This window comes from Spodoptera frugiperda, chromosome 28 (genome assembly GCF_023101765.2).
Source record: "Spodoptera frugiperda isolate SF20-4 chromosome 28, AGI-APGP_CSIRO_Sfru_2.0, whole genome shotgun sequence".
NCBI lineage: Eukaryota > Metazoa > Arthropoda > Insecta > Lepidoptera > Noctuidae > Spodoptera > Spodoptera frugiperda.
In genome coordinates this window covers 3515200-3749844 of record NC_064239.1, presented here as the reverse complement: position 1 = coordinate 3749844, position 234645 = coordinate 3515200, and the positions used below count along the sequence as shown (strand labels likewise).

The following is a 234645-nucleotide window of genomic DNA, read 5'->3' as shown; positions in this document are numbered from 1 at the left end:
TACTAAAAACCACCCCGTTCCTTCTCCTGCTTTGAGCTAGAGCCCCGGTAACCTGTTACGTTGTCCGCAGCTCCGGAAAAGAAATAGCGATCTTAGATAGAGGGACGGAGCTATGTAGGTTGTATAGCTCTTTCCCTCTTGCACTGCTCAATGATCGACCATTCTGACACAATTGTAATAGCAGACTAAGGGCCTAGGGCTATTTCTTTACTATAAAAATCCTTTGGGATTGTGCAATGTCTACTTACACATATTGTTAATGAGTTTTGTGACCAGTACATAGGTCTGTTTCTTAGCTCCTCAGCTATGATAAAGGCTAATAATTTCTACCAGCTAAGAGTTGATTCTTACCTGTATTGTGTGTGGATATCTACCAGGGCTATTTCTTCACTACAAGAAATTACATGACATTTGAGAAGTGTCTACCCGCTTATTTAGTGATAATGAGTTTTGTAAACAATACATACATAGGTTTGTTTCTCAACTCATTAGCTACAATACACCCTAAACTTTAAAATGTAATGTATGTATTATTTCATGTATGTATGTTTGCGTATAAATTATCTCACGTTTGCGAAACTGATTTTGATGCAGTTTTCAGCATAATATTTTTTATAAGGTTTAGGGATATTTACTGACTGAAAAATATAAAGGCAGTAAAGAAAAGAGAAATGACCCCTTTAAAAAAACATATTTTACTACTTCCATTACTTACTTGTGTTGATTTTAAATTACTCGTCAATTCCTTAAATTCTATTACCAAAAAACTAGCAGATACACCTGATTCCCAAACTTGGACTTAGCAAAAAGGATAAATACTGAACCAGAATAAATACAATATATGGCTTTCCTACCCATATCTTATTATTCTTAAACATTTTTGTTTTTCTTTTCCCTCGTAACTCATAAATGTTGATTGGAGGGAAGGGATTGCAATACAACCTTTACCCGAATTCAAACAATATTTCTGAGTCGAGATTTATAACCTACTTTCACTAGTATATATACACATGTATGTTATATTTAGACCTTAGAACTTATAGCAGTAAGGTGTAATATTGTGTGTATTTTTTGATTATCCTGTGTATGGCAATAGGCTCACAACCTATTACATGCGGTTCACAGTTTAGCTAATACAAACTTAAAAAGTTGATTCAAGATTGCCCTCAGCGTATTAAGTTGCACTTTCAACTCATTAGCTACAATACACCATACAACATACATTCTTAAATTGGTTAATAAAATAAAAACAAGCATTTATCAATTTCACATAATTATATTTTTAGGAAATTCCTGGCCTCTTATCTTTACATTTGGATATTATTTATACGTTCACAAAAATCCAGAATATCGCGAAGTGTCACCTATGTTAGTTTAGGAGCTCCTTAAAATTAAACAGCAGTTGGTGAAAATGGGCCTACTCTTCAATTTATTTATTTATTGTTAATATGTTAACACGGTTTAAGAAACCAATTACATTAACACACACAAAATAGAATTATAGAATTATAAAAATAAAATTGAAATAAAATTAAGAAAAACATAAAAAATACATCACTATAAAATTGGTAAAATAAAAACAAAAAACAATCAATAATATATACCATTGCACAATACACGTAAGGCAACGAAAAGGACTTACACTTCTATTATTTCACAAAATTGTCGTGACAGAATTAAAATTACAATTAAACGCATTACAAAAAAAATTCAATTGACAATTTAAAAAGTTATTGTCAACCGTTCAGAGGGTTTTGCCCCAAACCACTTTGAACGAAATTCTGCGCCCAGTCAGTGATACCATCCCATGTTTTTATGAGTGGAGGTCTTTGAGGTGCTTGTGGCTGCGGTGGGTAATACTGAGGAGGTGGGTAGTACGGCTGTGGGTAGTACTGCGGCTGTGGGTAGTACTGCTGTGGTTGGTACTGTGGTTGGTACTGCGGAGGTGCGTGGTACCCGGACCCTCCTGTAGAAGACACAATGTGATTTATAAAATCAAGAGCCAAGCTATACCAAGTGTTTGGTAACAAAATTTTTAAGCTGAAACTTTGTATACAGATTCTATTCAACCTGTATTCTTCATTGCTTCTTGATGTATATGGGTATTTTGTTACACACAGTATAACTTAGTAGTTACAAGCCTTTTGGTTATTAACTATCACATTTTTAAAATTAACTAAAATTTACCGTAAGGTGACACCTGATTCGGATTTTGATCAACACGCGGCTCTTGCGGCCGCGGACTCGCAGAAATTTTCAATGTCACGAATATCAATTTTTTTTTTTTTTTTTTTTTTTATATTGAATGGGCCGACGTTTGGCCGCTATCTCGCCTGATGGTAAGTGATGATGCGGCCTACGGTGGAGCACGTCTGCCCATAAGCAACCTATTCACTCGGGCTTTGAAGACACCCAGGTTGTACCCATCAGGAAACACAGACTCCGGCAAGGAGTTCCACTCCCTAGCAGTTCGCACAAAGAAGCTTGAAGCGAAGCGTTTCGTGCGAGTGGGTGGGATATCCACCATGAAACGGTGACGCCTCGCCGATTGTCTTGTGGTTCGTTGATGGAAAGGACTAGGGGGAATCAAGTTGTGCAGTTCCCCTGCACACTCTCCGAAATGTATCCGGTAAAAAACGGAAAGGCTTGCGACCTTGCGCCTGTGTTCAAGGCTTTGAAGCCGGGCCTCCACAAGCGCATCATCATTGATGAGCTTCTTGGCACGCCTTTCAATGCGCTCGAGCGCATCCAACTGGTGTCTAGCCGAGCCGTCCCAAAGGTGAGAACAGTACTCCATACATGACCGAACCTGCGCCTGGTACAGGCTCAGTAGTTGTTTCGGTGTGAAGTACCGTCTCACCTTCGAGAGGATACCCAACTTCCTACCAGCCAGATGCGCCTTCGACTCTATATAAGAACCGAAGTTTAGCGTTGGCGATAGAGTTACGCCCAGAAGCTCAAGATGATCCGATACTGGAACGGATACATTTCGGAAAGTAGGAGTCAGCGGAAATTGACTCCGTTTGGCAGAGAAGAGACACGCCTGGGTTTTGGTAGCGTTGAACTTGACCAAGTTGGCGTCACCCCAATCGGAGACCGCCTTCAAGGACGAGTTCAACCGTTCGACCATTGATTCTCTTAGAGACTGGATCTGTGTTCCGCTAGTCCGCGCATCGGACACATACCTTTCAACAACTGTGCTGTCATCCGCATACCCAAAGATACCGGGCTTAAGCAGGTCGTTGATGTGCAGCAAAAAGAGCGTTGCTGAAAGTACTGACCCCTGAGGGACTCCGGCGTTGATGCCAAATTGGTCAGACGAGCAGCCATCGATGACTACTCGAATTGACCGATCCGTCAGGAAGTCTGCAATCCATCTGCACAGATCAGCGGGAAGTCCATACGCAGGAAGCTTGCCGATAAGACTGTCGTGCCATACCCTGTCAAAGGCCTTAGATATATCGAGCGAGACAGCTAATGCTTCCCCGTGCTTCTCGATGGCCTCGCTCCAAATGTGAGTGGCATACGCAAGAAGGTCCCCAGTAGATCGGTTGCGGCGAAACCCATACTGCCGATCGCTGAGGAGGTCGTAATTATTGTAATACTTAGAATAGTGAGGGGGAAAATCATCGAATGATTTCTTCGGCACTGGATGATGCGAGAAGGAGTGGACTCTTACTCACTGAAAGCCACACCGTTTCAACTTTTGCCGAGCGGGCCGCGGGTCGCGTAGCCTAGACACGAGCCACGAAAACAATAAGATAATTCGGACGTCTGTGGGATTTCCAGAGTGATAACTGCTATATATATGTGACCAATTTATTTAGTATACCTATTTTTAATAATAAAATTATTACTTAATGATAAACCTAGTTTCATTTTTTGTACCCCTTCGGAAACTTGAGATTCAATATAATAAACGCCTCGGTATCGATGGAGCATAGAGGTACTCGTAGCTTGTGCTGCTTAGTCTGAGCGCCGCCGTGTACTCAGAGAAGCGACTTCTCGCGCCTGGCACTGGTTCAAGTCGGCTCCACTTACAGTGAAGCAGTTATGGAGGAGACGGAGTATGTTAAATAATGATCCTCCCCATGTCCCTGTCACGCCAACGGATGCTCTGGTCTTCAGGGATTGCGTCAAGGAAGGCCTGCTGATGGTAGTCAAGAGTCTGACACTCCCTCTCGCCTCACATAAGGTATGATGAATTTGATGATTTTCTTGCTGTTGCACTGATTTAAGCGAAACAAAGAGACGGACAGACAAACTTACCATGGGCTGCACGACGGCACGGTTGGTGCGGTGGCTAGGCGCAGTTGGTGCGGTGGCTGAGCCGTCTGCGGCACATCGTGTAGCGAGTTTGATTCCTGCACGGAGCAACTCTTTGTGTGATGTAAAAATATTGATACCTTTTAATAGGAAATTTCCTGATCTAGCATTTACGTCAGAAGTTATTTTGCGATAAAACTTACCGTTTTCTATTGGACCTTCTTGCCCCGCTAAAATGTTTTCCTTAAACGGGATCAATTGGAACTTTTGATACGATGTTTATAATTGTGATTTGAATATTTGTACCAATTTTCAGCTAGGTGTGAATTTGTCGTGGTTCAAATGACTAATTTGACCGGACTATACGGGAGACAAACCTGGTGTGGATTAATGTTTCTTAAAAAAAATGTATTTATAATTCATGATACAAGTTATCTCTGTTTAATTACAAATTGGGTTTTTACATATTGCTAAATTGTATTGCTATGTTTTGAAATAAAGTACTATCAGTACTTTATTTTAAAACATAGCAATACAATTTATCACTTGACTTTGACCTTAGGCAGTAAGATTTATCCTACTACTATTATAAAGGCGAAAGTTTGTATGGATGTATGTATGGATGTTTGTTACTCTTTCACGTAAAAATTACTGAATGGATTTGAATGAAACTTTACCACAATATAGTTTATACGTCAGAATAACACATAGGCTACAATTTATAATGATTTTATGTAGTTTTGGTCATAATATAACGATACGTGTCAATTAAGTCAGAAAAAAATCTTCCATCTGAGAGCTATCTTGGCGTGCGCTGCTTAAACCCATGGAGTTACAAAAGGAAGATGTACCGCAGGATTGTTTGTCTTAAGTAGATCTAAATAAAAGTCCGCGACAGCATAATTATATCTATCTTTTATGTGCAAGCCAGTACAAACAAAATTGTGAACCATAAATCTAATTAAATTTGGTACTATTTTACAATGCACATTTAGTATATAATTATCAAACTCTTATCAAAATGAATACATTTTTCGGATTAAGTATTTAATGTAGATAAACTTTGTCTTTCACACTAAGTAATTTAGCCGATGTGGCAGACCAAATTCTACGCGAGCGAAGCCGTGGGCAAAAGCTAGTTAGTTCATATACCTAGCAACTCTTTGTCTGATCCAAAAACTGTTGCTTGAGGTCTGAGCGTCATGTGTATATGAAATTATTAAGTATGTTTGTAAACGAACCCACGACACACGAGAACGTTTATTGTTAAAAAGAATAGGTATTTTCGATTTATCAAAAGTTCTCAGTACGTAGGCGGAGTCTGGATTTTTGTCTAATATATATGACAATACAATTAGTTCCCTATTACATAAGACTCAACAGCTTAAAAGTTAGCCTCTAGATTATGGTTCTGGGAATTTTATACGTTTATTAAAGCGTACAAAATACCTTTTTTAAAAGCTTATATTATTTGCGAAGCAAACATTATGCAAAATGGTCTTTAAAACTATACAACGGTTTTTAATGCAGCATTTTAATAGATGCGAAGCCACGTGTTAATCTATTAAAGAATAGAATTAAAATTATTCTGTTGATTGTATTTAAGTGTAATGGATTGCAAATGGTCGACCCCACGTGTAGTATTCGAAACTGATTGCTAAATAAAACTAACGGTGTGAAGTTATTTAGCCAGTTAGTGTAAATCAACTGGTTAGTGCCTCGTTAGCTGATAATTTGGCGCAAATAGGAAATGGTTCAGGTATAAAATGGATATTGGTTAGTGATATTCGTTCGATTATTTTGTAGATTGAAATTGGGATGGTATACAATAGTAATAGAGGTTACAAAGCTATCAATTTTACTCTATAGTTACCTAATTTATTTAATTCCATTGCAATTTGTTATTTTCCATGGGATTATTACCAAGTCTCGGCTCTTGTATAATCTTACTAGCATTATAAATGCGAAAGTTTGTGTGCAGTTTTGTTTCTCAATCACGTCGAAACAGCTGAAGGGATCGGGATACTACTTCGAACAGGAAAAGATTATGGTTTGAAATAATACATAGAGTTTTTTTTTTCACAGGAACGGGGGCGAAGCCGCGGACAGAAGCATCAACAGATCAATAAAACATCAACATATTTGTGAGAAGTATTAAATCAACTGTTTATAAGATTTCAACGAAAATATTCTTTTAGGTAATAGTTCGACACAAGAAGGTTGCTTTAAAAACTCATTGCTGTTTCTATATTACGCAACCACCGAGAAAATAGTTAGTTGCAGCTACTTGCATAATAGACAATCGTTTTATTCACATTGTAATGTTGGCAATAAAAATGTCCAGCGGCCACAAGTTCTGTGCAGTTTGCAAGAAACTTATTGTTATTTCCCATCTGAACTGGCTATATCCCGACGAAGTGCGGATGTTTTGTGTAACATTTGTATTTTTCTATGACCAGTTACATGAATGTGAAGATAGTTGAAAAAGGATTGTAGCAGACGTGTGTGGCTTCTGTCAGGTTCTACGCGATAAAAACTTGGGTATGTTTATACAATACATCACAATATTACAAAAAACTTTATTACAAACCATACAAAATACACAAAACACATTCAGTAGTAGATAGATTATGGACAGTCTTATTACTAAAACAGGATCTGTTTAATGTTTTATCTGACAATAATGATGGTATTTGATAGAACTACTTCATTACCAAACTGCTGCGGTTGGTGCGGTGGCTGGACAACCGGCTGCCGCGTAACGTGCAGCGGGTTTGATTCCCACACGGAGCCACTCTTTATGTGATCCACAAATGTTTGTTTCGGGTCTGGATATCATGTGTATGTGACCTTGTATGTTTATTAACGCACCCACGACACAGGAAAAAATCCTAGTGTGCGACAACACTTTTAAAAAGAAGAAAAAATATCTTCCAATATTTGCTGATGTCATTTAATTCAATTAGCCTTTTAACCACAGCTTTGCTATGGTTAGTTTTTCTTTGATACGTTTAGTGTTTCAAGCGTCCAAGGCGGGACATTTTTGAGTTTCTATCTGTTCTTAAAGCATTTACCATGCTTTCGAACACCAGTGAAGACTGCGTCGACGAAGAATGATAATTGTTAGAGATCTTAGAGATAAAATATTTTGTTATAATTTTAACTTTAATTGTAAACGTTAGAAAAATAGATCAATATGGTTTCTTTTTTATCTGTGAATAAAAATAATTTAAATTATTATAGTTACACTTTTCTTTCCATAACTAAAACCTTTTAATAATATGAACTAAGCCTTATTTATTCTGTGCTTAGGTCCAAGGTGGACAAGCAATTTCAACGTCTTTCATGAATCTTCAACGTTTTATAATTTAATTAAAGTATCTTTTTTTAGGTATGAAGTTAATTGAAATAGACCGTAGGAAACCTTGGAATAGAGGTTGATGGAATAATATATTTTAGTTTAAATTTTAAGAGAGTAATATTTTGCTATGGTATATTATTAAAAAATAATTGTTTTATCCCAGTAGATCTTTTCAATAAAGAATACGATTATATAAAAGAAATTGCTTTTACGTATAAATAAGTATATCATTCGATATAATTTTCCTATTATAACTTTTGTGACATATAGTAAATTAATTATGATGGTTATCGGATTAATCACGTAACTGTTGACGAGGAACTGGACTAGTTGCAAGCCATGCTTTTTAAGGGGGGAAAATCATCCAATGACTTCTCCCCCCTTGGGCGAGGCGAGAAGGAGTGTCAGACTTACTGACTAAAACCCCGTTCCTACTCCTGCTCTTCTCTCTCTGCAGCATGCTGGAAGCTCATATTCATGAGCACAGCATAAAATGTTGGTAACTTATTTAGAAGACGAAACTAAAAACATCAACGAACTCAGGTACTGGCTGAATCTGCAGAAACAGGTAAACAACGAACACAACTTCCAATTATCAGTTAATACCCAGAAAACTTATTGCACTACCTTTTCGCAATCAAAAGTATGTTGTACTTAATACTCTAAAATATAAACTAAGAAGTACGGTTTCAGTATAAAAACAACAACAATACTTTAATGTGTAAACTGTACTTTCACATTATGGCGTATATTTTACAGCTTCTCTCTCAGTGTAATAACAAAGATTTTAAAAGACCGCAAAGAGCTTCCACCATTTCATAGAAATATTGAAGCAAGAAGAAATTGTATTTATTAAGTCAAGTATATTGTTATAGTATTATAACCTATGTTTATGTGTATTGTATATGTATATATAGTCGTGTTATGAGATATATTTCATGATTATTACTAATATTATTTGATTTTACTTAACCTCTAGAAGGCACAAGCAAAATAACCTTCAAGATTGAACTCGAAAGCCATTATGACGAAAACCAGTCAATAAATTAAGCAAAAATCAGTTATGATTCTTGTAGAATGTTATGTTATTTGCAAATCATAACATCATTTAATTCCCATACGCAACAACTATTTGTGCGGTCAACAAATTGTTGTTTCGAGTCTGGGTGTCATGTGCAAGTGAACTTGTATGTTTTTACACGCACCCGCGATGCAGAGAAACGCAAGAGAAAATCCTAGATTGGGGCACGACGATTCTTTAAATAAATAAAAAAAATATCATAACAAATAACTGTTATTTATTTAAAAAAAGTTATAACTAAACCAGGTAAATAAAAGTAAAATAATATAATAGATTTTTTTGATGGAAAGTTTAACCAAACGATTGCCTTGATATTAATTTTCTAGAATATTTTTATTGTAAGGAACAGTGACATTTTGAGTTTTGTACATTGATAGCAGTGTCAGGAAATACTAACCTACAAAATATAAAAGAAAAACATACAACTGCACTAGGATTTTCTCTTGTATCGTGAAAGCATTTGCAAATTTGAAATTCGTACATCTGCCGCGTGCAGATCATACAAATATATGTTCCGAGCTAGTGTTGAAAGTGTGACATGTTGTGCAGTTGATGATGATTCAACTTTATTAATAGGTATTATGTATTTATTTATTTAATTAAATAGAACGCTACATAAAACCAATTACACTACTACTCAATACCTTATAAAAATTTAAATTGAAAAAAAAATTAATACAACATTGTCAAATCGTCATTTCACTTATGAACATGGCAGGCAGAAGTGAAAAAAACTGGATTTAACTAGTTACGTTATGACGTAATCTTGTCAAATCCAAATAAAGTTTTATTCGAACGAAATAATTATAGTATAGACGCATTTGTGAAATGGAAACCAAATAACCTGTAACATTACTTTGGTCTTTTCAGGAATCGAACCCAAGATCACATACTCAACATTATGTCCCAAGCATTTAAAAAAGTAGCCTTTTTATTGTAAAACTTTATACTTACTCCACATTTTTATGTTCACATAGATTCAACTGAATCTGCGCCAGTAACTGTCTATTTCCGTAGCCTCTTCGCCGGAACACTATCAGCAACCTAAATCTTTTCCTATAAATTACCCTTATTAATTTTACTTAACAGCGTTTTGTTTCAGTGATAAAAGACGTTCCTGTTATTTTATATATGGATAATTACTTCTTTTCCTTCTTTTAAATTGCCGTAGTGGCCATTTGTACCGTTAGAATGGGACTAATAATTAACTGTTTTAGGTAACACTTCAGGTATTGCATACGTCCATAGGGTACGGTAATTGCTTTTGATCATATTGTAGGATTGACCACCTTGGTACCTTAATACAAATGTGTTCTTTAATATTTCTCTGGTGTCGTAGCTGCCTTTGCATACCAACAATTTCACATACACATGACACCCAGACCCAACAACAATCTGTGGATTACGCAAAGAGTTGTTTCGTGCGGGAATCGAACCCGCGAAATGTTGCATAGCAGCCAATTGCCCAGACACCGCGCCACCTGTGCAGTCAATTAAATTTTTAAAAAAGTGTTTATACACTTTAGAGTGACAGTGTGTTTGCATTAAAAACATCAATACAAGCGTGGCATTCAGCCACAAATTCTATATTCACGACTGCTAAAGTGTAGGTTTGTCTAAAAATCTTCGAATTCTCGGTCTCAATGTGATACAAGTCTGGAACGGACATGTTATCTTCATCGGCTGGTATTATAATCTTGGTGACTACGCAAATGTCATATCTTAATGTATTCTAGTACAAATAGCATTACCCGACGTATTAAAATCTTCACTTTTTAAATTCTTCAAACCTTCAAATCTTTCTTTTTTTGATCATCTTAAACTGACTCTTTCACATTAAAAACTTGTATTCATAATAATCTAAAACACTGCTGAACAAAGGCCTAATTAATTAAATTGTTTTTAATTTATCACAAAAATATCCTGGGCGTGGGATTTTGTTTCACAATATCTGAAGAAAATATAATATCGATCGAATATAAGAAAGTCTGCCTCAAAATCCTACCAATTCTCTTTACTTACACCCTAAAGACCTAAGTGATAAGGCAGATTTTTGTTCGATAGTATTTTAAGGACCTACAGTTAGGTTCGAGACAGGTAAACAGGCACTAAAAAAGCAAAAAAAAGTTGTTTATTACTTTGAGTTCGCTGAGTACCTATTCGTATTGAAATCACTACAGAGCTTGGGTCATAAAAAAGTTTCTTAAGGTCAACCTTTATTAGAAATTCAGTGATTTGGGTTATCGTTATCGATGTGAAGTTATTTCATGTACACGCGGCAACTGTAACTAGTATACACCAACACATCGGCACAACTATCGCTACACAATATCCCTGTGTGGGTATTCCGTAGTAATGTGCTAAAAACGTTTGACCATTACGCACACATTGGTATATATTATAAATTTTGTGTCGGTATATGTATTTTTATAATTTAATAGATGGGTAAGGTTAAAAATATTTACAATTGATGATATGATTCAACATTTTCACTAAACTAGACGTAGTGCTCGTAGACGAGTGGTTTAACGAGCTTGCTCTAATCGTCTCCCTCTACGCCGATGTGGGTTCGAAACCAGCAAAACGTATTTTTTTGAATGTATTTTATTTCGTTGTTTGTCTTTGTTAAGTTTCTTTTTGTTTTCTGTATAATAAAATCAGACTATAAAAGAAGCATTTAAGTCGGTAAATAAAACGATATCTATTTTATTACATATAATTTATTTTTATAGAAATAAAGTATAAATATTGGATATAAATCAAATAAAAAATGTTATTAATTGTTTTCATAGACAATTTTTTATTTATTAATGATTATTACAAAAAAATATATATTATTAAATAATAATTTTTATTATTAATTTAATAATAATAAATTAAATTTTAATATTGTCTATTACTTATTATTAAACAATAAGAAACATTATATATATATACATATATATATATATATATATATATTAAAATTTAAAATTAAAAAAAGTATTAAAAAATAAAATTATTATAAAAATTTTATTAAAACATTTTTTTCCAAATTTCCGCTTCACAGTAAATATTGTTATTTCTTGAAATTAGCAAATTTTTGTTATTAGAATTCTCCATTTTGTGTTTTAAGGCGGTTGCTATAAGATTCAATATTGAGTGGGCAATATTTTAACATTATAACATTTCGAATCATACTCTAAGTTGGTTAAGGATGAGCGTAAATATAATGTTTCAAATTAGTTGAACAGCAGTTACATAAGTTATTAAAAATGAGAAGTGAAGTGAATCAACATGTTGAATAGAAAGAAATTATGACAATTTCTAACCGCATAACAATAACATCACTTCACCGTATTTTCTAGACTGCATTTTAATATTATTTTAAAAATATAAACATTGTAGTTAATTTGGACTATATATGTATAATTTGGCAAAATTTTATCGCTGTTCCTGGTGCATTGTAGGCAGTAATATCTTTTTGGGTGGCTTCCTGCGCCTTAAACCAGAATGCGGGTGCCTCCTTATTGTTTGCGTGAAAACATCGTGTGCCGTTGCTGCAGTGCGCGTTGAAAAAGGAATCAGCCTTATGCCTGGCTATGATGTCGTAGTGCCGGGCTAACGAATTTGCCTTCGGCTTCGGCCCAGCTTGGCAATTTTCAATATCACCAGTCTCCGCATATCTGCGCACCCATAACTGCACGGACTTACACTATTAAACAAAAATATATTATTTAAAATACCATGAAAATCTATAAAGTTACTTATACAATATACAAGTAGCTTTAGTTGTAAACACAATAATTATACAATATTTTATAATCAACATATATATAGGTTTACACAGTAATAAAATGCTACTAAAATCCTTTAAGCTACAACAGGATTAATAATAAATTATTTATAAGGATATTTAAGAAAATATTATTATTAGTATTCTATTAATATAAATTAAAATAGATTAAGTTTTAAATTTATTAAACAATAATTATTTATACTTAATAATAAATTCATCAATAATAATAAAAAAGTATTCATTATTCAAATATTAATATTCATAAATTTTTTAATGTTATTATTTTTTGTATTTTATAAAACAAAAAATAATAACATTATTTTATTATATTTAAAAATATAATTTTAGAGAACTTTAAATAAAATTATTAATTCAATCAATTACCCAGAATATCAACATAATAATTATCTTATTTACTCACCGATATCGTTAAGCGCCTTTCTATTTCACTAAAGAAAAGATCTATCTAAAACAAAAGATCTATCTTTTGTTCGTGCAAAATAATTACTTCTGCCTTTTTCAAATTTGTGAAGTGTTGAGACATGTTGAGCTTTACACACGAATTATGTAGCAATAAACTATGAAAATGAAATGCTCATAAATTGACAACTAAGAATATAATTTTATTTTGTAAGTTGGGTGATCTGGAAAACATTTAAAGAATTGACGGTAGTTACTTTATAAACGGGCTAAATAAAATGACCCGAGAGTTGCGTGGTCGCCACAAACATTACAAATTTAATACTCAAGTATCGAATCATTAGAAATTTAGAATTAGATGTTGTTTAAAAATATTTGATAAACACTACAAAAAGAACTAGTTATTGCTGGGTTCGATCCTGCGACACCTTGCCTGATAACTCAAAGCGTAAACCATTACGCCAAACGTGCAATTAATAAATGTTACGAAATATTGTAATGGATTCAATAACATAAATATACGACGAGAAGATTCCTTTAGATATATTTGTATGGGTATAATTTGTGTAGCTCGATCTTTCGTTGTTCGATTTATTAAATGTTTGTTAAGTATTATTTTTATCTCTACCCTTGTTTTTATTCATAAAATCTTTTACGAAATTCTTACATATACCGACACAATAATTTATAGTATATACCAATGTGTGCGTAATGAACAAACGTTTTTATGCACATTACTACGGAATACCCACACAGGGATATTGTGTAGCGATAGTTGTGTCGATGTGTTGGTGTATACTAGTTATCGTTGCAATTTGTACCTACCTGTTACTTTAGATGTAAGGTCTGGTAGTGTCACATTGATTTCATATTACTAGGGTTTTCATTTTGAGGCGCAACGATACGCCTTTTATCTCCGAAGGGTTATAGGAGGGAGCACGTAATGCCGCTATAGAAAGTACAAGCACTTTTCACCATTTGTGTTACAAGTCCCATGTAATAGGGAGTGAGCCTATTGCAATATACTGGACATCATTCCAGACCAAAAACCGAGAAACATCCAATAATGCCCGACACGCGAATCGAACTCAGGACCCAGACCCAAAGAGACAGCCAGTCAAGCCGGCAGTTGCACTGGCGAACACTCGGCCATCGAGGCAGGCTTTCATTTTAACTAATAATTTAATTACATACTTAGCGCTACATAGTCATCATCATCATCATCCTATTAAGTGGCCACTGTTGACCAAAGGCCTCTTCTCACACAGAGAAGGTTTGAGCATTAATCACCACGTTTACTCAATGCGCGTTGGAAATTTGAAACTTATAATTAGAAATTAAAATCCCAGTCTTCCTCATAATGTTTTCCTTTACCGTTTATCAGTGATGTCTAAATAATATTAGAAAGTACCTACATAAAATTCGAAAAACATCACATTGGTTTATGCATAAAAAGCAGGCGTCTTAATCATCGGACCCTATGACCGTAAATACGATACACACGAGATAGTAAATGATTGCAGTGCCAAACAGTAAAGGATAAAACTTAACTGACTCAAAGACGAAACCTAAGATCTTATAATTGCCAATTACCCATATAAACTTGATACTTGAAAGGCAGTGACTAATCAACTATCTCCTGCTAAACAAACTAATATGAAATTACACTAGAAACTTTACGCAGAGCTCGATAAGTTTTAATTAAATTTCTTAGAATCGATGCATCCTCTAACAACGTTCTATGATGAAATTTAAACGAACATGCAACTAGCATTGCCATTTGAAATAAGATCTTATTTTTAGGAAGTTACTGCATAAATTCGTTAGTGTAGACATAAAATTTTACGAGTTGCATTGTCATAAATGTGATGAGTAAAGTTTTGCTGACCGTCACATATTTTACTGTCTTATGAAAGACATAAATCTAGTTTATGTTTGTGTTGCCATGTTAACGTAAAGGAAAAATTGTTTGGAGACATAAAATCTAGTTAGATACAAGAATGATTGTGAGTAGAACAAGATTCGACAGATTTTCCTAGAAATTCTACGAATTCACTAAACACCCACTTTTCTTTGAAGACATTTAAGTACACGGGTACAAGGTTAAGCTGGTTATGTTATGAGTTTTATATATTCATCTAATTGTTTAGCATTTTATTACGTAAAAGAACGATTCATTTCAATATATTTCAGTATCTATTACATAATCTTTAATATTACTAACTTGTGGATGTGTGGATATATTTAAAAAAAAACTTATTTCTTCAACTATACTGTCAGTATCGATTTTCTATAATTGATTCTATGGTTAGGGGTAAAAAGACAAGTCGCTCACAGACCGTAACTGTCACTGTTAAAACTTCAGCTACAAATACTATGATATAGGTCAATGGATTATTTAATTATTTTTTTTAATGGTAACTAGACCTTAATCTACACGAGCGCTACTAACGACAAATTTTGGAGACACAATCGGGAAAAAATGCTTCTCCTTTGTTCTCTAAGCATTTTTCCACCAATAAAGACAAAAGCATTGTCTAAATATTCTAAAATAATGGAACGAGAAAGAGAAAGCCATGAAATCATAATAATCCTTTTCCCGTAGAAACATTTTCGAGAATTTTCGTCGCGCACATCAATTTAGTCGTTCGTACCGAATTATACTTAAAACGATTGCGCGAGCCTTTTGCATTTTCGTAGGCTTTTTAATAGAGTGCTCCACCGGCTGGAATATTTTGTACGTTTTTATTATTTCATCTGGTTTATAAAAGTAATATCTATTTTGGAGTCTTCGCGGACCTTTTACAGTTTAAATTGGAAGTTCGTTTCACTGGATCGTATAAATTAATAACAAATAAATTGTTTCTCGATTGGTTCTATATTGGTAAGACAGTGTTGTATCCATTATTTATTTTAGTTTTGCCTCAACTTCTTCGTAGAAATTTTCTGTATTATAAAATTAAAACTTGCGAATCATTAGTTCTAATATAAAGTTAAGTTATCCTGATTGAGAACCTTGCACGATTAATCAATTTGTAAAAGCGTGACGGTGATAGTATCGGTAGTTACTGATAACCAAGAAGCAACGTCAGCTTACTTTTTTAATATCGAGTGAATGTATACTTACTTTATCTTCGAGCATACTTGAAATATGTCTCCAACTTCAACAAATTATTAATCAACTTTAGCGAATAGAATTTCCAATTTGGCAACCATGTCATCTAAAGTGCAGTTTCGGAGCTAATTTTAGCTTTCAACAGTGATATTGCATTGTTCAAGCATCTATGTGACGTCAAATCCTTGGTCTAGATACTCTTGTTCATGTATTATGTATGTAGATTGCTTATTTTCTGCTTCTTGCTTCATGAATACTAGTCATAAATGTAATATTCGATGTTTTGTAACAAATTGGCTATTATAGCTATGTTCCTGACAAAAAATCAAGTGGAGTATGTTTAATGTATAATATGGTTTATTCAAAGGCTTAATATTATGTTTTTTGTGAGAATATAAGCATATACGTCCATGTAAAATAAATAGTGAAAACGTTCATCTCTGCCTACCCTTTCGGTAGATTAAAAGGCATGACAATACGATACCTAAATATAACAGGTAAATAATAATCAGAAATTTCACCATTCTCCAACGCGTTGTCACTTACACCTCCTGTTTAGAGTGTAATCTTACCTTTTTATTAAACCTTAATACTGCAGTAGATTTCTCTTATCAAAGGGTTTAAGTATCATTGGGGTACTATTATTGAGATTCTCCAAATTATTTCTAGGTTTATCGTCAAACAACTGAAGAAAGATTAAAAACAACGAATTATTAAAATATTTCAAACGCACAATAGCCATTGTTTATTTATAGTATTTGAGCACATACATATGTACATATATACATACCTAGGCATACACATAACTCTAGTGCCAGGTAAAATAAACTCTTAATATTACTATTTAATATAACGCAAATAATCACTTATTAACTTTTCGATATAACCTGAAAGTAAAATGTTTATTTTTGTACAAATTTTAATTATTTTGCTCTAACGATTCATTTGTCTGACAGATTTAAGATTTTCAACTAATTGCTTGGGGGAATTAAGTAAATTAGAATCATATTTCGTGTATTCCATTTAATGAAATACATAAATTCGGGTTGGCACAACTACAAAGTATTAACAGTGAAAATAGAGAAGAATTTATCAGTCATAGAAACATCAGGATCTTTGGTTCTATACGTTCGTTAGAACATAGGCGATTATAAATTGTTACTAACTAATTAGAATACAACAAATTATCTTAGAACGTTTGGAAGTAAGTGTGTTAACAGAAGAATTATTTTCACTGTAGTTGATGCGCTCCCCGAAATGCTGCTGCCACCTGCGGAAGAAGAAAAAAAAAACAGATTAATTAATTATTCATAAATAGTTCAATTCGAAATAATAAAAAAATATTAAAGTCATTGTGAAGCAAAAATATCTCGCCAATGAAATCAAACGATTAAAATACGCGTACAAGTATTTGCTACGCCGTAGCACATTACTACGCGATATCGTAGCACTCGTAGCAATCGTAGCATCTTCTTTTCAAGATAAAGCGTACTAAAAACGCAAAATTACCATAAATAAAGGCCAAGTATAATTTAAAGTAAAGAAAAGAAGAGTCTAATTGGCAATTCGGCAAGACGACAAAAATTGTGAACGTCAACTTGATTTAATATTACGCTCCAAGGGCCAACATTTCGTCAGTACTTAGACTGTAACTGCGAAGTTTAGCTTAACAAGTCGTAACTGTTAAGGTCTAAGTGATCTCGACGGAGTCTATTTTAAACTAACGGGGCTCTTGGTGAAAAATTATTACTCGGTCTGCTTCGTGACCTCGTTTCGACACCAGTAAACGGATCGGTCTTCGAATCTAGGTAAGTAGCTAGCACCTATTAACACTCCAGTTCGGGGTAATTTGATTAGAAATACTTATTTTAACTTTCGTTAAGCAAATTCTAGGTTTTTAATCTTATAAAGTATTTATTAAGATTTTTAATCTCATCTGTGTTAAATGAAATGATGCTCATGGTTAATAAAACTTGTTCTATTCTGTTAATTAAAAGACATGTTTGATTAATCGACCATTCGATAGACTCACTCTTATCTCTACTCAAATTGACAATGTAAAACGCCCACAAAACCTAATCTGAACATGAGCAATCTCATTGATAGCAGTCACAATTGAGATTTCAACTTAGTTACTTAGAATTCAACTTTACGAATTAATTTATATAAACTCATGTAAATTCTAATTACATAAACAATCTTTGAAAACTTCAAGAAAATAAGTTTATTCAACGTTATCCACAGAAATAATAACAGTATGCCATGCACAAAATTAACATTTAACAATTAATCTTCAAAGAAACTTGTCCAACAAACTATTACAAACAAGTGTGGGCTTCATAAAACATGATTTAATAGCAAACAAAACTTTCTTAAAATTCTTGTTTCAGATCCGAAACTAGTTGAGAAACAAAGACCTTTATCAAGTTAAGACGTATTTTTGAATAAAAACAAAGGGTTTCTGAGGACCAATCAGATTAGGGAGAGTTATAAGATACAACGGAGTAGACTTTCGAGTTTCTGAGGTATGGTTAATTAATTCAAGATCTACCGAAACGAGTTGGTTTACTTCGTTGGTTTTATAAATAAACTTTGTTAACTTTAGTATTTCGATATTCCAAGAAGACGATAGACGCTGGATTCTTTTTTATTTAAGGAAGAAAACTGATGCTTGGCGATGAAAAAGATTCTTGTTGTTTTTTAGAAAAGTATAATTAGATTCTTAAAATCAATTTCCTTTTACTAGAATACCCCTGATCGAAAGCACTGAACACGTGTTAATTAGCCAGCACCTGTTCGGAGTTTTAATTCTCAGTTCACATTTTACACGTATCAAAAGATCTATTGAAAAACATTGCGAAAAATAGGCAGAAAGTTTCATCGTCAGCTTATCTTGAAACAATATTCGAACTTGAATCTAATAAAAAAACAATTGCCTATTTTCTTATTTGCGAATCGATTCTGACCACAATAACAATCGAATAAATGTTTGGTTGTCGAATAAAATTGCAAGCTCGAGTCAATTGAATCTATCGCTTCTGTAGTGTGGAATAAAAATCAACGAGGCAGCCATTTTGATTTGATATACAATGACACATTCTAAATTGTTTTAGAAAATAAATATTTGCAATACAAATATCATTTGGTTTATTAGATTGTTTTGGCAATAGAAACAGAGATTCAATAACGCATATTTGTATTCAATTGAATTTAGAATAGGGTTTGGAATAAGCTAAACGAAACTGGAATATTAATGACGATAAAATTGCATTCATAAGGTTGAATATTGCTTGACCAATCTTAAATGTTAGATTTTATTAACAGTTCGTCAACTTTTAAGTTATAACTGTATATGTAAAATAGTCCAAAACAAAATTATCACAAAGTTAAACAACTTCAAATGTATGAAACAGTTGTGTAAACACTTAACTGAGTCATTTTAAATGAAATATGTATAAACGACTTACATCTTAATCTCCTACCTAATACATATTTACCAAAAAAATAAGATTTTAACTTATAACATAAAAGGAAAACTATAAAACTAAAAGCAATCCCCTTCCCTCGATAACTATCTCTGAACTACACGTGCACGGTTATCAAAACATCCCTATAACACTTCGTCATGTAAAATTGCTGAGATTTAAGGCTAATTTCCCTGAGGGGTGGTAGAAAATTTACAAAGAACGCTTTTGACTTAAAGGTAGGTACAAACAACCCTTCTATAGTGGCGTGTGTTTAATAGCTTGTGTGCGTGATTATAGGTTGTATATGAAAGAGATTCGGTTTAGGTCATGAGACATTGTATCAAGTTTCTAAATATTAATATGACATTTAGTCGATTTGAACAATTACGTCACACAAACCAGGGTTACAACAACTAAAGGTTATGTTTTTCTAATTATCTTATGTAATACGCAACCGAATATGGCGCATACCGATTACTATTTAGTATTTTTTTTACCTAATAAGCGACCTTTCATATATGAACTGTTGTCACGCTAGCATGTGATATTTATCACGTGTATAATTAACGATTCTGATGTTAGCTTTAATTAAAAAAATGGGTTAAATTTTTTCTCGAATAGGTAATTTTCACATTTAGTATAACAATTTCAGTATTATTAGGTTTCGAAGTCTAAATTCGAAATATTGTGGCTGCCTAAAATTCTAAGTAGCGATTGTCTTTTATTGAAACTTCTTATCAAAACATAGTAGTTTTAGTATTGTTCCCAAAATACATAACATAGCGTTATGCCTTTTGTTTCCAGGTAGCTAGAAGTGTGACAATTACAGAAATGTAATTGTTGTTATCGTATACCAAGCTAACTTTAAACAGGAGCTGCGGACTACCTAGCGGGCACCGTGGCTAGCGGGTTACCAGGGCGTCGGCACAAAAAGCAGGACTAAGAAAGGGGAGGTTTTTAGTTAGTAAGAGTCTGACTCTTACCTCGCCCAAGGTGAGAGAAGGAATTGAATGATTTTCCCCCCTCAAAAAAGCTGAATTTGAAATTCATTACTAATGGTGAGAAGTTGGAATTTGTATAAACTGTATTATACTATGACTGCTGTACATCTTTAAATCGAAGATCCTTGGCTCAGCAGTCACAATTAGGTCCCTGTCAATCAACGAACCTTTTTTATGCACACAATAATGAAAACAATGTAATTCTCATTATTTTATTTGTCTGTGTGACACTATAATTTGCAAATTCGTTATAAAGCACCCCTTTCATACAATTTTATTTTAGCAACTGTAAACCTTTTAATTTGTTTTGCCCAGCGACCGCAGTGTTGCAACAGAATAGCATGTATCTTTGTTTTCTTTTGTGGTAACACACGAGCCACATGTTTTTACAGCACTTATCTCAGTTTCAATTCTAAGCTCATCCAATGACTTCTCTCACCTTGGGCTGTCAGACTCTTACTGACTAAAAACTTCCTTATCCTGTTCAGCCGGAGCCCCGGTAAACCCGCTAGGTAGTCCGCAGCTCCGGATCAGGCATCAGCCCTACTGGGCCCCATCTGTGGTGGTCTGATGGCTCTTTGAGGCGCGCGCGGAACGCTACGCGCCGTACGCACGGGTCTGGTTCTGTTCGGGCGGTGAGCTACCCTTACTCGCCGCCCGCAGGCCCGCACTTACGGTGGCCGGAGATCGTCCCGCGATCCCCGACGCCCGGGGTGTCTCTCGCGACGGCTGGGGCGTGAGGAGGTTTGTTCTCTCACGCGCCCCGCCTCCTCCTTGGCTAGCATGACTGCTTCGCAGAAAGAGGAGACGGCATCCCAGTCCCTCTCGCTCCGCACCATGGCCTGAACCAGTGCCGCGCGCGAAAGGTCGCCGTCACCGACCATATCCCTGAGGACACGGCGGTGTTCAGCCCATGCGAGGCACACCACCACCGTATGTTCCACCATGTCCTCCGGGCGGTCCTCGCAGTTTCAATTCTAAGCTTAACGCTGTTTTCTTTTATCGTTCATTATAAATGTACACTGTACAGGTTTTATTTCTATGTATTATGTAAATAGAGGGAAAACATGAGAAATGATACGTGTTGTTTGTTTTTATGCTGTTTGAAAACTTATCTTGATTTCTTTGAGAGTATTTTTTAAATGGTAATAAATATAATTGTTTTTTATTTCTTGATAATGTTTGTAGTAGTAGTAGAAAATGACACTGCAATATATTTCCTCATCATAGCTCAACCGGTCTTCCATGCTATAGCTGGGTACGGGGCTTAAATTACGATTTTGTTTGTTTGACTGTTTAAAACATTACTGAGTTTTTCAAAGAAGTTTAGATTTGTCCATGGTTTTTGGCAAAGTTCCCACTGAGTGTTATAATAAAAGTAATTTAATAATAACTTGCGGAAAATGGGTATTTCAAAAGTTATAATAAATATATTGATTGCACGGTTGGCGCGGTGGCTGGGCGACTGAGCAACTCTTTTTGCGATCCAGAGGTTGTTGTTCCGGGTCTAGATATCATGTGTATGTGAAATTGTATAAATGTAAACGCACCCACGATAAAGGCGGAATTTCTAAAAAAAAGTACATTTCTAAGTATTTCTTCAATAAATAAAAGGTTGATTGTTATATTCTTATTGAACAAAAACAGAAGCCGTATCGTTCTAACAACATATTGATCCATCGCGTCATTTGTATACGAAGAAAAACGTACGTAAAAGAAAAACAGTTGAGTACTTCCTATGTTTTTTCTTTCGTAATATTTCTTTCTATTTGTCAACCGATTTCCTTTATTTTTCTTTCGTCTTAGCTGTTATCCGATAAACAATGAACTACGATTAAACTTCAACTACTTTATTTACGTTTAAATAAAGTTCATATTGCTGTAATTAATTTAAAGCATTAAGGTCTCTTTTACTAAGCACTCGACAACAAAAACAATCACATAACCATTGTACTAACGAAGTGCCTCTGAAAAAGTTTCACCGACTTTAATGACCTTAATTTTATTTACACAATGATTTCCATAACAAGATACTAAAAAAACATACATAGAATTTATTCTACCAAATTTTTAGGCAAATACTCGTAGAATTCTGAAGGCAACGACTATGAAGTATCAATTTGCATAATGTAATAAAAACACGTCTTTTTCCGTCGTTCCTATAAAATTTACTAGGAGAGTCAACGGTACAGTACTGCGGTACCGGTTTTCCACAAAATTACCCACTTTCAACATGAAAACGCGATTAGTTCCGAGTCCGGTTTTAAAACGGTTAAATTCCATAATTACTTTCAGTGACTTCCATTTTTTTATTTTCGAGATAAGATTTATGAGTAATGCAGATGAACAGATGGTGCAATGCAGACGTGCGCTGTGTTTTTACGTAGCGAATTCGAACCACGAGGGCGCGGGTTTGAACCTACCAACGGCAAAGTACCAATGTTTCCTGATGGGTATAACCTGGGTGTCTTCAAAGCCCGAGTGAATAGGTTGCTTATGGGCAGACGTGCTCCATCGTAGGCCCCATCATCACTTACCATCAGGTGAGATAGCGGCCAAACGTCGGCCCATTTAACAAATGAAAAAAAATGTGACTTGTTTCCGAGTTATGTAATATGTACTTTCTAAGATTAGCCACCACTAACAAATGGTGAAGAAAAACATAGTGAGAAAATCTGGGCTTATAATTTCTAATCATAAGTTTGATTTGATCTTCAAACCTTCTCCGTGTGACAAGAGAACACTTATAGACTGTTGATATGTGTGTGAATTCGAATCTAGACGATAATTTAGGAGACGAAGAGGCAATCTTCAAAAAAAAAGGAGTCCTTCTCTAAAGGCCAACAACGCACCTGTGACTCCTGTAGTGTTGCAGGTGTCCATAGGCAGCGCTGATCGCTTACCCTCAGGTGGGCCATCTGCTCGTTTGTCTCCTATTCCATACAAAAAAACTGGATTGTAATATGCTACTGCCTCTTTAGCTACCAAAAAGGCTGTTAGGATTTTGGGTTTGAATATTGAATAGCTGAACGGTAAAACATGAGAAAAGATTTGATTTTGCAGTTACCTTTAAATTAAAATAATGCCATCTAGAATTACGGCAAATGAGTAATCAATTGTTTTATTCCATTTAAAATGTTACTAACAACACAATATAGGTGAGAGCTCTATCTTCACCAAAACAAAGGAGTATCTATGTGTTCCGTGAATAGAACTAATTACTCCGTAATGGGAAAAAACGTCACATTATTTGTCCTTCTCAGGAACTCGGCCAAAAATTCTAAGAATCGTGTTCCGTGCCTGAGTAAATACGGTCATAGTAAACAGTCAAAGAAAATAAGTGCTGTCTTTTGTAAAAAAAATCGACACTACGATGTATGTATATGATGTATATAAAACCGGAAAATAACAAGAACAGTAAGTTTATAACATTCCTAGAAAAATATAAAGAACACTAAGTTTATAGCATTCCTAGGAAAATTATAAAATTACCTGTGAATCTAAACGTGAGATAAATTGTTTGACTTCCATATTTTCGTAAATGTATTAATTTGCTACGTCTTGTGGGACATTTTTAAACTTGTACTACCAATAATAATATAACTACCAATCACAGAAAAGCTTTTAATTTTACGCTTATTTAAAAAATACGGAAAATAACACATTTTTTTTACAATTGTCCCAGGAAATTTATAAAATTACGGGTCACATACAAACATAAATATTAAGAATGACGTATCAATTACGTTAAGATACTCTTATACTCGTATGTGTTCGATTTTCCACATTCTGAGTACGCGTAAACTTGACTTAACCTCTTTTCCTCGAAACGGTTGGTATTATGCGTATCACACTATTTTTGGTATATAATAAATTAACTTCCTATGTATATGAATAGGGAATTGATATATTTACTAGAAATAAGTTTATTTTAACCCAATAAAACCCCTCTCAGCGTATCCTTCCAGGAAGGTTTTTGAAGGATTTTCACGTTTTGTTTTTCATCATCTTTCGAGTACCAGGAATTGAAATAAGCTATCAAAAACCCAAGTGTATTAATAATATATTCAGTGGAAACTTCCTAGCCTTTTTAATTTCATTTAATATTAACAAGTCCGAGACACTTTTCTTAAGCCTCCGTCTAACAGAATTGTTTATTCGGCAAAGGAAATAATTAATGAACCTCCTGTGTAAAATAATATAATCGGCAAGGTTTACAGGGTGATATTATGTTGCGTCCCGCTAACGAGGAGGTGTATCCTCTTGTATTATTATAACGAGGCTGAACTGGGGATGCGGATAGTTGGCAAGGTTGGCGAGTACTGTGAAATACATAGAAAATATTTTGTAGTTAATTATTGTCTTGTTTTGTGGGAGTTTTTATTGTTTGCGTATCATTATGTATTTTATGGCTTTGGGGTTAAGGTCATGATTTCACTGTCTAACCTGTTTTTTTATTATTAATCGGTACTAATATAATTATCTTAAAATATAGTCGAATATACACTAAAGTTACACACGCTTCATTGTAACTGAAAAACTCGCGATTTGAAATATTTTTTAACGAATCTTAAAACTTACTAAAAATGTAGATTTACTTTTATTTGTGCATTCCCGCTCTTTCTTTTTCCTAAAAGAATTTCCTAATTATAGTCAAAATAATAATAATTACGATATGGACGGCTACATAAACTACCTTTATGTACACTTGAGAGCACAGAATCGGAGTCACTACCGTTCTTACATGTAAAAGATCCACGTTAATATTAAAAAGCGTATTTGTTTTACAACAAAATACTCTCATTTTAAAGACATAATAAAATTAAAGAATTTTAAATATTTATTAAGAAAATTAAAAAGAAAAACCACTAGTAGTTCCGTCACTTTGCTCCCAAGTGTACTTAGAAAGAAGAAACACATTTTTATCGCCGTATTGTAAAGTTACAAATTGTTCTATAGTTTCCATTATTTATTCAGCATTATTTATTCAGTTGAGACAAGCAATAATTACAATTTAATTTAGATTGAAAACAAAGAGAATTACCCGTATTATTCGAAGTATTGTGTAACAAGCTCATTCATTGTACTCCAGGTGATCTTAATTAAATTAATTATTGTTTGTAGAAATACGCTGAATTTGTTCTGTTGTAGTTAATTGATAGTGTAATATTGAAGTGTTTGAATAAAAGGGCTGACTGACTTGACTGCCAGTCAAGTGCAACTATCGGGAATTGAGTCTCGGGTTCGATTGCAGCGTTAGGCAAAGTATTAGTGGGCTTTTTTGGGTTTTCGATAATTTTTCAGTAGTATCACGGTGTTTGGAATTGTGCCCAGTTTTTAATAATAGGTTCACCCCTATTATATGGGGCTTATAACACATATGGTGAAAAGTGGGTGTACGACCCATAATGCCAATAATCGTATATTGTACAAATGCACCTCTGCCTATCCTTTAGGGGATAAATGGCTTGACGTTGCATTTAAACGTGCTAGACAACCCAATACAACATAATATCAAAACAATAATAATTTCAAACAGATCCGGTGGTCAACTGGTCGTATACTGCACCATATGTGCATACAAGTGACAAATGTTTCCGAAGGAATCGCTTTGCCAGTGACCGCAAGAGACTCGCATATGCTACGTCACCGCAGCGGATCGTGACGTCCGAATTTACTATAGGATTTCGTCGCTGAGACACAAACAAATGACGCTGCGGTGTGCGGCGATGCAACAATTTGTGTGATTTCCCTTTTGCTGTCTCTGTCTCTATAATCAAATATGCTGACAGTTAATATGTATTATTTCTGCTAGGTTCACCTTTGTTTCAGTCACATCGTGGTGTTAGATAACATTACTTATCAAATTAAATTTATGTTTCGTAATAGAGTCTACTTTATCGTTCACAATAAATTGATTGTAATGTATGACTTTTTTAAGGGAGAAAATCATCCAAAGACTTCTCTCGCCATGGGCGAGATGAGAGGAAGTGTCAGAGTCTTACTGAGTAAAAACCACCTCGTTCCTACTCCTGATTTTCTAGTCAGTGCCGGTAAACCCGCTAGGTAGTCCGCAGCTCGGATCAGGTCATGATCTGTTTATATGAATGTTATGATATATCACTTTATATTACAGAATCCAACGCATATGAAGTTACCTCAAATTCTCATAACTAGGTAAATAGGAGCAAGTTCTGATAATGATAGTGGATTTTAGATACACACGCGTATAGATAGAGCTGTAATTGGATTGCACGGTTAGCTTACAGCCGTGCTAGCATTCACACTGCAAATTTGTACTCGGAGTACAGTTAAAATGCAATACTTCTGTCTAGACCAAAGCCTTCGTTCTAAGTCTAAGAAAAACAATGCCTAATACATTGGACTTAATAAAACTGATAGCTTTTAGGCTGATTTTCCACCAGAGATGTGCTATGTTATGTTGCTGTAGATGCGTTTGGCTTCCACTAATCATAGTCATTGGTACACATAGCTTAGCACTGGTGCAAACGGGTTCAACTAAGATATGTTTTATATGGAAAGATGCGTGCTATGGATGGTTTATACTATAAATACATCACATACTCAAGCTGCGCATCTTCCTTACTATCGGTGGAAACCGTCAAACAGTTTCACAGCTTAGCTATTACATTTTCGCAGCATAGCTACATAGCACATCTCTGTTGTAAAAACGCTTATTCGTGCACAAAACACACAGTTTAAGAATTTTATTACTATTCTGTTTATAAGTGTCAATTAGGGATCGTTTCACTCAGACACATGAAGTGGAATGGACTGTGATATTTGCTTTTTATTCCATAAAGGTAGACTAGCTATATTATAAGTGCGACTGCTTATATTAGATATTTGTATTTTTATATATTCTAAATTTTATTAATGTAATATTGTGGGGCCTAGACTGCCTCGTTGGTCGAGTGGTCGCAAGTGCGAATGCGACGGACAAGGGGTCACGGGTTCGATTCCCGGGTCAGGCAAAGCCTTACTGGGCAGTTTTCGGTTTTTTGAAAATGTATCAGTAGTAATACGGAGCTTGATATTGTGACAATAAGCGCACTCCCTATTACATGGGATTTATTACACAAATAGTGAAAAGTGGGTGTACATTGTACAGAGGTATTACGTGCGTAATGTGTATCTCTGCCTACACTTTCGAGGATAAAAAGGCATGACGTTTTTTTGTAGACCTTAGAACGTTCCACCTTCAGTCATTTTATGTAGGAGTAGGCTCTAGTATATAAAGTTATAAGAATAATGTACTACGTGGTCAAACATATGTGCCTATTTGTCCGGCCTTTCAGGGAATAAAAGGTGAAAAACTAGAAAACTCTACAGCATTTACGTCATAGTACAGAGAAATCTACGCAAGTTGATCAAAGGTTAAAAGGACGAAAGGTCGATGTCAATAACCGCTAAAACTTCCAAAGTATAGTTTGATCGAAAGTGACTTTGTTTGTTTAATTGCGCTGCCCTTACCAAGAATGTTTTCAGTCATTATTTATCCAAGTTATTATAGAAAATTTTCTACGTATAATTAGGTAGGTCTATAATTATTAAAGTGCAAAAGTCACCTTTGAAACAAATGACTCGTCATCATTTGGTTTCGGTGATTTTATGCAATAATTACAATAAGACCATGGTTGAAAAAATATTATAATATTTTTAGGACTCGTTTGGTATAAACTATTTTCTTAAGTTTTTTTTTCTAGCATTAGATCGTTTCTCTAAGACTTAGACTGAAATAAATTTAAAAATTGATTCAAATTTTGTTGTAGTAGTAGTGTTATTTGCACTTTCGCTCTATTCAACTGAACAATGAATGAGTTTTAAAACACAATTGGTATATTAGAACACTTTATTGTTTCCAGTGATTGACCGATTGAGTGACTGGCTGACAGACAATATGCAGCTGCGATAACTGGCCAGAAAAAGTAAAAAGTTATGTATAAGTTCCTTGTAAAGTTCAGATAATTTCCTGAAACTGCGGATATAGGTAAAGCGATGCATTAAGCATGTATGCAATCAATAAAACACCCTAACCAGCAGACAAGCTTGAAATTACAATATTAGAAAATAATTTACTTTTCATAAAACCGCAGGAAAAAGCTAACAAATCCTGTGAAATATCGATGAATTAAATAGATTTCAGACGAGCTAAAGTTATCTCTGTTGCGGTGTTCTTAATTGAATGACGTCAAAATATTTTAAACCGTTGATATTCCAGAACTTTTATTCATACTTAACCAATGGAGCTAGATATAGTTTTAAATTGATGCCTTTTCATACAATTAGTTTTTCCATGAAATTCAGTCGAATTGTTAATTTTATACTACGGTTGTCTTTTTATAAGTCAGTTGAGAGAAGTACTAATAAATCTGATGGGATAAAATATGTAGGCGTCTAGAAAGTATACCATTTTTTTCATGTGAGTATAAGTATGTTACGTAAGACATCAGCAATTATAATTTTTATTATTTATCATACAACCTACAATCCAAACAAAACAAAATTTTGTTCATTATCTACCTAGGTTACTTCTGTATTATATTTTTTTTTTTTGTTTTATGTTGTATATGGCCGGTAAACAAGCGGACAGAGCACCTAATACAACGAAATACAACGCAAGCGTTGTTCACGTCGGTTTTCTGTGAGGCCGTGGTATCACTTCGGTCGAGTCGGCCCATTCGTGCCGAAACATGCCTCTCCCACCCTTACGTACTTAGGCTAATATCTTTACCAGTAAATTACATTTCAACCATTAAATTAAAATTATTAATTGATTGTATTCCCCGAACCGTCAACTTAAGAGAACACAAAGCTTTATTGATAGTGTGAATAACAAATTAATTCTAAAGTGGGTATTATTACATAGCGCGTCATGTCTACATAAACATTTAGGTAATGAGAACGTGCCGCTTGCAAACGTTCCCACTTAACAAATATTTGCTTAATATTGAACTTGATGCCATTAATAAACCATAAAGCAATATACTCAGAGCCGGGATAGCGCTGAGTCGTGAGTGTCACGTTAAGCCTGCCACGCTGCCTATGCCAATACTCTGATGATTTCGAAATTATGCGAGCAATTAAGGCAAATTGATCCATCTGTTCATGCACGCTATATATCCTAGGTGGTAATTGAATGTTAATGTATGCTATTTTACATTAATTCTGGGGTATTGTGGCTGCTAATTTCGTTAACTGTATTGTTTTGGTTTAGACAAACAGGTTTAGAAGTTGCAAGTAATTTTGTTCGTGTGTATTTCTGATTCTACCTTTGTTTATGTTCCAATCTAGTGTGGCTGGACTTTGTTGGTGCGTGGTTTCAGCAATAAAGTTCCGAGGTAGCCACGTTCTGGGTTTACTAAGTCTAAGAAACTACGGTACATTTAATACTTTGTACACTTCCTTTGCAAAGTTCAAAAATTATACTTTCAAATATTTTTATCTCACGTCACTATGAAGCGTATTTTCGAAAAGGTTAACATGTATTGGAAAAAGTAATCCTCGTAAAGGTTAAGACTAGCTTAATGTCGTGTATTGGTCGACTTGACACCAAACCGGCAACTATGCCGATATTTTCAAACTCGTTAGTGAAAATGCCAAGGTTGATAGAAATATAAGTCACGGAGTTTTGGTTTGGAAATCCGTAAGATCACGATAGAACATGTGTTGTGAATTTGTGATAGTTAAAACTTACAATATTTTGGTTCAATCCGAACATGAATAAAACCGTTTGGGAAAAAGAATACACTTTTTCAGTAGACTTGATAGAGAGATTAGAAGCTCTATTGCAAAATGTTAAGGTATAAAATATATTGCTTCCTTGTGCAAACTGCTAAGAAGTGGAATTCTTTCCCGGAGTCAATGTTTCCTAAATAGTGTAACCTGGGTGTCTTCAAGGCCCGAGTGAATAGATTGCTTAAAGGCAGGCATGCTCCCTTATAGGCCATATCATTGCTTGACAAAATCTAGTGACACGATAGTAATACATTGTACTGTAGAGCGATGGCTGATAAAAATCTAGATATTACCGAGCTTTCTGCTTTTAGTATTGTGTGTTTCAAAGCATTATCTATGCATAAAGTTTTCTGAAGATAGCTGCAAAGTCGTTGAAGCGTTATTTACAATTTGATATTCGTGTCCCTTTATTCTTTGTAGATATGAAAATTCCAATGTATTTTCATTTCTTCGACGTTTTTAGTTTTCTCACAGTCCTTCCTTATTGACTTTGTATTCTCATACAGTGTTGAATTTTGCCAATGTACGAGTATGAACAGAATGTTTGTGTTCATTTTTTCTCGCTATTTTATTTTATTAAGCCATTGTTATTATTCTATCCTCCTTCCTATTTTGTAACCTTGAGCGATCTTTCATCGGATGTTACGTGTTTACATACATACCTAACTAAATAGTTGTTCTCATTTTGTTTAGTGGCAAGACTGAATAGCTGGTTATACCTAATAGGATTCTTAGTAACGTTGACTTAATTATTTGACAATATTCTAAAATGCATTTAACAAAAATCTGTCTAGTACTGATATTAATTTAGGTATCCGTTTTTTTTAATCTGCAATTGTTTGCTACTATGCTTGCTCCAATATGTACTTTTTCCTCAAAAAATCGGGATAATGACGAGGTATGAAAATTAAAAATCTATTTAGTCCATCAGTTAGGTAATGAAAAAACATTAGACGACGTTATTTTTTGTCGGAATAAGAAATCAATACATACATAAAACCTATCATAGTTTTAGAATGGGAGCTAACTACGTCACTTTTTAATACAAAACACAGACAGAAGTGATGTTACGCAATATTTCAAATCAATATATGGTCAAAAATAGGTATTAGTATCCGTAAGAAAATTAAAAATACGTGTCTAACGTTTTAATATAATCTACAAGACGGACATTAAAATAAAAATTAGTCATCTACCATATTCCCCCATTTGTGAATGTATGAACTTTTATTACATTTATTTCACAAGGATATATGAAACACATTTTTGAGAGAAGTACAAGACAAAACACCTACTGCAAAACAGAGTGTAATATTAAATTTTGTATAGTAAATAGCAGTGTATTTGCTTCACTCCCGGCTATATGTATTAAGTATGATTTCTTAGCTTGTGTACTTGTGATACATATGTATGTACATTTTAGCTCCTGTTCCTGTATTGAATAAACAAACGTGTAGCGAACATAATTTCAAATTACCTGTGTTCGCAGTTGGATTTTGGTTTCTATTTTACTGCTTAGTTTCAGAGTGTTTTAGTAATTGTGCGGGTGCGTTTTGATCAAATTTCATTATGTTTAGTTAGATACATTTCGAATTTTGAATTGAAGAGATATTTTGGTATATGAGAAATTAGGTTTGGTATTTTTATAATTGCTGTATCTGTCTCAACCTCCTACGAAATATACAAGAAATTATGTAAAATAAACTTAAAATCTCGGTTTACTCATGTAAATTAAAGAAGAAGATCTCTTGCTTAGTTTACGTCATAACGGTATGTGTACGGTATATGTGTATATTAAAGAAGGGCCAAATTAAAAAAATACTCTTAACTGACGAGCAAGCATGAAAAGACTGATCACTGTTGATGAAGCGAAAGAGGTATGTTAGTTTCGTAGCAATTGACGTTCCAATGTCTCTGCCTACTCCCGTGAGAGACGGGCGTGAGGTTATGTATATATGTATGTATTTTTAACATTATAATATTTTAGAATTTAATACCTAACTCTATTTTATTCACATGATAAACATGCTATGTCTCGACAATACATGTTATGTTTGTCTAGACCTAAAAATCAAGTTTTAATATGAATAAAAATTTTAATATGAAAAGTCCAATTACGATCATCCTCACAAATATTATTCAGATACGAGCATTTATCTCAATAATACTCAGAAACGACATCAAGGAAGTCACAAGATCACTAAGAAAATTTCTTTTAAGAGCAAATCAGACAAGAAGAAGAATTATGAAGGAGCAGAATTAATGGCTAGCACTTTCAATGTTCCTAGACTATGGATAAAGTAATGATGTTATAAAACAAAGTTCCGTATGATTTAGTGGACGGTCATGCATCAGAACTTCCATCTATTTTTAGACCCTGGATAGTTTGAGAAACTTACTAGTTCTCGCTGGGTAATTTCTCAAGTGTAACTTTCTGGATTGTGTTCTAGGATTAGATTTCTAGTTATAAAGCAGCATAGAGTTTATAATTGTATAATAATCCCTTCTAATCAGTGCTAAAATAGGAGGCCTTTCGAACGCTGCTCAGCTCCTATTTATCGTAGCGTAATAGCTTATACTCTATAGACTTCTTCGATAAATGTACTATTCAATACAAAAATAATTATTCAAATCGAATCAGTAGTTTAGGAGATTAACGTGTTCAAACAAACTCTTCAGCGTTGTATAAGTACACATGACAGATTTTCCTTTGTTTAGTTAAATTTCATATAGCCGTGCTTACTCTTTCGCGGAATACATAGGTGTGATAAGACATAACAAGTTACATACAGTCTCAGTACCAGTGAGGTCAGTAAAACAACAAATAATAAAATGGACATAAAACGTTTAATGGGGGCCGCGTTTAATGTTTTCTCTTGGTGTTGTTTGTGTACATAGAACCTGAAACTAACAACTTTTGTGTGTAAGTACAACTCAGTACTCAGTACTGACTTGATTACCTCGGCTGGGTAGTCGATCTTGTGATTACTTGACCTACTATGCTAAACTAGGCAAAGGATTTGTTAACCGAGTTCAAAAAAGAAGGAGGTTCTCATTTTGATTTGTATGTTTGTGCACGTTTATCTGAACTGATTTTGATGTGGTTTTCATCAGCATGATATTATTATTTTTTCACTACATTAACAATTCGATTTTTCAGACTTAGGAGAAGATTTCAGAGATATTATCTAGCTTAAAATATGGAGGTGTAAAGAAAATTAAAGGTGGTTCCCTTTTTTTATTAGAATTATCTTCTTTATGAGTGAAACTGAGTGGCTGTATTTACTGATATAACTGAGGTATGAATTTGTTTCCAAAATCTTGTTCATATAAAGTATAAAACAATTAAGATACGTAGTAAATGTTTTACAATTTTACTTGTAAACTAAAATTAAACTAATGATGAACCAATCACAAACATGGTTCGTCATTAATTTCATACAAAACAAACATTTTTATATTCAAGAGTCGTATGAAAAAGGTGCTCTTCTTCATTCATTGCTATTTTAATGAGTAATCATTATTATTTTCGAATTTTCTCTTAATAACTACATATTATCATTCTATTTCTAGTAATTGAATGTAAAATCTTTTGAGAAATAAATGTCTAAAACTTACATTACAAAAACAGACTTATAACATAAACAGAAAGTCTAATTTTCAACATCACCGCATATCAAAACTTCTGTAGGTGCCTAAGTTCGAATTTTCTTTAACTACGTACATTAATTAATTCATAATTTCGGGAGCATCTCAGATATAAACCACTACATCTATTTTCATACTTAAATATTCTAGGTACGCCCTAATTAGATTCCGCCGTGCTAATTAGTGAAATTACATTATTTACGGGAAGTTTGATTCGGTAGTTATTCAAATTAAATATTTTACTCGATGGAAGTTAGAAAATGGTTTGGTGAAATAGGGCATGAAAATTAAAAATCTAATTAGTCTGTGAGTTAGATAATTAATCAAAATTAGACACGTAATTTTTATTTTGTCATATATTTGGTAATAAGGTTATACTTAAATAAGATGGTGTTAAGTTTAGATTAGATAAAATGTCGCTATGTGACGTTACCTTATAAAATGTAATAAATTGTGACGTCACTTATTTCAAATCAATGTATTGTCGAAAGTATTTAATTTTGTAAGAAAAGGAAAAATACGTGTCTAATGTTTTAAAATAATTAACAAAACTGACTTAAAAATAAATTTGGATGTAACCGTAGGTAGTTCGGTAGTCTTAACTTCATATTTATTAATAGAAATTCTATTATTTGAAAGTGTGATTACCTATCATGAAGCTTGTGTTCAATTTCTCAATCAAACAAAATTTTTGTTATTCAGTTTTTAATTCGTTTAACTCGAGTTTTGAAGGTCTCGTCACTAAATATACCCACCTTAATAGGTTCTTATCCAATAGAAATAGTCGAAACTGGCTTTAACCATCCATACCAAGTATGTCCTACCTCTGATTATCCCTTTGGGAATAGAAATAGATGTAAAGCTACATACACATTAGCATTCGTCGACGGTACGAGGCCACGAGTCGACTAGCACTGCAATATTCAGACACTGTCTTTACGGACAGAGATGTCGTATGAAATACATTTTTTACCTATTTCCAGATCGTGGATTCATTGTTAAATGGTTTTGTTATATAGTTTTTATGGTATAAGATGTCAATAAATTGTGTGCCATACCCGTGGTGTGCCGAAACGTAGATATACGCGTGATATAATGTGTTTTCTATTGTGTCCCATATACCGACAGACAAGAGGTAATGAGCATACGGATCACCTGATGGTAAGCAATCGCCGCCGCCCATGGACACCGGTTTTTCGAAAATTGTCTTTAGTTTATGAAATGTGTAAGTATTTACTTGTTGTGGCGTGGTTGCTTTGACTTGCGTACATAATTATAATATGTTTGAAAGAAGTTACATCATAATACAAAAATCCTTTTACTTCTTAAAGACAATTGACATCAAATATGTATTCGATAAAGTTAAATCATGACCCTCGAACATAACTAACGCCTGCAATTACAAGGTAAGGCCACAATATAGGTAAATCCTATCACTCTCCGAATCGCATGACTATCCCCCATACACATGAAATAAGAAAACCATACTTAAGGAAACACAATTACGTGATACAAATGAGAGAGCTGCTAAGCTAAACAAGTGGAAAGAAAGAAACACAAAATTAATCACACCCACAATGTACACGAAAAGAATACATAATAACAAAGAAATAAAACTACTAATCGCATAATTGTAATCCTTGAAACAACATAATTGTATGTAAACTTAAAACTCATGTTGGTCATTAAGAATGTGAACTTTAAAAGGTAACTTTATGTGTAAGGAAATAAAGTTGATTTTGTTATCATATGATAGTATTGTTAACACCAACCATCATTAACTCTCAGTAATAAAGTATAATACTAAGACTATGACCTAATTCCTGGGATATTAGAACGAGTATGTAGCTGCATTTTCATCAGTAGTAGTTCCAATAGAGCTTTTATAAGCACAAACTCTGTGCTATTAACAAGGATATCAAAATCTAAGGATGAACCTTGATGACAGAGACTGTTCTGTTCTGAGAACAATGTCAGATTCAAATAATTTATTGTGATTCCACCAAAAATTTTCTGCATAACATTTTAATATCAAAACTGTCAGTCGGTCAATCCTTCCTAAATATCATTTAAAGCACAAATATCTCAGGGTATACTCAAAACTTGAGTAAAAGACATCGTTTCTCAACAAAAGATGTCTAAGAACTCTCCATTCACAGGTAACCTTTGGAATCGTCGCCAAGACCTGTCGCGTATAAAATCTATGTCATGAGCAAACTGCATCGTGAAATATCAGATTCCATTACTGTGGAAGAATTTTCTAGAAACGTCACGTTTTAAATCATATCAGTTCGATACTGAAATAGTGTTTGCTGAAGAGAGTTATGGTTCAGAAGCGTTCTTTTGTAGTCTTTGTTGGTCATCTGTGGTATTGAAAGAGGAAAGTTTCATTATGTCCTATGTAAGTAAGTTTTGAAAGCAAAAAGAAAAGTGTTTCGTCTGATGTAGTGTAAATAAAAAATAAGGGTAACTGCAGTGGCTAAGCTTGGCAATTCTTTCCTTAGTGTAATATCCGTTTTAACCGACCTTTCTTAAATTTTAAGGTAAATATTGTTAGGTAAGGCAACATACCTTTAATAGCAGTTTAGTTTTCCCTAACTTATAAAGTGACACCTAACTGTAAAGGTAAGGGTTTGCTTAATTAATCTCTCTCACGCTTAGTAACTCTAAGTTAGGAGATTATTTAGGGGATAGCTGGTTAAAATGTCCATAGGAGTTCTGTCTGCGCGTTTGAAAGCGTAACAAACAACAGGACACCGGCTGCTGCACAACGTAACGTAGATTAGATTTCGACATGGAATTGCTCTTGATGTGATCCATGAATTGCTATTTCCGGATCTGGGTGTGATGTGTATGTGTACTTGTATTTGAATGTTTTCAACGGACAATACAAACTCAATATGTCTACTTTCTAGATACATTGAGGTATTATCTATCATTTCAAATCAGAATATTTGACAAGAAGATCTGATTATCGAGCGTTATTCACATCACTCTAATATTATAAATGTGAAAGTTTATTTGTTTGGAAGTTTTGACTGAATGGATTTTGACGGAATCTAGTAGATGGATTTGAGTGATAGGATACTTTTTATCACAGGAACGCGAGCAAAGCCGCTGGCAGAAGTTGGTTTTAAATATATTTGTTTATCTATATTATTATAATGTAATCAATATCTGTTTGAACCATAACAATTTTCTCAAAAAAATACAAATCATCCAATTTTTGAGACGCTTGTCTTTCTCACGTGATGGAAAAATAAAACATTTTCAGACGCAAATCTAATCTGATTAGAGATCAAAGACCGTCAGACAGATACAGATAAAAAATAATACTCATAATGACATGACAAAATTAAAAAAAAAGCTATGTACACTATTTTATCTCCTTAGGATATAAGATTATGTTCAGATATTTTTTTTTTGATCTAAAGACTTTGTTTACCATTATTAATCGCATAGCAACAGGACTGATATTCCTTTGTTTCTTACTTAATATATACAGAGTCTACTTGTTAACCACTTGAACAAATAATAGGCTATATACAATACAATGTATAATTCGGTATTTGCAAATTCTTTACTTATTTTCAAGGTTATGATTATTTTTCCAAAACATTTTTTCGTATTGTATCGTAATAAATCATGTATACCAGTCATACATAACAAAAACAACACTAATTCCATTAAGTTCCATATAGAGATCACTAACTCCTGATTGAAATGAGGCTAATGAAGCAACAGCAGCTATGACGTGGTAGTCTGGATTAATACCTCAAACGGAGCAATTTAATCGCACTCACACTGATTTGCTACTATATTCCGTAATACCATACAAATTCGGATGCTACCTACGTGCAAAACGGTACATTTAGGCTATTAGACCTTATCCTCTGTAGCCAGCATACTAATCAGGTCGAACCTATTTTTACCAATCGTGGAAGGCTCTAGAATGTTCGGAGTAAGACGTATTTTTATTGTTAGAAAGTTTATCGAGGTTTTAGGAACAAGTATATTGGTTGGACTGTTTCTTATTCTGTGGACTTACAGTATGTTATTGCGTAATACGATTAGGGTTCTGCTTTTGCGTAGTGCGTGGGAGAGGTGAACTTGTAGTGTATTTTAAACTTCGAACCAATCTGAATCAAACTAAATTACTAGTGTGGTTGACTGGACTTGATGATATTAGGTGGAGCCTAATGTTCTGTTTAGATATAGATACTTATGTACTGCCAACATTGATGAATGATAAATGTATCGCATGAAATAAAATATATTTTCAAATGTGTCTTACTCTGACCCATTAATGGGTAATAAGGATTCAAACACCTACTACCTAAAACCCCTAAGAAAGATAACAGAATTGAAATTGATTGTTTGTAAACGCACCCACGATACAGGAGAAAATTCTAGAGTAGGGAATTGTTTTTTTTTTTAAAGAAAAAGTAATTCTTTTTCATACTCATAATTCTTAGTAAAGCAAAAAAAGTGTATCTTAACAAATTTCTACTGAATTGGCCACTGTTACTAAGCTCATTATTAAATAGTTTTTCTTAGATTTCTGAAAGCCTTTGCTTGAAGGCTGTTTTGTATTTTCTCACTTTCGATTCAAAGGACTTTTATCATTTAGGGTTAACAGTAAAGATATTCTTAGAAGGTGTAGGTGAAAGTACACTTAAGTGGCTTAAGAAGGCTTTTTCTTGAAATTTGGGTTATTGGCTTAGAAGAAATTAAAGAAAGGGAGAGGGAACAGCTTTATATAAAAATACGAGTCTCTGTGTCACTTTGTTACTACCTAAAATCAAGGTAATAACTACCCATCTCATTGCAAAAGTAGAATAAGTAGTGCAGTGTTCTTTTACAACTGAATAAATAAAAGAAGCATTCACATTAATAAATTCTTACTTTACAAACAGCTACTGAAACAATTCGCGCAATAAAAACCTTTATTTGCAGTTCCAAAGCAAGCCCATAACGTGCACAAAGCGCCAAAAATTCACGTAAAACGAATATAGGTACGGTACGTCTAATCGGAACATTTCGTGATTAAAAGTTTTGTTAATCTATAGGCAAAGCTGGCCGGTAAACGTGCTCGCATCCTACCGGATCAATTAAAAGTAAAAAATATCAGTGTTTCAACAAATGCCGGAATGGAAATAATTCCCTTCAACCCAACTCTTAACGCTACGTTAAACCGCTGTAGGCATGTTCCGTAACCATTTTAGGTCTTTGTTGAACGCAGGCCATTTGTTAACTTACCTTCCTAATAAAATATAGCTTTGAAATTAATGAGATCATATAACCTAACTCGTATACCGACTTAACAAAACTTGGTTTTGTGTTTTTGGTGAGATTGGTCCGAATATTAATGACGGTGAGATAGTGTGAGGTTTTGAACAGTTGAAGGGTCATTTTGAAAGTTTATTTAGTGAAAAAACGTAATTTATAGGGTCATTCAACCCAGGGTTGGGGTCATTGGGTAGCCGTCGCGAGAGACCCACCGGGCGTTAGGGATCGCACGATGTTCTTCGACCACCGTAAGGGTGGTTCTGTGGACGGCGAGTTAGGCTAGCTCGCCGCCTACTCAGAAGCAGGCTTATGCGAACGGCGCGTCGCGTTCCACCCGCATCAAAGATTCATCAGATCACCACAGATGGTACGGAGCTGCAGACTACCTAGCGGGTTTACCGGGGCTCCGGCTCGCAAAGCAGGAGTAGGAACGGAATAATTTTTAGTCAGTAAGAGTCTGACATCCTCTCGCCTTGCCTCGGTCAATTGGATGATTTTTCCCCTTCAAAAAAGGATCCTTGGAAAGAAACGTGGAGTCAATAAGCCAAAACTAGGTTAGAGGAAGTTGTGGTATACGTATATTGCTGGAAATCTGTCATCTCCCGGTTTATTTCTAGACCAAGGTGCTAGAAGAGATCAAAATTATTTCAAGTGTCTGTTGAGAATTAAAAGCCAACGAAATTCTACGAGCATGACTAAAAGTTTCTGTGGTTTCTGTCTACCTTCACGAGCGTGTAACCAAGGCGTAAACTTATTTATGTACCGTACGTAAGATAGTTGACACAATTCAAATTAATTAGTTGTGTCATATGTCATAAACAGGGGGCGGTTGTAATTATGTGTGTGACGTCACTTACACCAGCACATCTCGCTTTACACGTGGTTTCACGCTGTGCCTCACTTTCCCAATAACATTACCCTTGCCAAGTGTTAAGATACCTTATTGTTTACTGGTTATTCCGACGTTTGGCTCCTAAGTTGGAACGGACGGGGGCTGCGCTTAAGCTCCTCCTGTCCAACCTCGGGGGCCAAATGCCTCCTGCCGGAGGTTGTACGCGGTAATATCGTGCGGTCCATGGGTCTACGGGCCCCTGTGTGGGCGCCGAACCTGATGCGGCGGCATAGCTCGGGCGCTGCTCACGTTAAAGAGGGTCATGGCCATTCGAGTGATCCGCGGATATCGCACGATCTCCGGAGAGGCGGCCAACCTCCTTGCCGGACTCCCGCCGTGGGATCTGGAGGCGAAGGTGCTCGCGCGCGTCTTTAGTTTGCGCGCCGACGCGCGTCGCCGGGGCGAAACTCCACTGCCGCGCCAGATTAATGCGTGGCGGGATGAGCTCCGGCGCGATCTCATGGCGGAATGGCAGCAGCGACTGTCGCAACCAAGGGCTGGGCTCGCTGTCATTGCAGCGATAAGTCCCCTCTTTGAGGAGTGGCTAGAGAGGCGCCACGGCGTCCTCACCTACCGCCTGACGCAGGTGCTTACCGGACATGGAAGCTTCGGTAGGTTCCTGTTTCTGATTGGGCGGGAAGAAACGCCCGGGTGTCATCACTGCGAAGACCGCCCGGAGGACACGGTAGAACATACGCTTGCGGTCTGCCCTGCGTGGGCTGAGCACCGCCGTGTCCTCAGGGATGTGGTCGGCGACGGCGACCCTCGCGTCCGGCTATGGTACAGGCAATAGTGCAGAGGGAGGAGACTGGGATGCCCTCTCCTCCTGCTGCAAAACAGTCATGCTAGCTAAGGAGGAGGCGGGGCGCGTGAGAGAACGAACCTCCTCACGCCCCAGCCGTCGCGAGAGACACTCCGGGCGTCGGGGATCGCGCGACGATCTCCGGCCACCGTAAGTGCGGGTCTGCGGACGGTGAGCAAGGGTAGCTCGCCGCCCGACCAGAACCAGACCCGTGCGTGCGGCGCGTCGCGTTCTGCGCGCGCCTCAAAGAGCCATCAGACCACCACAGATGGGGCCCAGTAGGGCTGATGCCTAATCCGGAGCTGCGGACTACCTAGCGGGTTTACCGGGGCTCCGGCTCGACGGGCAGGAGTAGGAACGGGGTGGTTTTTAGTCAGTAAGAGTCTGACACTCCCTCTCGCCTCGCCCAAGGCGGGAGAAGTCATTGGATGATTTTCCACCCTCAAAAAAAAAAAAAAAAAAAATTGTTTACTGGTTAAAGGTCAAATTAGAACGCCAACACATATTTTAGATTTTGACAATGACGTGCTATTTTGATCTTTATACTTTAAGCCATTGGGGGTTAATTGGTAGATCTATCGCAGTCTGAAGCTGGCTTGATATGGAGCTAACAGTAATAATTATGCTTACATGTCCAAGAGGTGGGCTTTGTTTGTCTATCAGGTAAGGCAATCATATAATTATATGCATATGAATACGACATGCATATGAATATACACCAAAATAACATTTAATACAATTTTTCTCTATTTGTTCTAGCTAATCTCTGAAATGGCTGGAACGATTTTGACGGGACTTTTATTGGCAGGTAACTAATATATTATCGAACTGATATATTTATCGGCAGAAAAATTGGAATAAAAAGTTATGTCCTAAAATTAATATACTTTTTTTGATCCGAAGCTGCGGACCAGTAGGCAGAAGTAGGAACGGTGTGGTTTTTAGTTAGTAAGAGTCTGACACTCCCTCCTGCCTCGCCCAAGGCGGGAGAAGTAATTGGATGATTTTCTACCTTAAAAAAATTAAAAAATAAAAATTAATAGTTTACGCTGATGAATTTGCCGTAAAAAATACCGTAATCCATCCGAGCGAAGCCGCGGGCATCAACTAGTTCGATTTAATTATTGGCATCAAAGTTAGTCACACAAACACAAATAGACACATTGAAGTCATTAACCTAACTAGCAACTAATACACTAGACTAATTGCCCTCAGCAGTTACACCTACAAAGGTACATTACAAGTAGTGTATCGATGTCTGAGTTTCTAGGAATCATCATAGAAGAGCTGAAGCATTATATTTTGTCTTTGTTGATAAAATTAGTTATACAGAAAACAATATAGATAGGTATATTACATAAGTTACTGTTACTAATGGCTTTGTTCGTGTGCTCAAAAGAAAAAATAATAAAAATAAATGATAATAATGTAGCGTAAAAATCTTAAAAAATAAATTGGAACCGTTTTCAGATGTTAAAGTGTGAACATAATTTTTTTAAGTACGGTAATATACCTTAATTTTTTCATCAAAACTGAAAAATACAATGCTGAAAACTGCATCAAAATCAGTTCAGCCAAACGCGAGATAATCGCGCGTTAATATACATACAGGTCAAACTGTGAACCTTCTTTGTAATTGATGTCGCTTAAAAGAGAAGTAATGTCTACTAAGATTATTTAGCGCTTGGAGAGGATGAAAGGAACTGTCAGACTCTTACTGGCTAAAACGTGGGTTTCTTGCTTCGTCTCCCCAAGAAATGGCAAGAGCTATTTTTAATGGACACTCACATATTTACGCCATTGTATAAATAATAATGTATGTATATTTTTATGGGATTATTTTTATGTTTGTGGTGAAAAGTGGGCGTTACATTTAATACGCATTTTGTATTGTAATTCTATACTCATAGATCCCTTTTTGGCAAAACATGAAAGGGCTGGAAAATACTTTACTTATAAGTATAGTATAGTAAGTACGTATACGTTACAGTTATTAAAGGCTTGTGTAGGTAAAAAAAGAGAAAGTACAAAAATAGAAAGTTCCAGAAACACTTCTTTATACATTCAAAGAAGTCTTTGACGTTTAGATTAGGTTTCTACGCAGGCAACCCTTTTCTTAAAGTTTTACTCATTTCACGGTTGTGAAGACGATTTTTATCTTAGTTCCGAGAATAACTTGACAGTCATACAGCCCTTTATTTTTTAATGATTTTCCTAAGATGCTTGACCTAACCTGACTTTTAAGTAAACGGTTCTATTATTTATTTTGATCCTTTTGATCTAGGATTTAATTTGGCGGTAAGGGTGAATTTTAAATAGAAATAAAGAGATCTTAGTATGTATTTAGTTTGAAATTTGAAAATGACGCAAGGGGAAATTTTAATGTTAACATCTAAAAAATAGTACAAGTCCGACGTATCAAGCCAGTCATAAAAATAAGAAAGTAAAACAAAAAAAAACTATATTCTGAATACAGTTTTGAAAAACAATATTATTACAAATTACAAATTATGTTGAAATACATTTCTTTAATAAAATCACTGAAAAGACAAAAACATTCAAGATTCATATAAAAATGAATAATTCAGATCACGGATCCTTACTGTACTGTGTAAACTAATTTAACTTCAGCAACTTTCTTTACAAACAGAACAGAGAGTCTAAATACACGTTCGTGTTCCTAAAATGCAGTTCGAAATTCGAGTGATCCAATCAATGGCATCGGCCGAAATAGTTCATTCGGAAATTTTCGGGACGATTCGGAACATTTTCGGGACGGACTTAAAATAGTTTGGTTTTGCATTCTTTAGTGCACATACACAAAAGGCTTTGGGACTTCGGTTGTCGAAAATAAAGAATTGTTCGATAAAGGATGGTTTGCAGATGGTGTGAGCTTACTTGGTTGTGCATTATTAATGAATAGGGAAACGGGTTATCATGTCAAATTCTGTTTTGTTGATCGAAAGTTGAAAGACAGTTAGCTTTCATAAAAGTAGACTTATAATTTTACTAATATTATCAATACGAAAGTTTGTATGTTTGGCATCGTGATAAAAAGAACAGGAGTAGTAGGAATGGAATAACACATAACTCAAGTAACGACTGATGTTGGTTCTACTTGATGGATAGTGGCAATTATCAAAATTAATATGGCTATATTACAATATTAATTAAACGTTTTCTATATTAAATGACTACATTATCGCATTTTATTTAACCTGTAAGGATGTGTTGATTTAAATAAATAAATAAAATAAAACTTAAATGCAACACAATTTACGTTATACAAAGTATAAAATAAATCTTTTATAATTACGTCCAATATTTACATCGCTTTTGTTATGATAAAATAACCGATAGCGCTTCAAACTTTACACAAGAGATTTACGTACCGCACCCAAACTATTAAAATGTATAAAAGCCTCCAAAAAGGATTGACTATGTCAATATTTTGTTCGATAATATTATTATACATATACTCTACTAGCTGCTTCCGCGCGGTTTCACCCGCTCTGCTTAGCTCCTATTGGTCATAGCGTGATGTTTTATAGCCTATAGCCTTCCTCGATAAATGCGCTATCCAACACAATATTAATTATTCAAATCGGACCACTAGTTCCGGAGATTAGCGCGTTCAAACAAACAAACTCTTTAGCTTTATATATTAGTAAGTAGTAAGTATAAGTATAGATTACTTGGTCAACGTGGTTACTAGTTAGAACTAGGTCATTTGTAATTTAGCTCAGATCAGCTAAAGTAATAACAGTTAATTTCCTCGTTACCGTGGACCGGTTACCTTACTGTGATACTAACTTTATGAAAATTTGTACACAGTTAAGCTGAACTTAGGTCTTGGATATCGCTAAATATCTCTGCAACGAATTAGGGAAGTTTGGACTAATATTTTAATGTTTAAATACTTTAAGATTTATTGAAAGGAGATTGGTTTAATCATTAACCTATACGAAAGTGACAATAGCGTTTGGTGCCGATGTGTTTCGTTTTCAAATTTTCTCTTGCCTGTTGTTGAGCTTTTTTTTTTTGAGGGGAGAAAATTATCTAATTACTTCTCCCGCCTTGGGCGAGACGAGAGAGAGTGTCAAACTCTTACTGACTAAAAACACCCTATTTCTACGCCTGCTTTTGGAGTCAGAGCCCCGATAACCCGCTAGGCAGGCCGCAGCTCTTTCTGAGCTAAATTTTAAATAAATTTTATTTTTATATTAAAAAGAAACTCATCAAATAACCAATTTTAGAAAAATCAAGACCAGCAAAGCTGTTATTAAAAAATAAATTACTAAAAATAGAGAAGATCCTTAAGGTTGAACTCGTCGAAATGAATATCAATTAATACCGTTTTAATTAAAATATTGAAGTTCAAAATTGAAAGGTATTAATGGTCTGATTTATTTCGACGAAGGTCGCAGTCATAATGTTTGAAATTAAGGTCGTTAGTAATAGTGTTTTGTGTTCAACTAGTGAACGAAAATGTTCAATTTAACGCGATATGTATCAGGTAGGCCTTTATTTCACACGTGGCGAAATAATTAAATTACAATACCTACGTAGGATACGGTTAATATTGAAATTAGGTGTTTTTATACGGAACGGTTTCCACAAAGTGGTGTTCAGATGATAATGTCACAATTACAATGTAATTTTCTCTCGTTGGTGGCACGTTTACATTGCACATGAGGGTTTTCTTTCCTTATTAAAGTATCTTGTGAATACCTTCATTTCCTTACCAAGAAAGTTTAGAATATCGGTATTAATTTTAACATTTAAACTTCGGTCTATCAGGATGCCAATCAACAGATCCGTCGATATTCTAACTCTCTTAAATACCGGCAAAAGGATATAAATAAGTATTAAGTGTGGGAGAGTCATGCTTCGACACGAATGGGCCGGTCAACCGGAGTGATACCACAGCCTCACAGAAAACCGACATGAAACAACGCAAGGTTATGTTTCGTTATGTGAGTAAGGTTACCGGAGGCCCAAGTACATAAATTCCTAACCGGCAACGCACTTGTAGCGCCTCTGGTGTTTCGGGTGTCCATGGGCGGCGGCGATTGCTTACCATTAGGTGATCCGCCTGCTTGTTTACCGGCTATACCATAAGTATATCATAATAAGACGAAAATTTTACTTCTACAAATTCAAAAACTAGACTTCGAAATAAGAAAATTTGTGTTCTAAAAGCTAATTATGAAAATAATTGGCTTGGTTAATGAAATCTAGGAAATCGTTTCACATTTGCATGTGCTCCTTTTACATACAAAGTAAAGTTTGAAGAAATAATAAAATTAACTAGAAGTTGCCGTTAAAAAGCTGAATAAGATGCTATGTTAAACAAGTCTTGAATTGACTAAGACTATGATTCGTCATTTCTAAGAACAGAAGAAACTTTGTAGTATTTCGAAGTCTTTTATACATTCACGGTATTTTCCTACAAAAACATACATCTCATAAAATACTTGAATATTGTGTTCTTGTATTTCTTGTACCCACTTAAATATTTATTACAGTGAACTCTTCATACTTAAGTATTTACACGGAATTGTATATTTTGAACAATAGTGAAAAAAGGCAAATACATTCCATGATCCTCAACTAAATTATCTGAAAAGAAGAATCACACTAGAATCGCCAACGAAGTAACAACAAGACCAATTTGCTACTAACATAACTGTATTCAACATGTCAAGCAAATAAAATATTTATTGTCCATTGCGCATTGTGAAAGGAATCTCAAGAGACTTACTAGTTTCTGGCAGGCGATGTATAGAGTACACTACTGCTTCGTGTACCTCTGGGAGGCTGACCGGAGTGGTTCGTATCCTCTCCTCTTCAGCGCTCTTTTCTAAGCTTTGTAAGTATATTGAGTAGACGCTTGCCGTACACCGAATCTGAATAAAAAGACAAAATAGTTATGAAAATTGTGTAACAAAAACATAATAATTATGGCGTCATTGTTGTTAACCCATTACAGCATAAAGTTTATTATAGCAGTTATTATGATTATAATTAAATTATTTGTTATTCAATTAATTATTCACAATAAATAGAATTTTCTAGCGTCCGATTAATCGAACGTTTTGCTGTAATGGGTTGAAATAACCACAAAAGGTAGTTATGAAAGTATTTTTTTTTTGTACTGAAAGACCCAATTTTAAAGACGAATCAATTCTTAAATGTCAGTGTTCTAAAGTCAAACTTACTACTTACTTACTACGCAACAACCTCTACCTACCTCTAGTTTCTCTAACCGTTACAAGCATGCAGAACAGAAATGTTTTATATCGAAAGTCTAAATCACAATGCGCGATGTTAATCGCAGTTTCGTGGTCACAAAGTCTAGGCAATGCTTCATAACTAACCGTGTATTGCACTAAAATACTACATTATTTATTACTGCAAAGTATAGGGAACTTAGCTGATATAGTGTTTTCCAAATTTACGACTGAAATAGGTAGTTTTCTAGAGAAACTGAACTACGATCAAGTGGTTCTAGTTATTACGCTTTGAACTGAAATTTTATATTACTTTTTACATTAGGTGTAGCTTATACTTAAATTTAGACACAGATTTTTATTTAAGATTAAGAAATATAGGTTGAACTTATTGTCATTTGGAGAAAATACTCTTTACTAAGAAACAGTCATGTAGGTTTTAAGACGCCCGCTTTTCATGCACGAGGTTCGAAACCTACCAACGGCAAGTACCAATGTGACATTTTCCTAGTTATATATACTTTCTAAGATTATTTAGATACCACTGACAAACGGTGAAGGAAAAGATCGTGAGGGAACCTTTTGTTATAGTTTGAAATAACCAACCCGCATTGAGCAAGCGTGGTGATTAATGTTCAAATCTTCTCCATGCTACTTATAGGCTGTTGATGAGGATGACTCTAAACTTCTTCTTTATATCAAAATTAAAGTAGGTACTTTAACTTTGTTTTTTGAAAGAATCGTGTCAGATATCAGACTAATGTAACTAAAGAATTCCCAATATTATTTAGAAAAGAAAGGCAAATAACTCTCCAATATTGTGTAGTACGAGTACATAATATTCGGTACTTATTGCCAAAAAATAATATCATTCCCAATACAGATCATTACAATAATAAGTACCACGTCGTTAACTATTGAGTTATAGGTAACGTAATTTGTACACGATATAAAAATCGTAATTTACCCTCTTTGAATAGACTTCATTTACATTTTATTTCTACGTAAATTAGATTATATTTTCCCTTACATTATAGCGAAGTGGGATTAGGACATAAAGGTTTCTTTTGACGATTCATTTTATTGGTAATAAAAATATTATTACAATTCTCACCTTGATTTTCCCTCTGACGAAGTGATGTTTTTGTACGACAAATTGTATGGTGCTGTACGCTGTCATTGGGCCACCGACTGTTTCTCCATCCACCCGATGCAGGACATGCTGACTCAGCGCCTACAAAGATAACATTACAAACTGTTAACTTACGGTTCGCGTGACAACAGATAAGAAAAGCCGACACGACCCGGAAAACTTTCAGTTTAACGCTCAGGTTCAACCAATATGGATCGTTACTTTTCCCACCTATTAAAGTGGAAAAATAGCAAACATAATTCTAGTGAATAGCTTCCAACTGCTGGCTAATGGTATTGTAGTTTTAATGTCTTTGATGCTTAGTTACGCGTTGAACGTAGCAACAAATGCTTATCAATTTAAAAGCCTTTGTCTCCTTTTGTTCGGCTTAAAATTGTTAGTACGGTCCAACAATTTTAATACAAGACTATGAATTAGTTACCAACTATGTTTTATATGAAATCGATCGATACCGATCGTTCATTTAAAACTTTATTAATCTAATGTTGAACGAGACTACAAAATTGGATCCAGAATTTTTCATTCTCCATTTGAAATTGGGAGTTATAATTTCGAAAGAGCCATTTATGATTACGTTTTAGGACCCAGTAAGTTAGCATAACTCGAAACTTCTATTTATTTAAATCGTTCCTTTGATTGAGAATTCCAAACAAATCGTCTGTACGTAAGTCGTCTATAGAAACGTCCGTAGTCACTAAACAACCTCCAGTAAATAAACAAGTGAATAATAAAATAGCATTTTATTCTCTTTCAAGCAACTAGCCAGTAATTTATTCATGAGACATTATGGAGTGCCTCAAAGCGAGATTACTTTGAACTGTGACGTCACGTTCAGCTTTGACAACTGTTTATGTTACCGTTGAATAATATTGAATGAATTGGAGTGCTTTTAGTACAATCACTAACTAATTTTAGAGCCTAGTAAGTTATTGCAACTTTCAAGATTTTACTTCGTACAAGAATTTGTTGTAGAAACGATTAAGAAAGTCTTGTTATGGTAGAGGTTTAGAATGAAGAGACGAAGACTAGGGTGATAATAGTAGAAAAAAAAACAACAACGTCTCGCCTTTTGTCCCCGAAAGGATAGACAGAGGTGTACATTACGGCACGAAATGCCGCTATACAATTTACACCCACTTTTCTGGGGGTGAGCCTATTGCCATATACTAGGCACAATTATTTATAACCGAAAAAAGCCCAGCAATAAAACTGTCAAAGTAATTAAAGGCATAAACCTGAGTAGGAACCTCTGTAGTCCTTTATATAATCACAAATGAGAAATTATTTTAGGTCAAATATTATTAATCGATGTCCCTTATGCTTGAATTGGTATTAAGGATAAACATTGACAAATCTGAAATAACAATGGTGGACAGGCCCGGATTTGGATTTAATGTACAAATCTAGTCGAAACAATGTGACTATTAATAGCTCTTACCCTTTTGATACACCTACGTTCATTATTGAATTTGTAAACGTGATGATGGATTGGATTTGATTTTACCCCTTTACCTTCTTGTTAGTAGTTTCGTTAAGGCAAGTGATAATTGACACTTCATATTGCAAAATGAGTAAGGTCAGGTTTGAGTCGAGGCAATTTATTTCGACGTCTAGACTCAGAGTTATTTGAATATTAATTAAATGATTTACTTTTCAGTTTAGTAGGTCATTGTGGAAAACTTAATCAAAAACTATTTCAAGAAGAAGTACGATGTTGTTTAGTCAGTGTTTTTGTCGTAGCCACGATTGCTTCAGCGTGTGCTTTTTCCGAACGTCTATGATCTGATAACTCTTTATTAGAAACTAGTTACTTTCACGCGGCTTCGCCGCTGTGCTCAGTTCCTATTGATCGTAACGTGATGATTTATAGCCTATAACCTTTCTCGATAAATGCGCTATCCAACACAAAAATAATTATTCAAATCGGACCAGTAGTTCCTGAGATTAGCGCGTTCAAACAAACAAACTCTTCAGCTTTATAATATTAGTATTAGTATAGATTATTATCAACATCCATTCAGTGAGTTTAGCGTGAGTTACTTTCACGTTCCTCATAACACATTACTGACACTTGACAGCTTAGGGCTATTTCAAGTATTAGACTTGCGTACTAGGAAGCGTGGCAAGCCTGTGTCATTTGCCAGGCACGTGTCTAGTCTCTGTCCTATTAAATTTTGAACTTGAAAGGCAATCAGACTCTGGTTTAGAAATCTGGATTGCGTACTAAATGTACCAACACGTTACTGAAACTAGGTTTCTCTAGATAAAATGATATGACTATACGTCGAAGGGGCGGTTATTTTTATGCTTATTACACTATATTTATGTGACTGTGTTTAGTATTTTATCCAAGTCAGTATACAAGGAGGGTGTAGATGTAAAAAAAAACATGTTATAGTGGGCTGCCTCTGCATAGTAACAAAGTGTTATGTTCAAAAGGAAATCTGTATTCTCCAAAAGCGACCAATATCTATATAAAATTAGATAACCAGATCATGGATCCTTTGAATATAAATTAATTTCGATACAATTCGAATAAATCAATACCTTAATAAAGTTTATAGGCTGTCTATTCACTGATGAAAATTATTGACCATCCTATTTATAGTTGAATACAATAGTAACGGGCGAATAATTTTGCCGAGTAGCTTATTTCCCTACACAATATTACACGTGTATAATATGAAAGAGAATTAGTTAGGCTTTTAACTTCTACACTTTGTTTACGGGTTTTGGTGCACAGAAGAACGTATTAAAAAGGGACTACTGTTTTACCTAGGCAAATAAAGTGTGGGAGAGCCATGCATGCTCGACCGGAGTGATACCACGGCCTCACAGAAAACCGACGTGAAACAACGCTTGCGTTGTGTAAGTGAGGTTACCGGATGCCCAATTACTCCCCTTCCCAATCCCCGATTCCCCAACAACCTTTTAATTCCTAATCCCTATACCCTGACAGGTCGGCAACGCACTTATAACGCCTTTGGTTAACCCAGGCCTTAGCAAATCCACCAAGTAATCCGTCTGCTCTTTTACCGGACTATACCATAAAAACTTAACTCCAGTTGATTATTCTTTAAAACCAACACTCCGCAATAGTTTTCTATCTAATATTATTGCTTTCTCTGCCAGTGCAAATGACATCATCGAATCATATAAAGCACCTTAAAGACCTCAAAAAACAAAATAAAGAAAAATATTCTTTCATTTACTTTTATAGTAAAACACGAAAGACTACAATCAGTAAATACTTACGTTGTTGTATCGTACACAAGAATACGTCTTAGTAAATGGTTGAAAATTAATTTACCGGCCAGACCTTCTTTCGATGTCTAATGAACCTCTAAGTAACTGGGTGAGACTAATTGCTAATCAATACCCTTTTGAGCGAAGACCCTGGAGGTAGTAATCAAATAAGATAAACAGATTATCTTGATCTATTCACTCGTGTATACATATGTATATACATATATGGTGGATATGTATTACCACCTTCACTTTGTGGGATGCGGATAGTCGAATATGGCTTTATACATGAGTATAATGATCCATTAAAATGAGTTAATAAATAGATAATCATCTTGTAAAGTTAACCTCGGATGTGATGTTTTACTTCTCTTTTTTTAACAAGCAAAAGTATTAATTATTATGTTATCGGCTTACTCACGTAATGTTTTGACGAGGAACTCGACTAGTTTCAAGCCATGCTAGAGGCTCATATTCACAAACATTACGTGAGTAAGCCGATAACATAATAATTAATTTAGTATGTCTCACGAAAGTTACAATAAAATCAAAGTAAAAGTATATTGAAAACTAAGGTCACACTATAGAGACCTAGTAAATATACCATGCTAGTTGGTTGTATAAAGCCAAGGATACACTAGGGAACAAAAATTCCCACGACATGATGTATCGGACATATTATATGATGACAACTTGCGGCTCATGTCCATAGCGATGTCCTGTCGCACGATGTTGCCAGATATGTCGACCAAAGTCTGGCAACGTCGCGCTAGTTTACCCAACATCGCAGGCGACGCGTGTCGCAGGACATATTTTATCCCCTAGTGTATCCTTGGCTTAATACGTAAATTCTTTTATTTAGTAACAATCCAAACAAAAGTTCAACAAATCAAAACCGTCAAATTACCCTAACATTAACGAAACCCCGATAAAATCCCCACACAGGATTCAAATAAAAATGATTCACGGCCATTTTTTATTTTATTGGTACATTTTATTCGAGGGAAGCAAATCAAACGTTACAATAATATCATCTAAAGCATTTTATGTTTCCATAATCGTTGGTGGCCACGCGTATAAATGTGTTCAAGAGATAGGTCGCCATCTATCACGCTAGGACAATAAAAAACGGTCTAAAACTGCGTATTCCGAATATGAAATGTTCACTAGTACGTAAGCTGACATTCCGAATCACCTTTTTTCGGGATAATACCAAGAATTATAGGTGTATTTATCGCCCGATTATGTTAAAGTCAACAGAGCTGGTCTATTTATCGTGTGTAGTATCGGTTTTTCGGTTTTTACGGTCTCGCCGAGTGAATCGTCCTTGTAGAATAAAATATTGAAGGAACACGAGATATTTACGAGTAATTTGAATTCTCAAGACGCTTTCAATGTTTTTCTATTTTTTTCAGGAGGTTGCTGCAGTGTATAATAAAATTTCTGGAATTTTCTATTCTGAGCACACGCAAAAAGTCTATTCTCTTTTGAGTTTTTTTTCAAACGCACGTTGACGTGCTGTTTGTGGTTTGGTTTACATGTTTGAAAGTGACCTCTAAAAGTGGATATTGAATACGAAAATTTAAATCTTTACGAATTGTATTACATTTTTTATTTTTCAGGACAACATGACTGAAAGCTAAATTATTTACATAAATCCTTTTTTTTTTCATATCACACCAGGATTTTCCCTTCGACATGGGTACGTTTGCAAACATACAGTTTCACCCAGACTCGAAACAACAGTTTGTGGATCACACAAAGTGCTACACTTGCGGGAATCGAACCCGCTACAAATTGTACGATAGCCAGTCCAGCCACGACGCCAACCGTGCAGTCATGACTGAAAACTAAGCTTTTTACAAAAATCTAGTTCTGAAATAAATATTTAAAAGTTATGTAAATCTTTAGTTTCCATATTTATACATCAGAAACAACCTTCTACTTTAACGCCTTTTATACCCCAGAAATTCAAAGGTGCACTTAGAATCCACTCATCTCTTGAAAGATGAGTAATAAGGCCCATTGCGATAAGTGCGCGCTCAGATTGAGAATATCGAAAGCGAAATCGAAAAACTTGAATATTTTTCTTGAAATGGAGACCAACCTTGAAACGTTGTACTTAACAGTCACATATAATATACTAACTTCTGCCAGCGAACTCGCCCGCGGTCCCGATAAAAATTGACCTATGTGTTATTCCAGACTATAATCCACCCCTGTTCCAAATTTCATCTAACTCCCTTCAGCAGTTTTGTCGTGAAGGAGTAAGAAAAAAACAAACATACAAACTTAATGATATTCGCATTTATATTTACAGAAAATATTGCTAAGAAAACTTGAACACATTATGATTCCTTTTAATTTGCTTGCTTAATTAGAGGATCAAACTTGAGAAGTTGTACTTAACAATCACATATGTTACTACTTATTATGCAGGAAATTAATATCGTTTTCAAAACTCAAGGAGAGAACATATTATATATTCTCTTCAAATAATAAGGTGTGAAATTATCCGTGAAAATTTCCTTTCTGACCGCACGTACATACCCGTCCCTCTCCGGCGCCTTTCTAATTTATTCCTTCCTACTCATTTCACGAGCTCATCAAAATACTAAGCAAGCAGTCACACCAGTCATTAATTATTTAACAAGCTCTTCAGCAAAGTGAGTAAAATATAATTTTAATTGAAGTCAGGTTTCAACTTTCCCCTTTCAAAACGTCTTTTGCAAAAGTTGAGTATAATAATTAAAATTGTAAGATCAATTCGACTACGCTCTAGCACTCGTTTCATTTGAGTTTTTGACGGCGCAAAAAAACTGTGTTATAAAGATTCCAGATTTGAGAATAACTTTTTTTTTGAAGCTTTATTGTAAATACTTTCGGCTTAAGAACTGTTACTGTTTAAAAATTTACTCTAAAACAGACGTAGTGCTTATAAGAATTAGAACTAGTAAAAGGATGAAATTATTAAAAAAAGATTATAGTAATAATAATGTAGAGAAAATCATGAATGTAGAATTAAATTGTAATTATATCATTATGTCCTAGCACGAAAGTAGGCTTCTCTGCATAGGTTTAGAATATTCTCACTTAACTAGGCAAACGGATTAATGACTGCGTGCCAACTCCGTACTGCTTTTGACTAATAAATTACCTATTGGATCTCAACGGAGCGTGAACCCTCTAGTTTAAATAAATAGAAAACTCACAGCACTCTCATTCAGCAATCATTAATGTGCCCTAGCATGTCATAAATGATTTTCCAACTACACTACACTACATGTCATAAACATTTTGTAAATAAATCCACTTATTTCAAAACGTCCTACAGAAGCTAGTACTTGAATTTTCTACGCTAAAATAAGCCAAGTCTTAACGAAATTCAAATAAAAAACAATATTTTACGTGGTCACTCTGCGTCCCACAATAAAGTAAGGATGATACCGCCTTTGTCCAACTAGTTTCTAGACCGGGACAGCCGTAACAACTGTCATAGATTCTCGTATGACAACCGGGACCGACAGCTTTACGTGCTCCCCCGAGGTACAACGCGACACAACACCAACTACTTACCCCTCACCAGATATATTATTTAATCTAAATCCACACGAGAATATATTTTCTTGACTTTAGCCCTTAAATCACGTTATACGACAACCATGGAAAGAAATAAGGCCTATTATTTGGGTCTCCTCATAAATCTTTAAGAGTGAAGAAATGAAATTCGAGCTTTGTTTATACACCTTTAGGTCTGTAAAGGTTAGGTTGTCTTTATGTCTTGTGATAATATCTTAAAGTCAAGAAGTAATTTTTGACGTTATAATTTTCAAGTATTTTCCTTGTGGAGTAGGTTATCTAATATGTAGGTACTCTGCCAAGATAATATATTAAGATGAAGTACACTAGTGAATAATTCATCGGTCCCACGATTATCGATTATGATAAAACGTTTTAGGCGATGGTACCCATTTTTTGTACTGTTCTGTTTCTAGTTCCATTGTAATGACGTTTCTTACTTTACTAAAAAGTCAGGTAGCATTTGAAGCACTAAATTTAAAGCATAAGTTTTGAAATAGACGAAAAATTTAATTGTTGTCATCGATCAAAGATTAAAGGTTTTCATTTCAAATACAACGCTTTTAATACAAACCATAAAATATGACCCTAATTGTAATTAAGCGCAAAAAGTAAACAAATCCACCAACATTTACGTCACATTTCTCCCAAAAAATTCCTTTGAAAAATAAACCTTAACACTGATTAATATATTGACGGCTTAGCAAGTTTCGGTTGGATTTCCAGGGCTGAACCCCGCCTCATTTAAGTTTGGCTGCGCGCCGAGCTCTGATGAATGAGACAATTAATTGCCTTTGACTTTTATTCGCATAGATTAATTAATAACGAGAACTTAATCGTACATCTTTATTAAAGGGTTGGAAAGCCGACGAGTTTCTCGTTTAATAGTAATTTATTGTCATACCAATAGTTTTGTTTATATTTATTTGCTTTCGATATTGTTAATGTAATTGCTTTGTTGCAGTGTTGTTTGTCACGAAATGTTTTATTGTGTCGACGTAATTTAGCTCTTAATGATTGGAATTTATTATAAATGTTGCTGGTATGAATTTTAATAACATATTGTTTGAAATGTTTTATTGGTTTCATTTGTTCCATGTATTTGTACGTTATGAATAATTCTATAGATGAAAGTACTACAGCCAATTAGAAATTTATGATTATTAGTACCGTACTTCAACCAATTTTGTTCGCATAATTCTGACGATACATTAACATTCGACAAGAACAGAATAGAATAGTCATTTATTTTTAGAACAATACTTTTATTATCTTAAAAATAAAACGCAAATCTTTAATTCAAACCACAGCCTTTAAATAGTATCAATACAAAATGAAATTAATGGATGACATTTCAAAAAAAGTAAGCAGTCAATTAACTGGACATCTGTTGCTGTGGTTTGGTCTGCTATTGACAGGTTCATTAATATTGATGGTCGCCATAATGGAAGTAAGGATGAAAGCATTCATATTTTATTAAAGCACAATGTTGCATAATTATTTATTAATATCCCTGTTTACACCTCGGAATTTCAAAAGGTTATTTGAGTCAATCGGGAATTGTTAAATCGGAATATTTTATTAGCCATGATCTCCCGACAGAGTGAATGTTTTATCGTAAAATGTTTAAAGTTAGGAATAAATTTTGAAAGTAGCGTTGCTGATTGAAAAATTTAAAAGGATGTAATGGAATGAAAAGGGATGGAATTTGACTGGGAGTAATGAATCGGAATGTCGATGGATGGGTAGGAAGAGGAAGATTGGAGAAAAATGTACCTATGGATACATGAAGTAGTAAGGAAAACGAAGTCTGACCAAGAAAACTGGTTTATTTGGCACTTTTCATTAGTTAACTGTGCGTGACAACAAAGTGTAAACAAAAATCCTGTTATTTGTTTACCACTTTGCGATAGTTAAATAGGATTACATTGGTATGTGTGACAATGCCAATATAGGTTTGGTCAACAGATGCGTAGAAATTAATAAAAACAAATATATTGATGACATCAACATGAATTACAAGGTTCAAACAGATACTATAGCAAATAATAAATTGATAATAAAACTCAATTGACCCGCGTCTACGTCATATCGCCTAGCCCATATACTGCGTAGGCTACGGCCGCGCCCACTGCTTATTAGTAAGAATCCCGCTATGACTCGAAACTAGTAGAGCTTTTCTCAGTATATTTACGTAAGTAAACCGCTATTTTTAGTTAACCTTTAACGTCACGGGCGGGGTCTGAGGAGACCCCACGCGCTTTTTTTGACGATAATTTTTGAAATTGTCTAGTTACGATCGCGTGTTTTCGGCTAATCTTAGTGTGACGCGAAACCTATCGGTGAGTGGACGTACATCGCTCTTGTGCTAAGGTAAGTTACATTTTTGCTTGCGTGGGGATACCTGCAGACCCCACCCGTGATTTAACGTAGTTACTTTTTTCACCTTAGTTATATTTTTATTTGTTTGCTTTTCAGAATTGGTGTTGATAAAAGGAAAAATGAGTCGCCGACTAACTGAATATTAAATTGATCAAATCATACACAATTTTAGTGACTCAGAAAGCGAAGGCATAGGAGACACGCCTCAAGAGAATATTTTGGAAGAAGTGGGTGATATAAGTGACTGTAAATCTATACATAGCGAACATAATTCAGCGTCTGATCTAAAAATAAAAAAAGCACTATTGTATGTAAGTCTTGTAAAAAAAATTTGCAAGCCACATCCAACAGCAATTACCTATTGTTTACCATGCCAACCCAAAGAATGATTTTCAACGTTAGTTTAGGTTAGTACATTTCAAGGCTTGTCATTTTTTTATTTATAATGTTTATTGTTATTTTTTCTTCTAATTACTTGTTTTTGATTCATATTTTATTAGGATAATTTAGTTAAATTAGTCTGAAGTTGACTCTTTTGTTAAATCGTATTACATTAAACATGTGCTAGAAAATTATATCTAAAAGACTGTTAATTTGATAAAAATATTCCTTACTCTCTAAATATTGATTGTTTTATGTTTAATAAATACTTTTAATAAATATTATAATGTCTTTTATTATAATCTAAAACAAATTTCAATAAATATTTAAAAAATCGGAAAATATATGTGAATTTATATTGGGGACTAGCTGTGCCCGCGACTTCGTCCGCGTGGAATAGTTATTTTAGGCATTATATTTATTTTTGCAAACAACTTTCTCAGCTTCATAAATTATAGCTGTTACCCACGGTTAATTTGTGCATTGAAAATTCGTGATAGCACTGGATTATGATTATAAGGAACAATCCACACTCATTTCTATACTATATGTGTTTCCACTGTTTTCCGGAAACCTGCGCCTATAGGTTGGGTAACCGCCACCCCGGTTTGTGTTTCAGAAATAAAATTCCTAGGGTACTTCTTAGATGGGCTCGCTACATACGCGTTATAGCAGTGGTAAGTCCCCTCTTTGAAGAGTGGCTTGAGAGGCGTCACGGCGTCCTCACCTACCGCCTGACGCAGGTACTTACCGGACACGGAAGTTTCGGTTGGTACCTGTTTCGAAATCGGCGGGAGGAAACACCCGGGCGTTTCGTCTGGGTGTCGTCATTGCGAGGACCGCCCGGAAGATATGGTGGAGCATACAGTGGCGGTGTGCATTGCATGTGCTGAGCATCGACATGTCCTTAGGGATGTGAATGGCTACGGTAGCCTCTCACGTCCGGCTCTAGTTCAGGCCAAGGTGCGGAGCGAGGGGGAAAGGGACGCCGTCTCCCCCTTCTGCGAAGCCATCCTAGCTAAGGAGGAGGCGGAGCGCGTGAGGGAACGATCCTCATCACGCCCCAGCCGCCGCAGAAGACACTCCGGGCGTCGAGGATCGCGTGACGATCCCCGGCCACCGTAAGCGCGGGTCTGCGGACGGTGAGTAAGAGTAGCTCGTCGCCCGATCAAAACCAGACCCGTGCGTACCGTGCGTTGCGTTCTGTGCGCGCCTCAAAGAGCCAGGCCACTACAGATGGGACCCAATAGGGCTGATGCCCGATCCGGTGCTGCAGACAACGTAAAAGATTACCAGGGCCCCGGCTCAAATCAGAACAGGGTGATTTTTACACTCCTTCTCGCTTCACCCAAGACAGGAGTAGCCAACGGATGATTTTCCCCCCTCAAAAAAAAAGAAAGAGTACTTTCTAGAACAAATGTTTTCTTTCATACATGGTGACGCAAGGATATGAAATCCTTAAGGACCCTATTTTTATACCCTATCATATTTTTATGATAATAAATTCAAGAATTGGATTTTTTTGTTTGTCAAATGTTTCAGCCGATATTATTGCACTATACGTAGAATCTGGTTGTACTTTGTTAGACAGCCACAATAAAATGTGGGCGTGTGGTAAACCGCTTTTTTGCCACGCTGTAAACAAACGCTTTCGATGGTCAATGATCAAAAAATGTTTTACTTCGTTAGTAAGACTATAATTTTTTTGCTTATAGTTACACCAGGCTCCGCGTCGTTCGCAAACAATGCCTCTCCTCCTGGCAGCGTCGTGTTTCGCACATCATGCGGCGCGGGTGAATTTTATATCGGAGTTATTTTAAAATTGTAATATCTTCTAAGATGTTTATTGAAGTTTAGTAATGACAATTTTGTTCACAATTAAATACTCTTAATGAACAACACATTTATTTCGATAAATATTAATATTTTTTCGTTAATACAACTCTTAACAAATAATGCATTAATTTCGACCCAGTTTGATTACCATTAAAACGATTCTAGTAAGTTAATCCTAAAAGATAGACATATACTGTCGCGGACTTTTTTTTAGATCATTTTAAGAGGAATAAGAGGAATAATTCTTTCATACATATAATTTTCGTATCTTTAACTATTTTCGCAGCGCACGCAACGGAAGCCCTCAAGAATTAATAATTTCCCCCGTTTTGTCCACATTTTCCTTTATTTCTTCGCTCCTAATAGTTATAGCGTGATGTTTTATAGCCTATAGCCTTCCTCGATAAATGGACTATCCAACACAAAAAGAATTATTCAAATCGGACCAGTAGTTCCGGAGATTAGCGCGTTCAAACAAACAAACAAACTCTTCAGCTTTATAATATTAAGTATAGATTATTATGATTCTTTAAACAGGTAAATGTCACAAAACGAAGGGCAATTCACGTAAAAAGCGTTAATTTTCATCGATTTAGCTTCAAAATTAACGGAGTTTCATGGAAACTTACCCCCCCTTTTTCAGCCCCTATTAGGCATATTTTCCAAAAATCCTCATTGCATCATTCTTAATTTGTAACCAAATAGCCGAATATTAATTTTAATCGAATTAGCTTCAAAACTGACGGAGTTTCATACAAACTTACTCCTCCCCTTTTTCCCCCTTAAAGGGCGAATTTCCAAAAAAAGGATAGCCTATATGTTAGCGAGGACTAATAGCTATATAACAAAAAAAGTTTCATCAAAATCCGTCCAGTAGTTTTTGCGTGAAAAGCGAACAACAAACAGACAGACAGACAGACAAAAATTTTTTAAATCATGTTTTTCGCTTCTATTGGTTGAATAAAGATCCCCCATCTTATTTTTTCTTAAATATCTGTAATGTACAGACATGGAGTTGTTATAATTTTATTATATGTATAGATACTTCTGGACCCCACGCGTGACGTTACGTTATCCTAAACAACGCGTGTACTTAAAGGTTAATTAAGTATGTCTCGCGATAGTTGTTATAAAAATGTAATAAATATAAAGATACTATGTAATGAAAAAGTAAAGTATAAAACCATGACACTTCAATTACCGGTCCCGAACAAACATGAACGATTAAATAAATGTAATTGTTCAGTATTCACCTAATTGATTTAAAACTTTTTGTATCATTGACCTACTTTTTATTACCACGTATTTGTACGGTAATCTATACTAATCTATACTTCTATACTAATATTATAAAGAGGTAAAATTTGTAAGTTCCTAAGTAGGGGGTAATCTCTGTGTTTTCACTGGAAGAAAGCTACATTATTCCTGAGTGCTATAGGCTATAAATTATTTTTATAACATGTATATTAACTGAGCAATCATAACTTTTGTCTAGCAAGTCAGACAGAGATGGCTCATAAAACAGAATAATATGGCATGGTCAAGCTTGGCGACCATGGCCAAGCTTGGCGACCATGGCCAAGCTTGGCGACCATGGCCAAGCTTGGCGACCATGGCCAAGCTTGGCGACCACGGCCAAGCTTGGCGACCACGGCCAAGCTTGGCGACCATGGCCAAGCTTGGCGACCACGGCCAAGCTTGGCGACCATGGCCAAGCTTGGCGACCACGGCCAAGCTTGGCGACCATGGCCAAGCTTGGCGACCACGGCCAAGCTTGGCGACCACGGCCAAGCTTGGCGACCACGGCCAAGCTTGGCGACCACGGCCAAGCTTGGCGACCACGGCCAAGCTTGGCGACCACGGCCAAGCTTGGCGACCACGGCCAAGCTTGGCGACCACGGCCAAGCTTGGCGACCACGGCCAAGCTTGGCGACCACGGCCAAGCTTGGCGACCACGGCCAAGCTTGGCGACCACGGCCAAGCTTGGCGACCACGGCCAAGCTTGGCGACCACGGCCAAGCTTGGCGACCATGGCCAAGCTTGGCGACCACGGCCAAGCTTGGCGACCACGGCCAAGCTTGGCGACCATGGCCAAGCTTGGCGACCATGGCCAAGCTTGGCGACCACGGCCAAGTTATGCGCTTACTTCATACTTCACACTTAGTGCAACTGTTGAGAATTTTCCAAAACAGATTTTTCTAAAAATCAATGACACATTGCGGGCTTTCCTGACTCTTTGCCGTATAATACTACGAAAGCTTCCATCAATCCCATACATTTTGATTAGCGATACGAAACGATTCCGAATATCGAAAGGCATTTCGTCAGTTCCTTTGGGAACAATTCATCAACCCGTGTCTGCATAACTATTAGGAACTGTAAGTAAAATCGAGGTAGACAAAATACTCTAATTTGTACTTTCGTTGATCGAATTTCAACTTTATTCGCAAGACAGGATGGTTTAAAATCTATTAAAGAATTTGGGGTCACTTGATGTGCTTTTTATTTTACAAAATATCAACATTCAAATTATATCGTAGAAACTAAGTAGTATTGAAAGGGTTGTACCAAAAACGTATTTAATATTCCAGTCCTCGTTTGTAGTTATTATCATAATCTCATAAATAAGGAAATAGTTTCCTGTTGTATAGAAACTTCCCTCTACCAACTTGGTCTTGATTCTAGAACAGAGACGTGATAGGATTTGTGAAATAAACAATTTTGTGTCATAAATATTGCAGTAAATGGACTTATTGTTCAATTTTTTTAGGTTAAATGGTCCTAGGCCCCATATACTTCTTACTTAGTGTTTACCACTCTTCATGTAATGCAGTCTACTTTCTAATTGATAGTGTGGAATCTGAGGTTGCTTTTCTACCAGAGATGTGCTATGCGACGTTGTTGTGCATGCGTTTGGCTTCCACAAATCGTATTCATTGGTACACAGCTTAGCACTGGTAGAAACGAACTCAGAAAAGCTATGTTTTTTATATGGAAAGATGCCTGCTATAGATGGTTTTCCTGCTATCGATACCTCGCATCTTCGAGCTGCGGCGCATCTTCCTCGCACAGTTACTTTGCGGCGTCCCTAGTTTTTTTTACGGAAAAGGTGGCTAACAAATAGACAGATCACTTGGTAGTAAACGATCAACGCCATCCATGAAGACCCGCAGCACCAGAAGAATAATAGGTGCGTTGCCGATCTTTTAAAAAGGAATACGCTCTTTTCTTTAAAAGTTTCGAATATTAGACTCTAATCTTTACATTTCTAAACCTGAGCATTGACCACATCAGTACCACACAGAAAAAAAATAAACAGTCTAGCAGTCTAAATACGTAAGATACACAGCATCTAGAGCCAAATGTTCTCGAGTGAGCCATATTAATTATTGTAATTGATTTACCTTCCCAGTAGCAACGAAATGTTTGATAAGCAAACTTTAAGTGCTTAGTAACTTTAGTTAGCCAGAAATCGATCGCAGCGCCATATTACCTTTCAGTATTTGCTTTAACTATTCGACAGTGATTAGGGTAACTTATTACAAACTTGGGCCAAATGTTGCGAAGTATTAGATCTTGTTGACATTATTTTGTCAGCAATAAGGGTAGCTAGTCATCAATGATGTGGAGCGGTCGTATTGAATATTGTATGGACTTTGTAAACTGTCCTTTTGGGATTGCAACTTTCTAAAATTATATATGATTATGTTGAAGTTTATGGGTGTTTCTCGATCACGTTCAAATAGCTGAAAGAGAATTCCCTTTTAGGAAAAGACGCAGATGTGGATAAATTTTGCACCAGAAATGTGCTATGCTACTTTGCGGCGGCGCATCTTCATAGCACATTTTACTCGCACAACTACATAGATTAGTATCAGTGGAAACGGTCACATAGTTTCACAGTTTAGTCATTACATCTTCGTAGGTAAATAGCTCATCTCTGTCAATTACCAATAACCTTTATAGCACTTAGCTAATCCCCGGTGAGTTCGAAAAGTAATACTTGGATAGTTTGTCGTAAACAAGTAGTTTCTATCCAAAAACGTTTGAATCGCTTTGACTGTGACATGTTTCAAATCAAATATCTCCATTTGTGGTCTATTTTAACAACCAGGTCGTAACCTCGATATTGTTCTAAAACTAATAACGATTTGAATTCGACAAAATTAAATATTGATTTCTAAAAGGGTTTTACTCTGATTGTGTAACTGTTACCTCTGACGTAATTGAGAAATTCGCACCAAAAAAAAAATCATTTGCCATTTTATCATTGCCTGTATGGTAATAATAATCATCGTGTCATCAATAAAGGAAATCACACGAGGAAGTCATGATTATCAATCATCCACACAATGAACAACACAGATGTAATATTATGTATGTTACTCAATTTCAATATTTCCTATTAAAAGCAAATAACTTACTGTTTGCGCCTCTAAAACACAAACATGTCTGATTTCCGACTAAGTAACATTAAATTTGTTTTACGTACAAATATCAAACAGTTATTTAATCACTTTTATTGCGAAAAGTCAATTTATTTCGAACACACAGACACCAGAAATAGTTTGACTGAATAAATAAACATGAGTATTATGAGCTAAGACCAAAATACACACGATACTGACAATGGTTAGGATGTAGTTGCACATCATATTACAAAAAGGAGTAGACTAGAGGGTAGATGAATAATTTTTATTTTAATGTCCGTCTTGTAGATTATATTAAAATATTAGACGCGTATTTCTTATTATAGAAAAGAAAATGAAAATAGAAAAATCATAATTTATTTTTCTAGACTTCAAAAATTGTTTTTAATAGTCAAGTTGAAACAAAAGTTTCGGGTTCACTATCATGATGTGAGATCGATAAAATTTTGTTCGACGAGGTCACTACGTGGATGGGTAGCATATCTCAAAATCTCGAGATTTGTCAGTACCTCGGTGACAGTCAGCAGAAAGCCCGTTGATCCCGACTATCATGCTATCTATGACCGACTTTGCATCCGTTGAGCCCCAAAATCGGACACTGGCTTTAATCAACTATGTCGTATCTCAGTATAGGGGCAGCAATGTTTTCGTCGTAAAATAATATTTATATCCATTCAAAACTTTATAAGATTCAGGAAAAAAAATTAAAGGAGATGGTGGTAGATCAAAATCAGTAAGTTATAGGTTGTAAGTTAAGGTAGCTCCATCTCGCCTCGCCCAGGGTGGGAGAAATCATTAGATGATTTTCCAAGGAAAATGTCTTTAATAAATAATACATGTGAATAGACCTTAAGGCTATCGGAATAAAACCATTATCAATGTGCAAATGTCACATGATTGTGTCTCCTATAAACCTATTATTGTATGCTTAAGATAATGATGTTTAATAACAATTTAAGCTATTAATGGATGATATTTATTTGACTGTCTCTTTGCTCTTCAGGTTTTATTTAAGGGATGTAGTCGACCTAAAAGTACTTGAAACAAGTTTTTCGTCAATAATGTTTAAAATCGGTACTCTATCAATATTAATAGCCCGTGACGTTCTATTTCTGGGTTATAAGCCTCCTCTACCTAAATGGTTGTATTTTAAGCTCGACAGACTGCGGTGCGTCGCTTTCCGCACGTGCTTCAAAGAGCCATCAGGCCACCACGGATGGGGTTGACTGTCTGATCCGGAGCTGTGGACTATCTAGCGGGTTTACCGGGGCTCCGGCTCGGAAAGCAGGAGTAGGAACAGGGTGGTTTTTAATCAGTAAGAGACGAGCGGGACTGTTCTGACACTCCCTCGCCCAAGGCGTCAGAAGTCAATGGATGACTTTTCCCTCTAAAAAAAGCCTGGTGTCCACAGTTTAAAACGCTCAGGTTTTTAAAGTAGCGATACTGTTAGTTTCTATTTCTGAGTCGCATCTCACTCATGTGTTACTCAGTATATTTGTTTGCTAGTTTATTATAGAATAAACTAGCTACTTCCGCGCGGTTTTACCCGCTTTACACAGCTCCTATTCATTGTACCTAGCGTAAATAGACTCAACTTCAGCTTCATATATTAGTATATTTAAGATAGGAAGCCTCATAAAAGTATAGAGGATCAAAAATTACAAAGGATTCAATGTTAATGTATTTATTTACTAAAGTGTGGATGAGCACAAATAGTTCCCTTCTAAACGTGTGTAGGTGTAGGATGGCCTGCGGTTAACGTTCGCAAAGTAATGTAACTAATTTCCAAGGTATTTTAGGGCCTACTGAGAGCCACGATGACGAAACTATGACTCGGTCAAAATGTTCTAGTGACGAAGCACGTGTATTTTTGTCTATTTTTGATTTTGAATCCCCAAATTTTAATTTAATGTAATATACTTTTAGTATAAAATGTTTCAATATTAATTTTATATTAACGCAAAGAATAAAATAATGTAGATAATAATTGATATCGGTAAGTCGATTTTTAGGATCGATTGTTTCAGTCACATTTTGTAAAAAAACTTAATAAAAATTCAGCATTCTTATGACAGGATTATTCAATAAAACATAAGACACAGATTTATAAAATAAAAATTACATAACTTAAACAAAAATAAAAACACAGTCATGCTTTTTTCACGTTTCTGTGAATTTTTTCAATACAACATTCTATTTCTATATTTTTATAATTCAAATGCAAATTTGTACAGTCCTGATTACATGGTGTTTGCTATAAATATACGGTTATCATAATCTACCTTCATTGTTAGTTGAAAATGTTGTGCAAAGTATTATTCGATGTCATTTTAATATTGTACTTTGTTATGTGAACTGTGAACGTTATCGGAAAGCAATGGTTGTGTCTACAGAAAATTCTATTAGTGCCAAGAAAGGGAATCCCTGTATGCAATGGTTGATGGCTATGCTAGGTAAAACAGTTTTTTTTTTAAATAATACATTAATTATTTTTCAATGAAAGGATGTATTTTGATAGGACTTGACTTACGTAAATCAGTTTGGGTCATGGCTATAAATTATGAAATTTATTTTACACACCCTGTTATATATTCTTCCTTGCTAGGTTGAATATTTAAAAATATCTGTTTACCCTTTTACTCGTAAAATGTTGAGAATGGTTAGTAATCTCCGCAAGCGTATTCAACGTAAACATGGTTCACGCAACTGCTATTTGGCAACCATGTTTTAAACACAAACTATTTGGAAGATAGATTCGGACATTCCACATAAAATACTAATAAAACTTAGTTCCAAGCAATTTTGCGATCACGTGATCACACTTAAACCCATAACTTGGCCACGTATTTCGCTGCGCCTGCCAATTTCATTCGAAACAAACAGCAAACAGACAAAAAACAAATTTGAATGCGACGCGCAATGTCTATCAGGGAATAACGGAACTGTTTCATTTATAGCGAATACCACACTCCTAACATATGGGTTTCAAGCGGGCTGGGTGTCACCGATGACAAAAGTTTTACAATCAGAGGATTCGCCGGCCGGTTATCCGTTGTCAGACTATGAAATATCATGGATAGCAAGCTCTCTTTGTATAGCGGCGACTGTCGGAGTCTCTCTATTCGCCTACATCGTTGACAGATATGGAAGGAAAATAGCTATTCTAATAATGGCTGCTCTACAAGCGGTAAGTGGTTTCTTAATGTTATGTTAATTAAACATCGGTTAACTCATTTGTCAAAATTATAATAACTTGTATTAAAATGAGAGTAAAAGTCTTGCTCTTATAATAATTACAAAATTCATCTGTAGCTAAAGTGAAACTTCGTTATATTTACTTAGGTACGTACTTTCCTCGACTCTGTAATCAACAAAATAACAGACATTTCGTTCAGTTACATTTTAAGTAATAAGCAATAGAACAAGAAGTAATGATACCTCCCTATCCTATCCTTCCACTTAAATGTTTTAGGTTCAAGGCCGGTTTCAGTACAATCAGTTTATTTATGTTAATTGTTAGGCTTAACTAATACCTTCTCTGAATTGGTCAAGGATACAAAATTGGATTCGGTGAACATTTGCTACACTGAGTGTAGAGCTATCCACGTTCGTTAGTGTTTATTACTAGGGATAACTAGGTTTATAGTTACGAGTTTGATAACCGCGTTGCTTAGAATAATCATAAAGTTTGTCTTTTTCAAAGCTATCAATATGTCAACCTTAAAGACTAGGTTATCTTATAAATCTTTTGAAGAATAAAATTAATTTCATGTATTTTACTTTATATAAATTGTTTTCAGTTATGTTGGATAATGAAACTATCCTCAGCACACATAGCAGTATTAATCACAGCCAGATTGTGTGCTGGGATCTCTGCCGGCGGTTGTTACAACGTAGTACCAATGTACGTCAGGGAAATAAGCCAGGATGACATAAGAGGGGTGCTCGGATCCTTCATAATTCTGTTTCAAAATATTGGAATACTGGCAATGTTTGCGATGGGAGCATACTTGAATTACTACACTGTGCTGTGGATCGTGGTTTGGGTACCAGTTTTAACTATACTACTGATGTTGAAGGCACCTGAATCACCAGCCTTTTTGGTGAAACGTGGGAAAATTGAGGTAAGTGTTAAAAATATGCCTGACTGAGGGTCGGTTCATATCTGACGTAAAATACGTCGAGCGGATCATCGGTCGCACTAACGTATCATTGGTTGAATGTGAACGATCAAGTGTTTTTTCTATAGGTACATTTATCTGTTCTGGCGTTACGCGACCGACAATACGCGACGTATCTTCCGTCAGATATGAACCGACCTTAAGTAAAGTTCATAAGTAAGTTAAGAATGTTTTTTTTTTGTATTTCAGGAGGCGACGTCAACTATAGCGTTTCTCCGAAAATTAGAAGTCACCGACAAAGTTATACAAAATGAAATTGACTTCATGAAAAATGAAGAGCTTACTTATAATTCACTGCCGAAGATTTCTTTCAAAAGTATATGTGAGTAACAAAGTTTCTTTGTTCTGTATTTTTTAATATCAGTTCCTTCCACACGATTGGCTATTGTGAAAAGTGTCGTGTGTTTTTATTGAGTGAAATTTTATTTGTTGTTAGTTGCCTGCTAGGTATATGTTTGTCTCTGGCTCGCCCTTGTCATTGTTAATTGTTCTTGTGTAATATGATGTTTCTTGTTTATTTAACCAAAGTCCAAAAATCTTGACGTTCATTGTGGTTTAGCTACAACTTTCTTTTATTTAGTCCGTACATTTTAGTGTAAACTTTTGCACGAGGGAATACAATTTTCGCATTGTTGTCCTCTCTTTTACCTTTGATTAAAACACATTGAATGTGTTATGTCTCTTTATTTACCAAAGATTTGGACGACTGAAGTTACTTTGTGTTAACTGGTTTCTATATGTATGTATCGTCACGCCTTTAGTCCCAGAACTACTGTTCTGGGACTTTCGCTTTTCGCTAGAAAGCACGTAATGTCACTGACAATGTACACCTATTTTTATCATTTGTGTTATAAGTCCTGTAGTCATGTAACAGGAGGGGAGCCTATTGCCATAAACTGGGCACAATTCTAGACTCGGTGCAACTACTGAGAAATTTTTGAAAGGCCGAAAATACTTTACCGCTTACTTTACTTGCTCGGCAGTCCCACGTACGCCACTTAACCAACGAGGCAGCACTAGTTTCTGTATTGTTTAATATTTGTTTGTCTTTATAGCCGGGGTTTTTGGTTGAAGATTTGATAGCTTTTTGTACCTAAATATTATGTTAAATTATGTTGTATAGTTAAACCCAAATCATTGTTGTATATGAAACTAACAACCAGGATGAAAATTTTTAGGTCAGTTTTTTATAGGTACACATATAAAATTGAAATTTGTTTTTCTTTTAAAATACTTATTAGCTTAAGGCACCCTAATCTTAAATAACGCAGGTTGGCTAAAGGAATATTAGATTAAACTTGAGACTGTTCCAGAATAATTCAGCGATAATTTGACGAACGGCTTTATCAAGGCTTTGTTTCCTTTTTGTTCCTATTTTTTTAATCAGCCTTTAGGCGTAATTACAGGACATCGACTTTCTGTTCTGAAATATTTGATCCATCAATCTTTTCCGAGTTATAGTATTAGTTCTTACATATAGTAGATAGTGAGTTTTAAACGTCAAAGTTAGAGTACCAAATCGTCTTCATGTTCTTAAAATTATATTTCTATAATCAAAATAAAAAAAAGCTATGTAGACGATTTCAAACTCTAATACCCACTATTTTGAGCACAAATTGGGATTTACGTTTTTCTATACTTGACTTATGAGAAAATGATTGAAACTAACTTATTTATGTTTTCTTTAACTTATATCTGTATTATTATTTTTTTCAGTTAAGAATAAGGCATGGCGTCACGGCTTCATCCTTATCCTGATTTTGGTAACATTTCAAACAAACAGCGGTAACTTTGCCACTTTGACGTATTCGCCGGCCATTATGAAATCAGCCGGCGTCACGTGGAACCCAGAGCTACAGACGTTGAGTTTCCCCGCAGTTATGATCCTTGCCTCGTTTATCTCAATGAGTTGTGTGGAAAAGTTCGGTCGGAAGGTAAGTCTCCTAATTTTTTTAAATATATTTTTTTAGGGATTATACGTAACAGTTATACATTTTACAACTTACCTAATTTCGGCAGTCACATATATAATTTGTGCAAAAGTGACTTTATTGTCATATTTCGATTGCAAATACAAGCTTTATATCATTAATGGTATTTTCAAAAATTTAAGAATCTAATAATATTTGCGACTTAACTTCAATTAAAAGTAAAATGACTTCAATTAAATTCAAACAATTGCTATTTCAGTCCTCGAACTACTTAAGGACTAAGGACTTCAAGCTCTAGGCTTATATTTTTGCGTATTTACTGAGTAACGCTACACTTTGGAACAAACACCTAGCTTCACTGACAGACAGACTGACGGACAATTCAATTTGACCTTTCAAAAGTTCCTAATAAAGGATTAATTGAAATACATGACTTTGACTTTAACAATCTTTATATTTTTTCAGCCTCTCATCAGCATAACATTTGCTGGAGCAATTTTGGCGCATGCAGTGCTAGGAACAACAATGTTACTACAATCTCAGGGAAGCAATACACCTGGATGGTTACCCGTGTTGGCTATTGTGTTGTACGTCTTTGTATACGCCGGCGGAATCTCACCTATGCCATACATTATTATGGCAGAAATGTTTAATTTCCAGGTAAGCAATACTTTCAATAAATTGAAACATAAACAAGATTAGATTTATAACCTAAGTTACGGTTTTTCCGGAGCTGCGGACTACCTGGCGGGTTTACCGGGACTCCGGCTTGATAAGTAGGAGTAGAAGCAGGGTGGTTTTTAGTCAGTAAGATTCTGACAGCGAGGGGGATCTCGCCTTGCCCAAGGCGGGAGAAGTCATTGGATGATTTTCCGCCATTAAAAATAAAGTTACGGTTTTTAAAATGTCAATAAATTATTAGAAGCAATACGGTACAAATACAGACAGGACGTCTATATCATTTAATTCACACAAACATGGACCGTATGCTTTAAAAAATAATGTCTATTTCACAACAAAAACGAAAAAAAAACATTCCCCACAGCTGAACACATAAATACTATCGAAACCAAACTTGTTCTTGACAGGACATTACTTACATTATTTGCATACTTATTGTACTTTTTATTTCAGATACGAGCAAAGGTAATGGGTTGTTTAGTGACATACGCATGGTTCATGTCCTTTCTCCAGTTGGCTTCGTTTACGGCCGTCGCGAACTTTCTTGGGGTATACACTGTGGTTTATTGTTACGCCGGTATCAACCTCTGTGGGGCTTTAACCAGCTTAATATTCTTACCAGAGACAAAAGGTAAAACTGCCGAGCAAATAGAAATGGATCTATTAGGTAAAAATAAACAAGTACGGTGACCGTTTTGTGGTCAATTGAATATTTTGTTTGTGAGAATGGAATTTCAGGTTTTGTAAATGGTTTTATAAAATTGTTAAAAAATATTATTAAAAGAAGTTAATGAGGTAAATGAAAGAGTGGGTTGTTTATGTCTTTGTAGTGGTATAATGTTAACATATTTTTTCCGCTAGTTTAGCAAAACTATAGGTCAGTCTGATTAACCGGTAATTGAGCAAGCGTGGTGATTAATGTTCAAACATTCTCCGTGAGAGAAGAGGCTTTTGGTCAGCAGTGGTCACTTATAGGCTGTTGATGTCATTGTGTCCTAGTTAAGTTTTCCAACTAAGCCTCACATGTGGAAAGCAATAAAGTATTGAGTATTAAGTCTATTTTTATAAACTATAGGATCAAAATCCGTAAGCTTAAGTTATTTTATATAAGGTACAACTTAATTAGTTCCTAGCTCCGAAGCAACAGTAATTTAAGCATAATAAATGGACTATAAATGTATCGTTGTATTTTCTTATAACCTTTTTTAATACTAAGGGTACTTTTCCGCCAGGGATGTACTTTCACTGATATCTAACCTATATAGCTATGCGAGTTAGATGTGCTATGGCAATGTAGATATGCGAGGAAGATGCACAGCTCGAGTATGCAATGCATCGATAGTAGGGAAACCATCCATAGCAAACATTTATAGCAGACATCTGAGTATGCGACGTATTGATTTTAGGGAAGCTATCCATAGCACACATATTTCCATATAAAAACACGTAGTTTAGCTCAGACCGTTTCCACAAATACTAAGCTATGTGTACCAATGAATATGATTGGTAAAAGCCAAAAGCATCCACAGCAACGTAGCATAGCACATCTCTGGTGGAAAAGCACCCTCAAACACGTATCGACAATCACAAATTAATTAACTTTTTTCTACGCTCAATAAACAGAGTTACATTTTAAAGAGTCAGAGTATCAATTACTGTAATTGCTTTACCTTCTTAACGACATCAAGATGTTCTTTGATAAGTAAAGTTCAAGTGTGTCTGACAACTTGGCTGATGTGGCCTTTAAATTACCGATAAATATTTACTTAAACAGACAGATTCAGATTGGGATAGATGGGTATTAAGTTAGTAGTATTGGTTGTTTGATACAGGAATTAAAGGTCAATCGTCCATGATTCCCTCGACTGCTTCGTTGGTCGAGTGGTCGCAAGTGCGACTGCCGGGCAGAGGGTCTCGGGTTCGATTCCCGGGTTTTTTAAAGTATTACTGGGCTTATTGTCGGTTTTTCGAAAATTTCTCATTAGTAGCACGGAGCCTGGAATTGTGCCTAGTATATGGTAATAGCCACCATACCCTTTTTTCTTCCTAAGAGTATCTAAGAAGAAAGAGTTATGTTGAATACAGAAATAGAACCCGATACCTCTTACTCGGCACCACTCAATAAATAAAGTATAAAGTCACTTAGTAGGTAAGTTTACAAACCACTCATACCAGTTAGTTACCAATTAGATAATTAGTACATACAAGCAACCCAATGAATTGATCATCCCCCCAGTTAAAATAGCGCTTGCCACACCGATTCTCGGAAAGGCCTAACACAGAACTTAGGTAACTATTCGGTCTCGGTGATCATACGCTCAAATAACTGTCAAAGACGGGTCTTACAGGCTATTGCCCGTTAAGTACTAGGTCTAGTTTAGTCTAGGCCACAACTTAATAGGTATTTAAAGAGAAATGGTAGTGTAATTATGACGACAGTAATTTTGTTAGTGTTTGGCTGTCGTTAGAAAAAATGTTGAATACAAATCCTCACTTTTTTTAAGAGGTGAAAATCATCCAATGGCTTCTCCCGCCATGAGTGAGGCGAGAAAGAGTGTCAGACTCTTACTGACTAAAGACCCTCGGTAGTCCCGCTAGGTAGTTTGCAGCTCCGGATCAGGCATCAGCCCTACTGGGCCTCATCTGTGGTGGTCTGATTGCTCTTTGAGGCACGAGCGGAACGCGACGCGTCTCACGACAAATCCTCTGCTAGCGACGCATTTTAAGACAGATGTTTTTAAAAAAATATGATAGGTATGGGTACAGAGTCCATAATATCTTTACTATTTTAGGGAACAGCGAGTAAAGTTCCCTAAGAAAAGGAGGATCCTCCGACCAGGCGAGGTGATCAGCCTGGCGGGCTTTCTGCCCAACTGTTGTTCGTTGGGATTTTCTATCCGTGTTATTTCGCATGTAAACTTCATATGTGCGATGCAGGATATTTGTGACGTCATCCGTTGATTTGCTCGTCGATAGTCTATGTGCGACTACTGTCATCTGTCACTTGTCAGAGTGTCGCCACATCACTCCCCCCCAAGACCGGAGGTCGATCCTGTTGAGACGGCTGTCGATGCTTGAGATGAGCGGTGCCAGAGCCAGTGTAGAATGTCCCTAGTTCCAGTGAGTCGGAACTGTGCCGCTAAATGCCCAGTGAGTCGGGTGAGCGGTGCAGGGTGATACTCCAGTGAGTCGGAGTAGTGAGGCTCGCAGTGTCCCACGGTGAGTCGGGGAATAGATGCTGCGAGGATAGGTGCGTAGTGGCTGGCGTCTGCGTTGACGGGAGGAAGGCGTCCTCAGACCGTGTGCAGAGTGCTGTGCCTAGACGCTGATGAGGCCGTAGGGAAGAACCAGGCTGCATATCTTCGATGTAGCGTGTGGTGGTCCCTGATGAGGCCGAGGATGCTGGTTGGCTGCGACTTGATTACCGCTCAGCGGAGAAGTGATGGGTGAGGGAGATGGCGATAAGGATGACGGTGCTGATCTGCTCCGTGAAGGTTGCTTTCAATCACGTCGGGGTCACCACTTTAGGGAACAGCGAGTAAAGTTCCCTAAGAAAAGGAGGATCCTCCGACCAGGCGAGGTGATCAGCCTGGCGGGCTTTCTGCCCAACTGTTGTTCGTTGGGATTTTCTATCCGTGTTATTTCGCATGTAAACTTCATATGTGCGATGCAGGATATTTGTGACGTCATCCGTTGATTTGCTCGTCGATAGTCTATGTGCGACTACTGTCATCTGTCACTTGTCAGAGTGTCGCCACACTATATTTTGTCTGACCCGGTAATTGAACTCGAGCCTTTGAGGTCGACAGCCTTTCTGACGAGTCACGATGAGATAATAGGAACGTTATCGTATATTTACTTTTTTATTTTAGATGATAGTACGTTCTTTGTGTATCATCGCAAGGTCGTATCTTCTGACGTAGTGATAAGCTAAAGCAATAGCGATATAAATAATTTAACAAACATAATTGTATTCGTTATGTGTATTTAATTTAACCGATTTTAGTTCTTACGTCGTAGATATAAGGTTTTCTTAGAGAGGAAATAAATATTTGCAAAACAATGTAACGGTTATACTGTCAATACGAGTATTTAACCTTTAGACACGTTTTTTTAAAGGGCAAAATCATCCAATCACTTCTCCTGCCTTGGACGAGGCGAGAGGGGAGTGTCAAACTCTTACTGACTAAAAACCACCCCGTGTCTACTCCTGCTTATAAAGCCGGAGCCCCAGTAAACGCGCTAGGTAGTCCGCAGCTCCGGAACGTATTGACCACTACCGTCGTTTATCTGATAAATTATGGCATGTTTTTACTGATATTATTGCTACAATGCAGGTGGCGTGTTGAAGTCCTTCGTTTAGTCGACCATATGGTCGACTACATACATATCTATATAGGTATGATTGTAGCAATCGAAGAATAAAGTCTCTATATAAAGCAAGGGGTACACTAGGGGACAAATCGACACCAGCAATTTATACTGCGCTAACTCAAAAAGCGTACTTTACAGTAGAGGCGTTTAAAGGGAAAAACGTGATAACTTTTACATTAATTAAGATACTTTTTTGAAATTTGGTATGCTTAATATTTAATTTATTCATTGTAATATCTCATATTTATATTTTCTTAATTATTTCTATTTTTTGATTTAGCGCAAGTTAGCCGTATATAAACGTAATTCATCAAAAAAATTTTACATCTTATACACGTCTAACTTATGTTAGCGTAGTGTAGTACGGGACGTCGTAGTGCATGATCAATCATCTGATGCATATTTCAATATTTTATAAAGAACATGTACTTACTCACAAGAATAATAGTCAACGTACCATTAATAAACTAATTAATACGTTAACACATAAGTATTTACTATGTAAAACGAGTATTTAACCTTTAGACACGTTTTTTTAAAGGGCAAACTCATCCAATCACTTCTCCTGTCGCTAAGTCGTTCATTTTACAGACGAACAAGTATACACACAGACGCATCAAACTACGCTAACTATGAGTTAGTGCAGTGTTGCACGGACTTTAACCAAAGTGATCCCCGCGCACACTCCGCTAATAATAGTTGGCGTAATATAAATCGAGTGATTTCAAAAAGTACCTTTACTTAGCGTTTTATAAGATTTGTAACTTTCTTATTTTTGCATATTTCTTCTCAATTTTTTTATGACGTATGTAAACACACATTTTAAGCAACTTGGCATAAAAAAGTTTTTTCCAAATTTCGAGTTAGCGTAGTATAAATTGCTGGTGTCGAAATATCCTTCGATACATCGCCAGCGACGTTGGGTGAAGTAGCGCAACGTTGCCGGACTTTGGACGATATGTTTGGCAACATCGCGCCACACGACATCGCTACGGACATGAGTCGCGCGTTGTTGCCATACAATGTTAGGCGGAAATTCGCTTGTCATGTCACCGATACAATGTCGTAGAATATTGTCCTATAATGTATCCTTGGCTTAAAGAAACTTAAATTTGATTCAGTATGACTGGACGTATGAAGATTTTTAAGCCTTATATTATAAGTCAGGACAGAAAACTATTGAAGACAAATCCTTCGCTATTAAAGTTCATAAGTTGTCTCTTATGATATTAAGAACCTGTCAAAGATACACAACAGTAATAATATTATTATGTTCATATGTGCTCCTATCTACGTCTCTTAAAGTCGTATAGGTAAGTAAAATGCATATTTCATGTCACTTTATGCAATTTCTGTGATACGAGTATGGGCTACTTCACGAAGTTATTTTGTATTCAAATAAGCCCTCTATGCAACATCTAAGAATTTTGAATAAAACCTCAATAAGAATTCGAGATAGAAAATCAGAAATATTGTTAGTAGTAAACTTATCACAGAAGTGTTTTTGAAAAAAATTAAATCACACTTAATATTATAAAGAAAGTTTGTACGTTTAAGTATAAAGAATTTTTGTCTGTTAATTATGCTGAAACTATTGAACGGATTTTGATGAAATTCGGTATACAGACAGGATATGAGCTGACTTGGGTGATATGATGTTTTATACCACGGGAACGCTAACGAAGTCTCTATCAGAAGCTAGTGTACCATTATGCCCGACACGGGAATCAAGCTTAAGATCCCTTACTTAGCAGTTATCCTCATAATCACTATTAACTACCAACAAGACAGTGAACTACAATTATATTTTATTAAATTTAATTCATAACAAATTTCTAAATTGAATCGGAAGTAAACATTCTAGAACATTATTCCGCCCCGCTTTCGCTTATAACTGTAGTCTCAGCCTTACATTTAGTGATGTCAAATATAAACTGATAAATTTAACAATAAGATAATATATTATGATATCTGCTATCTAAGTCTATTTATATAATAATCGGCAAACTATTGTGAAATATTTATCTTAACGTTATCGAGCAGCTGTTGCAAGCTGAGCTAGGTCATGGGTTCGATTCCTCAGTTCGATGAAAGTATTTTTATCTTTTAGATTTTGATGTCTTGTAGCTGAATAGGATGCCGTCTCCTCCTTCTGCGAAGCAGTCATGCTAGCTAAGGAGGAGGCGGGGCGCGTGAGAGAACAATCCTCCTCACGCCCCAGCCGTCGCGAGAGACACTCCGGGCGTCGGGGATCGCGAGACGATCTCCGGCCACCGTGTGCGAGCCTGCGGACGGCGAGCAAGGGTAGCTCACCGCCCGAACAAAACCAGACCCGTGCGTGCGGCGCGTAGCGTTCCGGCGCGCCTCAAAGCCATCAGACCACCACAGATGGGGCCCAGTAGGGCTGATGCCTGATCCGGAGCTGCGGACTACCTACTTCGAAGGCCAGGTGTAGGAACGGGGTGGTTTTTAGTCATTAAGAGTCTGACACTCCCTCTCGCTTCGCCCAAGGCGAGAAAAGTCATTGGATGATTTTCACCCAAAAAAAAAAAAAAAAAGGTAGCTAAAATTAAAGTAAACAAAGTAGAATAATAAAGTTATTTTCTCTTAATCTAAAAGTTGATGGAGCTGCGTACTGCCTAGCGGGCTCCGGCTTGAAAAGCAGGAGTAGCAACTGGCTGGTTTTTAATTAGTAAGAGTTTGACACTCCCTCTCGCCTCACCTAAGGTGGGAGAAGTCATTGGATGATTTTCCTCCCTTAAAACAAAACCTGAAAATTGAACCTGTAGCTGATGAACATCTGTATTAACCGGTAGTTAGATTTTTTATCTAACTTCACCTAGTTCTTTTTGCCATCTTTCGATCATCGAAGTAATAAAAAACCAATACATGACAAATATACTTTAATACACTTTAAAAGACTTAAATCATTAAACGCGACATTATAATGCTAAGCAAAGATATTTAACTCACACAAACACATACAAAATTTCAACGATCCGTCATTTTATTTCATTCTACTTCTACCTTTATAATAATTAACTGTCATTATCCTCATCAAGTGAAAGGGATTTTAAATTACTCTAACACCCATCAAAGATGGTTTCAACTTCCTCGCAAAGTAAACTTTTTGATTAATTTAAATTTATTAGACGATTTTTGAAGAGTCCACAGATTTTTTAACTACTTCTAATACGTTTTTGTTTTACTTTTGAATAATTTTAGAAGTATTAATTTTTGGTTAAAAATGGGCTTAAACGCTGAAACAACAAGCAGATTATCGATACGTGAGAGTGCCATGCTTTGGCATCAATGGGTCAGCTCAATGGTTACATAATATTTTAGAGATAGTCCTGTGCTAATTGAATTATTTGAATGATTAATTTAATTAAATATTGATTTATTAATATGCGGTGTGATATATTATCTCCAACTCTTTACTATAAAAAGTTGTCTTTATTCTACAGTTTTTTTTTGTAGTTGGTGCTAATATTATGTGTTTAATAGCCAAATCAACCACGATATTGAAACAGACTTCAGGCAGGTTAACGAGAATGATCTTATGCCTTGCTCTTGCAGGAGCAATAAATAAATGGTCCTTCTTTAATATCTTAGTCGACATTTACTTAATAATTTCCTCAGCTCTGGAAAACATAATTAAAAATATCAAAAGGCTTCGTCATTTTGCACGTCTATTAGTAAATAAATTGAAGTTTCTTTTAAACAATATTGTTGTGGTTAATTGAAAGAACACGTTATTATGAAATAGTAATTATGGAATAGTTGGCCTAACTATATAGTATCCAATATCCAATGATAAGTAATATAAATTACAACAACGTAGCCTGGGAAAGAATGCCTTGTGTACTATGTAAGTTTGAGCGGTTCGAGGCTCGCACGGAATAACTCTTTGTGTGATCCACAAATTGTTGCTTAGAGTGTCATGTATGTAAACTGGTACCGTATGTAAATGCACCCACGACACAGGAAATCCTAGAGTATGGTAAGTTTTAAAAAAGAAGTATACTATACATAATAGTAAGCATTACACACACACACAAAGTCCCGACTTTTTATCCCAGAAGGGAAAGGCAGATGTACACATTACGGAACGCATTAATGCCGCTGTACAATGTACACCCACTTTTCACCATTTGTGTTTTAAGTCCTATGTAATAGGGGGTGAGCCTATTGCCATATACTGGGCACAATTCCAAACTCCGTGCTACTACTTTGAAATTTTCGAAAAAAGCCCAGCAATTATTAATAGGTCAATTTGTATTTACTATCTAGTGAGTTCGAAAAGTGACTGATGAAAAGATTATGCTTCACTTCGTAGGTATGTTATAATATCATAACAAATAATAATAATAGGTATGAGAAAAGTATATTTTGATACAAAATTCCAACTTGGCAATCTCATAATATTTCTTTTTTTTGCGTTTTGCAAATTCATTTTTACATCTGATTAGTTAAGGTACATTTTTGTCTGGCTTGTTCATTATACATTTAGATTGGCATGGAAACACTCGCATCAACATTAATTGGTTCATGTTCTAGGGTTGTTGAATTTCAGCGATTCATTGAATGTATTTAAAATTGTCATGTTTTTTTAATTGAATTTTATTTTAATTGCCAGTAACAAATTGCATCGTTATTCGATTAACAGATGTGGTAGTGATATTGGACTGAGTTTAGAAATAAGCTCAGCATATGACAATAGACTAAACTCATTGTATCAATCTCGTTATATAAATGGTAAAAAGTGTGTGTTATGTTACAAATGTGAACTGCTATCAAGAAGTAAAATGACACGTGATTACGTAAAAATGTTGAATCATTCTGAACAATATCTATGTGCTGATAACATACTCTATTCAGTTATGAAATCACATTATAATTTAAAGAATTTTATTATGTTTACGTTAATATGAGTATTGAATGGACTGTATCAATACCTGATAGTGTCTCACGTTTACTCTTACTCAAAGATATTATTTGCTCTGCTCTAAGGGTTTAAACAACCAATCTGTCGATAGAACTAAGTGATCAATAGAGACTTAATTTTGATACATTTCGTTTAGATCTTGTATCAAAATACCATTTTTATTTACGTAGTCGAATCTATAGACGAACAGGTTATGTAAAATTATTTTATATTAAGACTGTTAAATAACAGCGCACAATATAATATATTACAATATTATAACAGCTTCATCTACAGTTATAAATATAACACAAAACGAGTTATTAGTATGACAATTATATTTCGATAACAGCAACGTCTCGAGACAGCCCTAAATGACAAGCGCTATAAAAATATACTGTTATTTTCCTACATCTCCAGTATATGTTGTATATGTTGAGCAAACAGTAGTATCGGATTGTTTCTTAATATTACACGTAGTTGCGTGAGAAGTTATAATAATGACATTAAATGTGACAGAAGCGGAAAATGTGGATAATGTGCCTAAAAAAGGGAAGACTTATGTCCAAGTGTTGGTGGCTATTGTAGGTAAAATATTGTATTATTTTTTTATCTAGTGTAGTGTACTATCTGTTTTGTTGTTATTTATTTTTTCTTTGGTGTTCCAAATTTAAATGTTTAATTTAAATTATCATTTGTTTGTTGTTGTCTTGACAAATAGTGTAGTTTTTATTTTAATGTAGTAGATATATATGATATGATAGTAGGTACGTAGTTTAGTAGATGTAGTAAGAAATTGATATTTTTTTTTTAATAGTGGCGGTGACATTGTTTTGGTGTAAACACTAGAACATAGATCATTTGATGAGACTTATGTTCAGCAGTAAACGTCTCGTGACTACTTTGATGATAACTATTCAAGTAGTATGACATTTTTTTTATTATTTTATATAATATGATGAGAAGTGCTTTCTCTTACAATTTTGTTTAATATATATCTATACGACTGTATAAAGCTGAAGAGTTTTTGTTGGTTAGTATTTGAAATATCGGAAACTACTGGTCCGATTTAAATATACTTTTTGTATTGGACATCCATCGAGTGCATTCATCGAGAAAGACTATAGGCTATAAAACATCACGCTGTGATCAACGGGACACGAGAACAGAGCGAGTATAATTTTACAACTAAAATATAATTTGACATCAATATTTCGTTAAGTAAATTAAACATATCTTTGTAACTTTATCAAAATAGATTCAGCAATTTACGCATTAAACTGTCACAAAATACATTAAAATATAACAGTCATGATTTTGACAGCACTTTAAACTAAACGAATTCTAAATACAATGTCATTGAAAATTCTACTTTAAAGAAACTAAGCAAAGTCACAATTTTAATTATACGTTTTGTGTGAAATGTTCCTACATCACGGTCCTTTGTTGGCTGGCCCGCTATATATTGCACGGATCACTTTGGCGAACAAAGGATATCTCATTACTCCTATAATTAGTAAGCTTGGCACTTGTATTGTTTTGTTGTATGACTAATTAATGCGCTAGGAACTACTGCATCTCGTTCAAAAAAGGAATGGAACCTTAAAAATATTATTATGGAACTTAGTATTGTTTTTTTTTTTTATTTAGTTTGTAATGTAAAATCGATAGCAGTAATTATTAGTTGTGTGTGACAACACTAATAAAATTGTTGTTTCTGTTTTGGGTGTCATATGTTTCTGAACTAGTATATTTGTAAATGCACCCACGACACAAAAGATCCTAGTATAGAGCAACGATAAAAAAAAAACGAAAAAAAATGTGACATACCTACTTAATAATAGACTATTGTGCCAAATGGGGTAGATTAGAGTTAGCTATTTTTATACTACCTACCACAAAGCTTATGGCTCGCTTCATGGTAAGCTGTCACCTAAGCCAAAGTACCCTTGCAACACCTGAGGCACATTTTGGTGCTTAAAAGACATTCATAAAAGGAGGATTTTTGGTGGTTTCTAAACTTCTTTTTCGCCTCTCTAAATAACTTTGCTCTACGTTGGGTAAACTAAATTAACAACTATTTGATTACGAAAGCAATTAGTTTATCGATATTGATGTATATTTTAAATGACGACAAATGTTTACAAATGTGGTTTTAATATAACACGGCGCAATTAACGGGTAAACCCTGATGATAATGTAGGCTAATGCACAATCACATTTATAGGCATCACAGTTTAATGTATCATATAAAGAAAAATATACTGCTTTTTTACTTGTTATGTTGTTAAATGAGCAGAGGGATTACCTGATGATAAGCAATCGACGACGGAATACTAGAGGTATTACATGTGCATTGCCAGCCTTTTAGGGGTTTTTCCTAAATTTGAGGGTTGTTGAGAATTCAGGTATTGTAGATTAGGGAGATTGAAGACAGCGTAATCGGGCCACCTGTAACCTAACTCACGCGTTATTTCACGACGGTTGTTTGTGAGGCCGTGGTATCACTCCGGTCAAGCCGGTCCATTCATGCTGAAACATGGTTCTCCCACATTTCTCACTAAACAAGAATACTACTTTTAATATCATACTGTTTTTTAAAAGATGGTACGTCTATTCATTTGACCCATATTGAACCTACTATACTACAGTACAGTGTTTATATATACTAAATATGTATGTATTCTACGTATAGTATACTTTACTCTTTCATTTATCATTTGTAGCGAACACCACAATCCTGACATATGGATTTCAAGCGGGATGGGTGTCACCGATGACAAAAGTTTTACAATCAGAGAACTCCCCTTCGGGCTATCCGTTGACAGATTATGAAATATCATGGATAGCCAGTGCCATCTGTTTGGCGGCCATGTTTGGAGTCTCTCTATTCACTTACATTGTAGACAAATATGGAAGAAGAGTTGCAGTACTACTCACAGCTGCGTTACAAGCGGTAAGGGTTTTGGCTACCAAGAATAATTTACCTACACTGTTTTAACTATGATACATAATACATTGAACAATTTCAAATTGGAGAGATTTAACAAATATTAATTAGTTTATTTTGAAGAACGAAATTTCTGAATTAGAAAACTAGACAGATAAATAAAATTCCTCACTGTTTAGGCATATGGCCATCCTAAAAAGTGTGCTGTTTTCAGCATTTGGTTATTCTAAGCGTGATGATATTATTTAACAAACACAAACATTGTCAATATAATGGCTTTATAATTAATGTCACTTCTGGTTTCTAGGTGTCATGGATATTGAAACTATCTTCAGCACATATAGGAGTTTTAATCACAGCCAGACTCCTTGCTGGACTTGGTGCCGGCGGTTGTTACAACGTAGTACCAATGTACGTCAGGGAAATAAGCCAGGATGACATAAGAGGGGTGCTCGGATCCTTCATAATTCTGTTTCAAAATATTGGTATCATGGCAATGTTTGCAATGGGAGCGTACTTGAATTACTACACTGTGTTGTGGATCGTGGTTTGGGTACCAGTTTTAACTATACTCCTGATGTTGAAGGCACCTGAATCACCAGCCTTCTTAGTGAAAAAGGGAAAGAGTGATGTAAGTATTAGCAATCACTACTTCTAGATTCGTCCTTATTGCTTACAAAATAAAGGTCCCCAAAGTCAACGTTACCTCTGATAATTGACTCGGCCTCATTCTGCCGTTTCAAGACATCTACCTCAATTTCCTGAGAAAACATTTGATTTATTCGTTGTCTCAATTCTAGTTGGTTTTTCTTTTCTCCTGACACATTTATATACTCCAATTACGTACGTAGTCCACGCAACAATTCTCTCTCAGACCGTTAACACGAGTTCATTACGGCCAAGTGATATATTCGTTCAGAAAGCTACGGTAATGGGGCAATTTACTAATCCATTAATAACGCAAAACATATCTGGGTTGGATAGAAATGACGAAACATAATGTAAATAATAATAAACTTTTACAACAAATAATTGAAATACTTCTTTCATTTAAGGTGATTTAGCGCCTGTTTCACTACCTTCATATAAGTGCCCAATAAACTAATGTGATAGATAGTGCATACAAATTACATTCGTAATTGAAAATTGTTTCAATACATAACGGCTATGCAGACATTGTGACACAAGTCCTTAGTATTTTAACTAGCTACATTGTATTTTGATGTTGTAACTAATATATCTTTATCAATTCGCTTCCGAAATCAACAACAACGTCATCATTGACACGTCATCAACGTGACACTGACAAAAAAACATGAATTTATGACCGAGCCCGCACAATGCACGTGTGATTTCCCAAAATGAATGTCATTGAATTGTTAGGCGGGATCGATAGATACGTGCTCTCCTATGCACGGATGACTATTGGAATACTAAAAATAGAATGATATCCATTCCCAACCAAATGAAAGTATTTTGACCTCAAGAATGGTCACGAGCAAAATTATTTTAAATGTTTGGATCGTTGTTTTTTAATGTCTATCATATTACATTATCATTACACAAAAAAAAAAACAACGGTATCTAATGCAAAATTTAAAGAAAAAAGGTTCTACCCTGCTCCATCTGCGCTTAAGATCTGTATGAGATGTGCATAATTGATATCGGGTGAACCAAAAACCGTGTTCCGTAATACTGAATTTTCCCCTGAGAGAGCAACTTCAAGAGCAGGAATGTGGAACATATTTCCTGTTAGAAGCATATAGTCAAAATATAAAAACGTCTACCATAGCGTAGATAGGGCCCAAGGTATTCCGACGTAGAATTCTTTCCAGGCTCGCAGTTCGTACCGAGCATATTCCAATAAATTCATTTTATTTTTAACATTCTCATAACAATAAAAGATATTTGTCTTCCTAGAGCAGCGAGCAGCTGTGACCTGTACTTAGTAATATCATTCGAGATTTACATATGAATTTTCCTTTGTCGTACAATAGAAGTTTTGCGAAATACAAAGTAAATAATTTCTGTTTGATATTACAGGAAGCTGCCAAAACAATAGCGTTTCTAAGACGATTGGATGTCAATGACAAAACAATACAGTCAGAAATTGAGTTCATGAAAAATGAAGAAGCAACTTATGACTCGCTGCCGAAGATTTCTTTCAAAAGTATATGTGAGTAACCAAGTTTGTTCCTCTGTCTTTTTTAATATCTCTCGAAGATGAAATATTTTGATCAGGATAAAGGTGAAGTGAGAGTCGATACGACAATAGCTCATTTACACTTTTTTTTGTGAGGAGAAAATCCGACGTCTTCTTCCCTCTTGGGCGAGGCGAGAAGAAGTCTCTTACTGACTAAAAACCGCCCGGTTTCTAGTCCTGCTTTTCGAGCCGGAGCCCCGGTAATACACTAGGTAGTCCGCAGCTCCGGAAGTTCATTTATACTAAGATGATATTACACGTATTTACCACAAACAGCCAAATAATTTTGAAATAAAAATTAATGCAAATAAGTAGTAGTGAGACAAAATATTAAGGATTCACCCTGATTGCTATAAGTAAATCAACTTCTCAAAACGGAGTTTAACATTTCAAACACTTGTTAAACGGCTCTTACAAGACGTTTAGCCTGTCAAGATTTATGAAATTCTCTTAGTAAATCTTAAATGTGTTACGTTAAGTAGAAGTTAACGCGTCATATATGATATAAACTTAAACTGTTTTAGCAGTTTTAGCTTATAATTTTGTGAGGACTTTATTTATAAACGCACTGTTTATTTATGTCTGCCTAAGTCTAGTTTAAAATAAGTCGTTTGTTCCTCGTACAAAATTGTCAAACAACGTAACCGTACTGTCAGCCTTCTGGGTACATTCCCCGTTGACATCAAAGTGAATGAATTTTTAATGTAAATCTCAGTCTTTACACTAGTTTTAAAAAACCTGCAAGAGTTTGATAGTTGTAAGTAACTAATTATAAATGTTTTTAATTTACAGATCAAAACAAAGCATGGTGGCGTGGCTGTATGCTAAACATAATATTGATGACAATAAGATCGAATAGCGGTAACATGGCCACTTTGAATTATGCGCCGGCCATTATGAAATCAGCCGGCGTCACGTGGAACCCAGAGCTACAGACGCTGAGTTTCCCCGCAGTTATGATCCTTGCCTCGTTTATCTCAATGAGTTGTGTGGAAAAGTTCGGTCGGAAGGTAAGAAGTGTTCCAAAGTAATTTTGATAAATGTGTTTGTACGAGACTAATCTCTATTTCTGATCGGATTAGAACAGAAATCTTCCCTTTACTTTACTTTGCTTTTTTTGGACGTTTGTTTTTTCTCCTGCGGGGGATTTCGTTGAGCTCTGATTTGTAGGGTTTTTATTTTTGCAGCTTTTCTCGGGAATTTCTTTTGAGCTGTAAAAGTTTTTGTATATATGAGGTACGTTTTAATCATGAGCAATTAAATAGGATTTTAACTGTTTCTAAGCCGATTTTATGTTTAACACAATTTGTTTTTAATCGCTTAGAAATGAATGGAGATAATTTAAAATGTATTTTAAATGAGATTTATACTCGTAGTATCAGCGCTTCAGAGCCGTACTATGTATATTATGTTCATTATAATAGTCTGGTTCAAGTTATAAAGCATTATTAGTAGTTAATGAATAATAATGCGAGTGTTTAGACCACAAAGTGGTGGTAAATCAAAGCAATTAAACAAAAGTAAATACAGAGGTATGGGTATACTAGTTACTACCCAAAAAACCTTTTTAGTCAACAACCATTGCGGTCCGGTGTTAATTCGTAATTCACGTTGATAATATTAAATTCTCATTCAAAAGTTTAATTTCGGTAATACCGCTGCTATCTCCATATAGTCCGCTTGGGATATTAACCTGATTCTGTGTAGCTTTAGTTCGTAAACCTATGTATTAAAGGATATATTTGAATGATAATTTTTAAGCTAAAAGTTTGTAGACTTTTTGTCGGCTACGTATTGGTATTGTGGTAAAATGTGTAGCCTATTATTCTGTTTTTAAAATGAGAATAAGTTGCATAAACGTAACATGTCGGTTAATTGAAAGACACAGGTAATTTGAGTCATTTTTATAAAACTACCTACATATTCATGGTTATGTTATGAGTTACATGTAAAAAAGTGATTAGTTTTTCAAATACAGATCTCAGTTTTAGAACGTTCTAGATAGTACTGGGAATTTGATAATTTCCATAATAATTACGAGCTATCAATGAAGCGTATTAAGTGTAATATGCGTATTATTTGAATTTACATTTTATTTTTTGTTATCATGGAATTTTGGATTATAAAATTGTCACAGTATAGTTGCAATTTTAATGATGATTATTCTTAGATAATTATAGCTAGCTATAACCTTGATTTCTTTTACAAATTATGTTACCTACTTCTTACCTTTGTTTAACTAAATAAAAGCAAATTTCTGAATATATACTATGTTAGGCTGCAGTGATTGTTTACAGTTAGGTGTATAATAAGAATTGTTCCTATTAGTCAAGATAACCACCCATACAACTTAATATAAAAGGTATATTATATAGCTTACAACGTTCTATATCCAATTATGTCTAACACATAATTAGACATGACGATTGACGTTTTATTTATTATTATGAGTGTCTTTCCCTCTCTTTCACTCTTATCAACAATACAGAGGTTCGTGATCGTTATTACCCCTTGAACTTTCGATATAGACCTCTAAAGTACTATTCAGAATAGAATGGTTCTTCACATCACAAGATATGAAGCGTATATTTCTTTTTTTGAGAAATTGAACGATATATTTTTCTGTCATTTTAGAAATGATATTAGCTCTGTGGCTATTAGGTTTCTGGACCAGTGATTATATGCATTGATCTCACGCTACGTAGCACTAAAGCCAATATTAGTTTAGGATTGCATTATTGACTTAATAGGGTTTCAATTTATTACTTTTCAGTTTACCTTTCTTTGACATTCTATTCAATATTTTATCAATGGATTTATTAGGCATGAGTTGCTATACGAGTTATGTCAAGTTTAATGATACAATACGTTTTGTTGTAAAATAACAATGAATATCTGTGTAATTTTTCATGTAAGTTACAAAAGGTTTTAGATTTTGGTTTAGGTACCTCACATACTTACTTAAGAAAAGCAGGAACAAAGCCACTTATTAAAAAAAAAACTGCGACTTGATCAAGTCACTGAATGCAGGTCGCTTCCATCCGGCCTATCAGCAGTGGACGTCTTATGGCTGAAATAATGATGATGATGATGAAAAATGAAACTATCACCACTCATTTATTACTACCAACCTTTCACTCCGACTCTTTCACTTAAAATAATCATCAAAATTTCCTAGACTTCCATTGTATAACTTCACATTTACAATTGAATGTAGATCAGGTTTGATACGGTATAACCTATCCCCCTATTCCCCACATCGACTTTGTGAATCGGTGTAAAAATAACATTTCGGGTTCAAAGGACGAACGACGTGAAAAGTGTGGGATATCTGGCTCATTGCCAATACGACAGACAAGCTTTTCCCAGTTGATACAAGTTGGAAGGACAAAGTAGACGATGCCATTTTTGTAACCCTTAAACCAAACTTGTTTCTAGCTAAAATTAAATCAATTTTGTACTTTTTTTGTTCCTGTGTTTTGCTTTATTTGTGGTGGGTCGAATTTTGTTCACTATCTCTCTCTCGTTTGGTGGTAAGCGATAAAGCATGTGCAACCTTCTCACATGGGCCTTGAAGGCACCCAGGTTATACTCTGAAGACAGAGTTCAATACATATTTTGTTGCCATCTATACTTCCAGCGGGTGTCGTTAAATCCGACTAATAATGTAGTCCCTATAAATGTCATCATCTTCATTAACAGCCTATTAATGGCCACTGCTGACCAAAGCCTCTTCTAACACGAAGAAGATTTAGGCATTAATCACCAAGCTTGTTCAATGCGGATTGCTATAAATAACCTAACCTAACCTAAAACTGTTTAAATTGGTATACCACCTGTCAAAATAGAGATTATGGGAAACCCACTTAGGTAGAGGAGGCACAAAGTCTAGTAGTGGTCTGCTGTTAATGTCGATACAGAAACTAGTTTTCACTAGAATAATAAACATGAATTCCAATAATTTGTGCAGAAATTTCAAAGCAATCCATCCAGTTGTCATATTTTCCCTGTTATAACCAATTTGTCGCTCATCCGCTTCGTAATTCGATTTAACAATAAACAGCTTTTTATCTGTCCCTTCTGTAATATCGTGATCTCTTTGATTTCTTATTTCCTCTCTCTTGGACGAATCTCGTCATTTTCTGCATCTGTTGCTTTGATTAAATTCTTTACGAACTCAGCGACAACTTCATTTTGTCTCTTACTAACTGTACCGGTGCCAATTTATCTTCCATCTTTTATTAGTTTTCCGTCTTAGTACTACCAAGACTTGTTTCTATAATTAGTTTTAGGTTTTTTGTTTTGCTAGGTGTGCTTTCATTAAAATGTAATAAGGTAAGAAAATAGTGGTCTGTCTCAGAGACAGATTTTATAATTAATGTTATTTTAAGCTAGCTTTCTTGGTTTTTATTAATTAAGATCTAAATTATGGACTGTGGACAATACGTAGGTATTACACAAGTGATGACTGCAACATTAATCTTAAAATATGTAAAATACTATATCGTGAATTGCAACTATAACAGCACCTAAATAACGTTCAAAGTCAAATGACCCATATACAATGAGGAAAACTATACATAAAAATAAAACAGAAAACATTATAGAACTTCGAAAACGGGAAAAAGTCTTATGAACCAAACAGACTGGTCAAAGAAGATACTTGGTTATCCAACTTACCGAAACATTAAAAACTTACTGCGAACTTTAAGTAACGGAAAGGGAATATCTCTCCCAATAAATGTTTCAAAGCTCTCAAACTCTGGAATTGTTAGAAAGGTGCATATCAGAAGTTTATATAGACAACTCGGTAATTACTAAACAAAGTGGACTTTCCTGTCCCGTTTATTATGGAAACTTTGTGACATCGTTTTGTTTTATTATATTTCCAAGTTCTGGAAAGTAGGAATAATAAATATTCTATAGTAAGTAAATTGTAAATTTTATTGTGTTAGACTGTTAGATTAGCATCGAGACTTTTTTGTGTGATCTACAAATTGTTATTTCGGGTCTGGGTGTCATATGTATGTGAACTTGTATGTTTGTAAACGCACCCACGACACAGGAGAAAATCAAAGTGTGGGGCAACGTTCAAAAATACAAATTGAGTAAAGATTTATTTTCTGTCTTTTCAGCCCCTCATCATCATAGCGTTTGCAGTGGCAGTCGTGTCACATATAATCCTGGCTACCACAATGTTGGTTCAGCACCAAGGTAGTTCTACACCAGGGTGGTTACCCGTGGTCGCCATAATTACATTCTTCGCCGTCTACGCTGGCGGGATTTCTCCAATGCCGTACATTATTATGACCGAGATGTTTAATTTCCAAGTAAGTATTTACTTTAAGAGTTTTTAAGAATTCTAATGTGTTTACAATTCTATTGTATTTCAAATCACACAGACATATCCTACTACTGTTTGTTTGTGTGTTTGTTACAATTCTTCAGTATTTTAAATCACACAGACGATGTCTGTCTACACACTGTTTGTGTATGTGTTACTTCTTCAAGCAAAGACTGTCGAAAGGATCGGAATCAAATTTGGAACAAGGGTAGATTATGGAATAATAAATAGGCTACTTTTCATCCCACGAGAATGTGGACAAAGGCGCTGGCAGAAACTAGTATTTCATTAAATCGTGCATAATTATAATATTTCCTTGATTGAAGTCAGAAACATTTTAAGGCTTGCTACTTTGTACCGAAGGTATCAAAATCGAAATCACAATAATACTTGAAAATCCCTTACACACATTTTCAACGAGAAATCTTTTGAGACAAACTATAAAATTAAATAATGAACTGTGTACCTTACTCTAAAAATACCGTATCACCAAAAACACAAGGTCTCGTTGACAATTTCATTCAATAGAAAAGGAAACCGTATCAAAATAGTGTACAATAAATTCAATGGAGTCTACAGTCCGGTAACCAAAATTGGTTAGATAATTCTAACTAAAAACCACAAGACAATCACAACAAACATGTTAGGGGGTCTCAAATGTCCATATGTAATTAGAAACTGTCAACCCGACCCGTAGACCTCAGGTAGTCTTGTTTCACGATCATTTCGAGTATTACTTATGCAGGTTCTTACTGTGTTCAAGTAGATTTATAGGAATACGGAGTAGCTAACCACGAACAAAGCCTGTAAATGGTGAAACTATCTGAACCCCGATTCCGACAATTGTATGTATTTCAAAGGAAATTTGTCTGTATAATTTTCGTCTTGCCACTTTAGACCTTTGATTGATTATTCGTGTTTGATCAGATTGATTTATTTCTTAATCGATCTGAATCAAACACGAATGTAAAGAAGAAAAAATTGCCGCCTTCTATTTTTTTAAGTCAGTTAATATCTTTAAATATAAGTGACTTCTCCTACATCTGAAAATACAATACTGAAACCGCATCAAAAATGTTTCAGCTAAACACGAAGTACTCGCCCATAAACATACATACATACATACATACAGGTCACACTGAGTACCGTCGTTTTTTTTTAAGTCGATTAAAAGCGCGTGAATATTTGATGCGTGAACACATTTATTCACTAACACCTTTTTCATATACGTAACGCGTGAAACCAATTAAAATGTAGCCTTGTAGAAAACCTTGAGACTAAACGACATTGAATTTGGTTTCTCACCTAACAGAACAGACACATGAAACATTTCAGCTTTGTCTTTGAGATAGGAACGCAAAACCATTGTCTGGTACGTTGTACGTTCCAATTCGAAAGACAAGTGGTGGTCACCTATTACGGAGTGGGCTTTTAGGGCGAAATACAGGCACAAATTCTCTCCTTCGTTTACCCTTATTTGAGTTCAATTTAAGGCACGATAATTGTTCGGTTTATTTTATAAAAGGCACTTTTTAGAACGGTAGCGTCTCCCCGTTTCGTATATTCCCTTAATTGGAAGCTTTGATTTATGTACTTTTCTTTTGGGCTTGTTTGAAAATTTCGCTTGTAATTTACGAAGCCATTATCTGCTTAGAATTATTCATAGCTTAAACGTCTTACAGGTATAAAAGCACTCAAAAACCTTTCAAACCTAGATCGTAGATAAAGCGATGATTTAAAAGATTTTTTGTTTATCGTTTTAAGGTTATTTCAGCCATGTTTCCCTTGAGCGTGCGAAAACACATTTTTCGTTACGCGGGCTCCCCGCCGCTATTTATAACAAAGATTCAACCGTCGATATCACATTTTTCACGGGCTGAATAAGTTTGTAAAGCTCATAGTGATTTTGTGAATAGATATTTAAATTTTGACTAAAAATAGCTCTTTTACTTTATACTTCCGTTACGTTGCTACTAAGAGTTGTAGGGGTTGTTTCTTTGTTGAACTTTTATGAAAGAGGTTTTATTAAAGATGGGCTATGGCCCATTAACATTTCATACTCATCGTTTACTTCAAACATTTATGTCACTATCTGATAAAAAAATCCATTATAAGGTAAATTATTTCTATTATATAATAACCACTCTCAGTCGTTCCATAAATTATAGTGTCACTTTGAATAATAAAAAATAAGCAATAAAACTAGACAGTCATGTAATTGGCAATTTTATTTTGTAAAGGTTACAGTCTATTATACAATGCATTGATCAGACTGTCATCTCAAAGTTTTCTTCAACGAAAAAGACTGTAAGGATTCGATAACAAATATGCTTGAATGCTTTCATTGTAAACCAACAATAAGAATGGCGTTTGGTTTCTCTTTTATCTGAAAAAATCAAAATATTTTACATCACTCAATTTTTCTCGTTACACTTGTTAACTTGTAGCGATGTCAGCTGAAACAGCGTGGCTTGAAAATATCAAAAAATAAATGCTTTATAACCGTGCAATTTATTTTTCGCTTTTATATGTCAATCTTTTGTTATAGCAATAAATATTTATTAATTTTGAATTGTATTTTAAGTCCCTTCAACTAGCTAGCAATTACTTTGAGCGAATTGAGTTGAATAAAACAATTTTTAAGAAGTTTATGATTACATTTAGTTTGAAATAAGAATGTAATCATAAATTGATATAGTTCAGTAACATTTATGTGACATTTAACATTTAAGTTTATATAAAATATACGTATACAGGTGAAAACCTCAACTCAAACAAAAAAAAAATGATTAAATAATAAATAAATGAGTATAATAGAGTTCTAATTAGTAATTGACATTAATAATTCATTTTATTGAGAACAAAGGTTTATTCTTCATAGTTATAAAGTATGTAAATATTAAGATGTGTAGATTCTCATAACATACCTACAAGTAACATATTATTTTTAAACAACTGCGCTTATGATATACTCAATTATTAATAAAATTAATATTTTTTAATAATATAGTTAATGTGTATAACAAAGACTTATATTGTGTCTACATGTCCATGTAACTACGTGATAGGTAGATCAAACATTGCATTGCGATAGTAACAAACAAAAATTTATTCTACTATGCATAAAATAACGTTCATTTTCGTAGAACTGAATAATAATAAGAAGACGGAATATAGACTATTCTGTCATTTGCTTAACTATTAAGCTGTGTTTACTTCTTAATAGGCTAGTTTCCTACTAGTCAAATTCAATACTTTTTTCGAAACGTCAAAAACGATATTTTCTATGAACTTTGTATGAAATACTCTATTATTTTTACGTCAACTTATTTCTAGAAATTTAGCTAGGAAAAATTAAGTGGTTCATCATATTTATGAATGAGTATTTCTGAATATTTTATTGTATTGAAAAGTTGTAATAATTCATTTTTGACCGAGGATACTACCCAATTGTGTTGTTGTGTTTCTGTTTAATTAAGGTGTTAATACTTCAGCCTCACCTTCGAGTAATAACCAATGCAACGTAACTTTGTGACTAAACTGATTCAATTAGATTTTATAACAGAAACCGTATATATATAGGTGTGTAACAAATACGAATTGTTTTTCTATATTTTAAGCTGAGTCATCGAAATGTAATTAGACCCTGTCACATGAGAATTGTACGAAAAGAAAGCCGAAATATTTTATGTGCCTGTAAATATTAAATCGACATCGATTTTCGAGGTAACACGTAACTAGGTGTTGTAGTTTAGTCGAAGCTTATACTTATGTAAAAAAAAAACATATTCATATTATACAACTTATAATTGTAGATTATAATGGGTGAATCAATCAGCTGTTGTTGTGGTATTCCATACATATGAAATTTTATTTAAAAAAAAATTTGTTTATTTAAAGCTAGGAAATGAAAAACTCGTGTCAGTGTCACTAAAAATGATTTCGCTTTCTATTGTAATTGAGAATCTCATATGACATGTATGGCATAAATCGAAAATAAACAATACTATAGTGCAGTAAATAACCACAGCAAGTCTAAACACTACCTAACGCACAGATATAATCGGGCACAGCAAAGTTCCCGCCTAATTAGATTCCACAAGCTCACGGCAGAGTTCTAGCCGATTTACATGTCTACTCTCGGGAATTTGAATTTAGAACTGCGCTAGTTGGAACGGTTTTTCTATCTCCCTAAAATGGCGGCACGCGACACGACGCAGAACTCTAAATGCTTTTCCTACTTTCTAGAATTTTGGGTCTCACGTACTAAAAGATTGGTTTGGAATTATAGCTAGGGCGTGTAATGACTCTTTAGATTTCGATTTTATGTGGCTTCTGGCTTTAATGTGGTAGTTCCTACTACTAAAATAGTACTATTGGACTATTTTTTGTAGTTTTTAGTGTAGGTTTACGGCGCTTAAGCGTGAATGATTGCGTTGCCACTTGAATTCGTGTAATAATAATTATGAAATATAATTTATTTAATTAAAATTATAATGTATCTCATGAATCAAAAGTTGCATGTAGATATGTTTAACTACTTTCATCATGACATTAATATTCTCAATGTGCAAGTTTGTTTGTTTTACGTTTAGTTGTTTTTCCGTCAATCACACTGAAACTACTGAACGGATTTTCATGAAATTTGGTATACAGACAGGGTATGAGCTGACTTAAGTGATAGGATACTATTTATCTTACGGAAATGTAGGTGAAGCCACTGGCAGAAGCTAGTGAGTAATAAAGATGACCCACAGAAAAATTATCAACGTTGCTTTCGTGTTGTTCAAAAACGCATACATTGAAAAAGAAAAATACTTCCCATCAAGATTTTGAAGATTTTAGAAACAATGAAGTTTGGTAAACCGATATCCATCCTACAAGCAACTAATGGGTGTTGATCAAGTTTCAATGCCATATTTCATTTCAATCTAAAGTCAACAAACATTTCTTTTTCGCCTTTAAGTCAAGTTGAGTACTATGTATGAGACTATTGCCACAGGGAAAGATATTGATTGCAAAATACAGGTCATGTGTTTTTTAAGAATTTAAATTTGAAAATCTGTGTGAGTGCTCTTATGTATTGTATACCTCGGTCTAATACTCCGAAGAGGAAAAAAATGTAAAAGTTGAAAAATCATAATAGGCAATGAGACTTTTAAAGTCATTTATTTTGATGTAAACATAAATATTATACAATATCACATCAACAGCCCATCAAGGTTTAATGCTTACACCTTCTTCGTCTATCTAATCAACAAGCTTAGCGATTTCAAAGTTATTATTAGAAACTAGCTTTTGCCCGCGACTTCGTTCGCGTGGAATAGTGACTTCCGGCAAATTTTTGGTTTTAACAACATAGTTCCCGATCTCGCGGGATCTCTTCAAAAATGAGATGTGGAAGATATTCCAGGGAACTCTTCAAAAATCAACATAATGAGCTCTGCGTTTGAATTTAATAGATGTATACTCACTTAGGGCATTGAAAAAATAGTTTAAAAACGGACTTAAACTAACTTAAAACTAAAAAAAGCTACGAATTACGAATTTATAACAATTAAAAAAGAAACTATATTACAACCTATCCTCTATGCTATAATAACCAAGCTTAAACTAAATAATTTAAAAGAAACGACTTAAATCTAATCTAATTAATTTATAAATTAGACTTACAATTTTATTAAAAAAACTAACTACAGTAACTACTAATAATCGATATCAAACTAAACCTACGTTAAATAGTTTAACCAAAAAACCAGGAAAACCCAACAAATAAACTTATTAATTGACAAATACAACGAAACCAATTTAGAATATACGAAACAGCAGGACCACTACAGACAAATAATCATACGACTGATAATACACTTCTTTTACGATAGTACCGAAGCGCTCGGCCGATACCCAACCAAATGAATGTAATCTAACATATGTCCTTTCTAAGGTTCTAAACTATATCTGTACCAAATTTCAACCAAATCCGTCAAATAGTTGCGGAGATTAATGGTATAAGCATAGAATGTTCGACGTGATTCTTTAATTTGACATAACTTTTTTATTTATGAACCGATTGACATGAAACAAACACTAAATGTAAATTTAAGCATCCCACAATATATTCGTGAAAACCGCATCCAACTCGGATCAGCCGTTTCTGAGATTAGCGCGCACAGACGAACAGACAAACAGACAAACAGACAAACAGACAAACAGACAAACAGACAAACAGACAAACAGACAAACAGACAAACAGACAAAAAAAAGTTAATTACATTTTTGGGTTCGACATCGACATAACAATAACCCCTGCTATTTTTTTTATTTTTATTTTCAATGTACAGACAGCACTTTTCTACGATTTTATTATATGTATAGATGATAAGTCCAGGTTTCCTAACAATGTTTTCATTCACCGTTTGTCAGTGGTATTTAAATAATCTTAGAAAGTACATATACCTAACTTAGAAAAAGTCACTTAGTACATATACCTAACTTAGTACATATACCTAACTTAGAAAAAGTCACTTAGACTGCCTCGTTGGCTGAGTGGTTGCAAGTGCGACTGCCGGGCGAGGGGTCTCGGGTTCGATTCCCGTATCGGGCGAAGTATTACTGAGCTTTTTTCGGTTTTTCGAAAATTTCTCAGTGGTAGCACGGAGTCTGGAAATGTGCCCGGTATATGGCAATAAGCTCACCACCTATTACATGGGACTTACAACATAAATTGTGAAAAGTGCGTGTATATTGGTATTATGTACCATAACGTGCACCTCTGCCTACCCCTTCGGGGATAAAAGGCGTGACGTTATAAAAAAAAAGTCACATTGGTACTTGCTGTTGGTAGGTTTAGCATCCAGATACAATTATCTTTATTAAATAAATTTTATTCAACAATTCTACCACATATTAATATATCGAAAGTGATAGCTTTCCAAAACGTAGGATAACTTTGAAAGGACCATCAATATTCGTCGGTTTTAATGTTTTTAGCACACAAAAGGGTTTTGGTTGGGTATCGTGATATAAAAGAGTTGTTTTATTACTCGTGCTATAATATTTACAGTTATACTTTGCCTTGATGATCGAGTGGTTGGGTTCAATGTCCAGGTCATGGGCTTACAAAGCCACTGTTTTAACGTTAGGTCTGAAATTGTGCCTAATACTGAGTGCCTAGTAGGCCATTAAGATTAAATTAATAACGTAACCAGCGAAACCTAAATGAAAAAGATTGTTGTTCAATCACTGTTTAATATTATTACTAGACAATTTTAATCGACAAACTCAATTTGACTGCACGGTTGGTGCAGGTGGCTGGGCAACCAACTACCACGAAACGTGTAGCGGGTTCGATTCCCGCACGGTGCAACTCTTTGTGTGATCCACATATTGTTGTTTTGGGTCTGAGTGTCATGTGTATATGAACTTGTATGTTTGTAAACGCACCCGTGACACAGGAGAAAATAACAGAGTGGAGAAACATTTTCTTAAAAAAAAAAAATCGAACGACAACACAAGCTAAAACCATGCCATATTTACTCAGTATTACAATAAGACCGTCACATTTTAGTTCTAAATCCACATGTACATTTGATGGCATGAATACCACACCTCAATCAAAACATACCTTGATACGTCGTTCCCTTGAGCATCATTACTTTGACCGTCTATTTGGACTAGTCGATTAAGGTCAATCAAATCGTAAGCGAGGACTATGCCAACAAATTAGATGCTTGAGTAAATTATAACCATGTACGTGTGGTGTGGTCGGTCGAAGTCATTAATTAGACATGTATGTATGTGTGTGTCCACCAAATGTCCACCAAATATCCACATAACCCATACATAGATATGTATGGGTTATGTGAATATTTTCATTACCCGATTGTGAAGGTCCTGAAAGTATTATTTCACTGAATAATGAGTTAATGTAAATCAGATACTATATATATATTATACACACTGAGTGTTGTTTGTGAACAATCTATCTGGTTTTAACACATTGAACGCCGTGGTGGTCACCGGTGACCGACGTTAGCTGAGGATTTGCCTTCAACAGTTTTCTATTGGCAGTCAAAGACTTTATAATATTAAAGTAGCAACTTCTAATTGTGCGACAGCCAATAAGTGCGTTTCTGGGTGTCTTTAGGGGAATTAAAAGCATTGGGAAAAATGCTCTTAAAGAAAATGAAAGTTGATCAAATTGATTTCTTATGTCGCTAACAGTAAAGTACATTTTGCGACCTTGGCATACTTATAACAGTACTTCTAGCAAGTAACTACAATATTTCGGTCTAAAACATACGCATTTCATCATTTAGATGGTACACGTAGTTCTAGCATATAAAACGTAAATATATTAGCAGAACGCTTAACTTTTCATTTAGGTAATGTCTAGGTATTCAGACGTCCCTACCAAGAATTTCAGAGTAAAATTAATGAAAATAATTTGTTAGTACACATATTAAGAAAATGTGTTTATTTATTTACTAGGTTATTCTATTTAGTTAGTTGTTTCTAAGACATTTTTGTAGTGAAGTGTTTATGTATTAAATCATATTTTTGTTGAAGTAAACGTAGTATCTGAACGTGTGAACGAAAATACCTAATAAATAGTAACTTCACAGATTTTTCAATAATAATTACTACTGATACTATTACACTTTTGACTTTCTCAACTAGGTCAAGTAATTCGAGTTTACATATCAAAGTTAAAAGTCAAAGTCAAAATTATTTATTTCAAATAGACCGGAAAGGCACTTTTGAACGTCAAAGTTATTCTTCCACGGGGATACAGTATGTAAAATTAACAGAGTGATTAAATTAAGTACATTTATTTGACAATGAGTTGATTCTTTTATGGTATGAGCCGGTAAACGAGCAGACGGATCACCTGATGGTAAGCAATCGTCGCCGCCCATTGATGGCCGAAACACCAGAGGCGTTACAAGTACGTTGCCGGCCGTTTGGAGGTTAGGAATTTTAGATTTGTTGGGGAATCGTGGACTGAAAACATTGGGAAGGTGGTAATTTTTCTCATCATTTTCTTTTTTCATTTCAGATACGAGCAAAGGTAATGGGTGGTCTGGTCACACATGCGTGGTTCATGTCGTTCGTCGAGCTACTCTCCTTCACAGCCATTGCAGATTACTTGGGAACATACTCTGTGGTCTACATCTATGCTGGACTCAACCTAGTTGGAGTTATCGTCGGTTTTATATTCTTGCCAGAGACCAAAGGAAAGACATCTGAACAAATTGAAAATGATTTAGTAAAGAAAAAGTGATATTTTTTTTAAAGTTTTATTGTAGAAAAATGTTGGTCTTCTTTGAGTTAAGAAGATATTTGTGAATAACTTACATTTAAGTTTAGCTTTTAAAAGGAGTCATAATATGACTCTTTTACGATACTTATCTGAATACTATTATATTATTACGAAGTTGAATTTTGTTTTATGGAATAGGTGGCATACGAGCAAACGAGTCACCTGATGGTAAGCGATCAGCGCCGCCCATGGATTTTTTTTTAAAGAATTTGAACATTATTTAAGATCAATTCTCGAAAATGTCACCTAAGTTTATAATTTCTCGATCAACATTACGTATATTATACAGTTTTAATGTTATATATACATGGATATTATACACAGTTGTATAACAGGTATAATATTTCTAAAATTTCTCAGTTTTCTCTGTTTGATAGTTCTGTGATCTTTGATAAATCTTCATAAAAGTACATATACAAAGAAATATTTTTATATGAAAATAGTACAAAAATTCCAACGTAATATTTATTTGCTAACACCTTTTATAAGTGTAGCATAAAATTCAAGTCTTAGTTGTTTCTTTGTAAAACACTTTAGACTCTAGATAATAGCAGACTATTACAAAGCGAGGTTTAAGTGGTACGTAGTATTTCAAAGGATTCTTGATTTTATATTGTAAAATGAAATATTTCAATATTAATATTATGTTTAAAGTATTTCATTAAAAGAATAACTTCAAAAGGCAACGACGTAGGATATTAAATATTTTATTGATTTTAGCGTTTTCCAGTAGCAAATGTATATTAATGTATGTGACTTAGTAGTCTTACTGCGCTTACTTAAGTATGCATCTCAGGTACACATATACCAACAATTTCGACAATCGACTGCAGGGTTGGCGCGGTGGCTGGGCAACTGGCTGTCTTGCAACGTGTTGCGGGTTTGATTCCCGCACGAAGCAATTCTTTGTTTGGTCCTCAAATTGTTGTTTCGGGTCTGGGTGTCATGTGTATGTGAACTTGTATGTTTGTTAACGTACCCACGACACAGGAGAAAATCCTAGCGTGGGGCAAAGTAAAAAAAAACCGAAATGAACATTGTGGGTAAAACATCGTTTGACTTCTCATCTTTTTATTACAGGATCGTTTCTATTTTATATATATTTAATATCCTATCTCCATGTCCTATCTCTTTTAAAGTTCACAAATTATATGCTAAAATATTAGTATCCCTCTAATATTATAAATGCGAAAGTTTGTGAGTAAGGATGTTTGTTACTTTTCACACAAAAACTACAGAAGGGATCGGCATGAAATTTTGTAATAGGGATATAATATAATGGTCTGGAATATCAGACAAGCTACTTTTTATCCGACGGGAACCCAGGCGAAGCCGCTGAAAGAAGCTAGTAGTACTAATAATACTATTGTACTTAAAATATTAAGGCTTTACAATTTCATTTTTATTTGTTAAGTACATGAACTGATGTTTTTGTTTAAGTAGAAAAAGAAGAAATTGTATTTTTTTATTAAATTATGATCTATTTACTTTTTAATGTTATTATTTCAATTTATAATATTATATCTTTTTATGAAATGAAAATGTCATCATAAGTTACGCAAGATATTTTATAGAAAAAGGTAAGCAAATATCCAGCTTGAATATAAATAAAGTAGGTATTTTTAATCTGATAGACTCTTGAATTAAATATCTCGAAGTTATACAGAATGTAAACGGAACGCTCTTGAGAAATGCTAGAATTTTTTTTTTGTTTTGTTTTTGTGTTATACATGCAGTAAGTAGATTACAACTATTATGACATTGAATTCCTTATTTTTTTTTAATAAAACTTTTTTTTACCATCACCAATTCGCAGCGTTCGGGAGCGTTCCGTTTACACCATTTATAATAATATTGTAACCAAACTAAATAATGTTGATGACAAGCCAAATGTAAAAGAACAATAGTACAACATCTATTACATTACGGTACTTTTATTCTACGAATATGATAAATGTGAAAGTTTTGTGTGTTTGGATGTTTGTCCGTCAATCACACTGAAACTTCTGAACGGATTTTGATGAAATTTAGTATACAGACAATGTATGAGCTGATTAAGGTGACAAGATACTTTTTATCCTGCGAGAACGCGGCCGAAGCCGCTGGCAGAAGCAAGTGAAACATAAATTAAATACCATTAAAATTACACATTTAGCAAACATGTAACTGTAAACCGTAGTGTGTGTTTGGTTACCTATTTGTGTTGCAAACGCTTATCAACTTGACTCCTCGCTAGTTTCAAAAACCTCATTTAGGAAGCTCGTTAAAAAGTCAAACATTTTCGTAATGATTCCACATGTTCCATATATTTTGAGCTGAAAACGTATTCGTAATACTACTCTTTTACATTTAACTGTTTACAAAAAAGAAAATAAGATAGCATTTAAGTTATGTTGTAAGTCCCATAATAATAGAAGGTATTGCTATATACCGGACACATTTATAATATATATATACTTCTACTAAAAAATTTCGAAAAACCGCAGAAATACCAGTATTATTTTGCTCGACTAAGGTAAAAAACTTCCTCCTTTTCGGGAAGTCAGTTAAAAATAGAAAAAACTTGTTAATTTGCGCTGTAAACTTGTAAAAAAGGGTAACCAAAAACGTATTACGTGTTTTGCAATTACGAGTTTCTTAATTTGTTTCGTCATTCAAATTGAGCATAAAAAATGTGAAAGCTATTTGGAATTCATAATGCAATTACATAACTTATACTTCTTTAGTTTTGGGGCATTACAGTGTAAAATTATGAAATAAAACTATTATTTATATTAAAGTATTCATTTAGACAAGATTTAAGTTCACTCGTATAATTTAATGCTTTTCATTTTATAATTCAATCTCGAAAAAACTACGTAGACTAGAACAAATCTGGCGACTATTTAAATTGTATCAAAGCATTTAGTCATAAGTCGTTCAAAGTTAAATTTAAAATTAGACCAAAATAACACAATTATAATTTTGCTTTTGTACTGAATGTTAGTTTAAGTCTTACTGCCTTTAATAACGCTTAAGCAGACAAAGAAAGCTATTTTAGTTAGTCTTATAACTTTAGGAAACAATGCGCATACAAACTACAAAGGATATTTTTAATTAACAGCAAAATTTAAACACCAGTTTTTATCTGAATCCCGAATATAAGGCTAAGAAAGCTAATAAGTGGTACCTAATATATATGCCATTAATTGACTCCCTATTACATAGGGATCGTAATAATAACTGTCTACTCTTTTGCTAAATAAGAGAAATGATGTTAAATTTACAAGAATCCTATACAAGTGATGAAGAACTTATGTAAGGATGTTTTCCACCAGAGATGTGCTATGTAGTTATGCTACAAAGATTACTATTGATACTAAGCTATGAAGCTGTACGAGGAAGATGCACAGCTCGAGTATGCGTTAGTAGAAAAGCCATCCACAGCACACATTACGCATCCTTCCATATAAAAAACATATCTATGTTTTATGTATCAATGATTATGATTGGTGGAAGCCAATGCAACGTAACGTTACACACCATGTACGAAGATATAACCAAATTGGACTCTAGTATATATAGGTACAATGCAACAACAATAATCTTGAAGCATACCGGAATCGGTTATGCATACCCCATTCCCTCACAATGATAGAATTCACAGAAATCTAATCAAACTTCAAGTCTATCTTGGAACTGCGTAATAACATTCTACAATAATAGTTGAGACTTTCAAGATGTATATTATACTTTGGAGAAACTGGATCAATGATTTAAATGGTTTGGTAAGAGCCTTTTGACCATTTCTTGACACAGTTTTAAAAGATAGGTGGATTTGTTGAAATGACACCAAAAAGTAACTCAGTCTTATTTCAAGAAGTTTTCTTATAATCCCCACATTTGGCAGATGAGTTGGGGATGGTGAGAGCAGTTAAAACACCGAAAGTTTAGGTGATTCTAAAGTCCATCTCTCGTTAGTTACGGCCTCAGGTTTAGAAGAACCCTTGATCCGTATTTTCACAACAAAATGCCATTGTCAAAAAGAGGTCACATATTTTGTCACGCAAAAAATATCAATTGATAAAACGGCGGCTTCGCAAAATTAACCTTTCGTGCTTTCATTATAAGTCTCAATTTATGAAATGAACCGAGATAAAATACGTGTTGACAATAACAAATGACTGGTGAGAGGGTGCCTAATGAATTTGCGTTGATTAAATGCTTAAATTAGCAAGCTCTGCTTAATTTAACACCTTCATTTTGGAAAAGAATACCTTTTGTTGGGATATCAGGTTGAAATATTCTTCTGTTCCCTTTCCAAGCTTTGTGAAAATATGAAGAACGAGGTCGGTTGGTTGGAGAGCAAAAGTATCGTAACATCTACCTAGAAAATTCTATTAAGTTAAAAAAATCTATACAGTAAATTTACTGTTTAAACCTATCAAAATGACCAACCAATGGTCATCAAGATCATCCACTCATCATTCGTCGTATCATGATGATTATAATATGAATCAATCACCTTAGCTCATCAAAACGCGTGATATGTTTGAGTTTGCTAAAAGCGATGTAGGTAATTTTAGGGCATTCACTATTATCATTCGTCATAATATCATGATGTTTTTATGAATCAATCACCTTAGCTCTCCACAATACGTGGCGTGTTTGACTTTACTAAAATCGATGTAGGTAATTTTAGGGATCTTGACCGCATAGTATAAAACATTTATGTTAATAAAAAATTTATATACCTACTGAATATTCTTAAATCTCTATGAAAGTGCTCCTAAAATTGAAATATGGTAGTACATAAATTCCAAATAATCACCAAAAATGTTATAATTTTTCGCCACTTTAAGCGCCAGAATTTCCGGATTTCGTAGCAATTAAATAGTACCAAACCTGTTGACCGCCCGTTGCGGGAAAATTATGTATCCAGCTTAAATTTCACTACGTATGCCAGATCTCTAGAGAGCAATAAATTATTTCAGAGTAAATCTTAACATTATATTATTTAAAAGAAAATATACATGTCCTGTATTCAAGAGGATGAGTATAAAAAATACATACTATTTAATTTTCACGTTTCACTTTTCTTTGAAAGTAAAGGTTAGGCTTAGATTACAGTAACAATTTTTAGTTAAATTAAACAGGTGATATCGTGTTGACGTAATTTCTTTACTAAGAAGCGTGAAGGAAATTTTTGCGTGCTCCGTCAATTCAACTAGTAAACAGTCATGAATATTCTGATAGTGATCGAGGGTCATTGGCCTTATAACATAAAATATAAGTTTACATGGTTCCCCTAAGGGGTTAAGGGCAACGATATCTTTATATATATAATTCTTCTGTAAGTGTGTATGTCACTGAACTTCTCTTAAACGACTGGACCGATTTTGATGAAATTTTTTGTGTGTGTTCAAGGGGATCTGAGAATGGTTTAGATTCACAATTTTGTCCGCTGGACAATGTTTTTTTAATAAATTTTTAATTTATTAGTAGTTGTTGATTTTGGAATGTTTTACATTGGATCCGACAAATTTTCAAATTAAAGACGTGTAGACAGGACAACGTCTGTCAGGTCCGCTAGTATTGTAATAGAACATCAAATACCCCAAGCTTGACTTTTATATACCTCAGAATTGATAAAGAATCACAATATATTTTTCCGAGAAAATATTGCAGGTTCACTCAGTGCAGTGAATTCTCAATTGAGCGATATGTCGATAAAGAAGAGATATAGGCACTAGGCACTTACCGCGTCGTTGTTGATGAAGAAAGACAGATTGGCAGCCGGTAGCGAGTGCCGGCTGATGCACTCCACTTTTAGCTTCATTCCGGGCCGGTACCGCCGTTTGAGACCGTGCATTGACGGACCGGATTTAGGTAGAACTGTAAATGGAAACAAGTTAGTATGTGAATGACTAGGATAGTAAAATATTAAGCATAGTTCTGTACAATAGGGTAGGTGACATTTTTTTTAATATCCGTCTTGTAGATTATTTTAAAATATTAGACACGTATTTTTAAACAAATACTTTCGACTATACATATATCGATTTGAAATATAGCGTGACGTCACTTCTAAGTACCTATATTTTATACGTAGAAATTATGTGTTTTATCTGAGTATTTGTTATCTTATATGATTAAAAAAAAACGTGCATTACCTAGTTAACGGATTAAATAGATTTTTAATTTTCATACCCCATCATCATCCCTATTATTATAAGGTTTAGCAAGCCACTTAGCATGCGTGTCTTTTTTTGTCCGACAGTAAATCTACCTACATGCTAACTCTTTTCGTCACGAAATTCGGACGTGTATTATCTATTATCCACTTTGATCACGAGCCACGAAGTCCAAATTAAACTTTTTCGTTGAAAGTTTGACAAAAAATATGATTCAATTTAGATCTGACCCAGCGACCTAGACTACCATTTTACAAGGTCAAATAGAAATTGCGAACGACAACCATTTAAAATGCAGAAATGTATTTCAAAAGGCAAATCGGCTTCTACAATTTGTGTGAACATGTATTGCTTGAGGCAAGCCATTGACGAGTTGTGATATTGTTATGTAGGTACGTCGTTCGAGCGAGCGAGTAGTTGTAGGTCGCGACGTCATATCGTTTCATAGAACTCTGACTATGGAAAGTAGGTAGGTAGGTTAGTTCATAACTTTCATAATGTTGACCTTGTACAGTTGCTGCATACAGTTGAAAGTATCACTTTATGAGTGAGTCACTAGACAAAATATGAAAGAAATAATATAAGAAGCAATACTTGTAATCAAGAACATTATTAAAAAAATGTTGTAATTCACTTTTCAATCATTTTATTATGAAGATTCGAATCAAATCTTTAGGGTGATTTTCTACCAGAATTTTGCATGCGACGTTGCTGTCGATGCGTTTGGCTTCCACCAATCATATTCATTGGTACACATAGGTTAGCACTGGTGAAAACAAATTCAGCTACGTTATGTTTTTTTCTTGGAAAGATGCGAGCTACGGATGTGTGCTATGACTTCCCTACTATCGATACATCACATACTCGAGCTACGCATCTTCCTCACACAGCTACATAACTTAGTATCAGTGGAAACGGCCACATAGTTTCACAGCATAGCTATTACATCTTCGTAGCATAGCTTTATAGCACATCTTCGATGGAAAAGCACCCTTCAGACCATATCTTCAACAACTACAAATTCATCATAAAACTCTTAATGGAGAAAGAGCTGCACTATTTCTATCTAACTTAGTCCACATAATATCGTTCACATATTTTCTTAAGAAAGACGTCATGTCACCTGCCAAATAATATTTTGTGTGTTATTCGTATAAACACGAACGACGTTGTACCCAAATTGTACCTCATCAATCTAGGCTTTGCTAGTACCAACAGAAATAAAGTAATAACGAATGAGTATTTCATTTTTTCTTTATTACTGTAGCTTTATGGCTCAGACGAAATAGACTAAGTACGTTTTTGTCCTATATTTTTCATACATACTTTATCGCGGTAACATATAATGTAATCTGTCTTTTTAGTGTCGACGTTTCTGAATTACCTTCTGGAATCTTCGAGTTTTAATGTTTGGAGTGTTGCAACATCACGCCTTTTATCCTCCAAGGGGTAGGCAGAGGTGCACATTACATCACGTGATGCCATTGTACAATGTACACCCACTTTTCACCATTTATGTTATAAGTCTGATGTAATAGGGGTGAGCATATTGCCATATACTGAGCACAATTCCAGACTCCGTGCTACTATTGAGAGTTTTTCGAAAAACCGAAAAAAGCTCAGTAATACTTTGCCTGACACAGTTACGACAGTAAGTGTGACTGTCGAGGTCTCGGGTTCAATTCCCAGGTCGAATAAAGTACTACTGGGTTTTATCGAAAATTTCTCAGTAGGTGGTTAGTAGCACTGCGTCTGAAATTGTACCCAGTATACGTCAATAGGCTCAAATTAGTGAATAGTGGCATTTCATGCACCTCTGCCTACCTCTTTGGAGATAAAAGGCGTGACATTACGTATTAATACTCTATTATTACTATAAATACAAAACATCATCTTCTCATCAACAGATTAAGTCTCAAAATAGCTTGTATACTCTGTTTAACTAGAGTTTGATGGTACTAGAACATCAGTTGAATCATAGTTAACTACATATGCAAATAACTTGAGCACTCAGATGTCGTTTACATTTCTATGCATTACCACATCGTATCTAAGTACTAAGTACTTCACTAAGTGCAAGCATGTACTTGATTACCAGAGGGCTTAATACTAGTTTAGTTTACGTTTAACGAGATCGAAATGAGAGTGCGTTCGGCGCTCTAGTTGGCCAATCAGAGCGCCGAACGCGATCTCATTTCGATGTTGTTAAACGTAAAACAAACTCGTATTAAGGGTATAAAATAAATATGATATGACAAGCTTTGTTTTGTAATCTATGAAACCTACTAGATAAACAATTATTCGCCTATTATGTTATTCGAGTAAGTTGTATTGTGAAGAAAACAAGCGTATTATATACAGCGCAAAGTTTATGGTTTTTAAATAATGATGTTAATAATTTCTAAATTCTTGAAACCCAATAACCTGACAATCTAAGTCGAGAATGTGATAAAAAGTTTTTGAAATGACATGGTCACTAACACTAACATTAGAACTAGAGACGGGATTTTTACTATGTTTATTTATGTGATAAAAATACCGCAACTTCTTAACAAACTTATAAACATTAGTCAAAGTTAGGTTATAACACATTTTATTAACCCGCCACTGGTGACGTGTATTTGTCTTACATAGTCGGTGACCCTGGTCTCTTGTACCGTGGTTTTGTGCTATTTGTTTTTTTAATATTGTTTACACTATTTTGAATTGGAAAGGATATAAAATAGGGCATTGACATAGAAAGGATATAGATAGGCACATAAAAATAGGACGCCCGCGTCGCTGTTGCAGAGTAGACTAATTGTAGAGGGCGAGCATTGAGGCAGCTACTCAAAATCGCAACGTAATTCGATAAACAGTGTAAAAATATTCTTAGCTTTTAAAATACCCGGTCTCACAGACATATAGGTCACCAATGACGGGTTAAATTACAACATACATACGTTAAAACAGAAAGGCGTTCCCAAACAAATTACCCACGGAAAGCATTAATTAAAAACATATAAACCGCAACTAAAACTGCCATTCAAATAAATTAAATTCAACTTTAAACGGAGGCTTCACCCAGAACTTGGTAACGTACGGCTGTTTCACTAAAAAGGATCTATCTCACTCATTTTCAAGTACAGATAATTTCCGGATTATCGTGAACTGGGTTGGATTAAAGCTTACACATAAAATGGATATTGTTCATCGTTGATAGATGCCCATACTCCATCCCTTTAATATGCAAATAGGGTGAAGATATTTCACTGAGATAAAACGTAACAAGGGCACTAGTTTAGATTTATTTGGAAAGTTAAACAAGAACATGCTGTATATTGAGTACACTAGTCTCTTATTGGTAGTCTGTTAGTACAAAAGATTCGCCTCGATAGATATCAGTTTCAATTGTTAGGCTAGTCCAGTCAATATTCTCCGAAACAGTTTTTAAATTAAAATCTGTAAGTTATTGCTTTCTGTTTCCGCTATTCTTTGTACAGAATTTAATATTTTTCAATTCTTACATTTCTGTATAGTTTAAATAGAAGTAGGGGTATATTAGCCTTGTTGCCTAGGTATATAATTTCTAAGGTTAGTTATGAACGCACGGGCAGCCAAGTACAGCAACACGAAATTATAATTCGTGCTAGGAAGAAAATAACTCCTCTGTTGTTTCGGATGTCCATGGGCGGCGGCAATTGCTTACCATCAGGTGATCCGTCTGCTCGTTTACCGGCTTACACCATAAAATAACTAACACCAAAATACACCATAACACCAAAAATATTTATCTATTTTTCCTTAACACTACATAAAACAATAAATCTATTATATAGCCGTTTTCCTCGGTTTCCTATGTGAAAATATCCTTCGGGCTATAAATAGTGTACCCTCACGTTCTGAACGCATTGCTCGGCGTAAAACAGTGTCACCCTTAAGGTACTTTACTGCCCTATAAGGTCCTTGGAGTCTGTAGTCTATAAAGTGTGTCACTTTTGAAAGGGTTGATTGGAAGACAGTTTTATCACATTGTGTATCTAAAGATATTTTAGGTTGTGGAGAAAGGAAAAATATTGAGTACTTTACCTTTCGGGACGGGTCCGCCACTATTTGATGATAAGGTCTAAAGGTACAGTTGACCCCTTTTCCAAGCTCAGTAGTACTTATCATAGTCTTAGCCTCCTTGTTCTTGAAAGCTTTACAATGTATTGTTCGATGTTCTTATTTTATGTTTATGTTTTCTTTATAGCATAATGTGTGTAATTCTTTAACAGTGGGTGTTGCTTCACCCACTTTTTGTATTATATATTTATACTCTGTACTTCCCTACCTAAATATAGTTAAGCCTACAGACTTATTTCTTGATTGAAGTACACAACATCCTCTACACGTGGTTTCAACAAAAAATATCGTGTTCAAAATTCACACATAAACGAGGCACTTTTTTATAAAATTTAAGCATCTAATATGTATGTACATTCAAATCGTTGGTCTTTTCATTTTACCAAAAAACCAGTACGTAAATCGTTCAAAAATGTTTACGAATACGATTTTTTAAAGCTAAACAAGCGCCGCGAAGCCGCGGGCTGTCGTTTAAAACTGTGAGCCATTGATTTAGTGCTTGACCCTTCACATGAACCAATCAATCGACTTTCAGGATTACTACCGACATTGCGTGCGCCTGTAGCCGAGGTAAAGCGATTTACCGTTTACCGTAATATGCGATATACTTTTTATACTATGTGGTAACGATAGAAATACCTAGTAATGTTAAAAAGAAAACGTTAGATAGTGAGACTATAATTTTAATAATAACTATCGTGAGACATACCAAATTAAAATTATAGTTAATTTTAATACAAGATCATTAAAAATCGACTAAGATAGAGGTTTTGGGTTCCAGTTTTTCCGCTAAAGCATCCCACAGAAGCAAATAGGGCTTGTCAGATATTACAAATGTAACTAATTACATAACACATAAATTCTGTTTTACAAAATTTTGCTATTTTTATACGTTTTTTCTATCACTTAAGCCATGGTAGATAGAATAAATCTTACTTTCTTTGTGTTGGACAATATCCATGTGAAGACATTATATGTCTTTATTCCGTAGCTTACTTTACCCATTATGTAGTAAATACTATTACAAAATGAAATAGACAAAAAGTAAACTCACCAACGACATACATATGCGTGTGTACTTGCGCAGTCTGGAAGGAAGGCGCGTCGGCTGACACTTCGCACGTATACCGACCACTCGCGGTCTGTGTCGCCGCCTGTATTGTCAGCCGCTCTGCGTCACTCGCCTCTCTCTATACACAAATAAAAGTAAATTAGTTAAATATTTTAATAATGGAAGCAATACAATATCAATTAAAATTAATATTCTGTTACTAAAAATGACAGGTAAAATGACACAAAAACCTATGTAGTACTATGTTCCTATGTATTCTGGACTTCATTAGAGGGATATACTTATAAATAACAAACATATACATATACAGGCACTTAAGGCAACTTGTACAAGTTTTGTGTGTAACTATGTTAAGGCACGGAGTCGGGTCGTAAATCAAAGATGTTTATGTTTCCACTCACTATTATATTATTTAGTTAATTTTGACAATATTACACATGCGACCAATCCGCGATCCTACAAGCCCGTGATTGTATTGCGTCACACAAATGCAACATTTCAAAAACTTAGACACAGTCCATTGTCGACCCTACAACTAGATGCGGGAATTTTTTTGAAAATGTGTTAAGTATCGTCGCTTCTCATGAATGAACGTGCGTTCGAAACCTACCAACGGAAAATTACCAATGTGACCTATTCCAAATTATATGTAGGTACTTTCTAAGATTAGACACCACTGACAAACGGTAAAGGAAAACATCTTGAGGAAACCTGGTCTTATAATTTCTAATAAGTTTGAAATCACCCGCATTGAGCAAGCGTGGTGATTAATGTTCAAACCTTCTCCTTGTGAGAAGAGGTCTTTGGTCAGCAGTGGCAACTTATAGGCTGTTGATTTAAACACATACATATTTCAAACTTTACTGTTTTAGCTACTAAGACAAATAACCTATACCAAATTTACCACTTATCTTAGAAGAGCTTACCTAAATACTAATTATTATCCTTAATCTAAATTAAGCCAACCACTTGTTCTAAACACGGTTTATATTGTAAACACTAATCGTAATCCCTCAATCTGTTTGAGATTACACCTGTAGGAAAACATTGTGTGAGTCAATATATTATAGACTAAGCTTTATGAGCCTAGATAAGTGATAGGGTAATAGGGGCAGGTAATTCTATTAAAACTTAGTTTTTACTTATCATATTTAGGTGTAATAACTGTCGTGAGATATGCTAGATTAACTAAAACACATGGCTTACTCTCGTAAATTAATGAAGAAAAGCTCTAGTAGTTTCTAATCACAGAGGGACTCTTCATCATGAGCAGCGTGCGCGTGAGGTAGGCCAAAGTAGGCTGTACCTAGGCTCAGTAGGCTACGCGACGCTGAGCTTTTCTCCATTAATTTACGTGAGTTAACCGTTTTTTTTAGTGAATACTCAGGAGTGCTATTGTTTTTGATTATCAGTACTCTCTCGTTGCTTCTGTTAGCGCTAGTGTAGCTTATATGTAAGCTGTTGTCGTTTTGATTCTTGAACACAGCTCATAAATTATTGCTATCAACCTACGGATTCACCGCATATTCATCGAAATAAGTCCGTGATTCTATTGACACCATTGATGGCTATTGATAGCGATGATTATAATCGCACTTATGTGCTAAATAATAACAAAAATAACCGAATCACCATAAAAAATATGAGCTTATCTTACTGACATTATCAATACGAAAGTTTATGGGTTTTAGTGTTTGTGTGTATGTTTGTTACTCAATCATATCAAACCACTGTGGGGATCGGGATGAAATTTGGAACAGGGGTAGATTATGGTCTGGAATAATACATAGGATACTTATCATCCCACGGAAATGGAGACGAAGCTGTTATTATCATACCAATATTAAAAATATTTAACGTTTTAAACAAATAGATCGACTTGGACATCGCTTGATTTGATTATTAGTATGTATCACACTACACAGCACGACGGGCCAGCGACCAACAGGAACGAGAGTTTCAATCGCGTGAGGCGCGAGAGACTAAAGAATCTAATATAATATTGTAATATTCATTTTGATTTAGCTATTTATTATTTGCTACTGAAAATTTATGCCAAAACAAATAATCTTCCATTCTCATACCACTTCAGCTAAACTAAAATGTTAAGAGAAACATCAATCTAATAACAAAGCAGTAATACAAAATAAATATATCAAACATTATTATTAATAGAAAAGCACTTCTCCAAACAAACGAGGCTGCTTTTAAATGCCTTCTCAACTCCAGAAAGACAAAACAAGTGATTGTGCAAATACCAACTTGAATATGTATCAGAGCATCCATATTCAATCTGGTATAACAATAGGCAATTTAGTAAATAGCTTAGGCTAAATAACTAGAATACTAAACGCGACTGAATATCGTAAAACGCAGCCATGACAGATATCAAAATACATAATAATTTGTTTAATTAGTTGATTGTTTTGGTTACGTACGTTTAATATTTGTGGTGTTATATTAATGTGACTGAGTGAGTGTTAAGTACTGAGCTCGTGGAATTGATCGTTTGAATTAGTGAATAGGTTGATGACAATATATTCAAAGGACATGGAATGTTAAATTCTGGAATTTATTTGTGAAAATAAAATCGGGTACAGGTCGATTTAAACATGGAAATTGATAGAGAGATCGATGACAATGTAGATAATATTTATTATGGATATGACGCTTTATGTTATAATTTCTAACTGTACTTCAACTCTTTACGACAAAAGACAGAACAAATCACAAGACGGGACCTCATGATAAGGCAAATAGTAGTGTTTCATCAAGAACTCAATTCTCCCCTTTGAGTTACTAAGCCCTAAAATGAATTAATTCCCTCAAAAAATCCCTGATTCGCCACAAACAGCCCACGCAAGGATATAAGGACCATAATAGTAACAATACATTACCTCCAAATCGTCCCTACAGAAATTTACCGACTAAGGGAAGGAAAAACGGGCGTGCCGACATACGCATAAGAACAAGCTAAATTCAACCTGTCACATGATTATGTCAGTTGGGGAAAATTCCATTTATGTCCGTGGAGACGTGACTAATAGCGAGTTCCTGCAAGCATCAGATCCGAGCCGGATTATAGCTTTCATCCGATGCTGATATGGTTCTTCCGATGGCAGATGCGCCTTTTTAAATTGGAGCCGCGTAATTATTCGGATGGTAACCAGCTGTGCGGTGGGCTCATGTTTTGGAATTTCTTTTTCAGTTTCCGATTTCCCAGTACCAAAAATATTTCCAAGTTGGGCAGTGTAATCTATGACGTCATAATACTTATATTACGTTTTGATTTTACTTATGTTACTCTCTTTAACATGATTTCCTTTCATAAAGACTCCTTTTCTAAGGAAGTAGATTCTTTTAATTATATAAATTAGAAGCTAGAATCTCACAAGCCAGTACCACAATTAACTAAGACAGAAATATTTTCCGAAACATTTTTCTGCACAATTTTTATACGAGTCTTAAGTTTTAAAAAGTTGTGAGATAAGACTACGAACACGGTATTTTCAGAAAAATAGTTTTGGTTTCTCCGTCGTACTAAGCCTTTGCTTATCCTTTGCACGGCAAAGGATGAATGATCGCTTCGTACGTCTGCAGTCCTGGTAAACTAATTTGAAAACGTCATTCAAGGAGATTTGCTCTAAACGATTTTGTAGGAAGATTTCATTTAAATAAATAGATAGAAATAAATAGTATTGAGGTAGAGACTTTTAGTTTGGAATCCTGGTTTAGTTGCGATGCAATTTTTTCTCATTACGAATCTAAGAAAATGTTGTCAGTTGCAGTTTTTGTACCGATTTGGTTTGCGATCGATGATATTGTATGAAATTGTTATATATATATAACGTGTGTGTTATGATAACCGTATTTTTCCCTTCAGTCTTTAATACATACTCGTAATAATGTAATGTTTACGAAAACATGTACAACGTTTCTAAAAAATAAATTGAACCAAACAGTTTGTTACCTATAAGTAATTCTTTAACAATAAATCAGTGTTACAGAAATAACTTCTAAACTTTTTAATCTAGCAAAGTGAAAAATAACGATAATTGTCTGTAGCACAAAGTTTTAAAAGTCAATCGTAGGTTAAGATATAAAGTCAGTCAAACAGAACTATCAGACGTGATCTTTGTACATCTTTGTAGAACGAAACAAGTTGGGAACAATTACGAAGTTCTAACTCAGTTCTTGCCTCCTCGCGGTCTCGAATAGTGTAAGATTAACATACATTTATTTTCTGTTCGAAACGAGACCTCGGAATAGCTTCATGCATATTCCTTTTAGCACTATCGATATTTAAAAATAATTTTATATTAAACATATTGCCATTTTTTTTTATTTTTTAGGGGGAAAATCATCCAATTTGCCTTGGGCGATGTCATCTTACTGACTAAAAACCACCCCGTTCCTTCTCCTGCCTTTCGAGCCGGAGCCCCGGTAAACCCGCTAGGTTGTCCGCAGCTCCGGATTAGGCATCAGCCCTACTGGGCCCCATCTGTGGTGGTCTGAGGCTCTTTGAAACGCGACGCGCCGCACGCACGGGTCTGGTTCTGGTCGGGCGGCGAACTACCCTTTGATAGAATGCTTTTACCTTTGCAGAATCCAACTTGTGTTCCATTTTTGTAGTAACCTGATATTTGTGGAACGTCTCTGGTTCCTATAACAATAGTTAGGTCATTCGTATTGTTTTAGTATACCTGTTAGTGACCCTGTTACAGAGAATTTGAATTGTAATCGATGTCAACTATGTAGTTGACGGTAACTAGTTCACTAGTGTGATTGCAATAATTTTGAATAGGTACGTAGAAAATAGTCGTGGTGGCCTTCCCGCTTCTCATGTATGTGAGTGGGTGTTAGAAACCTACCAGCGGCAAGTACCAATGTGTTTTTATCCGAGTTATACGTACTTTCCAAGACATCACTGCGAGAAGAAAACTGGGTTTATAATTCCTAATTATAAGTTTGAAATCGCCGACCCCCTTGACCCAAATGTGGTGATTAATGCTCAAAACGTCTTCGTGGGAGAAGAGGCCTTTTGTCAGCAGTACCCACTTATAGCATGACGTACAAATACTTTGCTCAAAAGATTGAGCTTTCTAGTTGTATCGATATAGGTACCTCATGGAGATCTGGTTACGTGTTTTTAATATATTTGTTTTTATAATTTCCATATTTATATTTACGATCAACAAGTTACGTGAATATTATATAAATATCATCCAAGGCCCCAAGTAGTCTAGAAAGGTATTATTTTAGAACAGATTTTAGATTTTACAGTTTCTCGGAAAACTGAAATCTGTTTTGTTATAATAAAGTTTTCAGCAACTCCACGAAATCTCTTACTTAAGCTTTTACAAATTTCCACTAAATTTAGGTTGTAATCACTAAATTGACTTGAAATATATGACATCTTTGTTATTCTTGGATAAGTAACACTTCTAGAAAATAAATCTAATATGTTTTGTTTACATTAACGTTTAAAAGTAAAATTATAATATGACAAGGGATGTACAATACAGAGGTCCGAGTCTAATATAAACACAATGGCGAAATTAAAAAAAAAAAACAACAAAACATGTTATTTTTATTTTTTTATAATTTACCAATCGAGTAATTTTACCCATCAGTCCGATATGTGAAAGTCGATATTATATCGGATCTTATACCAATCAGTCTACGGTTAAAATACGAAATACAAATACAGTTGTATAAAGGATCAACAATTCTGAAATCGACGCCACCACCTCACTGCAGCTGTAAATGTCAGGTTGCGGTTTTGGTGAAGCTGAGAGTTATTTACACATTTTTCAAAAATAGTTTTTAAATCTGAATGAATATTTACGTATTGAGTTCTTTTTTGCTTATATTTTATAAATTTAAGCAGTTGCCTTCACCTTTGGATATTGTTGTCTCATTTAGTATATATATTGTGTTGCAAAACTGACCTTAAAATGATAACAATAATAGCAATTTCCCTCTAACAATTTGCGCTAAATGTTTGTTCAAATTAATAGTGTCTAGAAAATCCCATTTGATTTCCGACCATTGAATATTGTCTAAATGTGTGATTGCTAATGGCGGTGTCTAAACATAAATCGAATTTGATTTCGCACCATTGAATCGTATTAGATTTATGTTTCTCTATTACTGCGGGACTAATTATTCCTCAATTTGCGGAACTATTAGGTTTCTGAAATTCCGTATCGCCTTTAATGTATCGCCTGACCTTCAAAACTGGGTAAGTAGAGGTCATAAAGTAACACACACTCTTTACTAGTTATGTTATATGTTGTTCTTGTCTTTACATTTCTCTAAATTGATTCTAGTTTATATGAGCTAAACATAGCACAGTTTGACTAAAATAAACAAAAATGTATTTATAATACCGTGCGTGTTGTGGTGGCCCGGCGGTTTATGACGTCAGATTCCCATGTATGAGGGCACCCTCATTCGGGTTCAAAACCTACCAACGGTAAGTGCCAATGTGATATTTTCCGGGTACTTTCTAAGAATATTTAGACTCCAGTGACAAACGGTGACGAAAAACACCGTGAGGTAACCTTGGCTTATATTGGGCAAGTGTGATGATTAAAGCTCAAACCATCTCCGTGCGAGAAGAGGCCTCTGGACAGCATTGGTGACTTATAGGCTGTTGATGTGTATTTTTAATTGGTACCTACGCGGTACCTATTACAATATAAAAATATTCAAGAACATACTTAACTGCCATTACAATAATCATCTAAAAATATACCCACATAATAACGTATTTAAATAAACTATAAATATTATAACTCTATATATTTCCATAATAGAGTCCTTAAAATAGCTATTTTATTATTCAAATATATCAATAGCTATATGCGAGTACGTACCCAGCCTAACGTAAGTAATTGTATAAACGTTTGTAGTATAAAATAAATTTATTTGGTATCGTTTACATAATTGAATTTATCCAAAGAGGTTTAAAAGAACAAACAATTTTTTTAGCTTTGTTTTTATATTAAAAGGCTGTTTTACTTTTTTGGGAGTTAGTTATGAATCTGTATTAGTATAACGACTTAATGTTCCGTTGTTTGGTAATAGGCTCGCCTCTCTAAATAACTACCAAAAAGTGGGTGATTATATACTCAAAGTTTGTTTAGCCTTCTTCACATTTACCAATTAAAATTAAACTTTGTAGCTTCCTAAATAACGTTTAAAATTACTTCAGCAAGTTCAGTTATTGCTCTAATAATTGTCAGTAAATTTTTGCGCTAGCACATTTATCTTTGTTGAACGCTCAAAAGATTTATTCGCGTTGTAAAGTGCAATTCCCATAAATTCTCACAAATATAACCATATATCTAAAAAATAAATGTGCTAGATGTTGCTCTGTACTGATTACGAGCTGAATGATTTAAGTTTTTAACAATTATGGAGAAGTAATCTGTGAATTACTGCGAGACTGCTTCGTTGGCCGAGTGGGCTTTTTTCGGATTTTTTTCGAAATGTTCCCGGTATATGGCAATAGGCTCACCACATGGGACTTACAATATAAATTGTGAAAATTGGGTGTACACAGTGGCATTACGTGTCATAATGTGCACCTCTGCCTACCCCTTCGGGGATTAAAAGCGTGACGATATGTATGTAATCTGTGAATTAAAATGGTAGGTAACAATTCAGCAACGTGCTTTAAATTAATTCGCTCATCAAAAGAAAATGGCATTATTTAAAAATGCCGCGGGGCTTGATAAATTTCATTATTAAAATCGTATTTCCATTGTAATTGTCAAATGAAAATGATGCATCTTTTTTAAATTTCACGCTGGCCGGTAAAAACTGAATTTCGTCTCTTTTCGTTATGCCGTCCGTGGTTGTGACTTGACACATTTCGTAATTAATTCATCCCTCAGAATATAGTGTGATGCGAATAAAAAGGTGCTCTGTAAACTGGTCACGTAGAATAGAGAATTTTGCCGTCAGGAAGAATGAAAATTAAAATAATTGGGGTCTGTGTGTCGTGCAGTTTGGTAAAAAAATATTTTTCTTCTTACAATAAAAATGTGGTTTTCATTAAATTTAATTTGACGGTGAGGTTTTTCGAGATTTTGAAGTAATTTCTTCGTAGTTTTACAATTAACAGTGATTACTTTGTAGTTTGTCTACTGTCAATTAAATATATTGACAGTCAAGTAAGTCAGTCATTACATCGATGTCAATAATTCAATTATTTTTCTGCATAACATGCAAATCGCTCGAACCAGTGTAGAAAATAAAACAATTGCACAAACGAAAAATAAAACTCAATTTTAGTAAAACTGCGCAATAAAACGTGGATCTATCATATTTCTGGTGAAATGTCATTTATTTAGGATTCATCCAGTTATTTGTGTGTATGAAACACACAGATACCGGCGTTTTATTTTATTTTTTTACATTAATCAATATACCAGTATATTCTAAAGCAAAAACAACTTTCATTCTACATGTTATCAAAAAAACAGCTAAAATGTTTACTTAATAAATATTATGTTTTCTATACTTTAAATTAATAAACAACTACTTTGGTGTAATAACTATCTTGAGAAATACTAAATTAACTAATAAATCATGGCTTACACACGCAAATATAGACGTCGCCGCGTCGCAATGAAGAGTCCCTCTGTGACTCAAAACTAGTAGAGCTTTTCTCCATATAATATACAAGTACTATCTCAAAAGTAATTTTTATATCAAACCAAATGCAGCCAATTTGCATTACGAGAATATCTTTTTGTTCAATTCTCTCTTTATGAGATAGCCTATAAAGAAACTGTTAACAAAATTAATGGAGCCATTCACATCGATATTTGCTTCAAAAAGTAGTCTCCACTTAACGCTTGAGGCTTATTAAATATTAAATGAAAATACTTACGTTCAGTACCCTTTTAGCATGGACGAATTATGAATGTAACACAAGATGATAATGAGCATTATCAGCATAGTAACAAGGTTTATTTTTAGAATTTAGTTACTTAGTTGGGTATATGCACTATAATACTTTTTATATTTATAAGGATTACGTTGTATTAAGTGGGTAACAAGTTCCACGGATATTGCACATGACTATGAGGCCGATAAGAAACTAGGTTTACTAGAGAATTGACAGACAGACTGACACATTTTTTTTGACATTCAAAAGTGCCTTTCTGTGTATGAATAAATGGTTTTGACTTTGACTTTGAACTAGCAGAACTTTCTTCCATTAGGTAACTAGGTCACGTCGTGAGTAAGCTTTTAAACTTGTTGTTTTAGTTTTTTTTGGGTTACAATACCAAACTAAAATATTAAAGTAAACATTTTAGTTATACCTACAAATACAAGTTCACGCGTGGCTTTAACTGTGGCTAAATCAAAACCCAGCGAATCGTGACCCGATTTCTAGATAGATCGTCATCCTATACATAGTCAATATAACTCTGTGCCTCAAAGCGTTGAACTTCAGTGTATCAGCTAATCAGAAAGCTGGCGATTTGAGTAGGATAGATTTTGATATTCTTACTATTATTGTGTAATTATAAAATATATGTTTGTTACAGACAAAAGTTTGTTTATTTTATTTACTCCCTTAAATTGTTAAACCGGATTAATCTTTGTATAAAGATGAATTGGTCCCAGAAGAGAACCCTGAGGAACTCCGGTTTGGAAAATTTTAAAGATGGTTGACCTATTGACTCAGTTGTCAAAATATACATTATCATAATGAACTTGCTTGTAAATACTATCAGAAAATAATGTTCTGTAGTTTTCATAGATAAAATAAAATTGCTACCATCTCCGATCATTAGGGTTGACAAAAAGATCCGAAGCTTAAAGGATTTCAGTTTTTATCTTCATTTTTCATTCAAGACGTCACGTCTCGAGGTAAGCGTGCATATAGTACGTCATAGTTTAAGTACCTATCAAAATTCATGGATTCAATTTCAGAATGCTATTATTTTTAGATTTAAACTAGTTTTTAGGTATAATAAAGAACGTAGCGTGTTCAATGCAAACTTCGTGTCATTTAAAACAATGCCATGTCGCAATTTGATGGCTTGATACGTTTTTTCTTATTAAATAAAGAACGAATATTGCAAAACGAAAGAAATTTTCAGACCAATGTAGTTTAAGAAAAAGAAATCATGATCACGTTGAGTTTAAAAAAAAGAACACCACAGAGTTAACGATTTATCTAAACTAAACGAGATTTAGGAACAATTTAAACTGTTCCGAACAAAAAACTTCTGCAGTAAGCTGAACAATTCAACCTTATTTCGTGACGAAAAAAAACTTACTCTGAAATTCGCAGAAGAACTTAATCTGGGACAAAAGAAACAAAGAGCTGGCAACCCTGTGAAATTATGATTATAGGCAGCACAGTGTGTTTAAACGATGTTCTCTACTTACAAAATTATGGGGTAAAGGCGTTACATTTTAAATACGTGCATATGGTACCCCTAATAATCGCTGACGAGCTAGAAAGCGTGTTATTATGGTTTTAGTAACTTAAGCTAAATATCGTAGATTAACATGTATACGCTAAAGTGGTCAATTACTGAGTTTAAACACACACCGTATATATTCTGACATGAATAGGGTTATTAGCACTGCTGCATTTTCCATGTACAACCATAGCTTAGTTGAGTCCATTCCCACCAGTCGTGTACGTGTACCAATGAATATGATTGGTGAAAGCCAAACGGATCCACAGCAATGTAGCATAGCATAATCTCTGGTAGAAAAGCACCCTTACGCTGCTTATGGCGTTACAATATTAGTAAATTGATAATAAAATACAATTACCTAATATTGTGGTTCATTTTCAAATTTTAAAAAATCCTAGGAACACCCATACGCTAAATTCAATAAATAGTATATATAAATCGTTCCTAAAAATAAACCCGTTTCATTTTGAGCTCAGTTAAAATTAGGACTTTTTAAACATTTCTCAAGTGTTCAAGAACAAAAAGCAAATTTCATGTTACCCTCAGTAAAGTCTCTTGATTTATAAATTCTTTGCAATAAATGCTTTAAGTGGATACTTGAAACCGATTTTTATTTCAAATTGACTCTTAATGATTGCTTTGTAAGTACTACCATTACGTAAGTTTAGTTCGAATGGCTTAACATTTAAATATCTGCCTTATTACACGTTGATGAGTTCTTTTTTCTTTTGACTTCTTCTAGAATAGTCTGAAGTCAGCCGTTTATAAGCACAACGTTCTTAGTAAGACGAGGTGTTATGGATAAAGTAAAAAAGTCATTAGAAATCTTTACTTAAAAGGTAAGTGCTTCTGGACCATCGAACAAACGAGGTCTTGATTTAAAAAATAAGTCTACGTTTGTAATAAAAGTCGTTTTAGAAACTGGTGTTATAGGTATCATAGACGTACTGACTACATCAAGGTCTCGAATAAAAAAAGTCAAGATTTTTAACTAATATGTAATGAATAGTTAGATGAGTTGTATATGGAATACTATGAAATAATAGGATCCGATAGGGTGCAGTTTATAGTGATCTCCATCAACAAACCTGTGGAGCTGTTTACGTTTTTCATAGCGTGCTAATGATAAATGGTTTTAGCCACCATTAATCCGAATTTGTAAAGTGCTCTAAACGTTTTAGCTAGCAAGCTAGTGCCTTCTCAAATGAAGCAAATTGTCGGTCTCTGCAGAAGGTCCCTTTCGCGCCAGTGAGCGTGTAGCGTTCAAACGACCGTGCTGCATTTATGATTATGCCAATCCTTTAACAACCGTAAGCATTTAGAAGCCAACTGTTTTAAAACCTCGCTCTTAGATTCAATGTGAGTTTGTAAAACACATAATATTTTCATCTCATATAATTTCCATTCAGGTCACACAAATTCCTTTGCTTCATTTTCAATATCTCATCTCGACACAGCTAACAAGTACCCTCACCCTAATCGATTCACGTGGAAGCTGGCACGACAATATAAATCAAAACCTTTCAGAATTCCGTTCCATTATCAGACAGCAATTTTTCTCATCTATACCTAAAAGCATTATTCAATTGTACCTATCGCCTTATCGACGACAAATATGCTTTTGTCAATAGAAATTTGAACTGAATGTAGACAATGCGTTGTGATACTGAAATAAGCAAACAAAGCGAATGGATCTCATGTTTCAATGGAGACTTTGTGGAGCCGAGCTGTCACCGGCAAAATGTCATTGATGAATTCAATGGGTTCACTTTTGTTTCGTTGGATGCGGAAGATAGTGCGTAGCTCGCTATCATTAGCATTTCAAAATGGGCAATTAGGGATAACGTTGAATTGGGCTTTCGTACCTTAGCTTTAGAAATCTACACTAAAATAAAATGTATACTGCTTCAGTATATTATGGATTTTTTCCCAGTTCACAAAGATTTATTTTAAGTTTAGTTTTAAAGTGCTGTTATAGTAGCGTGCCTTCGGACAAGCAAAAAGTGAGCAGAACCAATCTGAATAAATAATTGTACTGATGTTATATTATTATAGTCGTAGTTGTTTCTTAAACCCCAAAACCACGAACGCTTTGTAAGCGACGTCAACCACAAGAATTTGTGTTGTTGGAATTTTGACGATTCCTCTCTTAGTGCCCACATACTCTAAGCGACGTGGTTTCAAAATGCATACTTTTGGATTAACTTGGAGTTTATGAACAAAATTGTAAGTATAGAAATATTAATACTATGTAGTATTTTCAATAGCTTTTCTTCAAAAAAAATATTATCTCTTCTTAATGCAAAAGATAAAAAAACAACACGTATAAAAATATCTTGAAGATAGGTTTCAATTTAGAATTTGTTTTCAGGTTTTATACATCGCGAATAAAACGCAATACGAGTATCTCTTGCGCAAAAAATGGCTAGACATCTAAGCCAATAATCTTTTCCAGCCCCATCATCAGCATTGAACTCACAATCCATTTAATAATTGAACCAGATCCTACATACTCTGTAATGGACCTGTACCTAGCTTATTAGTCCCCTGCGAATGATGACTTGATAAGCGGATTCGCAAATTATCCATCATATTCCAACACAGATTGATTTCAATTAGGTACTCGTATTATTAAACTAGATAGTGGTAGATTAATAGGGCACTACATTATGTATGTCGGAGTTATATTATTAGACTATTAGATTACATAGTATGGTTAGCCTTTCCTCGAAAATTCTGATATTCTGTTTCTAAATACCATTATTATAATGTTAATTCCTATACTATAATTTTATTATAATTTTCGTGAGACATACTCAATGAATTATTATGTGATCGGCTTATTACGTAACTGTTTGACAAGAAACTCGACTAGTTTCAAGCCATGCTAGAGGTTCATATTCATGAGCAGCTTTCCGCGACACATAACGCGGTGATTATCGCGTTGCTACTGTCATGAATATGATTCTCTAGCATGGCTTGAAACTAGTCGAGTTCCTCGTCAAACAGTACGTGAGTAAGCCGATAATATAATAATTCATTCCCATACTTACATAGCTTTTTCGCATAGAATTTCTTGGTTTATGTGCAAAAACATAATCTTTATGTTCCAAGAATATTGTAGGCAAGATATACGTAATGTATTTATTATTCTACCTTTGAAATTAACTCTCTCTTGTTATACGAAATACAAATTCACAAATCAGAAACAATCATATCAAATACAAGTAATCTGAAAATAAATCTAATTTAGGTACAGATTGTTAGAACTACGTTTTGTCTAAACAAGTTATGATCGAGAATGTTCGCTTGGCTTTCTTAGAACAATCTAGAAACTAAAACAAGTTTGCGTCAGATAACTTGTCTCTTTGTACTAATATAAGGTTTGAGATATATTCGTTCTATAACTATACTCTGAGAGACTTAAATTACGTCAGATGTGTATTCAACAGATGATAAAGTTTCATCATTCCAAGACTTCTCCCGCTTTGTGTGAGGCGAAAGGGAGTTTCAGACTCTTGCTGACTAAAAACCACCCTGTGCCTACTACTGCTCTTCTACAATCCGTTGGACTTCCGCGGTTCCATTTCGGGCATCAGCCCTACTGAGCCCCATCTGTGGTGGCTCTTTGACTACGTATCCGTACGCTCGGGTCTATTTCTGGTCGGGAGGCGAGTTACATTTACTTGCTGTCCGTAGACCCGTGATAAAGTTGCTTTTATGTCACCCTGTCTCTATCAAATTATAATAATAATATCATTGTTTAACCAAGTGGTTATAAGGACTACTGTCAAGTTAAGTTCATCTTGACTGGAGTAACCTCTTCTATGTTTGAGTACTCTAGAATGAAATGGGACACCGAGCAATTATTACATAAGACTGCAAGGTGTAGACGACGGGCGATTGTTTGTTTATTTTATACTTATTGTTTAACTCTGCTATTCTACAGGTGGTGGTGAACATGACTAAAATCAATGTAGAGTTTCTGCTTTAAAATCTTTTCGATTACTAACCTCACACTCACTTCTTAGAAAAATATGATCCAAATTGACAACATCCTTTTTGGAATCGATTAGGAACAAACAAGACTCATCTATAGATTTCATTTTTAGCTAAACAAGACTAAGACACCTTAAACTAATAGGGTTAATATTGTCCAGATAGTTACTCATCCCTTTACAATCTCCAGTTCAGATTTCTAAGAAACAGACTATAATATCAAATGAACCTTATCCCTAACGCCATAGAAATGAAAATGAAACCATATGAAATGTACAATGTGTTTCTCACAGTCATCTCATACCAACAATCGTGTTTCTTCCTTTATTCACCTAAGTAATTTGGACGTTTGCAGTATTAGTGGGGCTTGGGCTTTCAATCAGGAGGTTTCGAGCTCATATGATCCTGTTCTGTGAGTGTATTGTGTGCGTGTCTGCCTTGGAGGATTTATAAAAGATTAATAAGGTGTGATGATAGTTGTATGGGTTCTGACAGTGAAGTGGGAAGGTAATTATTGCTTCTATGCGTCCTTGTCACTGTTTTCTGGATAAATGTGAGTATGAAGGGTAAAGAAATACATATTGGCTGGTATAAGACCTAATGTTTACTTAAACTATTACTTAGTGACGATTTTGCTGTTGCAAAAACAATTATTGATAAGGTCTAGTTAATGTAAACATTAAATAACTCTGAGTATAGCAGTTAAAATTAAATCATAGTCTTAGACTATTGTTAGATAAGATTTTGTCGCGCAAACAATTGCTAGATCTCGGTAAAGTAAACATTAAATAACTCTATTTATAGCAGTTAATATGGTATTTTTTAGATTTGTTAGATTTAGATTTTCGGCTTATTTGGATTATAGGAAAATAAATGATATAACACATTATAGTGTTAATTTTCTAACATATTTATAAACTCTTAGGTGATCTATCTATAAAAAATAATTCTGTGTTGAAATATGAATTGGTTGACGTTTGAAAAACATTTCTATTACTTATTTCATAAAATACTATACACCAAATATACCTAATCCTTCAGAAACAAGGTGACCTGACCAGTTCAACAATATCGTCTATACTTTCATGAATAAAGGTTACTTTAGAAATCTATTTTTGTTTTATTTTTGATACCCAATCATTCTCGAGTAACTACTTTCATTTCAATTGTGATATCAAGTAAAACCTACAGTATGTCATCTACATAATGAATTATAAATACAGTATTGGATTTATACCAACTTTATGTAGACTTCAGAAATATTTAAATAAGGAATTGACGTAATTTTACTAATAGGACAGATATAATATAAGCGAGTACTGCTAATGCATCTTATTACCTGAATTATATCTTTCACCGACTTCGGTAGAGGTTCTGTGCTGACTTGAACTTAGTAGCGAAAAGTCAGGAGAAAGGAGCCCTATTATCTTCAATGTAAAGAACCTCTCGTTATCCCCTCATTTAATCGTCAGTCGAAGCGATCCTTTGCGAACGATAGACTTCCACGATAAAAACTTTATTTATGCTCGTACAGAACGTATGTATTATAGGCATTAATGAGAATGCCAGACAGTTTTCAGTAATGAAGCCATGTTACGTCCCTGCGATAAAATTTAAGTGGCCCATGCGGACATAAAATGAGTTGATACTCGAATACAGTTGGCATAACAATTGGCTATATAAAACGACACCACGGATAGTGTCGGCAACAGATAAAGATGATAATGGCTTACACAGTTAGGACTTTCTCCCGATAGGCCTCTATAAAAACGATTTAGCCAGTAATTATGGTAACGCGAGAAATTTCTTGACGTGAAAAGCGACGATAAAATACATAAATGTTTGCTCCGATATCACACCGTGAACGTTACGTACACGCAATTATGCAGACATGATGTATTTAAATGCTGACTACCGCCCCGCGTAATGTTGAATTTGTGCTAAGTCACGTTATCCAAACGCAACCGCCGAAACAAATTATTTTTCCTCGAAATATTTTTCTATCACAATGCGATGTGATTTTTGTAATTTGCGAGCTTATTTAGCCTCACAATAATTCTTTAATTATATGAGAAATTATTTGCGCACGGAATATCAAACATTTTTTCTCTGGACTCACAATATCAAAGTATTTTTTTCCTAACAAACATAAAACTTCTTTTTTCGCGAACATATTGCAAGGTCAAGAACCAAAGTAAAGAAATTAAAAGCTCAAACGAAGTGCCCTTTGAAGTTTTAATTTAGAGGGAAATTTTTAATTTGACCGAAACGAAATGGTTATTATAATTTAATTCTCGTTGAATCTCTTTGCTATATATACGACCTTCCATATTATGGAGCCTGGGGTATGTTTGAGTGAAAAAATTGCGCGTCTTCCGCGCAGACAGGGAAGTAATGAATTACATTAATGCGAAAATGTAATGTGAAGCTTCACTTAAAATTATAATTGCATCATGGCGTGTTTGTAAACTCAAGACGAGGACTTGAATAGCCGAGAGAAAAGTTACAAAACTTAATTTCATGCTTATAATTTGTCGTGTTGGCACAAGAGAAATGGCTGGGGAGATTTTATCATCACGGAAACTGAATTGTGTGTGTCAGTCAGATGGTGGCGCCGACTCGTGTTTTGAATAGAACTTGCTTCATTTTAGTACCTAAACAAGGCAGTATGTGTCTATGAAAACTGCTCTCTACGTGTACCATTCGTTTCTGAATACGACGCGACACGACAAAAGGTTTACAATTTTAATCTTACGCTGTTGTACAAATAAATTGAGGAATAAAATGTGTCACTTGTCGGCTGGGTCTGGTATTGACAGCGTGATTATCTAGTCTGTACCGTAAAATAAATTTACTTTTAAATTCTTCGGTAACAAATTCCAGATCAATCTGCTTCGATATCTGAGTTTATTTTTTTATAATTAATTTCGTATTTATGATAGCGATCCAATTAATTTACTCGTAGTACAAATAAATATTCCGTCTAATAAATGTCAGAGTAAAGGAGCAATTTATTTGTAAGACAGACATAGTAAAATGGGTTACTCTACAGCTCTAAGGGCGCTTTTCCACCAGAGATATGCTATGCTACGTTGCTGTTGGCTTCCACCAATCATAATCATTGGTACACATAGCTTAGCACTGTTGGAAAAGGACTCAGCTATGTTTTTTATATGAAAAAAATCGTGTTATGGGATGTCTTCCCTACTATCGATACATCGTATACTGGAGCTGCGCATCTTCCTCGCAGAGCTTAGTATCGATGGAAACGGTCACATAGTTTCACAGCTTAGTTATTACATCTTCGTAGCATAGCTACATAGCACACCTCTGATGGAAAAGCACCCTAAGCCAATGTTTTGTAGGCGCCATTTTGAAATTATTCCATTCGAATTGTTTGCCGTTGTCCGTTGAAATTTTCCAGGAAAAGAATTGTTTCGAATAAATGTGTCGTATTTTAAATATTACGTTTTGGCGAGAAAATGAAATTCGTATTGTGAAGTATGAATATTTGTGTTGAAACACAGGCGGGCTCCATGCTGATCAATGTAAAAGCTATTTGTGAAATGTCAGCAGCTCATATTCTTGTTCGGAGCCATTTTGTTTTCAATATTGTTTATGTCAACGATATTCTCTCACTATGTTTTCTCAGTTACTGTAACTATTTTCATGATATATAGTTACATTTATGTATTACCGTATATTTACGTCATATTCAGAAGGTACGGAGTGTAAAGTTTTACCTTTTATCGACTGAAGCGAGAAAGTAGTACATTTAATTACATTTAAGTAGCGCTATCCGTTATGAGATGAGATAAGCAGATTTCTAATCATTAATCACCTACCATTATGTGTATTGAGTAAGGTAGACGAAACCTTCACATTAACGTTACGTCAGAATTTCTTTTCTCCACTAAAATAGGTAACGAATTCAGACCAAACTCAATCTCTAAGACCTTGAACTTCGAAATCAGGCATCCAATCACGTTTCCAAACTTTGATTAGCTTCACGTCACTACTATATACCTTCAGTCAAAGTAAAGTTTCCATTGGAAAGACGAGAACGAACGATAACACGGCAAATTGATAATTAACACTCGACCAGTGAAATTACAGTGAAATTTCTATGCGTTACAAATTAAAGGGATTCTCAAACAAAGTTAGGACTTCGTAAAGATATTACAAACTCGATTAAAGTCCAGTGCGGAAACGCAGCTTATCAAAACAAGTATCTAAGCGCGGAACTTTAATTACTGGCCAACTTGAAACCTGGGATCATACGGACAGGGATGGTGTTGGAAAATAATTGCAAGAATGTCTCTTTGGTATGGCTTTTCAGGTAAGTACTGAATAAATTAATTTAAGTGAGTTTTTCCTATTTTGTGTGTTGGTGCTGAAAAAAAATGAACGTGGATGAAGATATTCGTAGGTATATTGAAGCAATTTCTAAATAAAAAAATATATGCAACTCATGTGTTGAATTGTATTGTATGCGATCTTTATTTTACTTTGGGTACGACTATTATAAATCTTTTTAATCCGTAAGTTAACAATACTTAGATAAAACGTAACAAAGTTTAGGAGTGGTAGCTACGTATAAACGTACTTCCGTGAGAAATTGAAATAAAAATTAGTAATATATCTTACTGTCCTATTTTCTTCGCACGTAATGTAGAGAGATCCTAAAAGTTCAAAGCACTAAATCATCATTTTCTGAATAAAAATATAAACCTAGTTGTTTCAATTAAGTAAACTTTTCGAACGAAAAAATAACAAAGAGACACAGCAAAGTACAATCTATCAGCTCGTCTGACATAGGATTGAAAGGTTACCAATAAATTACAGTTACAAAAAGTACACGTCGACCTTTTTCTACATTTTCCAAATAATACCTAATTGTTTGAAATAGGTCCTGTGTATGTCAAAAAATAAAATGTCTACGTAACATTTTTCACGATTTCGTCAAGTCATACCTATTACCTACAACGTATTAGAGCAATGTGACACTACAATGCTTATAACTAACGACCTGGCCCAGGATTTAACAAATAGTATTTATATTTTTGTGTGTGTGGCTATTATATATATTTTTTTAATTATATAAAGCTTAGAAAAACTTTAAGTGGACTTAACATTGAATAAATTTCATTATGTGGAAAATGAAAAACCCAAATTACTAACTAAAAATCACGGTTTACTCACGTACATTAATGGAGAAAAGCTCTACTAGGTTTTGTGATTTTAGTTAATTTAGTATGTCTCTGGACAGTTATTACAAAAAAGAAATAGGTATCCAACTATTACTTTTTGTAGGCAATTTTAGCATGTGCCTTCTATGAACTACATATGTTGTGCTACGATTGAAGATTTGATTTGACGCGTTGGCCCCATGGCTGGGCCACGTGTAGTGGGTTCGATTGCCGCAAGCAACTCATTGTGTCATCCATAATTTGTTGTTTCAGGTCTGGCAGTCATGGTGTATGTGAAGTTGTATGTTTTTTTCGTGTGTATAAATAAAAAAAATGTCTAAAAACGCAATACCTAAACATAGGTCCATGTTTAAATCTGATTTAGGTATCCATGATCCGTTGTCTAACTCACTCCGCATCTCAGTAGAGCAGCAGAATACCTAACTAACAGAGATAAGATCCACCCTAATTGTAAATTCAACACTATTGTACAGCACTAATTCATTCGTTTGTCAAACAACTAACTTAGTTTACGAAAACTGAACTTCGCACAGACATTAAATGTTGGACCCTTGTGTTTTAACTTAAGACTTACGTCAACTTCTATCCCGGGTATCCGGAATATCTTCAACGGTGGAACGTCCCTTGGAGAATACCGACAGAATTCCCGGTCTCCGCGGTACCATTTGACGGAGTATAAGACCTCTTGTTCGAGGTCATAGAGGCACTTCATCTCGACTTTGGAACCTCGTTCCACGGCTTCTGGAACCACCACGTGCACATTTCGAAGGCAGAGTGCACCTGGAAAGAAGGAAATTAGAAATTAGTTTTGTGATATAATGGCAGATTAATTTGATTTTGTTCAGAATTTGATATCTTTCATCTGTACCGTTAGTTCGCTTTACGTTTATATTCCAAATAAGTTCAGCAGTCCTTTAGTACGAGTTCGCTTTACGTTTAAAGTAATTGAAACGAGAACGCGTCCAACGCTCTGGTTGGCCGGCTTGAATAAAGCAACCAATCAGAGCACCGAATGAACTCTCGTTTCGTTTTCGTTCAATGAAAAGCAAACTTGTACTGGTTTGTATATTAATACGGATCGATATAATCCTAATAATCTTAGTTACTATCAGATTTGCGTAATAATTCTAGGTTTGGTTCTATATAATTGCGCATTTATCAATCTAGAAAATGGGTGGCTACAGATTTCTAATAAGAGAATAACGTACCAAGGCTTTAGAAATGTTTATTTCATTTCAAAATACATAACATATTCCAAACATGAGCATAATCTAATCACGACTATCTACTCTATGTAAGCAACAAATAAATTCCAAAATAGATAATCAAATAAATCACGAATATTCCATCCTAACGATACCTAAGAAATAACAAATCAATGGGATGTAACAATCTTTGTATTACATCATCATTATTACAAGATGCGCACACATATTATGTTTATTTTGTGCATTAATTATATTACATAGTGAACTGATAATACTGAGTTTTTGCTTTATAACTTTGAAGATACCTATGTATGCGTCATGTATTTTCACACTGCAGGTACATATACCACTACATACCTTCACCGACCACTTTTGTGATATACGTAACAACCATTAAGGCATTTGATTCTGTTCAAATAAAAAACTTCTGATTTAATCCCAGCCTTTAGTTAAACAAATCGACACCAGCAATTTATACTGCGCTAACTCAAAAAGCGTACTTTACAGTAGAGGCGTTTAAAGGGAAAAACGTGATAACTTTTACATTAATTAAGATACTTTTTTGAAATTTGGTATGCTTAATATTTAGTTTATTCATTGTAATATCTCATAGTTTATATTTTCTTAATTATTTCTATTTTTTGATTTAGCGCAAGTTAGCCGTATATAAACGTAATTCATCAAAAAAATGTTACATCTTATACACGTCTAACCAACGTTAGCGTAGTGTAGTACGGGAGGTCGTAGTGCATGATCAATCATCTGATGCATATTTCAATATTTTATAAAGAACATGTACTTACTTACAAAAATAATAGTCAACTTACCATTAATAAACTAATTAATACGTTAACACATAAGTATTTACTATGTCAAAGTCGCTAAGTCGTTCATTTTACAAACGAACAATTATACACACGAACGCACTAAACTACGCTAACTATGAGTTAGTGCAGTGTTACACGGTCTTTGACCAAAGTGATCCGCGCGCACACTCCGCTAATAATAGTTGGCGTAATATAAATCGAGTGATTTCAAAAAGTACCTTTACTTAGCGTTTTATAAGATTTGTAACTTTCTTATTTTTGCATATTTCTTCTCAATTTTTTTATGACGTATGTAAACACACATTTTAAGCAACTGGCATAAAAAAGTTTTTCCAAATTTCGAGTTAGCGTAGTATAAATTGCTGGTGTCGAAATACATAACATTTGACAATGGAGCATTAACCAGCTGCGTACAAACAAAGGGTGATAAATCCGTGCAAAGGCATAATGTTTTTAATTCCAATAGTATTAAAGTCTAAATTTATTTGACTGTAAATACCAGATTACATATTTATCTAGATATCGATTCCTGTTCAATATTTGATTTTGTTTTTGAGTTTCAATCAGTGTAAGGTTTTGCAGCTGGTTTTATCCAACTGTTTAATAGAAGTGTTTAGGTCAATTGACCATCTTTTAATTATTTTTAAAGTTAATATGACCATACATGACTGGTGAATACGGTGTCCACGAAGACACCATAGTTAGGTTAATTTAGGTTTCCCAATCAGGATAGGAACTGTCCTATCCTAACTGGGACAAAATTAATTTGTCTAACGATTTTTTTTTTTGACAGAGCACTAAATCTTAACTTTTGTACATACATAAGAATGGACTCATATGCTTTTATGTAGGATTCGTAGTCATAATACGCCTGGACAGAAGTGGGAGTTTAATTTTGTCTTTATAAAGACCTTTAACTATTTGTTCGTAAGATAACAAGATTATCTGATGATAATATTTTCTTTGAGGTCTTTATCATAAGGCATGTTTCTAAGGTTTTTTTGCTGTGGCAACACTGGGGTAAACAGCTGATTTGTTACTGTCCGTATTATTTTTTCTTTAATTTATGTTTTTTAGTGTATTAATCTCTGAAACAATCTCAACACTGAGGAAATATATAATATATAGTGTATACTAAGAAGATTTCGTATTTTTAAAGTGATTTTGTGAAATTGGTGAAGTTGGGAAATTTACGGTTACCGGCGTAAGGAATTTGTTAAACTGTCATCTCAATATCAGGTAAAATATTGTATAATTTGAACGAAATAGGCTATTTTGCATTATAATAATCGTATTTACAACGATACCACTGAGTAAAATTCAAGTATAAGGCCTGATAAGTTAAAAATATTAGTAAACATAACCTCTTTGCGGTTGTTGACACAACTCCTTTGTTTAAAACTACTTAACTTTTCTAGCAGTTTTCTTGACTAAATCAACTTCAATTTTTCATATCATTAACTTAGACTTCCATCTTACTGTCTCCTTATCTAACTTTCAATATGATTCTAACTCGTAAAGCCCATGCTCGCCAAGAGGAGTCAAAACTCAACCTGGCTTTGAGCGAACTAAAGGCTTCAAAGGAGTTGTGTGATCAACTGCTGAAGGAAAGAGATGACAATGAGAAGGAATTTTATTTTTAATAATAAGAAATTTTAATTGGCTCAGTTAGTTACTCAACACACTGAATCCATTGAGGCTCGGGATAGGCTCCAATTTGTTGTGGACGGATTCAGTCAGTGTAGCAGTGAGTACGAACAAACATTACATAGTAAAGCTCTTCTAGAACATCAGCTACATGAGGCCAATAATCAAATTAGCCACCTTGAAATGATTAACCACAACATCACGGCCAGTCTGAATAACAGTCTGTTTGAGTTCAAGTTATGATTGCCAACCCAAGATATATCTACACATACACACACACACAACTTCACGCCTTTTATCCCCGAAGGGGTAGGCAGAGGTGCACATTACGGCACGTAATGCTGCTATACAATGTACACCCACATTTCACCATTTGTGTTATAAGTCCGTTATATATCTACACATAATTTATTAAATTATTTACCCTGGTCTTTCCGTATTTACAAATATAGTAACATTATCATGTTATTTGTAATAAGTTACAGCTTGTTATTATAAGATATCGCATTAAAATATTCCGGGCAGTAATTTGTCTCTGACTTAGATAACCTTTTAAGTACTGAAATGTCCCATTTAATCTTTGTAATTTTATTATTATTGTGACCTATATGTATTTTATTTTTTTGTTTTAATTACTATTAGTTCTCCACGGAATCTTCGTCAGTGTCCTTGTCATACATTGAAAGAATTACAATAAATTGGTGTAATCAATATTTGTATTATTTGTAGACTTTTTACTATGGCAATACAATTAACCACAACTAAATTATATTTTACTACAGTTTATGTATTTAGTTGTTATCTTTTTTAAAAGCAGTAGTTACATCGAGTCGTTTGATAGATTTTTGGAAAATATTTCTACGAACAAGATAATAAATAAAATAAATCATTTAATAAATAAAAAGCTGTATACCTTATAAAGTTCATAGCTATCCACCAATTTAGGGAATGAAAGGCGTGTTATGAATGAAGTAAAGTTGTGCATTAACTTAAGTCTACCTACAACAAAATTAAGTTGTTAAGGCTATAAGATAATATTTTTGAGCTTCATAATAATTTCTGTGTACTTTTTGGCCCTAAAAGAGGGAAAATATGTCAGTAAGAAATTTACCCAACCAAGTGGCGTTGCCGTATTTTTTTCATTTACCTAAGTAACTGTCTTTTTGTGTCTAGCGTTAGAAGCTATTTGTGGGCTTCATTTTAATATAAACCTCCTCCATTTTACCTAATACCTGGTACACCGACATTTTCTATACCGAAATATTTTTCTTCCAGCTAGCTTTTCGTCTACCCAAGTTTTCTTTTCACAAACAAATTAATGTGACGAAAAAATTCCACGAGTTTTTATTAATGTTTTATTTAATTAGGAAAGTAAACGTAAGTAGGTACAAGTTTTTTTGGATGTCCTTCTAACAATAATGTGTACTCGTGTACCTGTTCTAAAATTAGAGAAATGTTTTCATGAAAGTTTCTATTTGGAACTTGATGCATTATGAATGGCTTGTGTTGTCTAGACATCACAAAGCCACTGCTATGTTCTATCTAGAGTAGACAGATTTCCGACTCGGTCATCAGAGTTTACACTAACTATACAGAAATTTATTTTTAGGTATGGCATCATTTTTATATTATATTCATTAAGTCACGTATACATAAACACGTATTTCTTTTCTTACATTTATCACAAAAATTTCTTGTTATGACCGATGAAATATATCCTATCTTAATTTTTTTATGGTCATACGCTCTAGAACTAAACATAAAAGTTTAACATACAAATACGTGTTCTGTTGCCGTTTATGAAAATAGATAAGAAAATTTTGCCGCACCAAAAAAAAAACTATCCTGTATAGTGTCTGTGCTAGGCTTGCTCTATTACAATAAACGTGATGCATTTCTACAAACTAAAGGAAAACTTTCCTAAGCATTTATTTTCAAGCACTAAGACTGATTATAGCGCTGACAGCATTCGTGCAATATGCGCAGTTTACGCTCAAGCTAATGTTCCTCGTGTTCAGTCAACGGTCCACTTAAAAGTTCCAGTTTACAAGAGAAAAAGTGAGTTCTAGAACTTCCATTCAATATATTCATGGCTTGAATTTCTGTGAACGTAAATTAAATTATTAAAATGAAAGCTAAGGCTATTAAGTGGCAATAACCCACTTTATAGTTAGATTTGCTGACATATTTTCTATGGATATACATATATGAATGACATATTAAGTGTGGGAGAGTTATACTTCGGTACGAATGGGCTGGCACGACATGAAACAACGGTTACGTAGTGTTTCGTCGTGTGAGTGGGGTTACCGGAGGCTTAATTACCTCCCCGAATCCCCAATAATTCTCAAATTCCTAACCCCCAAGAAGCCAGTAATGGGTGGCGCCGATTGCTTATCATCAGGTGATCTATCTGCTCGTTAACCGGTTTATCTCATAAAAAAATTGAGCTTATGTGAATATTCTATTTTCGAGTAAGCAAACCTACAGATAGATAGATTTTTGTAGCTGACTGAAAATATGATTTTGGCGTCTGGTTTGAAATTCTCATATATGGCATCGAATCTGGAATTGTTTGTGTGTGTACCTAACTGACGAAAAGTGAATACGTGCACTGCATACTCTGGTATACGAGTATAAAAGCATTATGTTTGTAGTAGAAATTTTCAGATTCAGTTTTTTTTTATGATTATTCTATCATTACAGATGTATTCTAGCTAATAAACTTTTTTTTATATCGTCACTCCTTTAATCCCCGAAGGGGTAGGCAGAGGTGCACATTATGGCACTAATATTCTAGCTAATAATCACGTCAAATAGTGTCACCTTGTTTACTACTAAAGGTCGTGTTCATGAAAGTCCTTCGTAACTTTCTGTGATAACTTCTTTCACTTCGTACGGTTTTTTGGCTATTAATGCTAAAGTCAAATCATTTATTCCAATGAAACCATAAATAGGTACTTTTAAAATATCAACAAATAAAGAAATAAATAATAGTCTGTCCGTCAGTGAAGCTAGGTGCTCGTTCCGAAGTGTAGCTTCGATTGGAGAAGATCGAGCAAGAATACATAATGTAAGAATACGTAATGTAATGTTAAAAAGTATTTTAATTACAAAATATCTAGAACTTGTACCATTTTAATTAGATTTTAATATGTTCTAGTATTTCTAATGACCTGTGTAGTTCGCTAAATAGGGTGAATACCAATGCGAAGTTTTTAACTAAATTCCATATTACAATTTCCTACGAATGAGTTCAAGTGGGTTTAACTGTATGTTTATTCATATAAACTGGACTTTTGAGAGCAGTTAGCTTATGTTTTGTGTATCTTTTACTTAACTAACTGATGCCCGTGGCTTTGCTCGCGTGGATTACGATCATTGTGACTAAGTCTATACTACTCCTTAAGATGCCTGATCCGGAGCTGCGGACTACCTAGCGTGTTTACCGGGGCTCTGGTTCGAAAGGCAGGAGTAGGAACGGGGTGGTTTTTAGTCAGTAAGAGTCTGACACTCCCTCTCGTCTCGCCGAGAGAAGTCATTGGATGATTTTCCGCCCTCAAAAAAAAGTAGGTAAGTTACCTGCAGATAAAAGTTTCTTCAAAATCGTTCTACTCATTTCAGAGAAACGTCTGTTTCTCATAGTAATGTCTGTTTTTCTGCCTGTCTAGGTAGAAAGACAGACATTACTTTAGTGTGTTTGTGTTGTATGAATATTCGTAGGTATACAGTAAAAATATAACAAACTAAAGTTTTATTTATTTGTCTAGTTTAACTGTAGATTAGTTTAAAGTTGCTATTTGAATAAATACTAACTTTTAGTAGCGGTTTCATTTCCTAGATTTTAAAACTAGAGGAGTTGTTTTGTTGTGTTTGTAAGTTGATATTTAACTTACATTTAGTTGTATTTCTCTTTTTTTATAAATTGCAATCAAGAGTAACAGATACTAAAGGTTAAGGTTAGATAAATTAGTAATCATGTAACGTTACTTGTTACGTTTATGGCCAGTTTGAGATAATACGCATTTATTCAGTCATAATAATTATTAGCAATGTTTAATAATTTTGTTTTATTATCTAACAAAAAAATTACTTCTCGATAACATGAATAATATCAGTTACAACAATCATAAATGTCGGACAAGTACTGTCTAACAATACATACATACATGTAATAACTATTATATATTGTATCTAATATACTACAAATGCGCAACATTGTTCAAAGAAGGACGAAATGTCTGTTGTGTGCCAAATAAATAATGAAGGAATATATAGAGCAAGTTCTTGTTGAGAATACTAGCTTTTACCAGCGGCTTCGCCCGTGGTCTGGTAAGGTAAATGGTAGCCCGTGTTTTATTCCAGACCATAATCTATGCATAATCTACCCCTGTTAAAAATTTCATCCCGACCCCTTTAGCCGTTTTGCCGTGATTGAGTAATAAACATACAGACAAATACATAAACTCACGAACTTTTAATTTATTATATCAATACGATGCCATACGTACATACTTATATTATCTGTGGCAAGCTGGCCACTTATAAGGGGGCAATCTATTTTATGAGCTTCTTCTGTGTATGAAATATATTAAGTATGCTTCTGACTATTTGTTTGATTTACATGTAAAATTAATTCAACAGTATATATTTAAAATATATAACACATACATACATACATACATTTCTATTTATATATCTGTCTACCACTCTATGAGATATTCTGTCTTGGACTTGAGTCCAATACTATGTTTGGCATTTTTATGTCGCATAAGAAATAAAATCTAGACCGAAAGAGTTATGTTTGTGGTTGGTCATTGTTATTCTGTATGTAGAGTTAAAGATTTTTGTATTTGTGTGGAGTGACTAGTCATAAAGCAAAAATTTAAAAAGAATTTCAAGTTAAGATAAGCGTCCACAGGCCCGCATCATACGTTTTCCGTATGTAGGCATTGCCGATGATGCGGTCCGTACGGTGCGGATCAGTGGACGCAGTTGTATGAGTTTCTATACAAGGCAAAGTAAAATCCGTTTCGTATGATTCGTGTGATGCCTACGATGCGGGCCTGTGGACGCTTACCATTAATCTGCAATCTTAATTTCACTCCCCATGTTTTAGATTCCGAAACTTAAATAACTTAAAAAAGCAACCTTAAAATCGGGAAGCATAAAATCATAATATTATGTTCGGATCGCAAATAATAATTTAGCGAAACCCTTCGAGCGAATACATTACCCTTCACATCAAATTTTACATAACCGGTTAAGAAAATGAGCATTTCATCAACAGTGCCATAACATCCTTATTATTATTGGATGTGGAAGTAGGTCATCCATGAATGATTGGCTCGTTCATATTATGCGTGAAACGGCCATTACGCCGCATAGGAAATACGACCAACCGGATCGTTTAGGACTCATTCACAAGAATTTTTATACGCCGGCCAAATATGAGATGTCAAGCGTACATTGCGCTCTGTCATGAACATTGGACATACCCGATGTTCATAACAGTATACGGTAGCCAGAAATGAAACATTTCGCCGGTCGTTAAAATGAACGATTTTAGGGAGTTACGTCAGCACGGCCGACAGAGGCGTGCTGTGATGGTGGTGCCGCATAAATTGATGGTGCCAGCCTATCTATTCATATTGCTCGACAGGAATATATCTATCTACATTTCGAGACACGAATTCAGTAATGGGTTTATTTATCCAATAGTGTGTAGACTTGTAGACGCAAATTGGATTTCGATACATCGTTACCGAACTCAACCCTCCAATCAGTGGAGTGAAAATTATATCTTAAATGTGTTATCACGACGAAGCAATACTTGTATCGTACAGAGCCCTATTTGGAACGATTGTATTATAATTCAGTATAAGTACGCACCTAAAATTTAGTAGTCATTCGAAAACCCTAGATCAGGTTCGGAATACATTCATGATAACACATAACTATCAAAGGCATACCGTGAAATACGCCCATAAAATCTAACGCGGTATAATATTTGATGTAAATGAGCAAGATATTATATGTATACCCACCTACCTACAGGGGTGTCAAATGCGAGAGTTCTAATATAGCGAAATGACGTGAACAATATTCGCAAAGTAATTTCCTTGATCGTAAAATTCTAAGCGCACATTATATTACTTGCTATGCAGTAAGTTTCGACGAACGAAGAAATTCCCCAAGTAACTCTGGCAATCTTCAAGTTATTATTATTTAACGACACCATATCTTTCTGTTTTCATTACACATTAATAACTGTTGGTAACAAATAACGAATTGAGTTTTGATGTCAATATTTTGTGCCGAGTGACGTGGTGCTGATTGAAGGGTTGAGGAAAAGTTTCTTGTGCAAATTGGAGGTGTTTGCTGCATAAAGTAAGCCATTACTAGCTTTAAGTACGGTATTTCTGTACGGTGTTTGCTTTACTTTCGTTATTATTTTTAATAGTCACTGCAATGCTGGTTAAATGCCACGTAAGGTAAGTCAAATGTGGAGAATTAGTGTTTGATATATTATAGGTTCTAACTTAATGAGGGTTACAGTTTTCTTCCTTGCCAGATGTCGCTTCTGTGTAGCATAATTATGGTCCGGTTGTCCATCAACAGTCCTGTCAAATACAAATAATCACCGCTGCCCATGGACACCCGAAACACCAAATGCGTTACAAGTGCGTTACCGGCCTTTTAGGGGTTAGGAATTTAAGGGTTGTTGGAGAATCGGGGATAAGAAAGACTGGGAAGGGTGGTAATCGGGCTTTCAGTAACCCACTCACACAACGAAATACAACGCAAGCATTATTTCATGTCAGTTTTCTGTGAGGCTGTGGTATCACTTCGGTCAAGCCGGTCCATTCATGCCGAACCATGGCTCTCCCACACTTAAAATCACATATGAGTTATTTATTGATACATAAATAATAATAAGGATGTTCATAAGCCTCCGCCCACGTTCATCAGAAAGCTTACCGCGTTTAAACCGGTACAAGTAGGACATTAATACATCAATACTGATTCAAATATAACGAATGTTGTATCCGCTTGAGCTTAGCTATGATAATCTTCAAATAATTGGGTTCGCAAGATCAGTTCGTTCTTTGATAGATGTTCATACACGAGCATCTGTGACCACGGGATTTTGCTACATAAATATAATTTTGTAGAATAGTATGACCACGGTTACGCTAGGAAACCCCAATTCAACATACTTAATGGATTTTTCCGAGGGGGTAGATTGTTGTTTATAGTATACAATGCTATGCTTTGATTGTTAAATTACTTCTTCTGGTATTTTTCAGCGGATTTACTAATTTATTAATGCGAGCCTCGAATTGTATCCTTCATCTGGTAAAAGTTAACAAGCGCTGATGCGTTTATTATCCTTCTATATTTCATGAAGTTTGACAGCACGGTGGGTGCGGTTGCCGCGTAGCATGAAGCAGTCGATTCCCACACGGAACAACTCTTTATGTAATCCACAAATTGATGTTTCGGGTCTAGGTGTCATGTGCATGTAAAATTTTATGTTTGTAAACGCATCCACGATACAGGAGGAAATTCTAGTTTGGGAAAACGTCCATATTCCGGAGAATATGTCTTTAAAATTTAAAACGATTTATATAATATGGTTTTCGTACCTTTATGATTAGATCAGATTTATTATAAGTTGTTTTATACATAGAGCTTTATTTTATACGCAGAGCGATAACAATAAAAATATAATCCAATAATATTTAACTAGACTGACTTTAGTACGTCAGCAATTACTCCACTAATCCGTCATTTCAAAATGTACCGTAAATTAAACAAAATTATAATATTTAACTTTAATACATACTAATGTAGGATTTTAATGTCGCTGAACATTAACTTAATTTCAGTACTTACAATATTTTATTACTAAAGTGTACTTTATTTTCATAGCGATAAGTATCAAAACATTTTGCTATACATAATGCCATAAAAACATTCAATTATTAATGGATTATAAAAAGCTGAATTTATTTAATATATAAATTAGTGTTTGGAATATACATATTTGAATAATATTCCGTCGTTTTTATATTTAAGCCTACAAGGGATTATAGCCGGATTTATCAATATAATGTGTTGCTACATATAGGTACAATAAATAAAATGTTGTTTATATTTTGTAAAAAAAATATAATGTTATACATAGGCGTTTCCCAGAATTTACTTCTGCAGTAATTTAATTTTAAAAAGAAGAGTGCGAATAAATTTATGGTATCTGGGTCCACCCATCAATAGCAACATTTATGATATACCGTTGGATAGGGCTTTTTAAATGGAATAATAGTTTAACTATTATGTTATCGGCTTACTCACGTAACTGTTTGACGACAGTAGCAGCGCTATAGTCACCACGTCGTGTGTGGCGGAATGCTGCTCATGAATATGAGCCTCCAGTATGGCTTGAAGCTAGTCGATCTATTGAGGGGAGGGCCCAAATCCATTGTACTTTATAAAGAAAAAAAAATAATACCTACGTACTGAATTTAATACTAACTATATTATCAAAATCTGCCAGACAGCCTTCAAATCAGATAAGCTTATCAATATTAGAATATCTATGGGTTTATTTAATTAATTGAAAATCTTAGGCTGATTAATTTAATTCGGATTACGTTGGTACACGACGGTATCGTCACGCCTTTTATCCCCTAAGGGGTAGACAGAGATGTACGCCCACTTTTCAAAATTTGTGTTATAAGTCCCAAGTAATAGAAGGTGGGCCTATTGTTATATATTGGGCACAATTCCAGACTCCGTGCTACTACTGAAAAATTTTAGAAAAACCGAAAAAACTCATTGTTACTTTGTCATATTTAATCACAGAAATATATTATTTTAAGGAAACTGCTATCCATTCCATGACGCCATTTTTTTTAAGGTGGAAAATCATTCAATGACTTCTCCAGCATTGAATGAGGCGAGACTCTTACTGACTAAAAACCACCTCGTTCCTACTCCTGCTTTTCGAGGCAATGCGCAGTTCTGTTTTATATGCAGCTCTGGTTCAGTGACTCCTAGACCCAGTTTTATTATTTTTTTTTACCCGGAGCTGCGGACTACCTAGCGGGTTTACCGGGGCTCCGGCTCGAAAAGCAGGAGTAAGAACGGGGTGGTTTTTTTTCCCCTTCAAAAAAAAAAAAAAAAAAGAGACCCAGTTTTATATAATTTAAAATTTCAATTTTAGACCTAGTATCATGAAAGCTATATTGCAAATTTCATAATAAAATTATTTGCAGATAAATTAATAAATTAATTCATAAAATTATTATCTCTAGAATATAAATTATGTCTTCGTTATTATTAATATTAGAATTATATTCGTTGCGTGTTTTAATCTTAATAGAAGAACAACATCGCATTTGTAAGTGGCCTGTATTTATTCTTGTTAATTAATAAATGTCTCGTGATATTTATTTTATTTGCTAGAATTATTTTTGAGTTCAATATTTTGGAAGATCGTATCGAAAATCATTAATAAACGACTGCTAAGAACTCAATTTGTGATTCTAACAATGTAATTGATTTTGACTTGAAATATAGGCAATTAGGTTCGTTAGATATTACAGATAAGAAATTGTGAGCAATAAACATACAAATAAAACATTTAAGGTAATCCATATTATTTTTTGTACAATCATGTACAGATTATTTTTAACACTATAAAACTCAACACCCACTAAAAAATCACCAAAATCGTAATAATAAACTTGTATAAAATTCAATGATAACAATTTAGTCCGCTAAAAATATGCAAAATAAAAGTGAACAATTTATTTTTCCGATTCAGCCATAAATATTTTCGATAAAAAACGGTTTCACGGCGGCTGATGAACGGAAAATAAATAAAAATGCAGCACTAATTCAATCTGTATCGGTCATCATGATTTACGGTCTAAGTATACATCATCCAAGCTTTCATTTGTATTTTATATCCATTAATCTACACTTTTTATAGGATAAGTTGACAAATAAACTAAAGAATTATTACCAGTATACTTAGTACGAGTTTGCTACGTAAGCAATCTATTCCACCCATGCACACCCATAAAACAAGAGGAGTTAGAAATAGCTTTAGAGAAGTTGGCATCTAGTAACCAGAAAGCGAAACACTACGCAGACGTTGTTTCACGCTGGTTTTTCTTTAGGCCTTGGTAACACTACGGTCGAGCTGATCACTCCAGTAGAGCCGATCACTCCAGTCGAGCCGATCGCTCCGGTCGAGCTGACTCATTATGCTAGAACATGGCTCTCCACTACACAGATGAACGCATAATGTTATTGTAATTGCGTATTGTACGAGCAATAATTCGGCAATGGTTAGTAATCTGTGGGTAAGTTTGCTACCGTAATTGCAATCTAATGTGAGTATGGATTTGTGATGGCGTAGTGTCATAGTGTTATGTGTGTGGCCAATTATGATGATGATGATGATTATGATGAGGTGTGATTTGCAAATGGGATTATTTGTTGGAAATTTAGTTTTTCGTGAAAGTTGGTTTTCTGTCAGGATGTGGTATTACTCTGGTCGAGGCGGCCCATTGTGACGAAATGTGGCTCGCTCACACTTGCATGATTTTAGTTTATAGAAGTTGAACCTTAGCTTATGAAAAAACTTGCCACGAGTAGGTATATGCATTTGTCATATTTTTTTTTTTACATTTAATGGGTCGACGTTTGGCCGCTATCTCAACTGATGGTAAGTGATGATGCGGCCTACGGTGGAGCACGTCTGTATTTTAATATAAAGTAATTCCTTGACTCTTTTTTTTCGGAAACCCATTAATATTTTTGCGCAAAGAAAATGAAGGTGAACATACTAAATAAAAAAGATACTGCCACCATCTTTTTTCTGTGACACAACAACTGGATTTGTTACTTGAAAGATTTATACAGCAATAATTTTTAGTTAGTCTTTATCGAAAGCTAGAAAATTTTAGAATAAGCTCTTCGACAAGGCAGTTAGCACATTCTATTCTGTTATTTGAAAACATTTTTGGCTCACAAAACAAATACGTAACGTAATTTTCGACCATATTTTTATTGAACTTCACAGTTTATTTATTTGAGCACCAAATCCCCGAGTGAACTAAAAAGAGAAACAATAAATATATTCATTGAATTTGATGGTATTTTTAGACTACCGACCAAAACAATTCGATTAGTGGAGCCATTTTGTTTCGCAATTGGACCGATGGAGGCCACATTGTGGGTTTCGTTTTAGTGCTCGCTAGTTGGCGCCACTGAGGCATAAGGTCCTGTTAGCACTATACTTGATTTACAGTGTGTTAAAAGTGTGCTATTATTTTATTTTTAGATACTAATGTTTGGTCCAATAATCTTTTTTAATCTCTTTGACTGGATATTGGTGTAATATTGTTCTCACATAATAGAATCAGCAAAACAATGTAACCAAGAATTGTATTGTGAACCTGATTAAAAAAGAATAACCAATGGAGTTTCTTGCTCGTTCTTCTCCATACTTTGGAACAAGCAAATAGCTTCACTAGAAGTCTGACCGACAGACAGACGTTATAAATATTATTTTATTTGCTTTGACATTCAAAATTGCCTTCCTGGTCTATTTGAAATAAATAATTTTGACTTTGACTTTCACTTTAAGTAATTAACTTGAAATTTTAAGTACCTATTCCACCATTCAAAACACTATTTATTAACCACACATTTAAATCAGTACATTAATTTATTACGTAGTTGTTACCTACAGAATAGAGAAACAGTTAACTGCTACATATAATAATAATTAATTACACTGACACGTAATTATATGAAAGTGCCATATATTGCATAATGAAATGAATTACCTCATTACTTGATTCACCTTTACCGTGATCATTAACTTAACGAAGTATCAATTGACGTGTAATTTTCAATAACTTTTAATTAGGTTCAACACCATTATATTTTAAGGTCCACTGTTGAACTATATTATAGCCTCTTCGATATGAGAGGTTGCTATAATTTAAATCAACATTTTAAAATACTATAGTAGTTACAATACTCTGTACCCTTGTTTTTTGTGTGAGAATAAATGTCTTTCTTTCACTTTCTTTTTTTGTAAAAGGTTGACTAATCAAAGAGTTTTATTGCTCGGTCTTTGTCAAATATGTCTCAAATTATTTACGCTCAGTCGGATTTCAAATATTATTGTACAATAATAACAATGATTATATTATAGTTAATCCCACATATAATACATTTATTGATTTAAAAAAAAAACAAATAAGTAGGTGTATTAAAGGTACTGGGAGTAAAATCATTAAGCTGTAAGAAAATATTTTTTAATATTTCAGCAAAAGTATATTTTATTTTACATATTACATACAATACATGTACGGGATTATAGAAAATTTTAAATTAAAAATTCTTTATATATTTAATTTCTTTATTGAACATAATTCTCAGAATTATTATGGAGCTTAATAAATTTATTCATTTTATTATTTTTTATTTTGTCTTGTGTAACGATTTATGTGCTTTAGTTTTTTATTGCATTGTAACAACTAAGTATTACGAGTAAGTACCTATGCCTGAAAGAGTCAATATTAAGATAATTAAGTTTAAAACATTATTGTGTGAGAAAAGGCCGTTGGCAGTGACCACTTATAGTGGGGTAGATGTTGATGTGTTTAAAATATTTTTTAAAGGACAGGATGAATTCCAAAAAACAGTTATAATAGTATTACATATGACGTATTTACTGTACTTGATAATCTTTATACAGAAGCTGTTGGTACTCCTTTATTAATGAATAAAAAAATAATATACAAATAACCAATTACCTACAAACTTTTTGTAAATAATGATGTAAATCGCTATCCATATCCACAATGCCTATAAAATTTGATGAATAATTAAGTAAACATTAGGTATACGTGTACGAAATCAAATTAAGGCAAACATCTAACTTGGAGTTCGCAGCCAATTTAAAGATCGTACAAAAGTTTAATTGAGTTTTTCTGTTAGAAAAAAATTCTTAAACGAGCCCAAATTGAAGGTGAAAAATCAATAAGCTGACGTACTGAACAATAAAGTATAAGGACGCTTAAGGACTACTGTTAAGGTAAAATTTTATATGAATGCTAGCAGTTGTCAAAGGAATTTCGCACTTATTTTATAATAATACTAGTCTTATAAACTTTGTGCTTTGTGGTAACTGTAGGGTGGTGCATGAGACACAGTGGAGTACATTTGCCACTACTAAACTTTCTAGCATTTTCTTAGCTGGTATTCCTAACCCCCAAAAGTCGTAATAGTCGATAAGGAACTACATACTTGAGTATTTTTGATGAACCTTTTAGATTGGGATATACACGTATATAATGTGATTGATGATTGTGTAATTAAGTATGAGAGAGCGATGCTTCGATACGAATGGGCAGGTTCGACCGGAGTGATACTACGGCTTCACAGAAAACCAACGTGAAACTACGCGTGGGTGAGGATACCGGAGTCCCAATTATCCTCAATAATCCCAATTCCCGATTCCCCAACAACCCTCAAATTCCTAACCTCCAAAAGGCCAGCAAAGCTCCTATAATACCTCTGGTGTTTCGGATATGCATTGCTGACCATTAGGTGACTCGTGTGCTCGTTTACCGGCTTATACAAAAAAAGAAAACAATATAAAACCCGGCTGCCAAGCGCTAAGCGTAGAGATTATTGGCAATAAATCTTATGCAGATGGAGTCTATAGTCCATCAACAGAATTTTTTGAAAGAAAATTCTGATGTACCTAAATTAGAGCAAGGAACTTATCAGGTACATCAGAATTTTCTTTCAAAAAATTCTGTTGTAATTAGAGCAAGGAACTAAAATAATATCATGTTTAAAACTAATTAGCCAACGCTAACAGCCTAGCTTATTCATGTTTCATCAAGTTTTGCTTTGAGAACTAACATAGTTGTATGTGTACTAGTTATTATAAGTTACAGGTTTACAAACAAGTGGCCAGCCTATTTGCAAAGTCAAGGGACTATATATAGGTGCTTATACATATATGGTTCATGACGATGTTGACTGTTGCTACGAAGTCCACGTATATCTACAATGTGTTTTTTTTATATCGTCATGCCTTTCATACCCTAAGGGGTAGGCAGAGTTGAAGATTATGGCACGTAATACCACTGTACAATGGTACAATGGTGGTGAGCCTATTGCCATATACCAGGCACATTTTCAGACTCTGAGCTACTACTGAAAAAATAAATTACCCACTCTTAACCAGTTCAGTTATGAAATGTTATATAGAGAGAAAAAAAAAGCAAAACCGTTTATTACGCTATGAGACAAAAGTGGGCGAGAATACAGGTACACAATAAAATTAAATAAGAGTTGCGTCGCAACGCAAAAGGCTGGTGCTCAGCTTAATGCCGTGGCCTGGGCACGAAGGCTCGAGTCCGTGACGCTGATTTTCAGTACCAGCCCGATATAGGGGTCCATTCTATTGCCAAACCTCGGGAGCTATTTCAGACTAGGTGCTAGTATTGTGTAAGGGAGTAATGTGAGGGGATCTCTCATAATTCCTATGAGAACGGGTGAAAATGAGCTAGCTTCTTATGAGAACAAAGTCACGACCAAAAACTAGTTCATAGTTCAGAAAACTCGGTAAATAGGATTAGTTCTAAGTTATTAAGCTGTAGATAGTTGAGCACGCCAACAGCCGTGTGAGAGAGCAATTTATTTAGCATTGCGACAAAAATAAATACCTATGCAGTGTGTATTTTTAGGTCAAACTCTTTTTATTTTTCTGTGCTGCGAGTATTTTTGCGGATTAATTAGTCTAATTGATTGACTGATCTATTAGCTGGAAGCTCGTCTAGCAGCGTGGGCTTGTGAGCTAAATGTCAATAAAGACCAAAGGTAACAGAATTTTTGAGCTGATGGTCAAAGTAATTCCTCCTGGAATATGCAGTGCCTATGAATATGTCTATTATATGGTGTATATAAATTAATTAAAAAAAATACACTGTAACTTGAATATAGAATTCCAACATTTGGTATCAAAAATATACCCAAGTCCTTTAAGGTGAAAATCGCACAGCATCGAAGAATAGGAGTCATGTTTACGACCACCAAATGAGGTAGTATTACACACAAAAATCTTGTAAGTGTCTAATTAACGCCATCGCGACTTCGATTCTCGCTGTTAATGCTGCTGACGGTACTTATTCGGTCGTTGAACTTGCGGGCTCATAACAGTCTGTCCTTTCCTGAATAGAATGATTTCCGTTCATATCCTTCGCGTGAAGCTTTGTAGGCTTTATATTCATAAGTTTTCCGCACGACGGATTTCAACCGTGCTGGAAACTACTCGATCATAATACGGCGTAGGTATGTCGTAATATTGTATGTATAAATTTAGTTTTGTGATTCTTATAGAGGTAGAGAAATTCCTAAAATATGTTTGCAACTTATACCAACGGTGTTTTAATTGGTCATTCTTATTGTAATCTACTCATTAATGAAATTAAGTTCTTTCTAAAACAAGCTAAAAAATAAGACGGCACAAATTAAAATCATCCTGTGTAAATCAAAGGTTGCAAAAGTAATAAGTAAAAGAAATAAAAAATATCGTAGAAAACGAAATTACGTTTCACATTTTCATCAAGCACACAATCAGAAAGGATAAAAGCCCGCAATTCTCGTAAATTAAAAATACCAAACGAAAAATCGCCGTACAAAACATGCTTTTACATCACTTACATGTTTTCCGACGCACGAAATTTGGCCAGAATCTTTTTTGTGAGCGCTTGCAGACATAAAAATTGAAATTTTTATGTTAAGTTGTGATTGCCAGGGTAAAGTCATTGTTGGAAGATTGCCAGGGTAGATACAAAGTTTTGGAAGAATGCCTCAGAATGGAATCGGGGCGACAAGCGTGTGAGAGGTCTTTCTCTGCCATTCTAAATGAAATCAGGGAGTAGAAACGATTAGCTTAGAACGGACAGTAAGAGAGACATAAGTTTAAACTAGTTATCGTTATTTGCAATTGAAATTAAACCTTTTTGACTGCATTTTAAAAATGAATTTAGTTTGAATGAAAAGGCCTTAAAAGTAAATACAATATATTTGATCTAAAAATAGACCTAATGATATATTTTTATACATAGGGTATATCAAATAAAAGTCATAAAACTAGCTGTGCCCACAACTCTAGTCGCGTGAACTGATACAATTATACTAAACATAACTAGAGGAACAAAACTATGGCTAAATAAAGAAACAGCGTTCGAGCTTGAACCTAGTTGGTCGAACCCGATATAAACATAAAAACAGTCAATAATAATAAAAAATATATAGTACTGGATATCACAGAAATATAGTTCTTAGTCCTATAACATACTGATGCTTTTCGAATGAAACATTTACTGATTTTGAGACAAAAAATTCCAGAACCAAGAAAAAGTAAAAACTAACAAGTCTAGTCAACTAATGTTGGTACGTCACATGTCCTAAAGCTGTTTTGACACTTCATAAAATACTTAAGACTTCACTAAATGTGGAAATGTTGCTCGTAAAATACGTTGCCACTCACGATGCAGCTTAAGTGTGACAAGAACGAACGCCTCATTAAATTTTAATGCATCTTGGACAAGTACAGTCAGCGTAGCTATTTACTATGCAGGTAAGAAAATAAGATTCAGTGCAAGATTTATCATTGGTTAGCTACTGAACCAACCACTGGTTACAGTAGATGTGGCTTGGTAAGAAATTATACTATGAAAATTAATAAATGTGTCGCTAAGCGCAAATCTCGAAAATAGCTGAACCGTTTTTGGAGTTTTTTGTATTTGGTTTATTAGTTAGCAAGTATAAAAATCCTTAACAAGGTTTTTGTGTAAGAAAAAAAAGGTAAAAATGAGCAGAAAAATTTCTAAGGTGCAACAAAGTTCGCGGGGTCCGCTAGTTTAGTATAATAATAGTTACTGTCTGCGAACTAGGTCAATCACTATTTTTTTACCTGCATATTTAATAGCTGTGCTGACTGTACGTGACGGCTTTCCTTTTGACGGCAAGTGTTGGGCGCTAAATAAAGTAAAGCGTATAGTATCCTATACAAATCAACACAAAAGATACTGACGATTTTGCATCTTATTTGCATCTTAAGAGCGTTAAAATGGCCATTTTTTACTCAGAAGCTTGAGAGGAAGGATTAAGGTTTTAGCAATTCATGATGAACAAAAGAACTGTTTCTTTTTTGTTGTGTTTATAAATACTTTGTACGGTGAAGGCTTTAGAGCTGAGGTATTTTTTCTTTTGATGGCAGGCTCATTGGAAGACTTAGTATAGGTACTGTATAATATTTCTTTTTCTTTGTTCTTTTTTCTTTCAATGATATTAGGCTTTTATTTTTGGTTAGGACCAATCAATATTTTGTTGCTAAAAATTACCTTAGCTACAAAATATTACGTAATTTATCAAAAACTTTATGTACCAGAAAGACGCTTCCCCAGGATCAGAATCCTTGTTAATAAATAGGTACCTACACTAAGAAAGCAGTACTGTTGAAATTTTCATATTCTCTGTAGCTCATCATCAGAGCAACAACATTTCGAATCAGTTGACGTAAGCTTTTATTTCACACTTTAGACGATCCCATAAAGGACACATTCATATCTACTCTGCTAACAGCATTAAGTCACTATTACGATCGTACCGTAGCACTCAGTTTTTTTAACAAAAAGTACTAGATATTTGACCTTTTCCCAGCAAAAATTAGGTAAAAGGTCAAAGCTAGATCTAGCTCTTTCTCTATAAAAAGAGATCCTGAACCCAAAAAAATAACTTCAAATTAGAAGACAGCTTTTATACGTTTCGTCAGTTTATTTTTTATTATGTAACATGTATGTACATACATCGTTTTACAATGAAATAGGGATCCAATTCAAGTTTCACGCGGTGCGGCGTTATTTATCCATTGTGTATGGCCGCCGGGTGTGTGCTACCTAAATCTACTTTATACGACCGAGCAACGATAATAGTACGATATAAATCGCATATATTTTAAAATAAATCTAGGCCTTTGTTGGGATCATTCAAGTTATATGTTCTAATGTAAAAAGTTTCTTGGTTGTGTGATATTATGTCAGATTGATACAAAATATTAGGTATTTATTTTCCTTTTTACGCAGTGTCTAAAGGGACAATTAAATACACAATTTGTATGAGGCTTGATCATTATGTTTCATTTCATTATGTTTTGTTGTCTTTTTCAGGATCAATCTTTGTTATAAATCAATATAGAGAAACACGTCATATAAAACAACAAACAAATAGGTACCTCAATGCAAATGTATTACTCCCGATAAAACACTTCTATTTCAAACAAGAAACCTCACGAAACCGCTTTCATCACTCCCATTCATTTCAAAATTATTAATTAACAGTTGCAAGCTTTACAGTACAATACCATCCACCACCTACAATGAATCAATTCAACCTTCAACACTTCGAACTTCGGATGATATAATGCTAAACAGAAGCAAATAAGAAGGCCATATATCACTAAAGCTGAACGGCTTTATTGCCACTCCATTATTTATGTGTATACACCTGATTATCTCAGAAACGACTAGGCCAGTCATAAAAGAAATAGATAGCTTCGGTCAGAGCTTATAAAATTGGGAGATGTGATTTATGAGGTGTATTGTGCTAGGTTCATTTACAGATTATTTGGCTTTACGTAATAACATTTAGTCTTTTATTCCTTGAAGACGTAGGAGTACGCATGGAATGGAACACCCACTTTTTGCTTTTTGTAAGTTTTTTGTGTGTATAGAAGATTTGGTAGTAGGTATACTATGAAATTCTTTTATTGAAAAGTTCAATAACATTTTGCTTAAACAAGACTTGAGAACAATTACTTAGTAGCGAAAACAACCTCCTGTTACTATTCCTTGAAAGCGTAGGTAGAGGTACATTCTTAGTAAGATCAAATCAGATCAAATAGTTCAATCGAATAACTCAATAATATTTTATTCTAGGTAGGATGTAATACACTGTAGTAAGTAGTTGTATTTGTAACAAATCGATAATAATAATCGAGTCCTTATAGATTTTGATATATTATCATTTGTATAATCTTTATTATTTCATATCAACATCAGATTTGCCTATGATTACCAAATCTCAAGAGATCAACAAGTTTCATAGACTTACTGTTATCATGATTACTCATTACAAATTAATTATTATTTTATCAGCTTACTCAAGTAACTGTTTGACGAGAAACTCGACTAGTTTCAAAACATGCTAAAGGCTATTCATGAGCAGCATTCCGCAATACACGACGCTGCGATTGTCGCGCTTCTACTAAATGCTGGTCATGATTTTATGAGCCTCTAGCAAAGCTTGAAACTAGTAAAGTTCCTCGTCAAATAATTACGTGAGTAAGCTGAAAAACATAATAATCAATAACAAACTGTATAATGTTGAGTGTGTAGTGGTTGCAATATCGATACAATCATTACAAATGTAGGTAATGTTCCCGGTTCCTAACATAACACGTTTTCATTTTCGAACATTATCGATTCCAAATACACAACGACCCGCATTATATCGCAACATAACAATATCCATTTGGCCTCCGACAGTTCATGGTAGCAAACTTCATTTCACCGAAATGTACACAGCCTCTCTTTACCATAACTTTCCATAATCCATTACGAATCTATCACAGCCAGAGAAGATCGTTCGTGCGGCAATCCCGTCTTACGTACAGCATTGATTTGCACACATCTATTTCACCGTGCCAAGCTAACCAATCACAATGCTGGAATCACGAATTATTCGAAATCGAGCGAATAAAGTGGATGTATCATAGAATCTGCCTGCCTATAAGGGCTTGTTCACATACCGCTAAAACCACGCTCTACTCACGAAGTGGCAATCAAAGCTACAAAGTGAGGTTGTGTGAAATACATTTCAAATTAAAGCCAGTAGCTACGGCCGGATTGATGTGGCCGGCTCTTTGAGTTATAAATACTGATTTAGTCTAAAAATAGTTATTTTGGACACGAGCAAAGCCTTTTAATAACCTAAAAAGATAAACAACTTTGTTTTCTTACTTTGATAATGGCAATTACGTGCGTTGAGGAAATAGGAAAACCTTAATTTGAAGGCGTGGCGTGTTTTATTTTGGTGCCCTTACCAAAAGTTGTGGTTTTGTGTGGTATCGTCGAGGTAAGTTTGAGGCAACAATTTAATTACGACACCCGGCCTTATTCGTTAGTAAATGAAGACGTAAGTGAGAAGCCATTGATGTGTGTTTACGAATAAACAATAATTTTCAGTTAACGCACCCATTCCGTGGAGTATAGTGGTGCTGTTCGGTGATGTGTCTAAACAGCCCTTATATTCCACGATCGCTCCACCATGAAACGTTCAAAGCTCTTTGGCTTCGCCCCAAATTTGAATATTCCATTGTACGTAACTAGAACACAGACTACGCATTCAGATCTGAAATAAAAACTTATTTTTACATACAAAATGGTTATAAAATAAAATGAAAATTTCTTGCAAAAAAGAAAAGGTGTTTTCCAACGTATTCTTTAAGTCCATGATACTTTGCTAGAGCTCGTTACATACGTAATACTTTCACGTATGTAAATAATTTTATGATTTCACTTTTTTTGTTATAGTCTGGAAATTTCAGGAATCTTTAGATAAATTATATTTTGTCTTGATTATATGACTAGGTCGTCCTGGGAAGTAACGAATATTGTTTGCGGAGACATTAGATTGGCTGGAATGTTTATACGCTTTTAAAAGTAAAGTGGTTTGATGTTAGAGAATAACCTACCTCACTAACAATACAATACATTTTTATTCCGCTTGTCGATGTTTTTCAGCATGCAGTGTGTAGCACCATCCTATCGCCCGCAATGAAATGCTCACGCAGCAGAGGTGTGACACAAAAACACACGCAACAAAACAGTCCAACCACACTCGACATTTGTCGCTCCTCCACGGAGCATCATCAGGAGTTGTCTGGAATTATTTTTAGCATTTAAATTAAGACCTGTAATACCTTAACATGCAAATAAAGAATTCGAGTTTGAGTTTGAGTCTACAAGTGAAATGAAAACTAAAAATTTATTGTATTGTTAGTGTAGCATCGATTTCCACAAAGTAACGCCTAATTCTATTCTATATAATAACCTACTTATAACCAAAATTTCAAGAAGATTCGAAGTAGAACATTCTGTATTTAGGTTCCATATTTGAAGAAATATTTTACAACATCAAACAAAATGTTATATAAAACCTAGAAAACGCACGTGAGTGAAATATACAAGCGGCGTACTGAGGTAGAAACTGAACAAGATATTTGTTTTTCAAACTAAGATGGTTTTCAAACATAAATATGTATATTATTGTAACCACTTACGCGAATTCTGTGTCAGAACTAAAAGTATTGAAGTTGGAATACTCAGTAAAAATCTCAATAGTCCAAGTTTGTTTTTTCAATTCAATCGTTGTCGAGGTTATCCCGATATAAATACGTTCAATGTACTGTTACCGTGCACACGGTAATAAAAGAGAACGGTTGCTTTTGACTACAATATAACGGAATGAAATGGCTACCTCCCTGTTGCGTAATTGAACTACATTTAAAATGTAATTAAAAAGAAACGAATACTATTGTTGTAGGTTTTCATTTGTCTAATTGAAGTCCTTTTCTTCATTATCAGTTTATTTATATCCATACACTGCTGGATATATAGGGCTGATGCCTGATCCGGAGCTGCGGACAACCTAGCGGGTTTACCGGGGATCCGGCTCGAAAGGCAGAAGTAGAAACGGGATGGTTTTTAGTCAGTACGAGTCTGAAACTCCCTCTCGCCTCGCCCAAGGCAGGAGAAGTCATAGGATGATTTTCCCTATAAAAAAACTGCTGGATATAGACCAAGATCGTTTCTGTATTCTGATTTTCGTGAGACATACCAACCAACTCAGTTGGTTCAGGCAGCCATCTCTCCAACTCAGTTGGCTGTGCAATGTTCGCTGTGTCGTGTTGCGCAATGCTACTTATGAATATGAGCCCCTAGCGTGGCTTGAAACTAGTTGAGTTCCTCGTCAAACGGTTAATCTTTGTTAGTTATGCCATTACATACAACATAATGTGTGATGAACTATTACTAGCCAAACATGAAACAAAATTTTAGATCCCGTATACGAGCAATTATGAAATCAAAAAAATTCAATAACATTTAACCCGATCCCACGATGAACGCAAAATTTCATCATCGGCAGCAAAAAAATATCACAGCAATTATTATAACTGAACTATATTCTGAATTATTTGAATTTGAAACCATAAATTGGTTACCGTTACGCCATATCTTTTTATCGTGAAAGTGATATTATAACGAAGTTTTCACGGAAATTGCAGGAGAAAATTGGAAAAAAGAAACTAATTTACTTTTCAAGTTTTTGTACCTACGTGTTTTATGAATCGTAGTTTTATCTTGATCTTGTTTAAGTTGGATTCGTGCATTCAAACTTTTTTGTTACCCTCACTATTTTGCTACGCAGACTATTTATGGAAAACTAACTTTTTTACGTAGAAGCACTTTTACTTAATGTGACAAAGAAATGCTAGTAAGAATATCTAGCATGATTGTACCGATACAAAATCGTTACAAAGGAATAGTTTAAGAAATCATTAAAATATGTTTCTGAGAACGGCAGAAAATAACTTGTATACATCTAACAATTATACGTACACATTTATCACATACAGTGACAAATTCACAGCAAATTGTTGAAAAAATGTAATATGTCAAATCTAGTGAATAAGTCGTTGGTGTATCTTTAAATAAATAGTAAATAAGAGAAAGTATTTTTAGATACTTAAATTCTAAAATTCTTAGTAACAGTACGAAATTCAAATTTACACTTTTCCAGGAAACCCATACAAAACATGAAAGTGTAAATTAAATTATGATCTTTCAGTTAATTGTAAATATGACCTTACATTTCTAATATTGGAACATTAAATTAATTGTCCAATATTCCATTTGTATTCGATGAAAGGTGATGAATTTGTACCATTTGGTTGCTTTCCCAACGTTTATTGAGGTATGTGTGAAGTTGATAGAACTAAAGTGGGTCATAGTGTACTATTTCTCAGGTTTTGTTAGTAGGGCTGTCACAAATAACTTGTCTATAAACATACATGTGTGTACCTAACCTTATTACATTTGATTTTAGTTTGACGTATCTAAAACGAACATCTTTTGTTTTAAATACGAAATGGATGTTTTGAAATGGAATGGTACATTTTGAATAATGACGTTTGTGTGTATTTCTAATTTCGTATTTCGAATATGTGTTTGTTTTGCTTTGAAAATGGAATGGGGAGTTATCATGAGTTCCAGACACGTCATATCTGGCAGTTTGTAAAAAGCTAAAAATGTAACACAATATTTAGAGAAGTAGAGTTTCATTTATTTATTTATTCTCGGAGCTGCGGACTGCCTAGCGGGTTACCGGGGCTCCGGCTTTAAAATCAGGAGTCCGAACGAGGTGGTTGTTAGTCAGTAGGAGCCTGACACTCCCTGTCGCCTCGCCCAAGGCGGAAGAAGTCATAGAATAAATTTCCACTCTTAAAAATAAATAATTTTATTTATTCAAGCTTTTAATTACTTTGAAGTCGGTAATTTATCATTATAATGTAAACATTATGAACGTTCTAAGTATCAGAAGTTTAAAAATTGTTCTACACTTAATTAAGAAGCAAAACAATTGTAACAAAGTAATTAAAACTGTTATTTTCTAGATTTCCAACTAAAACATAGTTTAATTATTCCACAAATAAATAAAACAAGTACCACTTACACTAATGATAAATACTGCAATACGCCATTAATACTCGAAACTAATAACAACGAGCGAACGAAATGCATTACAGCTTTTTCAATTGCTAACTATAATAATATAGAATTGCTCATAAAGATTTATGTTCACCACATTCTTCTTTTAATTTCCAAAGAAATTAGAGAAACGAGAATTATACGGGTCTCAAAGAATTTTATTCTCTCTTCATTGCAAATTAAAGTTGTTTTTCGTTATCCCCCTGATCCGTTTTAATCCTAATTCTGTAATTCTAATTGGTCTGTCTCCTTATTACTTGGCGCGGTCCAATCAATAGGCTTCAAACAGGTTCAACATCTGTGGAGCTCAATAAATAATCCCTTTGACATGTAGTCGCAATATATTTTTTCCAACAGTATTATATTTATAGGTATATTTCTTCAGGCCGACCCTTACTTTGGAATCTTTTGAGGGCAAGGTCTTTCAGGCTTTGGAATGCTATAGCCATTTTTGTGGTGAAATTTCGGATAAATTGGCTTTTGCAAAGATTATTACGATGTCGTACGAGTAGTTGTGAGATAAAATTACTTGGTATACAATTAATTAACTTAACGTTATGAAAGTAGAAACAAAATCTAGAAAAAAATATATGTATAAAATTCTGCACTAAGTATAGTGTTTTCTAAATGTGTTGTGACAGATAGTGCATACAAATAACATTCTTAATTTAAGGTTATTTCATACATAGCGGCTATCCAGACATTATGAAATAAATAAATAATATTTCATAATTATTAGTACCAAACAAATACGCGTCTGAATACGTAAATGCTGAGTCTCGATTACCAACACAAAAATATCTACCTACAAAAAAAAATCGACGAACATTTTTTTCTATAAGAGTGACATCAATGTATCGTCTTTACACTTTTTAAACGTTCCACGTGTATGGACGAACGTGGGCGATAAAATGGCGTCATGTACTATGTTGCACATGTTTGAATAGAGAAGACACAAAGGGGTACTTAACAACAGAGTAGCACGAGGCATTCTTATGTTTGCCTTCGTTTAATGGATGAAAAGCGTTAGTACTATGTAGTACATCATCTTTAGGTACGATACTAATGGCTGTGATATAATATTAGAAGACATATTTAATAATATTTTTTAGTAAACTACGTTTATAATAACCGACCTCACCCTTCGTTTTTTGAAGTCGGTTAATATACTAAAACCTGCTTATAAGCAAGATAATCGCGCACAAAATCATTTATTCATATTTTTTCATCATTGGTTAAAAATAACTTTTCGTAGGTCATCCTCATCATCAGTCTGGATTTGTACACTACTGAATCTCCAATGATACACCACTGGATAGCTCATTGTATATATCTTTAACTACTACTAGCTACTTCAGGCATTGTCTTGAACAGTTAATCTCACTCTATGTTTGCTTGTTATAGGGGTTTCCGAAATTTTAATCTATATCTATATTTGTATCTATACTTATACATAAAGTTGAAAACTTTGTTTGTGTAAAGGTTCTAATCTCCAAAACTACTGGTCCTGGTAATAATATTTTTGTGTTGGATATTGCCCATTTATTGAGCTGTAGGCTATAAAACTCAAATACGATGAAATGTGGGTGTATTAGGGACACAGAGAAAAAAATAGGTTGGTTCTGTTTTAATGAGGAAATGTCAAATATCAAAAAAGACCTACAGAACAATGAGTAAAATTAGGTCCGAAATGCTACGTCGTTCCACACCCTAAAAATATGTACATATTCGATTTGCCAAAAATACCGTTTTCTGCTGAATTTCTCATTAAATTTAAACACATAATACGTGTTCACTAAATGGAGATATAATCAACAAGATTATGAGACTATGTAATCTGTCTACCTGGCACTATCACTTAGGCTCATCTTATCCCCCAGAGAGAAGGTAGACACGGCAGACTATCCTATCTTACATGCCCTAATTCCAGGCTCCTAAATTATTCAGGTTAAGATTTTCTCTAAAGTTTTTTCCAAAAGTGATCAGGGTGAAATAAAAGAGGTCTGCTCTACATAGTGATAATTATTGGAAATTGATGCTCAACCCTTCAGCGTTTTCTTTTTATTTATCTCTTTTGCAAGTAATCCGTTTAATCCGTTTTGGAGCTAGGTCGTTAATCCGACCTTAATTCTTTGAATCTATTTTTAAAGAACTTGCAGGTACTGGGAGATTTAACTAAGGTTATACGTTATAGGTACAATAGAAAAAAAATAAACATCACCCTTTTTATTCCCCAAAATGATAGGTATATTAGAGCTTTAATAAGCAGGCAGGTAGTAGGCAGGTACTAACAATCTGTGAGTGATTCTGCTAACATAACAAACACCCACTTTTCTCTAAGTCAAACCATTTATTCTAACTATAAATAGGTACTTTAGAAATGTCAACACACAAATAAAGAAATAAATAATGGTCTGTCAATCTGACTGACGGTTAAGTTATAAGTGTCTACATTCAAAATAGTACAGTAAAATATACAATATCGCACGATAGATAGATGATATCTAAATAATATTTTTCATATCTCTCGTATTTTCCGAATAATCTAATATGAATGCGGTGCAAACGCTACGAAAGTATGTTATTTTAAATTTCCTTTGTGACTGTTATAAAGGAACTTTTCACTTTACTTTCGAAGTTTAATTCTTGACGTGAAAGAAATAATAAACATACATTCTTTATTCAGAATCTTATTCCGCTGTGTTTGGAGTACGTGTAGAATTGTGAAAGTATTCGTATGTATTTGTTATATCTATACTTTATTTTATATTTATTTTTTATGTTATATCTATACTCGCTTCTGCCAGCGACTTTGCCCGCGTTTCTGTGGGATAAAAAGATCCTATCCTATCCTATAACCCAAGTCAGCTCATACCCTGTCTGTATACCAAATTTTATCACAATCTGTCGAGTAGTTTCAGCGTAATTGACGGGGTGGGTAACCTAACAGTACTAATAATAGTAATATTTTTTTTAGATTTTAAATTTTTTAAGATTTTTAAACGCACCTTTTTTACGTCCGATTTTTAAACCCAGTTTTTTTGTTATATGGCTATCTCTGGTATAAACATTTTGTACATTTTATTAACAGTCTATTAGTTTATACATTGAATATGATAGTAAATATATACATTGAATATGTATATGTATCATTACCTGCCGTCTTGTTCCCATACCTTGATGGGGCACGTCCCGTACAAGTTGGTTAACTGCGAAACTTCAGTAATAGTGCCGACTTTAATTACTGCGTACCATAACATCTAATCGTACTTAAATATGATATCTTATGGACGTGGATAATGATAGGAACGTTCACGTAAGTGATATATTATCGTGTCTATTAAGAGGTAAAAGTATTATGTAATTGTAACACACTAAGACTTTTTTAAGTAGTTATTAATGTAATAACTACCGGTAAAGTACAAGCGAAAAATATGTATATTGTTGATATTGTTGATGTGCCTTTACTAAATGAAAGTTGAGAGGTAAGTGTGATTGCCTAGTAAAGCCCTGTGTTCGGTTACCGTGTCGAGCAATGCTTTGAAGTCTATAATTGTGTTCTGTACATGATAAAAAGCTCCTACCTCTTGCTAGATGGTACCTTCTCAAAGCTAGTGGGTGTTTCATTATAAAATTATAATTACATCTACCTACATACATACATACATAACCTCAGGCCCGTCTCCCATAGAGATAGGCAGAGACAATGGAACACCAATTGCTATGATTCTTACCTACCTACCTACTATTTCGGGGTAAAATATGTGGTAGGTATGACGTAACGGATTAAACCTAGGTATGACAAAAGAAACTTTCCAAGCTGAAAAAATGCCCCGATTGTTTAAGCCTCGAGCCGAATACTCGATGAAATACCGTAACCACTACCGACCAACTTGTTATTTGTTCACATATTACCTACTTTCTCGTGACAAACTAACCTTTTCGTGTCTTTAACCCAATTCATCGTCATACGTAATTTCATTACGCCATATTGTCCGTAAAGCCACTATTAAGTGTTAACAAATTGTTTTATATTTATTAGTTTTGTGTTAAGCAAAGCAAAACATAGCAGGGTCTTTTCATGTATAGCAGCATACTCTACAACCTCTAAGGTACTCTTTACTTCTTGTGTTTCACAAATAAATACTTTGACTTTTTATATGCGTGAACTAGTTTCTGCTAACGACTTTGTACACATAAATAGATAATTCTTATTTTTTCCATTCTACGTGTGAATTAAGGGAAATTCTCTTTTAATATTCTTCTTATCTCCTAAAGTAACATATATGCCCAGTTTCAGCTTCCTAGGTACAATAGTTATGGCTGTGCGTTGTCTGTCAGACCGTCAGTCACTCAGTAATTTAAGAGTTTCATATAGGTATACAGGTAGAAAAGGAGTTAATATTGTTAGTGATTTATAAAACATCTAAAAATTCTACTTTCTAGGTAATGTATATAACCCTTTTATGTGCAATATTTATTTTAGAACTTCAACAAAAACTACAAGACGTATCAAAAATCATATTATTTCATTCCAAAGAAAGTATTCTTAATCAGTATAAGCTGCAAGTCATAACATGAAACATTTTGATAACTTCAATATGTCTAAACGACTTTTATAGCGCAGCTGGTGCACACTACAATATGTAAAATGCTGACTGCATATAAGCGGCTAAAGAAAGTTTGCTAGCGTAGCGAAACTTTAATAGCGAACATGGTCTGACGATTTGTAAAATAAACAGTACACATGGAATAGTTTTGTCTTATTTAAATTACGTTTTTTATTTGAATAATGCATGAAATCAAGAAATGATTTAGTGTTACACAAAGACGGTTTCTATTGAAATTGAACGGTTTTGTAGTTTGAATTTCCTATGATAATTACGTCGCTTTTATCCTTTCGTCTATACGCAGCCATAAAAGGAAATAATATTGATCTAAAAATAAATAACATTCGTTTTGTATCAACATATTTATAGTCCAAATTCCAACAATCTGAATCATACATAAAGATTGTTTATGCTTTTAAATTACATGTAATGCGCATCCCACGCAAATTACATACAAAGACACATTTACTTGCTTTATAAATAATAGAGTACATCAAATTGGACAGTACTTGAGTATTTTTAGGTGAAGTGATTGATACGAAAGGAAACTCACAGTTATAGAATTGTTCTGTAAAATCAATACGAACTACGTAATTGTTGTAACATAATAATAATCCATTCACATACACGTGTATCATATAGAAATATAATGCGAGAGTACGACCTAAATAGCCTTTTCTCTACGTAAGAATTAGAACGTAATTTACTGACTGTTCAGAGCACAAATGAGTATAACGCTCCAACCATTACATACAATTAGTTCTGAGCTCGTAATTATAACAATACTGGACTGCAGTGAGCATAAATACTAAAACCGCCCCAATTCGGGCTCTGCGAGTGACTAACGCATTCATGTGGACTTTAAAACAAACACCAGCAACTGCATAATGCGTCCAGCCTTGCCGTAGTCCACTAGAAACACAGAGCAAAACACACGATTGCTTGAAAGTGCAAAGTGCTCACTAGAGACATTGCAAGAAAATTCCGAGTACAGCAATACTACTGAAAGAATTTCCGCATAATAAAATAACTTCATACCGCAATCCTTGGGGAAGCGGCGCAATTATGCCCGTTAAAGATTCACCCATTTTGCATAATCTTCTAGTCGGTGATGTGGAAAAATTGGGCAATATATAACATAATTAAGGTCGACCATAAAATGAGGATACGATAATCTTTATGACGTCAATCCATTCACGTTTTATGTACGAAGTATGTAACAAGAATAAAACTTGTTTGAATGTTTCATAAAAATGATTAACGACACCCTTAGGTCTAATTTGGTAATGAATAACTATTAACTTGTATTAATTTCAACGCTCTTCTAACGTAACCAAACCATTTGTATCTTCAACTTTTTACAAAGTACCGCAAATTTTCCACGATATACTTCGTTTATGATCACTTTGTACATTTACTTAAGCAAACTTCATCATTAGCTTTTATAATGTTACCTTATATATCGCAAGCCCGAAGCGTAATAAACAAGTAAACTTTGTAAAGTCAGACTGATGTATATTTAATTTTATTTTACTATCACTTCACGCAAAAACTAAGTATTGAAGGAATGGAGATGTTTTGTATACAGATATTATATAAACTTGTTTCTGTAAAAGCGGTACGCACAACAAACAGGGTGTCTCTTTTTGTCAGTTATGAATTATGATAGCCTTGTTGTAAGGGGAGAGTCGACTTCTACATATATATATTCCTATTCCAGACATAAAGCTTTTACTGAAATTCCTAAGCTAAAAATAATTTATGTTGTCCCTGATGGAGATTGCTTAGTTTAATTTGTCACCCATTATTTGTCTAAAAAGTGATAGGGGTGCTAATTTTTTTGAGTTCAAGTAATAACTAAATCGTTTAAAAACAACTTGTATTTACCAAAAACTGAAAATAGATGGGTAGCCATCCGAATAACGATGACAAAATGTCCAAGGACGGGAGCAAAGTGACCACTATGTTTAGTTGAGAAATTGGACGAGGGGAGTCCCCTGTGGTGTTTCTCAGAGAGCCATGGGGGTAGATGCGTGATTCATAGTCTTTGCCTTGCCAAAAAAATATAGGGTGCCCGCAAACGAGAGATGAGTCCAAGTTTCGGTATTTAAATGTAAAACATTATATTTTTTTATCACTTTCTCCCAGTCCACAAAAATGTGTCATCATTTTCTGGAAAAATGTGTATTCAAATACTGCACTACTTTTTAAATATAATTTTACAAGGCTTTCAGTAAATATTAAAACAGTAAAAAGGAATCACAGTTTTTCAAAAGACTTCTCCAGTGAAAAATAATACTTTCACTTGATTCTCGACAAAGTAGATCAAATTGCATCCCTTTTAAGTTTTAATATGGCAAATAAATTACTCAAGCTTATTCCTTCTTTTTTACTTCCCTTTTTCAAATTTACGTTTAAAAATGACATAAAACTGTGAATGTATATAACTTGGTATTTTAAAAGCAAAAATCCGGACACCCTCTATCTACACACATACGCGCAACCCCTACTACACTCCTACAGACAACATAAAACACACACACACATGACTACGAAGACATTTCACAGAAGAACTTATCATGATAATGAAGAAAGTTATGGAACAACAGCATCTCAAAAATTCAGCTTCGTTCCGCTTCCATCATTCTACCTTCACCGTAAAATAAAGAATAAATAAGATTGCTTACTTCACCGCCATCCAACAACCTTATTTTCTTTAATTAAATTTCTAGCTAAACATTTAATAACTAATTGGCTGACCTAAATTCTGTTATAAATAATGTATTCTACGATCTTTATGGTTTTTACCCAAGCTTCAAACTACTTATGTAGGTACAATATAGTCCCGTGCGTGCGGCGCGTTGCGTTCCGCGCGCGCCTCAAAGAGCCATCAGACCACCACAGATGGGGCCCAGTAGGGCTGATGCTTAATCCGGAGCTGCGGACTACCTAGCGGGTTTACCGGGGCTCCGGCTCGACAAGCAGGAGTAGGAACGGGGTGGTTTTTAGTCAGTAAGAGTCTGACACTCCCTCTCGCTTTGCCCTGGCGAGAGAAGTCATTGGATGATTTTCCCCCTGAAAAAAAAAAAAAAAAAAAAAAAAAGGTACAATATAGTCTATATTTTACGTAGACGCCTACGCTACGCTTAATTCCTTAATTCCTTGGAGACCAAATTTCATAAAAACCTGACCCAGGAAAAATGTTATAAATATTTAATCTTCAACGTTCACTACTTCATTTTTCGGTGTTATATTTTAATTCTATTAATCTAGGCTTATAAATAAAATTGGCATGTCTGTTTTTAATATTGAAATAGCCGCTTTTTACTACATGCAATTATGAATACACATACACCAAAATACTGTTTTTACTATTTTTGTCTTTATATCTGTTTATTTTCTGTCCTGTGTAACGCACAGAGTAAGTACAAAGAACTGGACAAAATCTACAGACTCCGTGCTACTGCCGACTCTCAGCAATTGCTGAAAAATCGAATTATCGAAGAACTAAAAAACAAACAATAACACTTTGTACTCAACAGTTGCACTTTCGACTAGGAAGCCAGCAAGAATCCCAAAACAATATATTCTAGTACTCTTACATCTAAAAGAATGGTGTTAACACATCTGCCTTTTATGCTTATCGTAAAACCTAGCAGCTAGCGTCTAAAACATCAGCCTCAGTAGTAATTTCCTGGCAAATAGCGATTGTAAAGAAAATTGGGCGATCGTCAAACGTAAGAAATCGCTTAGTAGTTTATTCTTGCTATAACTGCTAATTGGTACTCAAGTTATATTTAATACATTCTCATGAAATTGAGTTTTAGGGAAATAAACTTACAATGAAAGCTATTTATTTACGATGAACACTGAACGGTCAATGACCTTTGTAGCTGTGTTTTGCCTTGAGGTTTTCAATTAAAAAACTAGTACAAAAGATATCGGCGAAGTGTTTCTCGGAATCTATGGCAGTTGGCGGATAATAATTAGTTTTATTTTCCATGTAATTTTATTTCTGTTCTCTGTCGAAATTGGTTTACCGATAAGGAATTATGAATTTCAGCTCATTTCTTTTTGTGTAGAATAATAAAATTGCCCATTGCTCGGTACAGCTGTACTTTATGATGAGTCAAATCGATGTTGATTTGACTAATTATGTCTATTATACTAGAGTAATATACCTATATAAAATAGCAATCAATAGCAACTCTTGTTATAACACTAGTCAATTAATCTTTGTGTGGGGCAATGAGTGCTTTTCATTAAAGTTATAAAAGGTATTAAGTAAATACTCCAACATTACCCCTCAGAGAAATAAGAAAGACGCAAAGTCATGTTACTTCTATCAGAAACAAGTCACAACAACACACGAGGCTTCAAATCTAGAGACGTAAGTATTGAATTCGGAATCCTAATAATAGTCTGGGAGAAAACGCGACACATTAGTCTGTCACACAGGAAAATCGGTTCCACCCAATCTGTGCCGGCTCAAACTAGAATTTACTAGAATGAAATGTAACATTTGACTTATTTTAGCGCTCTGATTTATCGAAATCGATTTTATTCTCGAAACATAAAGGTATATGTTGCCTTGACATTACCTGGTTTCATCTGTGATTCAGGTCAATTGACTATTTTCATACGTATGTAATAGACTGGAAGGTTTTAGGATTATTATTTTTAGACATACCTATTGTGTTCAGTATCGAACAAACAAAAAAATCTTTCTTTATACGCAATCATGTTTAAGTAAGTAGAATAAAAATATTTTCCTCTTCACCTGTGTAAAAGGCGTTTAGTGAAAGAATCTACAGTATTTACTGTTCCAGATTCACAATAACAATGATAAACACTTTGAAAAACAACAGTAAATGTTAACAAGTAAACAAAATCTTTGTCTAAACATCACAATAAGTTTACCGGGGCTCCGGCTCAAAAAGCAGGAGTTGGGGACGAGGTAGTTTTCAGTCAGTAAGAGTACGATACTCCATCTCGCCTCGCCCAAGGCGGGAGAAGTGATTGAACGATAACCCGTCTTAAAAAATATAAAAAAAACATCACAATAAATATCCATCGAAAAATATTTCGTAACGTTCAAGTCTTGCTTTAATTTTCAAAGCCCATGCGAGTCATAAGTTCAAACTTACATCTTCTTAATAGAACTATCTTTGAATTGGCACGCGTTCAAAACATATTCTAGGGTCTGGAAGACAGTGGGCAAACTTTGCCGTACTTTGTGTCGTACATTGACCGTTTAATATATTAATCCATAGTTCAAGCTTCTGATGTTATTTGTGCTAGACTTTTCCCTATAAAAACATATCTTTATATAAAGTAACTGTGTGTACGTAGTAAGATGACACTTTTATGGATTCGTTCACGTTCCCATTGGATACCAAATTACATCAAAACCCGTCCAGTAGTTTCGGCATGATTGACGGACAAACATTCAAACAAACAATCATTTATTCACATTTTATTCATTACTATGAAAGTTAGAGTTAAATAAGACTACTTCAACGCATCAACAGGAGCATTCGACTGTGCATAAAATATCCAACAATATAATAATCAAATTATTAGGAGTTTCTTCAGCATCAAACCCGGAACCTCAATAAATTTTACCAAATCAAATTGCAAAACTTCATAAACTTTAATGTCCTTTGATCAATCAATCTCTTAACCCTCTATAACCTACCAACCCACCCTTTTTTAAGGGGTTAAAATCATCCGATGACTTCTCCGCCTTAGACGAGGTGAGAGGGAGTATCAGACTCTTACTGACTATACAGCATCCAGTTCCTACTCCTGCTCTTTGAGCCGGAGCCCCTGTAAACCCGCTAGGTAATCCACAGGTCCGGGTTGACCAACCCACCCTATGTCTATATTATTCGTAAAGGATTATGGTAAATAAAACATAATATTAAAACATGGTAACTGGTCAAAGCTTACCACTGGCCCTAACCTAGTTTAAAACAGTCAGCAAATAACGAGATAGCTTAAGTTTATGTAAATATCGCAATATCTAGATCCGACTATGAATGCTATCTCTCATCTATTCATATGAGATTATTTCTATACGTTGGCTAGGTAACAATTCAAAGGGATTATATTAAATGAGTATAGTTTATAGAAGCTTTTGCCCGCGACTTCGTTCGCGTGGAATAGTGACTTCCGGCAAATTTTTGGTTTTAACCACATAGTTCCCGATCTCGCGGGATCTCTTCAAAAATGAGATGTGGAAGATATTCCAGGGAACTCTTCAAAAATCAACATAATGAGCTCTGCGTTTGAATTTAATAGATGTATACTCACTTAGGGCATTGAAAAAATAGTTTAAAAACGGACTTTAACTAAAGAAATATTATAATCTTTCCGAACTTAAGATGAAAACTAACTTAAAACTATAGAAAGCAATAAAATTACGAATTTATAACAATTAAAAAAGAAATTATATTAGAACCTATCCTTTATGCTATAATAACCAAGTTTAAACTAAATAATTTAAAAGAAACGACTTAAATCTAATCTAATTAATTTATAAATTAGACTTACAATTTTATTAAAAAAACTAACTACAGTAACTACTAATAATCGATATCAAACTAAACCTACGTTAAAAAGTTTAACCAGAAAACCAGGAAAACCCAACAAATAAACTTATTAATTGACAAATACAACGAAACCAATTTAGAATATACGAAACAGCAGGACCACTACAGACAAATAATCATACGACTGATAATACACATTTTCTACAATAGTACCGAAGCGCTCGGCCGATACCCAACCAAATAATTGTAACAAAACCATAGCGCAATCTATTTCGATCCCAACGCCATCTATCGAGGATAAAGACAACTTGGATTATTTATTTATACTCCGTTCGGGCATTTTCTTTGTACTAAAAGTTTAATTATATTGATATAATTTTTTTCATACCTTTTTACTATTTGTTAACTTTTTTTCGATGAATTAAAACAATAACATGAACCGAAGTCGTGTAACGATCGACATAGAATTATCTATACTCCGTTAGAGCGTTTTCTTTGTACTAAAAGTTGTATTATGTTATATTTTTCATTGCTTTTTAATATTTTGTAAAAACAAATTTCCAATGAATTAAAACAATAACATGAACTGAACAATTGTAATTACACCATTGCGCGATCAACGCCATCTATCTACGGAGTATAGGAACAGCCCGACATTGTGTTCCGTACTATAAGTACGAAATTGAAGCGCTGTATGTCCGGAATAAATTTATTTTTTATTTTATTTTATTTTATTTTTATTTTTTTTTTATTTTATTTTATTTTTATTTTTTTATTTTTTTTTATTTTATTTTTATTTTTGTTTTATTTTTATTTTATTTTTTATTTTATTTTTATTTTATTTTTATTTTATTTTTATTTTATTTTTATTTTATTTTTATTTTATTTTTATTTTATTTTTATTTTATTTTTATTTTATTTTTATTTTATTTTTATTTTATTTTTATTTTATTTTTATTTGATTTTCATTTTATTTTTATTTTATTTTATTTTTATTTTATTTCTATTTTATTTCTATTTTATTTTTATTTTATTTTATTTTATTTTATTTTATTTTATTTTATTTTATTTTTATTTTATTTTTATTTTATTTCTATTTTATTTTTATTTTATTTTATTTTTATTTTATTTTTATTTTATTTTTATTTTATTTTTATTTTATTTTTATTTTATTTTTATTTTATTTTTATTTTATTTTTATTTTATTTTTATTTTATTTTTATTTTATTTTTATTTTATTTTTATTTTATTTTTATTTTATTTTTATTTTATTTTATTTTTATTTTATTTTTATTTTATTTTTATTTTTATTTTTATTTTTATTTTATTTTTATTTTATTTTTATTTTATTTTTATTTTATTTTTATTTTTATTTTATTTTATTTTTATTTTATTTTATTTTATTTTATTTTATTTTATTTTATTTTATTTTATTTTATTTTTATTTTATTTTATTTTATTTTTATTTTTATTTTATTTTTATTTTATTTTATTTTTATTTTATTTTTATTTTATTTTTATTTTATTTTTTGATTATTGAAATAAAAATATATCTATGTCCTTTCTAAGGTTCTAAACTATATCTGTACCAAATTTCAACCAAATCCGTCAAATAGTTGCGGAGATTAATGGTATAAGCATAGAATGTTCGACGTGATTCTTTAATTTGACATAACTTTTTTATTTATGAACCGATTGACATGAAACAAACACTAAATGTAAATTTAAGCATCCCACAATATATTCGTGAAAACCGCATCCAACTCGGATCAGCCGTTTCTGAGATTAGCGCGCACAGACGAACAGACAAACAGACAAACAGACAAACAGACAAACAGACAAACAGACAAACAGACAAACAGACAAACAGACAAAAAAAAAGTTAATTACATTTTTGGGTTCGACATCGACATAACAATAACCCCTGCTATTTTTTTTATTTTTATTTTCAATGTACAGACAGCACTTTTCTACGATTTTATTATATGTATAGATGTATTATAGAAGAACTTGAATAGCGATGAATACTATTATTTTAGATAAGATTTGGTTTATTATTCCATATTTATTATTCCCCAAAATAGGCAAAACTTTTGATCAAATCAATCGTTAATTATTTCAAGGTCATTTCTAGACACTAATTGACAAGTGACATTTTCAAAATCAAAATTTCCGATAACAAGACCGATCATTATCCAAATTTCCCCTTTCACTATTATTTGACCTAAAAAGCCGAGTGAGACAAGACAATCTAAACTGGTGTATTGTAAAACAGGTATAAGTTAGAACAAAGTTTACAAAGAAGAAAGAAGATCTTTCAACAGCCTACCTGTCTTCGTACTATGAAAACAACGATATCACTATCTCAAATAGGCATAGTGTCCCTTATGTCTTTTTAATATAAAGATTTACTAGTATTTTTGGTGGAAATATCATCCCATTACTTCTTCCACCATGAATGTAACCTAAAACCACCCCCTTCCTACTCTTACTTTTCGAGTCCGAGCCCCCAGTAACCCGCTATACTGTCCGCAATGATTTACTAACTGACCTGGCAAACTTGGTACCGCTTCAAACATTGTTTCTCACCATTTTAAACCTCCCCTGGACTTATATAAATTCAAGACCAATATTAGCCGACACGGTCCAGCCGTTTTCGAGTTTTAGTGAGACTAACAAACACCAATTTATTTTTATTTATAAAGATTTACAAAATAGCTTTATTGCTAAAGTAGACTTATGTTCACTGTTTATGAATTAAATTATCTTCAACCAGTAATTTTACTAGGAGCACCAAGCTATATACTTAACTAAATACAAAACATAATATTATGTCCCTAGACACCGTAGTAGGTCACTCGAATCCGAAAATCTTTTAAATTCTTAGTACTAAATCAAACTTTTAAAAGGCATTCTCCAAGGTGATAAATGTACACAGCAACCTCATAAATCATTTCGAAAGTCCAGGTATTAACGTAAATACAGACGACATACGCCCTCAAACTAATGATGATACATTATTACTATTTTGGTATCTATCTTCACAAGGTAGACGTTCAAAATCTATAGCATGTGTTATATGTATATATAAAAAAAGGTTCAGTACTTTTGCTTACAAAGTAATCATGGTATAATTCGATTGCACCGGTAATAGTTTACATAAGTGTGGTCTTATCATTGTTTTGCTTTAAAAATCAGAGCGAAAATTTAATATTGATGCTAGGGGTCTGCTAGCTACAGCTATGTAGTGTAGCTACGTATGTGTTAGCCTCGTTAATATCATTGAAAAAAAAAACAGTATTTAACTTTTAACTAAACCAAGTTAAAATCTATCTAATCAAGGTATACTTCAATGACATAAACTATTTCATATTTATAACACACCCCGTATTATCGAAAATGTCAAAGAGCTAATTTACCTGACATACTCCCACCATACCTCGATTTACCTTTACAAATCCCCTTAATTGCTTACCGGTCAGATTCAAACAATAAAAAAAAACAATTTCTTAGAAACAACTTCTCTTTATAAGATTATTTTTTTAATAAATCTGTGTATTTCTATTCAAACAGCCTTCGGTGTAATAGAAATGAAAACAATTAAGTCATTAGACGAAATTTAGTTTTAGTTTTTTCATACACTTCTTCTTATTCAAATTGTTTGCGTTATTCATTATGTTTATTAAATTTTATTTTTAGAAATGGCCTCTTTATTGTACTTATAACATGTTTTAAATTAATTTCAATGATTATTGTGTTAGTGCTATGTTAATAAACATTTTAGTTTCTACGAAATCAATTTTATGTGTAGGTTAGTTAATTTTCTGTCTAATCTATCGCTAGTCCGGAAAAAATACATTCATTCTGAAGGTTTGAAATTTCATTAAATAATCACGGAAAATTCTAGTTCCACCTATCAAAAGGTACATAAAAAATTTCGTAACAAATTCTCTAAACAAGATAAATTCGCGGACTTTGTACCGAATAGTCTTAAATTGTAATCGGTTTTAGTTGAAACCTCTCACAACAAGAGCTGAAATAGACTTTTTTACAACCACAATAATAATTAATGTTAAATCGATACGTTACAAAACACAAATGAAAGGAAATAAAATTTCAGTTCGGTAAAATACAAAATTAAATAACATTTACATGTTTGTTAAAATAATCGAAATATCTTCCTTTGTTTAATTTTTTATTTATTTTTTTAAAATATGTTTTTATTTTCGAAAGTAAATAAAAATGAATGTCCACTTACCTTGTGTTATTAGTAGAAATATGAATATTCTAATCGCAATCCTTAAGTTAAACATTTTTACAAACTATACTGATATTAATTTCTATAACAATAATAAACTATCACTTATATACATTTAAATTATATGATACACTTTTATAATTTATTTTTTTATTATTTATTACTCAGCACTGCACTATTCGTAGCGTATTTACTCATTGCGTATTTTCGTAGCGCGTAGCGTTCGTAGCGGGACGCGTAGCAAGCGTGCGCCAGCGGCCGGTCTACGATGAGACTGGCCATTATACAGGGCGCGCTTAAGCGCTAGGGGCTCTCGCGGGTTGATGAACGAGGTTACTCATCTGTTTGTTCTTTTCAAATGGAATCTCTAACGGGGCTCTTTTCACAGCCGCCCAGGAGGGTACCATGTTCCATTTCGAAGGTACTTTTGAGGAAGTATCCGTTGATTACTGTTTTAATACTCTTTAAGCGTTTAGAATTTCGGTATTTATTCAATGGTATTTCGTGTTGCAAAGAATCGGCGTTTCTCTGGAATACTCAGTTTTATTGCATATTGTAGTTTTTTTTTCAAATATCTAAAACGAGTGTGCATTCGCTGAAATATCCAAGAGCGCAAATCGAATTTAATTAAAAAAAGCTTCTAGGTAGTTATGTGCCCCTAAAACGTTCGCATTTATTTTGTTTTCTATTGGTTTATATTGTATTGGTTTGTTTTGGTATGTTAGCGGTTACCACCGGACTCGTTTATAAGACACACGACTCATAAAACGTTATTGGTTCTTTTATTTATTTAGTAGCGATCGTCGGCGACTGTTCTTTGTATTTCGGGGCAGAGTAGTATATTAAAATCGGGAAGATATCAACGTGGATGTATTGGGATTCATATACTTGTCGGTTGGAGCAATATCGCTATTGAGTGTATCTTTGTATAAGGGTTAGAAAAGCTGTATACCTACTCTAGTATATTTATGATAAAATTACACTGTAATGAATTTAGTGAAATTAATACTTTATTAACTAGAAATAACGATTTACTTGAAAATATACTGGGAAAAGCTCTACTAGTTTCGAGTCAAAGAGGGACTCTCAAATTAATATACTACCTACATAACATACCATGCCAAGCAACGTTCCAGTTTAGAATTTTGAGTCGGACAACGAATGTTTTGCAACTATTCTCAGAATTTTTCAAAAATATTTCAATTATAGTACTGGGAATCTCGAACTGTGTTACATGGACTCATAGTATAACTTTTTAATCTGTGTACCTCTCTGGCCCTCGCTTACCCGTTGTCAATGAGAGTTTAGGTTAGATTTCAAGGTCAAGTATTACACCTGGTCTTTTGTTATAAGCTGGATTTCTCTCAATAGTAGAAATGAAAACATTAGTGGAACTAATTTCTGTCTAATTGTCAATATACACGGAGAATACAGGTGATTATATTTTTACTAGTGGTCGCCTAGTGGTCGAAATTCGACCATATACGATTTAATTTACAATACCACTTAACATACGTTCAAGGATAATTTTTATTTAACTCAAACTCAAACAAACTCTTTTATAAAACTCTTTTCATATGAGACGTGAGAATATCATCGCAATGTCTATCGATTTTGACGTTTTGTCAAATACGATCAGATATTATGCATGTGTGTGTAATGTTTTATTTATCGATTTAATGTACTTTATAAGCATTATTTTTGAAAAATATTAGCGTTCTTCACTTCTCCTACACATAAACTATAAGTGTACCAAATTTTATGCTCCTACATCCGCGCAATTTTCGTAAATAGCGGTCCAAAGTTTTTACATCACGTATTAATATATAGATGTGATAGGGGCGAGACTTCTAACCCGTTAAGGCTGAATACTACATCTAATTTTAACGACAAAAGTCCTCGAATCGAATCCCCTCCCCCTAAAAATTAATATTTTTTGATATCAAAGGTTGTATGCGTCGTAGAAACAAAAAAAAGACGACAAACGGTAGCTAATAACCTTGGCTAACTAATTCATTACTTTTTTCATATGTTTGATAATGTTTTGGTGAGAAAAAAAATAATTTGTGAATTATTCTTACCGAAAAAATCACTATTTTCCTATATTTTCAATTAGGGGTTCAACCTCCCATATTATTTTTTTTGTCGATAAAATTAGATGTAGTACTCAGCCTTAACGGGTTAGAAGTCCCACGCCTATCACATTGTATAGATTATGTTAAAGTATATAATATACTTAGAAATGAGGATTAAAAACGTTGTGTGGTCTTATAACAATTCTTTAATTTTAAATGTGAATTATTTTCTTTTTTATTCTTGTTTTGTTTCTTGCGAAAATTAAATACATAATTTATTACTACTTGATTTCCTAGTATCTCATGAACATATAAATATATTTATAAGCTACGCGACACCAGCACACTTCTTAATATTAATTAAAAATATGTGTTGTTTAACAAAACGATACAAATAGTATTTACTAAGAAAAGCTCTACTAGTTTCGAGTCGGAGGGACTCCATCTCATGAGTAGCGTCTGTGGACGTGGTGACGTCGCGCGTCATGATTCCTAGGTCGGAGGTCGAACCTACTAATAGGGATTTTCTCACATTATTTACGTGAGTAAACCGAAAATGTTTAGTTAATACATAGTATGTTTCATGATACAAAGCCAAAATAACATGTTTTTACAATTTTTGTTTGTCTCTTTATTCCGGCTAATCTCTGAAATAGCTGGGCCGATTTTTATTGGAATTTTACTGGCATTTACTAAAGAGTAACTTAGGCTCTTCTTATTTTAGAAATCATATTTTATTTTGTAGGTGTAAGTCACAGGATATACACCTACGAAATATTATGATATGAAAATACAAAGACTTCTTCCACGCGAGCGAAGCCAGTTAAAAATAAATTGTGTCTTGCTTAGACTATGCATTCCAGACGAGAAGTTTAAGATAATAATAAACCCCTAAAATATACATAATAGTGAGATATAAGGAACAACTCACATTTTGATACCAATTCCCAAGTCAGTAATCTTGTTTCCATACGTTTGAAACTTTCAACATATTACAATGGAACAAAGTCTAAGTTTATTCCTAGGTTATAATGTACCTATGCATATTGCAACTTTTATGGAATAAAGACTTTATTTCTATGAAGGTAGAGTGTAAAATAAAATTGACAAGATTGTTCACATTTATTTGTACTAATCGGATTAACAAAGCATTTTTTTATCATCGTATCCCAAAATGACTCTATTGTAGTGTCAAATTTAACTGCGGGCTACCGGGGCTCCAGCTCGATAAGTACGAGTAGGAACGGGGTGGTTTTCAGTCAGTATAAGTCTGATACTGCCTCTCATCTAGCCCAAGGCTAGAGAAGCCATTGGATAGTCAGAGTAAAATTAAAAATGACATTAAAAATATTGTCCGTCCTGTATTGAAAGCAACTAAATGTGATTATTGCGGCGATATCATTAATATAACATTAACCTTTACCATTTATTTTATTTTAAAATGTCAAAGAAATTGTAATAAAATAGGTACAGCAGTATAAATAATAAAATAAAACTTAATAAGTCCTATTTAATCAAATATTGAAGTTCAGTTAAAGAGATCAGAGACGTACGGATATAAATAGAAGTTGTAATTTTATTTTCTATTACATTTTATATTTTATGGCGACGGATAAAAAGAGTTTTTTTAGTCTATTTTTGGGTGAGAGACAAATAGACGACGCGACGGAGGCAGCAACAGTACGTTTTAAAACAAAAAGCAAGTTTTATCCGATGTTAAAACAGATTATGACCATAATATTATTATGAAACGTAAAAAGTCTGTTGATAATATAATAATAATAATGTTTTTTACTTATCAATGATCGATGATTTAACTAAGTATTTAAGATAAAATAAATAATCTATTATTCATTTTAAATCCGTGCAAATGAAAATTTCATGTGACATTAGTATTTTTGAAATTATTTACCTTTTGAAAGTTAATAGAAAAGGTTCAGTCTTAAAAGAAAGCGCTGCTATTCGTTTTCTGTCAACCTTGGTGTACAATTGTGGGAAAAGTAGGATGGTTATGAATGTATTCTACTTTGACGTTTCCCCACTAAGCAAAATTGTAGACTTACTCTAATATTATCAGAGAAAAGATAATAATAATTACGTAAATAGTTTTTGACTAAGCAGAAACAAAATGAACAGAGAAGAATGTACTAATATTATTACTAGAACACAATGCGAAGATGCGTATTTCCATCATAATATTTTACGAGCATTTTGAGGGCAATGACCGCTGACAGTATAGTTGGATGGTATTATCAAGACAGCTCTAACGAAGGGTGAGGGGCTGTCAGGAAACTGGGGACTAGTGATGCATTTACACAATAAAGCAATAAGTTACAAGTTTGTTTTCTTTTTTCTCGGAAATAGTAGTAGTTTGAATTCTTAATATTTTGGTTTTCTGTGTTTTGATCATGATTTTATAGCACTCTATATAAAAATACTAGCTCCTGTCAGCAGCTTCACCCACATTCTCGTGTGATGAAAAGTAGCCAATGTGTTATTCCAGATTATAATCTACCCGTGTTCCAAATTTCATCCCAATCCTGTCAGCCATTTTGTCGTGATTGAGTAACAAACATACAAACTCACAAACTTTCGCATTTATAATGTTAGTAAGATTGGACCTGCTTTTAAAACTGTGTTAAACAAAACACATTCTTTCCTTTCAAGTAACAATTGAATAATCATAATGACAATAATTTATTCTGTTTTTGGGCTTTCTTAACTCAAAAGTTACAGGTTTTTTGGAAAAAAATCTATTGAGATGTTGACATTAGAATAGATTATTGCTCCTCGAAGAGCATTAATTCTGTTGGTCCGAGGAGATTGTCAAAAGAAGATCTATGATAGTCGTTAGTCAGGGTCTAGGGCATTAGTCTTTGCTCTACTTTCTGTAATCTTTACCTACCTACCTATTTATCATTGACGCTACTCTCACTTAATGATTTCTTCATCGGTTGAAAAGTCACTTGGTAACTTTTTGGTCCCAAAAATCTGGGAGTAACGTTGTGTTTGTAGCTGTGTCTGCTGATTTGAGTGTCGCCTTGGCATTGATTTAACCAAAAATAATAGGAATTAAAAGTAGAGAAATCAATTTTATATGTTATTTTATTACAGCTGTACTCAGAGTCATTTAATGGTTACTTTCTTAGCAATTGTTAGCAATTGTTCTTAGCAATTGTTGTCGATACAAAATCGTTACTACCGAATAGAGAAGTAATGAAATAATGTGATTTATAAATATTTTTGTAATTTTACTCTTGAAACCTACGAAATGGTGGATATGATGTAACGCCGTCATTCCTGGGTGATTACAATAATTATGTTACTGTGAAGTCAGTCGTTGTTTGAACGCAAAAGAGTACAGTTGACTGTACAGTCGATATAAATATTGTGTAGTTGAACAATATACATAAAACGTGAAGGAAATAAATTGGTGATTTGGAATAGAAGGTGTTTTATTACATGAGATTATATCTGTAGTTCTCGTTCCAGTATAAAGTATTTTAGACTTGACTACTTCGTTTTCTCATCTAATAATATCTTCTGATTTATTTCGTTTCGGGATCCAAGACAGTCATTCATGTCCCTGGGACGCGTCGGACTTCAACGTTCCGGTGTTTTTATAGTTGTATTTACTGTAGATCCTGGCTTACAGGAGTTGCAGCAGTATGGGAGGTTCTGATGGTTTTATCCCATTAAACAACAATAACATAGACTTGACTAGAAATTATATAGGTGATCATAACCTCACAATAACTGTCCTAAATCCACCTATTATTAGGTACGTAAATATTAAAGTACTGTTTAAATGTCAATGTCTCTGACACAGTTTATTAACTAAATACTTTATTCGTTGTGCCTCGTGCCATTAAAGGTCATGTTGAAGACTACTATTGTTTGAAAGAACAAGAAAAAGAAACAACCTCCGATTTCTTATAGTTTTTTTATGGTATAAGCCGGTGAACGAGCAGACGGATCACCTGATGGTAAGCAATCGTCGCCACCCATTGACACCTGAAACACCCGGCGGTCGTTGGCCGGTTTATACCATAAAAAACTCTTACGATATCTGCAAGAAGAGTAGTTATGGTGTCAGATTATATTCTAGTTTTTCATCAATAAATTTATCAGCCTGGCGCTCAGCAGTCATTAATACAACAACTAAACCTATGAGGTACTTCAAATCGTAAATTAACGACGACAAAAATATATCTTACCACCCAAAAACGTCCATTGTAATTAACAGCCAGCCACAGAATCACTATCAGATTCCTAATTTGAAATTCAAATGAAGATTATAAAAAAAAATCGGAAACACAGAGTGTAAAAAAAAGAAAGCAAAGATATGGAGGTAATAAATCAAAACTTGGCTTTGGAATAACATTTCTTTGGCAACCATGGGCATTCATAGCGTTGTTGAAGAAAAATAATATTATACCTACGTAGTATATAGTACAACGGCTCTCAGGCAATGGGCCAGCAACCTACTTGTCTCAACTATTACTCGGTTCACAATGCGTTATTATTGTGCATGACATTGCATAGTAAATATACTTGACTTGAATGTAATAGCATTCCGTATTTCAAATGCTTAGGGTGCAATTTATGGTTTATTACGGAGTATGATGGAATAAATGTGAGCGGGGATGGAAAAATTAAATTACATACTTTTTTGTATTATACTGCAGTACCTATTGATTTTTTTCGGTGTTGGTTGATATAAATAGGTTTAACTATTGTTTAATCTATCCTCTTTTTTACGTGGGATTTATAAAAGAACTGGTAAAAGTAGGTGTAGATTGTATAGGGGCATTACGTGCCATAATGTGCACCTTTGCCTACCTCTTCGGGGATAAAAGGCGTGACGGTATAAAAAATATGCATGTGTGAACTTGTATCTTTGTAAAGGCTCCCACGACACAGGAGAAAATAGTGTAGTGCAACGTGAGGTGTGTGCGGGGGCTAGGGTGGGGCAACGTTTTATTAAAAACTAAAATAAAACTAAAGTTTGACAAAAATACTTAAAACCGTAGTTGGGCATTTAATCTTTGTTGAAACCTGAAAAGTCTGAAATTCCCACAGCGTTGGAAAGCGCAATTAATATCATTTAAAAATCATTTAATAAATAAATCGTACACTCAATTACACAAGATGAAACCACCGCATTAACAATTCACACGATTTTATTTAAATTGAAGCTGTTCTTGTACCGCAGATATATTCCCGAGAGCTGTGATTTTTACATTGCATAATGATACTGTTCATTTATATGTACAGACTGAGTAGAATGTCGAGAATCCTGTAGCATAATACAATACTTTTCTCACATTTTCTTCACTGATTTCAAGATAGTTGCATGCTATAAAATCCTTTAAACAAAATTGTATAAAGAGCTGTCAAGTGCTCTTACTTGTATTTTTTATTCGAAAAACATTAAATTATTGTATTTTATTGCAATAATATTCATACAGATGTCGTGTATGTGTCACTTACGAAGTGGCCGCGGGACCAACTGTTGATCAAGTAAAAATGGGCAGTAAAAATAAATATTTTTTTTTTTTACTATAAAAGACAATTGTAGTTGAATATGGCAATTACAATGAAAACAGTGTCTTATCTCAACACATATATGCAACGTGACGCCTTATTATCTCTGAAGTGGTAAGCAGAGGTGCACATTATGGCACATAATGCTGCTACACTATGCACACCCACTTTTCACCATTTGTGTTATAAGTCCTATGTAATATTGAATGAACCTATTCTTCTTAAAATATAGTACTTATAAAAATGTAGAATTGACAACTTCATGGCACTATGACGTCATCATCGTTGGTCGAAGGATGTTCTTCAATAAACCGGGAACAAGCTTAAAACAACTTAGACAAATTGATTTAGGGCGCATTCCAATAAACTACCGATCGGTAAATTTGCTTACAAGCCGTAGAATTTTGACATAAGCTCCATACAAAATGTGTCAAAATTCTACGGCTCGTAGGCACATCTACCGATCCGTAGTTTATTGAATGCGCCGTTAGCTGGTCATTTCAATCACACACGTTGGTCATTCTCAGTCTCCCTAGGGATGGCACCACAAACACGACGAGCCGTTAACTGTCCAACCACAACCACTTAGCGCACTAAACATTAATATGTGACAACCCTACGCGGCCCAATGTTCAGCGATCTGTAATTATTAGTGAGCTTTAATAGTTAGGGGTGTCTCATTGTCACGGCCATGCATTTAAACTAGCTAGGGATGCCGCAGCAGTATCACGAACGTCATTAATTAAACTTACCCTTATTATGACGATGCGAAAGTTTGTAGAGGAATTTTGCTAATAAAATGTTGTTTATTTTTCTTATTCACTTTTAGCAGAGACACTTATTCGAATAATACTTACTTTTAAAGTGTTATCTTATGAGTTTAACATACAAAAAAGAACGTTCTCCCAATAACTAAAGTTACCCTAAAATATCCAGTCATTTTGATGGAGAATTAATTTTGCTCTTGATATTTTTGGAGACCATAATATATTATTTAGAAATATATTAAAAACCCGCAATCAAATAAAGCCTCGCACACATAACAACCATCTCAATTACACCAATAACATTAACATTCAAAATCAATTCACGGACCTCTCTATCTATAAATACAATAAAATAAAAATCACAAATCAGATTCGGCAAAACAAATCGTTGAGCATTTCGTCCCTAACATAACCATGGCCCCTCAAAATATTCTTTAGTACATAATAAATTGAATTGTGTCTTCATTGTATTCTATCAAATGAAGGGGCAACGGCACGTGACTAACGATCCGTTCCTACAAATAATTCCCTTTACAATAGTCTGCTTGAAGTGAACAGATTAATTTTAGTTTCTCAGTTTTAGAGTTCGTGTTTAAGATATAAACTGGAAAGGACGAGATTGCTTGCCAAAGGCATATTGTACAGGTATATTAAAGCCAAAGTTTTGCTTTAGCCGTTTTTGCTTTAATGAGTTTTGGGTAAAGGATGTTGTTATTGTCCTTTATGTACCTACAAAATAATGGCATAGTTTTAATTGAAGTTGGTTTTTAGGTTTTTTTTTATGCTATAAGATGGTAAACAAGCTGACGGATCACTTGATGGTAAGCAATCGCTGCCACCCATGGACACGTTCCACGTTGACGCCGCCGTGACGTGGTGGACACGTAATAACGTTTTTGGTGAGAACTAACTATTACAAGTAATTTTCAAAGGACAATCACGCAATTATTTAGATTTTCTCTTTACTACAATGTGGACGTCTCCTTATAATTATCATTGTTTACCAAGCTTTACCTACTAATAGTTATAAACTAGAAATGATTACTCTTTAATCTAGTATGGTCCGAATCTGCAAGTACTTTCGTACAAAGCTTATATGTGTCTAGGAAAGCTGTCGACAGAGAAATTACTAGAAATTATCCGTCATAGTTTGATTCCATGTGATGCATAGAAATGAGGAAGATGGTCAGAGTACTGCGCATGAAGATGGAAAATGAAAAGAATGGAGATTGAATGAGTCATGTCCAATATAGTACAGATCTTAATTTCTTTATTAGATCTTCAACTCTGTGGTTTTAATATAAGACTGGAAATCCAATGAAGAAAAATGTATATACTAGAGTAGTTTGCATTTCTGGCTTCTGTACAAAGGTTACTTAGAACAAAAGGTTTTAAAATAGAAGGAATTTTCATACAGGTACCTATCTAACATGTGTTTTTCCTCTGAAATTTCATCTGCTATCACGAAGGAAATTCATTTTACACTGGTATACTATGGCTAAAAGTGTACAGCCATATTTGAATACAATTCTCCGAAACTCTTCGACTAATATGAAGTAAAACGTGAAAACCTACAAACTGTAATGAAATCTTGGTTCTTAGTAAATATCGTACATACTTTAACCTTTTCATATGGTTTCTTTATATTTTTGAGTGTATAATTGTTATGTACATGCTTCATACAATGACTTCAGTTATATAGTGGTGGATTGCCAACCATCATATAGATGGTTGCAACTGTGCGTGCGATGGTTCGTGTGAAACACGAAACTTTCTTCCTCGCAATCTATGCAATGATACGATACAACCTTGAAAGCTTCAAGAAAAGAGCGTGTTTTTTTTAAAAGGCAGGCAATGCACTTGTATCTCCTCTGGTGTTGCGGGTCTCTATGGGCGGCGCTGATCAGGTGATTCGTCTGCTCGTTTGCCCCCATAATCTACAAAAGTTTAGAAAAAAATAAACATAGTACTGGCCGAATTAAGAACCTCCTCATTTTTTGGGAAGTCGGCTAAAAATAACAAATAGTGAAGTAAAGATAGGTATTTCCCGTCTCGTGATAAAAAATAGTTTTCAGTTTTTCTTGATAATGCTACGACATCTGAACTTGTGGTCTAGATTTTTAAATAGAATAACCTATCACAATGAACAAGTAAAATATTTAGATAGCTCTTGAAACGTTACACAGCAGCCGGTCACCTAGACACTATGCCAACTGTACTATTGCGTTACATTATGAGTAACACAGTAAGAACAATAAAGTCTGAGAATTCAGTTCCTCTCACATTTTACTACATAGTACAAGTGCTCCGAATTTTTATGACTTCTACGTGAAAATAAGCAAGTGATTCTTATATTTCTTTCTCCAATTCTAGATAGGGGGAATAATGTATTTTTTTTCTGTTAACGTACATAGATATTTGGAATAGGTTTCTAGTTGTGTTTTTATTACATTTCTTTTTTTAGGTGATTGATTTTTTTTGTGGTACAGTCGACTCTCGTTAATTTGAAACTGGAGTCGTGGTATCACTCTTATTTCTCCGTTCTGCCGGCCCATTTGTGGCGAATCACTCCGGCTGAGCTGAAATGAATAATTATGACTTTGACTTTGAGAGCCATGGCTCTCCCACACTTGACAACCTTCGAACATTATCATATTTTGCCATAAATATTAATGTGCTTAATATATACACTATGTGCGTCATAAAATAAACTACAATCGTCATAAAAATATTATCAAGTTCATCTCTACATTTCTAGATATTACTACAAAGCTATTATTAGCAAACCTAAATAAAAACATTACGAATTTGTGTCTATTTTTACAAGGAATTTATTTTTACTACGTTCCATTTAGGAATGTTCTAGAAATGATCAATTCGATTCAATGTGAGACGTGTCTATTCGAATTTTGATTGAAACAGCCCACATTTAGGCGTTATACAGTGAAGTAACAAATTGTTTACCAAATTGGTAAACGGTCGTAGGTGATAAATATCTAGTTTTAGGCTTTCTACACCCACTGGTTATCGTTTTACATTTATAGTACAATACTGAGGACCTAGTGTGAGGCTAATTGATCTAAGAGACATCTTTTTGCGAAATTGAGCTATATATATACAATTATACATCATTCGGGAAAATTTGCTGATTCTGAATATGTAAATACATTAAAATTGTTTTTATGGAATAGGGAGCAAACGAGCAGATGGATCACCTGATGGTAAGCGATCAGCGCCGCTCATGGACACCCGCAACACCAGAGAAGTCACAGGTGCGTTGTCGGCCTTTTAAGAAGGAATACGCTCTTTTCTTGAAGGTTTGAAAGTCGTATCGGTTCGGAAATACCGCGGACGACAGCTCATTCTACAGTTTCGCAGTTGTGGCCACATTTTTTGGTTAATTGGAACTGGCCAATCGGAGCGCCGAACGTCATGAATGTGTGGATCGCCTTTGCGTAAAATAATCTCGCATTAGGTTTCCTAGTGGTGACGCTTTTACCATTTTGTGGTAGGTGTAGAATATTGTATTACAGTAGTAGATAGTTCAAAGGACCTTTTATATTATGTCTTTTATTTTGTCAAACTTTATTACAACACTGACTAAAATATGTTTTGTGGAAAGGAGTTTTGCATTGCATTTTGTTTTCAGGTTTTTCTGCCTTTGGTAGTTTTTGACTTCATTGATTAACCTTAAGTGCCACAGTAGATCAATTACCTTATTATTAGTTAAATAAACAAAATAATCAAGACTGCTATCTAGAATGAAACTAAGCATTAGTAATAGTTTTTCTCGTAACACTAAATTATCTGCAAAACCAGAAATAAATTCTATTACAAAACCCAGAAGAGCTATTTTCGTACCTCCATCAATTGTCATTACCTATTGATAATGGAAAAATCGAAAGCTTTAAAAGAACGTGTGGGGCTTAAGAACTCTCATTTTTTACCCGACTGCAGATAACCTGAAATGAGGTTAATGTGTTTACCGAAAGCCGTTGAAAGGATCATGTGAACGTAATAAGGTACCTCAGATGCAAATGACTAAATAGAATAGTTCCTCCACAGAATGACGCTTATATCGTACCAAAGTTTTCCGCCGCAGCTTTCTGCCAAAAATGTTGTATTTTGCAATTAAGAAATTAAAAAAATACGTACTTTTAATCCTGTAACATCATGTAAATTAGTTTTAGGAACATTAATAAGCATGAGGCTAATGTAGGTTTGTTTTGAAAAAAATAATATCATACATACAACATACATACATAACCTCACGCCTGTCTCCCATGGGGGTAGGCAGAAACAATGGAACGCCAATTGCCACTTCTTTCGCTTCATCAACAGTCATCAGTCTTTTCATGCATGCTCGTCGGTTAAAGATACTTTTAATTCGGCCCTTTTTAATATATCGCCAATCTGGTCGCTATATTATGGCCGTCTGGGGCGCCCTCTACCGACGGTCAAACTTATGTTCGCCTTGTATATTTATTTCGTAATTTTGCTTTTATCCTTCCATAATTTCATAATTTAATATCATTTTGTCATACATGACTCCATATAATAAGCTACGTAACTACTGATCTACATAAAGGTCTCGTATTGAAGATTAATGAAATTAATCATGACTCTTGTTGCTAACTAATAAGACTTTTAAATAATAAACTGAAAACTAGTACATGAAGTTTTTACAGCTGTTAACTGCAACTGCGTTCGACACTATATTATCTATGTATTTAACATATTTTATATTTGCTAAGCTTAAATTCATTTACTTTTAAAATCGCTTAAATAAAAATAAAGTATGTAATATTCTTTTGTGAACGATATTTTTACATAATATAAAATATTATATTTTGGCATCGCAAGTAAAGTGGTTTGATAATATCATTATTTACATCAAATACTTGGTAAGAAATTTTCGAGAAATAATGTTAAAAAAAATATGAAGACGATGCCTTTTAATGTCGTAAATTGGATTTTCATTTTTAATATAATCTCCATAGTAACAAAAGTGTGTGTTTTAATATTTTTCTTTTACTTTGAAGTTTTTTTTTTTATTTCAGCTTGACTTTTGCCCATGGTTTTGGTTGTATTAATATTTTACCGCCTTCGTAGCTTTTTATATCTGTGAAAAACCATTTCAAAGGTTTAGGTTAACTATAAATGTAAAAGGGTAAGCAAAATACTCGTAATCACATATCAATACAATGATCAATCAACGTCACTCATGACTCAAAGATTGAACTTAGGATGATTTACTCAACATCTTCTAATTTAACACCATATATACATAACCTTCACGCCTCTGTCCCATGGGGGTAGGCAGAGACCATGGAACGCCAATTGCTACCAATTTTACATACCTCTTTCGCTTCATCAACAAATTAACTTAACTTAAATTAACAAACACAATAAAATTCCTGAAAATGTCTCCTTTTGAAAACTCCACGCCTACTTACAATGAAAACCTTGTATTTTCTATATCAATGATTTTCCCATGTGTCGGCCCATTTAATTTGAGTCTTTGTGATGTAGCGGGGCAGGGGTTACAAATTACACCTATTGTTTATGTGTCCCCACGCGAGGTTGCCACACTTCTGACAAATTATATTTGCCTGGTTATTAATTAGGAATAGCAGCGCTGAGCTGAGCCTATAACATGTACGTACGTATATTGCATACTCTCGTTTATTGGGTAAAACTGCTCATAATATTATGTAGTCAGCTGATTGATTATGCCAGTGATTAAATCTGAATGTTGGTCAATATTGATGCTTCGTGTATTCGTGTTATTTACCGATATTGTGAGAATTATAATTCATATTATTAGTTATGCACAAAAATTCACGATTGCTTGTAAAACATGTGATATTTTTAATGCTATCAGCACAAAAACCATCTTAAGATCAAAACTTATATAAGAGTAAAGTTTTAATAGAAATCAATAAACAAGTTGTAATTGAAACAATGTATAATGGTAAAAAAAAAATACGAGATACATTTACCTTTATTTTGAGGGGTGAAAGTCTTCCAATTTCCTCTCCTGCCTTGTCTAAGGCGAGAGAAAGTGTCAGATTCTTACTGACTAAAAACCACCTCGGGCCTTTTCCTGCTTTTCGAGCCGGAGCCCCGGTAAATTTGCTAGGCAGTCCGCAGATCCAGATAAATACATTTTCCCTAAAGTATAACCCTGTGTGAAAGACCAGGAAAATATTACTTGAGATACCCACTAAAATAGATAAAAAAACTAGGCTAATATTCAAATATAGTATTCTAAATATGAAACATGTTGAAGCACGTTCTAGCTTTTACCCTATATACAAGTATTCAGCACACTTCTAAAACATACATAAAATAAACTTTTAACTTTGACTCCTTACTATCTGAACTGCAAACACCAGCTAGCTTTGCTAAACTTGTAGAACTAAAGTTGTAAGTACCTTGCATGTGGTTGGCACGATTTTAATATTATTTGTGATAAATCTACGGTATCAAAGAAATTAAACTGCCTTTTTGTAAGAATGGTTTTTTTTATGTATAAGCCAGTAAACAAGCTGACAGATCACCTGATGGTAAGCAATCGCCGCCGCCCATAGACACCCGAAACACCGGAGGATTTTACTTGTAACGAATTTCATTAATCACATAGAGTCTGCAATTGCACTCAGTATACGGCAAAAGGCCAACACTAGGAGATTCACGTCACTATTACATAGGGTTAGTAATAAATCTGTTTAAATGTGGGTGTTACAGTGAAAACGTGCACTCCTTTGAGGGTTAAAAGCCGTCAACGTGATTATTTAAAATATTATTTAAATGAACCTCAGTATTCGGAGAATTAAAGTCACGTATGATGCAATGTTTCTTTATTAAATACAATTTGTTATTATTATAAGTTGGAAACCCGCATTCCGGCTTTAATTGCGGAGAATGAAATGAAATCTCTTTGTTTCAGTTGTATGCGTAATGCGTAGTAAAAAGAATGTAAATTATTTTGGTTGTTTGTTAACATTGTTATATTTAATTGTTTTAATTATGCACTGAGATTGACCCGGAACTGCAGACTGCCTAGCGGGTTACCAGGGCTCTGGCTTGCAGAAGTAGGAGTAGAAACGGAATGGTTTTTAGTCAGTACGAGTACTGACACCCCCTTATCGTCTTGCGCAAGGTGGCAGGAGTCATGGTATGATTTTCCCCCTCAAAAAAAGCACTGAAATTATCAGAATCTTTTATCATCATAATCAATACTTTTTAATATCAACTGCTGAACTATGAACCTGCTATACATAAGAGGATCTGTCAATGAATGAGAATGTCACGCTTGGCAGATGGCTTGGAAATTTAAGATTCAGGATACTAAATCCTTCAATAGATTTTTATACGCCCGCCGGAAGAGTAGGAATGGTGAATAATAACAAATGTATTCCACTTAACTGTCAGGACTCGATCCCTCGACTCGACATGTAAAACCACATAAATATAGTGATTTTGACAAAAACTTGTAAATAGCACAACATTCGTAGTGACTCGTCTTTAACAGTTCGACAATTTTTCAATATAAATATATGATGGAGGAAACCAAATTTTAATGATTTGAGTATGGCTACAGAACCTTTTAAAGAAATGAAATTAATTTATCCAAAATTTCAAGTTTCTATAGTAATTTCAAATTCCACAAATCCCTATCGGTATCTGCAAAATGCGATATGAAACTGTCAGTCAATGTGGTCACTGTTTTGACACTGGGAGGACTATTCACTTTGATGAGTATAATACTCAATTTATTACTGCCTCGTTGATCAAATAACTGAAATGGCACAGACACAGTGGACTCAGTGACTAAATGACTGCTTGTTTAATAGAGTGTTGTTAGTTTGATACCCAAAAGGTAATAAGATTGATGAAAATGTTGTGTATTGCAAAACTAACACTGCTGGCGAATTATTTGGCGACCGCCTATCGTGTAATTTGTCACAGGTTTGATTCTCACACGGAAAATATCAGTATATTATATGATAAAATGGTCTGGGTATACCTAATGTTTATGACATTGTGATATTTGTGAAAAACAACGTATATGTACGTTGTTGCGTATTAACATCACCTCAAACACGCCTCAAAGAGCCATCAAGCCACCGCAGATGAGGCCCAAGTAAGACAATAAGAGTCTGATACTCCCTCTTGCCTCGCCCAAGTCGGAAGAAGATGGTTTTTCCCCTTCAAAAAAACTACACAATAACGACACTGGCAAAATATATTGGTTTTATACACTTCACGCTACGTGAAGTGTATAAAACCAATTACAAAATCCACTATCTTGACTTAGTAACAAAACAATTTCTAATTCATTGTAAAATATAGCTTATCTACAGGTAATTAATACCAGTTTCCAATAGACTATTTACTAAACTTCCAAAGCACTAACCTCATCAAGAATTTCGTTGCTAACCTTCGAACACCTCAAATATTCGAAGACCACAATTATTCGATAGAGAAACTCTCATCCTCGTCCTTTGATACAAATTCTCATTTCTCAGTAAATAAGTAAATAATTGTCAAACAAGAAACCGCTTAATATTTTACACAATAGAACTTGAAATTCTTTTTTCTTTTTTTAGTGACAAATAAAAGTCTTTCAAATATTTGTATGTGAAGAAAGGTTAGAGAGTATGTGAATTTTCATCATCATCATATTACTATCAGCCACAAGACTGTTTTCCAGTCTATATCACCTCTTAGATTTCGAGATAGGCTCCGGTGCTGCGGACTACCTAGCGGGTTTACCGGGGCTCCGGCTCGAAAAGCAGGAGAAGGTGCGGGGTAGGGTTTTAGTCAGTAAGAGTCTGAATCTCCCTCTCGCCTTGCCCATGGCGGGAGAAGTCATCGTATGATTTTCCCCCTCAAAAAAAAGGCTTCGAGATACGCTAGTTAGATAATTTACAAGACAGTTGGCTTAGTGGCTAAGCAATCGGCTGCTATCGTTGTTTGTGGAATCAACAAATTGTTATTTAGGTGTCATTGCATATGAACTTGTATGTTTGTAAACGAGACACCACGACCACGACATAGGAGAAAATGTTAGTGTGGGGCAATGTTTTGTTAAAGAAAGAAAATGTATCAAGCGTCTTCTTGTGATGATTTTCATTATCATCTTCCATGAGATCACCTTTTAGTACCTAATAGACTAGTTTCAGAGACCCCACTGTTGTCTATTGTGGCACGACCTTGAGAAAATCTTGTCTCCTTATTTTAACTCCCAACAATCCCGTCTCAACAACTACAACATGCAACATTGTGTTACGTGTCAATGCGATGCGCTACATGTTATGTAAAGTATCTGTACTAGTTGTCCACTATCGCACATAATGTTGTCCAATATTACTGATTGGCATACGTCAGGTAGATTTAACAATGCTATAGGTAACATTCTGGGAGAGTGAACTTTGCTGCAATATAATTTGCATTCTTATGTCATAATTCTCTGAAGAAGTCATATATAATGCCGTCAAAGTCAGAGTCAAAGCATTTATTTCAATTAATCCTAAATAAGGCACTTTTGAATCGTGAAATTGAATTGTCCGTCAGTGTGTATGTCACTGAAGCTAGGCATAATTTTAACTAGTAGAAAGATAAGTAAAAGCAAGGAAGGTATGCCACTAACGGCTAGACATAGCAAACTATTCTTTACCAATGAGTAGTATGACACCTTTATATACCTATGTTCTTCAAATAAACGTTTTGATTCGAAAAGAATTATTGTAAGGCTGAAAAGTTGAATGTTGTTAAAAATCTACGAATTACTCTTGCTACTTACTCTATAAGATCATCCAAATTTGCCAGTATTGTCTGATGTTGCTTCTTTAAAAGTAGCGGCTTTAAGCAACACGCTCTGTTCCTCCACTACACTATAAATCTAAACAAAGCTCTAAAACTTCGCCTAAACTTCTCCAAGAAGAGTATGTACGTAGCAAAGCCAGAATCACGAACTTTTACACTTCAATAAAATCCATTGCCTTGTATCTACGGTATTATTGGCATAAAATGTGAGAAGTATCTAACATAAAACGAAATGGAATGCATTACTTATTGCTCTGTAGGTGTAAACTCAACTATTTTGCAGTATGTATCAATTTAATGCTCGAAGAATACTTCTTCTAGAACTAGGTTTTACGTAAGTTTATTTTTTAAACTGTAATGTAACATGACAGTTTCTTTGGCGTCGTTGGTTGAGAAGTAGCAAGTGCGACTGCTAGGCAAGAGGTCTCGGGTTCGATTCCCGGATCGGCCAAAGTATTATTAACCATTTTTTCGTAGTTTGGAATTGGCAATAGACTTACCCCTATTACATAGGACTTATAACACAAATGGTGAAAAGTGAATGTACATTGTACAGTGGCATTACGTGCCGTAATACATACCTCTGCCTACTCCTTCGGAAATAAAAGGCGTGACGATACAAAATAACAGTCCAAACTAATTATTTGCGTTGACTATCTTCTCCTGGTTTTCAAGATTCAAATTAGACGCACTGAACCACTGTTTTTGCAGTACATTTAACTCGAAACTATTCTGCTCTTTGAAAACGTTAATTAGAACAAAAACTATGATAAAATAAAAATAAAAACTATAGCAAAATATATTTCCTTTTTTCTCTGTCTCCAAAATAGTCGAGCCAATAAATCGATGAGGACATTGCGTATCCAGGATACGCCAATTTTTCTGCTGACTGTACAAACGTACGGACGATACGCGACGTTGCCAAATGCCCCAAATTTAGATACAAAAATGCGATAAATTTATTACGATCTTTTTAACATCCAAATAGACAAAGTTTACGGTTAAATTGAATTGTTTTCTGAATGCTTTTGGTTTGTAATCAGATTAGAGTTTTATGAATATACACTAGTTATATCTCGTGGTCTCGCATAAAAACTGCGTGGGATTAAAATAAGGTTTTTGTTATTATAATTGGTAGTATGGGATATTTAACTTTATTAGGAAAGTCTTCTAGAAAGAAGATACATAGTTCTGCCTCATAGTAGTTAAAATGTACCATTCAGTAGTAATTATTATTTTGTTGTCTATAGTTTTGACTGAAATTAAAAAGAACTAGGTTACTTTATCTTGGTTTTTTGAAAATTGATATGAGTGTACTTTTACTACCGTACTTTTCTCTACTAATCTATTTTTTCCGGAGAAATACAACTTGGGCATTTTCAAGGTCAGAGTAAATAGGTATTTTCTAAGTCTGTGTGCCCGATCTTCGGCCACATCTTCGCTTCGCCGTGGTAGTAAGCGGGTTGGTGGCCAAACGCAGACTTATCAACGTTAAAAAAAACCGCAAAATTGAAATATTCGTTTTATATCATGTTTTTTTATTAAACAAAAACACATGTCCACAAAAAACATTAGGAAACAAACCAACAAACACATTTGCATTACAATTAGGGATTTGTGAACAAAATCACGGTGGTATTAGCGAACGTTGTACAGAATTAATCTCTCAAAGGGCGTGTTCCAAACTTTTTCAATCCGTAGAACATTTTTTTATTACTAATGAGAAGGAAATGTGAACCGAATTATGTTTTATTATAGAGTTTATTTTTGGAAATCTATGATAAAGAATAAGAATATCCATAATAAAAAATATATGCAGAATGCATTGCTGAGTGCAAATGTCGAGAACAGTTAAATCGATTTCGCTATTTCTGTTTTATTCGGTTTTTATTAAAAAAATCTTATTAACAAAGATATGCATAAAAAAGGTCTTAGGTAGATGAAAGTTCACAGGGTCTGCTAGTTAATAATGCCGCGCAAAGTGTTGCGAGTTCGACTCCCGCCCGGAGTAACTCTTTGTGTAATCCACCATGTTTCGGGTCTAGGTGTTATGTGTATGTGAATTGTATGTTAATGTAAACGCACCCACGAGGCACCCAGAAACAATTCTAGTGTGAGACGTCGTTTTTAAAAGAGAAAATAAAAATTATTTAATCATCTTATCTAAGTTCTAGGTATTTATTAGTTTCAAACTTTATTCAATAAGCTGATTGTCTGAAATTAAGATCCAAAATAAATTGAAATAGGCTCACTTTTTGTTACAAAGCGATTAGGTAAGACTAGTATCGTGGTAGCAAACTAATTCTTGAAACTAGTTAGTTTCTGAATAATTGTTCTCGATTAGCAGATTAATTATCAAACTTACGTCACTTTTTTTTATTGAAACTTCAAAGTCAGGACTCGTTTGAGGTAACGTTGCCAATAATTTTACGGCCAGTTCCACTAATCAATATACCACACGGCCTTACAGAAAACCGACGTGAAACAACGCTTGCGTAGTGTTTCGTTGTGTGAGTCATCATCATCATCATCATCAGCCTATAGCAGTCCACTGCTGGACAACCCTTAAATTGAGTGAGTGACGTTAGCGAAATGGGACAAGCCCGCCACAACCTCCCACACCGCTGCAACTCCTGTAAGCTAGGATCTACAGTAGATACAACCATGAAAACACCGGAACTTTGAAGTCCGGCGCGTCCCAGGGACATGAATGACTGTCTTGGATCCCGCAACGAAATAAATCAGAAGATATTATTAGAGGAGAAGAAAAGAACGTGACGTTACTGAAAACTCAATTACCATAACCCTTAAATTCCTAACTCCGAAAAAGCTGGAAAGGCTTGTAGCGCGGTCGTCTGCCGGGTGTCCATACACCTGAAACACCAGAGGCGTTACAAATATGTGGGGCTTACCCATTGCTGATGCGTCAGCCCGTTTACCAACTTATAACATAAAAAGACCTGTACAATTTGATAACAATGATAAAATTTGGCCATCAGCTCCATACAAAATCTTTCTACTGATAGGTTACTGACATTGGCATAGAATTAAGGCTAGATGAAACATCGACTGACATATTTGCTTACGTCAGTCCCGTTGGAATGAAGAGTCAGTATAAATATAGATATCGAGCAGTGGATTATGATAATTGGCTGTGCTCAACGCGCATCGATCATTGGCTCCCCTCCTAACGAGATGGATACGACCCCCCATTGTACAATGTACACTCACTGTAATCAATCATTTCGATTACCAAATACCAACTACATAGTCATGTACCTACATATTCACTTTATCAAAAGCATTTACCACATATATACCAATTTGTGTATTAAATAGCTATAGATAGTTTTCAAAAGCATTATTATATACACAAATTATTTTTCGGTATGTAAAGTTGTATTTATACAATAGTTTTAGTGATCTATTTGATTAAAGTATTTTCTAATCTATGTTTTTAAGATTCGCAATAGTTAAATATCATTGTATCAAAAGCTACGCTCTGTAAATTTTAGGAAATGAAATAATCCTTTGAAAAACAAAACGATTTTGTCATTTAATTGTAAAACTTTTAAATTATACTTTGTTTTGTTGAAATACAAACAATGGAGAGCGGTTATAGACGCAATTACGGTACCGTCACCTCCTTTTAATGGCAAAACAAACAGAAAAGTCGATTTGAGTCGGAGTCTTAAACCGGAACTGACGAAATATTCTGTCGGTGGTCCGGAATCCACGTCAAAGCCACCTGAGCCTTTGAACCTTTCATCTTCACTATAAAACGAATACCCAACGAGTTGTTACCACTCTCCGCCTCGCCTGACGTTTTATAATGAACAAATACATTTTTGACATCTCTCTCCGGTCTACTCGGCTTTTATTGCGAAACGTAACAGTAATTAACTTCATTTAGAATTTAATAGTTTCATTACAAACTTAGGTATCCGTTTCTAACAATTCCAGTATTTCATCCAGCAGATAACAAACCGAATTTTTAATTAAATTTCTTTGAATCCAATAAATTCTACAACTATGAAAAATGCGGAGTAGTAAAATTTTATCGTTTCTCCTCGCAATAAATTCTTAAGGCTGTGACTGTTCGGGGTCTTAAACTTGAAAGGGGATGCAACAGGCCTAGGGGAGATGAAGGAGATAGGGATCAGAAGGGTGAAAATGAAAACGAAGCGATCTGAATTTTAGCCGACTGCGGTTGACAGTTTTAAAGCGCAACATTATCTCGGGCCGCAGCTAATATATATTTACGCAGAAGTACAAAGCAGTTATGCTAATTATACTGGCTGCCATTATTCAGTAAGCCAACGACCTCGTATATAGCGGAGTAGCGTTTCAACAAGATCATTTATTACAACGATGACTACCAGCTTACCCTTACAAATTCAAGATTCGCGGGGGCGCTTCTACGAAGCTTCATGCCTCGTCATAACTCCACTCAATTTGTACAATCGCACTTAATGATACCATCTAAGGCATGTTCCTGTAAGCGACTCACGTCTTTACTGTGATAGGAATAGGGTGTATAAATGTGTAATGGTACAGGGAATGGTTTGCACGTTGAGAATGCTAGCAGTGAGGCTATCGTTTCAGGTGGAAAGGTGGTTCGATTGTACGTACCCATTAGTACTAACACGTGACTAGATGGACAATGGTGGTTGGGTTCGAGGGATGAAACTTATTATCTGTGCGATCCACATTGAAGGATGGGTCGTTATGTAAAATATTGGCCTTGAACTTGAATTGAAATTAATCACCATCGATAGACGTTTAGTTTATTTTACGTGTTAAAGCATTATAGATAGAAATCTTTTGGAGCTGTGGAATACTTCATAATTATTATATCAAAATTAGTCATTGAACCAAATTAAACTGTACTTCGAAAACATTACCAGGGTTATAAAAATCTTGGACTTATTCGGATTTTTATGCTGAATAGTTTTTATTATCAATATTATTATCTGCCATTTATCTGTCAAAATGCATGCCTATGTCAGAACCAATAACGTGGTTCTTCTTGTCGGTAAAACAAATGACATGGTTCTTCCTATGGTGTGGGTAAAGTTACTTCCTTCCGAGGATATTTCTCTTCTGCCTCCTCCTTTATACAAACTGACAGGAAAAAATATGCAAATAAAATTTAAAATTTTCGTTCACTTTTTTATGGGCTTACAATAAATTTTCCGTACATTATTCTAATTTGAATTCAAAGGTAATTTGAAATAGAAATTATGTTTTTCCAAACTGTTCAATCATATTGTTTTTGTCTTAAAATATAAACCATTTCATTAAGTTGATCTTTACCATAACATGGCAAAGAAGTACGTATCTGTTTAACATATATCACACCTAGGGAAGAAACAATAGACAACCGAGCAATCCAATTTTGCCGTATCTACCTCCTTCACTTTTTCCACATCTATCAATCTTTTCATGTCAACTAGCCGATTGAGGATGCTTTTTATTCGACCTTTTTGTTTAATACTTCGCCAATTTGGACCATATATTTCCGTGTAAGGGTCATCACATGGGGCTCCGACTCGAAAAGCAGGAGTAGGAACGGGGTGGTTTTTACTCAGGAAGAGTCTGACACTCCCTCTTGCCTCACCCAAGGCGAGAGATTACGAGAATCACTGGATGATTATCCCCCCTTTAAAAGAAAAAAAATTGCGATGAGCATGAATAGCATGGACACGGCACGGGTACGGCATGACGTTTTTAACTTTGGAAACAATACGAAAATGCTGTAAGCACATTGTCAGCGTGCAGAACGCGCGCTTACAGCGTTTTCGTATTGACGTTGTCAAATATATCATACCACATAAGATTTAATGTTCAAAATTAAATGACAAGTTTATTGCTAGGTTGGAGCGGTGCGGTTAAAGTGCCACATGTCCTTAGTATGTAGAATGTAAAGATTGTACTTAATATTACGTTATTATTATTTAGTTATATCTCGATGATGTAGGATACACAAAGATATTATTATATATCCAGTATTCTTATTCGCTAAGCTGCATTTAATGGGAATTTCATTACCCCATGATTAGCATAATTTAGGATGCCAAAATGTTTATGTTTACAAGCTTTCTAATGACTGCACTGTCGGTGTGGTGGCTGAAGAACTGGCTGCCAAACAACGCGTAGCGGGTTCGATTCTTGGTGTGATCCACAAATAGTAGTTTCGGGGTTAAGTGTCATTTGTGTATTTGAAATTGTATGTTTGTCAATGCACCCACGACATAGGAGAAAAACCTAGTGTAAGGCAAAGCTTAAAATGGATAAAAGCAAATAAAAACTTGAATTTCAACCTATAATCTTTATTCTTGACAGTAACACCTTTAACCACTCCGCCAAAAGCCGTGTCAAAGCAATTGTAAAAAAGTAGTTACGTTTTTACAACAAGAAGACTTAGATATTTTTAATCTTAATATCTATTGAACCTTGAAATGGTATCCACCAGTCAAATGGGAGCGGAGGAAATTGTCTCAAGTAAAAAGGATCAAGTATACATAATGAGGTTTACATTGAAGACAAATTGTCCGTCTGTGACACTCTTTTGTCTTCAGCGATATGATAAAGTAACGTTGAAAAAGCACTTCTCTTACAAATATACTTAGGATTTACTTTCACAATTATTAAATATTCATCCACTTCTGAGAAAATTCAGGGAAAGCATTCTGAGGCATCTTTTAAACTATTTTACTCAGTTAATTCTTGCAAAAGAAGTCCTAAGGAAATTTGTTGTTTCTCTGAAAACAATTATTGGAGGGCATTGACCTTCTCGCCCAAATATAAATACAAAATGATATGGTTTATTTTTATATACGACTTGTGTACAGCTGTCCTAGCAAATTCTGTATCGGCCCCTTGGGGCATGTGTCAAAATGTATGAGAAAATTAATACCTCTTTTGTGAATTTTTATATTTTACTCTAGCGTGGGAACAATTACAACAAAACAAAAAACATGAACATTCAACTAGAGATTGTTGGGTTTTAATTGGTGTAACTAAAACGATTTCCAATTTATTTTGCCTTAAATAGAATAGTGTTGATGTATGCTTAAAAAAAAGCAATTAAAATCCTAGTTTTAGTAAATTAAAATAAATGTTTTCAAATACAAACAACACTGAAACATTTTATGCCTTAAAAGTATTGAATGTAGCACTTTGTGAATGAATTTTAGACGACAGTAAACAAATGAGTCAGTTTTGGTGCCAAGTCTAGCCTGACTAGTTCTAGAAGACCGGATGAGTAAGGCTGAATAAAGGTTAAAAACAGCTAAGCTAAATAAATTATGTTCTTTAAGTGCCTTATTCATCTAACGATCTGAAGTGTGAGTGCCAAAAGTTATGTTTCTTCTCCGAACGTGTTCAAACCCTATTTTGATTCCCACATTTGCAATAACAAAACTAGATTTGGGTACAACAGCACATACCATGGCATGTCTCATTAATCGTCTGTATTGTAATAAAACTATAGAATGTTATCTAGGAAAATAAATCAACGTAGTATAGTATAAAGAAACCCTTATCAACCCTTTCGTAGAAACCACAAACAGTTACAAATATATGAAACAGTTTCACGACTAGTACTAAGAAAGTAATAATTTATTCATGTTACGTAAAATATTCGATAAACAAAACCAAGTAAACAGCTTTCACTCGTAATGCGAAATTCCTGTTAGTGATACGGTAACCCCTATATGTTGTAAGCAAGCTCACTAAAACACGAAACATTCGAACACGAATGGTGTTACTCGATCTAAATCCGATACCGATTCGATTTGGTAATTAGCATCAAATCGATGTGCTGACATCGATACGAATTGGTGAGGCAATACCCGCAGCCCTATGCAGGATCCTTTGAAAAGTGTTTGTTTAGTCAGATGCAATTTGGTTCAAAATGAAGGGTAGGGATGGCAACGACTAATAAACTTTTCTCTCAGTTAAGTGGTTCTCTGGTTTATAGGGGTGTCGAAGGGGTTTTTAATTCGAACGTGTTGTTTGTGGGTTTTCCAGAAGCTGAGTTTGGTTCGTTTGTTAGCAATGGGTGAATTTAAATTGCTCGATAAATGGTTCGCATACTTCCTGACCAACGTATTCCGCTGGAAATAATGAATCAAAATCTTTTCAGTTCTTTAGTTAAATCTTACTTCAGAGTAAGTAGTGTTTCTAAGTTTACTATCTCTGTGTAGGTATGTTATTTTAATTGATCAACTTGGCTATAGTTTTGTATACATAATACTACACGTAGTTCAATTTGTTCTAGCAATAAAAACGTATTTTCCTCATATAATGAATTAGGGCACTGTAGACCACAGTTCCACCAAAAATCAAAACATTTCTACCAAAACCCATTAATACAGTAAATTCAGCTGACTAAAGAAAATGTTTCGTTTGATAAGGAAATCAAGAATAAGCGATATAACCCTTGACAGGTGAAGGCCGCGTAACACCATAAGTACCCCACTTCCTTCAGTTAATGCTTAAAACTTGTACGGGACGTTGAGCAGGTTAATGATGATGAGGGTTATTTTATGAACCTTGTACACAATGACCCATTCCTACCAGTTTTATATCCATTGATTAGTATTGCGGTAGTTAGGTGTAATGTACATGAAACTTTAGGTGTTTTTGAGCTGAATTCGGTAGCATTTTTGCTGCTTTCGGCTTTATTTTAAAATGGATAAGGTTGAAATTCTATTAAACAGATACAAATACTGAAGTACATTAATTTGCATAAGTAATAGATGTAGTATTTTTTTGTTATCTCTTTATATATAAAAATCATTTGCTGTCCGTTAGTCTCACTAAAACAAGAGATCGACTGGACCGATTTGGCAAATTTTGGTCTTAAATTATTTGTGGAAATCCAGGGAAGGTTTAAAAGGTGAGAACAAACGGGTCAGCTAGTTTACTATAAATACGGATTTAGAATGTGGTAGTATATTCTTGGTATACTAAACTTGGTAGAGTAATCTAAAGTTTAAACATGCAAGAATAAATAGGTACCTTCTCTTTAAGCCGTCAGCTTTTACTTAGTAAGTGCTTGTTACATAGAACTGTTAATATCTAATGCAAATAGGATTCGATGTACTTAAAGCAATATGCTCGTGTTCTTAGTAATGATAGATTTTTTTTACTAAATTGACAAAGTGCGTGATAAAATCGCATTAATTTCATAATGTAACCTTTATAAGGGGTAAAGGTTTTCGCATTTTACAACATTGCTAACTCAAAATAACCATTGAAATAATATATTATAAGGTTTACTTTCCAGTATTGATAGTAGTGAAGAAGTTACGGTATTAATGTTTGGAGCAGTGATTTTGAAATATTTTTTTTTACTTGACGTCAAGTTTGTGACCATTTGACACATGAGGCAGTAACGTAATGATAAGAAGCGTATTACAGAAAATATCCTTATTTTTTACTAGAAAGCAACAGAACATAAAGCTATTGTTTTTCCAAGAAACTGTAGGAAAGTATACCTATATACTCAACACCCACATTTTGCGGTTACGTTCATGTTTCACATAATAGCGGGGGCGAGCCTATTGCCATAAACCGGGCCCAAAGACTCGAAAGAATTCCGTAGTTATACTCGTATAACCCAATAATACTCTTGTCCAGAGAAGGATGGCAATAAGGAAATAATAAATTCTTCATGTAATGTGCTAAAGTGAGTGCAAAAGACTTTAGTGTCACCTAGAAATATAAAAAGTGTGACCTAGAAATATAATATACGAGTACACTTCTAGATTATAATCCTACTGTATTACACATGCTATATATATGAGCATTAATCGCCACGCTTGCTCGGGTTCCACCAATTATATTCATTAGACACATAGCTTAGCACTGATGGAAACGGACTCAGTTAAGCAATGGGTGCGTGCTATAGATGGCTTCCTTACTATAGATATATCGCATACACGAGCAGCGCATCTTTGCGGCAGCGCATCTTCATAGTTAACGGTAAAACGGTCACATATTTTCATAGCTTAACTATTATATTTTCGTAGCATAGCTAAAACTCTGGTGGAAAAGTACCCTTGGCCTGTATCCATAGCTTATACCTGTGACACAATGATCACACAATTTTCAATAAACATTCAAAAACAACCTTTTGCACAACAAACAATTATTTTAGCGAAACAGACCGTTCGATTCTAATTGTGACTTAACAACGTGCTTATAATTTAATAATAAATAAGAAAATATAATAAGAGTCGTCTTGTCTAAATTGTGTTCAGTCAGACTGTACAGGATTTTACTATTCATCCTCTTTCAAGCGTAGGTACCGTATTTCAGAGAGATGGCACCGTTTTTTTGTACGTTTAAGAAAATAAGTAGCGTGAAATTGAATTGATTCGGTATTTCGATCTTATTGCGGGCTCCAAGTTTATGTTTGGCGTATGAGTTTTTCATTTAAAAGTGCTGAAGAGTTTTGATAATGAATACGTTTTGGCTTCAAGTACAGTTATTTGAGTGTAAATATAGCTACAGCATACTTTTTTTTTGAGGGAGGAAAATCATCCAATTACTTTTCCCGCCTTGGGTGAGGCGAGAGTGCGTGACAGACTCTTACTGACTAAAAACCTCCCCGTTCCTACTCCTACTTTCGAGCTGAAGCCCCGGTAATACAATAGGCAGTCTGCAGCTCTGGGTCGGCATCAGCCCTACTGGGCCCCATCTGTGGCGATCTTATGAATGCGTTTTGGGTTCAAATACGTTATTTGAATGCAAATCTTGGTACAGCTACGTTTAGGTATATTTTGGTGATAAAATGATAGAATTAAATTTAACTTTTTTGTCTTCAACTTTTTGATGACATCCAAAGATCAATTCCGAAAACATTGTAGCTAAAAAATCAAATAACTTTCTAAACTTTTGAAGGTAATTCGTTTCCTCGTACTCAATGTACAATGACGTCATAATTTTATTAACATTATTTACTCTGAATTAATTTCAATTCGAGTTCTGAATGTTCTTCAACTTTTGTATTTGTTACGTGGGTACTAATTTGAATAAAATCGCAGACTTACAGAACTCTGTGTCGTGTAAGTTTTCTACAAGTTTCTTTTAATTAAAAATAACAAGCTGAAAATGTGTTCGCCGCCGACGCACGAAATTAAGACGTTATTTTTGAGCCGCTTCGGGTCTTGTTAGTGTGAAAATTATTACGATTTTCTGTTTTAATAAAAACCGTTCCAGATTTTTTTAATATCATGTAGGTAAAATATCGTGGTATTACAGTTTTAATTTGGAATCGTGGTAAAGAATCCCGCTATGCGTAAATTATTATAATTAACTGATGTTTTTGCACCAAAACTTTAAACAAACTAAGAATCTAATTTAATTATTACTTTTAACTAAATTAATTATGTATTATGTTATCGGCTTACTCACGTAACTGTCAGCGCGACAATTGCCACGTCGTGTGTCGCGGTTTGCTGCTCATGGATATGAGCCTCTAGCATGGCTTGAAACTAGTCAAGTTCCTCGTCAAACAGTTACGTCATACGTGCGTAAGTCGATTACATAACAATTAATTTTGTATGTCTCACGAAAGTTATAATAAAATTGATGTTTAGTTTATTAAAAGTTTAGGTGCGTAACGGTACACTAGCCAGAGATGTTTAAATGAAACACATTTTCTTTATAAAATAACATTATAGTCATGTTTAAATACCAAAAAAATTCTCATTTAAATCCATCAAGCACATCTCCACACATTTTATAATCCCTTACACTATTACTACGACACGATTCTCCGTAAAATTCATATTTTCGCCTTAACAACGAAACTCAAGTCAGATCGAACCGTCTAAAAACTACGACACTCGATTATGAGACACTTCATTGCGATCCGTTCTAAGGAGACCGTTAAAAAACATCTGTTGGCTTTAATCTGAACTTCTAAATTAAAGCATGTCTCTTTCGTTCGCGTTTCAACGGGATTTTGCTGATACCGAATTTCTTAGAGATCTCCTCGTCGGCTCATTAGTGAACGGTCTGTCTTTTTCTATTGAATTGTAAGTTTTTGGTGTCAAAGAATCGAATAATCTTTAAGTATTTTCTTGACGTAATAATGATAAAGGTTTAATTTTGAAATGTGGTAATTTAACTCCTTATAATAAAAATAAAACTAATAAAGTTTATTTTGGGAAAGTTTTTCTAATCTTGAGTATAATCGCGTGTTTAAATATCCTTCACTAATAACTAGTCATTCTATATTAATATATCAATTTAGCATGCATAATCTTGTTTTCCTATGGGTGACTCACTCCCTTGAAACGAAATCTTGTAGTTAACCCTTATTAGTTCAGCCAAGATTCTTACATAAATTATGTATCGTCACATTAAAATAACCCATCCCGAAAATGACCTACTACGAAAACAAAATAAATACGACAAACCAATTAAAAGTGATAAGGTCATAATATGACGCGGAAATACGGAATGTACCCACCTAAGAGCTGCCGAGGAATTCTTAAAGGGAATTTCATTAAATTCCCTCAGCTCTTATTGATATGGGCGCTTGGCGCTCGAGGCTGGGTCGCACTTTATTAAGAAATCATATGAATGTCGACTGGAATGGGTGTACGTGACGATACGCCATATTGCCGATGCCATGCCATTGTCAAAGTACAGTCGAGAACGATCCACTCAAATAAATTACTTGTTTAATTCATTAATTATTCGGAGATGTTATTTTTTCATTAGACTGAGAAGTCAAGTGATGGTTCTCGTTAACGATGTTTGAACTAAGCATAATTGGCGCGGTGCCCTTATTAACTTGGATCACACTTACGACGGGATAGATTTTTGTGTATTTTAATCTCAATTTCTGTGAAAAACAATCTTTGTTATGGCTTTCCTGAGTTTAATTAGGATTTTCAGTGAATTCTAAACAGATTTAGCTATATAAAAATGGAAAGAGAAATCTGTTTATGGAGGTTTTAACAATACTACTGTAACCTTAGTACGAGTTTGCTTTACGTTTAACGAAATTGAAATGAGAGCGCGTTCGGCGCTCTGATTGACCGGCTCGGATGAACCAACCAATCAGAGCGCCGAACGCGCTCTCGTTTCGGTCTTATTGAACTTAAAGTTAACTCGTACTCAGGCCTCGATATTGACGTCATTGCAACCACTTGTAACCAATGATACTCTGTTGATACTTTTATTTCTATTAGGCCAAAAATATTTTTGTATAGAGTAAAATAAAAATAAATCCAAGGTACTTAACCATCACTCACACAATGTTTGTGTAAAAAAGTGCTTACCAAAAAGTTTCATTCAAAATTTGAACGGCCAACGTGTTCTCCAAATGAATCCTTTACGTTTGCAAAATTCTGCATTCATTAAAACCATGTTCAAAACTTTTTACTGAAATATCTGTTACTTTATTTACAGTAATTAACATATTTTTTTTTTATAAGAAAAACGTTGTCTCCCACTTGGATTTTCTCCAGTATCACAAACATACAGTGTATATACATGACACCCAGACCCAGACCTGAAACAACAACTTGTGGATTACACAATCAGTTGCTCCGTGCAGGAATCCAACCTGCTACAAGTTGCGTCGCAGCCGGCTGCCACCACACTAACCGTGCAGTCAAACATAACATGAAGTTTAATAAAGCAGTATAGGAAAATATACGTGAGAAATTAGTTTGTTTGGGTGTCTGGTTGTATGTCCGTCAAGTACGCTGAAATTACTTAACGGATTTTGATGAGATTTGATATACAGATAGGGTATGATCTGAATTAGATGATAGGATACTTTTTACGCGAGCGAAGCCGCTGGCAGAAGCTTGTCATAAGTAATTTAAGTAGGTACTCCGGTTTTGTTTCTACCATGTTTTTGTAGTATCTATAAATTATAAAGAGTTGTCTACAAGTAAGTATGATACTCTCTGAAATCTTCATAATGTATGTATCTCAGTACCGAACAGATTTTTACCAGTCCGCAGAATACAATGAACCACGTTTTAATTTTGCAATACACTCAATGCGGTTTTTAGGTTTATCCCAATGCCACAGATTCATACATTATGCCAAAAATATTTTATAGTACTCGTGTTTTATTTTATTTCGTCACAAGTAATAATAGTGTTAAAATATTATGATTACGACCCACTCAAATTAAATGTACAATTCCAAACAAAATTATAAAGAGTTAGTTATTAAAATAACTAGTCACATAATCTGTTATAAAGCGAATAATAATAATTTCTAAAATAAACGTTATTCTAGTTAAAACAAAGACGATCTTCGGCTGAAAAGGCAGCGAGCGTAGGGTTGAATAAATTACATTTATTTACATACATTCGTCGCTAATGTTAAATTAACATACTTCGGGATTACGATAAGAACAAGCCAGCTTATGCAGATGAATTAAATAAAGATTTAAAAACGTATTGGAAAAATATTCAACGTTTTAATGTGGATACTTCCATGCAAAATGGTGGGTAAAGTGTTATTGTGTATTCAACATACTCAGTAATAGTATGAGGTCTAAAATTGTCCCTTCTGTATGGTAATGGGTTCATTTAGGTAAGGTGTTCTACAATTCTGGGATCTCGTAACTGTGAGAGTTTTTCGGTTGCTCGAAAATTCCCATAGTAGCATGGAGTCATTATGCCCAGTACCTATATGGCAATAGGCTCACTCCCTATTATATGACGTCCACAACAATGGTGAAAATTGTGTATTAATATTATGTGCCTAATCCTTCTGACAGTAAAAGGCATGGCATAAACAGAACATAACCTTATGTTCTGTTTATGGCACTACATGACGTCCGTACAGAAAATTGGCGTGAAGTAACGCATGCACCATGTTCGTTTTATGAGTGAGTTCAACCAATTCCCCCACAACCCTTAAATTCCTAACCCCCAAAAGGCCGACAACGCACTTGTAACGCCACTAGTGTTTCGGGTGTCCATGGGCGGCGGCGATTGCTTACCAGAAGGCGATGCATCTACAGTCGTCTACCGGCTTACACCATAAAAATATAGACATACATACACACTATGCATATATTACTGTACCTGACACGATACCACTCTTTTTAGGTTTTATCTCAACGTTTTTAGGTATCGAAATTCACCTGAAAGTAAATAAATTGCTACTACGTTACGAATCCAGCTAATTTGCCTTTGCAAGGTCCAAAAGTATCCAAATGAAAAGGTAGAAAATTTTCATTAATTAAACACGACAGTTTTGTGAATTTTCACCTTCAGTTTGACTTTAATGGACTCGGTTACGATAGGTATAGTACGTAATTAATACTCGTACAATTTATGAAGTCATTCTCTTTTGTTGAAATACTAAAATAGTATTTTCTAGTTTTGATGTCGACTGTTTGTCGAGAAAGGATTAAAAAGTTAACCTCGCAAAAGCTTTGTTCATTATTTGAACATTCAATAGTAGCCATTAACATTATTATCATGACAATAGATACTAAATTAACTAAAAATCTCAGTTTACTCTAACTAAACTAAAGCTCTACTAGTTTTGATTCACAGAGGGACTTTTCATCATGAGTAGCGTGCACAGACGCGGTGACGTCACGCAGCCTACGGTTTTTCGTTGATTTAATATATCTCACGGTTGGTTTTATAAAAATACAATTGACACTGTTTAAAACAATAAATAGAACAATATTTTGTACCAAAACATGTGTCAACTGTAAGTACACGTATGCTTAGCCTTCCGGAGTGTACAGTACAGGCGTGATGTTTCATTATAAATGACGGTTCATAAGTTGTAGGTAACAGATGGTATACAAAATGCGGTGACATGTGGGCAAGATACGTACACACGAACACCTACATTAAAATTAACGCTGGAAACGTAAAACTGACACGAGTTTGCGTTACGTATTTTGTCATGATTATAGATATTTCGTCATGATTATGATGCGATGATAAAAATTGAAGTTCAGTTTTAGCTGATCTTCAAACAGACTACTGTTTGAAGATCGAGATTTGGATTGTAACCTGTTAACCAGAACTCCGTCATCACCATCATCATCATCTTCAAGAAAAGAGCGTATTCTTTTTAAAAGGTCAACAACGCACCTGTTACTCTTCTGGTGTTGCGGGTGTCCATGGACGGCACTGATCGCTTACTATCAGGTGACACGTCTGCTCTTTTACACCCATATTTCATATAAAAAAATGTCAGACATACTTACACAAATTACCTGTATAGGTACTCAGGAGCTACTGTCCTATATGTAGGTATACTTATTAACAACGTCGTCGTCGATATAGAAAATTACACGAGAGTTAAACTTAACTTACGTAAGGATGCATAGTTTTCGATTATATGGATATTATATTCAGTCAAATGGGGTTTGTTTAGAACAAAAAATGGCATAAGTTTATATTATTATGAGTGTTATCTACCTTTTGTAAATTAATCATTGCTACCATCACAACCCATTTAAGACGAGCCTCTGGCTGTTTGCTCCGTCTCTGTTTAACGATTTTACAATGTATTATTGAATTTTACAAATTTCGTCGAAAACAGTGATATTTTCACAATTCTTCCTGAAAAACCAATTATATAATAGATTAATATTAATATGGTCAAATAATATATTTTATTACGCAAATAATTTATAAATAATTCCGTTGAAAATACTCGTATCATTCATTTATACTGGCCACTCATGGAATGTTTTAAAATAATTATATTTATGTACATGTTCACTGGAAATCCTTGATGAACATAATTACGTAAAGCCGACGAAATAACGCCATGTTTCGTTTAATAATGAATTTCAATGAACGGGGCGTTCAGTAACCACAGCGCAAACTTGAACAAACTTCGTAATAATGAGCACGTAAACCAATGTTATTATCTTGAGTCAAACTCCTTAAACATTAACCTTATTCACGTAATAAGCCGTATGTAGGATTAAACAGAGGAAGTACTAAGAAAATGCGATGTGAGTTGACAATTTTGGGAGTACATTTTTGAGGCAATGTTAGTTTCTAATTAAATTCGTGACGTTTATTTCAATTTCACTATTCACATACTTACGTTTTTAAAGGCATAAATTAAACGGTGTTTTTAATTAAATTGAGAATTACTATAACTAGCAAGACTCTTATGTTTGTTTTATCTGTACCCTTAGTACGAGTTTGTTTTACGTTTAAAGTGATCGTAATCAGTTCGACGCTCTGATTGGCGTACTCGAATAAACCAACCAATCAACGCAAATGTGTTCTCGTTTCGATTACTTTATAAAACGGAATAAAAATTTCGTGAGACATGCTAAATTCATTATTATGGAATTTGGCTTACTCATGTGACTGTTAAACGAGGAACTCGACTAGTTTCAAGTTAGCTTATTTTATGTTTGCAATACTTACAATTTTGAGTATATTTTACTAAATATTCTAATTTATACTTTATACATAAAGCGCTAATCTCCGAACCTACTGGTTTAATTTGAATAATTATCTTTGTTTTGGGTATGTATATAAAAAATCACACTGCGATCAATAGGAGCCGAGCAGTGCGGGTGAAGCCGCACGAAATTACAATACATGTCATTAGCAACTGATACTGCTAAATAAATGAAAAAAGTATCTTGCTTATGACACACGTTTGTTTACCTCTTCAGCCTAACAAAATACGTCATGCTATATAATTACCGAGATCATGTAACACATTACCAAAAAAAAAATTTACAAACAATTTGACGCGTGTGAAAAATTCCAATATGGCGGCGATACGCTCAATTAGAACGATCGTAAATCCTTCCGTTCCGGACGTATTCAAATTATGCCAGTACCCGGTATTTGATTCCATGCGATAAATCATTAGTATCTGATGATATTGGTCACTGAAAATTTGTTTATGTGCAATGTGCATCATTTTGGCAATCGCGATCATTGATAATTTATTATTTTTATATAGGTATCGGGGCATTTTGATTCTGAGTTAACTATTAAAAAAAGTATGAAGACAATTTTTTTAGGGGTAAAATCATGTAATCCACCTTGGGCGAGGCGAGAGGGAGTGTCAGACTCTTACTGACTAAAAACTACCCCGTTCCTACTCCTGGTTTTTGAACTGAAGCCCCGGTAAACCCGCTAGGTAGTCTGTAGCTCCAAATCAGCCAGTCCAACTGGGCTCCATCTGTGGTGGTCTGGTGGCTAGTAAGGAGTTCTTTAGGCCTCGGCCTCGAATTTTGCGGGCAGCGGGGCGGCGGCGGCGGCGGCGCGGGAGCGGAGCGGCGGCGGCGGACCCGTTCTCGAAACTAGCGGGCAGATCGCGCGGCACTACAGCGGTGTAGTGTTGTGTTCGTGGTTGTGTTGTCGAGATATTTGTTTTTATTAGCGAACGAAATCTTTTTGATTCAAATTTATTCCTAACGCTCGATTTACTGTGGGCAAAAGAAGAAGACCTACTATAGGGCAAGGAAAATAAATGGCGAGTTTTATCGAAATTATGAAGAACAGAGACAAAATCCCGACAAATTCTACGACTACACTAGAATGAGTGTAGAAACTTTTGACTATATTCTTGAAACTATCAAGAGTGATTTCAGTTTTTGCTTTAGTCTTCAATATTCAGTTCGTTTTTTATTTCTTCCCATAATTGGTTAATTTTTCTTCTATTTTTATGGTTCACATCTTTGCTGTTCCGTATGGGTGTCCTCTCAAAGATTGCCGAAATCATTTGCTCTTGCACGTCCGAGGACATTTTGATACGTCACAAAAAAAAATGTAGGTACACAACACTATACTACAATGCAGACGCGCAACGCGGGCGGTCACCGCTTGACTGGAGTGCACCGCTCGTTGCCCGCTCCCGCGCCGCTCCCGCGCCGCTCCCGCGCCGCTGTTTTCGAAAACCGGTCCATTTGATTATACGCAAAAGATCCTGCCGCTGCCGCGCCGCCGCCGCTGCCGCCCCGCTGCCCGCAAAATTCGAGGCCGAGGCCTTAAGGCCTCGGCCTCGAATTTTGCGGGCACGGGGCGGCAGCGGCGGCGGCGCGGGAGCGGGGCGGCGGCGGCGGACCCGTTCTCGAAACTAGCGGGCAGATCGCGCGGCACTACAGCGGTGTAGTGTCGCATCGCATTAGTTACTAATTATTCTATAAAACATAATAAATATTTTATTTGACATAACAAATCATTTTTATTTTCCAAACAAATTCTACGACTACACCAGAATGAGTGTAGAAACTTTTGACTATATTCTTGAAACTATCAAGAGTGATTTAGTGTCTAGAATTAATCCAAAACGATTTAGAGGTATATCGTCCGAGGACATTTTGATACGTCACAAAAAAATGTAGGTACACAACACTATACTACAATGCAGACGCGCAACGCGGGCGGTCACCGCTTGACTGGAGTGCACCGCTCGTTGCCCGCTCCCGCGCCGCTCCGCCGCCGCTGTGTTCGAAAACCGGTCCATTTGATTATACGCATAAGATCCTGCCGCTCCCGCGCCGCCGCCGCTGCCGCCCCGCTGCCCGCAAAATTCGAGGCCGAGGCCTAAGGAGTATGACGCTACATCACATATTACCTAGGTACATTAGTAAAAGGCAGCACTATTGCATTTGTAACTAAATAAATTATTTGTCCATTCACAACAAAGTTCAATGACCTCTCTGAAAGGGACTGCAGAAGACTTCATAGCGACTAATTTAGTTGTTAAACAACATAATACCTCTCATATATTCGAGGTGAACACTGTATAGTGGAACAAACCCACGTATGGCGCCCACGTTTCATTAATTACGTAGAAAATCTAACTTAGATTATAAAATAGAAGTTATTTCTGTCTAAATAGTGAACAACTTAGCAACAACATTTTTCATAATTATTAGATACCTACTAGCTTCTGCCAGCGGTTTCGCTTACGTTTCCGTGATATAAATATTAGCCTATGTGCTATTTTAAAACATAATCTACTCCTGTTCCAAATTTTATTACAATCCCTTCAGCCATTTTGACGTGAAGGAGTAACAAACAAACATAGAAACTTTAGTTTAGTAGGATAATACATTTTTCTTTACTGTTCTCGTTTCGTGCGTGTCTTAAGAATCGACTATGGAACCACACATTTGAACGTAATAGCGTTCTCTGATAAAGTGAATCTGCCACCTTTTAAACTAGGATCTCCAACCGGACTTTGACATATTCTCTGTATAGAGGAGATCCACGTTCCAGGAGTGAACTGTCACGGGATACAGACTATCTATTGGTAAGAAGCAAGTCTGTTACGCTAGGTTGATACTATTGTGCAACCACTTCTTTATTTATTATATTTATTATTAAATTTTTATTTAGTTTTATTTATTATTAAATAGCGGCAAACTTATCATCGAATTCTCAATCCCAGTAATACAACTTAGATTTTTTCATTTAAATAAAATATTAATTATAATAACCAAATTGTGTCACCACAGATGAGGCCGATACAGAGCCGCAGAAGACCTGACGGTTTACCGGGACTCAGCTCAAAGAGCAGGAGTAGGAACGGGGTGGTTCAGTCATTAAGAGTCTGACACTCCTTCTCACCAAACCCAATGCGGTACAAGTTATGATTTCCCTCAACCCCCATAAAAAAGCCATATTCGGGCATTGAACCAGAAAACTTGCCAAGTCGTACAGTTGTGCTCGCAACTCAAGCTCTTCTTTCATACCAGCTTACAGTTAAATAGATATTTAAGTATATTGTCCTTAGGCGCTAAGTCTCCCAAAATTATTCAAAGTATACCATAAAGCGAGTGTTTTAAATCTTAAGCCATCCGAATAGGTTATTACAAGGAAGGATTACTTTGTATTACTCGTTGTTAGGAATGTAAGTCAACAGCTATCTTCGAGTTTGCAGACTTAGGTGCCTTGCTTCGCGAATTAAAAAGTTTCTTCTTAACTTTGAGTACGTGTTAACATTGATTATGGTAGAGTAACACCACATAACGTTTCGATGGTTTTTTTTTTTGAAAACGGATTACGTTTTTTTTTACTTAGGTTTCTTCTGTGTTGAAAGGCTTGAGTTATAGCTTGGAAGACTTAAAACTCATCTGTCATATGGGTCATATTGAAGGATTACTAGACAACTGAAGTAAGGTAGGTAAGTCTTGTACTTACTACTGTAAAATAATCTTCATATTATTTCGAAAATATATTAGATACTGAACATATATTGAACGGCTGCTGTCTCAAGTGAAACTTAGATTATAGTCAATAAGAACTATTTTAGGTCACGTAATATGATCAAAGTCTACGTTCAAACGTAACGTATGAGAATTTTATTGAAGTTAGCACGTTGAGAACTAGTTGAGAATGTAACATTACAACTTAAACACCTTTTTACAATTCAATTCGTAGAAAAGCTTCGTGTGACATTAAATAATAATATAATATGATTCACAAAATCACAAATTTTATATATCACCAATAAGTTATAATAAAATAGCAAATATAATAATCTTAAATGATTACAACTGACTAGCTATAAGTACGTACTTACACTAATCAGCCGATTTACTGCGAGGAAAATAATAGTGATAATTATAGGCCTTATGGACCTTGACACTATCGGGTCGGAAATCTCTAGAGGGACAGAGACATTGTCCCGAAACTTATTATCGGGCCTAACGAGTCGATTGAATACCTGCTTCTCGTCAGTGAGCCATGCGGTCGGTCCCGGGGCGACGACCTATTCAGCCAGAACAAACAATCCGAATTGAGAAAGACAGCATTTTCATCGCTGAATTCTTTTTTCGATTGTCTTTTTGTTGTTGCAGTCATTTGAATTTTTTGGGTCGGATTTTATTGGCGTATTCAGTTAAATTGATGTTTACGTTGTGATTACTGTGCTACCTATAGATAAAACACAAGAAGTCCACGTTGAAATCAGGTCTCCCTTAATGACTTTCCAGATCAGCCCGTTGCAAATGACCCGTATCCAGCGGCTTTCTGCGATCTTCATCAGGTCGTCTGCCTACCTTGTGGACGGAGATCCTGGAACAGTAACACAATAAGGTACCGTAACTTAATTAAAACAAATATACATTCAACTGCACAATAAAACAAAGCTTGTTTCAGAAAATAGTCCCAATTCACTAACAGTATTCTTTGCTTTACTTTACTTTGTTACACTAAAGGAATAATAAATTTCGGTAAACAGCGCTGTTTCCGCTGCAGCTGCTTGATAGTAGAACCATGAATGAAGGGTAGTTGGCGCCACTCAGTCGGCGAGGCGCGATCTTGTCGCTGGCACAGATCTACGCTACGTGGTCCAGGAAAAACTGAAACGTAGATCAAGTTTTAGATAAATCTTGTTAAATGTAAACTTGAACCTTAATTTGCTACGTGTACGCCTGTTCTTTTGTTACTTCATTTACAAATTAAGATATAAAATAAGAAGTTAAATATGTTTTACATTAATTTTATAGTTAATATGTACTCGTATGTATGTAGTTATTTTTAAGACAGACCAAGATAAGTGCCACATTAGTGCATCTACTAAATGTATCTTCTAATTTTAGTAGATGCATAAATGTGAAAGATACATAAAATAAGTATTTTTTTTTGCGCTTTGTGGCTAATAATCTCGCTATCTCATTTTTGCATCCCGCATAAAATACAGGTGGCTCCCTAATATTATATAGGCACAATATTTTTATAATTTAATTAATACCGCCTTTATTACGCACAAAGAAGTTCATGGTACATGGAAGTCAACACAGGAAAGAAAACATAATTTTCCTGTTAGCACCTTTATCCTCTTGATCTAAACTTGTCTTGTACTTAAGCTTAGTACACACCTTTTGATTAAAATTTCATTCAACGCCAAAAATAAGAATCCAAGTTGATTGATCGTCAAACTTTTAATTAATTTTTAGAGTGCTTTTTCACCAGAAATGTGCTATGTAGCTATACTATGAAGATGAATTGGCTAAGCTGTGAAACTATGTGACCGTTTTCATTAGTACTAAGCTTTGTAGCTGTGCGAGTAAGATGTGCTATGAAGATGCGTCGCCGCAAAGTAGCTGTTTGAGGAAGATGCACAGCTCGAGTATGCGATGTATCGATAGTACGGAAGCCATACATAGCATCCATAGAACGCATTTTTCCATAAAAAGACCGTAGCTTAGCTGAATCCGTTTCCAACCGTGTACCAATGAAAATGATTGTTTTTATTTATAGAATAGATGGCCAGCGAGCAGACGAGTCACGCAGTGGAAACCAAACGCATCTACAGCAACGTAGCATAGCAATCTCTGGTGGAAAAACACCCTTACGTTGAGGAAGTAAACATTCATTTAATCCTATAAAAATATAATTCTTAAAGGAGTTATTTTTATGAAACGATGTTTGTCTCTAAAGCAGGAAACAATTCACAATTGTTATTCTTTCTACAAATTAATTAAGATCTACCTGTACTTTAATTAGTTATGACTTTTAATTTATTACAAAATTATATTAATTCTAAACTTTATATTTCTCGAAGTATTGAAAGATTTTTTATTTCATAGTTGACCGTAATAGCACTTTATGTAAATTAAATTTTGAATTATTTCCAACACTTTGTAGTAGAATATTGCAATATAAAATGTGTCTGAGTAAAAAAATAATCATTGTGTAAATGCAATAAACGAAATAGTATACTAAATGTAGTCTACTCGTCTATAACAAGTATAACCATCTTCATTCAATTTTGCATTTAGTGAACCTACTGATATACCTGCACTGTGGTTCTATGCGTGTGCCGGGGTTGCACCAACTATCGATTGAGTTAAAATGCAAACAAAACTCATGTGTGTACTGTCTGCATCTCTATCAGTGCATAGTCCATGCTTCTTCACATCCACACATTCTAGGCTAGACAAACCAAACCGCGATTGAATTTCTATGTGTATGCGCAAATATTTTGCCGTAGAGTGGTTTTAGCTTGAGTAAAAATAAATATTTTTCTCTATTGCCTCTACGTTTCATTCCGTTTGTGTATGCATTTAACTTTTTCATCTACCTGTCTGATTTCAGTCACTTACTATAATTATAGTGATAAGGGAAATATTTTAAGTTATTAGCAGACTAGCAATCGTTAAAAGGAATAACATGTTTTTTATGGTTTAAGCCTGTAAACGAGCAGAAAGATCACCTAACGGTAAGCAATCGCCGCTGTCCATGGACACTCAAAACAAGTGCGTCGCTGGCCTTTTGGGGTTAGGAATTAAAGGATAGTTGGGGAATCGGGGATTAGCAAGGGAGGAATTGGGCTTCCGGTAACTTTATTCATACAATGAAATACAACGCAAGCTATGGTTCATGTCAGTTTTCTGTGATGCCGTGGTATCAATCTCTCAAACTCTTGATATGTGAATTTATGAGTGAATATAGTAATAACGTACTGAATACCTATTTATTTTTCTTATTTATCGAATACTCCTCATTGCTAATGTATCCTATAAGATCTGTTTGACCAGAAAACGTACATTACGCTGAATTGGACTGAATTACTTGATTTTATTACAATTGGTTATTTCACAAGATGACTTTTATTAGTTCATTTAGCAGAATTTGAGGTAATTCCCGAAGGTTAAAAATATTCGAATGTACTGTAACATACCGTACACATTCAGGCAAAATGAATTGTGCATACAATGTTGAATACTAGAGTAGTCATTTCACGGAATGGTCGACAGAATAATAAACAGTAATTGATCATGTTTTGTATAAAATTTTGTATTTGCATAATTTAATCCTATTATTTAAATTTTTGGAGCTTATGGGCAAATATGTTTCGGGGGAAATTGTTAAAAATAAATTGGGAACACGGGAAGCAGAATATTAGCGATTCGTGGAATAATTGTTCATTTTGATGGCTACCTACCTTGTTTTGATACTACATGTTACCGTGTTAGTATTTTGATACGATTTTTTATAAATACATATTTCGATTTCATATTTCAATAAACTATCCATTCTGAGTTTAAAGTAACTAGTAGTAAAGTTTGAATTATTAATTTATTTGGAGTAGTAGAAAATATTACAAGCTTATTGTTTAACTGTAGAAAAAAAAACTCACCTAAGTAAGATGCGAAATAAACCTAAAATTGTTTAGAATAAAATGTACATCTATAACAGTACAATACATACAAACAGCAATTATTTTAAGCGTCAAAGCATAAATTACAACGAGAGTCCTATTTGGCGCTCACAACGTGGTTGGATTCCAGGCCAAAACTCTCATACAAAATGCAAAGGCCAAAGAATCCGAGCACGTGTGTACGAATTGTTGCGTAGGAAATAACAATAAACATATTATGAAAACCTTTATTGTTGCTGGGTTTTGTTTTATAAAACAAAGGCTACTTTCTGTATTATATTAAATGGTAGCGGGCCCCGGCCCCAGTTAAGCGAGGTAACAGGAAAGTGTTTACGTTTATAGAAATATAATGACTTCCTATTTGAATACCACACGCGCTTGAATCAACACAATGACGTTATTTTCGTTTGCAGTGAATTTTGTGACGTTATGTATGTTATGTCAGAGCTGAAATAATATTGTTGGGCTGAGATAATGGAAAATCGATTCGAATGTACTGTTTGTTGGGTTGGTTTTGGCTTACTTTGATTAGAGGTTTAGAACATGAGTTAACCGTGAATGTATATAAATAAAAAACGATATTTCAGTTTCTAAATATTTTTAGTCGCATTAACTATAAAAATCACGGTTTAGCCACGTAAATTAATGGAGAAATACTTGATTCTTAATACTAGTTTCGAGTCATAGAGGGTCTCAAAACTAGTAGAATTAGTAATGTCTCACGATAGTTTCATGTTATAAATATCAATGTGGCTATCAGTATAAGTTATATGTGAACCATGATAATTAGTTTCACCATCTTATAAATTCATTTTCAAAATGTTATAGCAAATTTTCACACGAACAAAGAACAAGATAAGAGCAAATTATTCATGAAAAACGTCTTCAAAAGCCTCACTTATAATCCCTTCTAAATCTTCAGTATTTAAATCGTTGTAAGAACGGCCTTGCTTCACCAGATACGGTTGGTACTTGGTGTGGAGAAAATCAAAATTCAATACTAATATTTTTATAATAACTATCCTAGACGCGGCAATGTAGGCTCATGATGAAGAGTCCCTCTGTGATTCGATACTAGTAGAGCTTTTCTCCATTAATATACGTGAGTAAACCGTGATTTTATAGTTAATTCAATCCTAAAGTTTTTTCTGGTAATTTATTTAATAAAAAGCGAAGATCATGTATAAATACGAACACACACTATATGAACTTTATGTCTGGTTATTTTCAAGCGTGTTAGTTTTTTCTAGGTTAAACTAAACTTAAGGATACTTGACATGTTTAACTAAAAAGAACTTAATGTTTTTACTAACCGAAAGTATCAGACTCAAGCACTGCCAAGCAGTTCCAAAGACAAACATTCATTCGGAAAGCAATTAAACATACATACATAACCTCACGCCTGTCTCCTATGGGGGTAAGCAGAGACTATGGAACGCCAATTGCTGTCAATTTTACGCACTTCTTTCACTTCATCAACATCCACCAGTTTTAAGGTCAAACCACATATAACAACCACGGCTACGGCACGAAGTGCTGTTGAATTGTGGCTACCGCTAGCTGCCAGCGTGCTTACGGCCAGCCGACTGCGAGCTGCAAGCGCGCGATACAAAATAAGAGCAAAATAAAAAATGTACTTAAAACAAAATAAATACCGTACATGTATAGACAACCTTCACACAATTTCAATGTGACAAAAGAAATCCTTTGAAAAGAAAGCGATGTACAGTAAATCATTTTGCTATTCTAAGCTTTATTTCTTGAAAAACCTTTCTTTTCACGAATTATTGAGTAGATGGTAGAAATCAATATACTTACTTAGGTACCTAAGATTTTACTTGAATCTTTCGTCTACTTGTAATTTTGTATTGAATAAAATAAATTGTGTGAGATGTGTAAGGTCACTTTTGCGTTTATCGTTAGTAAAGGCATAGAAATCTTGAATAGGGTTTGAAACAGACGAGTGAATTCGAGAGTCATTTATTTATGCTGGTAGAGTTGAATTTTATTTACTACGAAATTTGCTTTATAACAATTTTATATTTTAACCGACGTCAAAAAATGGACGTTCCTAATTTAACCTGTATGTATGTATGTATGTATATTATCTCACGTTTTGCTGAATTGAATTTGATGCGGTTTTCAGTATAGAGTCTTTAAACTCGCCTCGCCCAAGGCGTGAGGAGTCATTGTTCTTTAATATATGTATGATTCCCCCTCCAAAAAGGCTAAAGCGATATTTTAAAGAACGTCTACAACAGGTATACATACGTGGCATGAAGGCCACATTCCAAGATTTTACAAACAAACAGCTAATTATTATACCATTACTTATTAATCGAAGCTTTTAATCGCAAAATAATAACTTTATTAATGTAAAACATGTAAAAATCCTATTAAAGGGTGTAGACGTGTAATTAATAAGTGTATGATTGATGACTTGTTTAATTGCAGTAGATGGCGTGGTTTAGCGTGCATTACCAAGTTAAAATATTCCTGTTTCAATGTTAAAAGAAATGTGTAAGTGAAAAAAATGCTTCGCTGGTTATAAATGAATAAAATTATGAAAACCGAAGCAAGAAACTAGAAATTCTTTGGTTATTATTTTGAATTTGCTTTAAAAACCATTTAAAAGATCTTAGATTTTGGGATAGTGATAGTTTGATACTTGATTAAAGAAAAATAACTCTAGGAGCAAGCGAATAGTTTAAGAGCCTACCAAAGTTCATTTAAGTCAAAAACGTTTTGTTTAAAAATGTTATCCTCGTAACAACCACACAATTTGCAGCAAATTTCATATTTACAGAATAAGTTCTCAATCTTTTAAAATATTGTACATTGCTGAATTTGGAGTTACTATTCTACTTTACTTCTAAAACACAAAATATACGAAGCGACATCCATGTTCCATATTTTTATCAATTCTAAGATATGCATATTTTATTGCACATATAAAATGGGCATCTGTCGGTTTACGTATAAAACAAGGGGATACACTAGCTATCTACGTTTTATGACTAAATAAAAATACTTTTGTTACTGTTCGTATGGTAAAATTTTCATTTTTTATCAGGAACTTTGATATAGTGCTCCGAAAGGGTTGTCTGTCGTGTCGCGACATGTCCATAAAGTGCGAATGCGCTGTGAAAGGTTAAGTGAGGTAAAAAATGATTTCGTAGAAACAAAATGTTGCATTTTATATGACTTTTTATGCATGAGTGACTATCAATTTGTCCATTGGCTGTGAGTGTATGACTACTGAACCTTGGGTTTTGTTCAGCAATTGGAGGAGTCAGTCAAGGCCGTTGTCGGTTTCTACGAAAAGTCATTATAATCATTCTTGCTTCTGCCGCTCAAGTACTGGCCACGTCCCACATCCATACAAGGACCGGTCTGATGATGCTTTCATAGACTTATAGAAAAGGTAAATCTCGAAGGGAAAAAAGGCCATACTAATGTTTTTACTTTTTCTACGAAAAGTGTGTAGACTAAATGTTTAGGACTCTGCTACTCTTCAATAAATAAAATAAGCAGTATTACGCTACGTTCCAAAATTCTATGTCATTTAAAACAACGGGTCATTGCTACAAATATCACGTTTCAACAAAAAGTCAGAACCGACGTAACAAGTCAAATAAACACTTCTATCGTGCAGGAAATCGTGAAAACGTGTTGTGTGTGTGTGAAACCACAACAAGAAAACAATTACTTTCTTAACCCTAACCACGACAAAATTTCGAAGAAAAACATAGCCACATAATATATTGCAATGTCAACCTTAAATCTAGTGCCGCAATTTCGATATTCCATTCACATAACAAGGTCACCGAATTCGGGGCCTTTTTCCAGCATCTGAGTATTTTCCAATAATACCTCGTAACAATACACGGGGGGCCAAATCCGGAACTAATACCCCACTTGTTATTAGCTGTCAACTTGTCTACCGGCTGGAGACTTAACTTCTAATAAATCTCGGTACACAATTTTCTTCTTCAGAATGCCCTCAAACTTTTGCCTATAATGAGGGGGTTATGTTTTATTTATTGGTTTTGTTATATTTAGATCGACATTCAGGGGATTTTTCTCCTAATTTATTGTCAAGGTGTCTTACGGAGGTGCTTCGACATAACAAATTTCATGGTATTGCCTCCTGTTAAATTGGTGCAAGTACTTAAATCAAATTTCTAATCCAGGCTTATTGAAAACCAAATATAAATCAAAGTAGGTTAAATAGGCATTAGTAGTTGTTTAACACATTGAACGCCGTGGTGGTCACCGGTGACCGATGTTAGCGGAGGATTTGCCTTCAACAGTTTTCTATTGGAAGAAATCAGAACAAGCTAAATAGGCATTAGTAGTTGTTTAAGGAAAACTATAATAATTATTATTATTTTCCTGTAGTTCTCAGAATTAATAATCAAGAGAATTTTCACTCTCATACACCCACATAGCCATCAATTTTATCAAAGTACGACACTCAATACCTTCGATCAAACGACACACTACGTCATCAGTATCAACCACTTCAAAGAATCATAATAAGTTACTCATAGCCTCGCTAAAAATAAAATGACTGAAATCTGAACCAGCCGCGTCATTCTGTAACCTTTTACCAAACATTATGTGACTTCTAGTCCAAGTTACCAAGTAAAGGTTACGCGCCTGACTCATAAGTTATGCGAGACTGCGAAATTCTTAGCGGAGTCGCCGAGTCTCGCCTTTTGTGATACGAGTCTGTGATGCAAGCTTTTAATCTGAAAAGGAATTATTTGCTGGATGGAATAAGTTATAATAAATATGAGTTTGTTAGGGACTGTCTTAATGTTCGACATTGGACACAATATCTTCTTAGGTATATAGAGAAGTTAGGATATAAAGATGCTGAATTGGAGTAGTTTTTTTAATGTATTGCCATTTAATAATACCAAATGTAATAACAAAATGGTAATTGCATTTTGTGACAGTTCTATAGACCAAATTATACATATTTATGTTAAACAGAGTTTTCATTAGTGTGACTCATGAGTGTGTAGTTCGAAAAGCAGGAGTAGGAGCGGATGGTTAGTTAGTCCATAAGAGTCTGACACTTTCTCTCGCGTCACCCAAGGATAAGTCATTGGATAATCCCCACTCCCCCAATTTTGGTAAATTGCACGGCAAATCATAGTTCCTACTAAAGTGGCCTTTTAGTAAGTAAGTTATACGTACCACTTTTATATAAAATTGCGCATTCGTAAAAATACTAGCAGTTTCAGTAGAAAAGAAAAAAGTTAGCCAGTTAAACCAGACGCTTGTTGAGTCATATTCGAAGTTCAGTACCAAACTATCGTATTATGGGAGCACTTAAATTTATTTACGGTCTTTACTTGGTAGTACGCGTAATAGTCATTTGGTGAGTCGAAATATATGGGATGGAGTAGGATATTAAATATTTTATTGCAGTAAGACCGATGGTGTACCTACATAATTAATAAAAAACTGTTTATAACTTAAATACAAAATTAACTCTTTCTTTAATTAAAACGACTACTTAAAAGGATTTGTTTATGTTCGTTTAAGTTTAAATTTATATTTTTAATTCTGGAAATGAAAAAGATAAACTTACTCTTATGAATTCTATTTACGTCTTTTACATTTTGTTAGCAGTGGTCGTGGTTGCAGCAACTTAACTATAAAACAATAATTATAATTTCAAAAATGACAAACCAAACTAACTTTATTTATATAATAACTGTCTTAAGATATACTAAATTAACTAAAAATAACAGTTTACTCACTTAGATTTATTGAGAAAAACTGTACTAGTTTCGAGTCACAGAGGGACTCTTTATCATGAGCGGGTACGCCGCAGACTAACTTTTCGAGATCCTCGTCTCCCCAATGATAGAGTTGAGGCTTAACCTCAAAAACCGGCAACGCTTACCTCCACTGGTGTTTCGTGTTACCTTTGGCGGCGCTGACTGCATATCATCAGGTAAACCATCTACTACTTTACCGGCTTATACCATAAAAACATAATCGCTAAAAGCTACTTAAAAGTCATTTATAATTTTTGTTTCTTACTATTTTTTAAAAGTAGCACGGCACTAGTATTTTCTCCTGTGTCGTGGGTTCGTTTACAAACATACAAGTTCACATTTACATGACACCCGATTGGTGCATGGCAGCCGGTGGACCAACCACAGCACCAACCGTGCAGTCAGATATAAGTCAGTAATTAATGTACTATTTAAGGAAATTCTGGAATAAACCACCCACCGAGCTCCGTGTACAACATGCTTTGTACCACATAATATTCTAAGCCAAACGAAGAGCGATAGTTGTTCTTAGTTTCCATAACTTTTTATAGTGCCTGCAGCGTATGTTGGTGTGTGGCAAAGTTTTTTTCAATCAATTCAGACGACCCACTTGATATTCAGATGGTTATTGAGTGTGGTGAACTTTTCCGGTGCGCAGGATCGGGAGATAGGTGCCCCACTAACTTTAGCTTTGAAATCTTTTACCTGGCTTTTTATGCGATAGCCGTACAGGGTGGGTGAAAATATAATTTTTGATGGTGTTTATTTTTTGTTAGACTCTGTTTTATGAGATTATTGATGTTATTCCTGTTTAAGCCAAGACATAAGATGTTATATTTTATTTTCATTCGATAATTTTCTAAAAGTAAAAAATATAAGTGTTAATAAATCTCATTTAAAATCTTTTTATTATGAATAAACTTTTTCTCTATGTGTTACAGATAATCTGCTTCAAAATTTATATACAAGGTTCCAATTTACACACATACATTCATACATACATTGCAAGTTAAATAAAGGATTGTAGAATGAATACTTTACAATATTTATACAGCACCCCGTACATGCACGTACACCAAAATTTTCCCTTTTAGACGTAGTTGGCGTAACTTTTTATTAGTGTGCTTACCTTCCAATAGATATCTTATAGCTTCGTGTTAGATTTACAAACACTCAATATGTTTGATTTTATTTTGTTATATTACTTAATTTTGATTATATCTAAAGTTTAACTTAACTATAATCTAAACTTAATTAATAATTTAGTTTTTTTTATTCTAGTAAGGGATGTTTATTATCAGTTTGTATTTTTTTTTGAGGGGGAAAATCATCCAATGGCTTTTGGCGCCTTGGGCGAGGCAGAAGGGAGTGTCAGACTCTTACTGACTAAAAACCACCACGTTCCTACTCCTGTCAAAATTCTACGGCTCGGAGCTCCGGTAAACCGCTAGGTAGTCCGCAGCTCCGGATCAGGCATCTGCCTACTGGGCCCCATGTGTGGTGGTCTGATGGCTTTTGAGGTGAGATGGTGTTAGTGTTAATCCCTTATTCTGTGTTCAATAGGGAATTAACTAGTGTCACACCATTGGACGTTCAATATTTGACAGCTGTTGTGATTGGACAAAAAACACGTCCTCTTTGCACATTTGCACTATCTATCTTACATTATAATAGGTAACATTTTTGTAAAATTATAATAATAACATTTATATTAAAACTAATTGATTAACTTTTTCAGTTTTAAATACGGTAGCCCACGTTTTTAATTCCAGAATACTAGATGTTACAAAGAAATTCTAACTCAAAAATCTCTATTTAATTCGCAATACTTGCGACCACTCAACCGAAGCAAACTCAAATTTCCACTGCTAAGTGATACAAGATACCGTATGTTACGGGCTAGTATCGCCCAACACCGTTGAAATAAAAAGCATGATATGGGGAAATCTCCAATTTCGCTGAGTAAACAGTTTGTGCTTGGGTTTATTCTGCTCCAGCTAATCTTGCAGCCAAATAACGCTTTCCGATATAGATGGAACATTTCCTGGGTCAGTGTAATTTTCATTGTATTTATATGACGTCATGGTCTAATATTAACTGTTTCATATACACTGTACAATGATTAGGTATTTCATTTTTACCCGACTGCGTTAATTTACTTGACCACAAAAGTTTGACAAGGATTTTGTCAACTTTTCCTATTGTCACACACCTTTTATCTGACTGCACCGTCGGCGCCGTGGCTGGGCAACCGGCTGCCGCGAAACGAGTAGCTGGTTCGATTCTCGTACGGAGCAACTTTTTCTGAGATCCACAAATTGTTGTTTCGGGTAGGGGTGTGATGTGTATGTGAACTTGTATGTTTGTAAACGCATTCACAACACAGGAGATAAAACGTTGCCCCAACAGGATAGAGTGGGGGTTAAAAAACAAAGGACGATAAAAGGTATTTGTCGTTACACATTGTATAAAAGTATATAATTTATGCATTTAGTACACCTACACACTGAATTTTAATGGCACATACTTCATACATGTAAATGACTTTTCACGAAATTGTTTCGACGTCATTATATTTAACGCGTCCAATTCCATTTGACAATAAAGTTGGCAAAATGGACATTTCAGCAAATAGTTGCTGAGCTGAATGTTATACGTGTAACTAGTGCCACCTACAATAATAATTCAGAAAACATACAATTCGTACATAGTGAAACTTTTTTCCATCAGCCAAATCAAATATTGTTATTGTGTACTGTGTAATTTTGTTTTATTAAACGTATAAACCTGTGGTGGTCAATCGCGTTTAGTTAAGTAAATACATTTCCAGCATATTTTGAAAGTCATGACTATCTGGTAATGACAAAATTTTAACACGGAACTATTGTTTTTGTGTGAATCTTATAACAGAAAATATTTTACGTAAAGCGTATAGGTTACTGGAGGCCCAATAATCCCTCTTCCTAATCCGCGAATCTACAACAACTCCTAACCTAAACCCCGGCAATGCACTTGTAACGCCTCTGGTGTTTTTGGTGTCTATGTGTGACAGCGATTGCTTACCATCAATGACCCGTCTCCTCGTTTACCGGTTTATACTTTAAAAAAGACGATGTTATATATTACGTTTGTATAAAAAAAATATTCATGATAGAGAAATCATCAAGATATACATACCAAACTCTCAAACATAACTTAAAATTCAATCCTATTTGGGAACTCGCCTGTGTTTTGAACGAAACCCTCGTAAAGAAGCGATGACGTATTTTGGCAGACATGTCTACAAGGTTCGTGCGTAAAAATAATTAATTGGTAGCAACAACCTGGTGATTAGGTGTGAGACTTTAGATGGACTATACACTAGAGAGGTCAGAACACCCACCCGCCCACGGTTTTAACGATAGAGTAGTGAAAAGGTTCCACTGAATAAATTAGTCGTTGATTTCTAATAAGCTAATAGTCGAGTAGTAAAGTTGTTTGTTTTTAGTAGTTAGTGGAAGTTAATTACTTTATTAGTTTCTATACAGTATGGTTGTCCAAATAGTTGATTAGAAGTTTTTGAATCAGTTTTGATATTGAAGGAGTCAGTGACAGGGTTCGGAATTGTTGCTTGTTACACAGGGACATACATGGGGAAAATATATCACATTACAGCCTATAAGTGGCCACCTTTTACCAAATGTTAGTATGAAAAGAGGTACATAAAAGAAAACACAAACATAGGAAAATATATAACTATTTAAAATCACTGCTCAATTTAGGAACGTGGTACCTACTCTGCATAGTTTGCATATTTTTGTTACACGATAAGCTTGAGGCAAGATGTCTAGACAACTAATTTGCTAAAAATAGCCACGGTCCGTTAGTAATACAAATCCTTGGATACAAACTAAAACTTCAATTGCAATAGATGATAGTAAAGTATGTGACTATTTGTATATTATGTTTCTTACAATATATAAAGATGAATTTTATTTAATAACGAATACCAGTGGTAACACTGTTGTATGTGCAGTTTCCAGGAAATCTCAGCTTACTTGTACTGGCTTTAGCTATACCTAGAGTCTTTTCTGAAGGTTTGCAATAACATTCAACCGATTGAAATCACTTCAGGTTTACAATCAATTTTCCTTACAAATGAACACTAGAAAATACTGAAATCACTTACCACCAGGCGAGATAGTGGCCAAACGTCGAACAATCAAATCTAAAAAAAAATTGTTTAAAACTGCTTATAATAATTTCAAGTAAAAATATGTCACGCTGTTTTATACACCTAAGATTTATGACCGACATGGTTTTTATATTAATTTCTTGTTTTGTTAGCAATTAGATATTTTATAATAGTAAAATAATCAACGTAATCTATTCTTAATCTAAACAAGACTGTATAGCCGTAGCATAAACAAATTACAGACGTAGCGATGCTGAGCAACAAAACATCTAGCATTCAATACAGATCAGAGAGATCAACATTCATCTATCCTGTATCGGATACGTTACGGACGATCCTTTATGTAACGGACGTACTGTAGCAATGTATATTCTAATTTGCAATATCCTAGTCTAGGGTCTATGTCTCCACAAACCCGAGCTCTACGTCTATCCTTAATCCCTAGTTCTATGATAGTGTCTGGTGGATTCAACACGTTTCTTGGTTAATTGTTTTTACTTCAAAATAGTCTGTAGCTGGTACATGCCACATAATTGACATTATGTGCCATTATGTGCACCTCTGTCTACCCATTCGGGGATTAAATGCTGGATAATTAAAATATGTTATAAAATAAATAGTCTGTAGCTGCCAATATTTAAATCGAAATTCCATTCATGTTTAAAATCCGAATGAGTAGATAACATTGATTAAGTATGTGTAATAGAGTGTATCTTGATGGGCATCGGTCATTTATTAAACTTTCAACCAAGTCGAAATTGATTGAAAATAATTAAAGATTGAAAAAGGTTGACCCGCTCACTGGCCTCTGTACCAAAAGTAAGTTTTCTTATTGATATGAAGTCATGGATTAGATAAAATATTATTTTCTGTGTGTTGAAGCAAAACAGTCAAAGTTATAAAAAGTTAGGGGTGATTTTTCCAAGTTATGCAAGTTACTATTTTACGATAAAAGTCTCTGTGGGGTGCAAAATAGGCGAGTGCTTGACCAAACTGCATCAAATATCAAAAGGAGGGGAGAAATGTTTTATATCCCGATATTGAAGGGGGCAAACAAGGGTCGTATTCAAGTGGGGAAGCGGTACGGAACTCTTATCGGGAAAATCCATTCCCCACTTGAGTTTTTGTTTGAATTAAAATTCAAAATTTCTGAATTTCTGTAGTCATATATCGTAATTGACCAGTGACGTCATTGCTAAGAAAATTATGTTACATAATTCCTGCTAATTGATTGATTTAACTATACTTGGGCCTTTTTTGAGAGGGAGGATCATTCAATGACTTCTACAGCCTTAAGTGAGGCGAGAGGGAATGTCAGACTCTTACTGACAACAAACCATCCCATTGCTACTCCTACTTTTCGAACCAGAGCCACAGTAACCAGCTAAGTAGTCCGCAGCTCTAGATACTTGGGCCCTTGGTCCTTGGAAAATTTCGTCCAATCACCCAATCCCAGAGAAGTATCTTCTAAATATCGATGACCTAGCTGCAATCTCTGAGATGATGTCGTGTCGTCAATGTACGTCAAGGTTCACGTGGGAGAAGACAGAGAAAGTTTGGTTAGAGAAAAATGAACCCAAAATGTATTCCCAATAAGAATTCGTATTGGAAAGTTATCCCAAAATCGCAAACCATAAATAAATAAAAACCAATTTAATTTTCATAAACTTTTATTAGTACTTAGTTGGATCATGTTTTCGAAATAATTCTGTAAAATTACTTGAAGTTATCAAAGTGTTCGCGGTCTTGAACGTTTAGTGAACGAAAGATCAGCTCTCATTTAATGCCCTAATTAAGACTTTCAAAGTTATTAATTTCATAGCAAATTGGAATTTCAAGTCAGATCATTGAAGACTGTAAAGTCTTTAATTAAATTATAGTGAGAATCTAATTTTTGTTCTTTGCTAAAGAATTTTTGGTTCTCATAACGAAATGTTTTTAAATTAAAATGCTTTGTTCTAGTTATTTCATTAAGATTCAAAGAGTGTTTTATTTATGTTCTGTGTTTAATCAATTATATATTATACGCTTCAGAGTATAAAGTGTTTTGGTTTATCGACGTATTTTATAGTGAGATTTTTTACTACTAATAAAGGTGTATATACAAGTTTACTCAAAGAGACACAAGGAAGCGCGAGATCACTATAATTATCGACAAATCACATCAAATTACATCAACGGCATATAAGTGGCCTCTGCTGACCAAAAGCAGCTTCTCGCATGGAGAAGGTTTAAACATTAATCACCACACATGTTCAATGCGGTATGGTAACCCAGGTTTGTTCACGATGTTTTCTTTGACCGTTTGTCAGTAGTGTTTAAACAATCAATAATTATTAATAAAAAATATACGAACATATAAAACTCCATACTCTATAAAAATACGGAAGATTTAAAAAAATAACTCTTGTTTAAGCTAAATCAACGGATAAAAATAAAAATAAACATTTAAACTGAACTAAATAAAAAAATAATCTGCGTTACGAGCATTGGCAATTGAATAAAAATAGCTTGCTTTAATAAATAACTTATTTGCTCGGGAAATGTTACGTTCAACTATTTATTTATTACCTGTAGCAATTATTTTTCTTCTAACAAAGCTATTAGAGAAAGCAACAAAAAACTTCGAGCCTGCAGCTGCCGATAGTTGTAGAAAAATAAAATAAAATGAAGCACTGCGATTGGACGAGGCAGGCTAATGACTGTTGAAGCAAATGCTTTTATTTTCTATCGGTTTATTTCAGACTAAAATTGAATGGTTATATACTGCATCGAAGTTTCGAAACAGTTTTTGGGATAGTATTGTTTCTGAAATAGCTTGCGTTAATTTTTATTTGTGAAATAAAGGGGAGAATTGACTAAATTGCCAATGTTGTGTTGTAATCTAATAAATAAAGTTTACGACTTGTATTTTTTTCCACATCGAAAGTTTATTTTTATTGGTAAAAATTCAGTTTTTATCAAATGGTTTTTTACTATCATGGCCTTAAAAAGAAGTTTAAAACTGACAAGATAAGATATAGATAAATACCATTTATTTGCATAAACATGTGTTATACCTACGTATGTATGTATTCTGTGTAGAAAGCATGCAATATGTAATAGTTCGTTCATATAAATTACACTTTTAAAACAACTTTATCTCTTTAACTAAAAGAACCACGCTATCTCAGATTTAGGTACGTAACAAATTCAAATAAATGTTTTAAGAAATCTAAAAGCCACTTAAACAAAGTCGCCAGCAAGAACTAATTAAAATTAAATACCAAAACAGAATTTGTAAACGTTGAAAAACGGCTGTTTACTTCGTATTTTGAATATGTTTATAAAAGGAACTGCTCGACGTCTTTTTACAGCCCTGCTAATTATTGTGAGTATACCAGCTAAGCCGCAGTGCAGAAAATGAAAGAAAAACTTTCAAGCAGCTCGCTCGCTTAGTTTATGTTCTAAACGTGCCCAACTATGATAATTTATTTTCGAAGTGACTAAGAGGATAAAATAGGACACGGTTTGTTTTTTGATAACTGGTTCTCTGTTTTATGAAGCTAATGTTGTTTATTGGCTTTGTGTATATTATCTCTATTTAAAAACTAAGCACATAGTTTATGCAATTTTTGTGGAGTCGTTTCGAAGAATAACCATTATTATGATAGCAAAAAAACATCGTAATATTTTTTTCTGGCGACATTGTCTACGCCGTAGCACACCGTAGCTACGACGTAGGCAATTTGTAGCGTTTCCTCAATAAATATAAACAAAAATACTTCTGCGCTCGTACGCTGTAGAAAGGGTAGTTAGCTACTCTATGCCATATTTACTTTAGTTCTGCGTTTTACATGTTGGTACATCTCAGAGAAAAAAGTATACGTTTCAACTAAAAAAATATAGAGAACTTTATTCGTGTTTGTTAAAATTTCGCACACTGTTTTCAAACCGCGAGAATAATAAATTGCGCGGTGATTTTCCAGTGCAACTTGAGCCTAACCGAAATAAAATGTATTCAAATGATGTACAACTGCATTTTTAGTGGTGAGAATTGCTATATGAATAACAAACATTTTATGCGATTTGTATATGAAATTTTGTAGCAGTTTACGTCAAGTTTAGTGGTGTTAGCTTTTGTTTGCTATTTGATTATACTGTTTCAAATTAAAGTAATGAATTTAGAGATTTTACGTACGTATATTACAGTTATTCATTGTATAATGTAATGTTTTACTCTACCTTTGAAATTTAGTAAAACGGGATAGCTTTATTGCCAAAAATAATTATATGGAATTAACAAGATCTGGTCAAGTGCCAAAGGCTATGCTATATCAATATAATATCAAAATGTTATATCAATATTAATCTCACACATAGTTTAAGTCACAAAACTGAAACATTAGCTCTAAGACAAGCGAACGTGGTTATAAGTGACTGTGTAAACCTCTTTGTTAAACGCTGTTACATAATCTATGGCACAGCTTTATCTATGGCCTTTGTTGGAAACGCAAGCAGGCTGGTAACCCCAGCTTAACATAGACAATGAAGTAATCTGGGATATTCATTTAACATGGCTAATAAGTAGATAAATTTACACATTGTGTTTTGTTAATATAGTCTGTTTCGTCTAAGTGAGTTTAGACAAAGGTTTTGGTCGAATGGGACTAGATATTAAGTAAAATATGTTAAACTATATTACCTACTACACCTATAAATGTGCGTATGGCATGTTGTATTTAGCGATAGATGCTAAAACTTATGCAATTTGAGTTGAGATTTATCTTATGAAAATGATATTCCGTCGTGATGCACAAAACAAAGCAGTGTGGCAAAAAAGAGAAGGCACTGGCCTACCTTGCTAAGTACTGACTTAGTGGTGAATAATATTTTGATGCCAAAATCGGGTATTTAACTACAACTACATACCTTATGTTTTTGCAGGTTCGTAATTTCGTCATCATCGTATTATAGTAAAAAGTTATGTATGTCTGTTAAAACCATCAAAGGAACAGGAACTTCCCCTATTAAAATAATTCTATAATATACTTTAACTCAAGCTAGAAAAGCAACAATTTTGTTTTAAACAAACTATACCCGTGTGTATAGCGTAGAAACTTCACCGTGTGTCATAATCTTCTCATATTTCAACAAGAACTGCCTTGTAATTCTATTCAGGAATATTAGAAAACCCGCCTCGGTGTGCTAGTTGACTTTAACTTTGAAATCTTACCTCTTATCCTCTCCTGTGTGTAGTATAAACACGTCACAGTGTACCAAATAAATAAATACCCTTATATATTTTAGGTATCATTTTGTACCTTAATTTGTCAACAAAAAATTTAAATTAGATTGGATTTAAATTACATAAATTTTTGTCCTAACAAAATTAAATACTGGAATTCTAAGTAGATGCCAAACCTCTAAGAGAATAATATCCTTAGGTATTCTGCATGTAAATCTATTGTAGAAAACTACAACTGGGAAGTAAATTTTGATAATTTTGTGGAGGTTTATGTATACAGACAGGACATGAGCTTTCTTGGGCGACGAATACTTTTTATCCCACGGAAACAAAGGTAGCAGCCAGCAGAAGCTAGTTAAACTGGTCTACTGAACTAGTCTGGTTTATTACCAGACTCCTTCAAACATAAATTAGGTTATAACGCACTTAAAATGAGCAACGTAGCAGAACTTGATAATATACTATTGCAAATATGATGCTCTCACTCGTGCTTCCATTCGCAGTGAAGTCACGGGAACAACTAGTTCCTATAGACAAGCAGCAAATTCAAACAGCGATTCAGTTGCGGTTCACTATCGTGTGTAATATCGATCAGGGTTGTTGCGGATGCTGATTTTTTCACATCTGCGGATGAGGATGCGGATGCGGATTCCAGGGGAAACATCCGCGGATGCGGATGCGGAAGCGGATCTTTACAAAAATTTTAAGTTTTGGGAGAAAAATTTTACAGACAAGCCAAATAATCAGTAAAATTATAAAGAAGCAAGTCAACATACATACATACATATCGTCACGCCTTTTATCCCCGAAGGGGTAGGCAGAGGTGAACATTATGACACGTAATGCCACTGTGTACACCCACTTTTCACAATTTATGTTGTAAGTCCCATGTAATAGGTGGTGAGCCTATTGCCATATACCGGGCATTTTCAGACTCCGTGCTACTACTGAGAAATTTTCGAAAATCCGAAAAAAGCCTATTAATTGCTAATTATACATTTTAGTAATTAAAATAATTGATTTCTTATTGGTCAATTAGCACGAGGGCGCGACACGCGCCACTCGCCGGACCCGCCCCTTTCTTTCTTGTACTAACCTGCAACACATTCGCATCCGCATCAGCTCCGCATCGATTTTTGCGGATGCAGATGCGGATGCGGATGCCTAAATCGATGCGGATGTTTCGCATATGCGGATGCGGATGCAGATATTCGCAACATCCCTAATATCGATAACGTGGATTGTGTATCGAACAGAGAGTGAGGTTGGAACTTGAGTTGCTGCAAAGCACGAGTGATGTTGCTCTTACAGTGTATGGAGTATCATACTTGTCTTATGAGAGTACCGCTCAAAACAAGCTATAAACCTATAAGAAAATATTGTACTCCTTTTAAAAAGGGTACATGTGACTCCTCAGGTGTTGTACCTGGTGGTGGTGTTCATCACATGGGTGGCGCTATTCGTCAGTTTGTTTACCTTCTAATCCACAAAAATGTATGTTAAGTTCTTTTGAAAATTTTCAGACGTTTCATTATGACACGTGCCTTACAAAAAAATGGCGTGGTATAACGCTTGAGTTCCGTTTCATCATGTGAGTCCGTTATCGTAAGTCTCTCTCTTCCGAATAAAATATTAATTGGGTAGTTTCCTCAGTCAAAAACAAACTAATTCAACTATTCAATACAATAAAATATTCAAATAATCACACTTTCATTCGTAATTCGATAATATACTTAATTAACGAATTTTTTCAGCAAAATTTCTAAAAATAAGTCTGTTATTTGACGTAAAAATCTGATGACTTCACTCTTCTGGTATTGCAACTATCGATGACACAAATGAAAAAGTGCTTAACAAAGTAATATAGAGTCTACTACCACGTTTGTATGGATATAGACTTTGTCCGAACCATAATCAGTGTTCATCTTTAAGCATATTCTGTGAAGATCTCTAATGATGTCTGATGTTACGTCGTGTATTGCAGTTTACATGTACTATACTGGAGCAT

The 234645-nt window shown here is 34.4% G+C and overlaps 3 protein-coding genes across 5 annotated transcripts; 2 read left to right on the top strand and 1 right to left on the bottom strand.

The window, feature by feature from the left end:
* Positions 1-16731: 16731 nt before the first annotated feature.
* On the bottom strand, positions 16732-174384 carry LOC118264958 (uncharacterized). 2 transcript variants are annotated; one of them, XM_050705994.1, is made up of 8 exons: positions 174094-174384; positions 131622-131827; positions 111364-111499; positions 105773-105906; positions 48227-48346; positions 46644-46788; positions 23342-23422; positions 16732-17291 (listed from the first exon to the last, which is right to left on the bottom strand). In XM_050705994.1, exons 1-8 carry the CDS (start codon positions 174146-174148, stop codon positions 17206-17208), a joined length of 963 nt encoding a protein of 320 aa, XP_050561951.1. In that variant the 5' UTR covers positions 174149-174384; the 3' UTR covers positions 16732-17205. The 2 variants fall into 2 exon arrangements, with proteins under 2 accessions (XP_050561951.1, XP_035433524.1); XM_035577631.2 differs by lacking the exon at positions 23342-23422 and having other exon boundaries at positions 174094-174376.
* Positions 66395-72092, top strand: LOC118264956 (facilitated trehalose transporter Tret1-like). The gene is made up of 7 exons (XM_035577629.2): positions 66395-66572; positions 67077-67306; positions 67920-68243; positions 68490-68622; positions 70017-70234; positions 70697-70891; positions 71366-72092. Exons 1-7 carry the CDS (start codon positions 66497-66499, stop codon positions 71600-71602), a joined length of 1413 nt encoding a protein of 470 aa, XP_035433522.2. The 5' UTR covers positions 66395-66496; the 3' UTR covers positions 71603-72092.
* Positions 80571-101519, top strand: LOC118264957 (facilitated trehalose transporter Tret1-like). Of its 2 annotated transcripts, none has more exons than XM_035577630.2 (7): positions 80571-80801; positions 82940-83169; positions 83471-83794; positions 85207-85339; positions 86159-86376; positions 90502-90696; positions 99769-101519. In XM_035577630.2, exons 1-7 carry the CDS (start codon positions 80714-80716, stop codon positions 99991-99993), a joined length of 1413 nt encoding a protein of 470 aa, XP_035433523.2. In that variant the 5' UTR covers positions 80571-80713; the 3' UTR covers positions 99994-101519. The 2 variants fall into 2 exon arrangements, with proteins under 2 accessions (XP_035433523.2, XP_050561949.1); XM_050705992.1 differs by having other exon boundaries at positions 80574-80797.
* Positions 174385-234645: the final 60261 nt, after the last annotated feature.

What these genes read in the sequence shown, in the direction of transcription:
- LOC118264956 (XM_035577629.2), top strand. Translation starts at nt 66,497, where the DNA reads ATGGTTGTGTCTACAGAAAATTCTATTAGTGCCAAGAAAGGGAATCCC. An exon ending in TAATGGCTGCTCTACAAGCG is followed by an intron (nt 67,307 to 67,919) that starts GTAAGTGGTTTC and finishes AATTGTTTTCAG; the next exon opens with TTATGTTGGATAATGAAACT. An exon ending in TGAAACGTGGGAAAATTGAG is followed by an intron (nt 68,244 to 68,489) that starts GTAAGTGTTAAA and finishes TTTGTATTTCAG; the next exon opens with GAGGCGACGTCAACTATAGC.
- LOC118264957 (XM_035577630.2), top strand. Translation starts at nt 80,714, where the DNA reads ATGACATTAAATGTGACAGAAGCGGAAAATGTGGATAATGTGCCTAAA. An exon ending in TGAAAAAGGGAAAGAGTGAT is followed by an intron (nt 83,795 to 85,206) that starts GTAAGTATTAGC and finishes TTGATATTACAG; the next exon opens with GAAGCTGCCAAAACAATAGC. An exon ending in GATTTCTTTCAAAAGTATAT is followed by an intron (nt 85,340 to 86,158) that starts GTGAGTAACCAA and finishes TTTAATTTACAG; the next exon opens with ATCAAAACAAAGCATGGTGG.
- LOC118264958 (XM_050705994.1), bottom strand. Translation starts at nt 174,148, where the DNA reads ATGTTTAACTTAAGGATTGCGATTAGAATATTCATATTTCTACTAATA. An exon ending in ATTTCTACTAATAACACAAG is followed by an intron (nt 131,828 to 174,093) that starts GTAAGTGGACAT and finishes CCTTCTTTCCAG; the next exon opens with GTGCACTCTGCCTTCGAAAT. An exon ending in TACCCGGGATAGAAGTTGAC is followed by an intron (nt 111,500 to 131,621) that starts GTAAGTCTTAAG and finishes ATTTGTGTATAG; the next exon opens with AGAGAGGCGAGTGACGCAGA.